This window comes from Lepus europaeus, chromosome 11 (assembly GCF_033115175.1).
Source record: "Lepus europaeus isolate LE1 chromosome 11, mLepTim1.pri, whole genome shotgun sequence".
Taxonomy (NCBI): Eukaryota; Metazoa; Chordata; class Mammalia; order Lagomorpha; family Leporidae; genus Lepus; species Lepus europaeus.
Genome location: NC_084837.1, coordinates 112872240 through 113132031, shown reverse-complemented (window position 1 = coordinate 113132031; position 259792 = coordinate 112872240). Strand labels below are relative to the sequence as shown.

Sequence of the window (259792 nt, the reverse complement as noted above, 5' to 3'; positions counted from 1 at the left end):
CACGTGGGAGGCAGGGGCCCAAGAACCTGGGCCTCCTCTGCTGCTTCCCCAGGTGGACAAGCAGGAAGCTGGATGGGAAGTGGAGCAGCCGGGACTCGAACAGGCACTGTATGGGATGCCAGTGTGCAAGGCAGCGGCTCAACCTGCTGCGCCACAGCGCCGGCTCGCCTTGCCCTGTTTTTACTGTTGCAAAGCAACCTCTCACCGAAGTCAGCTCACAGAAGTAGGAGAGTGATGGAGCCGGCTCTGCAGGGTCCCTGAACACTGGACTCAGGAGGTCATTACTGTCCTGTAGAAAACACCTGGGAGCCGGCACTGTGGCCTAGCGGGTAAAGCCACTGCCTGCAGTGCCGGCATCCCAAATGGGTGCTGGTTCAAGTCCCTGCTGCTCCACTTCTGATCCAGCTCTCTGCTGTGGCCTGGGAAAGCAGCAAAAGATGGCCCAGGTCCTTGGGCCCCTGACCCGCATGGGAGACCCAGAGGAAGCTCCTGGCTTTCCACCTGCTGAGCTCTGGCCGTTGCGGCCATCTGGGGAGTGAACCAGCGATGGAAGACCTCTCTCTGCCTCTGCCTCTCTCTAACTCTGTTTCAAATAAATAAATAAGTCTTTAAAAGAAAACACCTGGGTGCTTGGCCGCCTCTTGAGGGGTTGTTTTCCGGGAATTCCAGGCCCTGGGTAAGAAGTACCCACACCTGCACGTAGCCCTGGACGGACAGAGCCCACCTGGCCATCATCACAGTTCCCTAAAGATCCTGACATCACTGACCAGTTGAAGGAGGGCCACCAACAGGGAAGATGGACAGGCGCTGAACACACACCTGTCAGTCTAAATCCTATCTTTAAGAACCCTCACCCCAGGGCCGGCACTGTGGCACAAGAGGCTAAGCCGCCACCGGCAGCGCCGGCATCCCCTGTGAGCACCAGTTCCAGTCAGGCTGCTCCACTTCCCGTGCAGCTCCCTGCTAACAGACTTGGAAAGAGCAGTGGGAGGTGGCCAAGTGCTTGCGGGAGGCCCAGAAGAAGCTCCTGGCTCCTGGCTTCCACCTGGCGCAGCCTGGGCTGTTGCAGCCATTATGGTAGTGAACCAGCCGATGGAAGACCTCTCTCTCTCTTTCAAAATATGAATAAATAAATATTTAAATAAGCCCTTATCCCCTCAGGGGGCCTGGGAATTAAGCAACAGCTGCCTGGCTCCCTGCTCTGAGCTTTGCAGCCCTGAAGCAGGGGTGACGCCCAGCGCTCGGGGCAGGGCAGGTGTTGGCTCAGTGGTAACGTCGCCGTGGACACCTGTGTCCCAGACCTGCGTTCCTGGGTTCGACTCCCAGTTCTGCTTCAGATTCCAGCTGCTGCTGTTGCCCTGGGAGGTGGCAGCGATGGCTCCCCTGCGGGAGACCCAGGCGGAATTCCTGATTCCTGCCTTCAGCCTGGCCCGTCCCAGGCTGCTGTAGACACTGGCGTGAACGCGTGGATGGTGGATCTCTCTTTCACATACACATAAGTAAATGAGTAAACCCAGGTCTCAGGTAGGGACCAGCCACGCTTCTCACGCTCCGGGACCCTGGGTGTGTGTGTGGCGGGGGCCGGTGAGGGTCTCGGGACCTGGTGGGCCCCTGGGCGACCTCCCCTGTCTGGGCCATCCCTGCCTGTGCCCCTCATTGCTCTGCAGATGGCTTTGTCGTGCCTGTGCCCGTGGCATCCCGCCTGCTCTCACAACTCATCCTGTTCTGGAGTTCTTTCTGGAGAGTGGCCGTACACCCGGGCAGCACCTCTGGGAGAGCTCACAGAGGCGGCAGCAGAGGCCCACGGGGCAGAGGGTGCCCCTGCGAGAAGTCTGGGACAGCAGGTGCGCAGCCAGCGGGGGCGGGGGAGCAGGGGAGAAGGGCCTGGGGGGCTAACGCTTTTTCCGGGGTCCAGAGCATCACCCATGCGGGTTTCCCGTGAGGAGTTGTGACTGTGACTTAGAGCAGCTGGCTCGAATCCTGTGGGGTCACGTGGTGACTGAGGGGTCGCAGTGACGCAGCTGTGGGTTTGGAGTGGGTCCAAGGTTGCATCTGGCTGTCCCTTAGGGAAGTGGTCACCAGGAAGGGGGTTGTCTAAGGCAAATACCCGGAGCACAGGGAGGGACAGGGAACTGGCGGCTATTCTGAGTGACCGAGCCCTGTGCCAGGAGAGTGGCCAGGAAGGGTCGCTCTGCCCCACGTCCCAGGTGGCCTGAGTGAAGGCGGGGCTGGGGTCTGTAGGCCAAGTGTGCCCAGCTGAGGATGGCCCCGCCCCCAGCAGCAGCCTCTGTGTCTCCCGAGACTCCTTCCCTCCCTCTTAGCCTCTCAGGCCCAGCCTAGTAGGGGACAGCCCTTCCCAGGGCTTGCTCGGCGCTGAGTCAGCTCTGACCGCCCCAGCTGCCCCCCCACCCCAGCGACTCCCTGCTTCACTGCCAGACAGGGCAGTGGGATTCTGTGACCCCCACAGGGCCAGAAGGGAATCTTCTGAGTCCAGGATCCTATAGGCTGCAAGTCAACAGGGCCTATTCAAATGAGATGCAAATCAACCTTCAGTGCCAGCCTGTCCCTCCCTCCCCCCTTCCTCTGGCCTGACGCCCCGGGGACACTGCAGTCACCTAGGGGAAGCTGTGCCCTCACCCCCAGGGCTGTCCTCTCTTTCCCAGCCTCAGTTTCCCTGCTGGAGCCGGCTTTATGAGCTCGTCCTAAGTGAACTGAGTCTAGAAGGCTGCCCTAGGCCAGAGAAAGACTGACCGGCTCAGTCACAGCCACTTCACCCGCCTCCTGTTCCCATGGCAGCTCTGAGCATTTAACAAGGGGCTTGTGATGCCAGCAACCCCTGTGAGCTGCTCCACTTCCAATCCAGCTCCCTGCCAACGCGCCTGGGAAAGCAGCGGAGGACGGCCCAAGTGCTTGGGCCCCTGCAGCCATGTGGGAGACCTAGAGGAGGCTCGGGCTCGGCCCTGGCCCAGCTCCAACGTTGCAGCCATTTGGGGAGTGAACCAGAAGATGGAAGGTCTCTCTGTGTCTCTAACTCTGCTTCTCAAATAAATAACTTTTTTTTAAAAGAAAAGAAGAACTTGGCTGGCGCTGTGGCTCAATAGGCTAATCCTCTGCCTGTGACGCCAGCACACCGGGTTCTAGTCCCGGTCGGGGCTCCGGGTTCTGTCCCGGTTGCCCCTCTTCCAGTCCAGCTCTCTGCTGTGGCCCGGGAGTGCAGTGGAGGATGGCCCAAGTGCTTGGGCCCTGCACCTGCATGGGAGACCAGGAGAAGCACCTGGCTCCTGGCTTCGGATCAGCGTGGTACACCGGCTGCAGCGGCCATTGGCGGCCATTGGAGGGTGAACCAACAGGAGGAAGACCTTTCTCTCTCTCTCTCACTGTCCACTCTGCCTGTCGAAAAAAAAGAAAGAAAGACAGAAAAGAAGAACTTGGCTGCTCACAGTTCTGGAGTGGGGAAAGAGCTGTGGTGTCTGCGGGGGGCTCACTCTGCTCCCAAGATGGTGTCTCCTGGGGAGTCCAAAGGGCCAGATGGGCTCCCTTACGCCTGTTCATAAAGGCACTGATCTCATTCCACTCCCCGAAGGCCTCGTCTTTAAATTCGAGACACAGAAAGCTCCCATCTGTTGGTTTACCCCCGACCCACAATGCCTACAATAGCCAGGGCTGGGGTGGGCTGAGCCAGGAGCTGGGACCTCAACCCAAGACTCCCCGCATGGGTGACAGGGACCCCGGCTGCCTCCCCAGGTCTGCACTGGCAGGAAGTTGGAGTCGGGAGCCGGAGCGAGGAATTGAACCCAGGAACTGATGGGAACGTGGGCATCTTCACCCAGAACAACCACCTGCTCCATACTTTTTTTTCCCCCAAGATTTATTTTATTAACTTGAAAGGCAGAATTAGAGAGGTCTTCCGTCTACTGGTTCACTCCCTAAATGGCCACAATGGCCGGGGCTGGGCCAGGCTGAAGCCAGGAGCCAGGAGCTTCTTCCAGATCTCCCACGTGGGTGCAGGGACCCAACCACATGGGCCATCTGCTGCTGCTCTCCCAGGCGCATCGGCAAGGAGCTGGATCAGAAGTGGAGCCATCAGGACTCGAACCAGTGCCCATATGGGATGCCGGCACTGCTGGCAGCGGCTGAACTCTCTAGGCCACAACGTTGGCCCCCAGCCTCATCTTTTAATACCATGACCTCGGGAGTTAGGTTTCAATTTAAGAACTTTGGAAGGACACAAACATTCAGACCACTGCCCCTAGGAAACACGCGCCTCCCACAGAAGTGTTGTGGTAGGATCCACTGTAAGGTCAGACCTGCAGGCTGTGCCCAGCCAGGTCCCCACCCCGGACCCCTCCGCAGGGATGGCCGCAGGGACAGAGCTGCTCCGTGGGGATGGGGGCAGGAGAGGAACGGCGGGCAGGCCCTGCCGAGGGGCTGAGGCCCCCGGTGCCCCAGCTGCCAGCTGCCCTGCGGCCTGATCCTGCTGTCTCCACCCCTCCCGCCCTCCCCCTGTAACAGGGGAGGGGTGTGAAGACACCACTGGCACACATACAATTTTCGGCTCAAGTTTAGGGGCTTTTTCTGACTTCCCCTAGAAGCAGAAGAACTCAATTTCTCCATGGAGTCTGGGAGTTTCCTGACCGGGAATATCAACTCCTGCAGCCACGGTGCACAGGGCTGGAGGAGAAATCTCCCGGAGTTAAGAAATGGTGGGGACAGGGTCCTCGAGGCAGCCTGGGGCCTCCCGCCCAGAGCACAGTCCTCGCACTGACCCCTCGAGGGAGGTCTGATTACCTGCCTGACACTAACAGCTTCCTGGAGCCGCTGTTTCTGGGAGCTCCCGCGTTTGTAAGTGCCAGGCCTGGAGAACAGGCCGCAGAGCTGGGGTGGAAGTGGACGTTCCCAGAGCTCAAGATGGGGGCGGGGACTGGGCCACAGGTGCAGGGAGCTGTGTAATCTGCCTTCAACCCGAGCCTCTCCGGCCGAGGGGCGGTCACTCCAGGTGGAAGCCGCAGCTGGAGGGGCACACACTGAAGGCTGCGGGCTGGGGGTGCCGTCCAGCGCTGCACCTGCCCTGCCGCTAGCCCTTGGGCCTGGAGCTTGCCGTCGGACGAGAGGGCATCTTTGGGGGGAGAGCTGGTGACTGCTTGGGTGCAGGGTCCAGGGACCCAGAGGCTGTCCGCCTGTACTGGGCAGAGGCGTGCATCCAATCAAGACCAGCACCTTACAGCTGGTGTGCATAGAGCCAGGCACAGTGAGGAATGAACGGCAAGTAGGACTGTGCTGCCCGTGGCTGACCCCTGTGTCCGTCTGCAGTGTGTCTTTGTTCCGGTTCCCGGCTCAGAGCTCCTCAGCCCTCAGACTTTGCTGAGCAATAGGCATGACTCACCGTTGATAAGGGGGGAGGGGCGTTGATGGGGGAGGAGGTGAGCCAGGCAGGGCGGGCCTGAGATAGCTTCAGGTGGGAGGGGAGGGAGCCTGGAGGCTGGGCCATAAACATTCTTGAGCTGTGAGATTCTGGCAGTTGGACTGCTGGGGGTGGGGGTGCCTGGCCCTAGGCAGCCCCTCTGGTTGGCTGCTCATTTGTATCCTTTGTAATAGATCAGCGAATGTGAGCCGAGCTTTCTCCTGGGCTCTGAGTTGTTCCACCGGAGGGTGGGGACTTGTGGGCACCCCCGATGTGTAGTTGGCCCAGCTGAGGTGTGGGTAACCCAGGCACACCAGCTTGCAGCAGGCACTGAAGGGGGGCAGTCCCGGGGAGCTGAACCCCTTAACTGTGTGATCTGGTGATGGATGGTGTCAGAGCTGAGCTGTGCACCCCAACTCCAGGTCAGAGAATTAAAGATCTATTTATTTATCTGAAAGGCAGAGATACAGAGAGAGGGGGAGAGGTAGAGAGAGAGAGAGAGAAAGAGAGAGAGAGGTCTTCCATCTGCTCGTCTACTCCCCAAATGGCTGCAATGGCCAGGGTGATGCTGAAGCCAGGAGCCAGGCACTTCATTTGGGTCTCCCACGTGAGTGCAGAGGCCCAAGGATTTGAGCCATCCTCCGCTGCCTTCCCAGGCCACAGCAGAGAGCTGGATGGGAAGGGAGCAGGCGGGACTCGAACGGACACCTGTATGGGATGCCAGTATCTCAGGAGGTAGCTTAATCTGCAATGCCGTGGTGTCAGCCCTAGAATTTGTCTTTGTTTTAAGGATCTTATTCAGTGAGAGAAGTGAGAAGGAGAGTGAGGGCTTTATTTAGGGGAGAAAGAGAAGTCTAGGAGTTAAGCTGGGAAGTTGGGGCCACCAAGCCGGAGCAGGCCGGGAGCGAGCCACGGGCGGCAGCATGCAGGCGGAGAGCAGGGAGCAGGCGGCCGAAGGCACGGGCAGCAGGACTGGTCCTGAAAGCCAGCGCTGGGGGCAGAGCAGTTAGACAATGCTGCCGACATCCCATAACCGAGGGCCGGGGTTGGAGGCCTGGCTCCACTCCTGATCCCCCTTCCTGATAGTCAGTGCCCAGGGAAGCAGCAGGGGGTGGCGCTTTCTGCCCCGTGGACCCCGGATGGACCAATGGATGGGAGAGCTCTCGCTCGCTCGCTCTCTCACTTTCAAATAAATTCCGTACGTTTTAAAAATACTAAGCCAGTGTTGAACAAGCCTCCCACGGGAGCCCACCGCAGAGAGGAAGGCCCTGCCTCAGACGCGAGTTCATTTCTCGCAGCTCCCAGGCTGGGGCCCCCGGGCACGGCAGCAGCAGGTGCAGGGGGCGTAGCCGGCACCCTCCCCGTGCTCACAGGGCACAGAGAGCCCCGCGGGCTGCCTTCACGGCACTCGTCCCATCCCAGGGGCCTCACCACCTTGACCACGGCCGGAGTCGTGTGTGTCCCCCCCCCGCCCCGCCCCGTCTTCGTGCCCTGCTCCGGGCATTCAGTTTCAGCAGGAACTGGGGGGGGGAGGGGGGCGGCGTTCACCAGGCCCTTGCTGCAGGCTTTTATCCCCTCTTGGGGTGCATGCTGTCTCTCAGCAACCTGAAGTTTGAGCTAAAGGGCAGGTCTCTGGGACGCTTTTGGGGCTCACCTTCAGGGGCCACGTCCGTGCCTCGTGCTGTGGGGTTTTACCCAGCTCTGAAAGCGGAGGGGGCAGGCATCTGGCCCAGCAGCTAAGGGGCTGCTTGAGACAGCTGCGTCCCCTGTGGGAGCGCAAGCTCAAGTCCCTGCTGCTCCTCTTCCCGTCCGGCTCCCTGCTGATGCTGAGAACAGGATGGCGCCCCCCCCCCCCCCCCGCAGCTGTGGGGGGCCGGGAAGGGGCAGAGGGAGGAAGAAGTCCCACTCTCCAAGGCACCGGCACCGCAGGGCAGCTGTAGGTAACGCGAGCTGCTGGTCTTTCCTAACAGCCAGAAGAGAGGGCTCGGCTGCCTGTTACCGCGGGAGGTGGTGGACGCCGGAGGAGACGGCGCGGAGCACCGCACAGCGTGCACCTGCGTGGAGACCTCACTTCCTGCCCCATCAACACGGTACTAGTCATGTGTCGGGAAAGCAAGACAGGGAGGGGTCTGCAGGCAGCCCCCGCGTCCACGCTGGGTCCCAGCCTCGGGGATGGCAAACCTCACGTGGCAGCCAGCAGAGTGAGCGCAGCGGGCTGTGGGCTGTGGGCTGCACTCTGACCCCCACGGTGAGCACGCGACCCCACAGTGGGGTGCACAGGAGGGGCCGGCATTAGCGTGGAGCCCTGAGAACGAACCCCAGGGGCCGGGTGCACAGCAGGAGGGACACGCGAACACGCGTGATGCTCTGTGCTGCCTGGGACTCTGACGGCGAGAAGGCCTGGAGCCTGCAGAGCTGGGAGCAGCGTAACGACCTCTTCTTGACGAGGAGCCTGCTTATGCTCAGGGGATGCTGACGGCGGTGCTGCGGGCACCCCCCGCCCACACCCCAGCTCTGCTGCTCGGGGAGGGCGGTCAGCCTGGGCCCCCGGAGGTCTAGGACCCACACACAGGCTGCTCTCCCCGCAGCCCAGCCCGGGCACTCTCATTCCCTGTGACCAGCCTGTTTGCACCAGGGCCCAGAAGTGAACCAGGCCTCTCTCTGCGATTGGATGGCCCATCTGAGTGCTAGCAACAGCCACCCAGTTCCCAGCTGTTATGGCCTCTAGCTTTGTGCCTGGCACATACACACCCCCCTCCCAACACGCGTGCATCCTGTTTAATATTCGCCATCACGTTCCCAATCTACAGATGGAAGAACTGAGGCCCAGGTAGGCTCTTGGCCTTGCCCACACCACCATGGAGCACAAAGGGCCCGAGTCAGGCTCAGTCTGTGCTTTGAGTCTCTGAGGGGAAACAACTCAAGAGCATGCGAAGGGGACCATCACTGGGGCGTAGTGGGTAAAGCTGTCACCTGTGGCCTCAGCAACCCACATGGGCCCCAGTTCAAGTCCCAGCTGCTCCACTTCCGATCCAGCTCCCTGCTAATGCACCTGGGAAAGCAGCAGAAGATGGCCCAAGTGCTTGGGCCCCTGCACCCACACAGGAGACCTGGTAGAAGCTCCTGGCTCCTGGCTTGGGTCTGGCTGTTGGGGCCATTTGGGGAGTGAACCAGCAGATGGAAGTTTCTCTCTCCCTTCCCCTCCCTCCTCTCCTCCCTCTCCCTTCCCTGTATGTGTGGGTGTAACTCTGCCTTTCAAATAAAGTAAATCTTTAAAAAAAAAAAAAAAAAAGGCATGCAAGTGCTGCCCTGCGCCCTTGCTGGCTCTCGGGGTGTGCCATCGTGCGCGGGCCAAGGGTCCTGTCTGGACAGGCTCGTGTGCACCTGCACGGTGGGGCTGCCCCAGAGCACACCCCTAGGAGGGCCTGGGGGGCTGAATGTGCGTCAGGGACCTTGATTTCCAGGTCCTCGGCTCCTTTGGGAGGGTCCGCCCCAGTCCCCGGTGAGCGCTGGCCCAGGGCTGCTCTGGGTCTACTGGCTCAGGACATCGGGGTCTGGGGCATCACAGCTTTCCCCTTAGAGAACACAGTCGCTCTTGCCAAGCTGCTGCTCTAAGTTGGCTAAAAGCGGGTCCGTATCTGGCTTCAATCCCCAGGACGAGTGCGAGGACGCGGAAAATGGTTACAGCTGGGGGTGCCCCCAGCCAAGGATGGGGGTGATGCGATGTGTGGACAGGCGCCGGAGTGGGTGTGTGAGCAGGTTACCTGAGGCGCAGCAGTTAAGCCGCTGCCTATGACACTAGCATCCCACATGAGCACCGGTTCAAGTCCTGGCTGCTCTGCTTCCCACCCAGCTCCCTGCTAGTGCCCCTGGGAAAGCAGTGGAAGATGGACCAAAGTGCCTGGGCCCCTGCACCCACAGGGGGAACCTGGAAGAAGCTCCTGGCTTTGGTCTGGCCCAGCCCTGGTCATTGCAGCCACTTGGGGAGGGAATCAGTGGATAGAAGACCTCTCTCTGTCTCTGCCCATGCCCCCTAACTCTTTCAAATAAATACTTTTTTTTAAGATTTATTTATTTGAAAATCAGAGTTACACAGAGAGAAGGAGAGGCAGAGCAGAGAGAGAGAGAGAGAGAGAGAGAGAGAGAGAGGTCTTCCATCTGCTTATTCACTCCCCAATTGGCCACAATGGCCGGAGCTGCGTCGTCGATCCAAAGCCAGGAGCTTCCTCCATGTCTCTCACATGGGTGCAGGGGCCCAAGCACTTGGGCCATCTTCTGCTGCTTTCCCAGGCCACAGCAGAGAGCTGGATCGGAAGTGGAGCAGCCGGGTCTTGAACTAGCGCCCATATGGGATGTCAGGCACTGCAGGCAGCGGCTTTACCCGCTATGCCACAGTGCCGGCCCCAACAATTTTTTTTTTTTTTAAGAAAATGTTACCTTCCACTAGACTAGTTCAGAAATCAAAGAGAAAATTTTGGAAATAGAAAAGTCAGCAGCTCCCAGCACAATAAAGGGGAAGTGACCCTGCCTGTGGGGCTGCTCAGCGGCCCAGGACAGGGCTGTGTGTGTGAGCGACAGGGCTCTCTGTACATGTGACAGCGCTGTGTGTGTGTGACAGGGCTGTGTGTGTGTGACAGGGCTCTCTGTACATGTGACAGCGCTGTGTGTGTGACAGGGCTGTGTGTGTGTGACAGGGCTCTCTGTACATGTGACAGCGCTGTGTGTGTGTGACAGGGCTCTCTGTACGTGTGACAGGGCTGTGTGTGACAGGGCTCTCTGTACATGTGACAGCGCTGTGTGTGTGTGACAGGGCTGTGTGTGACAGGGCTGTGTGTGACAGGGCTCTCTGTACATGTGACAGCGCTGTGTGTGTGTGACAGGGCTGTGTGTGTGTGACAGGGCTCTCTGTACATGTGACAGCGCTGTGTGTGTATGACAGGGCTGTGTGTGACAGGGCTCTCTGTACATGCGACAGCGCTGTGTGTTTGTGTGTGTGTGTCTGTGTACAAGTGATAGGACTGTGTGTGTGAGAGAGAGAAACAGGGCTGTGTATGTGTGTGTGTGTGCGTGTTCCGTGACAGGGCTGTGTATGTGTATGTGTGTCAGGGCTCTGTGTGTGAGAGAGAGAAAGAGAGGCAGGGCTGTGTGTGTGTGTGCGTGTTCCGTGAAGGGGTGTGTATGTGTATGTGTGACAGGATCTGTGTGTGAGAGAGAGAGAAAGAGAGACAGGGCTGTGTGTGTGTGCGTGTTCCGTGAAGGGGTGTATGCGTGTGTGTGCGTGTTCTGTGACAGGGCTGTGTGTGTGTGTGCGTGTTCCCTGAAGGGGTGTATGTGACACAGCAGTGTCACGGGTGCAGAGTGACAGAGGTCTTCCATTTGCCGTTTCACTCCCCAAATGACCACAATGACCAGGACTGGGCCAGGCCAAAGCCAGGAGCCAGGAGCTGCTTCTGGGTCCCCCACATGGGTGCAGGGGCCCGAGCACTTGGGCTGTCACCCGCTGCTCCCCCAGGCTTGTCAGCAGGGACTCAAGCCGGCCCCCACGTGGGCGTTAAACCTGCGGGCCACAAAGCCGGCTCGGCGTCTCACCCTTGAGTCTGTGTTGTAGGTGAGGCCGAGGGCACCACAGAGCACGGGCTGGGGGCTTGGGGACTTGCTCACGGCCCGGCCCTGCCTCCCACCTGGATCGAGTTCTCGGCTCTCTGCTCCCTCACTCTGGTGCCCTCCTGGCCTGCTTGCGGGGTGGGACGTGGGGTGGGCTGCAGGCCTGGGGCAGGGAAGGTGCCTGGCCGCTGCTTCCCGGGGTCTGCCTGGCGGCTGGTGGGAAGGCGCCACATTTACGCTGCGGGTGTCCCCACGCCAGAGAGACACTGAGACACTAAATGTCAAGTTTTAAAAGTGCCATGACGGGGATGGGCGTTCAGCTTAGCGGGTAAGAGGCCCGCAGCCCTTGTGGGAGTGCCTGGTTCTGTCCTCAGTGCTGCCTCCTGGCTCCAGGCCTCCTGCTAACTGCGAGTGATGGCCCATGTGATTGGAGTTCCTGACATCCACAAGGGAGACCTGGGTTGTTTCCCTGGCTCCTGGCTCTGGCCCAGCCCTGTTCCTGCCTTTGCCAGCATTTGGGCACTGTCCCCCTCTGGCTCTCTGTCCCTCCCTCCCTCTCAAATAAAGAGAGAATAACAGAACAGCATGGCAAGCTTGCAAGCCCACGAGCCAGCGAGCAAGACCGTGGGAAAGACAAGGCGTTTCCTGCTGTTGGAGCCAGGGACCCTGTACTTTTATCTCCGGCTCCTACGGTGGTGCAGCTGCTCCTGCAGGGGTCTCTGTGCTTGGGTCTCCCGGTTGCACAGTCAGGGCTGGCGGTGTTAAAATGCACCGGCTCTCGCTTCCCGTGGAAGCTGCTCAGACTCCTATTGGTTAAGGCAGGAGGCGGGCCCAGTTCTTCTTCCCCCTACTGAGGTAGGCAGGGGCTGGGTGGGCCCCACCAGGATGCGCTGATTGGATTTCGTTTTTATTTGTTTCTGTTTTTAAGATTTACTTATTTACTTGAAAGACTTTCACAAGAGAGAGGGAGAGACAGAGAGGGAGGTCTTCCATCCGCTGGTTCACTCCTCAGATGGTTGCAAAGGCCGGAGCTGGGAGCCAGGAGCTTCATCGGGGTCTCCCACGTGGGCGTAGGGGGTCTCAGCACCTGGGCCATCTTCCCCTGCTTTCCCGGGCCACAGCAGGGAGCTGGATCAGAAGTGGAGCAGCCGGGACACAAGCTGGCACCTGTATGAGAGCCATGGCAGGAGGGCCAAGGAAGAAGTCAGCTCCTGAGAGCCAGGCCCGCGTCAGGGCTCAGGGGCAGGCTGAGGGAGCCTAGAGGGTCCAGCCCACAGCACACGCCCGGGACCCTCGCAACTGACCCTTGGGGCCGGACCCTGGCCCAGCCCGCAGCAGGGGGCAAGGCCATCAGGGCCCTGTGCCCCCTGTCCCTGCACTGCGCCTCTCGAAGGCGGCTCTGTGGGAGCTCAGGATGGAAGCCGGGCGAGGGCCCCGAAGTCTCAACCCAGCACCTCTGCTGTCCTCTTCCGGAATCGTCCCAGCCGGAGGCAGCAGGACAGACCAGCGGGCAGCAGGACAGAACGTTCCGGCAGCCACCAACTAGATGAGAGACACAAATATTTACCAAGTCCTGGGAGGGGAGGGCGCCAGACAAGCTGGTGGGGGAGGGGAGCTCACGCTCGCCAAGGCCGGGCATGCAGGGTGGGGAGGAGCCCCTGAGGGGGTCTGCCCTGCTGGCTAAGGAGGCCCTCGCACCCTCAGGCAGGTGACGTCTGCGTCACAAAGCCCCTTCTTGGCCGTGGGCGGGACGGGGAGCCGATTGCCCTCTCACAGGTGAGACACAGGTCTAGAGAGGGCAGGTGGCGTGCCCAGAGCCAGACGGCTGGGACACAAGGCAGGCCCGGAGACCCTGCCGCCCGCACCCACGGTCTCCAGCCCTGCGCCTACTCTGCTAACCTCCTCTGCCTGCCTGGCCCTGAAGCCCCCTTCTGTGGCCGCCCCACGGCCACCCTGGCTTCCCGGGGCGCCCCTGTCTTTTGGTTCCTCCCCAGCTCAGGCCTGGCCTCTCCTCTTGGAAGCCCTCCTGGATTGCTTCCACTCACAGCTCTTGCCCTTCTCAACCGGGGCAGCAGGTGTCTCCGTGCTGGCTGCAGCTGACCCCAGCTCGCCGGGTGACCTCGGTGGGAACACACTGGTCCTGGGAAAGCCTCCAAGGCATTCCAGGGACACAGGTGAGGGGACCTGTCCAGGAGTGGCCTGACACTGCGGGCAGCCTCCCCCCACGGCCGCTCCTCACCATCCACGTTGCTCTGCCAGCTCCTGGCTGATCCCAGACCTGTCCTCTCACCCAGGAAACAGGAGCCCTTGGCAGAGAAGCAGGGACCCCGCCACTCGGGTGCCCTGTAATGGGTGCCCTGCCGCTCGGGTGCCCTGTAACGGGTGCCCTGCCGCTCGGGTGCCCTGTAACGGGTGCCCTGCCGCTCGGGTGCCCTGTAATGGGTGCCCTGCCGCTCGGGTGCCCTGTAGTGGGTACTCCTGCGGCTCTGGGTGCCCTGCGGCTCTGGGTGCCCTGTGGCTCTGGGTGCCTCTGCCGCTCTGGGTGCCCTGTGGCTCTGCTCTGGGTGCTCCTGCTGCTCTGGGTGCCCCTGCCGCTCTGCTCTGGGTGCCCTGCAGCTCTGGGTGCCTCTGCCGCTCTGCTCTGGGTGCCCCTGCTGCTCTGGGTACCCTGCGGCTCTGGGTGCCCTGCAGCTCTGCTCTGGGTGCCCCTGCCGCTCTGCTCTGGGTGCCCTGCGGCTCTGCTCTGGGTGCCCCTGCGGCTCTGCTCTGGGTGCCCTGCCGCTCGGGTGCCCTGTAATGGGTGCCCTGCCGCTCGGGTGCCCTGTAATGGGTGCCCTGCCGCTCGGGTGCCCTGTAATGGGTGCCCTGCTGCTCGGGTGCCCTGTAATGGGTGCCCTGCAGCTCGGGTGCCCTGTAATGGGTGCTCCTGCGGCTCTGGGTGCCCTGCGGCTCTGCTCTGGGTGCCCTGTGGCTCTGGGTGCCTCTGCCACTCTGGGTGCCCTGTGGCTCTGCTCTGGGTGCCCTGCAGCTCTGCTCTGGGTGCCCCTGCCGCTCTGCTCTGGGTGCCCCTGCCGCTCTGCTCTGGGTGCCTCTGCCGCTCTGGGTGCCCCTGCTGCTCTGCTCTGGGTGCCCTGCAGCTCTGGGTGCCCCTGCAGCTCTGCTCTGGGTGCCCCTGCCGCTCTGCTCTGGGTGCCCTGCGGCTCTGGCTACCCAGCGGCTCTGGGTGCTCTCGGTGCTGCAGCCAGTCACCTTCTGGAGAAAGTCCTCCGCGCTGGGGACAAATTGCACCCCAAGCCAGTGTCTGGGCGCCTTGTGTAACTCACAAGATACAGAGTCTGGCCACTGGGGGACACTTCCCAGCACCCCCTGCGCTCCCTGGGCCTCGGCAATCCTCATCTGAGTCAGGAGGCGGAAACCCTGGGCTCCAGCAGGTGGCTCCATCCAGCCTCATCCCAGCCGTCCGGGGCGGCAGAGTGGTCTGTGTGCTGGGCTCCACTGCCTCCCCAGCTGGCCCCAGCGAGCCCGGCCTGCGCATGGGGCTGCCAGGGGTCCGGCCTGAGAGAGGGACCCCAGAGAGCGGCAGCCCCTGGGTAGTTCCGCCCCTTCCCGTCTCTGGGGTGTTGGCGACTTTCCCCAATCCAGAACTCCCTGGATTGGCAAAATCAGGCGAGGCTCCCAGGAAGCGCAGGCCTTCTGGCCCCCAGTGCAGATTTTTAGGGGTCCTGGAAGTGTGTGTCCTGTAGAAGCCTCACCCCAGCCTCGTGCAGGCCTGCGAGGGGCCGCGGGGCAGACGCGGGCCGGAAATGGACATCGGCCTGGCGGGGCGCAGGCACAGGCGCCGGGTTTTTGTTCACATTTACTTTGAGCCGCCCTGGGACCTCTGATGGAGACTGTGGGGGCTCCAAGCCACCCCTGGCAGCGCCAGAGCTCCGGGTCTTAGCAAATCCAAGGCAGAGGCAGGACGGCCCCGGGGCCCTGCGCTGGCCCCGCCGCGGTATCCAGGGCCTGTGGTGCCTGGGGTGGCTGCTGCAAGCCGGGGCGGCGGTTACATCACAGCTCCCGGGGGCCTCTCCTGCCCACGCCCTATCCCCAGCCCGGCTCCACGGGGAGGCGCACAGGCACCCCCATCCCCGGGGACCCCAGCAGGGATTGTGAGGCAGGGTGAGGGTGGGGAGGAGGATGGGGAGTGGCTAGTGTGCACGCACAGAGGTATGCCTCAGTTTCCCTTTGTGAATCCAGGAGCCCATGTCTCCCGCTAGGGGCAGGTGAGAGATGGCCAGGACGAGGGGCTGCCTGCCCCTGGATGGGCCATGCTGGACCTGTCTTCCACCCTTAGGATCTGAGAGAGTTCTGGAACATGCAGGCCCTTCCATGGGCCTCGGGGACAGAGGGCTGGGACCCCATGGTATCCCAGCATCCTTGCTTTAACCTGCAGCAGGAACCTGACTCGCGGACCACTGGGAGAATAATTCCTGCCTGTCTCCCGGGTGGGGCGTGTGTGCCCCCGCCCAGGGCTAGGTGGCAGCAGGAACCTGACTCGCGGACCACTGCGAGAATAATTCCTGCCTGTCTCCCGGGTGGGGCGTGTGTGCCCCCGCCCAGGGCTAGGTGCTGGGTGGCACAGCAAGGCAGCCAGCAGGCGCTCAGCCGCCTCAGTGGCCCTGGGCCTCCGAGCCTGGCTACCCGGGGAAGGTGGCGGCCCCTCCACAGGGCCTGGGCCGGAGCGACAGGACTGTGCAGCTGCCTGGTGCAGTCAGGTGACCCCTGGCCCTGCGCTGGCTGCGGACCCCCTCCCCCTCCCAGAGCCCCGGCCTTGGCCTAGGGACGATCCTGGCACACTGGGGACATGTGAGACAGGACAGAGGCAGGAAGGGCCTGGGAGACGTTTCTGTGAGAGGGCGCACAGTCAGCCTTTGACTCTACCCATTCAAGCGGCAGGCCCCTGGCTTTGTGGCTCCCGGATACAGCCGTGGCCACCTCTCTCTCCTAGTACTCTTCTCTCAGTTTAACTCATAGGCCCGAAGTGAGGATCAGAGGGCCGAGCGCTTGGCCTGATGGTAAAGACACCACTTGGGACATCTGTACTTCCTATCGGAGAGCCTGGGTTCAAGTCCCAGCTCCTCTGCTTCCGATGCAGCTTCCTGCTAGTGCACACCCCGGGAGGGAGCAGGGGATGGCTCGAGTGCTGGGGTCCCTGCCACCCACGTGGGAGGCCTGGATAGAGTTCCGGGATCCTGGCTTCCGCCTGGCCAGGGCCTGGCTGTTGTAGACAATTTGGAAGTGAACTAGCAGGTGGAGTTCTCTGATTCTCTCTGCCTTTCCAACAAAGACATACTTTTAGAGAGAGGGTAGCCCTCGGTGGCCGGTGTGCCGTGATGCACGCCGTGTGACGTGTATAAAGGATTTCAAAGCCATCACATGAAACCAAAGGACGCAAAATATCAGGGCAGGCATGATGGTGCAGTGGGTTAAGCCGCAGTCTGCAACACCGGCATCCCTCCTGAGCATTGGTTCGAGTCCCGGTTGCTCCACTTCCAGTCCAGCTCTCTGCTATGGCTTGGGAAAGCAGCAGCAGATGGCCCAAGTGCTTGGACCCCTGCGCCCATGTGGGAGACCCAGAGTTCCAGGCTCCTGGCCTCGGTTTGACCCAGCCCTGCCGTTGCGGCCGTTTGGGGAGTGAACCAGCTGATGGACAGTCTCTCTTTCTCTCTCTCTACCCCCTCTCTTTATCACACTGCCTTACAAATAAATACATTTTTTAAAGAAAATATGCTAAGTAGCTCATCACTAACTTGTATGTTGATTATATGTTGAAATATTGCAGATAAATTGGGTTAAACATATTACTAAGGTTAACTCCACCTGTTTCCTTTTGCTTTCTGGAGAACTAACTAGAAATTTTCAAATAGCACGTGGCTCGTGTTGCATTTCTATTGGCTGGACCTCAGTGCCAGGTGACTGCGTCGCTAGGTTTGCTTTTACCACGCGACAACCACACATCTCTAGGAGCCGAATGCTCTGTGTCAGGGCCCGGGCCGCCTGGGCAGTAGCGGTTGGAGGAGGAGGAGGAGGAGGAGGCCTGGCTGGGTCCTCCCCTCCTCCACAGGACAGCGGGGCCAGCAGACGGGTGGGCAGAGTTCTGGGCCCTGCTGCCAGGGCTCTGGGAACCCAGGGACGGAGCTCTGTGTGGGCCAGGGATCTGAAGGCAGTGTGGCCAGCGGCCAGGAACCATGGTTGGCCCTGGTCAGCCGTTCCCATGGTCAGGCCCACAGTCGGGCCTCGCAGCTGCCTAGCCCCTCCAGGCCTCTCCCGGGGCCGGCTGAGCCCTGCGCCGGCTGGCAGCGCACCCTCCCGCCCCTCCCATCCCCATGCTGTGGTTGACCATTCGGGAACCCGGCTGAGGTGCGCGGGCAAACCTGCCTGGGCTTCCAGCGACAAAACCAACAGCAGCCGTGGGCGGCTGGTGTTTCTGATTAACAGCCCACACCTGGCGATGCAGGGCCGGGTCTGGCTGCCGTGACCCGGGCTTCACCGTGCAGCTGATACGACCGTGACAGCTTTACGGTCCCGTAACGCTAACCAGGCCTGTGCACAGTTAAACAACCTTATCTAGCGTTCCCTTCCATCTGCTGCGTAAACTTGGTCGGAATACTAACGCGCGCTCTCACGGCGCCGGGTGTGCCAGGCGCTGTGCTAGGCGCTCGCGGGCGCGCGTGCTCTGCGGGGATGAAATGGAATCCCAGGTATGATGATCCGCGGGTTCGCAGGTGAGGAAGCCGGGGCTCAGAGAGGTCACCGGAACTTGCTCAGGCAAAGCTGGGACGGAAACCTCGTGCAGTCTGGTGTCAGGGCTTGTGCTGGGGCTCCCTCGCTAGCCCGGGGCCATTGTCCCTGACCCGAGCCGGGTCTGACATCAGCCCTAACGGAGGGAAAGCGACCAAACTCAAAGGCGAGAGAACAAAGCACACGGCCTGTCTCACTGCCACTTGCTCCGTGCCCCTGGCCTGCGTGGGCGGGCGGGGAGCGCCTCTGAGCATGCGCGCAGCGTGTTGGTCACCGCGGCTGGGCGGAGGGAGGTGTTGGCGTGGGGCCGTGGGTGTTGTTCCACGAATGGGAATGAAGGGAGAAGCAGTTCAGACCCAGAAGGAGACAGGGACTGGGGAGAGGGGAGCCGAGAAGACGTTTTATTTATTTATCCAAGAGGCAGACACACCGAGAACCCATCCGCTGGTTCACTCCCCAAACACCCACAGAGGCTGGAGCTGGGCCAGGCTGCAGCCAGGAGCTGGGAGCTCAGCCTGGATCTCCCGTGCGAATGGCAGGGACCCAGCTGGGGAGCCAGCGGCTGCCTCCTGGGGTGCACGTTGGTAGGAAGCTGGAATGTGGTCCAGAGGAGCGGGGACTTGAACCAAGCACTCAGGTACGGGATGCAGTGTCCCCAGCTCCCCTCGGAGGCTGGCTTTGAAGCCGAGTCCCCAGGGTGAGAGGTTAAGAGGTGGGACCAGGGAGACCTGTGAGAGGTGGGTGGGCTGATCCACCTCTGTGAGTGCCGGGCTCGTGGCTATCTCCGGAGGGGCTTGCCCAGGGCTCTCCGCACTTCCCTGTCTCTCGCCCGTGATGTCCTGTGCCTGAGCGCTCTGCCGGCGCCGACCTCTGCACCAGATGTGGCCGAGAACCGTGGGACAAAATAAACCTGGCGTGCAGCCCTGGGACACCCACGTCCCTCATCAGAGTGCTCCCTGCAGGCGCACTTCCTCCGCTTCTGAGCCAGCTCCCTGCTAGTGCAGGCCCCTGCCACCCAGTGGGAGACCTGGATGGAGCTCCTGGATCCCAGCTCCACCCCCACCCCGCCCCTGACAGCCACTCTAGGGGGCTCTGGGGCACAGGGCAAGTTGCTGGATGGGCTGTCCACCTGGAGAAACAAGCCTTCCACCCCCGGAGTCACAGCCGCCGGAGGTCCCTCAGGCCCAGGCTGGGCAGTGCACAAGCCAGGAGCTGGGAGCTGCCTGGATCTCCCGTGTCCAGCCGAAGTAGCATCTGCTGCTGGCCTTGCTCCCGTGCCAGGCGCCTTCCCTCCATCTCAGGGGGCTGGGACGGTCTTCATGCAGCACCGGGGGCAAGCTGAAGCCCGGAGGCCCCGGTCCCACGCACGGTGTGGGCCTGGGCTGCCGCCGCTCTGTGTCCTCTTGCAGAGAAAGCCCCCTGGGGCTGCCCCAGGCCTCGGTCCCAGCCTCCAGCCTCTTTCTGGGCCTTGCTGGCCGATCCAGGGCAGCCTGCCCCTACAGGGGCACCCAGTCCACGCAGCCTCAAAGGCGTGGTGGTGGGGCCCGTGTGAGTAGACACTACAGTAACAGAGCACGGAGTTTGCTCATTAGGGCCTTTTAAAACTTTTTGCAAGCTAGAGCAGCTTTGAGGATTTGTTCGTTTATTTATCGGTTCTTTCCTGTTGTCCGGGGTCGCCCATGCCACAGCCAGGTCAGCTTTCTCAGTCCCAGGACACAGCGCTAGGGGTCTTTTAACCTTCAAGCTCATCTTGAGGCAAGCAAGGGCAGTGTTCTTAGTTTTGATTAATTGATTGATTGATTGATTTGAATGGCATAGCAAGAGAGAGAGAGAGAGAGGTCTTCCATCCGCTGGTTCACCTTCCAAATGGCTGCAACAGCCAGGGCTGAGCCAGGCCAAAGCCAGGAGCCGGGAGCTCCACCCTGGGTCTCCCACGTGGGTGCAGGGGCCCAATCCCTTGGGTCATCCACTGCTGCTTTCCCAGGTGCATTAGCAGGGAGCTGGATTGGAAGAGGAAGCAGGACTTAAATTGGCACTCTGGTATGGGTGCGGGCATGGCAAGCATTGGCTTAACCACAACACGGGTGGCACTACTTCACCCTCTGCTACTCCCTGAGCAAGTTTGCTTTGTGAGCCAGAGGCCTTGGTTACACAGCTCTGCATTGTACGCAGGCTCAGGGAGTCAGGGCGGAGGGTTGGGAAGGCGGTGGGGAGGAGGAAGAGAGGTGGAGCGTCTGGGCTTGGGGGCCAGTGGGGCTCTAAACTCCCCAGCAGACCTCTACAGAGGTGTGGGGGGAGCTCTTCTGGTTGTTCCTGTCCAAAATCACCAGTTCAAGGTGTAGACCAGCTGCCCAGCCACCATGCACCTGTACCAGCATGCACCAATACCCAGCATGCACCTGTACCCAGCATGCACCTGTACCCAGCACGTGCCTGTACCCAGCATGCGCCTGTACCCAGCATGCACCTGTACCCAGCATGCACCTGTACCAGCATGCACCAATACCCAGCATGCACCTGTACCCAGCACGTGCCTGTACCCAGCATGCACCTGTACCAGCATGCACCAATACCCAGCATGCACCTGTACCCAGCATGCACCTGTACCCAGCTTGCGCCTGTACCCAGCATGCACCTGTACCCAGCATGCACCTGTACCCAGCTTGTGCCTGTACCCAGCATGCACCTGTACCCAGCATGCACCTGTACCCAGCTTGCGCCTGTGCCCAGTTTGTGCCTATACCCAGCATGTACCTGTACCCAGCATTTGCCTATACCCAGTGTGTATTTGTACCCAGCATGCACACTCAGCTCAGGGGTTCCCCATTCTGTGAGGCCATTCACAACTTGTCCCAGGGTGGGGAGGCACACTGGGGCCACAGTGCCGGCTCTGGCCCCAGGGACTGGCTCCTAGCCACAGCTCTGAGGTGGCGTGCTCGCTGACCAGCTCCCGGAGAGTGGGGCCAGCCATCCAGGGAGCCCCTCGGCGTCCATCAGGGTGCAGGACGGACAGGTGGCCCTCTCTGGGCAGGCCCTGTTGGTGGCATGTAGCAGCCCCCGGTGGCCAAGACCCCGCAGCCCGGCTGAGCAGCGGGCAGCGCCGCCCTCCTGAGAACACACAGGCTGCAGGCCCCGGCAGGGGCAGACCAACTGTCGTCTCACAGGCTGCGGTCAGCATCTCACCGGGCACGCGGGGAGCCCCTGTGGGTGCCACTCACGAGAGACATCATGGGCAAGCCGGACCAGGCCAGGCGCGTGGGACTGTCCATGACTGGGCAGAGCCCCTGGCTTTGGCCTGGCCCAGCCGTGGACACTGCAGCCATCTGGGGAGTGACCCAGAGGCTACAAAATCTCTCTGCAATGCTGCTGCTTTTACAATAGAGTCTTTTAAAAATCTTTACAAAATACAAAATGTGAAAAAGGACTCTGGTGGTCAGAGGGCTTCAGAGGCCTCCACCAGTCCCACCGCCAGGAGTGGCAGCTTGTGCCTGGGGCGGGCAGCTGCCCCCCCCCCCAGGCAGCTCACCAGGTGGCAGGGCCTCTCCAAGGCCAGAGACACTGATAGGGGCTTCCCGGCAGGGGGCCTCCCTGGGGTCCCTCCCCCGATGCAGGGTATCTGCCTGCCTCTAATCACCACGGCTCAAGGCCAGCCCCTGTCGCCTCTCCCACGCCGACTCCCTGCCTGTCTGGGGCCCCTGCACCCCTCACCCTGGCCCGACACGCACCCCCCCCACACCTCACGCCACAGCAGTGCCCCTGAGCCCAGCCCCCAGGAGGACCTCCTCCCTGGGCTGGTGCCGCCCAGAGTGTGGGGGAGGGGCTCCCCTCTTCCCAGGTGCCTCCCTGGCCGCCCCGCCAAGGCCCCGCTGCCCGCCTCTTCCCTCCTCTCTCTGTCCAGGGCCGCTGCCACGTTTCCTCCTGGGTCAGAGGTGGGGCAGAGAGCTGGAGGAGCAGCACCCAGGCCTGCCTCACCTGGAGCCCCTCCACCGTGCCAGGGAGCCCACCCCTCAGCTCCCTGGGAGCCTCCTCTGTCCCACTCCTGCCCTGCGTTCAGGGGCGCTGACAGCAGAGCCCAGGATCAGCTGCCTTCGGCCCCACAATGGGGCAGGCTTGGGGGGCACTGGATCGGCCCACTTTGGGGGTGAGTCCAGGCCCCCAACAGAGGCCTGAAGGTGGGCGCCAAGCCTCTGTCCAAAGCCCTGGCTGCACTAAAGTCGCTGCCCCAGCTGGGCCTGGGCTGCCCTCCCAGCCTCCCCCAGCCCTGCCCGTCTCTGGGGGATGCAGCCCACGTCAGGAAGGTGACTGGGGGCTGATCCAGGGTCCCCAGGACTGCTGGGAGAGACTTGGCCTGGGCAGGGACCAGGACCCTCCTAGTCCGGAGCCCCTTCCCCTGCGCTATGCCAGGGGTGGGGGGAGGGCACCCGTGGGTGCAGGGAGGCTGACTGGGGCCCTGCCAGCCTGGGCTTGCTCCGGCTAGGGCCCTGAGGTCCCCTTCCCCGGGGAGCTGTTCGCAGCACACAGGCCTGGCCAGGTGCTAATCGCGGAGCTAATTGGAACCTAAGCAAGCCGCAGATGGCCTGGCCGCAGAGGGCGGGGGCGGGGCTGCTGGCTGGGAGCAGGCTGTTTGCATTCGAATGGAGGTGTTCTCTCTCTGCACCTCGTCCTGGCCCTGGCTCCGGGAGAGGATTTGTGTCCGAAGCCACTGCTCACTGGGAAGGCCTCCCTGGGCAGTGACCACAGAGGAGGGGGGCTCATGGCCCTGGCCTGGCCATTCCAGGCCAGCTGCAGCCCAGGTGGTGGGCGGCGTTTGTCACCAGTCCATTTTCTGTTGCTAGAACAAAATTCCTGCCTTGCCATCTCGCTCTGAGCCCAGAGAGACAGACTTGGGCCCTGCAACTTCTCACAGAGGCCACAGGGCCGGGACCTGGAGTGTCTGCTCCCCAGACACCGTTGGGGTGGGGCGGGGCGGGATGAGCTGCACCTGCTGGGGGAGGGGAGGGGAGGGGAGGGGAGAGGAGGGCTCCCCCGGCTTCCAGTCCCATGCTCCCTGCCCACAGCCCCTGCTTTGGCACAAGTCCTCCTCAGCACCCCCTTAGGGCAGACCCAGCGCTGGACTGCGGCTCCCGTCAGCCGTGGCTGCTGCCCAGGTGGCTGGGGCACAGCCCGGCTGTAGCCCTGCAGGCTCCCGAAGGCTCCTGCAGCTCCCGCCCCTCCGGTCTCCAGCGGCTTCGCTCCGCCCAGTCCCGTCCTCTCCCAGGACAGGCTCCCTCAGCCTTCAGCTTGCTGTGGGCTTGGCTGCCACCGCTCCTGCCCCCATCAAACGCTGCCCCCTTCTCCCCACTAGCATGCGCTGAGAACGCAATGGGAAGATGGGTGGGAAAGCACTTTGGCAGTGACACGAGGGCACTTGCAGGGTCTGAAATTAAACACAACTGCAGGTGGGTGTGTGGTGCTGGGGTCAGGGCCCTACCACACCCACATGGGAGTGCCTGGTTGGAGCCCCGGCCCCACTCTCCTGGCAGGTGATGGCTCAAGTGCTGGGGCCCCTGCCACCCACACAGGAGACCTGGATGGAGTTCTAGGCTCCTGGCTTTTGCCTGGCCCAGCCCTGGCTGTTACAGGCATTTGGGCATCTTTTTCTGTCTCTCTTCCCTTCAAATAAGTGAAAATAAGTTGAATTGTTTTTAAAAAGATTATTGGGGTGTATGTTTGGCATAGCAGTTAAAGAGCTTTTTTTTTTTTTTTTTGACAGGCAGAGTTAGACAGTGAAGAGAGAGAGAGAGAGGTCTTCCTTCTGTTGGTTCACCCCCCCAAAATGGCCGCTATGGCCGGAGCTACGCTGATCCGAAGCCAGGAGCCAGGTGCTTCCTCCTGGTCTCCCACACGGGTGCAGGGCCCAAGCACTTGGGCCATCCTCCACTGCACTCCCAGGCCACAGCAGAGAGCTGGCCTGGAAGAGGGGCAACTGGGACAGAATCCGGCGCCCCAACCGGGACTAGAACCTGGTGTGCTGGCGCCACAGGCGGAGGATTAGCCAAGTGAGCCGCGGTGCCGGCCAAAGAGCTTGTTAAGATACCTGCATCCTGGGCCTGCACTGTGGCGCGGTAGGTAAAGCCTCAGCCCGCAGCATCAGCATCCCATACAGGCACCAGTTTGAGTCCCAGCTGCCCCACTTCCGACCCAGCTCTCTGCTGTGGCCTGGGAAAGCAGTAGAAGATGGCCCAAGTGCTTGGGCCCCTGCACCCATGTGCGAGACCCAGAGGAAGCTCCTGGCTCCTGGCTCCTGGCTTCAGATCAGCGCAGCTCTGGCCATTACAGCCAATTGGGGAGTGAACCAGCAGATGGAAGACCTCTCTCTTTCTCTCTGTGTGTGTGTGTGTGTGCCTCTGTAACTCTGCCTTTCAAATAAATAAATACATATAAAAAAAAAAAAGCTCCCCACATCCTCACCCACGTGCCTGGGTTTGAGTCCTGAGCCCCTGCTCCTGACCCTAGCCTCCTGCTAGTGCAGCCCCTGGGAGGCAGTGACGAGGGCTCAAGTGCTTGGTTCCTGCCACCCGCCCGGGACCCTGGACCGAGCTCCCAGCTCCAGGCTGGCCCAGGCTCTCCCTGCAGGCAGCTGGGGGAGTGAGCCAGAGGAGGGGACCATCTCTGCCTCTCAAAACACAGAACAAAATGCAGCTATTTGGGGGCAAAAAAAAAAAAAAAAAAAAAAGCCATACGTCTGAGGGAACTTCAAAAAGTTCAAGGAAAATGCATATTAGGAAAAAACAATGCATGGGTTTCAACATTTCCTGCGTCCACATAAACTTAGCTTTTAATTCAGTTTCCTTGGACGTTTCAAGGTCCCCTCACAACGGCTCCAGCAGAATGAGCGGGGCTCGGAGCTGGGTCCCTCCCTGTCTGCACAGCGACACTCCTGGCTGGAAGGTTTAGGATCCTCGAATGGCAAAAGTCAAGCAACTCCTCCAAAGCCACACAGTCCCTCAGTGACAATCTGGGTGTGTGTGTGTGTGTGTTATTATCCCATCCCCCTCCCTCCCTGCCTGCCTGTTATCACCTGCAGGTGAGCTTGCATCATGACAAGTCCCAGGGGTCCAATTAGGGGGGCTCCCCCAGGGAGAAGACTGAGGCAATGACTGCCCCCCGGGGCCAGAGCTGAAGTTTTAATTAGCTCTTGCTGCTGTCCTGAGACCCCAACCCACCCCGACCGTGCCGGTCCAGCCTGCTCTGTGGCACGAGGCAGGGCTGGCATCGGTCCCAGTGGCTCAGCTGAAGCGGCCCCCACACAGGCAGGTGCAGCTGGGTCTCTGGCCCTCTCCTGCCACACACACACCCACACACACACGTGTACACACACACCACCATTACCGCATTTAATCCAGTAAACGGATTAATAAATGGATTAAGTGATTTGACCCATTAAATGGATTAAATACATTCGATGAGTTAATATTTGTGAGGCACCCAGAACCACGCCTAGCACACAGTAAAGGTTCCGTGTTTGTGAATTGAAAAGCACAAAAACACGTCAGCAGGGCTGGGGGCAGGAGCCAGGGCTGTCCTTGCTCATGAACATGACACCTTCGGGGTGGGGGGTGAGGGGCTGGGGGCTGGAGGGAGAGAACAGGTAGAGAGCTGTGCCCCCGGGGGGCTCCAGGCTGCACACCCCCTCCTGAGACCCATGGGGCCACGGAGGCTCGGTGAGGCGACCACAGGCCCCCCTCGCCTAAGCACGGGAGGCAGAACAGGGCTCTTACCCCCCCCCCCGGAAACCTGACCCCGTGTCCCCCACCTCAGCCCGCGGCTGGGGGTCAGGAAAGAGGAAAGCCACACCCGAAAAGGGGGAAGTGCCCTCTGTGCGCCCCTCTGCCTGGGGGTCGCCTAGGGCCCCGAGACCCCTTGCCTGGCCGGAACTGTGAGTCCAGGCAGAGACGAGAGGAGGTTCAGGGGCACCCCCACCCCTGGAGACCCCGCCCCTGCCCTGCCTCCGGGCTGACACCAGCCGGCTGTGCCGGCGCCGAGCCAAGCGAGCCCCGCTCCTCGACGCGGTTGCCTGGCAACCAGCCCTAAGTGCTGGAAACCCCAGTGGGCGCGCAGCCCACCCACCCGGCCTGCCCACGGGAGCACGGGGCGGGCGCCCCAGCCCCGGGAGGGCCCGGCCAGGCCTGGAGGGGCTGAATACTCGTGCAGCCTTTGAACTGTGGGGCAGGGGGCAGGAGCTTCCTGAGGGTGCCAGGGCCCAACTGGAGGGGGGGGAGGGGGAGGCGGCCGTCCCGCCCAGACCACCGTCCTGGAAGCAGCTGGGACTGCTCGGCGGGCACGGAGGCCAAAGGAGGGGCTCCCGGGAGAGAGGCCCCGGCCCGGCTGGCGGGAGTCGGCTCCTCACACCCCTGCCCTGGTGCACACGAGGCAGGCAGGTGGAGCGCAGCCAGGTGTTTTTCCATCGAGGCCGGAGGGGGAGGTGTGAGGAGGAGCAGGTCCGGTCTGCCCTGCTGAGCCTTGGTGTCCCCTGTTGCAATGGGGCCAGGGACAGGCTGCGGCTGGCTTGAGTCTGGGGTCGGCTGAGAGGGGAACACAGAGGCTACTGCAGGGCTGGGCCTGGGGCCGCCAGCCCGCCGCCAGCCCCACCCCACACAAGCACCCCCACGCGGCCAGGGCGCAGCGGTCTGTTTGCCATCCATCTCCCTCACCCACTGGGAGACAGCCCCGTCCACCATCGCACCCTCAGTGCCGGCACGAGGCCTGGGGCTTCTGCACTTAGAGGGAGGAGGGAGAGGAGGGAGATCACTCCCTGGCTGTTGGCTGTCCTGTCCCCCCCAGGAGGGTCCCACGGCATCTGTTTATTTAAAGATTTATTTATTCGAAAGGCAGAGTTACAGAGAGGCAGAGGCAGAGAGAGAGAGAGAGGTCTTCCATCGCTGGTTCACTCCCCAGATGGCCATAACGGCCGGAACTGGGCCAATCCAACGCCAGGAGCCAGGAGCTTCTTCCAGGTCTCCCACGCGGGTGCAGGGGCCCAAGGACCTGGGCCATCTTCTACTGCTTTCCCAGGCCTTAGCAGAGAGCTGGACCAGAAGAGGAGCAGCCGGGACTTGAACCGGTGCCCATATGGGATGCTGGCACTGCAGGCTGGGCCTTTACCAGCTACGCCACAGAGCCGGCTCCCACAGTATTTATTTTAAACATATTTACTTATTATTATTTTGTTTGAAGGAGAGAGAGAGGGAGAGACTCCATCCACTGCTTCACTCCCCCAATGGCCACGACGGCCAAGGCTGGAGCCAGGAGCCTAGCGCTGCACCGGCGAGCTGGACGGGAAGTGGACCGGCCAGGACTTGCACTGGCGCTCCGATGAGGATGCTGGCGTCGTAGGGGCGGCTCAGCTCGCGGTAGTGCAGCGCCGGCCCCCAGTCCCGGCGTTAGGTCTGTCCTCCAGCACAGCCCCCAAGGAAGCCCACACCCCTTTCCCAGTCTCCTGGAGGCGGGCACGGGGCTCCGTCCAGTCTTGGAGCCCCCGCCCCCTTTCTACCCAGGCTACTGTGGCCTCCCCGGTCTCCCTGCAGAAGGAAGCCTGGCTGCTTGCTACCCCCTGAGTCGGTGTCCGCCCCTGCCCAGGTCCTAGCCCGCTCAGACGCCCTGAGATGCTCCGAGCCCAAGCTCTGCTCACAGAGTCCAGGGGACACAGTCAGCGCTGCCCTTTCCAGGTGTGTGGTCAAGGCTTCCTAGAACCCCAGCTGTGAGCCTGGGACAGGCTGCAGCCACGCCCATCTGACCGATAAGCAAAGGGGGGTGGGGGTTGAGGGACTCCCCAGGTCAGCAGCTCCCAGGTCAAACTCCCTGTGCCTGTGTTTCAAACCCCGCCCTCATGGGGCCATAAGAATTCACTGAGATAGTATCTTCCAAGTGCTGGCTCAGGGCCAGGCGCCAGGTAGGAGCTCCTGGCCCTGCCCGCCTCCCCCTAGCCCGGAGCTAGTCCTCTGCTGGTGGGGGCCGAGAGCTGAGAAAGTGGAGAGGGCAGCAGGAGCAGTCCGAGGGGCCTCCCTGGAGGAGGCAATGGCTACAGATGGGTGTAAGAGGAGGGAGGGGAGACTGCTGTGTGTCTCAGAGAAAGGTGCTGCGCCTCTCTGTTTCTCTGCCTGTGGCTGCCAGAGCCACCTCCCTCCTCCCAGGACAGAAAGATTGGTAAATAGCGGGTGTGGCCTCACTAGGGAGAGCCACGCATTGTTATTAATAACCATGACAGCTGAGCTTAAGCGATGACCTTTCACCCCGCCTTCCTGGCGAGAAGTGGGGTAGGGGAGGAAGCTGTGTGGCTCGAGTGGGGCCTGGGCTAGGGGCGACACTGGTTTTCTGTTCCCTGCTTTCTCCCACACTGTTCCCTCCCCATGCATCAGCGCTAGGACCACACACTCAGAAAAGGCCCCGGGGCCCCAGCGGCACCGCCTGGCCCCCCAGCTCAGGAGCAGGGATGTGAGGAGGCACTGATGTTCAGGAAGTTACCCAGGAGCCCCCAGACCCGCACCCTGCGGCCAGGTGGACAAGGCCGGAGGCAGGGGGCTGCTGCCTAGGGAGGCGTCCCTGAAGACAAGACGCAGGTCATTGGGGCTCTGGGACACCCACATCCACACCAGAGGGCCTGGGTCCTCCCCAGCTCCGCTTCCGGTTCCAGCTCCCTGCTGATGCGCACCTCGGGGGAGCAAGCTGGTCTCCATGCCTGGCTCCCTGCCGCCCATGGGGGAGACCTGCATTGAGTTCTGGGCTCCTGGCTTTGGCCTGGCCTGGCTCCAGCTGCTGTGGGCATGGAGAGTGAACCAATGGATAGAAGATATCTCCCTCCCTCCCTCTCTCTCTCTCCCTCACTCTCTGTTTCTCTGCCTTCCAGAGAAAATGAAAAACAATACAATTTTTCAAAATAAAAAGACACAATTTAATTGGTGCTTCAGAACCCTGGCTCGCCCCAGGCTCATGGTAGGAGCAGCTGGAGCACCCTGAACCCCTTCCTCCTCCCACCCTCCAGAGGAGGGCTGAGGTAGGGGCTGGGGGCTCTGCCACAGCAGCAGGGGGGAGCAGCAGAGCTGGGGTGACCAAGGTGCCACGGCTGGGGCTGAGGCCTCGGGCTTGGCGTGACCCCGGCTGCCAGCCCCGGTGCTAGGCTGTGGCCCCAGGAGGTGCAGGGGGGAGTCCTGGCTGCTGTGTGATGCTAGTAGAACCCCACCCGCTCCGAGTCGCTCCTCCTCAGACAGCTCCAGACTCTAGCTCCTTCTCAAAGTGTATTTATTTATGCGAGAGGGCTCCCAGCCACTGGTTCACTCCCCAAGTGCCCGCAACAGCCAGGCTGGAGGGAGCCAGGAGCTCAGTCCAGGTCTCCCCGGTGGGTGGCAGGAACCCAACCACTTGAGCAGGCAGCTGGAGTCAGGAGCCGGAGCCTGGACTTGAACCCAGGACCTCCCAGGTGGACCCGAGGCCTATCCGTTAGGCAAAGGCGGCCCCCGGGCTCTGTTTCTAAGGTCTGAGCGGGCTAGGTGCCTCCCTTCCTGTGCGCAGGTGACCTCAACTTCCTCTTCCTAGTGCTACCTGCAGGGCTGCCCTGAGAGCTCTGCTCTGACCTCTGGGTTTCCAGGAGGTGGCCTGGGTGGTTTTGCCCCATGACCTTTGGCATGCACACCTGCCCTCCCCTCCCCCACCACCGTGCACATCTGCCCCTGGTCCTTGGAGAGGCCGCAGTCCTGCAGAGAAGTGGTCGCGCCAAGGGACCCTCACCCTCCGACAGAAAGGGGCAGACAGCGAGGGCTGCCCCCCCCCCACCAAGCCTGCTTCCAGCTACGGGGCTCAGGCCTGGCTCACTGAGGCAGACTGGGGATACCCGCCCAGGCCACTGAGTGAGTCCCCGGCACCCTCGCTCCTGGCCCACCCCAGAGCCGCTGCACCCGCAGAGGGGCTGCCACACCTGTCTGGCAGCTGCCCCCAGCGAGCCCTTCTGCAGCCCGCTAACGCCAGGAGTATTCGCCAGGGGCGCCGAAAAACCCCACTTCTAAGTCCCCCGCCACGGCAGCTGGCCGCAGGCAGAATTGCACTTTTTTACAAATAAGGAGATGCGCCCAGCGGGGTCAAGCGGCAGGCGCAAGGTCACAGAGCTGGAAGGCGGCGGCGCGGGGCGCGGGGGGACAGGCGCGCAGCAGCGCCCGCGGCCGGCCCCGCGCAGGCCCTCCGCGCCGGGGCCCGAGGGAGCGCAGGCTCCCAGCGGCGCGGCCGGGCGCGGCGCACCCCCCACGCCCGCCTCCCCGCCTCCCCAGCCCGGGGCCGCCCCGCCCCCGCCCCGCCCCCGGCCCGCCCCGCCCGGGACCGCAGACGGCGCCCGGCGGCGGCGCGAGCGGCAGCGCGCAGGGTGGCTCTGGGCTCGGCGTCCTCCGCGACTCCCCGCGCGGGGCCCGGCCCGACCCGGACCTGCGGCCCGGGCGGCGCTGGAGGATGCGGCGGCGGCGGCCCGGGCCGGCGACAGCGGGGAGAGCGGCGCCCTGCAGGTAGGAGCGCGCCCGCTCGGCGCGCGCGGAAACTTGGGCCGAGTTTGCGGGCGGCGCGTGGGGCAGGGGCGGGTGGCGCTGCCCCAGGGCGCCCCTACCGGCCGGCGTGGGCCGCCGCGCGCCAGGCCTGGGCCCCTGGCGGCGGGGCGCGCTCTGCGGGCCGGGGGTCGGCCGCCGCTTCCACTCGGCCAGACTTCGAAGCGCCCGGGGCCTGGTGGCGCCCTGGGGCTGCCGCGGGGCCCGGGCTCCGGATCCGGCGCGGGGCCGGGCGGGAGGGGCGCGGGGCCGAGCTCTCGGCCTCCCGCAGGGCCCGCTCACGTGGATGGCCGGGGCGGGGATGGAGCGGCGGGGGGCTGCGGGCGCTCGGGCGCCGCGGGGCCCTGGACGCGCCCTGCTGGGACGGGACGGCCCTGCGGTTTCCTCGCCACCGCTTGACTCACCCTCTGGCCGCAGCCCAGGCTGGCGGGATCGCCCCAGGCGGCGGCTGCCCGGACTCTGTGGCCGGACCGCCCCCCCACCCCGCTTTCCCGGGACCTCCCGCCGGTGCGCGGGCGTCGGTGCGCGGGCCTGCCTGCGAGCACACGTGCGCCCGGGGCCGAGCGAGGGGAGAGCAAGTCCTGCAGGGGCTGGGTACAGATGGGGCCGTGCACGTACGTGCAGGCACGGGTTTGCATGCGTGGCGGCGGCCTGTGTGTCAGCCTGCTGGGGTGCACGTGCGCCCCGGCGCCGCCGGGAGGGACTTGGGGACACCCGGAAGCCCTCCAGTTGGGCCGCGGCTGCAGCCCCAAAGCGAGGTCGGCGGGTCACGGGTCACGGGCGGGGCTGGGGGAGGTCGAGCCTACCCCCCGCTGTTGACGGTGGGTCGCCCCAGGTTCCTTTGAGGCAGTTTGCGGAACGCAGAGCCGGCGCTCGCGGAGGCGGGAGGCCCACGTGGGGGCCGCCAGCGGGCGGGAGTCGCGCGCGATCTTCCTGGTCCTTCCCAACGTCTATCCGGAGACCCCCGGGGACGTGGGAGTGGGAATTGGGCCCTTCCCCTGGATCCTGGCTGTGAGCACCGGTGAGCTCCTCCCCTACCCGCAGCGGAGCGGCCCTGCTCTCCCCCGGGGTGCCCCTGCAGCACTCCCGCCATAAGGAACCAGACACCTGGATTTGGGCTGCTGTCTGGGTGGGGAGGGCTTGGGAGGAGTAAGGTCACCCCCATGCTCCTCACGGGCCTCTGCTGGCTCCCAGGAGCCCACACGCCTCCCTCTAAGACTCCTGGGGGTCCCAGGGGGCTTTGTCTGTGGGCTGGGTCCCAGATGGGGGCTCCAGAACTCTCCGTGGCAAAGGGCACGCCAAGGGTGGGGCTCAGGAGAGAGGGGCTCCTGGGACTGCAGGTGGGGAGATGAGACCCCAGCCAGCACGTCATTGATGGAGAGCCCCTCGGGACAGCAGGGGCTCAGGACCTGTGGGGCGGGCTGGGCCGTCCAGCTCAGGGCGCCAGCCCTTGTGTGGCTACTTCCCTTGGGCCTGCCTTCTGGTGCCCTCTGCTGACCTGTCTGGCTGCCTTGGTGCCATCAGGCGGGCTTGGGTGGGGGCATGGGCCCCTGACACTACTCTTGGCTGTTCCTGTCCCCCAGAGTGTGCCGGGCCCATGGCTGTCGTTGGCCGGACAGCCAGAAGGGAGGGGAGGGCCAGTCCTTGCCCGATGGTGACGGGCACCTGTGGCCTGAGTCACCTGCACACTGAGCTGACAGCCTTTCTAAGCAGTGTCAGGAGCGGGGTGCCCGCCCGGGGGGATGGAGACTGGCCAGTGTGGCCACTGCAGAGGGCCAGGGTGCCATGCCAGAGCTCTCGGGGTCTGATTCTTCATCCTTCTCCAGCACGTGGGTTTGTGTTTCGTCTACTTTTTTTGTTTGGGAGAAAGAGACCAAGCCGGAGCTCCCACCCGCTGGTTCGCTCCCCAGATGCGGGCAGCAGGCCAGGCTGAAGCCAGGGGCCTGGGAACTCCATCCAGGCCTCCGGTGTTGAGTGGCAGGAACCCAGTTACCATCGCCGGCCGCCTCCCGGGGTCTGCATTGGCAGGAATCTGAGTCAGGACCTGGATCAGGTCCTCAGACGTGGGACACAGGTGTCTTAGCGGGCGTCTTAACCACCAGGCACCTGCCTTTTCCTCTACCTCCTGAGAAAGTAGCCCCCCACCCACCCTGCGCTGCCACCCCCCCCCCCCCCAGACCTGAGGGCTGGGGGTGGAAGCAGCTCTCTTCCCGCATGCCCTCCAGCTTCCAGGCCGGCCCCACAGCACCATCTACCGGGCAGTGGACCCTCCTGTGGGGGCGGAGCCTGTGCCCCGCGCCTGGCCTGGGGCCTGCCTTCCAGAGCCAAGCCCAGTTTCTTAGCCTTGGCTCTGGGCAGGTCGGGAGGTGTCACGGGAGTCAACCTGTACAGATTCCAGATTCCAGGCTGGAGCCACGTGCCTGGAGTAGGCACCTGTGGTTGGAGGCCAGAGGCCTGCTTCCTCTCCCCTGCCCCCCATCAGGGACTTGGGGGTACGTGGGGATCCTCGTTTGTGGATGGGGGCGCAGGGTAAGGCCCTGCCCAGGCTGGGCCCCAGGAAGTGCAGGAGAGAGGGGCAGAGCCGGAAACTTTGCCTTCCGTGGCTCGTGGACCGCCAACCCTCCCCGAGCGCCGCCGGAGTGGCGTGTTCTCCCACGAGTGACCTGTGAGAGCAGCCGGGTCACCCCGCGGTCCTCACCTCTCTCCATCTCTCTCCCAGGTCCGCAGTGGAGCAGCAGGGGCCCGGGAGGGCCTGACACCTTGGCAGTGATGGCTGAGAAGCGGCCCCTGGGGACCCTGGGGCCTGTGATGTATGGCAAGCTGTCCCGGCTGGAGGCAGACCCAGGGCCCGGGCATGGCCTGCCCCCCTCTGCCAGCACCCCGGACCCCTGTGGCTACAAGGGTGCCTGCTTCTCCTGCCCCATGGGGGGGCCTCCCAAGGCGGGCTCCGAGCGGCTGTCGTCCTGGGCCCCGTACCCACCCTTGTACCCCAGCAGCATGGCAGGACCCCCACTTCGGGCCGACAACCTGTTGACCAGCTGCCTGCTCTACCGCCCGCCAGCGGAAGGCTCAGAGAAGATGCCAGAGCCCGGCCCCATCGAGCTCTTGCCCTTCGGCCCCCAGGCGCCCTCCTACCCAGGCCCCCCACTGGCAGCACCCAAGCCCATCTACCGCAACCCCCTGTGTTACGGGCTCCCCCCCTGCCTGGGAGATGGGGAGGCCAAGAGGCCACTGGATGTTGATTGGACGCTGGTGACGGGGCCCCTGTTGCCCGCAGCTGACCCGGCCTGCCCTCTGGTTCCCGCCGCTGGCAAGAGCCAGCCCCTGGATGGCACTTTCTCGGGTGGGGTGCCAGCGGGCAGCTCTGGCAAGGACTCCTCGGTGAGCTTCTCCCCGTGCCAGGCCTTCCTGGACAAGTATCGGACCGTCCACAGCCCCGGCCTCCTGACCTCCAAGTACACCGGCCCTTACTCTGAGGACCCCAAGCAAGCAATGGCCGAAGGGTCCTCCAGCCCTTGGACCCCGCTGGCCCCGCCCCTGGGCCCCCCCTGCCGGGATGCGGTGCCCGCTCACTACCCACTGCCCCATGCCCCGCAGCCTTTGCCTGGCCCTCCAGCCTGTGGCCACCCAGACAAGCAGGCCAGCTACAGCTCTGTGCTCCCGCTGCAGGCTCTGGGAGCCCACAAGGGCGCTGGGTACCAGACTGGAGGCCTGGGCAGCCCCTACCTGAGGCAGCAGGCGGCCCAGACCCCCTACCTGCCCCCAGTGGGACTGGACTCTTACCCCTACCCATGTGCCCCGCTGCCTGCTCCCTCTCCGGGCCTTAAGCTGGAGCCGCCGCTGGCTCCACGGTGCCCACTGGACTTTGCTCCCCAGACTCTGGGGTTCCCTTACGCCCGGGATGATCTGTCCCTCTACGGAGCATCCCCGGGGCTGGCAGGGACCCCACCTTCGCAGAACAGCGTGCAGGCCTTGCCACAGCCGGGTGCCTTCCAGCGCACCTGCCAGTCTCTGCCCGCCAGCCAGCAGCCGCCATGCTCAGAGCCCCCGAGGCCTGCGGAGAAGCCGGCGCGCGAGACCGGAGAGAAGCCATGGCTGCCCAGCTGCCGGAAGGAGCCTCCGCGGCCCCCCAGGCTCAACGAGCACCCCGGGGCGCCCATCGTCATCCGAGACAGCCCAGTTCCCCGCACGCCGCCAGCTCTCCCTCCCTGTGCCCGGGAGCACCCGGCGCCTCCGCAGCAGAGCACCAGCCCCCCCAGCTCCCCACCCATGCCGGTCATCGACAATGTCTTCAGCCTGGCCCCCTACCGGGAGTATCTGGACGTGCAGGCACCCGAGGCCACGCCGGCCCCCAAGGACAGCCGAGACGAAGTTGGCAAGGGGACCCTGCCCGCCCAGGAGGGGCCTGCCGGGACACGCTGCTCGCTCCGGGAGGAGGTGGCGCTGGACTTGAGTGTGAAGAAGCCCGTGGCAGAGGCTGCCCCTCTCACGGACCCTAGTCCCGAGGTGCTGGCCAAGCCCACTGCCACCGTGGACGGGCCAGACGCAGGGGATGCAGCGTCAGACCCGCCAGGCTTGAAAAAAATGGCCACAGAGGCACCGGTGGCCCCCGAGGCCACGCCAAGGACCAATTTCCACAGCTCTGTGGCCTTCATGTTCCACAAGTTCAAGATCCTCCGGCCGGCACCCTTGCCTGCGGCCGGGGCGCCACCCCCGCCGCCCGCCGTCCCTGCGCCCGCACAGCCTGTGCCCACGCCCCCATCGCTGCCCATCGGACTGCAGATTCTCACCCAGCCCTTACCCGTGGCCTGCTTCAACCTGGCACTGCCCAGCCCCCCGGCCATAGCCGTGGCCTCCCCAGCCTCAGCCCCCGCTGCGACCCCGTCGCCAGCTCCTGCGTCGGCCCCGGCCCCGGCCCCCGCGGACTCCTCGGAGCCACAGTTCATGGGGCTGCACACGTCCCTGTGTGACGCCATCTCCGCCTCGGTGGCCCACTCCCTGCCCGAGAGGCTGCGCGAGTGGCTGGGGTCAGCCGCGCCGTGGGGCCAGGCGGCCTGGCGGGACTTCCAGGGCGTGCAGGGGATGCTGGGCAAGCTGCAGGCGCAGCTGCAGCGGTTCGAGCGCACGCAGCGGTGCCCCTTCCCCCACGTGGTGCGGGCCGGCGCCGTCTTCGTGCCCATCCACCTGGTGAAGGAGCGGCTCTTCCCACGCCTGCCGCCGGCCTCCGTGGACCACGTGCTGCAGGAGCACCGCGTGGAGCTGCGGCCCACCACCCTGTCGGAGGAGCGCGCGCTGCGGGAGCGCGCCCTGCACGGCTGCCCCTCGCGCATGCTGAAGCTGCTGGCGCTGCGCCAGCTGCCCGACATCTACCCGGACCTGCTGGGCCTGCAGTGGCGGGACTGCGTGCGCCGCCAGCTGGGTGAGCACGGGGCCGCCCCGGGAGCCGCCCGAGCCGTCTGAGCACTAGCCTGGCGTGTGCGTGGTGTGAGTGGCGTGCAGCCGGGCAGGAACGCGGGCGCTCCCGCTCGCACGGCTCCTCGCACCCGGGACTCGACTGGGGCTCCCCGCCTTCCACCCTGCGGCGTCAGCACGCAGACAGAAGTGTATCCGGAGGTAGAAGTTTCTTGGCCTTTCTTCCATAAATGGTGTCTTGTGCCTGCTGTTCCCAGTTGGCTTTCTTTGGGCGCTGGCCCACAAGGCTTTGGGTCAGAGTGGAGGCGGGGCCTGTGGCCGTGCGGTGCACACGTGGAGGTTGGGGTCCGGCTGGCCAGCGTTCCTGAGCCCTGTGCACCGGCAGGTGCCGTGATGCGTGCGGGCGTCCCATTCCTGAGCGGGAGAGCCTGGGGGTGAGGCCTGTGCCCCTCCGAGACTCCTGGCCCCATGCCCTATGTGGTCGGACACTCGGGCTGCTTTTCCCCGGGCTGCCCCCCACTCCTGTTACCTGAGCCTGCAGGAGCCGGGCCCCTGCCACGGCTACATTTGGGCACCCCAGTCTCCACTGCCCCAGACACTTCCTCCTGCCTCTGTTTCTTTGGTGTCCCCAGGTGTCGCTTCAGGAGGGTCCCTGCCCGGGCTGCAGCTCGAGCTCAGCCTCTGGGACCGACATGGTGAACGTGGATGCCTCAGTTTTCTGACCTGTGCAATGGGGCTTTGGGCGATACGTGGCATTGCTGGTCTGGGCCTGGCTGGCAGGCCTGTGGGGGAAAGGTCGTGATGGCCACGGCCCTGCCAGCCCTGTCCTGGCCCAGGGCAGAGTGGAGCCGCTGTGCTCGGGCCACAGCCTGACCGTGTGTTCGTTTTCTAGGTGACTTTGAGGCTGCAGCTATGTCCCCCCCAGAAGCCACCATGGCCAGAGTCGAGCCAGAGAGCCTGGCCCGGGATCAGAAGTCACCGGCCCCCAAGGTCAGGAAGCTGCCGACTCCCAGGCCAGAGAGAGCAGAGACAGTTGGGGGAGGGTCCCGCGATGGCTCCCCTCCCCCTGCTGCCAGCGCCAGCCCGCCCAGCCCCATGCTGAAGACCCGCTTTCGCAGCCTGCTGGAAACCGCCTGGCTCAGTGGCCTGGCACTGCCCACCTGGGGCCACAAGGCCTCAGGACCAGGCCGGCCCTCAGCCCACACACAGCTGCTGGGCGGCCAGAGCCCTCCCGCGTAGCCTCCCTCGATGGCTGGGACTCTGAGACTGCTGGCGTCTGGGGGGTCACGCTCTGCCCCTCCCTGCTGGGCTGAGAGGCCCTGAGCTTCGACCTTGAGGGTCTCCGTGATCAGAGACCAGAGAAACCCCATGGACGTGGAACCGACAGCCTGGCTGGCTCCTGGCTCCTGTGTCCCTGCTGGGTGACCTGGCACACGTAGCCATCAACGTCTCTGTAAACCAGGTCGAGGCGGCCAACCTCCCAGCGCTGTGGGAGGGATGCCTGGTTCTGAGGAGAGGAGCCTCCTGCAGGGAGTGTTCTGGAAAGCTGGGGACGCCACACAGGGTACACGACACACGGCTGAGCACCCCCAGCCCGCGCTCCCTGGGGGAGCTCCCTCCCCACCGCTGCTGCAGGGACCCGGCCTGGGGCTACACCCCTGCCCCTGGCCTTAGCCCAGGCAAGGGGTGCTTGTAGAAGGCAGCCAGCAGCAGGGGCTTGGTGGAGGGGGGCACACAGTGCTGGGGGTCTCAGGCAGGGGCCGCCTCCCTGTGAGTGCTGAACTGAGCCCTGCCCCCCGTCCCCCCACCCTGCCTGATCTAAAGGTTTGTGATAAGCTGTGGGGGCTGGGGTGAGCAGCACATTAAAGCTGTGGGCTGGGAACCAGGGCCTGGCTGTGCCTGGTGTCCCCATCACCACGACCTTCTGCTCTCCTCCAAGGGGTGCCAGCCCCGTGGCCTGGCCACCAGACTCTGCTCCGGCAAAGCCCTCTTGGTGGTGAGAAGTTCCAGCTGCCACACCCAGGTCCTGGAGGTCTTCAGCCATCCAGTCTGGCCAGGGCTGGCGTGGCAGCACCGTGTACCTCGAGCGCCATCCGTCCACCCAAGTCCAAGAGGAGCCAGGCGACACCGGTCCTTTGCTTCTAGCCAGTAGCGCAGGCTGCTGAGTGCGTGGAAAGAGGTTTACCGGGGCTCCTGGTCCAAGGCTGTGTCTGGCAGAGCCCTGAGGAGGCGTGGGGCCTCACGTGCCGGGACGTGGGTTTCTGGTGTCTTCTTAGCCGCACCTCAGTGACCCCTGGAAGTTCTGCCCTCTTCATGCCTCACCTTGGGGATCCGATCTGTGTCCTGGGGAGGAGGCGACACAGGAAACCCATGTGCACCACTGGTGGCCTTCGAGGCTGCTCACGGGGCGGTTGCACCTGACGCTGCGACAGGTGGAGTCCTCGGGACCCGGGCTTCCTGGGTACCGGTCTTGTCCATGGTTATGGACCAGTGAGGCCTAGGGACGGGCAGGGCCCAGCCCCAAGTGCACTGTGACCCCGGAGGACCCGTGATGGGTTGGGGTGGGGGGAGCTCAGCCTGGCTGGGGGAGGTGGCTGAGACAGCTCATTCTGGGGGACCCCAGGCCCCCAGGCTCTGTTTGGGAGAGGCTAGCCCTGGCCTGAGTGGGAGCCCAGGGTGGGAGATGTGTCTCTACCTCCTAGTAGTTGGAGCTCACCCTGTCGCTCACCTGGGTCCTGCGGGCCGAGGGGAGGGTGCGTGGACACTGCCTGTGCTGGGGCCCCTGCCCTGCAGGCTCCTGGGTGGGGTCAGGTGGCACGTCTCTGCAGGATCGGCTACAAAACCCAATCCTGTCTCAGGCAGAGCCTAGGATTTCGGGGTTTAGCCAGACTCCCACGTCAGGTGTTCAGGAACTACACTTTAAAAGATCTTTTACAAAGAGAAAAATCTTCCACCCCCTGGTTCACTCTCCAAGTGACCACAACAGCTGGGGCTGGGCCAGGCTGCAGCCAGGAGCTTCATCCTGGTCTCCCACGTGGGTGCCGGGGCCCAAGCACCTGTGCGGTCCTCTGCCTACCCAGGCACATTAGCAGGGAGCCGGACAGGAAGTAGAGCAGCCGGGACCGGAACTGGTGCTCCCATACGTCACGGACAGCAGCCTAACCCACTGCGCCGCAGTGCCAGCCCCACCGCGGCCCTCCCTGTAGGTTACAGATGGAGGACTGAGGCCATGAATTTGCTCACCAGTGACAGAAGGGGCCCAGGTCAAGACTTTGAGCCAGTGCTGGACAGGCACGACCGCTCTGCGCTGGGCTCCGCTTGGCGGCTGATGGCCTAACGCAGACCTGCCCCGGCCAGTTAGGTACTGGGTGCCCGGGTGCATGGGGAGGGGACCCGAGTCTGAGCTTAGCTGCGCCCAGCGTGCATGTGAGGCCAGCCTGTGTGCCGTAGTGCTGGGCCTTGCTGCTGGCCTCGTCCTCCACTCCCCGCGCGCCCATGTGGGAGGCCCAGAGGAAACTCCTGGCTTCAGATTGGCTCAGTTGCCGAAGACAAGACCTCCCTCTGTAACTATGCTGCTCAAATAAATAAAATTAATCTTAAAAAAATTATTTAGTTTCTTCGGCCGGCGCCGCGGCTCACTAGGCTAATCCTCCACCTTGCGGCGCCGGCACACCGGGTTCTAGTCCCAGTCGGGGCACTGGATTCTGTCCCGGTTGCCCCTCTTCCAGGCCAGCTCTCTGCTGTGGCCAGGGAGTGCAGTGGAGGATGGCCCAAGTGCTTGGGTCCTGCACCCCATGGGAGACCAGGAGAAGCACCTGGCTCCTGCCTTCAGATCAGCGCTGTGTGCTGGCCGCAGCGCAAGGCCGCGGTGGCCATTGGAGGGAGAAACAACGGCAAAGGAAGACCTTCCTCTCTGTCTCTTTCTCTCTCACTGTACACTCTGCCTGTCAAAAAATAAAAAATAAATAAATAAAAAATTTAGTTTCTAGAATGGCTGAGTTAGAGGGAGAGACAGAGAGAGGTCTTCCATCCACTGGTTCACTACACAAATGGCCGCAAAGGCCAGGGCTGGGCCAGGCCTAAGCCAGGAGTCGGGAGCTCCTCCCAGGTCTCCCACATGGGTGCAGGGGCCCAAGCACTTGGGCCATCTGCTGCTGCTTTCCCAGGCACATTAGCAGGGAGCTGGATCAGAAGTGGAGCAGCTGGAACTAGACCCAGTGCCCCACGTGGGATGACGGGGTCACGGGTGATGGGTTAACCCATTGCACCACAGTGCTGGCCCCTCCCTGTCTCCTGGGGACAGGAGAACCCAGGCTTCTGGACAGGAAGTGCTGGGCCTCTCCCTTGGGAAGGTCTCAGAGGCCTGGCAGCGGCTGCCCTGGAGCCACCAGATCAAGTCACCTGCGGGCCCCGCAGCCCAGGAGCCAGGGCCAGGCTCTTCCTGCTAACGAGCCTCCGTGGGCTTCGCTCCCCAGCCGCCTGGAGTAGGCCGGAGATGGCCCCTGCTCGGGAGGCCGCGAGACTCGACACCTGCCCTGTGCAGGAGACTAGGGTGGCGCCATCCAGCCTTCCCCGCCACCTCCTGAGCCTGGACACACCGGGACCCGGCTTGCAGAGCCATGGCCTTGGCACCCCCAAGCCCAGCAGGCAGCAAGCGTCCCCACTGGATGTGCCCAGCCCAGTCCCCTGCGCCTGGTGGGCCTTGTAGCTTCGGACCTGAGTGCTGTCCCGGCTCCTGGTCTCGTGCACTTCTGGAGCTCCAAGCCCCTGCAGCCTGGTGTCTTCCTGTGCTCCTGGGGCCCAGTGGGAGACCTCCTGTCCCCCCCCCCCCAATGCCACACACTTGCCTGCCACAGCCCCAGTGGGCAGCCTTGTTTCTTGTGGCCTTGGGCCTCCCTTTGCTAGGGTCCCTAAGCCTCTGGCTGGGCACACCCCTGCCCAGGCCATAGCTGAGCCCCCCACCCCTGCCTCTCAGGGTTCCCCTTAGAGCCTGGGGCACGGACCTCGGGGGCCCAGCCCAGTCCCTGTCTCCGTCACCCATCCACCCTGACTGCCGGGGGTGGGGGGAACCTCACCCACCTCTTTTTTTTTTTTTTTTTTTTGACAGGCAGAGTGGACAGTGAGAGAGAGAGACAGAAAGGTATTCCTTTTCCATTGGTTCACCCCCCAGTGGCCACTACGGCCGGCGCACAGCACTGATCCGAAGCCAGGAGCCAGGTGCTTCTCCTGGTTTCCCACGCGGGTGCAGGGCCCAAGCACTTGGGCCATCCTCCACTGCACTCCTGGGCCACAGCAGAGAGCTGGCCTGGAAGAGGGGCAACCGGGACAGAATCCGGCGCCCCGACCAGGATTAGAACCTGGTGTGCCAGCGCCGCAGGCAGAAGATTAGCCTATTGAGCTGCGGCGCCGGCCAACCCCACCTCTTTTTTAAGTTTGTTTGAGAGGTGGATAAGCCAACAGAGGGAACTCCTGCCCACTGGCTCACTACCGGAGTGGGGCTCAGCTGGGCTGGGCTGAAGCTGGGAGCCGGGAACTCGGCCCAGGTCTCCCACGTGGGTGCCAGGGCCCCCACTACTTGCTGCCTCCTGGGGTCTGCGTTAGCAGGAAGCTGAGGTCAGCGGCAGAGCCAGGCCTCCAACCTAGGGACCTCAGGTTGGGATGTGGGAGTCCCAGGTGACGTCCGGCCCGACCCCCTCTCTCAGGTGCCTGCAGCGTGTGCCTCAGAGCTCTGGGAGCCCAGGAGCCCCTGCTGTCCCCTCTGTTGCTGGGCTCCTTCCCTGACCCCGAGGGAGGCTCCCACGGGCCTGCCGTCCCTTCTCCCCAGGCCTAGTGTCTGGGCTCCAGCGTGAGTGGCTCTGGCATCCCCGGCTCACAGCCATTCTGACTGCCCGTGCACCGCCCTCCCCTGGCACCCTGACCTCGCACGGGGTCCTCAGCCCCGCCCCCGCCCCACACAGCCCCAGGGTTAAGCCTCAGCAGACTGCCACCTGCTGACCCAGGGACAAAGGGCAATCACTGCTGTGCCACCTGCTTCAGTGCTCGGCCCTGCTCCTCTCTTTGGGCGCTGCTGGGGTTCCAGGCAGAGGCCAAGGGCAGGGCCAGGCCTGGGTGGACATTCCCCTGACCCTGGGCCTGGCTGAGACGGCCTCCCCAAGCCTCGGTCCACTCACTGGGAGAACGAGTGCCCCACCACCACCGTGGGCTGCTGTGACCCTCATGTCTGTGCCACAGCAAAGACAACTTAGGGAGAACTCCTGTCACAGGCCCCTACGGGCCCTGGCGGTGACCGTCCCGCTCCGGGTGGACAGCACTGTGCCACCGCTTAGAGACTGTGCTAGCCCCATGGGTCGGCGCCCCCGTGCTGCCTCCCTGTAGCCCGCGGCGTCCCCTGTGTGGGTTTGAGCCAGGCTTCCACACCAGTCTCCAAGCAGATCCGCCCAGGCTCCGTCTGCCCACTCTGCCCCAGCAGAACCACCCCCGCCCCCAGATGAGAAGCCAAAACAGGGAGGCCAAGAGCATCGTCTGTTGGCCACAAGTTGGGGTGCTTGGAAAGTGGGGCTGGATCAGGCTGGTCTCGGGGCGCTGGAGGGGGCTTCAGGGATGGAAGCGAGGTTCGTGGGTTCCAGGTGTGCAGAGAGCCGCCAGCAGGTGCCGCCAACCCGGCGGCTGCCATTCCTGGCTGGGCAAGTCCATGGCCTGGGCCCTGGGCTGGGGGGCAGGGTCCACCTGACTCCAAACACCAGCCCCTGGCACTGCTGCTGCAAGGTCCCTGCTGGCTCCCAGGGCAGGAGCTCCCCAAACCTGCCTCTTCCTCCACGGCCACTGGGGTCCTCCCGAGCCCCAGAAGTCCCCAGCTCGGGACCTCCCATTCCCCTCTCCCGGGGCAGATCCCACTGCCTGGGGCGGCAGCCAGGCCTCAGCCACCATTACCCAAGCCCTCTGGTGCAGGGCTGACTCCCGTGGGTCCCGCCCAGTCCTCTCGCTGGACCACTGTGGGGACTGGGGACAGAAGCAATTCACTGCCCCAGGCCCAGTGAGTAGATGCAGGAGCCAGCCAGCTCTGGCCCCCTGCTCTGTGGTCTGGTCCTGGGCACGAGGAGATCCCAGAGCCGGGCTGGCCTCTGGCTGCGTAGACAGGTCCCTGCGTGTGCACACCGACCTCTCTCCTGCCCAGGCAGGGTTCCTGGCCCTGTAGGGGAGGAAGACAGTGCCAGGGGCCACAGCGGCCCTTGGCTGGGCACAAGGCCCGGCCTGGCTGGCTGTGTGAGCTGTGGGGAGGCCTTGAGCCCGTTTCCCTCATCTGTAAGTGAGGGCACCTGCCTCTTGCAGGGTGCGAGGGTGCGGGAGCGCGCGGCCTGTGAGCGTGCACGCGGAGTGAGTACTGTATTCTCCGACTTTATTGGGCGTGGGCAGGGGAGCCTGGGCTTAGCGCTTAGTCCGTCCCCAAGGCGCAGGAGTCAGCGGGAGCTGTCCCAGCCCCGGAGTCCAGGCGAGAGGCGGCCCCGTGCTGCGTGGGGGCCTCCGGTTGGTGCCGCAGACGCCCTGGCTCTAGGTTCACGTCCGGGTGCTCGGGCGTTGCCTGCAGAAGCCCCGGGGCCGGGGCCGGGGTCTGGACAGGGCCGGGGCCGGGGTCTGGACAGGGCCGCCCCGGAGAGCTCGGGGAGCGGGTTTCAGCAGAGCGCGCGTGCGGTCGTTCGGGTTGCGGGAGGTGGGGCTGAGTGGTGCGCGGCCTCTGGTTGGTCCACAGTGCGCGGGGCTTTCTTGTGACTGGCCAGTGGCAGGAGCAGGTGTTTTCTGTGGAAAGGCCGAGGCTGGCTTCCGTTTGGGGAGGACTGAGCCCCCACCCCCAGGCCCCGAGCGGAGGGGTGAGCCCTGCTGGGGTCCCCACTTCACCAGGCCCAGCCCCCAGCTCCCCCTGGGAAATGCTAGTGGTGGCCCAGGGCCGACTGCACGGTAATCGCCGGCTGATGGGAGCCGGGGATGGTCAACCTGTTACCTGTCAGAGGTCCCACTGGCCCCGCAGCAGCACTGCCCGTCCCGCAGGCCGAACACCCCGGGGCAGACCCTGCCCTTCAGCACCTGGGCCAGGGAGGGTGGGGTCTTGGGGTGAGGCCAGCTGGAGGGTGAGGGCCCAGCCTGCCCCCCGGGAACTCCACTCACCAGGACAAGGGCGGGCGTGGCCAGCAGCAGGCTCAGGGCGAGCAGAGCCACGGCATAGCTGGGCATGGGGGTGCCAGGCTGAGCCTCAGCACCCGGGGTGCCTGTGCAGAGAGCAGGAAGGCTGGGCCTGGGTGTGTCCCCTTCCTCCGGGACCCCAGGGCCCTGAGGAGGCCAGGCCAGGCCTGCAGAGGATCCCTGGCAGGGGCCTGGCTCAGAAGGTGCCACAGGAAGAGAAGGGCTTTCAGGAGCAAGGGTGGGGCGTGGGGCAGCCAGAGGGTGCGGCTGGGGGTACTGACCAGGGCCCGGGAGAACCATCTCTGCTGAGAGGCCCTCGGCCGCCCACAGGGTAGGCAGGCTCTGGTGCACCAGGTCCTGCACCCGCTCCGGAGCCGGCGCTTCCCCGAAGAAGGTGACTCCCAGCCTGGCTGTCAGTGGGTCCGGCCTGGCAGAGGGACCAGCACAAGCTTCAGAGGCCGGACGGCCCGGGGGGCTTGGGACGGCCCGGGGCTCTTCCCCCAGCATCCTGTCCCCACGCCCAGAGGCCAGCACCACCATGCACTCACTGGAGCTCCTCCACCACCACCCGGTCCAAGTTCTGCAGGGGCCTGAGGACGGCGGTCAGCTGGGGGCCGGGAGGACGAGGGGGGTCACAGCCCGGCCACAGCCTTGTCCAGCCGCCCCGCCCCTGCCCCGGGCCTCCAGCCTCCCCCCACCCCACCCCACCTCCGCCCAGACGCCTCACCCATCGCGTCAGCCGCGCCTGCAGCTCCCAGGACTCTGAGCTGGTTTTGTCCTCAGTGGCCTGGGTGGCTGGCGGGCCCCGGATCCTCAGCCACACCTCGCACCGCACCAACTCTGCCTTCTCCCCTGGAGAGAAGACGGGTGGTCGCTGCCGTCCAGCCCTCGGCCAACGGGGCCAGAGGCCGGAGTCCTTGCTGCCTGTTTCTGAGTGCGGTTTCTGGCACGGGGGGGGGGGGGGGTGCCACTGAGGGCCTGTACCCCTGGGCCTGGTGCAGCACACCTTGTGCTTATGTGAGGATTAAACGAGAGTGCAGAGTGATTCTCTCCTGGATCCCAGCTTCTCACCGCTACCCAACGCTCCGGCGAAGCTGTGCATCCAGCCCTCTCCGTGACCCCAGCACACAAGTATTTTCTTCAAAAGGAGGCTCTGCCCATTCTCCAGAAGGGGAACACTGAGGCCAATGGCTCTTAGGCATCCACATCGGAAAACAGGAAGTCAGATTATCGGCGTTCGCAGATGCTGTGTTCTTAGACTTAGGAAAAGCTACAGGCTCCACCAGGGGTGAACAAATGCAGTGGAATCAGATACAGAACCTCACGGCGGACCAGCGATGACCTGGCTGCGAATGGGGACAAAGCAGTCCCACTCTCCACGCCCACCGTCCACACGGAACACCGGGAGGATGTCTACAGGAAGTACAGGATCTCTACAACACGAAGTTTAAAGCTCTCATGAAATAAACTACAGAGGACACAAAAAACGGAAAGACAGCCCATGTTCATGGATTAGAAGAATTAATATTAACACGTCTGTGCTGCCCAGAGCCATCCCAGATTCAGCACGATCGCCACAGAAGCACCAATGGCACCCTTCACTGAGCTCGAGAAAACAATCCCAAAATGCATACGGAACCACCAGAGACCCAGACCAGCCAATGCCATCCTGAACAACACAAAGCATATGATAGAGCTATGGTAATCGCAACAGTGTGGTGGGGCCTGCGCTGTGGTGCAGTGGGTTAATGCCCTGGCCTGAAGCACCGGCATCCCACATGGGTGCCGGTTTGGGTTCCGGCTGCTCCACTTCCGACCCAGCTCTCTGCTATGGCCTGGGAAAGCAGCAGTAGATGGCCCAAGTCCTTAGGCCCCTGAGCCCGCGTGGGAGACCCGGAAGAAGCTCCTGGCTCCTGGCTTCAGATTGGCTGAGCTCTGGCCTTTGTGGCCACTTGGGGAGTGAACCAGTGAATGGAAGACCTATCTCTCCCTCTTTCTGTCTGTAACTCTCTCAGATAAATAAAATCAGTAAAAAATAAAATAAAATAAAAAAGACAGCATGGCATTGAAATAAACACACACAGACTGGTGAATGACCCACGTATTTAGCAGCCAGCGGGTTTTCCACAGTGGCGTCAAGAACGTACTTTGGAGAAAGGACAGGCTCTTCAATAAATGCTGCTGGGACAACCGGATAGTCACACGCCCAGAAATAAAGCTGGGGTCACCCCACCCCCACCACAGAGCAGAACTATTCGAAATGGATCAAGAACCTACATGTCACACACAGAACCAGGAAACCGACCCGAGGAAACGCAGGGGAGGCGCTGAGGCACTGGCATGGGCAAAGATGTCTTAAACAGACTCCCAAAGCCAAAGCAGACTGGGGGGACGCTGCAAACCAGGAGAGGAAGCAGTGGGCGGAGGGTAGAGACGGCGACAGAGCCTGGGGCTGACCAAGAGCTGCTGTCGGAACAGAGGAGGAACTCAACAGCAAAAAATAAACCTGATTTTTACAAAGGCAAGTGATCCGAGGAGCTGTTTCTCGAAAGAAGACACATACGTGGCGCACAGGTGCAGGAACCCGTGCTCGACCCCACTCAGCAGGGAGATGCAAATCCAAGCCACAGCGAGGTCTCGTCCTAGTCAGAACGGCTGTCTGCCATCAAGAGGTCAAAAATAAATGCTGACAGGCACGCAAGGGGGCTCTTACTGCTGGTGGGAGTGGAAATCACCCCAGCCATCATGGAAAAGAAAGCAGGACTTCCTCAAGAATCTGAAAGCAGATCTAGCACGTGGCCCCCGGCACGGCGACTGGGTGTCTGTCCGGGGCCATGAAGTCAGACACCTGCGGGACGCCTCCACCTGCGACACGGCATCCCATAGTCCCAAGTCTCCCGCGGCTCATTCGGATCCAGCTCTCTGCTGTGGCCTGGGACAGCAGTGCAGGATGGTGCTTGGGCCCTGCACCCACATGGGAGACCTGGAAGAAGCTCCTGGCTCCTGGCTGTGGCCAAGCCCAGCCCTGGCTGTGGCAGCCTTCTGGGGAGTCAGCAGATAGAAGACCTCTCCCTCTCCCTCCCTCCTCCTCCTCTCTCTGTAACTCTGCCTTTCGAACAAATGCAAAATAAGTCTTTACAAAGACGAATTAATAGCACAGGTACTATAGGACTGTGGTTGACCACATAGAAGCAGAGAGAAGAGGGGTCCCTGGAGGCGGGAGGGGGAGGGAGGAGTGAGAGGTGGGTGATGGGCACCACACGCAGTTCAAGGGGGCAGGGTTCCAGTGTCACCAGCGCAGTGGGGGACGCAAGTCCACTACAGAGCAACCAGAGACCCAGACAGCCCGGCTGTGACCATGCGCACCACACACCGTGGCCAGGGGGCGCCACCCCACTCACCGTTGGCCACGATGCTGGATTTCTGCAGGATGGAGGTCATGATGTTCCGGGCCAAGTGAGTGGCCAGGCCCCGGAGCTGGGCGGGAAGGGCCTGCTGGAACTTGTACTCGATGTGAACGGCCAGGCCCTGGGCTGTGTCCCTGCGAGAGCACCAGGGACAGGGCGGGAGGCAGATGCCGTACGGGCGCAGGGTCCCGGAAGCCGGCCTCGGCTCCCAGGGCGCTCCTGCAGCCGGCCAGCAGGTGCGCCTGCGCCCCCCACGTGTGTCTGAGTTCTGGCCTCCTGAGGGGAGCTGGCTGGCAGGCGGGCGGGAGGGGGTGCCCCACCTGAAGATGAGCAGGGGGTTGTCCTGGGGTCGCATCTTGTAGAATCCTGACACCAGGGGTGTAACCTGTGGGCAAGTTGCGGGGGGTTCTGGGAGTCATTTCTCCTGGGACCCAGGGCGGGGTGGGGCAGGGAGTCTGGGTACAGAGCCTGGCATGTTCCTCCTTGCAGGACGCCCACCCTGGGCAGGGCCCCCATACCGTGCTGCATCCATGGGCGTGGCTGCACCTGTCACCCCCAGGCTGTACAGGCTGCTTTCTGGGGGATCCGGGTGAGCGCCCCAGGCCCCAGAAGCAGTGCCGGCAGCCTCACCTCTCGGAGAATCTGCTCCCCCAGCAGGACCAAGGGGGCAGAAGCAGGTAGGAGGAGCCGGGGCGGGAACGGGCTGGTGGCTATGACGCTGATGCTGACGGTCTCCGGGGCCAGGTCGCTCAGGCTGGACTCTGCAAGCCAGGGCCGGGATCCAGGGGGATCCAGGAGGACCCAGGAGGACCCAGGAGCCCCCTCCCCAACCCCAGCTGCTCTGGTGGGGGGGGCATGGGAGATGATACTCACGGTCACAGGTGAGGCTGCTCTCCTCCACCCGGAGGGCCCCCAGCGTCTGCCCTGAGGCCTTCACATTTCGGTACAACGTCCAGAGGACGTCTCGGGCAGAAGGGCTCGGGGCAGAGCCCCCAAACTCCAGGGAGGCCTGCACGGCTCCGGGCGTCCTGAGCAAGGGGAGTCTGTGGGCCAAGCAGGGGCTGCACAGGGGAGGGCGACTCACGCCCCCGGGCCCCCTCCTGGCCCCTTGGGGTGGGGCCCCCGGAGCACGGAGCAGGTGCTCAGTGACAGCGACACCCCAACAGGACTCCCACCCGGGACAGTGGGGGTGGGGGCGGTCCCTGGAAGCCACCAAGGCCGGATGTCCCGGAGAGGTAGTGAGCTCCCCATCACTGGCCTAGCCAAGCTTCTGAATTCCTGCTCTGGGAGCAGAATTCGGGCTCAAAGGCCACGGAGCTCAGGCAAAGCCGGTCTCCCCCAAGGGCTCCGGATTGGGAAGGCAGCGGCACCATTTGCATGTCATTTGCATGCCTGGGCCCCAGGGACGGGTCTGAAGCTCCCACTGCCCCGCCTGGCCCAGTGTACGGAGACCTTGCCTGGCATCCCTGGCAAAGTCCGGCAGCCGGAATCGGGGCTCGGAGCAGGCAGAAGTTCATAGGGGTCACACCACACTGCCAGTGGGGGAAGCGGAAGGCGCCGGTGCCCGGGGAGGGGCGGCCCTGACGGCCGTGGGCACTCACCGGAGCACCTGGACACTGACGCTCTTGAAGCTGGGGAAAGCCTCGCGGAAGATGGCCCGGAGCTGGGGACACGCAGGGGCATGGAGGGGCCGGCCTGCACCTCCCTCCCCAGTACACCTGGCTGCCCAGGCCCGCCCCACACAGCCCCCACAGACAACCTGTCAGTCGTTGTCCACTCAAACCCCTGGGGGCTACAGCTGGCCAGGGAGCGCCCAGCACCCAGCCTGCAGGCCCCGCGGCCACCTGAGCGATAGCCCCTCCTCCTCCCGTCTCCCACCCTCTCTCACACCCGCCTCCCTCCCCCAGCCCACCATCACTGTCCATTAGACTTCTCTCCCCTGTGCCTCCCTGCCCCGGGGCCCTGGCAGGTGCCACGCCCACATCTGGGAAGCCCCTCCCTCTGCCCAGCCGCCTTCTGTGTGTCTCAGTGAGAGAGCCACCCTGCACGCAGCTCCCCGGGCTGTGGCTGCCCCCGGGCCCACCCCACACTGTCAGCCATGCCCCGTGTGTATTTTGCTCACCCTGACCCCCCAGCACTGAGCAGTGGGTGCTCAGGGAACTGCAGGAAGACAGGATTTCGTTGAATAATCAAAGAGTGAGCACCAGACTGACAGAGCTTCCCCGGGACAGGCTGGTGCGCCTTGGCTCCCCGGGGCAGGAGGGGGCTGTGGCTCTGGCCACGGGAGCCTGGCTGGCCCTGCAGGTGGCGAGGGCCACGTGGGGAGCCCCCTCACCCCGTCTCTGGTGGGAGAGGGCTCAGCCACTGCGAGATTTTTCTGTCCACCTGTTTGCCCATGGTACAGGGGCTCTCCAAGAAGTTTGTGGGGGAAATGGAGTTAAAAGATCAGTTTATTTTGGTACAAAAAAATTGAAATCCATGCACAGTTTTTTTTTTTTCATACTACACACTTTCCACGAATGTTTTGAAGACTCCTTGTATGCACAATTTCAAAAGTTTTTTGCACCAAAATTATTAGGGTGGGTGTTCGGCCCGGTGGTTAGAGATGACATTGGAGGGTGGGCATGGGGGTGCAGTGGGCCAGGCCGCTGCTTGGCGCATCCGCAGCCCGAGTGCCTGGGGTCAAGTCCTGCTTCTGCTGCCCATCCGGCTCCCTGCCAATGCCCCTGGGAGGCAGCTGTGATGGCCCGAGTGGTCGAGCCCCTGCTACCCGCAGGGAGACCTGGATGGAGCTCCTGGTTCCTGCCTTGGGCCTGGCCCAGCCCCACTGCAGGCATCTGGTGAGCGAACGTGTGGATGGGAGCCCTCTGTCCCTCTCTCTGTCTCTCAAATAAACTGATTATTTTTACATTACAGCGAACTTACCTTTTCACTCCATTTTCCCATGAACTTTCTGTTTCTCCTGGGCTTTCCCTTCCTGCTGGAAGCCCCTCTCCATTTCTACTTTTTAGGCTCCTGTCTCCCCCTCCACCCACTCCTTCCACACCTGAGGAGCAGTACAGGGTGGGTGCCCTCCCACCCCTCCATCCATCACCTGCCACCCATCCACCCATCCACCCATCCATCCACCCATCCACCCACCCGTCCACCCATCCACCCACCCATCCATCCATCTATCCATCCACCCATCCATCCATCCATCACCTGCCACCCATCCACCCATCCATCCATCCATCACCAATCCACCCATCCACCCACCTATCCATCCATCCATCACCAATCCACCTACCCATCCATCCACCTACCCATCAATCCATCCATCCACCCATCCATCCACCCACCCATCAATCCATCCATCCACCCATCCATCCACCCACCCATCAATCCATCCATCCACCCATCCACCCATCCATCCACCCATCCATCATCAATCCACCTACCCATCAATCCACCCATCCATCCATCCATCCATCACCAATCCACCCATCCACCCACCCGTCCACCCATCCACCCATCCATCCACCCATCCATCCACCCTCCCACCCATCCACCCATCCATCACCTGCCACCCATCCATCCATCCACCCATCCATCCACCCTCCCACCCATCCATCCACCCATCCATCCATCCACCCATCCATCCACCCTCCCACCCATCCACCCATCCATCCACCCATCCACCCACCCATCCACCCATCCACACATCCATCCATCCACCCATCCATCCACCCATCCATCCACCCATCCATCCACCCATCCATCCATCCACCCAACCATCCATCCACCCATCCATCCACCCACCCACCCATCCATCACCTGCCACCCATCCATCCATCCATCCACCCACCCATCCATCTACCCACTCATCCATCCACCCATCCACCCATCCACCCATCCACCCATCCACCCATCCATCCACCCATCCATCCGACTCGCTCGAGGCGCCCCTGCAGGTCTGAGTGCAGGCCTGGGAGCCCTGGGAGTTTGTGGCCTGGTGGGAGTGGTGGGCAGGTAAGGGCTGACAGAGCTGACAGCTGACTGCTGGGCCGGGGCTCCGAGGAGGCAGCTGTCAGCCAGGCAGGAAAGGCAGTGCAGGGCGCAAGCAGGTCCAGGGGGAAGGGCAGGGTGCGCCGATGCCCCGGGCTGTGTGGCTGGGCCTGGCCTGCTCAGAGCTAGGAGGGTGGGGCGGGCAGGGCCACCACTCATCCAGGGCCCCTGGCGCAGCTGGAGGAGGCACCCTCACCTGGCTGCAGATGCTCCGGCCCAGCCGCTGGTGCTCTGGGGAGGAAGGGTTCCCGGGAACAGCCGGCAAGGCTTCGCTGGTGATTCTGAAGCTCACACAGTGGGTCACACGCCTGGGTCCCAGGGCTGGCAGAGAGCCGGTCCCGCTTGGATGCGGCGGGGCTGAAGACTGGGTGGGCCGGGTACTCCCGGGGACCCTCCGGGAGACGGAGCTTGGTAGGGCAGAGGGGGAGCCGGGGCGGCATCCGAGGGAGCGGGTGGAGGAGGGGGCTGGGCTGGCAGAGTCCCCTGGCCCCGGCTGGAGCGCGCCCTGCAGGGTGGCCGTATCGGGAAGCGCCAGGTGTTTCGGCGCAGGTGGGTGGCTTGCAGCCCCGACAGCAGAGCCTGTGGCTGGGGCTGGGAACACACAGGTGGGAGGAGGGTCTGCAGAGACCCCGGCTCTGGTGGCCACGGGGGACATCAGGGCCAGGACTGCGGACGGCCACGAAGTTGGTGACAGGAATGTTGGCAGTGGGGAGAGTGCCAGCGACAAAGGCAAAACTGTGGATGAGGGGTGTGAGGGTGGCCACGAAGGTGGCCACGGTGAAGAACCGCCGGGCCCCGGGCTTGGGCTGGAGGCCACGGCCTGTCCAGGTGACCGTGAGCCTGCTTGGAGGGCTAGGGCGGCCATGTCCAGCCCTGACCGGCCTGGCACTCCCAGGGCGAGAGGCTCCATGCCTGCTGTGTCAGCAGTGGACGTGAGCACAGGTGGGTCCCGGGGTCCTGGGGACACACCCTTCCCTGAGGCCCAAGGGGCCAGCATCAGAGATGGGGAGGTTTGGGGCACAAAGGTGCTGGCAGTTGGCACCCAGGCATCGGGGCTGAAAGTGAGTCTGGCTGAGTGCCCGGGTGCAGTGCCGGTGGGGGCAGCAGGTGCTCCCGCTGGCTGCCGGCTTAACCCAGGGACGACGGACGCCCTCGAGGCCGCAGACAATGCAGGGGCCTCACTGGACTTCTGCTCAGCCCTGAGGGACCTGGGCCCAGGAGAAGCCGGTGGTGGTCGGAGCAGTGTGGTGGCCGGAGACCCAGGAGCCAGCACCTCCCCTCTGGGCTGAGCTGCAGGAGATACTGGCCAGGACTCCAGGGTGCTGCCGGCTGCAGGCTCTGCGGGTGCTGATGGGGACGGTCTAGGTGTGGCCCTGCCCAAGTCCCCCCAATTCATTCCCGAGGGGGCCCCGAAAGTCAGGGCTCCGGGATCCCCCTGTGCGCCCGCCACCTCTGGGAGGGGGGTTTCCGCCCCTGTGCTGGGAGCTCCTGTCACAGCTGAGTTGGTGACTCCACGGAGCTTCTTCAGGATGTCCAGGGGAACATGTGTGTCCCAGGCCCAGAACCCCCAGCTGAGAGGGAGGGGCCTGGCGGAAGCCGAGAGCACCAGGTAAGCTGGAAAGCAGAAGGGGCCCTGTTCTGCCGGCGCCCAGGGGGGTGGCACCGGCCCCCAGCGCCCCGAGGCCACCGCTCCCCGCAGCCCCTTGATTAAGGGCTTGAGGAGACCTAGGCTCTGGCCAGTTCTGCCCTCAAACCACTGAGTCACCCCCCACCCAGCAACTCCCCTCCCCTCTCTGATCAGAGCCTGGGGGGGGGGCTGCTCAACTCCCAGGGAGGGCTCAGAGGAGGGAGGGGCCGTCTGCAGGAGCTCCCAGTGGGCTCCCAGCCCAGCTCCCCCCTCGCTGTGGAGGCCCCTGCCCAGGAGCCTGGGGCCGGCTCAAGAGGCCCAGGCCAGCCCCAGGAAGCTGGGCTGCAGTGCCCAAGCCCCACCATGGGACCATGGGAAAGGCGAGACCCGCATCGCATTCCCTGACCTCGTGGGTTGCTTCCAGGGGGCTGGCTGAGGAGGTACAAGAGGGCAGGGGCACCTCTGAGCGCCTTGGGGGCTAACCACACACCTGTCCGCAGGTGCCGCCTGCCCTGTGCCGGGCTCCCAGAGCCCCGAGGGAGCCCCAAGTGTGTGGGTCTAGGCAGAAGCCCGGGCCCTGCCCTGGCAGCCCCCAGACTCACCCTTGGTAGTTCAGCCGGCCCTGGAGGAAGAGGACCCTGCCCCTCCCTGCTGGGTGGGGACTCCGCCCCCTTAGCTCCCTTACCAACCAGAATTCCAGCAGCAGGAAACCTGGGCGTCCCCATGCTGACGGCTCCGGAAGCCAGCCGGGTGGCGAGGACGGCTCAGACCCCTTGGAGAGAGGATGCATGGCCGGCTATGGGGCCCTGGCCCAGCCCTGTGCCCAGGTCAGCTGTGGCTGCCCAACGCGCAGGCGCCCTCAGCCCTGGTCCCCTGCGGCCACGGACCCCGCTGAGTGGGGACGTCCCTTAGGCACTGCCTTGCAGCCCGGGAGGTTATGGGCCAGAAACCCCCTGAGGAGCACCCATGGGTGCAAAGTGGAAGAGAAAAATGGGTTTGTTTGGCACAGATGGAATGTTGAAACCCACAGGAGGGGGCCTCTGTGTTCATGGGAAGGGCAGGTATGAGCGCACTGTGACTGATTTCCAAGCTTTTGTGCCCCAAAACAAGCGTCTTTTCATTCCGTTTTCCCAGAACTTTGACGCGCCCATGTGCTGAGGCGGAGTGGACAGTCCCGTCCCGTCTCCAGCGCAAGGCAAGGCTGGGGGTGACCGCGGAGGTGCCGAGTGTGGCCCCGGGGGGAGCCCAGTGTGTGTCCAGGTGAGAAGGGGCTCGCGGCCCTTCCGTTCTCCCAGGGGGTGCAGTCTGGGCAGACCAGACCCCTCCCGCTGGTCCCCGCGGCACTGGGTGGGCTTCCGGTAGAGGGGTCCTAATCAGTGCCTGCCCTCCTGCCTGACTCCCGGAGAGGCCCCAGAGGTGCCGTGGAGCCGCCCCTGGCCCCTGCGGCCAGAACTGCCCACCTCGCCCCAGCACACACACCCCAGCCTAGCTCCTTCCCACCACACAGTCCAGCTTCCATGCTTCGTAAAGCTGCACCCCCAGAGGCCGCCCCTGCTGACCCCCAGGAGGCCAGGGCAGGTGGGGAGAGCCTCCTGGCACCGCCCCCTCCGGCCGTCAAGGCCAGGTTCATCGCTTCCCTCTCCTGCTGGTCCCCTCTGCTCCCCTGCCCGCGCCCCAGGCTGCTCGCCTTACCTGGTGCTGTCATGCAGCCTGTGGCCCTGGAGATGCCCGTGTGGCAGAGAGGAGGGCGTGAGAGCATCCGCCTCCCCTGCCCCACCCCTGCCCGCCCCCTCCCGGCATCTCCGATGGCTCCGCCCACGCCCTTGGACTGGGGTTCTCCCCTGGGTTGGCGGTCTCTGAGGGAGGCCTGTCCAGAGCTGTGGCGCCCGAGCCTGAGAAATGTGCCCGACGGCGGTTCCCAACTCAGGGCCCCAGGCTCTGGGGCCAGCAGTGTGGGGTAGGGGCCCACGGGGAGCCAGGCCCATGCCCACTGTCCCCAACAAGCCTCTCCTGGTCGCGGACAGTTCTAGAATTAGGGATCAGGGCTCAGGCTCCATGTGTGGCCAGGGTTAGCAAGTGTGAAGTTCAAAACCGAGCTGGGCTGGACCTGGGCCCTCTCATGCTGCTGGGGGAGGCCTGCCACAACCGGTCCTGGCACTCGGGGACCACAGCAAGCTCACAGGAAGTGGGCTGAAATATAGTTTGTTGGGGTGCCCCAAAAGACTTGTCCATGCACGTTACATAGTACACATTCTAGGGGCCAGTGCTGTGGCATAGCAGGCTAAGCCACCATCCCATATGGATGCAGGTTGAAGTCTCAGCTGCTCCACTTCGGATCCAGCTCCCTGCTAACGCGCCTGGGAAAGCAGTGGAAGGTGACCCAGGTTCTTGCACCCCTGCACCCACATGGGAGACAAATGAGGCTCCTGGCTCCTGACTTGGCCTGGCCCAGCCCTGGTGATTGGGGCCCTCTGGGGAGTGAACCAGCAAATGCTCCCCTCTGTCTCTGTCTCTCTGTAATGCTGCCTTTCAAATAAATAAAAATACATCTTTTTAATAAGTATACGTTTCACACACATAGGAAAACATTTACTTGCACTAGAAAGTTTTTGCCATCTGCTGGTTCACTCCCCAAATGCCTGTAACAGCGGGGCCAGGCCAGGCTGCAGCCAGGAGCCCAGAGCCCCATCCAGGTCTCCCCCATGGGCGCAGTGACGCGAGTACGTGCCATCCCTGGTCTGCAGTAGCAGGAAGCCGGGATCAGAGGCAGAGCCAGGGCCCAAACCCGGGCTTTGCGGGATGCTCCCCGTCACGGGCAGGTGGCGCCTTCACCCAGGGCCTTCCTAGCCCTCCTGGGCCCGGCCCCCACTGCGTGTCCTGGCTCTGCCGCTTCCCACACAGCCGCGGGCCAAGGGAGCCCCCTCCCCTGCTTTCATCCTCGGGCAGGAGGAGGGGCTGCCCTGGGCTCTGCGCTGAGGGCAGGGGTGGCTGCCCAAGGGGGCTTGGTGAATGGGGTGGCGGCAGGCCTGGCCGGACCCCCCGGGGAGGAGCAGGACCAACGCCCCGGGGAGGAGCAGGCCGGCCAGACTGACATTTGCTTAGACACACGGGCGGGAGGCCACCGCTGCCCGCTTTGCCTATGTCCTCTTCCAGGGAAGGCCTGCCCGGAGCCGGGGCCCGGTGCCCAGCTGGGCTGCCCCTTCCGCTCTCTCTTCCTAACACCTGCCCCAAGCCGGGGGAGAGGAGGGAACACGGCCCCACCAACCCCTCCCTGGGGGGCCCACGTTAGGTTCCTGCCAGGTCCCACCTCAGCCCTGAAAAGGAGCCCCACAGGCACTCTGTCAAAGCACAACCAGTCCCCTCCCCATGGCCAGTCCCATAGCAAGTCTTAGAGGAGACATTTCTTCTAGAGCCACCACCTGGCCCCCGGGCCCTTCCCTCTTGCTCCTGGCCTGCGGTGACTGTTCCCCGCCACGGCCACCGCCACCACCGGAGAATTAGGCAGGCTGCCCGCAGCTTGGGGGAAAGTGCGCCACCCGCCACTCCGCCTTCTCCAAACCCCCAAAGCCGGGGGACAATGTGGAGCCCAAAGCAGGGTCTGTTTATTGTAAAAGGGAGGTGTATATGTAGCTGAGGTACAGAGCGGATGGTACAGAGTGGATGATCCCATGCGGGCAAGGGGGGGGGGGTGTTGTGATGCACAAGGGTCTTCGCCACTCCTACTGTACCACCTTAATGATCCTTAGGCAGAAGCGCCCTGGGGCTGGGGTGTTTGTTACCGGGGAATTGAAACTTAAAGACAGGCTTTCAAAGTCGAGAGAGGCTCAGGAAGTTCCTCTAGGCTTCTCCGGATTCAACTTCCCCCACGTGGACGCCCTCTGCTTTGTGTCCGACGTCAGGACAGTGCCCAGCCGGTCAGCCTGGGCTCAGGTGATGTCCGCAGGGTGGCCCTCCTCCCGTCGTCTACACGGAGATGCCCTCTCTGCAGGGGGCCCTTTCTTCAACTGTTAGGCGGCTCCCGAGTCTCAGGTGACAGGATTGACCCACCTCTGGCTTCTCTAGAGGTGTTTGAATTGTCCCCAGTGATGGGATGGTGTCCTGGGGTGATTCTATTCAAGGTTTTCCTTAGCTTTTGGTAACCGTGGGAAACAGGGAATTGTCTGTGTCATAAGGAAGGCTCTGTGTTCCCTGCTCCCTCATTGATTCTGGTTCCTGGGGGAGGGCAGACAGCGGGCGGGCAGTGGGAGGTCAGGGTGAGCAGTGGAAGGTCAGGGTGGGAAGTGGGAGGTCAGGGCGGGCAGTGGGCGGTCAGGGCGGGCAATGGGAGGTCAGGGCGGGCAGTGGGCTGTCAGGGAGGGCAATGGGAGGTCAGGGCGGGCAGTGGGAAGTCAGGGCGGGCAGTGGGCGGTCAGGGCGGGCAGTGGGTGGTCAGGGCGGGCAGTGGGAAGTCAGGGCGGGCAGTGGGAAGTCAGGGCGGGCAGTGGGAGGTCAGGGCGGGCAGTGGGTGGTCAGGGCGGGCAGTGGGAAGTCAGGGCGGGCAGTGGGCGGTCAGGGCGGGCAGTGGGAAGTCAGGGCGGGCAGTGGGCGGTCAGGGAGGGCAATGGGAGGTCAGGGCAGGCAGTGGGCAGTCAGAGAGGGCAATGGGAGGTCAGGGCGGGCAGTGGGAAGTCAGGGCGGGCAATGGGAGGTCAGGGCGGGCAGTGGGTGGCCAGGGTGTGTGGGTGGGGTCAGGACGGGCAATGGGAGGTCAGGTGGGTGGGGGGGCTCAAGGCGGGCGGTGGGTGGTCACGGTGGGCGGGGTGGTAAGGGCGGGTGGTGGGAGGTCAGGGTGGGCAGGGGGGTCAGGGTAGGCAGTGGGAGGTCAGGGTGGGGGGGTCAGGGTGGGCAGTGGGAGGTGAGGTTGGGGGGGGTGAGGGTGGGCGGTGGGAGGTCAGGGTGGGGGTGGTCAGGGCCAGTGGTGGGAGGTCAGGGTGGGCGGGGAGGGTCAGGGTGGGTGGTGAGGGTCAGGGTGGGGGGGATAAGGGGGGCGGTGGGAGGTCAGGGTGGGGGGGGTCAGGGTGGGCGGTGGGAGGTCAGGTGGGCGGTGGGCGGTCAGGGTGGGCGGTGGGGGGTCAGGGTGGGCAGGGTGGGGTCAGGGCGGGCGGTGGGAGGTCAGGTGGGCGGTGGGAGGTCAGGTGGGCGGTGGGAGGTCAGGGTGGGCAGTGGGGGGGTCTGGTGGGCGGTGGGGGGTCAGGGTGGGTGGGTGGGGTCAGTGTGGGCGGTGGGAGGTCAAATGGGTGGGGGTGCTCAAGGCGGGCGGTGGGTGGTCACTGTGGGCGGGATGGTAAGGGCGGGTGGTGGGAGGTTAGGGTGGGCAGGGGGGTCAGGGCGGGCAGTGGGAGATCAGGATGGGGGGCTCAGGGTGGGCGGTGGGAGGTCAGGGCAGGCAGTGGGAGGTCAGGGTGGGGAGGGGTCAGGGTGGGTGGTGGGAGGTCAGGGTGGGGGTGGTCAGGGCCAGTGGTGGGAGGTCAGGGTGGGCGGGGAGGGTCAGGGTGGGTGGTGAGGGTCAGGGTGGGGGGGATAAGGGGGGCGGTGGGAGGTCGGGGGGGTCAGGGTGGGCGGTGGGAGGTCAGTGTGGTGGTGGGGGTCAGGACGGGCGGTGGGAGATCAGGGCGGGTGGTGGGGGGTCAGGGTAGGTGGTGGGGGAGTCAGGGTGGGCAGTGGGAGGTCAGGGTGGGCGGTGGGGGGTCAGGTGGGCGGTGGGAGGTCAGGGTGGGGGGGTCAGGCTGGGCAGTGGGAGGTCAGGATGGGGATGGGGGGATCAGGTGGGCGGTGGGAGGTCAGGGTTGGGGGGGTCAGGGTGGGCGGTGGGAGGTCAGGGCAGGTTGTGGGAGGTCAGGGTGGGTGTGGGGGTGTCAGGGCAGGCGGTTGGAGGTCAGGGTGGGTGTTGGGGGTCAAGGCGGGCAGTGGGTGATCAGGGTGGGTGGGGTGGTCAGGGCGGGTGGTGGGAGGTCCGGGTGGGCTGGGGGGTCATGGCGGTCAGTGGGAGGTCAGGGTGGGCATTGGGGGGGTCAGGGCGGGCAGTGGGGGGTCAGGGTGGGGGGGTCAGGGTGGGGGGGGTCAGGGCAGGTGGTGGGAGGTCAGGGTGGGTGTGGGGGGGTCAGGGAGGGCGGTGGGAGTCAGGTGGGCAGTGGTTGGTCAGGGTGGGTGGGGGGGGTCAGGGCTGTTGGTGGGAGGTCAAGGTGGGCTGTGGGGGGTCAGGTGGGCGGTGGGTGGTCAGGGCGGGCGGTGGAGGTCAAGATGGGCTGTGGGGGTTCAGGTGAGCAGTGTGGGGGTCAAGGCGGGCAGTGGGAGGTCAAGGTGGGCTGTGGGGGGTCTGGGCGTGCAGTGGGAGGTCAGGGTGGGGGTGGTCAGGGTGGGCGGTGGGAGGTCAGGGTGGGGGGGTCAGGGTGGGTGGTGGGAGGTCAGGGTGGGCGGTGGGGGGGTCAGGTTGGGCGGTGTGGGGTCAGGTGGGCGGTGTGGGGTCAGGTGGGCGGTGGGGGGTCGGGGGGGGTCAGGGCGGGCAGTGGGAGGTGAGGTTGGGGGGGGTGAGGGTGGGCGGTGGGAGGTCAGGGTGGGGGTGGCCAGGCCTGGTGGTGGGAGGTCAGGGTGGGCGGGGAGGGTCAGGGTGGGTGGTGAGGGTCAGGGTGGGGGGATCAGGGGGGCGGTGGGAGGTCGGGGGGGGTCAGGGTGGGCGGTGGGAGGTCAGTGTGGTGGGGGGGTCAGGACGGGCGGTGGGAGGCCAGTGTGGGCGGTGGTTGGTCAGGTGGGCGGTGGGTGGTCAGGGCAGGCAGTGGGAGGTCAGGGTGGGTGGTGGGGGGGTCAGGGCGAGCTGTGGGAGGTCAGGGTGGGCAGTGGGGGGTTGGTGGGCAGTGGGTGGTCAGGTGGGCGGTGGCTGGTCAGGGCGGGCAATGGGAGGTCAGGGTGGGTGGTGGGGGAGTCAGGGCGGGCACTGGTTGTCAGGGTGGGCGGTGGGGGGTCAGGTGGGCGGTGGGTGGTCAGGGTGGGGGGGTCAGGGGCGGGCAATGGGAGGTCAGGGTGGGCGGTGGGGGGGTCAGGGTGGGCGGTGGGAGGTCAGGGTGGGGGGGTCAGGGCGGGCAGTGGGAGGTCAGGGTGGGGGGGTCAGGGTGGGTGGTGGGAGGTCAGGGCAGGCAGTGGCAGGTCAGGGTGGGGGGGTCAGGGCAGGCAGTGGGGGGTCAGGTGGGCGGTGGGGTTCAGGTGGGCGGTGGGTGGTCAGGGTAGGCGGTGGGAGGTCAGGGTGGGCGGTGGGGGGTCAGGTGGGTGGTGGGAGGTCAGGATGGGTGGGGGGTGGTCAGGGCGGGCAGTGGTAGGCCATGGTGGGCGGTAGGAAGTCAGGGCATGCGGTGGGAGGTCTGGGTGGGCAGTGGGGGGGTCGAGGCGGGCAGTGGGTGGTCAGGGTGGGCGGGGTTGTCATGGCGGGTGGTGGGAGGTTAGGGTGGGCGCGGGGGGTCAGGGTAGGCGGTGGGAGGTCAGGGTGGGGGGGTCAGGGTGGGTGGTGGGAGGTCAGAGTGGGGGGGGTCAGGACGGGCGGTAGGAGGCCAGGGTGGGCGGTGGGATGTTAGGGCGGGCGGTGGGAGGTCAGGCTGTGTGTTGGGGGTCAAGGAAGGCAGTGGGTGGTCAGGGCAGGCGGTGGGAGGTCAGGGCGGGCAGTGGGAGGTCAAGGTGGGCTGTGGGGGGTCAGGTGGGCGGTGGGTGGTCATGGTGGGCGGAGGGGGAGTCAGGGCGGGCTGTGGGAGGCCAGGGTGGTGGGGGATCAGGGCGGGGAGTGGGAGGCCAAGTTGGGTGGTGGGATGTCAGGGCGGGCAGTTGGAGGTCAGGGCGGGCAATGGGAGGTCAGGGCGAGCAATGGGAGGTTAGGGCGGGCAGTGGGGGGTCAGGGCGGGCAATGGGAGGCCAGGGTGGGCGGTGGGAGGTCAGGGCGGGCAATGGGAGGTCAGGTGCGTGGTGGGCGGTCAGGGTGGGCGGTGGGAGGTCAGTGTGGGCGGTGGGGGGTCAGGTGGGCAGTGGGTGGTCAGGGTGGGTTGTGGGTCAGGGCGGGGTCAGGGCAGGCGGTGGGAGGTCTGGGTGGGCAGGGGGGTCATGGCGGTCAGTGGGAGGTCAGTGTGGGCATTGGGGGGGTCAGGGCGGGCAGTGGGAGGTCAGGGTGGGCGGTGGGAGGTCAGGGCGGGTGGTGGGAGGTCAGGGTGGGTGTGGGTGGTCAGGGCTGGCAGTGGGGGGTCAAGGCGGGCGGTGGGAGGTCAGGGTGGGTCGGGAGTCAAGGCAGGCATGGGGTGGTCAGGGTGGGCGAGGTGGTCAGGGCGGGCAGTGGGAGGTCAGGGTGGGCGGTGGGAGGTCAGGGTGGCCAGTGGGAGGTCAGGGTGGGTGTTGGGGGTCAAGGCGAGCAGTGGGTGGTCAGGGCGGGCGGTGGGAGGTCAGGGCGGGCTGTGGGATGTCAGGGTGGGCAGTGGGGGGGTCAGGGCTGGCAGTGGGAGGCCAGGGTGGGCCGTGGGAGGTCAGGGCGGGCGGTGGGAGGTCTGGGGGGGGGGTCAGGGTGGGCGGTGGGAGGTCAAGGTGGGGGGGGGTCAGGGCGGGCAGTGGCAGGCCAGGGTGGGCAGTGGGAGGTCAGGTGGGCAGTGGGAGGTCAGGGCAGGCTGTGGGGGGTCAGGGCGGGTGGTGGGTGGGCAGTGGGGGGGTCAGGTGGGCGGTGGGTGGGCAGTGGGGGGGTCAGGTGGGCGGTGGGTGGGCAGGGTGGGCGGTGGGAGGTCAGGGCGGGCGGTGGGAGGTCAGGGCGGGCGGTGGGGGGTCAGGTGGGCAGTGGGAGGCCAGGGCGGGCGGTGGGAGGTCAGGGCGGGCAGTTGGAGGTCAGGGCGGGCAATGGTTGGTCAGGTGGGCGGTGGGAGGTCAGGGCGGGCGGTGGGAGGTCAGGGTGGGCGGTGGGGGGGTCAGGTGGGCAGTGGGATGCCAGGGTGGGTTGTGGGAGGTCAGGTGGGCAACGGGGGGTCAGGGCGGGCAATGGGGGTCAGGTGGGCAGTGGGGGTCAGGGCGGGCAATGGGAGGTCATGGCGGGCAGTGGGGGGTCAGGGTGGGCAGTGAGAGGTCAGGGTAGGCGGTGGGAGGTCAGGGTGGGCGGTGGGGGGTCAGGTGGTCGGTCGGAGGTCAGGATGGGTGGGGGGTGGTCAGGGCGGGCAGTGGGAGGCCAGGGCGGGCGGTGGGGTTCAGGGCGGGCAGTGGGAGGTCAGGGTGGGCGGTGGGGGGGTCAGGTGGGCAGTGGGATGCCAGGGTGGGCGGTGGGAGGTCAGGTGGGCAGTGGGGGGTCAGGGCGGGCAATGGGGGTCAGGTGGGCAGTGGGGGGTCAGGGCGGGCAATGGGAGGTCATGGTGGGCAGTGGGGGGTCAGGGCGGGCAGTGGGAGGTCATGGTGGGCGGAGGGGGAGTCAGGGCGGGCAATGGGAGGTCATGGCGGGCAGTGGGGGGTAGGGCGGGCAGTGATGGGTGATTTGGGTCAACCGTGGGTTCAGGGGTCCAAGCACTTGGGCCGTCTTCTGCTTTGGCCGCCGGTCGCAGAGCTGGATTGGAACTGGGCAGCTGGGCCTCTGTGGCGCTCTGTCACAGAACGCCGGCATCTCAGGCGGTGGCTTAGCGCCACCACGCCAGACCCAGTTCTGTTTTCTATGAGCCTGTGAGGTCCCCTGGTGTTTGCCTAGTGTGGGTGCCTGCTGTACTCCCAGCAGCAGTGTACAATAATCCTGTTTTGTCTACGTCCTTATCAGAACTTGCTCTCATCGCTACTGTCGTCCTAGCTGCTCCAATGAGCTGGTACTGACCCTGGTCGTAACTCGCATTTCTCTAACGGCTGCTGGTGTCAAACAGCTTTTGTCTGCTTTAAATCAACTCGTTGTTAACTCCTGAAACCAGGTGTTCAATGCAGGAAGCTCAGGATGACTGACTCCCATAGACGTGGCCCCCGAGCAGCAGCTCAGTGTCACCTGAAAGCCTGTCACAGTGCAGCCCCGCGGGCTCCTCACCACTACACGGCCAGAGCCGGAGTCGGGGGCGGGCATCTGCCTGCAGCTAAGGTGCCAATCAGGGGCCGGCGCTGTGACGGAGCGGGTAAAGCCACCGCCTGCAGTGCCGGCATCCTACATGGGCACTGGTTCTAGTCCCGGTGGCTCCACTTCCGATCCAGCTCTCTGCTATGGCCTGGGAGAGCAGTAGAAGATGGCCCAGGTCCTTGGGCCCCTGCACCCACATGGGAGACCAGGAAGAAGCTCCTGGCTTTGGCCTGGACCAAACCTGGCCATTTGGGGAATGAACAATTAGATGGAAGATCCCTCTCTCTCCTTCACTCTCTAACTTTGCCTTTCAAATAAATCTCTTTTTTTAAAAAAAGATGCTGGCCAGGATGCCCGCGTTCCTTGTTGAAGTGCCTGGGTGTGACGCCCGGCTCCAGCTCCTGACTCCAGCTTCCTGCTAACGCAGACCCTGGGAGGCAGCGGGCGATGGCTCACGCCGTCGGGTGGCTTCCATCCACATCGAAGGCCTGGCTGAGTTCCTGGCTCCCAGCTTCGTCCTGGCTGTGGCCTGGCAGTTGTGAGCATCGGGTGAGTGAACCAGTGGGTAGATCTTTCCCAAATAAATAAACAAGCATCCACTTCTATTTTATAAAGAGAGACTCTCGGGACCATCACTGTGGTGTAGCACATAAAGCCGCTAGATGCGATGCCAGCATCCTATATGGGCGCCATTTCAAGTCCCGGCTGCTCCACTGCCAATCCAGCTCCCTGCTAATGGGCCTGGGAAGGCAGCAGAGGGTGGTCCAGGTGCTTGGGCCCTTGCACCCATGTGGGAGACGCAGAAGAAGCTCCAAGCTCGTGGCTTTAGCCTGGCCAGACCCCAGCCATTGTGGTCACTTGGAGAATGAACCAGCAGATGGAAGACCTCTGTTTCTCCCCTCTATAAAATTCTGCCTTTCAAATAAATAAAAAAATAAATCTTAAGAAAAAAAGGAAACTCTGGGAGGTGGGGCTGTCAGGGCTGGGCCAGGCGGAAGCCGGGAGCCTCATCCGGGTCTCCCATGTGGGCGGCAGGGGCCCAACCACTTGGGCCAACCTCTGCTGCTTTTCCCAGGCCCTTAGCAGGGAGCTGGACCAGAAGTGGAGCAGCTGGGACATGAACAGGCGCACGCGTGGGGTGCCAGTGTCGCTTTACCCGCTCTGCTACCATGCTGTGCGTGGCAGCAGCTGCAGGACGCGGGTGCCCACCCCTTATCGTGGGTGCACCTGCTGGGAACCATGATCCTGGAGGGTCCTGGAGGGCTTTCTGCTCCGTGGGGCAGAGGCCGTGAGTCAACACACAGCTTTCAGGAACAGTTTTCAGTGGCTTTCACAGCCTGGTCAGCCGCACCTGGGATCTGGTTAGAAATGCAAATCTTTGGCCAGCTGGAGTAGACAGTCTGGGCTGGGCCCGCCAGGTGCTTCTGGGGCTTCTATTTGTGAAACAAATCTCTGACACAATACCGCACTACGGCATTAAAGGACATGCCAGCTACCTTTCTGCCTGATTTCCAGAATTTAAATAATTTGCCCGTCTGATGTTACATTTGCTGTTTGTTTGCTGTTTTGATTTTCAAAACCCTGATCGAGGGGCTGGTGCTGTGGCACCGTGGTGTAAGCTACATCCCACATCACAGCCCAGGCTGAATCCTGGCTCCGCTGCTTTGGACCCAGCTCCCTGCCGATGCCCCTGGGAAGGCAGCGGAAGACGGCCCAAGCGCTTGGGTCCCTGCACCCACGTGGGAGACCAGCATGGAGCTCCTGGCTCTTGGCTTTGGCCTGGCCTGCTGCAGCCATGTGGGGCGTGAACCAGTGGATGGAAGACCTCTCTGACTCACCTTTCTGTCATTTTGCCTTTCAAATAAATACATAAATCTTAAAAAAAAAAAAGAAAACTCTATTGACTTAAGGCAGTCTACATGTATTCCTAGTTTTTTCCAAGTTTTTTATTTATTTTATTATTTGAAAGGCGAGCAGACAGAAGAGAGAGACACACACACAGAGAGCTTGCTCTCCACAGCTAGGGCTGGGCCAGCCCAAGGCCAGGAGCCACTCATCCAGTGCCCTGTGCTTGGCAGGGACCCGAGCACTCCAGCCCTCAGCTGCCGCCTCCCAGGGTCTGCGGTAGCAGGAGGTGGAATTAGAAGCGGTGGTGGGACTTGAACCCAGCACTCTGATAATGGGGCAGCTTAACCATTGTACCAAACCCCTGCTCCTCCTAAGTTGTTTTTTTTTTTTTAAAGACTCATTTTATTTGTTTGCAAGTCAGAGCTACAGTGAGAGAGAGAGAGAGAGAGAGAGAGAGATCTTTCATTTGCTGGGTCACCACCCAAATGCTCTCGATAGACAGGCCTGGGCCAGGGCGAAGCTGGAAGCCAGCAACTCCATCCAGGTCTCCCAGGTGGGTGGCAGGGACACAGGCGCTTGGGCCATCACTGCTGCCTGCCAGGGCCGGCGTTAGCAGGGCCCTGGAACTGGGAGAGCTGGGACCCAGGCCTGGGATATGGGACGCAGGCGTCCCAGCCTCCAGGCAGATACTTGCTGCCGTTTCTGCTTTTCGGGAGCCGTTGGCACGATGAAATGCAAGTTCTTAAGAATGTTCTTTGACGGTATTTTAGCGCCCCATTGCCTTCAACAATATAGTTATATATAAATAGATATGTATTTAAGGAAAGCTCTGTATAACCTGGTGAGCCAAGGCGACTTCGGCTGGCTGACAAGGTCACAGCGGAAGGTCCGTCTCAGCAAGGCGTGAGAGGGACAGCTGCTGCCCTCTTGGTGGTTTTGGATTTGTGGGGACCGGAGCTTCCTGGTGGCCCCGCTAATGATCGCTGTATTCCTAATTTTAGGGAAGAATACTTAGTCTCATAACCACAAAACGTTCATTGCTTTGTAGAATTTTAATCAAGTAGAATGTTAGTGTAGGAGAAGGGGTTAATGCTTTATGCAAGGTTGAGCTGTTTGTGGAAAAGAATTAAAAGGCAACAGGCTCCTTGGTATAGACTTCCCGCTGGAATAAAGATAAACGTTATTAAAGCTTTAATTCAATATATACTCCAAATACTACAATGGTTGGGATGTCAGAACTGTAGAGCAGCTCTAAGTGAACCTTAAATAAGTACAATAAAGACATCAAGGAATTACAGAAAGAACTGCAGAGAGGGGATACATTGAAAAAGGGCCTGCTCTGACCTTGGGGCTTCTAGTAAAGATTAGATCAGGAAGGTGCTATTCTAGCTGGTGTGGCCAATCTGCACAGCTCGGCAGCACTCCAGGCCTTGGCTCGTGTGGGCAGCCCGTTATCTCGCACCTGTCTGTGACTGTAACCCATGCTCTTGAAAATCAAAGAAATTGTAATTAGAAAAAAATGGACAACAGACTTGCTATTGTGAGAAAAAAACATTATGTGACTTACGATACAAAAACACAGTCTGGGGCTCGGGAGCCAGAGCTGCGCCATCAGCTGTGCTGTGAGCGTCTCTCATTTCCTCCGAGTGCCGACACCTCGCACACACCTTGGGGCCCCTGGACCGGCGGGAGCTGGTCTCCGGCAATAGCTGAGCTCAGTTTTCCCACGGGCTGGGGTGGGTTTCATTTCTACTTCCTGGGCAGCTGGACTGTGGTGGGAGCCATTGTGCCACGGAGAGCTGGGAAGTGTGACGGCTGTGCCGGGCGAGTGCACCGAACCGCGCCGCTCACTGATCAGATGTGCCGTCCTTGGTCCTTCACTGCCGGCGGTGGAGAGCCGGTGCACGCCCTGAGGAACTCTCCACCCCGAAGCACAAAGAACAAGGTATAGAAAGGCAAAAACCACAAAAACAGGAGGGAGGGGGATACACGGTTACTAGGGTCACGCTGACCTAAAGCCTATGCAAAACTAATACCAATCATAATCTTAACAATACCATTTATAATGTCGACATTACTCCAGGTATCGGCCTAAATCATATGTGGGTCATAGACAAATTACAATCGTGTCATTAACCCACGTGCAGCCTATCTGTTATTTATGTATTTTTAAAGATTTATTTATTTGAAAGGCAGTGTTAGGTAGGAAGTCAGGTATGAGCTTCTGTGTGTGTGACATAAAGGCCTAAAGAGAAGACAGCTATGTCCAGCATAGGCATCTGCGTCTCAAAGTCATCCCGACAATGTTTCAGGGGCAGCCCGGCCTTCCCATCCTGCCCTGCCCCTTCACCCTGGTAACCTGCCAGGTGGGGGTCCCCGCCCCTTCTGCCTGACGAATCCTCCACCATCTCCCAGGTGCAGCCCAGTACCTGCATTTCAAACACCCAGCTCCGGATCCCCATTCTCCAGGGGGTCCTGCTCACCCTTCCTCTGAACCCAGGATGGCCCAGCTAGGCTTCCTCCTGTCTGATACCTTCAGGGGAAAACTCCGATAGGAGCTGCTTAATATTTACAGCCATGAAATCCTTTGTTTCAGGAGGAGATGTGTGAAGACAGAGCCCCATCTCCTTAAAAACCCCCGGCCTCAACCGGACGGCGCGCTCAGCCCTCTGCCTCTCTGCTGAGCCGCCCGCCTGCCTGGTCAGGTGTGATCTCGCCACTCAACATGTAACCTCGCTCCCCCCCCCCCCAGTCTCCCAGGCTCTGTCTGGAGAGGTGCCCATCCGCCTTACGGATGTCCCTTCCCTAATAAACCTTGCTATTTCACCTCCCACTACTCTGTCTCACACCTGAATTCTTTCTTGCACGAAGACAAGAACCCTGCAATTTCTCGGGTAACAGCAGAGTTACAGAGAGGCAGGGGGAGGGAGGGAGAGAGAGAGAGAGAGAGAGAGAGAGCGCTCTTCCATCCGCTGGTTTACTCCCCAGATGGCTGCAACAGCTGGAGCTGCGCTGATCTGAAGCCAGGAGCCAGGAGCTTCTTCTGGGTCTCCCACGTGGGTGCAGGGACCCAAGGACTTGGGCCATCTTCCACTGCTTTCCCAGGCCACAGCAGAGAGCTGGATCGGAAGTGGAGCAGCCAGGACTCAAACTGGCACCCACATGGGATGTCGGCCCTGCAGGCGGCGGCTTCACCCACTACTCCACACACCAGCCCCTGCCTGTTTTTAAGCTTGAGCGAGCATGCTAGGGGTTCTGGGCTCTGCCAAGTGCGATGCAGTGGCCTACTATTGTCGGAGGGTGTTAGGTCATGGTTTCAGACCAGAGTCTCATGGGGGGGGGGGCTTCTTTCTCAAGATGGAGCTCAGGTGCTGGAGTCCCCGCTGTGCAGGTGTTGCTTCCGGCCTGGGGTGCCGGGCAGAGATCAGGGGCCGGCACAGAGCAGTTCCCTCTTCATTCGTCTGGGCGCCCCTCGGGCTTTCAGCTTTTTTCCTTCCCAGCTCCGCGCAGGCCGCCCGCGCCGAGGTGTCCCCCGCCATCCCTCCCGCCACGTCGGGCCTGAGCAGGAGGGGAGCCGGGCTCGCCCCTCTGGGCCCCAGGGTCCACCTGCCACAGCTCAGCCCTGGGACCCTGGGCGCTGAGCCCCGGCTGCTTGCTCTGTGCTTTGCGGTAAAAGACGGCTTCCGGGGAACCCCGTGTGGGGCTGCCGTTCCGGTTTTGGGGTGCAGGAACACGGCCCTCGCCTGGATCTGCCGCTGCTGACGTGGGGTGGACAGTTGATGGGAATTCACTACACTCCACGCTGCTCGTGTGCAGTTAGTTGTGCGCCTGTTGCTGTATTGCAATCACGTTTTAAAGTATGCCACGGCGGGAGACGTGGAAATGACTGAAGACGCCCAGCTCTGGGGTCCTGTGCGGGAGTCCACGCCCCGTGTCCTCCGGCCGGCACTCGCCCCTTGCTGGGGCAAGGCCGGCTCCCTCCGGGTTCGGGCTCCTGCACTGCGTCCCCCGGCCCTCCAGGGGGCGCTCCTGCCCCCACACTGGCCTCGCGGGCCACGCCCCCGGCCGCCGAGTCACGTGATCACGGCGTCAGCCGACTCCGCGCGCAGCGGAAGCCGAGGCTGCGGCGTCCCGGGCTCCCGGCGCGATGGTGAGCGCCTGGGGTGGTGCGAGGCAGCGGGTGCAGGGGCGGCACCGTTGGGGCGCCGGTGGCTCCCGGGGCGAGGGAGCGGCATCGGCTCTTGGCAGACGCGGTGGGGGCGTCAGGCCCGGGGCCGCCCGCTCGGAGCCCCCGGGCGCTCCGGTCGGCGGCCGGTGCGGAGCGGGTCTCCTGCAGGCGTTGCCTGGCTCGGGAGCGTGGGGGTGAGGTGCAGCGCGGTGCCCGGGGTGGGCTCCCAGGGGCCGCTGCCCCACGCCGCGGGAGGCTGCAGCGACGGCCCGAGGAGTTGGGTGCCCGCCACTCACGTGGGAGACCCGGGTCGTGTTCCCCCCTCCAGGCATTCGGGGGAGGGAGCTGGGGCATAAGAACTCTCTCAAGTGCATTAAAACAAAAATTTATTTAAAGACTTTTATGTGCTTACTTGAAAGGCGGAGTTGGAGGGGGGTCTTCCATCCGCTGGTTCACGCGATGGCCACAGTGGCTGGGGCTGGGCCAGGCCGAAGCGAGGAGCCAGGAGCTTCTTCCTGGTCTCCCACGTGGGTGCAGGGCCCACGCACTTGGGCCATCTGCTGCTGCTTTCCCAGGTGCATTAGCAGGAGCTGGGTGGAAAGTGGAGCAGCCGGGACTCGAACCTCCGTATGGGAGGCCGCACCGCAGCGCCGGACCCTCAAACAAAATTTTAAGCAGAGATAGTGGACATCTCCACCAGTGCCCCGGGTTGCTGGTGTGGGCGCTGGTTAGAAGGCGCGGTCAAGGGGCCCCCTCTGAAGAGGAGAGGGAGCCACACCCTGGCGCAGGCCCAGGGCGGCTGACCAGGACGCGGCCAGGGTGCGGAGGAGCCAGGACAGGCCAGGTCACCCGAGGCCCCGAGGCCCGGTGCGGAGCCTGGGAGCTGCCCCCAAAGAGGCACCCGGTTGATGCCTGTTACCGGACAGGGCAGACGGCAGAGCAGTTGGCCGCGGGGTGGCCGGGAGTGTCCCCTCTACCCCCCCCTGCCCCGGGGCCGGGCTCCTGCCGAGCGGCAGCACTGAGTGCCCCCTGCCTTGCAGAGGTTCCGGTTCTGCGGCGACCTGGACTGTCCCGACTGGGTCCTGGCGGAGATCAGCACACTGGCCAAGATCGTTGAGTGCTCGGGGCCTGCCGGGGGTGGGGGGGTGGGGGGGGGCTTGTGTGCCTGCCTGTGCCCCTGTGTCGAGGATGGGGGGGCTTGGGTGCCTGCCTGTGCCCCTGTGTCGAGGATGGGGGGGCTTGTGTGCCTGCCTGTGCCCCTGTGTCAGGGAGGGGGGGTGAGGGGGCTTGTGTGCCCTGCCTGTGCCCCTGTGCAGGGGGGGAGGGGCTTGTGTGCCCAGCCTGTGCCCCTGTGCAGGGGGGGAGGGGCTTGTGTGCCCAGCCTGTGCCCCTGTGCTGGGGGGGGGCTTGCGTGTCTGCCTGTGCCCCTGTGCCATGGGGAGGGGGCTCGTGTGCCCGGCCTGTGCCCCTGTGCCGGGGGGAGGGGGCTCGTGTGCCCCTGTGCCGGGGGGGGCTTGTGTGCCCGGCCTGTGCCCCTGTGCTGGGGGGGGCTTGTGTGCCTGGCCTGTGCCCCTGTGCTGGGGGGAGGGGGCTCGTGTGCTTAGCCTGTGCCCCTGTGCCGGGGGGGGCTCGTGTGCCCAGCCTGTGCCCCTGTGCCGGGGGGGGCTCGTGTGCCCGGCCTGTGCCCCTGTGCTGGGGGGGGGCTCATGTGCCTGGCCTGTGCCCCTGTGCTGGGGGGGGGGGCTCGTGTGCCTGGCCTGTGCCCCTGTGCCTGGGGGGGGAGAGGGGGCTCGTGTGCCCTGCCTGTGCCCCTGTGCGGGGGGGGGGGGGGCTCGTGTGCCCGGCCTGTGCCCCTGTGCTGGGGGGGCGGGCTCATGTGCCCGGCCTGTGCCCCTGTGCTGGGTGGGGGGGCTCGTGTGCCCGGCCTGTGCCTGGGGGGGGTGAGGGGGCTCGTGTGCCTGGCCTGTGCCCCTGTGCCGGGGGGGGGGGGGGGCTCATGTGCCCGGCCTGTGCCCGGTGCCGTGGAGCCTCCCCGGCCCGGCCCCCCGCACCAGGCTGACGCGAGGCCTCCCCCCCAGTCCTCTGTGAAGCTGCGGCTGCTGTGTGGCCAGGTGCTGAAGGAGCTCCTGGGGCAGGAGATTGAGGTGAGCACAGGACCTGCCCCAGCCTCGTCCTGGGAGGGGGGGGCCAGGCTAGGGGCAAGGGCGGGGAGCCGGGGCCTCACACCCCTGAGGGCCTCCTTTCCCCCAGTACGAGAAGATCCTGAAGCTCACTGCCGACGCCAGGTTTGGTGAGTGCCCCCCGGGAGCCGCCTGGTGCCCGGCCCAGAGGCCCCCTCCTCCCGGCAGCCCTCCCTGACTCAGCCGCCTTATGGAGGAAGAGGAAGCCCTGCAGCACAGGGAGGAGGCGGGGCCCTGGGGCCACAGGGAGGAGGCGGGGCCCCGTGACTCCCCCCCCCCGCCCCCCCAGAGTCCGGCGACGTGAAGGCCACGGTCGCGGTGCTGAGCTTCATCCTCTGCAGCGCCGCCAAGCACAGCGTGGACAGCGAGTCCTTGTCCAGTGAGCTGCAGCAGCTCGGGCTGCCCAAAGGTGCGGGGGCCTGGGGGGGCAGGCGGGGAATGGCCGGGCGAGGGTGCCAGAGGCGCGGGCGCTCAGCAGACCCCCTGTGTCCCCCAGAGCACGCGGCCACCCTGTGCCGCGGCTACGAGGAGAAGCAGAGCCCCCTGCAGGAGCACCTGCGGGCGTGCAGCCTGCGCGGTGAGTGTGGGGCTGCCGGGTGGGGTCTGGGCCCCCGCCAGTCCTGGGAAGACCTCATCCCCAGAGGGGCCCGCTGTGGGTTCCTGGGCTCCCAGACAGGGTACGGGCCAGGCCTGGGGGCGCCGCGTGCTCCTGAGCCCCCCTTGCCTGCCCTGCAGTGAACAGGCTGGTGGGCGTGGGCTGGCGGGTGGACTACACCCTGAGCTCCAGCCTGCTGCGCTCCGTGGAAGAGCCCGTGGTGCACCTGCGGCTGGAGGTGGCGCCCGCCCCGGGGGCTGCGGCCGAGCCCGTGGCCATGACCCTCTCAGCAGACAAGTTTCAGGTCCTCCTGGCAGGTGAGGAGCGGCTGCCCCCGGGGGCGGGTCCTCCCCAGACCCCTCCCCCGCCCCCGGGCTGCTGGCCTCTCACCCACCCCTTCCTCCCCGCAGAGCTGAAGCAGGCCCAGAGGGTGATGAGCAGCCTGGGCTGAGGAGGCCGCCCCAGCCGCGCCCCGCCACGCCAGCGGGCCTTCCTCTGTCGCCGCTGGACGCTGGCCTGGGCAGGGTGTGGCTCCCTGGGCCGGGGGCCCCTGGCGGAGGCCTCGCGGAGAGAGGAGGGCCCTGCTCGCCCCGCCATCATCCTTAGGACGGGCACGGGGCCCGTGCTGGCGCACTCACCGGCCGCCGGCTGCCCGCGGGGAGGGCCCTTGCCAGACCCGGGACGGTGAGCAATAAACGGCCGCACCTCAGCCCCGGGCTGTGTTGTCGCACTGCGCCCACTGACTGCTCTCTGTGCTCAGGTAGCCCGCAGGAGAGAACACGGAGAAACAGCTGGACAGGTCTCTGGTCCAGCAGTGCGGCCGCGGGCTAGGGCGCGTCCTACAGCAGAGCGCCGGTCCCAGTCCCCGCTGCCCCGCCGCAGCCCAGCTCCCTGCTCTGGCCTGGGAAGGCGGCCGGGGGTGCTCCAAGCGCTTGGGCCCTGCACCCACGTGGGAGACCCGGATGGAGCTCCTGGCTTCTGGCCGTTGGGGCCATTTGGGGAGTGAACCAGCAGATGGAAGATCCATATTCATTCGTTCTCCCCACCCCCCGCCCCTCCCCTCCCCCTCCTCTGTGTAACTCTGCCTTTCAAATAAATTATTTATTTAAAAAAGTTGGAAGAGAGCTGCCATCTGTGGTTCAGTCCCTGTATTCTGCTGGGCCAGGCTGAAGCCAGGAGCCAGGAGCTCCATCCAGGTCTCCCACGCGGGTGCAGGGACCCAGGGATGTGGGCCGTCCTCCGCTGCTCTCTGATAGCAGAGAGCTGGATGGAAGTGGAGCAGTGGGGACTCTACCCTGTGCCCATTTGGGATGCCAGTGCCACAGGCTGAGGCTTTACCAGGTACACGACAGCACTGGCCCCTGTGTTTGGCTATTTTTTTTTATGCTTAAAGGTGTATTTATTTATTTGAAAGTCAGAGTTCAGAGGGAGAAGAGAGGTCTTCCATATACTGGTTCACTCCCCAAATGGTCACAACAGCCAGGACTGTGCCAAGCTGAAGCCAGGAGCTTCATCCGGGTCTCCCACATGGGTGCAGGGACCCAGGGACGTGGGCCGTCCTCCGCTGCTTTCCCAGGCGCGTTAGCAGGGCACCGGATCGGAAGTGGAGCAGCCGGGACAGGAACCGGCGGCCATGTGGGCTGCCGGCACTGTTTAACTCACTGGTCATGACGCCGACCCCGCGGTGTGATCTTTCCACAGCTGAATGCGTTTCTCAAAAACTCAGATTCTAAAAAGGGCGAATGTTACTGCATGCAAATTACCCCTCAATGTAATGGACAGAGGAACGCAAGGCAGCCACCCGTGCCCATGTGTTCTGGGTGGCCACAGCCGGAAGGCGTCCCACTGCCGCGCCCCAGTCCTCGTCCTTCGAGCCTCGCCTCTTGGGGCAGGCAGGTGCTGGGCGCCTCCCGCCGCCCAGTGTGCAGAGGGCTCCCTGGCGAGGCCTCCGTGGCCTGCACTCCCAGACCCCTGCCCCAACCCCGCAGCTTCAGAGGGGCGACTTCATGGGGCCGAGGGGCGCTGTGTGGTTCTGAAATGATTGGGCACACGGGAGGGCGCTTCAGGAAGCTCGTGGGAACTGTGGACTGGGGGAAGAAACAGGACTTAAGGATGTTTTGTACCAAAGTAATTCCGACCTATAACCCTTCACCGGAGCCTGCCTGGAGCACGTGAGCCGGGAGGGATCCGGGGCGCCCGTGGCGTGGTTTCCGGGCGTTGGTATTCGCGTTGTTAGGTGAGACCGGTGCTTCGGGGACGCCGGCTTTCCGAGGTGGATGTTCGGCTCTGGCGTGACGTGTGTCCTTGTCTTACCCGGAAATGCTTCCGCCAAAACATGGAGTAAACAGAGGAAGGGGAAGTAGAAGTGGGGCCCAGCTGGGCCGGGCCGCTTTGAATAAGATGCAAACTCTACGCGGGCCCCGTGGGAGTCGTCCCAGCAGCACCACGGCTCCCACGGCTCCCACGCCGGGCCTGTCTCCTGCCCCCGGGCCTCTGCACTGGGGCTGCTCCTGGGGCCCCCCAGTCTCGTGCGGCCGGGCGAGACCCTCCCTCCCCGCCTGAACCCTGCCCGTGGGCTCTGTTCCCACGCTCCGGCTTTTTGCCGCAGGCGGTGATGTGTACGTTCGCTCGAGCTGTTGACCGTGCTGGGGCCACCCCGGGTCCCCAGGGTCGGCACGGACCGCGCACCCGTGCGTGCCCTGCGCAGCTGCAGCACCTGGGCACCCGCTGGTCGCTGCTGTTTCCTGCGGGCGGGGCCGACCCTACCCGGGAGCAGCCGGGTGACTCCCCTCAGCCGCAGTCAGCTGAGCCCGGGGCTCGGACTCGACCCCAGACCCCGCCGTGCCGGCCAGCGGGCAGCCTGTCGCCTCCCCGCCAGGTGAGCCCCCCAGCCCAGGCACCCGCGCCGGGGACTACACTTCCCAGCAGGCGCCGCGGCGGCGAGCACAGCCCCCGCCCTCGCCTCGAGCCCACCTCGGCCCCGGCCCCGAGCAGGACAGACGCGCGCGCGCGCCACGCAGCCGAGACCCGGCGGGGCTGGGGGGTCCTAGCGGGCAGGCGGGCAGGGTTTACGGAGGACAAGGCCGCGGCCACCGAGCGTCGCCCGCCCGCAAAGCGAGGAGTCCCGAGGGAGGCCGCCCCCGACCCGGAGAGAGCCTGCGGCGGAGCCGGGAGGGCGAAGGCCGGCACGAGTGTGCGTCCCTCGGACTGGCCGGTTCCCGGGGCTCGCGGAGGCCGGGGAGCGAGCGGGGCTTGCAGACGGCGAGGCCCGTTCGGACCGCGGAGTGCAGGGCTCCGCCGGCACCCAAGGCGGGGAAGGGCGGCTGCCGGCGAGGACAGGGGACCCGAGATGGCCGGCGCAGGCCTGGACTTGGAGCGCCGTGGGGCAGGGCCTGTGGCTGCACCGGCGGGCCGCGTCCCCCTCCGACCCTCGGAGTTCTCCGCGCAGTGCGCGCCCGGCCCGACCTGCTGTCCTGCCCGCACAGGATGCCCGAGGGCCCCGAGCTGCACCTGGCCAGTCACTTCGTGAACGAGGCGTGCGGGGCGCTGGTGTTCGGCGGGCGCGTGGAGAAGTCTGCGGTCAGCCGCAACCCCGAGGTGCCCTTCGAGAGCAGCGCCTACCGCATCTCGGCCCTGGCCCGCGGCAAGGAGCTGCGCCTCTGGCTCCGACCCCTGCCCGGGGCCGGGCCCTGCCGGGAACCACTGGCCCTGGTCTTCCGCTTCGGCATGACCGGCTCCTTCCAGCTGGCGCCCGGCGATGCGCTGCCGCGCCACGCCCACCTGCGCTTCTACACCGCCGGCCCCGGCCCCCGGCTCGCCCTGTGCTTCGTGGACGTCCGCCGCTTCGGCCACTGGGAGCTCGGCGGCGAGTGGCAGCCGGGCCGCGGGCCGTGCGTCCTGCGGCAGTACGAGCAGTTCAGGTGAGGTCAGCCTCCCGGCGCGGTGAGCACATCCCTGGCCTCCAGTGTCCTGGGAGCAGCCGCGGGTGGGGCCCAGGGCGGGGGTATGGAAACCCCAAAGTGACGGGGCAGGGAAGGCGGCTGCACCCGTGAGCTGTGCACCTTCCAACCTAATAGCGGAAAAAAGAGGGAGTTTGTTCCGCTCAGTTCTGGCGTGCAGGTCCACACCCCATGGTTTTGGCGTCTGCCGAGGGCTGGGCTGGGCTGGTGGGGGGGCACGGGGCGAGCCAGGAAGCAGGGCCCCGCCTCCCAGGAGGCCGAGAAAGGTGGAGCCAGGAGGGCGCAGAGCAGGAGCCATGGCAGGAGGCTGGGGAGGGGCCCCAATGGTGCTGTTTCAGTCCTTTTTTATTTATTTATTTGAAAGAGTTACAAAGAGAGAGGAGAGGCAGAGAGAGAGAGAGAGAGAGAGAGAGAGGTCTTCCACCAATAGTTCCCTCCCCAATTGGCCACAATGGCTGGAGCTGCACCGATCTGAAGCCAGGAGCTTCTGGGTCTCCCACGAGGGTGCAGGGACCCAAGGACTTGGGCCACCTTTTTACGGCTTTCCCAGGCTACAGCAGAGAGCTGGATGGGAAGTGGAGCACCTGGGTCTCAAACCCATGCCCACATGGGATGCCGGCACTGCAGGCCAGGGTGTTAACCTGCGGCTCCACAGCGCCGCCCCCCCCCCCCCCTTAACATATTTATTTGAAAGAGTTACAGAGAAGCAGAGAGTGAGCGAGCGTCGGAGTCCGGTTGTGTGGTTTCCCACGTTCTACCTGCCCACTGGACTGTGTCCTGTGGTCTCTGTGACTGTCCCCAGCCTGCAGGGGCGCATAGCCCCACCTGGCCAGTGGTGCAGGTCCACTCCAGTGGCGTGGTGTCAGCCACTGCACCAACTCTAACGAGCTGGGTGTGGCCCCTGCTCCCCTGGCAAGGGGTGGGGACGGGGTGAAGGAGGACAGCCACTTGGGAGGGGACATTGGCGCTGAGGCCCGTCTTGTGCGAGGAGCCAGCGCCGCACAGCTGTGGAGGAAACACAGGTGCCGGGACTCCCCCTGCGCACCTGCTGCCCAGAGCCACGCTGCCTGCAGGGCCTTGCGGTTAGAGCCCTGATGAGGTCAGAGCTGCACCTGCTCCGAGACGCAGCGCCCTGGCCGGCCTTTTTGCTCATGAACACCTGGCCACAGAGACACCTGTGTGCCCGGAACACGTTGTTTCTCCACTGTTTCACAAGGAATTCCACTTCCCGGTTGTTCCCATGGACAGACAGGGAAACGGGCCTCAGCTGCCCACACTCCGCGGGCAGGTTCTCCCGCCCCCGCCCTGGCCGGGGCAGGGATGGCTCAAGGCCGTGTCCCTGCAGGGAGCACGTACTGCGCAACCTGGCGGACAAGACCTTCGACCGGCCCATCTGTGAGGCCCTGCTGGACCAGAGGTTCTTCAATGGCATCGGCAACTACCTGCGGGCAGAGATCCTGTTCCGGTGAGCAGGCGCGAGGGCCAGGGTGGGCCTTGCGTGCCGCACGCCCCGGGCTTAGCGTGGCTCTCCGCCTGCCTCCCCTGCAGGCTGAGGATCCCGCCCTTCGAGAAGGCCCGCACGGTTCTGCAGGCCCTGCAGCAGCGCAGGCTGGTGAGTGGCGGGGCCCAACTGTTGGGGGGGTGTGGCGCCCGCGGAGTGGCCCTGACCCATGCTGACGGCAGGCGCTTTCCTCAGAGCCCGACGCTGACCCTGAGCCAGAAGATCAGGGCCAAGCTGCAGAACCCGGACCTGCTGGAGCTGTGCCACTTGGTGCCCAAGGAGGTGGTGCAGCTGGGTGAGGACTGGGGAGGCCGTGCTGTGCAGCCGCGGCACCAGGATTCCTAGCTCCATCCCGCGGCCCTCTGACTCCACCCGCTCTGTGGCTGAGCTGCCCCCAATCCCACAGGGGGCAAAGGCTACGGGCCGGAGCGCGGGCAGGAGGACTTCGCTGCCTTCCGGGCCTGGCTGCGGTGCTATGGAGTGCCAGGCATGAGCACCCTGCAGGACCGCCTCGGGCGCACCATGTGGTTCCAGGTGGGGGCTGAGCCCCCAGGGGGCTGGGGGGTGCTGCCCCAATCCGGGCCCCGTCCTGATGTGTCCCTGTTCCATTCCAGGGGGACCCTGGGCCCCTGGTGCCCAAAGGTGAGCTGCTGCTAGTGATAGGCTGAGGCTGAGGGCAGGGAGGGCCCGGGCCCCGCCCCCTCCACCTGCTCACCGCAGAGGGGGGTCGGCCGGGGGACCCTCCAACCCCAGCACCAGTGTCCTGCAGGGGCCAGGTCGCGCAAGAGGAGATCCCGGAAGACACAGCCGGGTCCGGTGGACAGGACGGAGGTGTGTCTGCCTGCTCCTGCCCAGTGGGGGTGGGGGCAAAGGGGGCCCTGACCAACCTCCAGACTGCGCTCTGACCCCGCCCCTCACCGCTTCCACCCAGGACCCTCCCCCTCCCCCTCCGCCCAAGACCGCGTCCAGGAAACCAAGAGCCAAAAAGGACCCTTCCAAGGCTGCGGCCCAGCGGAGCCCCCGAGGAGGCCGGGAGGAGGGGCGGCAGACAGCCTCAGGTGGGCGCACTCCAGCAGCCTTCTGGGGAGGGGAGGAGAGCATCAGGGGCCCCAAGGGGCGGGAGCGAGCCCTTCCTGTCTTTCCTCCAGGCCTGCCGAGCCCGGAAGCTGAAGGCTGACTCCCCACCCCTGGACCCTGAGGGGGCCCCAACCCCTTAGCAGGAGGCCCTGATGCGGGGGCCTGTGTGGGTCCAAGGAAGCAGGCAGCCTGCAGGGGCTGAGCACCCCAGCCCTGTGGTGTCGTGGTTTTAGGGGTGCCCCGTTTTAACATTTTTAAGCCCACGTGGGAAACGCTGGATTTTAAATAAATAGATAAATCTGAACTTCTCGGCCCTCCCTGGGCTGGCCCCTGGGCACAGGACGGGTGCAGCAGGCCCCAGGCAGCCCAGGCTCCCAGCCTAGGGCTCTCCGAGCAGCCGGCACACACAGGTAACCTCGGCACTGTCTCCGCCTCCAACGCCCGGGAGAGGCGTCCCCCCCCAAGCGGGCGCAGGGGCTGCAGCCCTTCCGGCTCCAAGGCTTTATTGCGGGAGGGGCGCCTGGCCTTGGCTGAGGCCGGGGGCAGCGAGGAGCGGCCCGGCACTCAGCTGGGCGGAGGCTGCAGCAGGAGCAGCAGGGACCGCACTTGGAAGGGGGAGAAGGTGAGCTTCAGGCGGGCGTCCTCAAGGGGCAGGGGGCCGGCAGGGTCGCGCCGCTCCAGGAGGTCGCAGCTGGAGAGGGCGTGGGGGGGGGTGTGAGGGGCCCGCGAGAGCGGGACGGGCCGCCCCCACCCCCATCCCTGCCACTCACAGGATGGCCTCCTGCACGGGCAGCGCCGTGCGCAGCCAGCAGTCCACGTGGCTGCCGTGGGCCTCGTACAGCCTCAGGACCAGCGCGCGGCCGGCCTCCGCCTGCGACAGAGGTGGGCGGTGGGCGGTGGGCGGTGGGCGGTGCCGAAGGAGGGCCCGCCCCGCCGCGCCCGCCCCGCCCCTACCTGCTTGACCGTCTCCAGCACCACCGCGGGCGAGGACACGGAGAAGGCGCTCCAGGTGGTGGCGGGCGCAGGGCTCGGCACGGGCAGCGCCAGCAGCGGGAAGTTGAGGCCGTAGGCGGCCTGGATGACGCCAGCGTCCTGGAAGGAGCCTGGCGGCGGCCAGGACAACGTGCACGTGGGAAACGCGGCCCTTGGGGAGGGGTCTGGGCCCGCGGGGGCCCCGCCCCACACTCACCCTTGTGCGGCATCAGCGCGTAGGTGAACTCGTGGCGCCCCATGTCGGCGGTGGCATCAGGGGACTTTGGCGCCCTCAAGCTGGGTGAGAGGATGCGCAGGGCCAGGCTGGAGCTGCCAGTTCCCAGGGCCCGGCAGCCCCGGCAGCCCCGCCGCCACCGCCGGCCCCACTCACAGGGACAGGCTGAGGACGCTGTCTCGCACCGAGGCGCCGTACTTGCAGTCGTTGAGCAGGGCCAGCCCGAAGCCATGCTCTGAGAGATCCATCCAGCGGTGGGCCCACACCTGGGGGCACACCCAGCCCTCCGCATACGCCCAGCTCCGGGCCCAGCCCGCCCCTAGTGCCTGCGCGCACCCTTGGGCGAGCCCAGGCCCCCCGCCCCCGGCCCCCAGACCTCATAGCGAGCCCAGTCCCAGGAGGTGTTGTGGTGCGTGGGCCGCTGCAGGTGTCCAAACTGGATCTCGTAGGTGGCCTGGGGGCTCCGCACTCGGGCGGGGAACTCCACTTTCAGGAACTTGTGGGCCTCGTGCCAGTGCACCTGGGGGTGGAGTGGGGGGTGGGGGCAAGGCAGGCCCGGGGCCGGCCCCGCCTTACCTGTCACAGCTGGGGAGGACGGCGCCCACCCTGCCCCCTGCTACCTCTGTGTGGAAGCGGACGTAGGGGCAGCCGACGTCCAGCACCACCTCCTGGCTGAGCCGACTGCTGGGGCTGAGCTGCAGCAGGAACCAGGCGCTGCCCCGCAGGCCGCCCTCGGTGCCCACGGCCAGGGTCCCCGCCTGGCCCAGCACGGGCTTCCTGGCGGGGGGGGTGGGATGGAGGCATGAGCTGGGGCAGTCTGTGTCCCCGCCGCCCCCTCCAGGCCTGCCCAGCCCGTACCGGGTCTCCAGGTGGTAGTCCATGACGTCCCACGCGTCCCAGTACAAGGGGACGTCGTCGAACAGCACGAACTGGTTCCCCACGGCACCCTCGGCGATGGCTTCCCTGGCAGGCGGAGGGAAGGGTCCTTATGACCAGGCCACCTCACTCTCCCCCCTACTCGGGCAGGGAGTCCTGGCCCAGCCTGCCCTGCGCCACGATGGGTCCCACTCCAGATCCACTGGTGGGCGCCGGGGCCAGGCACTGGGAAAGGAGTGACGGGCAGGCACCTGCCAGAGGCCACCAGCACCAGGGACGTCAGGCGGCCGGTTGGGTCCAGCCTCACCCGGATGATGCTGTTGTCCAGAGTCACCGAGCCGTCAGCCTTGGGCGGGAGAGGCGGCGGGGCAGCATCTGTAGGAGGGCTTCCTGGTCCCCGCCTCAGGCTGGGGAGCAGCCCCAGCAGCCCTCCCCCACCCCACCCTGCCCCGCCAGACTCACCTCCTGCACCACGCACACGGGATGCAGGGGCTGCGGTGGGGTGGGGGTGGGCGCAGGAGCGTAGCCCATGCTGGGCACCGTCACCAGGGCTGGGGACGAGGTCCAAGCATCAGTGTGGCCTCCCCGACCTTCTGGGCACTGGGAGGGGCTGGGGCGAAGGATGCGTGGCCAGGGGCAGGCCCTCCCCGGCCCTCTCCCGTACCTAGGCTGTGGGCCCCGCCGGGCCTGGGCAAGGCCAGCACCTCGGTGCGCTTCCAAGGCAGTGTGTTCACGATGAGGAGGCCCTCGGGGCCCGGCTCCCCCGCACACAGGGCTGCGGCCGCGGCGCTGAGCAGCGCGTTGCCGTGGGAACGGATGTCTGAGGACAGACCAGGCGCTCACGGGCAGGCCGGGCTGGTCCGCACGGCCGCCAGGGGGCGCGCCAGGCTCACCTGCGTAGTGGCTCAGGGCTTCCTCGGCCACCAGCTGGACGCAGCTGCCCGTCACCACGTCGTGGAACTGGTTCAGCAGCAGGAGCCTGCGGGGCCAAAGGCAGGGCCGGGAGGCTGGGGCGAGCCGCGGGCCCCGGGGGGGCAGCGGGCCGGGCGCGGGACCCACCTCCAGAGGTGCTGCAGCTGGGCCGCGGGGTAGAGGAACTGGGCGCTGCGGGCCAGGGCCAGGCTGCAGAGCAGCTCCACGTCGTGCAGCAGGCGCTCGCACTCCCGGTTGCCCTTCTTGATCTGCGCCCAGGGTTGGGGAAGGTCTGGTCTCCGCCCAGAGCCTGTGGGGACCCCCCCCCCCCCCCCGCCCCGCCAGCTTCTCTGCCAACCTGGGCCTGCGTGGTGTAGGTGCCGTGGTGCAGCTCCAGGAAGAGCTCCCCGGCCCACGTGCACAGCTGCTCCGAGTCGCGCTCCAGCGCCGAGAAGAGCTGCTCCGGGGACGACAGCTGCACCCTGAGGGGACCACAGGCGTGGGGCTCCCTGCCCACGCGCACAGGCTCCGGGTGCCTTGGAGAGCTGCTGGCTGCTGGGCCGGAGCCCCCCGCCCCCGCCCCCGCCCCCGCCCCAAGTGACGTCTCCAGGGGCAGGCTGGGCCTGAGGCAGGAGAAGGGCAGGCAGCGGGCAAGGCTGGGGCCGCTGGAGGGCGCAGGCCTGACCTGGGCAGCCCGTCGGTATCGGCCAGGCGCTTCAAGCGGTCCAGCATGGTCTGGGTGGGGCCCCCACCCCCGTCCCCGAAGCCGAAGAGGAAGGCGCTGTGGTTGGCCCGCCCCTTGTCCCGGTTGTTGGTCACGGTCTTCAGCAGCTGGACAGGTAGGAGCGGGTCAGCGGGGGTCAGCCTGGGACCGGCCCCACCGGGCCCCTCGGCGCCCCCTTACCTCCTCCACGGTGCCTTGCATCCCGTACGAGTCGCCGGGTGGGAAGTGGACCAGCACGCGGGAGCCGTCCAGGCCCTCCCAGGAAAAGGTGTGGTGCTGCGGGAGGCAGAGCGGGCCCTCCACACCCGCCCCACCCTGGCTGCTGTGCAGCACTCGCGGGGGTCTGGGGCCTTTCCAGGGCCCCTGGGGGAGCCCGGGGAGAGGGAGTGGCTCGGCCCTGGCTGCCTGCGGCTGCTCACCGGAAAGGTGTTCACCAAGTTCCAGCTCAATTTCTGGGTCAGGAAGCGCTTGATGCCACAACCGCGCATGATCTGGGGGAGCTGCGCTGAGTAGCCGAAGGTGTCGGGCAGCCATAGCTGTGGGACAGGGGCTCAGGAGCGGGGGGCCCGCGGCCCAGGGCCCCCATCTCCTGCGTGTGCTGGCTTGGCCCCCAGCCTACCTCGGAGCAGGGCTTCCCGAACTCCTGCAGGAAGAAGTTCTGGCCCTGCAGGAACTGCCTCACCATGGCCTCTCCGCTGGGCAGGTTCCCGTCCTGGGGCGAGCGAGGGGCAGGCGCTGGGTCAGCACCAGCCCTGGGGGCACCCACCTCCTTGCTCGGCCCGACTGTGCCCCTGCCAGAGGAGGATGCCTGGGACTAAGCCCCACCTCCCCATGGGAGTCACCAGCAATGCCAAGGGGCGGGAGGGAAGCCCTTGACCCAGAGCCAGGTGCGGGTGTGCGGCACTCACCATCTCCACCCACGTGCCGCCCACAGGCACAAACTGCCCGTGGCAGGCCAGCTCCTGCAGCCGGGCGTGCAGGCCGGGGTAGCGGCTCTTCACCCACTCCAGTTGCTGCGCCTGTGGGCAGCAGGGCGGGAGATGGGCAGGAGGAACCTGGCCCCGGGGCCGAGAGGAGGAACAGCCCCGCCCCGCAGCGGTCCCTCTGACCTGGGAGCAGGCGAAGATGAAGTCCGGGTTCTGCTCCATGAGCCGCACCGCCGTCACCCAGCTCCGGGCGCATTTCCGCACGGTCTCCTTGAACGGCCAGAGCCAGGCTGGGGGGGGAGGCGGAGGGTGGAGGCGAGGCCTGTGCCCCAGGCCCGCCCCAGCTGCTCCTCCAGGCCTGGTCCTCTGAGCCCTCGGAGCACTCAGGCCTTTGCCCTGTCAGTTCCAACCACTCCTGCCGAGGAGGAGGAGCTGTGGCCAGGCCCGGCAGGTCAGGAACCCAGGCCCCGGCTCTGCAGCCTCAGCGTCAGGCTAGGCCACCCCCAGAGCGTCCCCTGAGGGGCAGCAGGGAGCACCCGGCTGCGCACGCACTGGCTCTGGGAGGGACGCGCCTGGGCCGGCCGCCCTGCGGGAGACACCACGGCCTCTCCTGACCCAGGCCTCAGCGGCTTTCCCAGCCCAGAACCACACCCCCTGCCTTACGTCGGCTCAGCAGGGGCAGCCCTGCCGCTGCTGTAGCAGGACCGACACCAGGGGGCGCTCCTGCAAGATGCTTCCCTGTCCGGCTCAGGACCAAGCTTCCCCGGAGTCCCCACCCACTCCACATCTCGGTAGGTCCCACGTCCCTCCACCCGGGGACCTGGGGCTGCGCTCATTCCCACTGTCCTGGAAGCGCCTCCCACCCAGCTGGGCTGAGTGCCCCGCAGCCCTCACGCTTCCTGCGCCCTGACCCTGTCTCCACCCCTGAGCACCCAGCGTGGGGCCTCACGCGGCACTGGATTATGTCGAAGGGATCAGGAGAGCCGCCGTCCATGCCCGGGGCTGAGCGAGGGCCGGGAGGGTCACGGCTGCCCCCGCCGGCCGCACCAGCCCACCTGTGTCGATGTGGCAGTGCCCCACGGCGTGGACAGTGTGCTGGCTTTCACCACCACGCTGGCTGAAGAACCTGGAGGCCAAGGCCCGGGCTACAGGAAAGGTGTCGGGCCGCACAGGGTCACACACGTTCACCATCTGGTTGGCCGTGTACAGGGCCTGGAAGCTGCGCTGGCTGTCCTGCCCGAGGCCCTGCAGTAGGTGCGTGCCCTCAGTGCCGCCCCCCGGGATCTGCCCCAGCTCTGGCCTCTGCTCCCGCTCCCCTGGGTGGTGAGGGAGCCCTCCCGACACCCAGCCAGGCCGGGGCAGGTTCTGCAGGGTGGCAGGAGTGGGGGCAGGGGAGTGCCCGAACCTTGGCCACGCCCAGCAGCAGCTCCAGATCCACCAGGAGCAGGTGCACATCCCGGTGGAACACCGCCAGCTCGGCCCGGTGCAGCCGGAACATCTTCTCGGGGTCTGGGGCGGCGATCATGCTTTCCTTGCCCGCTCCCAGGAGCCCGGTGCAGGCCACTTCCACGTAGAGGGTCAGGCTACACCCACGGAGAGGCAGCCTCAGGCCAGGGACCGCCCCCGCCCCCGCCCGAGGACCCCGGGGCCTGCTGGAGAGGCAGCGGCCAGGTGTGGAGCTGTGTGCACCGCACTGCGGGGTAGGGTCTCAGAGGGGCTTGTGGGAATGCAACGGAACACAAGCTTGTTTTGGTGTGGGCAATTCCGAAGCCCATGCGTGACCAACATGCAGTGTCAGCCGGGGATGGGGGGCTGCCTAGGCTGGGGTCACCACCCACGAAGCCCCACCCATGTAACTCCACCCAACAGTGCAGACTTTCACGGATGTGTCCTAGACCTCCCAGTGCCACACCACCTCACAAAAGGAGGTGCGGGGAGGCAGTCCCGGGAGACAGACTGGAGGAGGTGCTGCGCCCCGCCACTACGCCATCCCCATGCCTGTGCTCGATGCTACTGCAGGCAGCAGGCGAGGACTTGGGACAGCGACCTCCCTCCCGGCACAGCCGGCGTGCCTGGCACCAGTGCACCGCACGCTGCTCCACTTCCCACATCCTTCCTGCACAGCTGCCCCGCCTTGGCCTGGGACACGGGTCTGGGTGCCGACCTACCTGCTCCTGGGCGGCCACCCCGGGGAGGGCCAGGCCCCTCCCCGTGTGTTACTCCGTGGGACCACAGGGCGCAGGGAGCCACTCACCTCCGGGGGTCTCCTTCCCCCAGCTTGTCGGTCAGCACGAAACTGGTCTTCTCACCTTCTCTGGTCAAACCCTGGGGTAGGGCAAGAGGACAGCGCAGGCAGCCTCCGGTCAAGCCTTGGGAGCCCGGCAGGCAGGGCAGAGATGCACAAGGACGGGCCTCCCGGCAGGCAGTGCAGCTCCCTTGGCAGCCTGGCTGTGGCTCCCACCCCGACGAACTCTCTGAAGGGAGGGGCTGGCGCTGTGGTGTGGCCGGCGAGCTTGGGCACCTCCGCCCACGTGGGAGACCAGGAAGAAGCTGTTGGCCTTGGCCTAGGCCTGGCCCCAGCCCCAGCCGCTGTGGCCGTCTGGGAAGTGAACCAGCAGAGGGGAGATCTCTCTCTCTGTCGCTTTCTCTCTTTAAAATCAATCTTTAAAAACCGCATCTGAAGGGAAGCTCCGTGCAGGGTAGGACAGGCCTCCCTGCCGTGTGCCCGCGCTCGGCAAGTGCAGGCCAGGAGACGCCTGTGAGCCGGGGAGCAGGGGGCGGCTCTGCCTTCTAAGACAGGAAGAACCACAGCCCAGCTCAGACGCAGGGCGACGGCTTCAACTGCTTTACCCCTGGTCACCTACAGCTGTCGGAAGCAAGTTCCCTTCAGCACGTATCACATATAGGACCAAACACACATGGCTAAGCGGGCACCCAGCCCAAGCTACTGCGCCTCCCGCCCAGCTCCCTGCTGTGCCTGGGAAAGCAGCAGAGGATGCCCAAGTGCTTGGGCCCCTGCACCCGCGTGGGAGACTCGGATGGAGTTCCAGGCAGTAATCTGGAGAGCGAACCAGCAGGTGGAGGTCTCGCCCCCACTCGTCACCCTGACTTTCTTTCTTTTTAAATATTTATTTATTTGAGAGGCAGAGCTTCAGAGAAGGCAGAGAGAGAGAGAGAGAGAGAGAGAGAGAGAGAGAGAGAGGTCTTCCATCTGCTAGTTCACCCCCGGATGGCCCCCAAGGGCCGGAGCTGCGCAGATCCGAAGCCAGGAGCCAGGTCTCCCACATGGGTGCAGGGGCCAAGCACTTGGGCATCTTCTACTGCTTTCCCAGGCCAGCGCAGAGAGCTGGATCGGAAGTGGAGCAGCCGGGACTGGAACCGGCACCCGTATGGGATGCTGCTCTGCCACAGCGCTGACCCCTATTCTGTCTTTCAAATACATCTCTTAAAAAAAAAAAAAAAGAAAACCTGCTTGAGAACTAGGGGCCAAACTGCACGGGGACGTGGACAGCAAGTTCCCAGTGCAGGCGGCAGGGACACCACCCTGCAGGCTGTCGCTGGCACGTGGGCTGCTCCTGTGGCCAGGTGGAACCGGGCGGTACCGGGGGGGCATCCGGCTGCGGGGCAGGGCTCCTCACCTGGACAGGCTCCCCATCGAGCCACACCAGGCCCTCTCCATCGCTCTCCCAGCACAGGTGAACTTCCTGGCCCACCCATGCCTCCGGGATGGCCAGGTCCACGCGGAACCAGCAGGTCCACCACCTGCAAGGCAGCCCTGGTGAGGGTCCTCGGCAGGGAGCCCCCAGGGGAGGGGAGCGGCGGGCGGGCAGCGAGGTGAGGGAGGCGGGACCGTGGGTCCCCGGGGCGGGCAGGAGACGCGGGGTCCCGGGGTCCGGCCCGGCCGAGACGCGGGGGTCCAGCCCCACCGAGACGCGGGGGTCCCGGGGTCCCGCCCCGCCGAGACGCGGGGGTCCCGGGGTCCCGCCCCGCCGAGACGCGGGGGTCCCGGGGTCCCGCCCCGCCGAGACGCGGGGGTCCCGGGGTCCGGCCCCGCCGAGACGCGGGGTCCCGGGTCCCGCACCGCCGAGACGCGGGGGTCCCGGGGTCCGGCCCCGCCGAGACGCGGGGGTCCCGGGGTCCCGCCCCGCCGAGACGCGGGGTCGCGGGGGTCCGGGGGTCCCGCCCCGCCGAGACGCGGGGTCCCGGGTGGGCGGGCGGCAGGGCGGGGCTTCCGCGGGCCCCGCCCCCAGGGAGGGAGGCGTTACCCACGTGGGTCCGAAGCTGTCGCCGACCTGCGCGGGGCTGAAGGCCTGCTGCACCGCCTCCGGGTAGGAGAGCCTCTCGGGCGTCAGGAAGCTGGAGAGCGCGGCCACGGGGCAGCTGTCCCCGAAGAGCCTGGCGAGAGGGGCCGGTGGGCGCGCGCTGCGGCCGAGCGCCCCCCCCGGCCCCGCGGCCCCCGGCCCGGCCCCGCACCTGCCGCGGAGGTTACAGTCGGTGAAGTACAGCGGCGACACGAACTTTTCCACCCGCTCCAGCGTGGTCCGCCAGTGCTTGAGGGCCGGCGCCGCCGCCATGGCCGCGCGCCCGCTGCTCGCCCCGGAAGCCCGCAGGCGCCGCCGGAACGGCCCCTGGCCTGGCACCAAAGGTTCCGGCACCGAAGGTTCCGTACCCGGAGAACGCCTTCCTGGCCCGGGCAGCTTTTCTGGGAACACCAGCGGCTCGTTCGGGACTTGGAGCCAGGAGCTTCTTCCGGGTCTCCCACGCGGGCGCAGGGGCCCAAGCACCTGGTGCATCCTCCGCGGCTTGCCCAGATGCATTTGCAGGGAGCTGGGCCGGAAAGCGAAGCAGCCAGGGCTCGAACCTACGGCCGCACGGGATGCTGCGCCCGGACCCCAGCGCCCGCCTGAGCCGCCCCAGTCGGTGGGCTACAGGGCAAATCCTGGGGCGTGGGGAAGAGTCGGGGGCAGAGGCTGGGCGGAGCGGCTCTGCCCTCAGGGCTAGCTCGCTTGGCCGCAGGAGGCGGTCTGCTTAGGGCGGGAGAGGCAGGCCTGCAGAACCCCGGGGTGCAGGGTTCCCGGTCAGGGGCGCCCTGCCTCCTGGCAGAGAAAATGCGCAGCGTTAGCCTCGTTACACCATTTCAGACGCCAGGCACCAAGTGCAGACTACTAACTAGGATTTGAGGTAACTCTTGCCATGTCAGACCAGCTCAGAGCTCCGCTGGCTCAGCTGGCTCAGCTGAACTCCCTCGGGCCTCGGGGCGCTGGTGGCAGGCTCGCCGAGCAGGCCTGCAAACCACCGAGCGGCGCTCTGGTCAGCAGGTTCTGGGGGGCAGATGACCTCCACCAAGGAAGCCTAGAAGAGCTCTCCCCAGGCCAAGCTCTTGAGGCCCTCCCCTTAGAGGCACCTGTGAGCCAAACAGCCCTCTACCCCTCTACCCGGCGCCCTCAAAGTCCAGGAGCCAAAAGAAAAAAAGTGGTTTTGGTGATGGTGGGAGCAGTTTTTAACTTGAAAGCAAATAAAAGGGTGGGCCCAGCCAGCTAAGTGCCCACACTCGGGACCCTACATCTGCTACCAGGGTGTGAGACATCTCCATCAGCCTAACATGCCCCCCAGCTGGGGGAATCAATCCGTGGATCGAAGACTCAGGCCCCTGCCTTTCAAATAAATAGAATATTTTTAAGAACCCAGCATATTATTACTTTTATTTCTCAAATTTTAAAAAAGGGCAAACAAAGACACTCCAACACCGCTGGTTCCGACTGTGACTAGGAGAAGCCCCGAGGACTGGGGCGCGGCTGCCCTGTGTCCCAGGCTCCGACCTTCCAGGCGCGCTGCGGGCAGGAGCGAGCAACAGGAGAATCCTGAGTGACCTGGGGGGAGCTGCAGCCCAAATCCCTGCTCCACAGGCGAACTCCGGTGAGGACAGGGGACTGGGAGCTTATTCCTTAAGAACCAAGCTTTATTTATTTACAAAAAAGAAAAAAAGAGGTTGGGCAAAGGGGAAGACAAGTTTTACACAAAAGTACTACAATGTAATCCCTTTGGTAAAAAGTGTAATAAATGTCTTGTACATCTGTTCGTAGTACTAACGCTGCAGCCACATAGGACTATGGTACACAAGAAGCTAGAGCAGTTATGCTAGCACATCAAAGCATATTTCTTTTAATAAAAAATTGACAGTATGTACATTATTTACAAAAAAAGAAAAGCCAAGGTTAAATCGTGTGAGAGAGAGGAGCTGGCGGCTGGCACCGGGAGGCTGTAGCGAAGCAGGCACAGAACAGTTCCGTGGGGCTGGAGAGGCCCAGGAGCGGCGGGCAGGCAGCCAGGGGCCCGCCGGGACTCCGCTCCCAGAACCACCAATCCCAACGCCAAACTGCAGGTCTCGGACAAAACCTAACGCGTGATCTTAGATGTGCTCAAGTGACCAGAGGGGGAGAAATCAAATCCAGTCTTTGTTCCTTTTGTGGGAGGGAAGAGGCGCAGTGCCCATCACAGCGAGTCCATCTGAGCGTCGAGCCCCTGCCGTCTGCTCTGTCAGCGCGCGGCCATCAGTCCAGTCGTGAGCAGCTTCGGCTCCCTCTGCCACGGTCAGGCCACAGGAGACGAGTCAGCTCTGCTGGTGTGGGCGAGCAAGCCGCCTGTCCCTGTGCCGGCACCAACTTCCCTCCCTCGGGGGCGGGGAAAGCTGCGCTCCGCACGTGCGGCCTGCGCGGGCCTGAAAGGCATCTTCCTCGTTTCTGGTGTTGTGTGCAGCGCCCCCACGCGCCTCCTCCGGTTACGGGGCCTTGAAGCCAGTGCCGTACTTGACGCGGTACTTGTTAATGCTCACAAAGTGCAGGGTCTCTGTGTCACAGGTGGTGGTGCAGGGCACCAGGCCCTCCAGCCCCTCGCCCATGAGCCACCTGCTGGTCTCGGCCGCCATCTCCCGGGGCACATGCTCCTTGGTCCATTTGTCTACCCACGCCTGGAACCTCTGGTGCAGCCGTTTGCTCACGCGCTCATGGGACTGAAACAGAGAAGGGGAGAAGATTGAGGAGACACCGAAAGAAGCCTTTCCAAATACAGGACCAGCTTCCTTCTGTCCATATACAAGGAGCAGCTTTCTTCCTAAGGCAGCCGAGAGAAGACGGGAGCCAAAGCCTCCATCAGTCTCACACGCCGTCCGACACTGTCTTCCCAGGCACACTGTGGGGACTGAACAGGCCGTCTGACACGGGACGCGGCAGCCGAACCCTGTGAGCCGCCACCGGCCCCACGGCCAAGGGCTGGATCCCGCTCTCCCTCACATGTCCCCACGCCAGCCAGCAGCTTCGGTGGGAGCTTATGTCCCCACCCGTGCATGTGGGAAGTACTGGTGCCCACAAGACACCAAGACAAAAACTGGTTTTATCCAGCCCCGCCCCCAGGAATCTGCACCAGAGAGGGCGGGCGCAGCACAGCAGTACTCAGTGCCAGAAGTGCGTGACAGCACGCAGCCTACATCCCACCTCGGACTTCCAGTTCAAAACAGTGATTACTCGGCCCTCAAACCTGATAACCCCCTCCTGTTAGCAGATACGTCAAGAGTCTCCACTTCTTAAACACACACACACACACACAAAGCCATCAAACCAGCCAGGCCACACCCTTGCTCTCTCCCACCCTGGTCTCCCAGCCCGCTGCGCGCGAGCAGTTGAGCGCTGGCCAGCATGAGCCCTGTCAGCAGCGTCCCAGCACAGCTCAACCAGAACGCAGAGCCCAGCCTAGGAGACAGAGATGAGGCCGCTGCCGCCCCTCCGGCTCCAGCACCTCATCCTTGCAGGTGCCAAGCCCCTTCCTCCCTCCCAGCCTCCCATGCCTGTTTCTTCATCCGTCAGCACCCAGGCCTTGAAGAAGCTGTCTTCACGGCGGCGGCCATGCCTGCCAGGGAGCAGCGCCCCCCTCACCGGCTCAGCCCTCACACCCGAGCGCAGGAGAACAGGTGGAGTTCCCCACAGCTGGGATCGCAGACCGCCGAGAGGCAGACGCTGGGAGCAGCTTCCCTGGAGGGGCCCCGGCTCTCTTCCTGCCCTACTAGACTGAACTGGGCTTCCCCTGCCGGTTCCCTGGGTTTGAGGCCTGGCCCTGGGGAAAACAAGAGCTGAAGGAAGGCGGGGGAGCCAGCCAGGGACGCCCACGAGGGCCCGGGGCAGGCTCACCTGGTGGGCGCGCAGCAGGGCGGTGCGGCGGTACATGTAGTCCTCGGACTTGATGACATACACCATCTTGTACGAGTTGAGCTTGAACCTGCACTCCAGCTTGTCGAGGCTGTCCACATTCTCCAGCGGCTTCTTGCTGCCGCCCTCCTTCCCTTCCTTCTCCTGCTGCTCGCGGCCACGCTGGCACTTCCGGATCCGCCGCAGATTCCTGCAAAGCAGGGGGCCATGCACCTGTCCCCAGAGTCCCACCACCAACGCCCCAGATGCGTTCCCCATCACAGGCCCTCCCAGCACGCACCACACTGAGTTATAGCTGTGGTTTCAGTGTGAAACAAATCGCAACTGCAAAGACACAGAATAAAAAGCGGACTCCTTCACCCTCCCGTACCCGATTCTCCAAAGCCCATTTGCCTTGGCAGATGGAGCCCCTGCTCAGTCAGCACAGGCTCTCGGGGCCCGCAGCAGACAGCTGAGCCCGGAGCTGGGAACGACCCGGCCTCTGCAATGGACGCACAGGACCACTGCCTCTCATGTCAGCTCGGTTTTCTTTTTTCACATATTAATTCAGTTTTATTTATTTGAAAGGCAACACACACACACACACACACACTCTTCCATCCGATGATTCATTCCTTGAATGCTAGCAACAGCCAAGGCTGGGCTTGACCCCACTAAAACTGAACGTCTCGAACGCTCTCCAGGGCTCTCACGGGGTGGTGAAGACTCAGGCACCTAAGCTATCTGCTCGTCACAGGAAACTGAATGGAAGGCTGGTGCCGCGGCTCACTAGGCTAATCCTCCATCTGTGGTGCTGGCACCCCAGGTTCTAGTCCCGGTCGGGGCACCGGATTCTGTCCCGGTTGCCCCTCTTCCAGACCAGCTCTCTGCTATGGCCCGGGAAGGCAGTCGAGGATGGCCCAAGTGCTTGGGCCCTGCACCCACACGGGAGACCAGGAGAAGCACTGGCTCCTGCCTTCGGATCAGTGTGGTGTGCTGGCCGCAGCGGCCACTGGGGGGTGAACCAATGGAAAAAGGAAGACCTTTCTCTCTGTCTCTCTCTCTCAGCCACTACGGCTGGTGCTGCGCCGATCCAAAGTCGGGAGCCAGGTGCTTCCTCCTGGTCTCCCATGCAGGTGCAGGGCCCAATGACTTGGGCCATCCTCCACTGCACTCCTGGGCCACAGCAGAGAGCTGGCCTGGAAGAGGGGCAACCGGGACAGAATCCAGCAACCCGACCGGGACTAGAACCTGGGGTGCTGGCGCTGCAGGCGGAGGATTAGCCTAGTGAGCTGCGGCGCTGGCCACAAGTCTCTTTTTTAAACACCCCAGATGGCTGCAATGGAGCTGGCCAATCTGAAGCTAGGAGTGCCCTTCGTGTCTCCCATGTGGATGCAGGGACACAAGCACTTGGGCCATCCTCCACTGCTTTCCCAAGCGCATCAGCAGGGAGTGGAATCGGAAGTGGAGCAGCCGGGACTCGGCCGGGGCTTTAACCCACGGTGCCACGGCACTGGCCCCCTAAAAAAGCCTCTTCCAATTTGCTTTTCCATCTGAATCACACACACAAAAAACTTCTGTGCCTATTTTAAAAATTCTCCCAAAGACAGTATGTAACTAGCGCCACTCTTGCATACACACAGCAGAGAGAATGCAAACACTGACGCTGCCCTGCGAGGGGGACGTTTTGATTCTCAGCTGGACCGCCCCCCACCCTGCGCCTGGCTACTGGAAACACTGCCTCAGCCGTCTGGCGCAGTCCCTCTCAGGACGCCTGGGAGACGGGAACTCTTGTCCTCTGCCCTGATCCCGTGCTGCCGTGTGCCTGGGGTGGGACAAGCTGGCCTCAGAAGTCAGCGCTCTCCTCGGACCACGCAGCGGCTTTCAGGGACAAGTCTGGTCCCCGGCTGTGTCCTCACTCCATCAGGAACAGTGATTACATCTCAGCCCCTCAGTGCCCAGCTTTTTCCCCTTGCTTTTAAAGACTTCGAGAGAGCGAGAACTCTTCCAACTGCTGGTTCACTCCCCAGATGGCTGCCAGGGCTGAGCCAGGCCGAGTCCAAGAGCCCAGAAAGCACTGGGCCATCTTCTGCTGCTTTTCCAGGCACGCTAGCGGGGGGCCGGATGGGGAGCAGAGCAGCTGGGGTTCGAACCCGTGCTCGGACATGGGATGTGGGCATTACAAGTGGCAGCTTAACCTGCTGCGGGCAGTGCTGGCCCCGGTTCCCGTCCTCTTGTGCTGTGTGGTCAATGGGGCCGGGCCTGCAGCTCCGCGGCGGGTTCAAGCCAGGCGAGAGCTGGAGAAACCGCTGGTGACCGCGAGAGTGCAAATGCCTCAGTGCCTCCATCTGCAGCCGCCCGCATTGCCTGCCACTCAAACACACCGCGGAGCTGCGAGGAGAAACGGCCGGACGGGCCGTCATTTCGAGGAAAACCACCAAACTCTTGTTGCCAATGGTAAGACTAGAGTTTTCAAGCAAAACTAAATTTTGGTAATGGGCAACAGCCACCATGAGCTTGACAGCCTCCCCATACAGAGATAGTTTGATGAGCAACTTAGGGGGGATACTGAAAAATGTGTCAACATTAGTGGGTCTGCACAAATCAGCTGAATACATATTTTCTAAAAAACTGGTCACATGAAGTTACGAAATCATGTGTAAAAAAGATTCACTTGAAATACAAGATAAATCAAACGATTAAAACTTTTCTTAGAAGTTTGACTCATTTGAATGGCAGAGACAGAGCGAGGGAGACAGACAGATCCCCCACAGGTGACTGCTCATTCCCCAGGGGCCCAGACCACCAGCCTGCAATATGGCCACCGCATGGCAGACGCCCCCTACAGAGCCACGGTTTGAAGTAACCGCACTGGGAGCTCGTAGGTACTGCCACCTGGGGCGATCAGCCAGGCAGCTTCGAGGCCCACACGCCACGCCGGAGCCTGGGGCCAGCTTCTTCCTAAGCAGAGCCTGGGAGGCAGCTGTGGTGGGGACCTGGATTGCGTTCCTGGCCTCTTGCTTTGGCCTGGCCACTGTGGGCAATTTGATGAGTAAACCACCAAATGGGAGCTCTGTGTGTCTCGAGAGAGAGAAAGGGACAGGAGAGGGAGGATAGAGAGGGGAAGTCAGAAGAAAAAAAGGGGAAGGGATGAGAGGGAGGTAGGGAAAGCGAGAAACAAACTACCCTGCAGACTGCCGCTTCACCAGGAACACCCACAGTTATCGGGAGGGACAGGAGAAGCCTCCTCCTCCCAGCTCCACAGAGGCCAGCTGTCTTAACATTCCAACCCAACTCAACGTGACAGCAGACCACAGGAGCAGCTATGAGACTCCAGCTGTCTACTAAGTTGGACATCAGACAATGCCTCATTTCACAAGACTTTTGGTTTGAATGGCTTTCTGCTAAAAACATACTACCTAGCCAACGTAGAGGCGTCGTGTCCAACGTGGCAGCTGGGACTAGTGCCGCCCACATAAAGATCGGGGCGACCACGCACACGAGCTGCAGCACAGACCAGTGCTCAGAGGCTGAGTGCCGGGGCAGCGCCACGGATGACGACCCTGCCCGAGCCGTCGTCACCTTCCCGTACGAGTGTGCCTCCTTCCCCACACCCTCCTCGCCAGAGAACCAGCTTTAAAAGCCCCTGCTGCCAGGTTCTGTGGCGTAGGGGGTAAAGCCACCGCCTGCAGTGCTGGCATCCCATATGGGCTGCTCCACTTCCAGTCCAGCTCCCTGCTGTGGCCCAGGAGGACAGTGGAGGATGGCCCAAGTGCTTGGGCCCCTGCACCCGTGTGGGAGACCTGGAAGAAGCTCCTGGCTTCGGATTGGCTCAGCTCCGGCTGTTGTGGCCATCTGGGGGGTGAACCAGGGGATGGAAGACCTCTCTCTCCCTGCCTCTGCCTCTCTGTAACTCTGCCTTTCAAATAAGTCAATCTTAAAAAAAAAATAAAAACAAAACCCCTGCCATCTGCTGAGACAGACACAGGCTGTGCGTACTGCACCCTGTGGCAAGCATGGAGGGAGATGATGCTCGTCTCGTGGAGAGGGGCCCAGCAGGGCCCTTTCTGCCAGCCCCGGCCTTTATTCACGAGGACTAAAATACTGCTGGGCTCGTTCCTTCATGGAAACGGAAGACACCAGAGTTCCATTCCAAACTCCACGCTTCCTAAGTTGCGCGGCTGAAGCTTGGCGTGCACACTCGGAGCAGGCGCACGCCCGCCTCTGTGGGGAACTGTCCAAGTTCCGGGTGGAGAAGAAACGGCAGCTCGAAGGCTGCTGACCTTCGCACAGCCTGCTTACAAGCCTGGCCTTGGGGGTTTTCTAGTTTGAAAGTGATGAAAGTGGCTCATCACACCCAAACTCTGTGAGCTCTGTTGAAGCTCTTTCCTTGTGACCCGGCATGTGGCTCCCACTAGGCACAGGATGCCCGCAGGCCAAGTATCAGCCAGAGCCCTGGCAGGGGGTCTCTAATGGGCATCCCTGGGAGAGAACACTTGGCAGCTTGCGCCTGACTCCCTGTCCCTCTGCCAGAGGCACCATCGCCCTGTGCATCCCCCTTCGCCGGTGCTGCTTTCTGTGCTTTGGCCGTGATAACTACAGCGGCAAGTGTGACCCGTGCAGACTGGGACACAGAACCCCATCCAGTGACCCCACCCTTCCCGGATGCTGGGACACCTGCTCCAGGCAGGCATCAGGGTAACAGCTGCACAAACCTTGAATTAGCATCTCAGCAGACAGAGCAGGTGAACGCCCAGAACCGCAAGGTCAACCCCGCACCTGCACAGGCGCTGCTGGGTGACCCGGCTCACTCACCTTGGGAGAAACACGGGCTTCTGGGCCAGGTGCTCGCGGAGCTCAGGAGAGGTAGTGTCGGCATTCATGTACCGCTCCACGTAGTCCGACCAGCGCTAGGTGCCAGACACAGAGTGCAGGAGGTCACAGTCACACTCTGACCCCCGATGACAAAGCCCCTTCCATAACGATGCACTTTCCTCAGTACGGCCAACAGACTAAAACCCCACTAGGGTCTCAGACGCTTCGGTTATCAGAAGTCATAAATGGGTAGAAGCTTGCGATGGGAGGTTCTATTTCCCCACAGAGTGTTCCCATGAAGAACAACGTGCACGCAGCCCAACGTCTGAAGCTGGATTTCCAGCATCTTTTGAAAAGAAATGCAAAGATCTGGCAGCCACACCAGTCCTGCCACAGAACGGAGCCGCCCTGCCCGCCAACCTCGCTTCCCATCGCAGTGCCTGCCGCCCACCTAGGATACCACAGCTCTGGCTGCGGGCTGCTGATTCCTGGGTTTGTCTAGCCCAGGGGTGGGGCCACAAGATCATCTGTTCTGGCCCTGCCAAAGCAACCACAGGCCAGACTCAAAACTCACTAAGTCAATGGCAGGCTAACTTTAAGTTGATAATCTGTAATGGCCCACAAATGGTGCTATCAATATCCACATGGCCCTCGGCAGAAAACAAGGCCCCCCCCCCCCCCCCCCGCAGCCCACTGGAAAGTCAATGCGATACAGCAACCAAGGTGGCGCCAGGAGGATGGCACTCCCTCTGTTGCTTCTTGTACTTTAGGAAATCATGGAAGAGCCGCCAACCATGTTTCTTCCGAGGAAACGGATTTGTTGAGTGCAAGACGACACTGCCAGCAACCACAAGCGACGCCCAAGGCGGCCCAGCTCTCGGCTCAGTGAGGACTGAAGTGACATGACGTGGCAGCCAGGCCCGCTGCACTCGCCCTTGCCCATACCTCTGCCTCCACAGGGTCATCCGAGTTCTCCTCCTCTGTGTCCAGAAGCTCAATAGTCAGCTGGACCTGGCCTTGGCTCTGAACGAACATGAGCTGCAAACGAGAAACCCAAGTGTCACAAGGCCATCTCCAAAGGCACATCCTGGCTTCTCCAGTGGGGGCAAGGCACAAAGGTGGGGAAGACGCTCAAAAGCTCCACAGTCAGTGATGAGAAGTTTGACTTTAGTGCCAACAAAGTGAGCATGTTAGAGCAAAAAGTACCACTTCATGTTTCATACTTCTTGAATTAGCTAAAATTATCAATGACAGAGAGAGCATTTAAAAAAAAGCATTTTGGGGCCGGTGCTGTGGCTTAAAAGGCTAATCCTCCGCCTTGCAGCGCCGGCACACCGGGTTCTAGTCCCAGCTGGGGCACCGGATTCTATCCCAGTTGCCCCTCTTCCAGGCCAGCTCTCTGCTATGGCCTGGGAAGGCAGTGGAGGATGGCCCAAGTGCTTGGGCCCTGCACCCGCATGGGAGACCAGGAGAAGCCCCTGGCTCCTGGCTTGGGATCAGTGTGGTGTGCCGGTCGCAGTGCACCGGCCGCGGCGGCCATTGGAGGGTGAACCAACGGCAAAGGAAGCCCTTCCTCTCTGTCTCTCTCACTGTCCACTCTGCCTGTCCAAGAAAAAAGGCATTCTGTTAAAATCAGGCAGGGGCTGGCATCCCACGTCGGCATCAGTTTTGAGTCCCGGCTGCTCTACTTAAGATCCAGCTCCCTGTAAATAGCCTGAGAAAGCAACAGGTGATGGCGCAAGTGCTTGGGCCCCTGCACCCATGGGGGAGACCTGGAGGAAGCTCCTGTCTGCTGGCTTAGGCCTGGCCCAGCCCGTCCGTTGTAGCCATTTGGAGAGTGAACCAGTGGATGGAAGATCTCTCTCTCCCTCTGTCTCTCTTTCTCTGCCTTTCGAATAAGTAAATCTCAAAAATCAGGCACATGTAACCAAAACCACAAATACGAATGCGATGCCTTTTCAACCAAGAGTCCCACATCTCGCTAGGACTTGCCAGAACATGTAAACAAGTCTGCAGTGTTCCCTGTCCCCCACTCCCCAACGTCAGCAGCAACAGCGAGGGAGACTTCACACCACAGCTAAGTGGAGAACATCAGACACAGGGCAGACTGCCAGCTGCATTCACACGGCCGTGGGAGCGACACAGGAGTCTGAGCGCGCCTGAGGACAGGGACAGAACAAGTGAACTTAAACAGCGCGCTGTCGCAATGGACCATCTGTATTCTAAGTTCTCAAAATTCTAGGTTCTGGGGCTGGTGGTGTGAAACCACGGGTTAAGCTACTATATCCTATATGGGAGCCAGCAGGAATCCCAACTTTTCTACATTTGATGCCACTCCTTGCTAATGAGCCCGGGAAAGCAAAGATGGCCCAACTACTTAGGCCCCTGCACCCACATGGGACACCTGGATGGAGTTCCAAGTTTCTGGTTTTAGCTCTGGCCGTTGTGGCCATTTGAGAATGAACCAGAAGATGCAAAAATCTGCGTCTCGGCCGGTGCTGTGGCACACTAGGTTAATTCTCTGCCTTGCGGCACCAGCATCTCATATAGGCGCTGGGTTCTAGTCCCGGTTGCCCCTCTTCCAGTCCAGCTCTCTGCTGTGGCCCGGGAGTGCAGTGGAGGATGGCCCAAGTGCTTGGGTCCCTGCACCTGTGTGGGAGACCAGGAGGAAGCACTTGGCTCTTGGCTTTGGATCAGCGCAGCGCGCCAGCAGTAACGACCATTTGGGGAGTGAACCAATGGAAGGAAGACCTTTCTCTCTGTCTAGAACTATACCTGTCCAAAAAAAAAAAAAAAAAATCGGTGTCTTTCCCTCTCTCTGTAACTCTGCCTTTAAAATAAATAATCTTTCTTTTTTAAAAAGAAATTCAAAGTTCTATTATTATTTGTGTACTTCTGATGATGGGCCATGCCACCCACACAGGAGACCTGAACGGGGCGCCTGGCTTCAGCTTGCCCCAGCTGTGGAAGATCGATCTCTCTCTCTGTCTCTCTCTTTCAAATAAATAAATCTTTGTTTAACTTATGGAAAAAAAATTTTTTAAAAGATTCATTTATTTTATTTATTTGAAATTCAGGGTTACAGAGAGAGGGAGAGAGAGAGAAAGTTTCCATCGGCTGGTTCACTCCCCAAACGGCCCTAACAGCCAGGACTGGGCCTGGCCAAAGCCAGGAGCCAGGAGCTGCTTCCAGGTCTCCCACATGGGTATAGGGACCCAAGGACTTGGGCCATCTTCTACTGCTTTCCCAGGCCATAACAGGGAGCTAGATTGGAGAAGTAGTCAGGACTGGAACCAGCGCTCATAGAGGATACTGGCTGGCCCCCAAAAGTTCACTTTTTAAAAAAGATTCATATTTAAGAGGTGGACATTTGGTGTAGTGAAGACATGCCTTGGGATGCCTGCATCCTGTATCCATGGGCCTGGGTTCAAGTCTGGGCTTTACTACCAATCCAGGTTCCTACTGATGTGCACTCTGGGAGGCAGCAGGCGATGGGCCACGCAGCTGGGTCCCTGCTGCCCACGGAGCAGACCTGAACTGAGTCCCAGGCTCCTAGACTCAGCAGGATCCATCCTTGGCTATTACTGAGCACCTGAGGAATGAGCCACTGAACGTGAGTTGTCTGCCTTTCAAATGAATAGATCAGTCAAAACATTTAAAAAAGTCGTATTTACAAACAACATACTGACTTAGGCAAACACAAGCCAAACTCTCAGTGATGACGATGGCACGCCGGGCGCCACTTTGAGGACCCTGGGTTCTCAGTGCTCTCAGCCCTGGCTCAGAACCTCAGGGAGGTCAGAGTGGAAGGAAACTGAGTCTGGTTTACGTCGGCCCTCTTAGGAGAAACAGAACCAGAGCACCCTGCCTGCTCAAGGCCGCTCACTGCTCAGTGAGCACACAAGATTCAAGGTCAGGGCTGGGTCACAGGTGCTTTTTAAGAAGCTTCACAGGCAGACCAGGTAAAGCTGCCACCTGTGACGCCAGCATCCGTGTGGGCACTGGCTGGAGTCCAGCTGCTCCACTTCCTATCCAGCTCCCTGCCAATTCACCTGGGAAAACAGTGGAAGATGGCCTAGGTTTGTAACTCCACCTTTCAAATAAATAAAATAAGCCTAAAAAAAAAAAAGTTCACAAGCTCCTGTTAGTGAATTTCAAAACACAGTTATTCCAAAACAGATTCAAGGGGGAAATCCTGCACGTTACAACCTTGTGATTTTTAAGAACTGCATGAGATATGCCATTCAGCATTCCCAACAGGAGGCCACTAGGCAGTCCCCGAGTGGGCGGCAGATCCGGGATTTGGTTGTTTCCAACCTGATACTGTTGCGATCAGTCATTATAATGGTGAAAAGCCAGCAACAACCTCAAACTGCAATCACTTCCGGTCCGAGATCAGCCTCCACCCCTGCACTCCAGCTTCCTGCCAGTGCAGTCAGACCCTGGAGGCAGCAGGCTGTTCGAGGAACTGGGTCCCTCCTCGGACACAGGAGACCTGGCTCTGGGCTCTGGCCTTGGGCACTGTGGGCATCTTAGGAGTGAATCTTGGGTGCTACCTGTGCAAAAGGAGTTTCAGAACATATTATTCAACATAATCTCTTTCAAAATATATATTTAAGTTCAGATACGTTTTCGGTGCTTTTTTTTTTTTAAAGATTTATTTGAAAGGCACAGAAAGAGAAAAAAAAGACATGGAGATCTTCTATGCTGCAGGTCACTCCCTAAACAGCTGTAATAGTCAGGTCTAAGCCAGGAGGGAGCCAGGAGCCAAGAACTTGGTACTCGTGTCCCAGTGAGGGGCAGGGCGACTATGTGGGCCATCTTCTGCTGTGTTCTCAGGTGCCCTAGCAGGAGGCTGGATCACAAGTGTAGAGCAGCGGGGTTTCAACCAGCACGCCCACACGGGACACCAGCGTTGCCAGAGCTGCTTAACCTGCTGTGCCACTACGCCACCTCCAGGCGGTAACTGCTTCTGAGAAGTATGGGCAGCTGCTTTTTCACTGTATTTTCTTTCGTAAAATGACCACAGATTTCTCATGCAAACATTTTTCTATAATATTTACAAATCATAACAGGAAAAAAAAACAGAGAAAAAGCAAAACACAAAATTGCAAAGCCATTTATCACACTTTTTTTTCTTGAAAGGCAAGAAAGAAAGTCGGGTGGCCAGAGAGATGCTTACCTCCCCTTTCCCTCTGACAAGTCCATGAGGCACTCAAAGGAGTTCCGGGCACGGGTTCAGGGGTCCAAGCACCCTGGCTCGGACTCCTGGAACACAGAGTCCTGGTGTCTTATCGTCACCGGCAGGACCCTGGACTGGACGAGAAACTCACCTTGAAGCAGTTTTCATCTGACATGAGCTGCTCAGCCTTGCGCTGATACGTTGACTCCAGCAGGCTCCTGGCCGTCTGGGTGCTGAGCTGGCCTCCGGTGGCCCCGTTGTTGTTTTCTGCCAGGTAGAGGTCGGTCACCTGCACACAGATCTCATCACTCACGATGTGCTGCAGCTGCAATGAAGCCAAGGCAGGCGCCGTGAACACACGCACCCGGTCATCGCATTCCAAAAGGAGACTTTTGGCTGCCAATTTTAGGAAACTGCCCTTACAAAACCTCGGATCGCTTTTCTGGAGAAGAACCAAACGTACCAGAGGTCCAGGAGTAAAATGTTCCTATCTCTTTAGAAGCAAAACCTGAGGCAACTAAGGTTAATGTGCTGCTTGCTCTTTTTAAACGTTCCCACGGCTCACATTTCTAGGGCTCCTCATTATCACTTACCATTTGCTATCATGCACACTCAGTGGATTCCCCTCTCGCTCCCCACAGAGGTGGGAAGCAGGAAGAGCAAGGTGCCCCCCCCTCGGAAGCTGGGGTGAGGGAAGCATCCCGGAGAACCAGGAAAGAAAGACCCAAGGCAACCGCGCTTCTCAGCCTCACACGAAGGCCAAGGTCCACAGGCGTCCAGGGGCTCAACGGAAGCAGCCCCGTGGCCGATGGCCCAGCTCCCTGACTTCCAGGCCAGCACAACAGCTACTTGCCTAGGAACAACACAAAATGTAGCACTTGATATGGATCATGATGGACCACTGGTAACTTCTGTGACAATCTGACTAAACTAATGCCTGGAAAGATTTCTCACAGATCATGTGCTATTTCTATTTGGAACTAATCAAACTACACATCAAAATGTCAGAGAATGTGAAAAAAGATGCAAAAGAAAGCAAAATATTAATTCCAATATCAACTTGTCTATTTTACTTTAGAATTTTCATCACCAGGGCTGGCAGGGTGGCGTAGCAGATAATGCTACCGCCTGCAACAGAGGTATCCCACTTGGGTGACAGACCGGGTCGCAGCTGCTCCACTTCTGATCCAGCTCCCTGACAATGGGGAAGCTGCAGAAACAGCCCCTGCACCCACACGGGACGTGGGTGACGCTCCTGGCTCCCAGCTCTGGCCTGGCTCAGTGCTTCCCTTGCACCCATCTGGGGAGTGAACCGCTGGTTAGAGGATCTGTCTCTCCTCTGTCAAAATAAATATTAAAAAAATCTAAAAATAAAATTCTCATAACCACTAAACCATTCTATTTTTAGGTAGATACGTTCTTTTTCAAGTGCTAGTAGCTATGACGACTACTTATTTTTAACATTCAAGTCTTCAATGACACGTCTGTGTATTTATGGGTAACTGGACAAGCGCAGCACCTCCAGCAAATTCAGGCCGTCCCGATAGCGGGCTGTGATGTGTCTTATGATGGCTGTAACAAGGAAAGCTCAGGAGGCCTGCACGAGAGGAAAGGGCACAGTGAGGGGAACCACGTCCACGACACGCTGACCACGCAGGCGCCGGCTGGGCTTCACGCTCCGGCCCTCAGGTCCTTGGCAAGGACCGCCCTGCAGAGCCAGAGCCACCGGGGCCATTCCCACCCCATGAGCTCAGGCACACTCCAGGGGACGAGACCGAGGTGTTCAGGGGATTCTGTAGAGAGGAGCCTCAGAGGCGGCATTAGAATGAAGGCCTGCAGGAGAGAAACTCACCCCATCTCGTCCCCACACAGCAGGGCCACACTCTTTAAGTTCTGTGCTTAGCTCCCTGGGAGAAAGCCTACTGTGGCTTTTAAAAACTGATTTATTTATTTATGTGCAAGGCAGAGTAACAGAGAAAGATTGGAAAGGAGAGAGAGGGAGAGATCTTACATCCACTCATTCACTCCCCAAATGTCTGCAATAGCTGAGTCTGGGCCAGGCGAAAACCAGGGGTCAGGAGCTCCACGTGGGTCTCCTGCATGGCTGCGGAGGTCCAAGCACCTGGGCCGTCTTCCACTGCCTTCCCAGGCACATTAGCAGGGAGCCCAGGTCGGAAGTGGAGCAGCTGGGACTGAAACCGGCACTTCAGTGACAGATGCCAGAGTTGCAGGCAGTGGCTTAACCTCACTGCACTGCTGTCCCCTGCCTGCCATCCTCTTAAACAAGTCCCTCTTCTACCAGCATTGAGGAGGCGCAGCACATGTATGGCTTGGCCTTGCAATGTCAGCAATGACCTCCAGGGGACACCAGAGAGCAACCAGAGAAGAGATGCCTCCAACTGAGGGGTTAAGACAGAGGCTTTGTGAACATAGATTTCAAAAAATGCTGATTTGGGGTTTTCTGGGTAAAACCTCTTCCGTAAAGAATGGACTGAGACAGTATTATTGACTCAAATCATAACCAGACGCTTCTAGTAGATGGCCTGATCCTTGTAAGAGGTCAGCTGTGCTGGGTGCTGGAGCGCTTGGCAAGCCTGGGCACAGACACACGGGGCAGGACTTCATGTACACACGGTGGCCTCACAAGGCTCTCTCTCCTCAAGCAAGTGTGTCCACGTGACCACAGCCCGTCACCCCGCAGACCCCTCATGAGGAGCCCCAAGAGCCTGCTTGACAGCTTTCCCCAAGCGTCAGTCCCGACAGGTGCGCCTCCAGATCCCGAGCAGTCGCTGTGACAGGGCGCAGAGGCTACTGCATCTCAGGAGAAGGAACAACCACAGAGGCAGTGCAGGCGCCAGGCCTGGCACCTGACTCTCTGAGCTTCTCCCTTCACACCATCAGCACACATCCCTCCAGAGCTCAAGGCCAAGGAGCAGACACTGGCTCCGCTGAAGCGCTTTGCTACACAGACCTACGGACAACCCCAGCGTGCCACAGGAACACCCATGAGCCAACACCGAGCCAACATGAACCTCAGACAGCCAAGGCCGGCAGACACTGGTGCCCGCCCCCTGAGGGCGGGCCTTCCTCCCCTTCGGTCTCACCTGTCGGACGATGCTCTGGATCAGCTTGTCCATGGTGAAGGCGATGTAGGCGTGGATGGTGAACATCTCTCGCAGCGAGTCTTCATACTGCGACGCATCTATGTTGCCGTCCAGCAGGCTCCGCACCATGTCCAGGAACGCCGGGTAATAATCCTCTACGTCAACATCCACTGTGAGAGAGAGGACACAGGTGAGGCCTCGCCCCATTGAGAGAGCACTGGGCACAGAGGACAGGGCCCTCACAGCTGGCCTGAGCAGCATTCAAACACTAGGGACTCAAAACCTACCCGCATGGCCCCCTGCAGACAGAGACGACTCCGACAGGTGGCTACCACCGCCAGGGCTGAAATCAGAGAAGAGTGACTGCCCCTTGCCCAGGGCCATGCCGGAGACGCCTCACTGACCAGGCTCCACTCAACAGTACAGAGGTCCTTCCAGAGTCCCCGGCTCCCCCCACTGCACACAGCATGCACACGGGCCACGCACTCACAAAGCTGTCCCATGGCAGGGCAAGCGCAAGTGAACAAAGGCAAACAGCCCGGCCCTAGCAGCAGGGAACCTCCCGGGAACAGGAAAATAGGAGCGCCAATTAAGTGCCCTATGAATAATGAAGCGATCTGCATTTGTCAAAGTCCTTCTGTCTAGAATGCATTCCCACACTGCACTCAGAATGGCGCGGGATCTGCACTGCTGCCATCATCACCCCAACCCCCGCTGCGGCAGGGCTCACCCACGTTCAGCTAGCAGGGGGCACGGTGGCCGGTCGCAGTCCTGCCACAGGGAATCAGACCCAGACTCGTCCACTTCAAGTTCAAAATGAGGCAGAGCCAATTTCCAGTATTAGAAATCAGGACAGTGACACAGGAGGTTATCTGGGCATTAGTTATGTGGTTTCTTGACTTTTTTAAGAGAAGGATTTACATATTTATGTGAAAGGCCAAGTGAGAGATGGAGAGAAGTCTTGTACCCACTGACTGACAACCTAAATGACCATAACAGCCACTGGTTGGCCAGGACAAAACCAGGAGCCACCAACTCCACCTTGGGTCTCGCAGGTGGGTGGCAGGGACTCGGGTACTTGAGCTCCCTTTGGCTCCCCCCAGGACGGTGAGCAGGAAGCTGGACGGGAAGCCTGGAGTGGCTGTGACGGGAATCGGACCTCTGACACGGGATGCAGGCACGAGCGGCAGCTTAACCTGCTGCGCAGCGCCTGCCCCTTGACCTTCCTTGTGCAGGGCTGTGTCTACCATGCACTAAGTCACTGAGCGGTACACGTTCATTTGTACACTTTCCTGTGCACATGCTGAGCTGACTCGAATACAGACAGAATTCATGAGATTCGCTGCCTGTCTGTGCAGGGAGGGGCAAGGGCAGAAACTGCCCATCTCCATCTGCCTGCAGGGTGACAGGGTCACTGAGGACAGGTACAGCAGAAGAGTGCCCACCACACAGAATAAACCAGGGGCTCGAGTTTCATCGCTGGAGTGCAGCATAGCCCTGAGACGTGTTGCTGTGCAAAGTGCCCGTAGGCCATCACAAGCCACGAGACCAAAGCACGGAGCCACCACACCAGGGCAGGCATCGGCACCAAACCAAACCATGGAAGCTTCAAACCACGTGGAGCCAGGAATACCGCACTCTACTTTCCACCTACGCAGCCAGAATCTCCAGAGTTGGGTCCAAAATTTGTTTCTTTCCAGGTAGGACAATCCAGAGAAAGGCTTTTAAAATTAACTGCCAGTGTCATAAGCTAATCAGCAGGAAACCAGGGCCACACACAGCTTCTAAATCAGCAATGTTTAAAGAAAATAAAGTCGCAGCAGCTGGTTTCTTAGCCGTGATGCTAACGACTACATCTGCATGCCCTATCAGAGGGTCTGGGTTTGACTCCCAGCTCTGCTTCCAGACTTCAGTTCCCTGGGAGCAGTGGAGATGGCGCCAAGAGACTGGTTCTCAGCTTTGGCCTGGCATGGTCCTGACCACTGCAGGCTCTGAGGACCGAACCACTGATGAGAGTTCACTTTACCTCTCGAAGAAAGAAAAAAAAAAAAAGGAAGGATGGAAGCAAGGAGAAGAATTAACTCTTCAAATTGGCTATTTCCTCGAGCTCCCAGAAGGAAGGGCTCAGAAAAAGCTTTTGGCTCGAGCGCCCAATTTCTGAGCTGAGCCGTCGTCTGGAAGCAGGTGGCACAGATTACTTGGAGCCTAGGCTGGCCTCCCTACCCTTCCCCTGCCTCCCCTCGCCCGACGTCTCTCTCCTCTCCTGCTCTGCCTATCCTGCTGTGTCTCACACCATCTCTCGAGTGCAGGCCTCCTTTCCAGAAACTATTTCTACTGAACAGCAATGAGCCAGCAAACCCTCGTCGCTCAGTCCTGTGTAGGTAAACTCCCACTTGTCTGAGGCATGAACAAGCAGAGTGGAGCCAACCCCGCCCTCCTGGTCTCCTGCAGCAACCAGAGTGCTATCATTTGGGAAACTAATGGCAACTGACTCCCTTCTCTGGTGTCCACAGAACCCACCGTCAACCTAGTGTCCACGACCCAACCACTGCAAGGGTATTTTGCATATATCTTTACTAGTTCTCTCAGCAACCCTGTAAATACGTTCATGGAGTTTAAGTGAAGTCACAGGAAACTGGAGAGCTGGGATCTGGATCATAATTCAAATCTAAGTCTAAGTTCTGTGTTCTATGCATAAAAGAATCCAATCTGGGGCCGGCACTATGGCGTAGCGGGTAAAGCCACTGCCTGCAGTGCTAGCATCCCGTATGGGCGCCAGTTCGAATCCCGGCTGCTCCACTTCTGATCCAGCTCCCCTGCTATGGCCTGGGAAAGCAGTGGAAGTTGGCCCAAATGCTTGGGGCCCTGCACCCCCATGGGAGACCCAAAAGAAGCTCCTGACTCTTGGCCTTTGATTGTCCCAGCTCCAGGCATTGTGGCCATTTAAGGAGCGAACCAGCAGAGGGAAGACCTCCCTCCCTCTCTCTCTCTGCCTCTCTGTAACTCTACCTGTTGAATAAATAAATCAATCTTAAAGAAAAGAAAGAAGAAAGCAGTCTTAAGGCCGGTATAGCGGTGCAGCAGGTTAGGCCAACACTTGCAGTGCTGGCACCCATGGGACAGTGCTGTTTCAGCTCCCTGTTGTTCTGCTTCTGATCCAGCTCCCTGCTAATGCATCCGGAAGGCGGTGGAAGATGGCCCACGTGCTTGGGCCCCTGCTACCAACATGAGATCTGAATGGAGCTCTTGGCTCCTAGCTTCGGCCTGGCCCAGCCCCTGCCATTGTGGCCATATGGGGAGTGAACCAATGAATGCCAAGATCTCCCTGTCTCTCCTTTTCTATCACTCTGCCTTTCAAATAAATAAGTAAATAAATAAATACTTAGAGGAAAGCAAGCAACTACTCCTGAATCTAATTCGGCCCTGAGGCCCCAACCCGGCACATCCTCGGTAACCAATGGTCCAAGCACTCACTGGGCTCCTTGAGGCGTAGCTGGATGGCGGGACTGTCGCTCTTGTCTCGTTTTATGCCCAACACCTCTCGCTCCCACTCTCTCTCTCGGGTTTCTTCTTCGATTTGCCGTTCGGCTTGGGCGCAGATGCGCAGCAGCCTCAAGCAGAGAATCTGGTGCAGCCGCATGAAGATGTACCAGTTGTTGTTGACGTAGAACAGGTTGTACACGTCCTCCATGCCTCGCAGCTTCTGAGCCGCTGTGTTGCTGAAGAGCAGCTTGGACTTCGGGGGGCTGCCCCCGACCCCGTTGTGCTTCCTGGCGGCCCCGGTAGCTTCGTCCACATCCATCTCCTCCTCCTCCTCCTCCTCCACGTCCGAGAGGTCGCCTCGCTGAGCGAAGAGCAGGTCGGGAATGAAGTGGTGCATGATCTGCTTGATTTTGTACTTGTCCTCCTTCTGGATGCCCGTCTGCCGCTTCACGTGGTGGATGATCAGAGCAGCCGCGTCCTCCAGGATCTGCTTGTCCTCGTAGGCGAGCGACAGGTGTGGGCCCGCAGGTGCACCAGCGTTCTCTTCCGTAGCCTGCTCCTGCCTCTGACGGGAGAGACAAAGAACCACGTGATGTGTCTAGGCCAGCAACAGACCTACGAGACCACACAGCACACCCATTATCAACCAACCTAAAACTCAGGAATTGATTCTTGTGCCTCTTCCAGGACGAAACGGAAATGTGGGAGAGGCAGCGGTGTGCCCACACAGCAGCACCTTTACAGGGCCAGTGAGGCAGGACAAGGGCCAGTGACACGGCACCGCAGGTTAAACCACTGCCTGTGATGCTGCTTTGAGTCCTAGCTGTTCCACTGCTGCTTTTTTTCTTTTTCTTTTTTTTTTTTTTTTTAAAGATTTATCTATTTATTTGAAAGGCAGACTTACAGAGGGAATAAGGAAACAGAGAGCTCCATCTTCCATGTGCTGGTCCACTACCCAGATAGCCAAAACAACACGGCTGGACGAGGCCCAAGCCAAGACTTCTGGGTCTCCCATGTGGGTGCAGGGGCCCAAGGACTCGGGCCACCTTCTGCTGCTTCCCAGGTGCATTAGCAGGGAGCTGGATCAGAAGTGCAGCAGCTGGGACCTGAACCTGCACTCAAATGGTGTGCTGGCACTGCAGGCCATGGCTTTACCCCACTATGTCAAAATGTCAGCCCCTGTTCTGCTTCTTATCCAGCCCCCCACAATGCACCCCCAGCAGTGGAGAATGGGCCAAGTAAGTGTGCTGCTGCAACCAACACAGGAGATCACGATGGAGTTCCTGGCTCCTGACTTCGGCCTGGACCAACCTAGGACACTGTGGTCACTTGGGAAGTGAACTGGTGGATGGAAGATCTCTGCCTTTCCCTCTCTGTCACTCTGCCTTTCAAATAAATAAAAATATATCCCTAAAACATTTTAAATCCTGGGGGTGGGGTGGGGTGTGGATTTCCAGACTAGGGGATGGCACTGTGGCACAGTGGGTTGGGCTGCCGCTTGCAATGCTGGCATCCGTTACCAGAGCGACGGTTTGAGTCCCAGCCGCTCTACTTCTGATCCAGTTTCCTGCTAACATGCCTGGAAGGCAGCAGAAGGTGGCCCAATCATTTGGATCCCTGCCACCCAAGAGGGAGGCCCAGATGGAGTTCCTGACTCCTGGCTTTGGCCTGTGGCTGCTGTGGCCATTTGGGGCATAAACCAGTGGATGAAAACTTTGTGGCTCTGCCTTTCCAATAAATAAATTACTCAAAAATGAAATTCTGGACTGGGATTTATGGAGGTCATGATATAAGGCCTGGGATTTACAGTTGGATAATGGGGTGGGGTGCAGAAGGTGACAGTGTGCTAGTATTGGCAAAATACAGATGACTACATTTATATAAGAACTCATTTTACTACTGTTTTTCAAAGTGCAAGATGACCCAATTCTAGGAATTCCCAACTGCACTGCAGGGGCGTCTGTATCTCCCCGCTGTGACTGGGAGCTCCTCCCGGCACCTCAGCTCCTGGTACGGTTTCTAGTCCCTGGGAGTATGCACGACTGAGCTCGGGGTCAGTGATAAACGGAGACGGTCCACAGGAAAGCCAGGTGTCACTTGAAGGAGATGGATGGCAGGCGGCACGGGAGAGGACGGGAAAGTGGAGCAGGGTGGTAATCGCGACACAGTGAGGCTCAGCGTGAATGGCAGCATCAGACAAGGAACGGCTGGGACGGCCACGCAGCAGCAGTGCGCAGCCCGCGGAGCCTCCGCTCACCTCGTCGTAGATGCTCTCAATCTCGTTGAGCAGGCTCTTGGACCGCAGCACCTTCGTGTCGTTCTGCTTGAAGTTGATGCCCTGGTGGTCCAGAGACTTCAGGTAGTACTTCTCGTTCTGCTCTCGCCACACCTTGTTGAAGCCTCTCTGAGCTTCTCGCCACTCCTCCTCTTTCATCTTCAGCCTACGTGGGAGGGAGGGAGGTGCACACAGCAACAAATGGGAACTCAGGCTCAGAAGTGAGAGGCATGCCAGGCTGACTCCCGACCCCAAGATCACTAGGGCTGCTGGAGCCATTCACGACGTGGGGCAGATGTTAGCAGACCCGGCCTGAACTCTGTCACGTGGGGACACCCAAGAAAACCCCCTGGGGCGAGGGTACATTTCCTTGAAGAAAGGGCTCGCTGCCTCAGACAGCTGGAGACCAGTGCGCCACAGAGCTTCTTGGAACCTCTCCTACACTTTGGACACAATCTGCAAAGCTCCAAGCAGAGTCCCTGATTCTGAGGCTCCAAGGAAGAAGAATAAAAACCAACACAACACCAGAACTAAAGGCTAATCTACACCTCAAAAGCCACAAGTCAAACCCAACTGGCAAGAGGATAATCCACAGCGTGAGCCTGCTCTTTAGGGGAAGGCTGGGGACGAAAGGTAAGATCTGGACTTGTGTGAGCTGTGCAGCAAACAACGTTCGCCAGGCGATGCCGAGAGGATGTAGCTCTTAGCCAAAGCGTCACAGCACGGTCAGAGTACCAACAGGGGGCAGGCAACTGGCCTACATCCCCCTGCAACGACCTGGGTTCATCACCCAGTTCTGGCCCCGAACTTCCACACAGCTTCTGCCAGTGCAGACCCTGGGAGGCAGTGCTGCCGGCTTGAGTGGCTGGGTCCCTAACACCTATGCAGGAGACCTGGATTGAGTTCCCAGCTCCTGGCCTCTGCCTCCAGCACTGCAGACATTCCTGAAGTGAGCCAACAGATGGGAAGTCTGCCTGTCTCTTTGCCTTTTAAATATTAAAAAACAATAAAGAATTAAAAAAAAAAAAAAAAAAAAAAAAAAGGAATGCCATGAACTAAGAAAGGACACTGGAGCTCAGCCCTGCCTGTGGTCTCCTGCTTGAAGCCTTAGGTGGGTACTCAGCACTCCACACCCAACTGTGCCATGCTCTATCAGGACAAACATTCTTGGTAAAAATGACAAACACTTTTTTCACGAGCATGTCTCACTTTTTACAAATACTGTCATGGCACAGAAGGCTCAGCCATGGCCTGTGATGCTGTGCCAATTCAAGTGATAGCCGCCCTGCTTCTAATCCAGCTCCCTGCTAATGCACCTGGGAAGGCAGCAGATGGTCCAAGTGCTTAGGTCCCTATCACCTGTGTGGGAATTCAGAATGGAGTTCTGGGCTCTTGGCTTGAGCCTGGCCCAGCCCTGGCTATTACAGCCATCTGGGAAATGAACTAGTGGATGGAAAAATATCTATTCTTTCTTTCTCTCCCCATCACTCTTTCAAATAAATAACAAAATTCTATGAAGAGTGATTTTTTTATTATAAAACACACGAGGATATTCAAACAGCTAGGACTGAACGGTAGGAATGTGGGTCATTTCTTTCTTGGCTCTTCCTGTATTTCTTTTTTTTTCCACAGGCAGAGTTAGACAGTGAGAGAGAGAAAGGTCTTCCTTTTCCATTGGTTCACTCCCCAAATGGCCGCTACGGGCAGTGTGCTGCGCCGATCCAAACCCAGGAGCCAGGTGCTTCCTCCTGGTCCCCCATGTGGGTGCAGGGCCCAAGGACCTGGGCCATCCTCCACTGCCCTCCCGGGCCACAGCAGAGAGCTGGACTGCAAGAGGAGCAACCGGAACAGAATCTGGCGCCCCAACCAGGACTAGAACCCGGGGTGCCGGCGCTGCAGGTGGAGGATTAGCCAAGTGAGCCGCGGCGCCAGCCGGCTCTTCCTGTATTTCACAACAGCCCCTCAGACCTGCCCTCTAAAGCTGGTTACACAGAACCCTCAAAACAAGGTCCCTTCTGCTCTGTATCCAATGTCCAACAACCAGGGCTGGGGAGACACTCAGGGCCAGCAGGTGCTCTCTGAATGGGAGCCTGAGCCTGCTGTGCAGCACAGGACGGCGGAAGGGCCCGGCCCAAGCACCTCTTGAGGACGATGGGCACGGCGATGGAGGGGTTCTTGCGCAGGCCGTCGATGATGTCGGCGGCCTTGTCGGCGTATATCCTCTGCAGAGCTTTGCGGTGGATCACCTCCGACGTGCCACCAAGCGTGTTGTCCAGGCGGAACTTGGCCTGCTCCTCGGCAGACAAGCGCGAAAGCTTTTTCTGTATTGCTTCCAAAACCCGGATGGTTGCCAGATTGGTCTCCAAAACTACATCAAGCTGAAAAGAGAAACAAAGGTGCTCAGCACCCAAACCAGAACAGAGCGGCGGGGTCAGGAGAATCGGGCTGGACGTTTACCTCCTTGACCTCAAGCCCGGCTCTGCCACGGCAGCCACAGCACAAGGGCTGTCAGGGTGTCCTGTGAGACTGTTTCTGGGCTGACTGCTACGATCTACACAGAGTCCAGCACAGCAGCTGGCACCTCAGACACGTCCAGCCAAGACGAGAACGTGGCGGTGGTCCCTCACAGCACTGTGTGCTCTGCTCTCCACAGCTGACCCTACAGACCAGAGGGCCGCCCTGCCACTCTCCCTGACCTTCACGCACTGCTGAAATCCCTCACTGGCACTAACGATCACAACCATCCCAAAACACCACTCAACACAGCCTTCCTCCACAGGCAGTAGTAGTCCGGGCAGTGACAATCACTTCTCATGGAATTCAATATTCTATCTGGGGGTAACCATTGGAATTCCTACTTCTGGCCACTTATTTTCTGGAAGAGGTCTCGCTCATCTGGCACAGAACGCCTTAGACTACCTGTCTCCAAGGTTTCACGCAGAGTCTAAGTGAGAGACAGAGGGTGCAGCAACGAGCCCTGTGCAAGAGTGTCCCCATGTTTTCTTGTTCCAGGACCATGAGCGTCAAATATTTCAGGACCCCGCTCCCAACTATGGATGAGCAACGGACTGAACACTCTGACTCTCATGATGGCATGGGGCCCCGTATCTAGTGTGGCAACTGAGTTGTGAGAGGAGTCTAAGTCATGTGACTGCTCCTGGGTGGGAGCATTCAAGCGTCTCAGATCCCTCTTAGCTCTTTTCCCTCTCACAACCAGATGCGGTCATCCTCAGGAGCCAAGCCCCCAGCTGGACATCACTGCTGATGTAGTAAGATCAAGAAATAGGCCGGCGCCGCGGCTCACTAGGCTAATCCTCCGCCTTGCGACGCCGGCACACCGGGTTCTAGTCCCGGTTGGGGCACCGATCCTGTCCTGGTTGCCCCTCTTCCAGGCCAGCTCTCTGCTGTGGCTAGGGAGTGCAGTGGAGGATGGCCCAAGCACCCCATGGGAGACCAGGAGAAGCACCTGGCTCCTGCCATCGGATCAGCGCGGTGCGCCGGCCATTGGAGGGTGAACCAACGGCAAAAGGAAGACCTTTCTCTCTGTCTCTCTCTCTCACTGTCCACTCTGCCTGTCAAAAAAAAAAAAAAAAACAAAAAACAAAAAACAAAGATCAAGAAATAAAGCCCGTTTTCCCAGGTCCCTGGCACTTGGAAGTTGTCTTCCAGCATCCTGACTGATAAAGGAACACACCTCGCAGCCAGGTCATCCCCCAAACACACAGCCCACACTTGACTGCTCCTTGCCCTTGCCGGCGCCAACGGGCGAGGAGGCTGCTGCGCCCCGCTGGCAGGCACAGTGGTCGGGAGTGAGGACTTGCACCGTGCCACAAAGATGCACACTGAGCCTGGCTAACTCAGGCAGCCAAGAAAGGCCCCCGCTGCCTGATAAACTCCCCATGGAGGCTAACACCTGTCAGGACTGAGTCTTGTGCAAATGGCTGGACTCCTGCTGAATGCTGGGGGCAAACATGGCCACGACCTGCCAGGGGCCAGGCAGCGCGTGAGAGTTCATTCTGGAACACTCTGGAAGCAGTGGGAGTCAGTGTGAAGAGGGAAGAGAGCTAAGTCAGCATGGGTGAGAAGGAGAAAGATGTGGTCCACCCACAGAGCTAGGTGGGCTGGCCAGCGGGACGCCCTCAGTACACTGAGCCCACGCTCCCATCTCCCCTGCAGAAGGACTTCAGCAGCTCATCCATCCACTCCAGTCCTTTCCCTGCCACCTTCGTGAACACAAAAGTCCCTCAGTTAACTTCTTTTCAAAAAGAGCCAAGCAGGAAAGACATCTAGTTCTCACCGCACAGGGCTCTTAAAATAAAAATAAACTATCTAAAAACAGCTCCAAGGAAGCCCACAGGCCTGAGGGCACTGGATTTCTACTCCATGTAAAACACAATAGCCTTCAAAACGCATGCAAAAAATATATTATTTCAGTCATCAATGGACAATTTCAGTTCCAAGGGCTGAAGTGACCTAGATATGCTATATCTGCCATAAAAAACTCTGTTGAACGTGTTTGGCAAATGAACAAAGCACAGTGAGTACAACCAGCATTCACCACCAGAGCACGAGGGCCCCGCCGTCAGACACAGGCGCCCGTACCTCGAAGCGCTCATCTTCACAGCGGTAAATGTGTTCTTCATACTGCGTCTTCTTGGAGCTAACGAAGGTGGAGTCCTCGGACCATGAAGGGAAGGAGACCCACGTATCATTCAGAACCTTTGGGTAGAAGAAGTGAGACTGAAACAAAAGCCTAACAGAACCCTTCTGAGGATTAAGTTCTTTTTGCTTTTGAGAGGCAGAGACAGCCAGGAAGCAGGAGCTCCTTCCAGGTCTCCCGTGGGTGACAGGAGCGCAGTCCCTTGAGCCATCCCTGCTGCCTCCCAGGGTGTGCACCAGCAGGAAGCTGGAGTCAGCAGCTGCAGCTGGGAGCCAGGCAAGGGACCACACCCTGAGGTGGTACGAAGGTCTCCCAGCCTCTAGGCGCACGCCCACTCCTGACGAGGCATTCTTAATGAAGAGCCAACTTTCAGGAGGAAAGCAGCAGCTACCAGTACGCCACAGATTTTACCTTCAGCAGCTTCACCAGGAGCTAAGGAAAGAGGTTCTGGATGTAAGGTGACAGATTTTCTTTTGAAGGACAGAGAGGCTCCTGACTGTCATCCCCGTGGGGCCTGGATTCCCGGAACCGCAGAGGCTGCGGGGCTGACCCTCGGGAGGCCTCACCTCTTTGCAGAGCGGGGTCCGCCCTGTGCACCTGGGCTGCTGGTAACTCTTGGGCAGGGCGCGGTAGCTGGAGCCCAGCCGCTTACAAGAGGCATAGTCGATCTCCATGGCGATGCCCTCGGTGGCTCGTTCCTTTGGAAAGGTTTCCAGATGTACAGACTCCTTATAGCCCAGAAAGTTCTTAAACCAGTTAAACAATTCAGGGAATTTCCTGAAGAAGCAAAGCAGAGAGCAGTCAGCAACCAGAGGCAGGACCTCCGCCACCCGGGCTGGGTCCGACCTGAGCCTCCTGCCTGGAACCGCTCCTGAAGGCAGCACACTCTCGGGACAGCAAGGGGCCGTGGGAGAGCTGCCATCGACCGGGCATGCCCAGCCGCTCTTCTCATCTTGTGACTCTCGACAGTGCTCAGGTTCTGATTCTTAGGTTGTCAGGTACAGCGGGACTTCTAGAACCCGGGAAAAGGTTTGTCTCTACAAACACCAGCACTGGTCAGAGGACGAGGAGAGACCAGCCTTGGCCCATTTTCTCACCGCTGGAGCTGGACCAGGAGACTCCCCAGTTCTCAGCACCCTCTGGACACGGACATGTCAGGTGACCGACACCTCAACTGAAGCAAGCTAACTCTGCCTACCACTGGCTCACCCACCAAACCCCACGCAGCCTCCACGTGAGAAGAGCTCTAGGGCTGAAGCCCTCACCCCACTTACCCCAGAAACGGCGAGACGAGCTGCACGAGCTCGGCCCGGGAGATCACCTCCTGGTTGAAGATCACCAGGCAGCGCAGGAAGTTCTCGTAGGCCTCAGCGCTGCGCAGGGCCTTCCGGACCTGAGGCGACCAGAAAGACGGTTAAGTGGGGGGCTGGGATCTTGGGTTACATTAAAAAAAAGATTTCTGTATTTGAAAGGCAGAATGACAGAGAGAGGGGTAGAGACAGAGATAGAGATCTCCCATCTGCTGGTTCTCTCTCCAAATGGCCCCAACAGCTGTGGCTAGGTCAGGGTGAAGCCAGGAGCCTAGAACTCCATCTTCGTCTTCCACATCGGGGGCAGGGCCCTAAGTACTTGGACCATCTCTGCTGCTTTCCCAGGCTACTTAGGAAAGGAGCTGGGTCAGAAGTGGAGCAGCTGGGACGCAGTCAGTGCTCTGCCTGGGGCTGCTGGCATCGCGAGTGGAAGCGTCAATCACTCCACCACAACGCTGCCCCGTGGACTACGTTTTTTAATATTATTCATCTGAAAGTCAAAGTTAGAGAGAGAACATTGATCCTTTGGTTCATTGCCCAACTGGCTGCAACAGCCAGGGCTGGGCCAGGCTGGACCCAGGAGCTTCATCCAGGTCCCCCACATGGGTGCAGGGTCCCACGCACTTGGGTCATTCTTTGCTGCTTTCCCAGGTGCATTAGCAGGGAGCTGGAAAAGAAATGGAGCAGCCAGGACTTCAACCAGTGCCTATATGGGAAGTCAGCATCGCAGGCAGCAGTTTAAAAAGATTATTATTATTATTATTTATTTGACAGAGTTATACAGTAAGAGATAGAGACAAAGGTCTTCCCTCCATTGGTTCACCCCCAAAATGGCCACCACAGCCAGAGCTACACTGATCTGAAGGCAGGAGGCAGGTGCTTCTCCTGGTCTCCCATGTGGGTGCAGGGCCCAAGCACCTGGGCCATCCTCTACAGGCAGCAGCTTTGACTGCTATGCCAACACTGGCCCTTGGATTACATTTTTAAAAACTGAGGAAATGTAACTGGCATGAAGACATTAAGGAATCTGTTACTTTTTTGGATGTGATAATGGTTATGTTTGAAAAAAGGAGTAATTTATAAAGGGAACTTACTAAAACTATTTATGGTTCAAGTAATATCCTGTCTGGGATCGCTGAGGGACAAGGGAGCGGGGAGTGCTGAAGCAGGACACACTGGAGGCATCACCTCGCTGGTCTCCTGCAGCCCGTGTGCACTCAACACTCTCCACAATGAACACTCTAGAAGTGAGATCCTCAGTACATCAGCTGCCTGCCTTCTGCCGCCCCTTTAACAGGTGCACAGTAAGAGCCTGTTAGCCGTGTTGTCAAACTCCAGTGGTCTTCATGACTCTTATTTATTTATGAGGCAGAGAGGTGAGGGATACACGCGCGCGCACACACACACACACACACACAGAGGGAGACAGCACTCCCACCCCACTGGCTCACTCCTCAAATGCATGTAACAGTGCTCAGTTGGGGCCAAGCTCAGAAGCCATGAATTTACTCGAGGTCCACGTGATAGCAGGGACCCAAACACTGGAGCCGCCACTGCTGCCTCCCGGGGTCTGCTTCAGGAGGAAAGCAGAGTCAGGAACAGAGCCGGCTATGAAACCCAGACACTTCGACATGGGATGCAGGCGTCCTAGCATGGACCCCTGAACTTCTAAAGAACACTTGTCTTCTAACCTGATCTTTTTCTTTCTTCTATTTACAATAGGAATTTTACTATCCAATAATGGAGACACGTTCACTGGCACAAAAACGAAAGGCTGGCCTGGGCAGATGAGCCCCATGCAGTTATGGCTCCCTGGTGCCAACTCCCATGGTTTACGCACAGCCCTGCTCCAGGCCGCTGTCTATCTCTCACTTCCCACTGAGAGGCGCTACATGGCATATGAAGTTCAACTTAAAAGCTAAAGACTAAGGGACAGCACTGTGGTGTACCAGGCTAAACTGCTGCCTGCAGTGCCAGTGTCCTACATGGTGCCAGCTCAAGTCCCAGCTGCTCCACTTCTCATCCAGCTCCCTGCTAGAGCACCTGAGAGAGCAGCAGGTGATGGCCCAAGTTCTAGGGCCTCTGCACCCAGATGGGAGATCTAGAAGAAGCTCCAGGCTGCTGACTTTGGGCTTATAAAGCCCCAGCCATGGTGGCCATTTGGGGAACGAACCAGTGGATATAAGATTGATCTCTATCTCTCTTTCTTCCTCTGTAACTCCGCCTTTCAAATAAATAAATAAATAAAAATAAAAGCTAAAGATTAAAGAGCAAGTCACTTTTTGTGTGATATACCACTTTTACTTAATTTTTGTATTAGTTTTTTTTTTTTTTTTTACAAGACTTCATTTGAGAGGTAGAGTTACAGAGGAAGAGGGAGGTCTTCCATCTACTAGTTCATTCCCTAAATGGCCACAATGGTTGGAGCTGGCCTGATCTGAAGCCAGGAGTCAGGGAGCTTCTTCCAGGTCTCCCATGCAGGTGCAGGGGCCCAAGGGCTTGGGCCATCTTCCACTGTTTTCCCAGGCCACCGCAGAGAGCTGGACCAAGAGTGGGGCAGCCAGGATTAGAACTGGTGCCCATATGGGACGCTGCTACTGTAGGTGGAGGACTAACCTACTCTACCACAACCCCAGCCCCTGTATTAGCTTTTAAGCACACAGAAAAGTGCACAGAATTCTGCTGAACCCCAGGTACTCACCCAGCCTCAATGACTTTTGTCTCCTTTATACTCATTTCTCTATCACTGAATGATAAAGCAAAATCTCAGACATTTTACCTACATACACCTTGGTATGTAGCCAAAGAAAAAGTGTTTTAAAAAGTTTTTAACAGCCCACTACTCTTAAAAGAATTAATTTATCTTCAAGATTCCTTATAAGATTCCTTAACAGCACACTCAAATTTCAACTGTCTAATAAATGCCTTCTAAAATCTGGTTTTCAACAGCAGAATCCTAGTGAGGTCCACATGATGCACTTGGTTTCTGCTATTTCTTGGTTCTGCTTTGCTTTCAAACAGTCCCCTCCCCCAGCCTCTTCTTGCCAGAGTGGCTATCACCAGGACTTCTACACTGCCTTGGCACCACGTCAGGGCAGCCCTCAGACAGCGTTAAAAGGCACACAGGAGGCCGTGAGGAGGTGCCACTCCCTGAGATGTAATCACTTGCTCTTCTCCCAGGGGCGTAAGACAGGGTCAGTCCCCAGCTCAGTGTAGGGGGTTGGTGTCTACTCATCACATCAGACACAGGAGAGCTGAACGAAGACCCCACACAATGGCATGGCCACGGAGCTCATGCTGGCTGCCCACTAGAGTCACCTGGGGAGTTTCAGCAACAAATCAGAACTCCCAGGAACCCTATACCAGAGGTCTTCAAAGTTCATGGAAAACACCTACATATCATGAAACAAACTAGGCACAGATTTCAAAACTTTTGATAAAAACAACATCTTTTATTTCCGTTTCCACGAACTTTCGGGATTGCCCTTGTATGTGCATAGCACAAAAGGGAGTCCCAGTGATCACAGGACCACAGGCATCCGGTGTCTTCACCACACCCTCCGCCAGGCAGACCTGTGTGTCCACAAAGGGGAGCTGCAGACATGGAGCACAAGGGAAGGACACCCTGGATGCCACGCACCTTGCAGAACCGAAGGAGGCAACGACAGCATCCCTCTAGCTGTGCTAACGATACCAGCAGACAGAAGGGACCCGCACAAAAACAGGAAACAACAAAGCACGGAGGGCCGGCACTGTGGCAGAGCAGGTAAAACCACCTCCCGTGATGCCGGTGTCCCACATGGGCTCTGGTTTGTGTCCCGGCTGCTCCACTTCCAATCCAGCCCTCTGTTTATGGCCCGTGAAAAGCAGTCGAAGATGGCCCAAGTGTCTGCACCCTTACCACTCATGTGGGAGACCTGAAAGAAGCTCCTGGCTCCTGGCTTTGGCCTGGCCCAGCCCTGGCTGTTGCAGCCATGTGGAGAAAGAACTAGGGGATGGATGATCTCTCTCTGTCTTACCCTCTAACTCTTTCAAACAAATAAATCTTTAAAAAATGAAAATTTAGTGGCTGGTGCTGTGGTGTAGCAGGTAAAGCCACCATTTGCAGTGCTGGCATCCCATATGGGTGCTGGTTCGAGTCTCGGCTGCACCACTTCCGATCCAGCTCTCTGCTATGGCCTGGGAAAACAGAAGATGGCCCAAGTCCTTGGGCTCCTGCATCCATGTGGGAGACTTAGAAGAAGCTCCTGGCTCCTGGCTTCAGACTGGCGCAGTCTGGCTGTTGCGGCCAACTGAGGAGTGAACCAGTGGATAGAAGACCTCTCTCTCTCTCTGCCTCTCCTTCTCTCTTTCAAGTAAATAAAGTAAATAAAGTAAATCTTAACAAAAATACAAAGGCCTAATCAGCTCATTCTTTTATCATTAATGTTGGTTTCAAATCTAATTCAAGCATCACTCACCTTATCAAAAAACAAGGACTCCGTCCCAACACCATGCTTGCTGGCATCTGCCATGGAAGAATCCTTTAGGCTGAGCAGTTTAGGTTTCTTCTGCAAAGAAGCAAAGATACAAACATATAAGACTCAGAGTGAGTTTTCTTATTTTCATCTGTATTTCATAGTTCCAACACCAAAACTACTGTTGATTAATAATCTGAAACAAGTGAGAGTCTGTCACGAACTCAGCCCACAGGTTAAAAGCTTCCCCCGTCTTTGTTTAGTCTGCCCATCAGTGTTCTTCTCTCAAGTTCTCATTCTACTCCTCGGATATCGCCTCAGGAAACAGTCACTGTGACAAACTTACAGAATTAGTTTTCTTCCTTTTCCCAGAGGCCCAAGTGAGTTTATCTGGAACCTAACACCACTGTTTTTCCCTACCTGTTGTGGGAGAAGAGGCTATTTGTACAAAGAGTGGGCACACATCACCTAGAACACACAGCAGTCAGTCTCTAACCTTTGATACTTCACTGTGAACGCTCATGAAAAAAAGCACGGTTTTCCCAACAGGAGGAAGAACTCTCTTGTCAGCAATATCCACTCACACTGATGGTATTGTTTGAAACAGAACGAACAGCAAGACTTTACTTTCAACTATCTGTGAAAAATGTACAAACTGTGAAACGCTGCAGCTATGGGGACCAGCTGGGAGCCAGAGCCTCTGCTCACGGCCCAGGGAGTGTTCTCACAGCAGGCTGTCAGGTGTGAGAGCAGAGCCTGGGGTGGGGGCACTCTGCTGGCCTTCCCTGGCTACCCGGGCCCTAGTCCTCCTCACTGAGGGCCCAGAAACCATGACTGTGCCCAGCCTGACTTCACAAGAACTTGTCTGGACACTGACAGCAAGGCCCTTCAGAGCACTGGCAGTGCTGACGTCGGTCCTTGCGGCCATTCACCTGTTCACCAGTCATCGTGTACGATCCCAAATTCCACCAGCTTTTGTCATTCTGTAATGGCACTCTGCAGACAGGCCTACCCCACGTCACCTGCCGCTCCAGCACTCACTCAGACCTCGGCATTCAAAGCGTAAACCTAACCAGTTCCTGCCGCAGAAGAGCTCTATCACGGGCGGCAGGCACGCCCCCTCCGTGGCCCACCCCTAACAGGAGTCTGAGACCTCCTTCTGCAACAGCCACCAGATCCTGCCTTGGAGAGGAACCCGAGACCTCAGACAGCACAGGACGACCCCTCTATTTCTGACACAGCAGCCATCCAGCTCAAGATTCTTCTGAAAGCACCAAAGCCGGAAGAACGGAAACTCTGGAAGTGTCAGAAACTCTTGGTAGCCAACAGGAAAATAAACACAGCTCACAGCAGAGAGAGAACCTAAGAACAAACTCCAGTCCCAACTCACAAGAGCGCTGTACCCCAGCAATCAGCTACCGCCCTTTGGCAGAGCCCAGCCGCCCGCCCGCCCGCCCGCACCTTCACCGGGGGGGTGGCTCCCGTGCCAGAGTGCCTGCGGATCTGACAGCCGTTCTGGCTCGGCCTCTGCGGCTTGTTGTTCAGCTGGGGCTTCTTCACGGTGCCTCCGTGGTCATTTCTCACCGAGTCAACCTTCTCAGCTGTCGTTTTGCTTAAAAGCTGAAGACACAGGAAGAGGTTAGCATTCTGATCAGAGCAGACTCCGTGTCGTCAGGCCAAGGGCCTCCTGACCGCAGCTCTCCAACCCACCCAGCAGGCCTGAGCCAAGTGAACTCACCACGGAACTGTTGGCATCTGGGAGGAACTGTCCAAACTCGGACAGCAGGTCTTCCTGGTTTTTGAACAGACGGGCCACCTGGGCATACACCTCTTGCTCCGTCAGCGCTGGAGTGTAGCTGCCCCCAGCTTCCTTGGCATTCCGCTGCTCCTTCTGAGGGATTGCGAATGAGGGAGGTTGTGGCACAGCGTGACTGTTTGAACCCCACCTCTGCACACCTCCTGGAATGCTTGACAGGAATCCTGTTCTGGCATCAAACTTAGGCTACCCTTAAGAAAGTCTAGCAGTCGGCTTTGTGGCCTAGCAGGTTAAGCCTCTGCCAGCAATGCCAGCATCAAATATGGGTGCTAGTTCGAGACCCAGCAGCACCACTTCCAATCCAGCTCCCTGCTAATGGCACCTGGGAAAGCAGTGGAGGATGGCCCAAATCCTTGGGCTCCTGCACCCATGTGGGAGACCCAGAAAAAGCTCCTTGCTCCTGGCTTTGGCCAGGCCCAGCCCCAGCCATTGCAGCCATCTGGGGAGTGAAGCAGTGGATGAAAGACCTTTCTCGCGTTCTCTCTCTTTAACTCTGCCTTTCAAATAAATTTTTAAAAAGTCTATACTGTTAGCAGCTGTTTGGACTGTAGACTTTTAAGCTGAAAAAGAGCAGAAGATGGTGGATAACAATCAATTCCTTTTAAAATGGTGTGGTGGTACAATGGGTTAAGCCATTGCTTCCAACGCCAGCACACATTCCAGAGTGCTTTTTGAGTCCCAGCCTCTCCATTTTTGATTCAGTTCCCTCTAATGCACCAGGGAAGGCAGTGGAAGACCCTGATAGAGTTCCAGGCTCTTGGCTTTGACCTGGCCCAGATGCGGCTGCCACTGGGGGAGTGAACCAGCAGTTGGACAATCTCTCTGTCCCTCTGCTTTTCGAATAAACAAATCAAAAACCGGGCAGTGACAGTGATGCTCAGTGGACCATGCCAACTGACAAAACATAAAACACCCGAGAAGCTCCTCCTTCTCCTCCTCCTCCTCCTGCAGGTTAACCCTTCTCTAAGCTTCCCAGATAAACAGCATTCATTTGACAGGGCAGTGGCTGCAAATCCCCATGGGATGCTAACAGGGCATCCAAGTCATGATCACAGATCACAGTTTCCAAGTTCTTCTTGGACTAGAGGCCCCCAGAGGGTAGCCAGGGGTTCACAGAAATCAACAAGACAACCTCCTACCTGATAGGTGTGCAGAATCTCCAGGAAGGCTTTGTAGATGTCTGGCTGCCCCTGGAACCTGTTCTTGATCTTGTTCACATAGTTGATGGCGTGGTTGAACTCCACAGGCTGATTGTTCTGCAGAGACGGGGCCGTTCCCAACGAGATGGTCACTGGGGTGTGAGGCTGGACCGGCGGAGAGCGCGGGGATGCATACGGAGGGAGTGGGGGAGTCTGCTGGCTGGCTGGGGCATGCGCTTGCAGCTGGGAAGGCTGAAAAGAAGAGAGTCTGTATTCTCCTCCGGAGCACGCGCGCACACTCACGGTTTGACAAGGGGAAGGAGGTAAAGAAACACGAGGTGTCAGCTCCACTTGCATCCTGACTGACTCACTCAGCCAAGCCGTCTGAGCCTAACTCAGTCACGCTGGGCAGGGCGGAGGGGCTGCACTCTGGTGCCAGTACCTCCGTCTCAAATCTTCTATCTACAACTTACAGCTGGAGCCACCTCCAACTGCAGGGGAGAATCTTTCACGTGCAATCTTTAAGCTCTCTAGCACAGCAGGTACAAACAAACAAAACTCAGTCTAGGTAAATCTTTAACAAAAAGACAAACCCTCATCCAAGAGGCTACTAGATCACCTCTGCACCAGCAACACTGAGGTGATGGAAACCTTATCTGCACCATCTTGTATGGCTGCCACTAGCACGCACGGCCACTGAGCTCTGGAAATGCAGCCGTGCAGCTGAGAGCTTGGTCTATTCTAGTCACAGGCAAGAAGCTACCTCACCGGTGTAGTGCACCATCACCACCTTCCTCTTCATCACTGGGATCTTCTGCTCAGCTTGACATAAGTTAATCTGGTAAAGAGTAGCCTCTAAAATGACGGCACGTGAACAGTGGTACCTCTTGACCGTGAGAGATGATCCTGTCTGCCTGTGCTGTCAAAGTACTGAGATACAAAGCCACCACCTGTGCTCACTTTAGTAGACACCCAAGCATACCGTGTGAATGTGACACATGGTACGGGATGAGCTGCATCTCTGTCGAGGAAGTCTCTGGGTCTGTCTGAATCCTGCCCAGGGCAGGTGTCCACAGCAGGTGCTCCCGAGACACCGACGTCACAGGAGGCAGTCCCCACGGGCTCACCTTGCTGACTTTGGCAGGTGCAGGCTGAGGAGCTGGCTGGGCAGGAGCTGGGGCTGACTGTGCCGAAGGCTGGGAAGGATGCTGGGGTGGTGGTTGAGGCTGGGGCTGGATGCCGTGCGTGGGGATCTGATGAACCTGGCCAGGAGTTGTCACGTTCACCATGTCATTGGTTTGCACCTCAATTTTGTAGCCAGGGGGCAAGAATGTGTTGAAGCCCATGATCAGGTCAGGATGGCCTTTGAACAGCTGGGAGACACGACTAATCACTCCTGGAGTGTCGATGCTGACAAACAGAAGGAAAAGTGAAGGGGGCAAGCCTGACAGACACCCCAGTAAGAAAAACTTCCCACTCAGTTTTCTCTACAGAGGGAAACACAGAGACCAACATGCATGTTCCAAAATCTATGGCACACACGCTCTGGACCTAGAGACTTGTCCCAGTCTTGAACACAATACACTCACACGTTTATGGAAACAGCAGTATCACACAGACACTCAGCAAACCGAAAGCTGCAATTTCCAGGCAGAGCCAACCTTTGATCCACCATACAAATCCTTTACTGGGCACAGCTCCGCACTGTGCGGATGAGCTGCTCTTAACAACATGCGAACCACGTCGGAGTACCAGGGCATGTGAAGCCCACTCAACAATCAAGCAGTCTGATTTACTACCAGCACCACTGTCCTGATTAAGCACTAAGAAACATTTTAGCGAAGGAAAATTTACCAACACGGAGAGAAAAGTCTGGCGGTTTCCATCATGACCTTTCCGGAAAATTCAATGCTCACAAAGGGGGCACGGGGCAGGCTGTCAGCCTCGCGGTTCAGATGCCGGTGCTGCACATCCAAGGGCCTGGGCTCAATGCCAACTCCACCTCCCACTAACGCAGACCTTGGGAAGCAGCAGCGACGGCTCCATAGAGTTCCCCCCACTCACACAGTGGTCCTGGCTTGAGCTTTGGCTGGCCCCGGCCTAGCCCTGGCCACACAGGCATCTGGGCAGTGAACCGCTGAGTGCAGCTCTCTGTCTCTCTTTCAGACAAATATCCAAGAGCAACACACCAAGCACAAAGCTTGAGTCGAAGCACACACACATCTTTTACCTCTGAGATTTAAATTCCTTCATGATGTCAAGGAAATCGTTGTAGACCTGAGGCTGACTACCGAACTGCAGCTTCACCTGGTCCAGGTAAGAGAGCGCATCCTCCACCTGAGGCAGGGATACACAAGTCTCAGCGTTATAAAGAGGCGATAAACTAAGAACTACAAAAAACAACGGATGCCTAAATAAAATAGTACGTGAAACAAAGTATTAAAACTTGGCACGAATGTCAATAATAAAACAGAGGCTTAAAACAAGAACCCTTGTAAATCTTGTTGAAAAGCAATTTAGTGTTCACCACGTGCGTTTTTTTGCACTCAGCTTGGTAACGGTATTAAGAACAACCTGGCACACGGCAGGGCAGACTGAGAGGGGGCAGGGAAGCTCGCCATGCTTCAGGGACGGCCAGACACCTCGGTGCGAGGACAGTGGCCTGCACATGGTGCCAGCTAGAGGGGCGCAGAGAACTACACACATGCGAAAGCTCTGCCATGATGGGACTAAGACTGACTACTGTGTCTGGGAACCACGCGAAAGCCACACTAAGAACAGATTTCAAGGACTCTGAAGTTATGAGTGGGATTTAGGACAAGGCAAATACCCACTATGTATTTCCCATATACTCTGAGATAAGCATGTTAAATTATACAAAATACAACATTTAGGAAAGTGTTAGAAATAAACACCTGATTTGATCTAAGACACACTCTGGTTACACGTTGTGAAATGGAACACTTGTGTTCAAATACGCCAGGAAATGGCGCCATGGCCCGAATGTGTCCCCAGACGCGAATGCTGGCACTCAACCACCACTAGGCTATTGGAAGAGGTGGGGCTAGCAGGGTGGGAATCACGTGGATGGCTGGCAACTTTATAAAATGGCTGGCAAGAACCAGTGCTGGTCCCTTTTGCCATGAGAGAACAAAGTTCAAGGTGCCCATCCTGGAAGCAGAGACCAGGCCTTCCCCAGACACCAACCTGCTGAGTTCTTTACTCGCACTTCCCAGCCTCTGAAACTATGAGAAGTCCACTTCTAGTTACACCTCACCCTCTGTCAAGCCTCCTGTTAGAGCAGCACCAACAGACAGCATTTCAAAGGCTGTCCGGGGGCAGCGTGACAGCACAGCAGTTAGGATGAGGGCTCAGATGGCCACACCCCTGTGGCAGAGTGCCCTGTCTGAAACCAGGCTCCATTCAATTCCAGCTAATGCACACCTAGGACAGAGCAGGTCACCATCCAAGTACTTGGGTCCCTGCCCAACATGTGTGACACCTGGATGGAGTTCCAGGTTCCTGGTGCCAACCTGGCCCAACCCTGAGTGTTACAGGCATTTGCGAAGATGGAAGCTCTCTCATTTTGCGTTTCAAATAAGATTTTCTTTCTTTTTATTTATTTGAAAGGCAGAATAACAGAAGGGAAGATGCAGAGACAGACAGAGAACTTCCATCCACCAGGTCACTCCCCAAATGCCTTCCATAGCTGTGTCCGGGCCAGGCCGGCGTCAGGAGCCGAACTCTGGGTGTCCCACATGGGTGGCAGGGACTCCAGACTTGGGCCACAATCTGTTGCCTCTCAGGTGCATGAGCCAGGAGCTGAACTGGAAGCAGAGGTAGGGCTTGGATCCAGGCACTTTTGAAATGGGATGTGGGAATCTTAAGCAGCATTTTAAACCACTGCATGCAGCAGTCAAGGTCAAAGTGCTTCACTACTGCTCAAGCACAAATCACATACTTCATCAGTGCCCACTTGTCTGACGTGGTTGGTTTTCACAAATATTTACAACATGAGAATCTCTACTGAAGGCCACTGGAGTACTGACTTTATATTCAGGACTTTGCATATTGAAGTCTTCTATTAACGATCAAACTGATGGAACATGAAACTCATTCGCAGAAGGAACAGACTTTGCAAGCTTTTTGAGAATAATATTCAAAAATATCAAAAACAAACACGGCAGGGGCAGGAGGGGAGACCAGCACTATGGCATAGCAGGTAAAGCCACCACCTGCAGTGCCGGCATCCGATATGGGCACCAGTTCAAGTCCCAGCTGCTGCACCTCTGATCCAGCTCCCTGCTAACGTGCCTGGGAAAGCAGTGGAAGATGGCCCAAGTGCTTGGGTCCCTGCACCTACGTGGGAGACCCAAAGGCAGCCCCTGGCTCCTGGCTGTGGCCATTTGGTAAGTGAATCAGCAATGGAAGATCTTTTCTCTCTGCCTTTCCAATAAATAAATAAATCTTTAGACAAAACATGGGGCCGGCATTTTGGTCCAGCCGGTTAAATCACAGCTTGCAATACCAGCACCTCAACTGGAGCGCCAGTCCGAGTCCTGGCTACACTGCTTCCAATCCAGCACCCTGCTAATGCACCTGGGAAAGCGACAGAAGATTCCCAAGTGCTTGGGAACCTCCCAACCACGTGGGACCTGGATAGTGCTCCAGGGCCCTGGTTTTCACCTAGTCCACCCCTGGCTGATGTGGCCATCTGAGGAGTGAACCAGCAGATGGAAGTTATCTCTCTCCCTCCCTCTTTCTCTGCCTTTCAAGTTACTCTTAACCAAAAATAAATAGACACAAAATAGTATATCACAAGTATAACCACTGCAGAGAGAAAAAGAACAGAAATCCAAAGTCAAGAAATTATATATGATATGTGTATGAAGAAAAAGCTCCTAGGGAGTCACTGTTGAAAAATCAGTTATAAAATAACACTATGCTTTAAAAACCCAGCAGGACAGCCAAATTCTGAGCAAGACACCTGATGTAAGAGCAGCGAGGGAATTCTCTGCGTCCCTCAAGCAGGGTAAGCACGTAGACAGTCCCGAGAGCCCCAGGGTGGAAGCCACAGATGCAGAGCAGCACCTGGGGAGTGCTCGGCCCGCACGGATGAACTTCCCAGGTCCTGTCAGCAGTCCTGAGCTTGCTCAAGTCTGCAAGCCTGCGAGGGAAACAAACGCTAGCAACTGTACAGAGCCTGACTACATACACGCCAACGCCGCAGGCACACTTCAAAGATGCCCCAAAGGACGCAAATCTTTCCCTGTCACTACCTGCCAAAGACAAAACGTGCAGACAACGCTGACACTAGATAAAACTGAAGTACTCTCACTTCCTCATTACAGAATATCAAAGGCTTACCGAATTCTGATTCAAATGCTTGCAAAGCGTTTTAAAACCGATCCCCAAATGGCAGGCAGCGGGGACAATGGGTCAGAGCCCCGGAGGCATAAGCCGCACTCACAGCAGGAAGCAGGAAGCAGCGCAGTGAGCTACTGAATCTAGGGGCACAGTCAAGAGCTGGTAACTCAGAGAGAGCAAGAAGCTCCAACTCTGCCTGAGGGTCCCCTCTAACTCCGAATCCAAAGCCTTCCCCCCGGTATGTAACACAGTGTGGAGTCCATCTACCCAAGACAACTTCGAGGCAAGTCAATGAGGCTACGTTGTTTCCAGAGGGCTTACTGAAAAGGGCAGTGGACAGAGACCAGTAACATTTAATAGCAAGTTCACAAACATTTTTTGCAACATTAAGGTATAATCTGCTGAACTTAATACAAAATTAAGACACACTAAACCAAGTTTTCGAGACTATCCTGAGGACTTGGTAAGGTGCTAAGTTCCCAGATGTCACGCTTTGATACCCGGCCTCCACTGCAGAAGCACAGAGCAGAATGTGGTACATCAACACGCCACACCACGGAGGGGCTTCCCAGAGGCCCAACTCATTTCCACCCTCTTGAGAGACCATGCCTAAGTCTTAGTCACTTAGGACAGTACAGATGGCCAATTTTACAGAATTCCTCACACCGCTTAGCTCTGGCACGCTTTATGATGCTAAGGTACTCCAAAAAAGTTCACGGAAGAACGGAATCGAGGATGGAGTTGTGGCCCCGACGGTGAAGCTGCCAATTGTGACGCTGGCATCCCATATCGGAGTGCCTCTCATTGAGTGCCAGCTACTCCACTCAGGATCCAGCCGGGAAGGCAGCAGAACGCCCCTCCCCTCTCTGTGGGAGACTTGGATGCAGTTTCTGGCTCCTGGTTTTGGCTTGGAGCATTTGCCATTGCAGCTACTTGGAGTGACCCAGAGGATGGAAAAGCTCTCCTCCTCCCTGTCCTCTGCCTTTTAAATAAATAAATCTCTTAAAAAATAAGTGAAAATATTATCTGGTGTAGAGTATTCCCATAATAAGCATTGTGAAGATTCTTTGTCTTTTGTAGCATTTCATGTTCTTCAATTCATATTAATTCCTGAGAACCCAACCAGTGAGGACAGGGACCAGGGAGAACTAGTCCTCTTTATCCTTAAGGAACAAGTGCCAAGACTTCTCGTAAGATGTCTGAAAGCACAGAGACTTCCCAACCTATACACATTTTCCTACGCAAATCACGGCTGTTCGAGTATTAGTCTGGGTGCCCGCCCACCAGGTGTTAAAGGCTTGACCCTGGGGTGGCGCAGCTGGGAGAAGGTGAAGAGTGACCCAATCCTCATGTTGAGGAGGTCTGTAGGCCACTGGGCACAAGCCCTCAGCGGTGGTTCTCTAGAGAGGGGTGGCTGGATATGGCCCTTCCTCCGCACGCGTTCCACAGTGGGGCTGCTGATCTTAGACTGTGAACCTTCAGAACTGTGGGCCACAATATACCTTCCTGCATGAAACAGCTTCTCTCAAGTATTTGTTCTAGCGACCAAAAGCTGATCTACGTACATACCCACCATAAGGTCCACTTCACAAACTAGGCACAGTCCGAGGTTAACAGTAACTTACCATGGATCCTAGCAACTTCAGCAGACCATTTCTTCCCTCAGGAAGCCGGAACGCTCGCCTTTCCCCAGCTGAGGCACAGCACCACTCCCCTTGTGCTCTGGGGACTCGAGGGCAAGCACTGGGAGCAGTGACGTTGCCCTGGCAACTGAGAGGTGCTGGCCTGAGGCATGACTTACATTCCAAGCACCACGGGGTGGCCAAGACTTCATCACACTACTCAGAACAGCTCATACATTTAAAATTGATGAACTGTTTATTTCTAGAACTTCCCAGTTAACATTTTCAGGCCGTGGCTGACGGTGGGTAACTGAAAGTTCAGGTAACCGAGGACGACTGCGTCAGGGAAAGCAGCAGGGGGAATACTAGGGCCTACACACAGGTGTGCTGCTTCAGCAAAGCCGTTCCCACCGCCAGCAGCCTGACCCGATCCGGAACCCTAACGTCTCCTTACAGTTCTTTAGTAATTTGTATTTCCCGCACTCAATTTAAAAGTTTATACAAACAAAACCCTGGAGAAACGGCAACTAGAACACTTGTGACAGAACCACACGTTTTGAAACGTAGCAGTCAGTGGGCAGACACACGAGCAGCCGGGAGCTGTGTCCCTTCTGCAGAGCCCTGGGGAAGGAACCCTAACGTGGAGTCCTCAGCAGACGCGGACCCCGCAGTTCACGCAGGCTTTGTTATGAAGGTTCCCCAACAGGGCGTGTGCTTTACTAACGAGGACTTGACAGCCAGCCAATCAACCATCCTCAACAGGGAGAAAGGTTAAGTCATGAGACTTATCACTGGGCTGACTTACTCCAGAGGTGTACAGGCATGTTTGCCCTCAATAAAACCTTACACGATTCTAAGAACGAAGAGTTCAAATAACTTTGTAAAGAGCCCCTCACCCTGATGCGATGAGAACCAAGCACTCACACATTCCACACACTTCTCCAGTGTTGTCTCCTCTGGATCAGGCACCAGTGCCAAGATGGGAAACAAACAGGTTTTAAAACAAGAACAAAGCAGAACTTCTTGTGCCTGGACCCCAGTCACCTGTGTACAGTGTGCAACACTGCGACTCACAGGACGCAGCCCGCATCCCCCACCGGAGACAACCTTTTTAACCTGAGAAAGGAGCTGAATACCACCTTGAGCCTCTGAAACTGCTGCTGCCCCTGCACTGGTGCGACGGGCGGGGCGGGGTGAGTGTGACTCTGCACCACCTGGCCTCCATGGGGCTGAACGGCTGCAGGGTGATGGTGGCTGCCGTGCACCGCTGCGATGGCGGGCCCGTGACTTCCAGAGCTCTGCGGCACAGCTGAAACCTGCGCAGCACAAAATGCAGAGGAGAAACTTCAGGGTCTGTACATTCCTGCAGAACTCTCTAGAAAAGTAACACAAACGCACAAAGCATGTGTATTTCTCTTGTACAAAGATAATTACTTAGGGGCCAGGGCATAGCGGGTAAAGCAGCTGCCTGCAGTGCCGGCATCCTATATGGGTGCAGGTTCAAGTCCCAGCTGCTCCACTTCCAATCCCGCTCTCTGCTATGGCCTGGGGAAGTAGTGAAAGGTGGCCCACGTCCTTGGGTCCCTGCATCCATGTGGGAGACCCAGAAGAAGCTCCTGGCTTCAGATCAGTCCAGCTCCAGCATTGAGCCATTTGGGGAGTGAACCAGCGGATGGAAGACCTCTCTCTCTCTCTGCCTCTCTCTAACTCTGTCTTTCAAATAAATAAATAAATCTTTAAAAAATAATTGCTCAGAAGCTCCAATTTTCCACAAAAGAAAACTAGTAAAATAAACTACATCCCACCCCATTACAACAGTGGGGGGTGGGTGATGGGCACTTGGTCTAGAGATTAAACTACCAGGTAGGGCACCCATATTTTATATTGGAGGTGACTGAGTTTGATAGTTGCCTTTAGCTACTGAATCCAGCTCCCTGCTAATGCAGATCCTGAGATGCACTGGTGATGGCTCAAGTAGTTGGATTCTTGCCACCCACACAGGAGACCCAGGGTGTGTTCCCAGCTTCACCCAGGCACAGTTATTAGACATCTGGGAGGTGAACCAGTGAATGGGAGCTCACTTTCTCTCTCTCTCTCAAAATTAAAAAAAGAAACAAAAATTGTATAGCTTAGTGCTTCTCAAACTATATGTGATAAAGGGTTAGCTTTTCTTTTTAAAAACTTTTAGTTTTCATTCATTTGAAAGGCAGAGAGACAGAGAAAGAGATATTACCTCCACTGGTTCACTCCCTAAATGTCTGCAATAGCCAGGACCATGCAAAGCCAAAGCCTGGAGCCAGAGACTCAGGCATTTGGGCCATCAACGCTGCCTCCCCGGCTGTGCATTAGCAGGGACATGGAACTGGAGGTGAAGCCAGGACTCCGGTGTGGGCCGAGCAGCGCCGTAACCAAACACCAGCCCCAAGTCTGGCTCTTTCTTAAATTTCAATGCATCACAGCTCACTACTTATATCCTCCATCTGCTGGTTCATTCCCAAATGGCCACAATGGCCAGGGCTGTGCCAGGCCAAAGCAGGAGCCAGGAGTTTTTTTTAGGTCTTCCACATGGGTGCAGGGGCTTCTGCTGCTTCCCCAGGTACAGTAACAGGGAGCTGGATTGGAAGTGGAGCAGCCGGGTCTTGAACTGGCACCCATGTGATGCTGGTGTCACAAGCGGTGGCTTAACATTCTATGCCACAACACTGGCCCCCAGATGCATATATTTTAGCATGAAAGAAACATGCAAAATCCAGAAGTTGAGCGTATTCATGTATAGTATGAGAATTTTTTAAACATACGTAAAGCACTTCACAAAGCATTATGATGAAAGGATTTTAAACCCTGTGCCAGGCAGGAAGTGGGAACTCAGCCCAGGTCTCGCGGGTGGGTCTTGAGCCAACACCACTGCCTCTCAGGGTCTGCACTGGCAGGACGCTGGAGACAGCAGCTAGAGCTGGGACTCACACCCAGGCCCTCTAACCTGGCGTGCAGACACCCCAACCTGCTTCCCAGACACACGTTGCTGAAGGTCACTAACAAGTGAGGATGAAGAAAGTCTTTCCAGACCAGTTAAACCAATTATGGTTCAGATGGACCTGGAACAGATTGTTAGATATGCAGCCCTTAAAAATAACAGTGCTATTTTTATTAGGTTAAAAAATGTTAATGTTTATTTATGTTCATCTACTTGAAAGGCAGAGTGACAGAGAGAAAGAGACGGAGAGATTTTCTGTCACGAGTTTACTCCCCAAATGCCCACAGCAGCCGGGTCTGGGCCAGGCTACAGCCAGCAGCCCAAGCATGAACCCAGATCCTGCAGGCAGACGGCAGAGGACCAAGCCTGAGCCGTCCCTTGCTGCCCCCAAGAACACATTATCAGGAGGCTCGATCCAAAGTGGAACAGTTGGCAAGGCAGGCAGCTGCAGGTAAAGTTGCCGTCTGCAACACCAGCGCCCCCATGTGAGCACCAGTTCCCTTTTCCAGCTGCTCCGCTTCCAATCTAGCTGCTAGCTAATAGCCTGCAAAAAGCAGCAAGCCATGGCTCAAGTAATTGGAACCCTGCTGCGCACATGGGAGACCTGGAAGAAACTTTTGGCTCCTGGCTTTGGACTGGCCCAGGCCTGGCTGTTGTGGCCATCTGGGGAGTGAAGTAGTGGGTGGAGACCTCTGTCTTTTCCCCTCTCTGTAACTCTTTCAAGTAAATAGGAAGGAAGGGAGGGAGGAAGAAGAAAGAAGTGAGATAGCTGGGACATGAACCAGCACTTGGACCCCGAGCGGCAGTTTAAACCACACAACACAACGCCCGTTCCAATGCAGTGACTTTTTAAAAAAATTATTTAGTTCTACCCAGATCAATGTTCAAGTAGAAAAGTGATCCTGGGCCAGCGCTGTGGTATAGTGGGTAAAGCCACTGCCTGTGACACTGGCATTCCACGTGGGTGCGGGTTCAAGTCCTGGCTGCTCCACTTCCCATCAGGCTCCCTGCTTAAAGCACCTAGGAAAGTAGAAAAGATGGCCCAAGTGCTTGGGCCCCTGCACCCATGTGGGAGACCTGGAAGAAGCTCCTGACTCTTAGCTTCAGCCTGGCCCAGCCCCAGCCATTTGGGGAGTAAAATAGCAAATGAAGATTCTTTCTCTGTCTTTTCTTCCGTTTAATTCTGACTTTCAAATAAATAAACAAATAATCTTAAAAAAAAGAAGAAGAAAGAAAAGGCTGACCCTTCTATGTTAGGTGAAGAGAAAACAGCAGAACAGTTCATAGCATTTGCTCCAAGTTGCATAAAAAATGCATTTATAGGGGCCAGTGCCATGGCACAGTGGGTAAAGCTGCCACCTGCAGCGCTGGCATACCGTATGGGTGCCGGTTGCAGTCCTGGCTGCTCCATTTCCGATCCAGCTCCCTGCTGATACACCTGGGAAAGCAGTGAAAGACTGCCAAAATGCTTGGGCCCCTGCACCCATGTGGAAGACCTGGAAGAAGCTCCTGGCTTCAGATTGGTCCAGTTCTGGTCATTGTGGCCATTTGGGGAGTGAACCATCGGATGTAAGATCTCCGTCTGTCTCTGCTTCTGTCTCTCCCTTAACTCTTTCAAGTAAATAAATAAATAATAAGTCTTAAAGTGCATTTAGATAGCTAGCTATGTAGGTACAGATATTTTTGGATATCCAAGAAATATACCAGAGGGAGAAAGTCTGAGAGATCAGAGGAAAAAGTCATCTTATATCCTTTTCTTAAAAAAAAAAAAAAAACCACGGTGAGGCAGGCACTGTGGCACCTCTTGGGACACCCACATCCCATATCAAAGTGCCAGTTCGAATCTCAGCTGCTCCACTTGTGACTTAGCTTCCTGCTAATGCACCTGAGAAGGTAACAGATGATGGCCAAGTACTTGGGCCCCTGTCATCCACACGGCTGACCCAGATGGAGTTCCCAGCTCTTGGCTTCAGCCCAACCCAGCCCTGGCTGTTGTAGCCTTTTGTCGAATAAACCAGCAAGACGGAAGATCTCTCTCTATGCCTTCCAAATACATTTAAAAATCTATACTGGGACACCTCTGAAAAGGCACCCTCTTGGCCAGCACAGTGGCACAGCAGTTTAAGCCGCTGCCTGCAAGGCCAGCGTCCCTCACGAGTCCCTGCTCAAGTCCCTGCTGTTTTACTCCAATCCAGCTCCCCTGCTAATGTGCCTGGGAAGGCAGCAGAGGATGGTCCAAGTGATTGGGCCCTGCACCCACATGGGAGACCCAAATGGAGTTCTAGTCTCCTGGCTTTGGCCTGGCCCAGGCCTGGCTACTGTGGCCATTTGGGGAGTGAACCAGCAGATGGAAAGATGGACTTTTTCTCTCTCTATGTTTCAAATAAATAAATAAATCTTTAAAAAAAAGAAAAGGGGTGTATTTCTCTGGCCCAGCTACCCTCTCCCAAATACTCAAAGCATTTTTTCTCTCATGTCCTCAAACCTGCCCAGGGGGCTATGATAAAACAGAGTTTACGTCAGATGGAAACCAACAAGTCCAGCTCAGCTGTCTCTGTGCCCCATGGCACAAGTCTCTTGATAACAAAGCACACAGATCTAAACCTTGGGGTAAGCTTCATGCTCCGTCGTACATTTCACTATGAACAGTTCTGCATAATGAGAAGTGGGTTAAGAATGCTCACAGAAGTACCTGGTGAAAACCACAAAACAGTCCAACTGTCCGACGGTAGAACCATTCAATAAACAGTAGAGTTGTATAATTTATAGCAAAGTGAAACTGAATGAAAAAACGATGGGTCTTAGGAACAAAGAGGAGTGAAAAGGTGAGTCAAGAAAGCATTCCACATCCCCCTTTAGACACAATTTCAAAAATACCCAAACTCCACTGTCATGCTACTCAGATTGAAGAAACTGTGGGAAACAAAAGGTAAAGAATGAGGAGCAGACAGCACCCAGTTCAGATTCCGACCTCGGGGGCTCACACCGCACTTCAAAGGTCACAGCGACAGGAGGGAGGCACACAAGTGTACACTGTTTTCCTTTATTATTTCTTATACCTTCACATAGCCCACATACTTTGTGTGTATCACATCTAACTGCATGGAGCCACCAGGCGTCCTCCTCCCCCGGCCCGGCTTACCTGGTAGCTGGGAGTCACCGAGTACTGGATGCCCGTGGCTGACTGCATGGTCTCGGACACGGCCTCGTACACAGGAGGGGCGGGGGCGAGCACTCGGTGCTGGTGTGGGAAAGCCTCCGTGCTGCCAGGGAGCCGGCGCTGCTGGGCCGCGTACACCGGTGACTCTGGGTCATCCAAACGCCGCTTCATTCTGCGCTCATGCTCAGGGTGTGCTCTCCAACCTGCAGAACCCACGCGAGGACAGGCAGTCAACTCTCACGCCGCTGCCTGCTGCAGGAAGAACAGGGCTACTCATCCTACTACAGACGACCACTGGGCAGCTCACACACACACACCCCCTTCCGTGAGCAAGGTTTAACTGAAAAAGACATTCAGATAACATTTTAACTAAGTTGGTCCTGCTAAGTTGAAAATTAACCTCCAATTTTAAAACACAAACATAACCCCTCCCTTCTGTAGTTTTCTGTTCAAAAGGTATCATTCCTAATACTAATTACACAGCCACAACTGCAAAAATACTAAGTGCTGCATTTTAACTCCTCAAACCTAGCATACTGTGACAGCGGCCTAATTTTAAAACACCGATGACTGCAACAAACGGCATCAACTACTACAGCGAGGAGCTTCTCAGCTTCTGCAGCGGACACACGGCGAAGGGGAAAGAAAGAGGCCCTCAAAGCTTGCCTGCTGCTCTCCCTAACATTTTTAATCTGAGAGGTAACTACCCTAGCTTAGTGATTTCTGCGGGACACAAGAAGCCCAGCCCAGCAGCACTGCCCAGGAATCCATCCGGCCCTCTGAGCTTCTCCAACGTCAGCATCCCTAACACACACACTCAGCACCACCCATGGCACAGAGCGCCCCACTGCTCTGCCAGTCACAAAAAATCTCTTAACGACATCCCCACTGTAGTAAAAAGATAAGAGACTTGGCAAGCCACCCCATCATCTAAAATGAAGTTCTTTGGGGGCCGGTAGCACACAAAGCTGCCACCTGGGGTGCTGGCATCCCATATGAGCTCCTATTTGAAACCTGGCTGGCTCCACTTCCAATCTGCCTTCCTGTTAGTGCAACTAGGAAAGCAGCAGAGGTTGGCCCAAGTGCCTGGGCCCCTGCACCCACATGGGAGACCTGGATGAAGCTCTTGGCTCCCGGTTTCGGCCCAGCCCAGCCCTGGCCGTTGGGGCTATTTGGAGAATGAACCAGGGGATGGAGGATCTCTCTCTGCCTCTTCCTCTCTAACTCTGCCTTTCAAATAAATAAATTTGAAAATGAAAAACGCCTTTTCCCAATTTCTAAGTCCACCCATTCCTCTTCTCCACTCAGCACGCACACAGGTGCAGGACGGGACCTGCTCCTCGCAGGGACTCCCAGCTCGTCCTCAGCATTGCCCTGGACTCGCCCTCCTGTCTCCCGGACGGAAGACTTCCGGGTGTTTCGCACGCTCACAAGCCTGAGCCGCACACTGACCCAGCACAGCTGTTTAATGCACGAGCTGGGCATTTTTATGTTCTGTACATCTCAAGGCACAAATATGCTTCCTGTAGCCGGCAACTATTTTTATTAAATTTTATGTATGAGGCAGATACGGAGCTCCCATCTACTGTTTCTCTCTGCCGAACGGCAACAATGCCCGGGCCAAGCCGAGCCCAAAGCCAGAACCACGAACTCAAGCTCAGGCTCCTCAAGGGGGTGGCAGAAACCTAACCACGTGAGCCTCACTGCTGCTTTCCAGGTTGCACACTCGCAGGCAACTGGAGTCCGGAGCCAGCGCTGAGACTGGAACCCAGGTACTCCAAAGCAGGACGCAGGCATCTTCGCGCCTGCGGTTCGCAGCCAGACCCCAGGACTATGCCGTCCACACCGGTGTGACAGCACAAGCCCAGTTAACGGGGATGAAGACACACTCGCAGTGCTGAGCTGAAGTCATTCTGCGTCTTAACTGGCTGTCTCCTAGTACGAAGCAGCACCTTCAGCTTAGTATTCCAGAACCTGCATCCATCCTCAGCAGTGAGAGGCAGACCTGCACAGGCCACCTGATACCCACGGAGCCGCTGCGCAGTGCGACACCGACACTAGACACCCACCTGCCTTGGGATGAGCAACCAAGTTTAATGAAAAGGCGAAGTAAAGAGTCAGGGACTTTTTGGCTGCCACGTACGTGCCTATTCATGACCTAAGCTATGGTTTGCTCACGTCTCCAATGGCCGCCGCAACCCGGCTGTCTCCAGTGGTGCTTTCAACATCTGTGCGGATGACGTCTCTAATGCAGTGGCCATAAGTGGCCCAGCCATCCCGGAAACCCTCTCCTGGCACAGCCGAGAGCTCAGCCTTTGCCCGCGAAGGCAGGTGGCTAAGAGCCGGCTACTAGGGGGAAAACTGCCTGGGCTCGAGCAAGTCGCTCGCTCTCTGTGCCTCGGTTTCCTCCCCAGGACACTCAAGGGCGAGCACTAATGGAGATGAAATGGATAAAATAAAAACCCTCCACAGCCCAAAGCTTTGGCCTTTACCAGTGCAGGTAGCTGCAGATGAGAGAGGATGCAAGAAGAAACCGGCTACACAGTACCATGGAAGTTAGCAAAACCAGCGAGTACCTATTATTCAGAAGAGGTAGAGAAGTATAGAAGTATTCAGAGAAGTATAGATCTGAATAGAGTGTCGTGGGGACTAACGCCCTGGGGCAACCGGAGGAGGCTTCATGGAGGAGGGGGTGGTTCCTCTAGGAGTTTATCAGTCAGAGAGACCTAGAGGCTGTCTGAGAGTGCAAACTATTAGAAAGAAGGGCCCTGGGGTAGGCGCCCTGGCTCAACAGGCTAATCCTCCGCCTGTGGTGCCTGCACACCGCCAATCCTTTCCCCTCCAGTGCTAGTGCTGCAGCTGTCCTTTGTCTAGGCCTCCTCGTCACTGCCCCTGTAGCCAGGACCCTGCACCCCTCTGTCCTCTCAAAACCACCTGCCTCAAACGCAGCTCTAATCCAGTTGTAAGCCCATCACTGGTTTTACACCACTTAAGATATAATCCGGAGTCCTTAGTTTAGCCTGCAAAACCCTTCCTTTCTGTCTGGGGGAGGAATTCAATTTGCCAATTGTCTCCTCCCAATCCCCTCCCCAGCATCTTGCCACCCCCTAACCTCACCTACAAGCTTCTCCAATGTAGGATCCTTCTCAGCCTTGTCTGTTGAGGCCTAACACATGTGACACAAACACTAGCAGCTCCTCCCTCATGTAAGACCCCAGTTAAAGACACACACATCCCCTATCAGAGTGTCTGGGTTACAGTGCCAGCTCTGCTTCCAATTTCCATTCTTCCTATTGTGGATCTCGGGAGGCAACAGGTGATTCACGCAGCTGGGTCCCTGCTATCCTTGGAGACCTAAATTCAGTTCCTGGATCCCAGTTTTGGCTTAGCCCAGCCTCAGCCTTCGCAGGCATTTGGGAAGTTCATCAGTGATGAAAGCTCTCCCTCTCTTTCAAAATAAAATTTTTAAAGATGCCCTTATTTGCCCATAAGCCATGCACATCCTCCTGTATACCTTAAGTCATTTCTAGATCACTTATAATAAACAATGCAAATACCAGGTAAATAACTGTTATGCCATACTCTTCAGGGAATAATGGCATAACAAAGAAAGTCTGTACAAACTCAACTCAGACACAACCCCCCGCTGAACTCCATGCAGATGGAGCCCATGGACACCGAGGGCCAGCTGCACGGCACTCACACAAGCGAGAGAACGGCAGAGACAGCTCACCCACAAGGGTGCCAAGCACTATTCTACAGAACCTACAAATATCACTTAGCCATTACGGCAGCCCTTGTAAGCAAGGTCCTACTAGTTTCTATTTTATTTACTTTAGAGACTGACAGAGAGCTCCCATCTGCTAGTTCATCCTCCAAAGACCAGCTGGGGCTGGGGCTGGGGCTGGGCCAGGAGCTGTGAACACAATCCAGGTCTCCCATGTAGATGACAGCGCCCCAATGACTTGAGACCCAACTACTTGCATGGTACGCTAGGGTCTGGAGTTGGAGCCAGAATATGGATCAAGGCACTCCAACTGTCTCAACTGTTAGATAATCTCTATTATGGAAAACGATAAGTGATATAGAAAGATCAGGGTTTACCTACAAGCAAAGAACTCTAAGACATCATCGAGTGAAAAAAGCTTTGAAATATATTGAGTACCCACAGAATGTACTCAAAGAAGTTTGTGCATTTCACTGCATGCAAATTTTGTACCAAAATAAAAATATCCTGACATCTAGAAATGACTTACATGCTCAAGTGCCTGGCGAAAGGTGTACTCAAGTGTGTAATTTCACCTTGAAACACATCAAGAACTTAGTTGAGATCCATGGAGGCAGAACAGACAGACGAATGTGACAGGACAAGGACTAAAACAGTGCTATCTGACGCACAGCACAGCTAGTGTGCATGCTGGTGCTCACGGTAAAACCTCATCAACTTTGCTATATATCTTTCTAAAATTTTTCTAAAAAACCCTAAAGGAAAAGCTATTACAAACCAGTTCAATGTACAAATAAATAAATACTATAAATTTGGAGAGTGGTAGAGATGTATACATTGGGGAAGTGCACAGGTAAGTGTTCAGTTATGCCTTGAAACTTAGAGAAGAGTTGGGATATGGGAGTACAAAGCATGAAATTACAATATTACAGTGACTTTGGACGCACATGCAATAATAGCTATGTATAATCCCTGCTCATTCATTCATCCCACAAGTAATTCTCAGTCCCTCCCACACGCTAGGCACTGGGCACTGTAACTTCTAGCTCCAGTGCCACCAGGCCTTCCACGCTACTGCTCCCAGCTGATTGCTCCTCATAGCTGATGGCAGACACAGAACCCTCCTGCTTCCAGGGAAACGGACACACAAAGAAATCAAGTGACTAGCTCAAGGTCATACACCTGGCTAAAGACACAAGGCTGGACTCTCTGTCCTTGGAACACAGGGCCTCTCTGGAGAAGCAGAGCTGAGCTGTTAACAGCCCACGTGCAGCTACAGCCTACAAAGTCTGAGAGTGCAAATGATGGCACCGCAAGAGAAAGGAAAGGTAGGCGTGTTCTTTTAAAAAAGACTTATTTATTTGAAAGGCAAAGTTACAGAGAGGCAGAGGCAGAGAGAGAGGTCTTCCATCCGTTGGTTCACTCCTCAATTGGCCACAATGGCCAGAGTTGCACTGATCCGAAGCCAGGAGCTTCCCCAGGGTCTCCCACATGGGTGCAGGGGCCCAAGGACCTGGGCCATCTTCCACTGCTTTCCCAGGCCCTAGCAGAGAGCTGGATCAGAAGTGGAGCAGCAGGGACTCAGACCCGGGCCCATATGGGATGCCGGCACTTCAGGCGGTGGCCTTACCCATGACGCCTAAGCGTTAGCCCCAAGGAATGCATTTCCAAGCCCTGTTTCAGCCACCACGATTATCATTAGCCACTGTTAGGACCTGGGATCTCTGCTTCAGCTCTGAAGCTTACGGTGTAATAACTCCAGGTTACGAAGACAAAATTATAAAAAGCAAAAAGGGGAAAAAAGCATTTGAGGGGGTGGAAAACAGAGAAAACTAAACTGAATAAACCATGGCAGAACATGAGTAAGTCAACTGGCAACATGTTTTGATTAAAAACGGGAAGCAGGTCCCAATCACCACGCGAAGGGGCCCTAATTTCCCAGTAAACCAGGCAGAGCAGGGTGATCCCGACACTACACAGTTTCTGGACAAGACTGGACACTGGTGGAACGTGACACATTCCAGACAGATGTTACAGCCCAGGGGTACAAGCTAGCCCCTTCATGAGTAAGAAAAATGAAGACCAATTTTCTAGTTCTACACTTAAAATGTCTTTAAAGAATTGGTCTCCTGGGGGCCGGTGCTGTGGCCTAGCAGGCAAAGCCGCCTCCTCCAGTGCAGGCATCCCATATGGGCCCAGGTTCGAGTCCTGGCTGCTCCTTTTCTGATCCAGCTCTCTGCTATGGCCTAGGAAAGCAGAAGATGGACCAAGTCCTTGGGCCCCTGCATCCACATGGGAGACCTGGAAGAGGCTCCTGGATCCTGGCTTCAGCTCGGCGCAGCTCTGGCTGTTGTGGCCAATTGGGGAGTGAACCAGCGGATGGAAGACCCCTCTCTCTGCCTCTGCTACCTCTGTGTAACTCTGACTTTCAAATAAATCAATCAATCTTAAAAATCTTATCTCTTTCATTTACATTAAATTTCAAAAATCAGGGCAGGAGTTGGAGCTTAGTGGGTAAAAGCTGCTGCCTGAAATGCCAGTATCCCATATCGGCGACAGTTCGAGACCTAGCTGCTCCACTTCTGACCCAATTCCTTGCAATGTGCCTTGGAAAGCAGCGGAAAATGGCCTAAGTGCTTGGGCCCTTGCTACCTACGTGGGAGACTCGGAAGAAGCTCCTGGCTCCTGGCTTCAACCATTTCTGTAACTCTGCCTTTCAAATACATATGTAAATCTTTTAAAACTTAAGATAATTAAAGGGTGGACACTGTTGGCATAGTAGGTCAATCTGCTGCCTGCAATGGCATATCCATATAAGTTGACAACTACAGCACCAGCATCCCATGTGGGCACTGGTTCACGTCTTGGCTGCTCCACTTCTGATCCAGCTCTCTGCTGTTGTTCCTGCCAAAGCAGTGGAAGATGGCCTGAGTGCTTGGGCCCCTACACCCAAGTGGGAGACAATGGAGGAAGCTCCAGGCTCCTGGCTCCCGTCTGGCCCAGCTCCAGCCATTGTTGCCATTTGGGGAGTGAACCAAGGGATGGAATATCGATCTCTATCCGTAACTCCACCTTTTAAAGAAAATAAATCTTAAAAGATACACATACATACAGGCTGGCGCCGCGGCTCACTAGGCTAATCCTCCGCCTTGTGGCGCCGGCACACCGGGTTCTAGTCCCGGTTGGGGCACCGATCCTGTCCCGGTTGCTCCTCTTCCAGGCCAGCTCTCTGCTGTGGCCTGGGAGTGCAGTGGAGGATGGCCCAAGTGCTTGGGCCCTGCACCCCATGGGAGACCAGGAGAAGCACCTGGCTCCTGCCTTCGGATCAGCACAGTGCGCCAGTCGCATCGGCCATTGGAGGGTGAACCAACGGCACAAGGAAGACCTTTCTCTCTGTCTCTCTCACTGTCCACTCTGTCAAAAAAAAAAAAAAAAAAGATATACATACATACATATGCATGTACATATTCTGGTCAATCTATTTAAGTGAAGACTCTTGGGTGGCAGGTGTTGTGACGCAGTGGGCAAAGCTGCTGACTGTCATGCTGGCCTCCCACATGGGAACCATTCAAGTCCAGGCTGCTCCACTTCCGATCCAGCTGCCTGCTAAGGGCTGGGAAAAGCAGCAGGGGATGGCCCAAGTACTTGGGCCCCTTCTACCCTTTAGGGAGAAGCTCCTGGCTTCTGGCTTTGGCTTGGCCTAGTCTTGGCCGTTGTGGCCATCCAGGGAGTGAACCAGCAGAAGGAAGATCTCTGTTTCTTTCTCTAACTCTTCCCAATAAATAAATCGTTAAAAAAAAGAAAAAAAAAAAGACGCTGAATAAATGGAAACTTTTCTTTAAAAACAAGAAATTGGGGGCTGGTGCCATGGCTCCCTTGGTTAATCCTCTGCCTATGGTGCCAGCATTCCATATGGGCGCTGGATTCTGGTCCCTCCTCTTTGAGTCTAGCTTTCTGCTGTGGCCCGGGAGGGCAGTGGAGGATGGCCCAAGTGCTTGGGAGACCAGGAAGAAGCACCTGGCTCCTGGCTTCGGATCGGCACAGCACTGGCCGCAGTGGCCATTTGGGGAGTGAACCAATGGAAGGAAGACCTTTCGCTGTCTGTTTATGACTCTACCTGTCAAATAAAAACAAAAACAAAAACAAACAAAAAAACCCAAGAAACTTTACTAAAAGTCTCATGAGTGAGTGTGACTTCCACCTAGTACAAGTGCCCACGCTAGCCGTCTACTGGAAGCTTCTCCAAGGCTGCCCTCAGGGTTGAAGTCTGCCAAGCAATGGGATCTATCACAGCACAGGTGAGGGGCACTCCACTCACCATTCCCACACTGCTCAGAATTAGAGTTTGGCAAAATCAACAGCTCATTCTCCTGAAGGGCACAAGACTGAATGCCCAAGTCTTCCTCACACTCAGTTTTTCTCTAAGCAGAGGGCCTCAGCTATTGGACACTCTGCCCCTACCCTGGGCACACTTAGTGGTGCTGGAAGACATTCTGGGTCTCACAAAAGGGGGAGAGGGGAACGGGCTGGGTGCTACAGGCATCTAATGGGTATAAGCCAAGGATGTGCCAAGTGTTCTACAAAGCACAGAGCTGCCCCAGAACAACAAAGAAACTACTGGCCCACAATGTCAGTATTGCACCAGGGATTTAACGGTAACACCATTCAGCCTATGCTGAATTTGTGAGCTTTAGCGATGTGACAATTTTTATCAAGATTATTCGGGACAGGCATCCTTTTTGTATAGAAGTATGAACACTTCTTTATGACGTACAATTCACCTTTAAACTTGAGCATCCAAAACCCTTATTAGAAATTTTAATAGAAATTTAAATCACAAATTCAAATTTTTATTCCTTCTTTTCCTGCCTTTGAAAATATAAATAACCCAAATGGCACATATCTAGGATGGCACCTCCTTTAAGGCATGAATGGGACAGAGTCATTCTGCAAACTCTGAGACCAGATTCCAGGAACATCACCAGCAACGTCCTAGCTCATGACCACTTCGAGACAGTCTTTATTCTGTCCATACATTAACAAATGTGATACCTGATTTTGTTGACAAGAAGACAGTCATGCATTCTCATGTCCAGATTCACAAATACCAGAGTGTTAACCCAATGATCTTGTCATTTCTATGCCATACTTCCTTCTCATCACCTTGGTACACACATCTGCCTTTGGCACCTGTCCACTTACACATCATACATCAGCTAAGTTTTGGTGCACAAACACCCCAAAAGATCAAAGAACAATCTCACACATCCTTTCTGCAAACTGGAATCGTTCTGATTAACATTAAAAAAAAAAAAAAAGTGCATCTTAAAGTCCTTTCCGGAATGGCCACCTGGATGAGGACCATCTCTTTGTCTTCTCAGAAGCACACTGGGCATCACTGGACAGTAGCATCTGAAGACATATTTTGTGACTAGGCTCATACAATCAATTTGACCATGGTCATCAGAGTCCAGAGCACCACGTGTCACACCGCATTCATCTGCTAGCTCCTGGTAAGTGTGAAATGCCTTCCTCCATAACATTTTTTTCTTTTCTTTTTTCTTTTTTTTAAAGATTTATTTATTTATTTGAAAGTCAGAGTTACACAGAGAGAGGAGAGGTAGAGAGAAGTCTTCCATCCATCCGATGGTTCACCCCCCAGATGGCCGCAACGGCCGGAGCTGCGCCAATCCGAAGCCAGGAGCCTCTTCCAGGTCTCCCACGTGGGTGCAGGGGCCCAAGGACCTGGGCCATCTTCTACTGCTTTCCCAGGCCATAGCAGAGAGCTGGATCGGAAGAGGAGCAGCTGGGACTAGAACCGGCGCCCATATGGGATACCGGCACTTCAGGCCAGGGCGTTAACCCGCTGCACCACAGCACCGGCCCCAACATTTTTCTTTTTGTCACTATAGGAGGAAAATGAAAAATTATGGATCCCCAAATTATGTTCAATTAATGCTTGCAAACTGTAAAAAACAATATACAGAATTGTCACATACCCTTCACCCAGATCCCCTAAATGGTAACACCTTAAATACCTAAGCTGGTTTCTTCCTGGCTGGGTGTTGTGGTGTAGTAGGTTAAGCCACTGCTTCCAATGCTGACATTCCAAACAGGTGTTGGTTCAAGCCCCAGTTGCTCCACTTCTGATTCAGCTTCATGCTAATGGCCTGTAAAAAGTGGCAGAAGATGGCCCAAATGTTTGAGCCCCTGCCACCCACATGGGAGACCAGGATGAAGTTCCTGGCTTTGGCCTGGCCCAGCCCTGGCCTTAGCAGCCATCTTATAATGAACCAACAGATGGACGATGTCTCACTGTTTTCTTCTCTCTGTAACCCTTTGAAACAAACATTTAAACATCTTTTTAAAAAAATATTTATTTATTTGAAAGGCAGAGTTACAGAGAGGCAGAAGCGGGGGGTGGGGGTGGAGGGGGTGTCTTCCATCCACTGGTTCACTCTACTAGATGGCACAATGGCTGGAGCTTCACCGATCCAAAGCCAGGAGCCAAGACACAGGAGCCTCTTCCAGGTCTCCCACACGGGTGCAGAGGCCCAAGGACTTGGGCCATCTTGCACTGCTTGCCCAGGCCATAGCAGAGAGCTGGATGGGAAGTAGAGCAGCTGGGAGTTGAACTGGCACCCATATGGGATGCCAGCACTGCAGGCGGCGGCTTTACCCGTTAAGCCACAGTGTCAGCCCTCAAACAAATCTTAAAAAACAAAAAAGATGGTGTCTTCCAACATTTTTATACTTTCTTGAAAAATGCTATAATGCTTTGGGCAAAGCAATAACAAAACTGAGATAGAACAGTGACAATGTATTCCACTACTGCATCATTCTTCAAGACAACTCCACTGTTCTCTCATTTTCCTGTTATTTTAATCTTTTTAAGCAAATTTAGGAATTGATGAGTAATGATGAAATAATTCCTAGGGTAATGAAATCTCAAGATGTTTCAAGATACAGGAAAACTAAGATCATATATCACAGCTTTTTTGTATAAATGGCTTTATCTAAAATGGATTTATTCCTTGAAGGAAATGAATTTTTCGTTTCATGTGTCCGTCTCTATCTTGCCTGAAGTTTTAAGTATTCACAGCAGGGAGTTCCAAAGGAGGGCAGTCATCATGTCGCCCTATCCTTAAACCGGTCACTGCTTAGTTAGGGTGACTAGAGAACGGGGCAAACATCAGACTAAACAGGAGACATACTGGCTCCAACCACACAGAAAGAGGATAGGTAGATGTACCCCCCACCCCCCAGGCTCTGATCACATTACCTATGCACCTGCACCCACAAAGACACGCAGAGACACCTCTCGCATCTACTACGTCTCCCCTGCTACACTCCATACCCTGCCTCGTCTGTGCGACCACCCTCTAATACTTGCCAAGCACATCCTCAGAGTCAGCCACTCTAGGAGCTGCAGACACAGCAGCAAACCAGCAAAGTGCCTTCTTCAGGAAGCTCACACTTTAGAAAGTGTTTAGAATATCAGACAAGTGCTAGGAAGGACACACAGGGAAAGGTTTCAAAACTTCAGGGAAGACCGGCCAAGGAGCTCCTCACCAGTTTCAAGTACAGGAAGCGAGGGAGCTGGCTGTGTGGCAACTGGCCGGGGAGATCTAGGCAGAAGGGGCTACGTGTAAAGACCCGAGGCACACACGCGCCTCACAGTCCCCAAGAACAAGAATCCTGTGTGGTGGAGAATCAAGCAGAGACAGACCACGAGGCCCTGCAGTCAGAGGGAGACAGCAGGCTTGCTCCTACAGGTGTTCAGAAGGATGCACACTTCCACCCAGACTGACCAGGAAGCCACTGAGGAGCTGTGGGCAGAGGGTGACAGGTCTGACTCGGGTTTCACAAGCATCACCTGGGCTGCTGGGCAGAGAACAGACAATACCTGCAAGCACGGACTCCAAGCTAGAGATGCCGCCAGCACTGCCTGGGTGGGGTGGTGGGGAGTGAGGAGAGACAGAACAGAGAGCGCCACATGGAAAGGGAAAAGGGGGGCTGGCACCGTAGTACAGTGGGTTACACGGTGGCCTGTAACATCAGCATCCTATATGGCCAGTCCTGGCTGCTCCACTTTTGATCCAGCTGCCTGTTAATGAAGAAGGTCTTGGCTCCAGGCTTCAGCCTGGCCCGGCCCCAGTAATTGTGGCCATTTGTGGAGTGCATCAGTGGATGAGGGACTCTCTCTCTCTCTTCCTCCCTCCTCCCTTCCCTCCCTCTCCTTCTCTTTAACTCTGCCTTTCAAAGAAATAAAACAAATCCTTAAAAAAGAAAAGGAAAAAAAAAGGGAAGAGGAGCCAGGGATGGCTGTTGGCTCCGGCAGAGGACCACCTCTCCGGGGGGCGGGAGCTCTCCAGGCAGAACGGGGGGCTCCGCACTCTGGGTGTCAGAAGGCAACGAGTGCCGATGCAGCATCACTTCCTCCTTCAGAACCAGGACACTCACATCTCTGCACAAATGGGAGCAAAAGTAGTGAGGAGTCAAATTTACCAACCAACCAACCCACAACCCCTGCATTTCAGGACTACAAATCCGGGGCTGTGGACCTGGGAAGTCTGGCACTGGGGGACACCAAGGAAGGGCTGGTCATGCCAAGCAGCACCTGTACAGGACAGAGAGGGAGTGGGCGGCATAAAAGCAGAAGGCGGGGCCAAAGAGGTACGACAGGAAGCCCACCAACAAACTCCTCACTAAGCTAGTGCTTAGTTAAAAACTTCAAATGCCGTTCGAGTTCAGGCTGTAAGCTGCTCATTCACCCATCAGCTGTGTGCAGCACGGCCCCTGGCACTAACGCCGCCGTCAAGGAAACCTAAATCTCAATCTGGACGGACTGTGGGCCCCGCTGAAGCTTTCCCCACAGAACGTCACCCTGTCAGTCAGCTGCAGACATTACAGACTCCTCCTCCTCCCGATCTGGTAGCAACAGACTGATCAATCTCTCAGAGTCCCACAGAGAAATTTACAAGACTAACGAAAGTCAAAGAGGTTTTTCTTACATATGAAGACAATCAGGAGGAAAATAGCCTAAAGACAATCAGGATTTATTTTTAAAAATAAAAATATCTGATAGGAAAGTCAAATTTCTTAAAAGAATAGAATGTGGGGCCAGTGCCGTGATGTAGCAGGTAAAGCCACCGCCTGCAGCGCTGGCATCCCATATGAGCCCTGGTTTGTGTCCTAGCTGCTCCACTTCTGATATGGCTCCCTGCTAATATGCCTGGGAAAGCAACAGAGGATGACCCAAATGCCTGGACCCCAGCCACTCACGTGGTAGACGCAGCTGGAGTTCTTGGCTCCTGACTTAGGCCTGGCCAAGCCATGGATGCGGTGGCCATTTTTTTTTAAAGATTTATTTATTCAGTTTGAAAGTCAAAGTTAGAGAGAAAATGATGGAGAGGGAGAGGGGGAGTGAGAGGGAGGGGGAGGTGAAGGGGGAGGGAGAGGGAGAGAGCTTCCATCCACTGGTTCACTCCCCAGATGGCTGCAATGGCCAGAGTTGGGAGCTTCTTCCAGGTCTCCCATGTGGGGGTGCAGAGGCCCAAGGACTTGAGCCATCTTCAGCTGCTTTCCCAGGCCATAGCAGAGAGCTGGATCAGAACTGGAACAGCTGGGACTCAAACTGGCACAATGTTGGCCCCTGTTGTAATCATTTGGGAAGTGAACCGGCAAATGGAAGATCTCTGACTCTCCCCTGCCCTCTGTTAACTCTTTCAAATAAAATAAATAAATCTTTATATATATATATATATATTTAATAAACATAAATAAAACAAAAAGTAAATAAAAATAAATATATATATGGCAAAAACTGATTCACAAGACTACTCAAGTATGCTGCTGGAGAGGTTATCACATTATTTAACTTTCACCTCCACAAAAACCAAAACCCAGCATTATTTACTTTAGAGCAAAGAAAAGGTAAAAATTCTAGGTTACTAATTTCTACCACCTTTTTTCAGGGTAGCATAAACTGGAATGCATGTGATGGAATAAAATTACAATACTAGGAAACAAAATTGGCCAAATTCATACAGCTTGTGGTTGACAGTGACAGCTGTGCCAGGCCCATCAGTTCTTCAAAGTGACTCTGAAATATCTCCAGACGGAAGCGAAGGGAGCAGGTCTGCAAGCTGCAAACACCATGAGGAGGACACCACCCTTCCAGCCCCTGGTGCTGTCCTCTGGCCACTCAGAGACAGGTGTTGGGACACTTAACCACTTCTCCTGCCTCACTCAGGGCCCCTCGCAGCCACCGGGGGGACGCTCCCTCCTCCCACCTCCTCACAGCACTTTACACCTGACGCTGGTGGCACCTACGCTCACCGAGCTCACCAACATGCAGGGGAACCATCAGGAGGAAACTTGCCTTTCCTCACCAGGATGTCTGGGCACAGACTCTCCCTCTGTCAGCCCGGAGCTATCCACGCACATGTCAAGAAATGGGTGTTAGAATCTGAGTTCCAATATATTTTCCCTCTAAGCTGCTTTCGAAAGTCCACCGCTGGCTCCTCAGAAAAGGCAAAGCCAGGACCACTGCACAGGGCAGCAACCCCGACTGTGGAATCTGCCGGGAACTGGAAGCAGGGACCCGAACAGGAATTGTCACTACTGACAACAGCCGAAAGGAGGCAAAATCCACAAGTCGGTCAACGCATGAAAAGGTCAACAAAATGAGGCCTTTGCAGGCACTACAGAACCCTGTTCAGCTTTAAGAGGGAAAACTGGTAACACAGGACCCATGGTGAACCTCCAAGACATGGCGCTAACTGCAAGAGCCAGGCACAAAGGCAAACCCTGAGGCCACTCAATGAGGTCCCTAGACAAGGGGCAGGTTGAGACGACCACACCACTCATCAAAGCGCTGGCGTTCAGGTCCCAGCTTCCGGGTAATGCATACGTGGGCGGCATCCTGGGCCCCTGCCCCACAGAGACCCAGACTGAGTATTTTCTTCTTAAAGATTTATGTACTTATTTACTTATGCATTTATGTATGAACATATGTATTTGAAAGCCAGAGCTACAGAGAGGGAGACGATCTTCCATCTACTGGTTCACTCCCCAGATTATCACAACCGCCAGGAGCTTCATCTGGGCCCAAGAGTGGGCCACCCTCCACTGCTTTTCCCAGGCCATGAGCAGGAAGCTGGGTCAGAAGTGGCCAGACGGGACACAAACCAGCACCTGTGTGGGATGCCAGCTTTGCCCATTCTGGCACAACACCGGCCCCCAGGCTGAGATTCTGGTTCCTGGCTTTGTCCCGGCCCAGTCCCAGGTGTTAAAGGCACTTGGGGAATGAACCAGCAGACAAGAGACCTCTCTCCAATGGTATCCCTGCCTTTCAGATCAATAAATTAAACAACTCAGAGAGGGAAAGCAGAATGGTGGTTGCCAGGATGGGGGGAGATGGTGGGTAAAATCAGGGTTCAAGGGCTGGAGCCGTAGCACACCGGGTTAATCCTCCGCCTAGGGCGCCGGCATCCCATGTGGGCACAGGTTCTAGTCCCAACTGCTCCTCTTCCAATACAGCTTTCTGCTATGGCCTGGGAAAGCAGTGGAAAACAGCCCAAGTGCTTGGGCCCCTGCACCCACGTGGGAGACCCAGAAGAAGCTCCTGGCTCCTGGCTTCAGATCAGCTCAGCTCCAGCTGTTGTAGCCATTTGGGGAGTGAACCAGCAGATGGAAGACCTCTCTCTCTGTCTCTCCCTCTCACTGTCTGTAACTGTACCTCTAGAATAAATAAATAAATTCTTAAAAAAAAAAATAAGGAGCCAACATTGTGGCACAGTGGGTTAACGCCCTGGCCTGAAGCGCTGGCATCCTATATGGGCACCGGTTCGAGACCCAGCTGCTCCACTTCCGATCCCGCTCTCTGCTATGGCCTGGGAAAGCAGAAGATGGCCCAAATCCTTGAGACCCTACACCTGTGTGGGAGACCCAGAAGAAGCTCCTGGCTTCGGATCAGCGCAGCTCCGGCCGTTGCGTCCAATTGGGGAGTGAACCATCAGATGGAAGACCTCTCTCTCTCTCTCTCTCTGCCTCTCCTCTCTCGGTGTAACTCTGACTTTCAAATAAATAAATAAATCTTTAAAAAAAAAAAGAATCAGGGTTCAGGGGGTACAGTTTCAGTCTGGGGAGATGAGAGAGTCCTCTAGTGTACACTCACAATGACTAAATGGCAGCTTTTATGTTCTGTGTATTCTGCCACAATTAAAAGTGTAAAGAGCACACCGCCCCTTCTCCAGAAGCAGCTGAAGTGCACGGACTCCCTCTGGTACCAGACTGCCTGGGTTAAGATCTCAGCCTGGCCGCTGCCACACTAAGTGTACTTCAGAAACTTCTTGGAGAATCGAATTAAAAGTCTGGCTTTCATTTAATTTTTATCTGTTTCATCTATTTAAAAGACACAGAGAGAAAACACAAGCAAGCACTCATCCTCTGGTTCACTTTCCAAACACCCACAGACAGGCAGAGCTGGGCCAGGCTGAAACCAGGAGCCTGGAGCTCCATCCAGGTCTCCCACGTGGGCGGCAGGGGCCCCAGCACGTGGGCCATCACTGCTGCCTCCCAGGGTCTGCATTAGCAGGGCGCTGGAGTCAGGAGCAGAGCCGGGACGTGCACACAGAACTCCAGGTGGAATGCAGGCGTCCCACGTGGCATTTTAGCCTCTACACCAAACGCCCATCCCATTAGGTTTACTTGGCACAAAGGTTTTGAAATCTGTGTTTACAAAGGTCTTCCTAAAGTTCATGAGACGTGCATACCAGAAAAAACCACACGGATTTCAACTTTTTTTGGCACCAAAAGAAGCTTATCTTTTCTCGCATTTTCAAGGCCCTTTGCAAAGTGCCCTCATCCATTCACTCCTGTGTCAGTTTTCTCACCTTTAAAGCACGGATGGACTGCATAGCGCCCACCGCCCCGGGCTCATAACACAGTACGGGGACACAGGAAAGGCTCAACACACGCAAGCGCTTAGCAGCAGCAGCAGGATCACCTAAGGGGAACGGGGTGTGACTTGAAAAAGCACCCACTGTGTTCTCAGGAAGCCTGCTGGCGCCACACACAACCTCTGACCCCAGCCGAACCCCGGCGCGGCATCTGCCCCACGCAGAAGGGAAGCAGGACCACGCCGCGCCACCCCCTTCCTTGAGGAGAGCAGGCTCACTGCCCAGATGGGCCGGCGCCCAGCGCAGGGAGCGACCCCGCAGACCCACGCTCCCAGTCACGCAAACAAACCCTAACAAAGAAGCCCCGGGAGGTCCTCCTGCCGGGCCAGGACCCGCACCGAGCCCGCGCGCTCCCGGAAGCGGCCGGCGCGCCGACCAGGAGCCGCGCCTCCTCAGGAAGCTGTGAGGGCCGCGGGGCCGTCCTCACGGAGCGCCCCGGCCGTCCACACGGCGCCCGCGGCCCGCGCCTCAAAGTTCCACACTGGACACGGAATCGCCTTCCGGCACCGGAGGGCAGCTTGGAGGTGGAGCGGCGCCGGCTCCCGGCACGCAGGGCGCGGAGAGCCCCGCCCCGGGGACTCCCGGCGGCCGCCCGCCCGCCCCCGCCGGACCCGCCGGCGGGCTTTCCCGGGCGCCGCCCCGCGCAGCAGCGCGACCCGCGACAGCGGCCGCCCGGGCCCGAGGAGGCGCGACCCCCCGCCCGCCGCCGAGGCCCCGCCCTCGCGGCCGCCCCCGGCGCTCCCCGCCGCCCCGCCCCTTCCCCGCCGCCGCACGCGCGCGGCCCCGCCCCCGAGCGGCGCGCGAGCGCCCGCCCCCTCCGCGCGCACCGGGACTACGCGCTCCCCCGCCCGCGCCGAGCCGCCCCGCTCCGCCCCCACCGCTCCCACAGCCACACGCCTCCCGCTCTACGGGAAGCCGCGGGGGTCAGCCCCCCCAATACACACCCTCCGGCCCGGCGCTGCCCGCCGCCCGGGTTCCCGCCGGAGCTCGGCCCACCGGCTCTCACCGCGAAGCTGCTAGGGCCGCTCGTCACTGCGTGTCCCTCTCGGCGTGAGCCGCGGGCTCAGGAGGCCCCGAGAGCCGCACGGGGCAGAGGCCGCCGAAGCGGACTGGCAGCCTGCGCTCCGCTACCGAGGCGGCCACAGGCCCGGCTGCCCCGACTGGGAGGGAGGGAGGGAGGGAAGGAGGGAAACTCTGTGGGGGGAAGGGGAGGGGGAGATGGAGAAACCGTCTCCGCCGCCTCTACCGCCGCGGCCGCTTCTCTGTTACCCGGGAAATCCCGCCCACTCCCCCGGCCCGCCCAGCAGAGGGAGGACTCGGCTTCGCTCCTCCACAGGACGCATCGCCCGCCCGTCAAAAGGCCAGCCAATCACCGCGCCCCGCCCGCCGACTTCCCGCCCCTTCCCTCTCGGTGGGGAAGGGAGGGGGAGCCGCTCACCCTCTCCACGCCCCTATTGGCGGGGAGCTTCCCTAACTCAACCCCGCCTATTGGAGACGGATTGCCGAGTCCCTCCCCCCAGCCGCAACACCATTGGCGGAAGAAGGGGAGCTCTTCTCGTCTCATTGGAGGACACCGCACGGCCCGCCCCGCGCCGTCTCAGCCACAGGCCGAGCAGGTCGGCTCCCGCCTCCGCCGGTCAGCGTTTCGGAAGGCTACCTCCGGCTCTCAGTGCCCCAGGAAGGCGGCCGCTGTGGGGCACAGTGTCCGTGCGGGGCGCGGGCGCCTCCCACCGCCCCGCCGGGCCCGCCCCCGGCGAGCCCGCCCCGCCGTCCTTTTGTGGAATGTTGACACCGAGAGACGAGCTCGGAGTTCCGGGGGCAGCGCCGGGGCCCGGGCGAGCCTCCGCCTCCGGCCTGGCGGTCGCACGCCGCCGCCTAGCAGCGGCCGGGGCAGAGCTGCGCCCACAAACCCGACCTGAACGGGCGGCCCGACGGCCACCGCCCTGGCCGCCTCGGGGGCACAGGCAGCGGAGGAACCGAGGAAGGGACCGGGCGGGCGGGGGTCCCGCGTGCGGTCAGACCCCTCTGGGCCGGGCTCCCGCGTGCGGTAGTGACCCCTCTGGGCGGGGGTCCCGCGTGCGGTCAGAGACCCATCTGGCCGGGCTCCCGCGTGCGGTAGTGACCCCTCTGGGCGGGGGTCCCGCGTGCGGTCAGACCCCTCTGGGCCGGGCTCCCGCGTGCGGTAGTGACCCCTCTGGGCGGGGCTCCCGCGTGCGGTAGTGACCCCTCTGGGCGGGGGTCCCGCGTGCGGTCAGACCCCTCTGGGCCGGGCTCCCGCGTGCGGTAGAGACCCCTCGGGGCGGGCTCCCGCGTGCGGTAGTGACCCCTCTGGCCGGGCTCCCGCGTGCGGTAGAGACCCCTCTGGGCGGGGGTCCCGCAGTTGCGGTCAGACCCCTCTGGGCGGGCTCCCCTGCGGCCAGACCCCTCTGGGCGGGGGTCCCGCAGTTGCGGTCAGACCCCTCGGGGCGGGCTCCCGCGTGCGGTCAGAGACCCTTCTGGGCCGGGCTCCCGCGTGCGGTAGAGACCCCTCTGGGCGGGGCTCCCACGTGCGGTAGAGACCCCTCTGGGCGGGGGTCCCGCGTGCAGTCAGACCCCTCGGGGCGGGCTCCCTCGTTCGGTGAGGCCGGCGCCCACCTCGCCACCGCGGGCTCCTGGCAGCCCCTAGGTCCGCTCCGCGAAGCCATAGCTGCGCCGAGACCGGGTGCCGGCACCCGGGGCGCGGGGCTCCCGCTCTCGCCCGCAAAGGGGACCCCAACACCGCCCGCCCTCCGCAGCCTCGGAGCGAGCTCCAGCAACAGGTGCGAGCCGGCAGCGCTGCGGGGAGCCGACCCCCGGCCCTGCGCGCCGCGCCCGGCCCCACGCCCGGGTCCCCTCCCGCCCGCGAGGGCAGCGGCGCTCTCACGCGGACACGGCCACGCCGCCGAGCCACAACTTGGGAGCGCGGCCCCGGCCCGAAGGACGGACCCCCGCCAGCGACTCCACCCGGAAGCCGCGGGCCGCCGGGGCGTCCTGGCGCGCCCTCGCCGCCCCCTCCCCCAGCAGGGCGCGGAGCCCGGGACTTCCGGGCGGGAGGCACGCGAGCAGCGCGGCGGCCTCACACATGTGCGGGGCGCGCTCGCGGCCGAGGGCGGACTTCCCCTCCGGCTCGCTCCGCCGGGGGCGGGGCCGCGCGCGCCGCCAATCGGGAGCCGGGGGCGGGCCCTCGCGCCCCCGCCAATTAGGAGCAGGGGCGGGCCCTCGCGCCTCACGTAGCCGCAGGACGCCCCCCCCTCCGCCCTTCACGGGGAAAAAAAAAAAAAAAAAAACCCTAGCAACTTAAACTCCTGCCCGGCCTCCCTATAGGCGGAGCTCGAGATAATGTCAGCCAATCCGTGCCCGAGAAGCGGAAGAGGGAGTCCCGAGCAGCCAATGGAAGACAAGAGCAGGCGGGGCCCGCACAGGAGCCCGGGGCGGCGGGCGGCGAGGCGGCGCCCCGCCCCGCGTGTCCCCTGCGGGCCGCTCGCACCAGCCGCCGGCGGAGTCGGTAGTAAACAGTCTGGGCCGCGGCCGCAGCGCGCGGGGCCCGCGCCCCCGCCCGGCGCCCCGCCTCCCGCCCGCTGATGCGTTTCCTCTTCCCGAGCGAGCGTGAAGACGGTCCCCCGGGTTCCGACCTTCACGGCCGCGCCGGGCGGCGGGGGGCGAGGCGGCGGGCCCGGGCCGGGGGCGCCCGCGCCCCTCGTGCAGGTTTGCGCGCGCGGGGCAGCCGCGAGCCCGGCCCGCCCGGCGAGCCCGCGCAGAGGGAACTCCGGGCCGGCCGCCGCCCCCCGCTGCCGGCGCGCAGGGCCCCCCACCCACCTTTTCATTTTATTTTTTTTTTTTTGCTGCTTTTCGTGTTTTTCTTTTAAAAAAAAAAAAGCGGCGTGAGAGGAGCCGGCACTCCGGCTCGCCGCTCCCCAGTCCGCCGCCGAGTGCTCGGCGGGCAACACCAGGCGGCCGGCCGGCGCCCCCTCCCCACGGCCGGCCCGGCCGGAGGCGCAGTGGCGGGCGCCTCCGGCCGGGCCGGCCCCTCGCCCACCTCGGCCGCGGGACTCCGAGCCGGGCCGGCCCCGACGAGCCGCCCCCCGGACGCGGGCCGGGGGCACCGAATTGAAAGCAGCTGTTTAACATACCTTCCGAGCCGGGCGAGCAGCGCTGAATGGGGAACGCCCCCCGCCGGCCATTGGCCCCGCGGCGCTGCGTCACGGCCCAGGGCCCGCCTCCGCGCTCGCCCCGCCCCTCCCGCCGGGACCCGCGTTGCAGGAGGCGAGCCCGGCCCGAGGCGCCGCGGGGTCCGGGCGGCGGCCCGCCGTGCTGGGCACCTGGAGACGAGGGCGCGGGCGGGAAGCCCTGCGTGCAGCCCCGGCGAGGCGAGGCCGGCGCGGAGGCGCCGCGGGGTCCCGGCGGCGGCCCGCCGTGCTGGGCGCCTGGAGACGAGGGGCGCGGGCGGGAAGCCCTGCGTGCAGCCCCGGGCATGCGGGCGCGGTGGAGGAGCTGCTGCCGCAGGAGCCGCGGCGAGGCGGGAGTGTGCTCCCGCGCAGACTGGCCGACGCCGGGCGCTCCCAGAACGGAGAGCCCTGCCGGCTGCAGGTGAGCCGGCGGAGCCGCGTGGGTCTTCGGGGTTGCTCCGGGCAGAGGGCACGAAGGCACAGGTGGAAGACATGAGGACTGCGATGCTGGGAACCAGGGTGGCAGAGGTGGCCCCAAGCCGCGGGACGTCTCCTTGCTGGACCAAAAGCCGGTGCCAGCTGCGGGGTCACAGGCCCAGGCCGGCGTGGTCGGGTGCCTAGCGCCCTCGCAGCCGGTGGGCTCTGGGGGTGTGCCCAGTGAGCGGGGAGAGGCGCTGGGTTTGGTGGCTACAGTGCTGCGAACGCCTGCCCTGCCTCTCTCTGCCCTGCAGCCCTGGCTCTGTTGGTCGCAGTTGCCAACCGAAGAGAGTTTCCGGGGGGCAGGGCCACCCCGCAGGTCTGTGTTCCACGGAGGCCGGGTGCGCCTGCTGTGAGCGGTTGGTCGGGGCTCGGAGGGATCCGTGCGGTGGGCCGGTAATTCAGGCGAGGAACACTAGACCGGGGCACGGCCAGTGGATGCGTGCGAGCAAGAGAGGAGAGCAGTGTTGGAGAGACTCAGCGGGAGAGGGCGGCTGTTTGGAGTGGGCGGTGGACGGCAAATGGAGCCAGCGGCCCTCGCGGGGCGGGCGGAAATCGGCCCTGCGCTTCGCGTGGCCGTTGGAGGCTTAGGCCAGCTGCTTTCTCCCCTACCTGGGCCTGAGCCTCTCCATGAAACGGGGTGGGAAATGGAGCGGACAGGCTGCCAGCCGCCACCCCTACCCTGCGCCCCTGCCGCAGGGTCCACGCGGGAAGTTGGGCTGTAAGGAGAGAGAGCAGGTGGGGAGACCACGGAGGGGAGAGAAGGAGGAGCCGGGAGATGAGCCCTGTGTGCTCCTGCGCTGTGCCGGCCCAGACGAGGCAAACGGTAGGGTAGAGCGGGCGCCGGCCTGCACCGCGAGCCCCCTGGCTCTCACTGGGTCCCTGCCTGGTGGAAGAGGCTGACCCGGCGACCCCGGCTGCGAGGAGGATCCCCGTGCTGCCAGCATGTGGCTCAGGTCCTGGGAGGCTCTGGGCAGCAGGTGATGTGCGTGGGTGAGGTTACTTACACAGCAGATCCGCAGCTGGACAGCTCACTTACTGCCACCCTGGTGGGGACCCCTGAATGCCCCAGGCTGCTCTGAGCCCCGGCGGTGGCTCGCAGGGCCCAGTCACGCGTTGCCACGCACAGCACAGCCTTTCTCTCCGGGAAGGGACCTGATTCTCCCCTGTGTGCAATGGCCCGCTCGCCATGCTCGTTTGTAGGCGAGCAGAGCGGAAGGAGGCTCAGAGCAGTGCAATGGCTTGTGCAACGCAGGCACCCAAGGCAGGTCCGCCTGGCGCCAGCGCCTGAGCTTTGTCCGCTGCCCACGTGCTGATTCTGCAGACTGGGGCCAGCAGCTGGGGCGTGGGCTCTGCAGAAAACCAGCCTGCCCTCCTGGGGCGCCCCCTGCTCAGCTCCCCAACTACAAGAGCAGTTTGTCTGCAGTTAGGGCTGGGTGATTCCTGACCCTTGCTCAAAAATCCTCCCCAACGCAGCAAGAGTTGCCTCCGGTCACAGGTGTATGTCTCACAACAACTCCCTCATCCACTGTTCCCAGGGTGCTTGGGGTGGGCAGTGATGGGGAGACACAGGGCCCACATGTCAGTGGCTTGGCCGATGGATACCGATGGCCAGCATGGTGGCTCAGGAATAGCAAGGTGAGGGGGCTCTGAGGCCGGCGCCCCACCCCACCGACAGCAACCCCTGTGCTCACGGCAAGAGTTCGGGCCAGGATCCTGGTTCAGCATTTCTTGGAGGGGGAGAAGCTTCCGTTTCCCGTGCGCAATCCCTGGGCTGTCGTGAGCTGTGGAGTCGAGCGTACTCGGGTTCAGGGCCACCATCTCCTCTCCTGGTGTTCAGATGCCAAGTCCCCAGAGCCATCCCACCACGCGAGTACACTCCATTTTCCTGGCGACCAGCTGGCCTAGGTGGTACACAGCCCAAGGCTTCTGATTTCTCGGTAGCTTTGGAGACTTGAGATTTCTGCGTGAGCATAAAGACTGCTGCCCTTGGGATCAGCGTTGTGGTGCCTGCATCCTCTGATGCCCGGCCACTCTGAGCTGCTGACCCAGCTTCCTGCTCCGGTGTATCCTGGGAGGGAGCCGATGGCTCAAGTGCTGGGGCCCTCGCCACCCACAAGGCAGACCTGGATGGAGGTCTGGGCTCCTGGCTTTGGCTTGGTGCAGCCCCAGCTGTTGCATTCGAGGAGTGAGCCTGCAGATGAGAGATCTCTCTCCACCCCCTCTCCGTCACTCTGCCTTGCAAGCAGAGAAAAATGTTTTGACACTCAAGGGAAAAGGCTGCTGCTCTTGGCCGTGCTGATCCTGGACCCCTGCTGGCTCAAGTCTGCACCATCCACCCCGCTTACCTGGCTTCAGGCTCAGGGTTTCCTTGTGTGCCAGTCTGGTGACTTTCAGATCTTATTCGGAAGCCTAGTAGGCGAGAGAACCTCGTTTGGGTTGAAGCAGGATGGCCTGAGCCCTGCGGCCTCCAAACGCTCACTCCTCACGCACCCCTCTTCCCTGACCCCCCGGCCTCACAGTCAAGCCCACACCTCCAACCCTCGCTCGTTCCCTCCAGCCGCTGCCCGGCCTCGGCCGCCACTGGTGCCCTTTGAGGGTTCCTCCTCCCCCACCCAGCCCCCGAGTGCCAGTGGCCCCCAAAGGGCTGTCCTCCCCTCTCTGACCTCACTCGCTTCTGAGGCCCATCACCAGCTCAACCAAGTGCCCAGCTGCCAGCAGCACCATCTGCCCTGACCGCCACACTCCACACTTCCTCCAGAACACCTCACCGAAGCGGGAGGGGGGTGTCAAGGTGCAACAAAGACCCCAGAGGATGAAGAGGCCGGCCAGCACACAGTGCTTCTGTCATCTGTGATCTGCCTCTCCCGGGGCTAACCACATCGGGAACGAGTCCCCCTGAACTGCTGAAGGCGCCACAGTGCTCAGCGTCCACCAACAGCCCTCACCAGGGTTCCAGCACAGTTGGCCTACACCGTGCCAGGGCCAGCTTGGCAGGGAGAAGGGTTTGCCCGGGAGTCCCGGTGAATGAGCCAAGGGGATCCGACGCTGCAACAGGGCTCAGCGGGACGCTGACTCCCGCCCATGGGGACCCACGACGCTTGGCAGTCGCAGGTCTGTGTGGCAGATCTCCCGCAAGAGGGAGTCTGGTTCCCAGACAGCAGGAGCTCCTGGGTAAACTACCAGTGGCCGGAGGGTAGCAACCGTGGCCAGAGAAATCTAAGGCCTTGGGCTCCCAGGCCCCCTCGGTGCCTCGCCCGCAGCAGCGCGGAAGCCTCAGGCCTGGAGACCTGCACTGCTCCCCATGCGGGAAGCAAACTGAAGGAAGAGGAGGAGGTGGCAGCAGCTTGGAGGAAGAGACCCCGCGTACAAGTGAGAACGGATGTGCACGTGGGAGTGGGCCCGCCCGGAGTGGGGGCTGATGGTTCCCGTGTGGGTGTTTGTGCCCTGAGGCTTGGCGGGCTCCCCTTCGCTTACAGGTGCAAGTGAGGACTTGGGCTGGGGGCTAAGCCCCCAGCCACCAAGAGCCGCTCCCCAGGGCACCCCCCAGCTCCCTCACTTGCGGGTTTGGGTAACTACTCATCCTGGAGACGAGCAGCATCCCGTCTCCCTCAGCCCACCACGCAGGCGGCCTCCCGGGGACAGTCTGCTCCCAGCATCGTTGTGTGGACCCTGACAGGGCTGCGCTCCGGGGTGGAGGACGTCCGGCACCCTTCCCCCGCCAGCCGCCAGGAAGGGGCAGGATGGTGGGGCTGCCGCGTGTGTTTGACAGGTCTGGACGTGGGCACGCTGGAGGGCGGCAGCAGCCTGCGTGGGCCCACGGTGCTGTCTTCTCCCCTCCCCGGAGCGCTTTGTCTCTGGGGGAGAACCTGCCTTCCTGGACAGCACGGCTGGGCTCGCAGACAGCAGTGGGGGCAAAGCTGCTGATCCCTTTCTCCCGGCTGTTACTGGCGGATTCGTACATTTGCCAACTCTCCCCAGACTCAGGGACATGAACTAAGTAGTTCCTAAACCCGGGTCATCCTGCTCTTAGGCCGCCTAATGGGTGGGCCCAGGAGCAACTGAGCCACAGCCTCTCCAAATCCATGGCAGTCTGAGGCTAGCCTCCCACCCCTCTCCTCATTACACAGGAATCCATGGCAGTCTGAGGCTAGCCCCCCACCCCTCTCCTCAGTCACACAGGAATCCATGGCAGTCTGAGGCTAGCCCCCCACCCCTCTCCTCAGTCACACAGGAATCCATGGCAGTCTGAGGCTAGCCCCCCACCCCTCTCCTCAGTCACACAGGAATCCATGGCAGCCTGAGGCTAGCCCCCCACCCCTCTCCTCAGTCACACAGGAATCCATGACAGTCTGAGGCTAGCCCCCCACCCCTCTCCTCATTACACAGGAATCCATGGCAGTCTGAGGCTAGCCCCCCACCCCTCTCCTCAGTCACACAGGAATCCATGGCAGTCTGAGGCTAGCCCCCCACCCCTCTCCTCAGTCACACAGGAATCCATGGCAGTCTGAGGCTAGCCCCCCACCCCTCTCCTCAGTCACACAGGAATCCATGGCAGCCTGAGGCTAGCTCCCCACCCCTCTCCTCAGTCACACAGGAATCCATGGCAGTCTGAGGCTAGCCTCCCACCCCTCTCCTCACTAGGAATCCATGGCAGTCTGAGGCTAGCCCCCCCACCCCTCTCCTCACATAGGAATCCATGGCAGTCTGAGGCTAGCCCCCCACCCCTCTCCTCAGTCACACAGGAATCCATGGCAGCCTGAGGCTAGCCCCCCACCCCTCTTCTCATCACACAGGAATCCATGACAGTCTGAGGCTAGACCCCTCTTCTCATCACACAGGAATCCATGACAGTCTGAGGCTAGCTCCCCACCCCTCTCCTCAGTCACACAGGAATCCATGACAGTCTGAGGCTAGCTCCCCACCCCTCTCCTCATCACACAGGAATCCATGGCAGTCTGAGGCTAGCCCCCCCACCCCTCTCCTCAGTCACACAGGAATCCATGACAGTCTGAGGCTAGCTCCCCACCCCTCTCCTCAGTCACACAGGAATCCATGGCAGTCTGAGGCTAGCCCCCCCCTCTCGTCAGTTACACAGGAGTGGCAGAGCTGCACCTCGCCTTCCCCCTCTACCCCGAAATGGGACGAGGGGAGAGGAGGCACAGGACCCCCGCTCGCTGGGCTGCAGTGGCGTCTGGATGAGCTGCTCGTGAGAAGGCACCAAGCAGAGCCTGGTCCCCAGCGAGACCTCAACTGGCAGGGCTCCTTTCGCCAGGGCCAGGGCCTCGGCCTACTGACCGAGGAGGGGGCGCAGCTCTCAGCTCAAAGCCTCGCCCCACCCCCCACCCCACCCAGAACAACTTCTGGACCCTCTCCTCACCTTCCCAGTCTCAGGCTGCTAAAATTGATGAAGCTAAAAGGGTTTGATCATGTGATATATTTGTACGTAAATACAAAACTATCGCTGTAAGATATTGAACATTACAGTTATTTTCTGAATCTGACTCAGTCCATTGATGTTAAATACAAAATGAAATGATTGTAAAAAATAAGAATATACACATTCAGAGAGCTTATTACAGTATAAAATTACTGAGGTCTGATCAGCTGCCAACCTCATCTTTTGTGATGGGGGGAGGAGGTTTAGGGTTCCTGGGATTTTCTTGGGAACGTGGAACACTGGGGACTCTTGATTCTGTCCCTGGCACAACAGGCCAGGAGCAGGCAGGGACAGGTTGGGTAGGCAGGGGGCAAACTGTGATTGCAGGAGACCCCTTCCCCGAGCTTTCCATTGGCACAGAACCCACCCAGCTGGAGCCCCAGGGCCTACCAGGCAGGAGAAGGGCGTCTCAGGACGCAAAGCTGCGTCAGGAAGGGCCTGGCCCGTCCTCCCAGGGGAGACTGCCCAGAGCGGTCGCCCCCTACGCCGGGGCTCCCCTCTTCCCCTCTAAGACTTCGTACCGATCGCTTCTGGCTCTGGCTGCTCAGTGAATTCATCTTTGCCCCCGCTCCTCCAACCCTGGGGTAGTGAGAGGAGGGGGTCTGGAATCACAGTGGAGGTCTGTTCCCAAAATTGGCAAAGTAAACAGAGAAAAATCATTAGGTAAGGGCAGTCCATGCTGAAGTAAACCAGTGTCACCACAAACCAGTACTCTGGGCCCCAGGAGGCGGCATCCGGGGAGGGGAGGTGGGGACGTAAGGTGATGGCCTGCGGCAGGAGCACAGGGGAATGAGTGTGTGTCCATTCCCCACCTACGTTCTGACCCCTGACCCCGGCTACTCCAGGATACACAGCAGGGTCCAAGAAGCACGTTGTGAACTGCAGCCCGGAACCCCAGGAACTTCTACAAAGTAGTATCTGTGTGTATATGTATTTATAGAATATGCCCATAGTATCACATACAATATATAGTATATACACACGTACACATGGACCCATACACAGAAGTGCACTTACACGCGCACGCACGCACACAGAAGACAGAAGACTGGAATACGCGCCCTGCGTGTACACGTGCTTGGCACTCACGATGACCTCTAGGACATGTAACTTGGTCACGCTCTCGGGGGAAGGCAACTGCCCATCCAGCCGTGAAATCCCAGCAACGGGCGGGAGCGGGAGCGGGGGAGGCTCCTTCCCACGTACCTCGGGGGCCCCTGGCAGAAATCGACAGCCACAACGGGGTTTTAGTAAGGCACAGTTCGATAGCAGGTGCTAGGAAGTAAGAACACGTTGCTGCTGGCCCTCGCGAGTGGCCATCTCACCACGCTTATCTAGCCAAAGGGAAAGGCCGCCTTGCGTGCACACGGGCGCCGGGAGACACGAGAAAGAGGTGGATCCATGGCTTCGGCGGAGCCGACGCAGCCGACAGACGCGACGATGTCCAGGGTAGTGTACAGAAGGCTGGCCGGCCAGGGGAGCCCGTGGGCAGTTACTGACCCTCCAACGGCAGTAGGTTGTGGCCGGAGGGCACCATGCCCTCCTTCTCCGCAAACTCCAGGATGGCCTTGTAGCAGAAGTAGTACTGCTCGGGGGTCTGGATGCTGAAGGCCCGCTGGGTCCTCATGCGTGACACCGTCTGGAACACGTTGAGCGTGCCCAGCTCCTCCAGCTGCGCCAGGCAGATGTCCAGGGAGCAGAAGGTGCCTGAAGAAGAAGAGCAGCGGTCACTGCTGCCCGGCTCTCCTGCCTCCTCCCTCCCCAGAAAGCCCAGGCAGGGCGGGGGAGTGAGCGCGAAGGCGAGATGCCTCCTGAGGGCAGCCAGGGGCCTCGGGCGTGCGAGGCCTGGAGGAGGAGGTCAGCACTGGCGTCGGGGGCTGGAGACAGGAGGCGGCCTCGTCTCCGAGGACATGCGCGGGGCAACAGGAAGCGAGGGGGGAAGAGGACAGAGTGGCAGCGTGTGGACACCCAACTCCAGGCACGGCCCACGTTCTCCACGGAGGCCCAACACGAAGCTACGCTTCCTGGCTTCCTCCCCAAGGGGCCTCTGACCTAGAAAGGCCAGCAGCGCTGAGGAGAGAGAACACAGCATGGGGGAGGAGCCCCGCTGGTGACAGGAGGCAGGGCCAGCGGAGGATCACGCTGACGGGCTGGACCACCAGTGAACAGTAGGTTCTGGCCAGCACCAGGGACAGCAAGAGGACAGGAGTGGCCGCCACCACGGAGTCCCGAGCTCCTCCGGTGCTGGGTGTGGCTGAGCCGCTCTGCTGTTCCTCCCCCAGTCCTACCCCTCTGCGTGCTGCACCAAGAGTGTCGTCAGGGCCGTTACCTGTCCTGCCGATGCCCGCGCTGCAGTGGACCACAATGGGCGGCTCAGGGCACTGCCCTCGGGCACGCGCGCCCAGGCTGCTGACGGCCAGGCTCTGCTGGCTTCTGACCACTCTCAAGAAGTCAATGAGGGAAGCTGCCGAGGAGGGGACACCATAATCTGGCCAGCTCAGGAACTGGAAGTGGGTCACCTGGCGTTTCTGCCGCTCCTGGGATGGGAAGAGGCACGGGTTAGGGAGTCCGTCTGCCCGCACTGCGCCCACCTCTCCCAGATGCTCAGCGCCCTGTCAGCCCAGCACCAGGGCCCCGCCACAGCTGCTCTCCTGCTACAAACCCAAGGCAGGCTTAGAGGTTTGGAGAGGGCAGGGTTTCTCCAAGGGAAGACCCAGATTCTGGATGCCGGCATCCACTGTTGTGTTGAGAAGTCGGCTATGAGGTGAAACCCCTCATCTAGCTGGAGTCCTGCCCGTCTCCCCTGCGGATTCTCTTCACAGGAAAAGGATTCTCCTCCAGCTTCAAGACGGTGAGAAAGGGGCAGGCACCAGGCCTAAGCAGTCAGGACGTCAGGTGCGTCCCCGGGTGTTGGGACGTCCCAGTACCAGCGTACCAGGGTTTGATCCTGCCTCCTGCCGGACTCCTGCTGCCCCCTGGGGGAGGCAGCGGGGATGGACTGAGTGACTGGGCTCCTGCCACCCCTGTGGGAGGCCTGGATTGAGTGCCAGCTCCCGGCTTTGGCCCACCCCAGCTATTGCAGGCGTGAGCCAACCGATAGGTGCTTTGTCCCTCTGTCTACATGCTTCTCAAGTAACTACGATTGTTCTTACGGTGACAGAGCAGAAACCCGGACCCACCTCTGTGTTATGAATCTCGAGCGTTGTTTTCTTATAATGACTCATGTTCTCCACGCCGAGGTTGGTCACCGTGAGGAAGCCGAATCGCACCCGCGAGTCTTTTTCTAGAGGCCAGTACTGGCCGCACTTTCTCCTGCCGCCTTCTTCAAAGCTGAGGACGCACAGAGCCAGGTCAGCCTGCCGCCCTCCCTGCCCGCAGGCCCCCAGCCCTGCAGCACCATCTGGGCAGTGCCGGCCTGGGGTGTGCTCCCTGGGCACCTGCCGCACCCGGCCGCCTTCCTCACTCCTCACGCCCCTTCTCACACATCTGAGATAAATGCGGGCTGCGCCAAGGAAGACAGCAGGGAGAGCAGGGCGGATCGGAGAGCCGGCCGGCCTGCGCCTCAGCCAGGGTCCTCCCTTGACTGAGAGCCGTGGGAGAGGCCTGATTCTGCGGACGCCGGTGGGCGGAGCCGTGGGGCTCCTGTAAGGCGAGAGCCCGCCTCCCTCCCGTCAGCGGTCCTGGGTGCTCAGACCACAGGTGGTTGTCACAGACCCTGAGGAGGGAACTAAGTAAATATTCTTGTTCATTTTTTCTCCTCTTCTGAAACAGGTTATAATTAACATGGTGATAATAATATTAACGAATGGATAATGCCTACAGTCCGACAGAGGTGTCAACCACCATTTCTGGAATGCTCCCTCCTCAAGAGCTCCCTGTCTCACCTGGGACATCTCACCACCGTTTTGGAGGTTTCCAACAGAGGAAACACGCACTCAAGAGAGGTCAACAGTCGCAGCAAAGGCCGGCGCTGTGGCACAGCAGGTTAAGCAGCTGCCTGTAGCACCAGTATCCCATACGGGTACCAGTTCAAGTCCCAGCTGATCCATTTCTGATCCAGCTCCCTGCTAAGGTACCTGGGAAAGCACTGGAGGATGGCCCAAATACTTGGGCTCCTGCACCCACATGGGAAATCAAGAAGCTCCTGGCTCCTGGTTTTGGCCTGGCCCAGCTCTGGCTGTTGTGGCCATTTGGGGAGTGAACCAGCGGATAGAAGATCTGACTCTCCCTCTCTCTCTCTCTGTATAATTGTTTTTTAAATTTATTTATTTATTTATTTGAAAGGCAGAGTTATACAGAGAAAGGGAGAGACAGAGAGATCTTCCATCCACTGGTTCACTCCCCAAATGGCTGCAACAGCTGGAGCTGGGCCAGATGAAGGCCAGGAGCCAGGAGCTTCTTCCGGGTCTCCCACGTGTGCAGGGGCACAAGGACTCGGGCCATCTTCCACTGCTTTCCCAGGCCATAGCAGAGAGCTGGATCAGAAGTGGAGCAGCCAGGACTCCAACTGCTGCCCATGTGGGAGGCCCTTGCTGCAGGCGGTGGCTTTACCCACTATGCAGTACCAGCCCCTAAGTAAATAAATCTTTAAAAAAAAAAAAAAAAAAGTCTCAACAAATGGTGAGCAACAGAGTCAGGAAGACACCGCCCGTCTGGAAATGGGCCACACTCATGTGAATCACCGGTGCTGCCCCGGTGGGGACCAGCAATGTCTGGGCTATCGGAGGTTCTGAATCCTGCGATATCTGTGTAGACTTCGCCAGCGGAGCATCCCTAATCCGATGCGCTCCCAGTCCAGAAATCTTGAGGTCCAGCAGGGCTCAAACGGCTCACACTTAGGTTCTGATGTCCAGGTGAGGGGTGCTCTGCATCGGAGCCTTGACAAGTGGGCGCTGTGTCTCCACACACTCTGGCCGTGCTAACCCTGGGCCAGCCGAGGGCAAGCAGAGGCACCTCAGTCCGGCACAGCTCTCAGATACCCACTGTTCCCCACAGCTAAACTCCCTTCTGGAATCCCTCATGCTTGGGGACAGGCTCGGGTCGGGGCTAACTCACCGCGTGGTCATGACGATCACCAGGACTTTCTGCTCCCACACCATGAGCCAGAAGTCACGGTATGTATTCTCCAGAGGACCTGGGGTGGAAGAAGGCAAGAGACACTGCCCCAGGTTTGTCTCTCAGCTTCTAACTCCAAAGCACAGATGTTAGCTCCCTGCTCCTCTCACCACACCCCTGCCACTCAGCAACGCCGAGACCCCGGTGCAAGGCGGCACGGCACGTTGGGAAGTGCTGTGGACACCTCTCAGAGCAGCAGCCAACGCGGCCAGGCCGACAGCGGCAGCGGGGCACACACCTCCAGCTGTTTCCGTCTCGCCCACGCTTCAGCCTTAAAGCACCGGGGCTGTACCCCGACCCTCTCCTGCACCCCATCGCCTCAGACCCACCAGGTCTGCAATCTGTCTCTTTATTCCACAGTAGCACTATCTTTTAACCTCTCATCTCTGTTAACTGACATTCCTAAATCCGTCCAACTTTTTTTTTTTTTTTTAAGATTTATTTATTTATTTGAAAGGCAGTTAGAGAGATGGAGACATCTTCTGTTCCCTGGTTCGCTCCCCAAATGGCAGCAATGGGCAGGGCTGGGCCAGGCCAAAGCCAAGAGAAACTCCATCCAGGTCTCCCATGTGGGTGCAGGGACCCAAGCACTTGGGCCACCTTCTGCTGCTTTCCCAAGCACATTAGCAGGGAGCTGTCATCCTTTTAAATTAAAAAAAAATTTTTTTTAATTGATTTGAAAGGTAGAGGGAGACAGGAGAGAGAGAGAGATGAGAGAGATCTTCCAAATGCCCTCAACATCTGGGGTTGGTGCAGGCTAAAGCCAGGAGCCTGCAACTCAGTTTGGGTCTCCCACGGGAGTGGCAGGCTGTGTGCATTATCAGGAGGCTGGACCAGACGCAGAGCTGGCCTGAGTTCAGCACTGTGGTTTGGGATCCATGCACCCCAAGCAGCGCCCTCCCACTGCACCGAACACTGCTCCCCTGGAGGTGCAGCGGGGATTCACGATGCCGCAGTGGACGCGATCCCGAGGTTTAGGCTCTCTCTGTCATTCGGACCTACCAAGAGCTAACCGCTCAGCAGGAACGCTGAAGGTGCTTGTGCGCCCATCAGGAGAGTGGCGGAGAGCTCGGCACAATTCCTTGTACCTTGCCCGCCTCGGCTTTCCCGGAGGCAGGGCAGTGTCAGAGGCTGAGCGGGCCAGGAAGTCCCTGTTCCACCATGGTTTTTACCAAAGAAGCACAGACATCGGAGGCTCGAGAACCCCTCTGCAGAGGTGGGTGCTGCCAAAAGTGTGAGTCTAGCAAATGAGCTAAGTGTCCAATAGGAGAGGGCTGGTTCAATGATGGCTCACCGTGACTTAAGACTCCACTCGGGATGCTGTAAGAGCTGTATTTTTTGCCATGGGAAGATGTTCACAAGACATTAAACAGGAAGAGATGGGATGGGAACTGTGGTACGGCAGGTTAAGCCACCGCTTGCGATGCCAGCCGTCTGCATCAGGGCACTCCACTTCCATTCCAGCTCCCTGCTGATGTACCTGAAGAAGCAGCAGAAAATGGCCCAGGCACTTGGGCCCCTGCCAACCATGTGGAAGACCACCTTGACAGAATTCCAGGGTCCTGGCTTCAGCCTGGTCCAGCCCGAGCCATTGCAGGCCCTTTGGGGAGTGAACCAGTGGGGTCTCCCTTTCTTTGTCACCCTGCCTTTTTTTTTTTTTTTTTTTAAGATTTATTTATTTATTTGAAAGAGTTACACAGAGAGGAGAGGCAGAGAGAGAGAGGTCTTCCACTGGTTGGTTCACTCCCCAATTGGCCACAATGGCAGGAGCTGTGCCAATCCGAAGCCAGGAGCCAGGAGCTTCTTCCGGGTCTCCCACGTGAGTGCAGAGGCCCAAGGACTTGGGCCATCTTCTACTGCTTTCCCAGGCCACAGCAGAGACCTGGATGGAAGTGGAGCAGCCAGGACTCGAGCTGGTGCCCATATGGAATGTCGGCACCACAGGCAGCGGCTTCACCCACTACACCACAGTGCTGGCCCCGTCACCCTGCCTTTCAAGTAAATAAAATACATTTTAAAAAACAAAAAAGAGGGGGCTGGGACTGTGGCATAGTAGGTAAAGCCGCTGCCTGCAGAGACAGCATCCCATATGGGCACTGGTTCAAATCCCGGTTGCTCCACTTCCAATCCAGCTCTCTGCTATGGCCTGGGAAGGCAGTAGAAGACGGTCCAGGTTTCTGGGCCCCTGCACCCATGTGGGACAACTGGGAGAAGCTCCTGGCTTTGGACGGGCCCAGTCCAGCTCTGGCTGTTGTGGCCATTTGGGGAGTGAACCAGCATATGGAAGACCTCTCTCTGTCTCTTTGTCTCTCTGCCTCTTCATCTCTGTAACTCTGCCTTTCAAGTAAATAAATAAATCTTTAAAAAAAAGAAAAGAAAAAAAGATGGTTAATGTCTAGAAACAGTATATTTTGTTAAATGTTTATTTCCTTATATATGCAATAGAAAAAAGGCCTAGAAGGAGATGCTACAAAATGTTAGCATTATTTTTGGCCCTAGGTTTTATGGGCAACTTTTACCCAACAGGCGTGGATTTTCCCAGACGTGCATCCACAGGCAGCCACACCCTTGCCACCGCTCTGACCCTGGCCTCAGCCCTGGCTGCCATCCTGCCGCACCACAGCAGCTCCTGGGTACAGACAGAGCTGTGGCAGAAGTGGGGCTGCCGAGCCCCACACACCTGGTAACCCAGATAGGCAGGAAGCACCTTCCCGTCCTCAAAGGCCCGAGAGAGACCAGACGGGGACGATGCATTTCGCAGGCCACGGCCTTCCCCAGTGGGTTTCTCCGAAGGAACAGCAGTTTATCCTGACACAAGTGAACTCATCCACTGACTTGGCTCGCAAGGACGTCTGAATCAAATGGTTATGGGTTCCAATCCCAGCTATGCCACTTACTAGCTGTGTGATCCCAGTTACCTAACATTTTGGGCCTCAATTTACTCATCAATAAAATAACCTTTGCATAGAGCGTCTGTTGCGGTTACAGATGATGCCGCTGGTATATAACATGCATCTTCAACAGGTGACACTGCAGTAGACACTGACATGAAGAAGAGTCCAGGGGCCGGCGCTGTGGCACAGCGGGTAAAGCCGCTGCCTGCAGTGCCGGCATCCCATGTGGGCGCCAGTTCAAGTCCAGGCTGTTCCACTTCTGATCCAGCTCCCTGCTATGGCCTGGGAGGGCAGTGGAAGATGGCCCAAGTCTTTGGGCCCCTGCACCCATGTGGGAGACCCGGAGGAAGCTCCTGGCTCCTGGATTGGATCGGCCCAGCTCTGGCCATTGTGGCCATTTGGGGAGTGAACCGGAGGATGGAAGACCCCTCTCTCTCTATCTCTTCTTCTCTGTAACTCTGCCCTTCAAATAAATACAATAAATCTTAAAAAAAAAAAAAAAAAAAAAAAGGAAGTGAATACTGAATTTAGCCCAAGAAGGAACTCGATACTGCGTTTAGCCCAGTCAGCCAGGCAAGTCAAGCCAGCCTTCTCAACGCCACAGGACCCATTCCTGGTCCTCACTGAGTCTGAAGCCATCGAGGTGACCACGGCTTGACTCAGGAGCGGGCGCTTGGTGCATCCGAGCTTCAGCTTCAGTCCTCAGCCGCTGCTCCGGCCGAGGCAGGCGCTGCTGCCGGAGGGGTGACAGATGCCCACACCGCTGTACAGGAGGTGCTCAGGACTGCCGCCTCCACCACAGCCTGGCCAGAGCCTTCGATGAGCACCAAGCCCATCTGTGCACTTGCGTCCAGCTGTGCAGAGCCAGTGTCGGTCAGATGGTGGCGGCCCTTTGTGCTGAACACTGAATCAGTCTCATTCAGTTTGTCCACAACAGTAAGCAAGGGGAATGGATGGTCCCCTGCCAAAGGAACCAAGAGGGACAGCCCCACGGGGTGGCCAGCGGCAGCTGGGTAGCACTCAGTGACTATGGCAGAGAGCCTCAGGCCGAGGATGGCAGCCAGGGACACCTCCAGTGGAGAGATGCACAAGCCCAGCTGTCCTCTCAGTCCTGAGGAGTCTCTCGCTCAGGGCTCTCAGGCTGTACCAACCTTTGTGTGACTGGCAACGCCAGGCAGTGGCTTCCTTGCCCTGGCAACCCAAGGGCACGGGGCACCCGTGGTCCGCTGGAGCCAGCCCTTTCCCTCCACAAGCCCGGGCGCGCCGAGGCCCTCCTAGCGAAGCCCCTGGAGCCAGCAGAGCGCACATCGCCTACATCTGCCCCACACCGCACCTGCTGGCTCTCTTGTTTCTTCTTCGGGTCTCAATATGACTCCTTCTGGAGACAGAGGTCCCTCCCAGGGGAGGAAGTAAACCTGTGGCCATCAGACCAATTCACCACGTCCTAAGGTCTTTTCCCTTGAACAAAGCTTGTTTCTTTCACTCCACACACTTATTCTGCTTTTTAACTGAACAATTTAAAAATAAGTTGTGGACTATACTCCAAAAAAATCACTGTATTGTGCTCTTAAAAGTTAAGAGGGGCATGGCTGGCATTTGGGTTACAGTCGAGACACTGGCTAAGGTGCTCATGTCTCAGCTCAGGATGCCTGATTCTAGCTTCCTGCTAGGGCACAATCCCGGGAGTGATGGCTCAAGTAGTGGGTCCCTGCCTCCCACATGGGAGACCTGGACTGGGTTCTTGCCTTGGCTTCAGCCCTGGCCCTGGCCCCAGCCCCAGCCCCACCCAGCAGGCATTTGGGGAGTGAACCAGAGGATGGAAGCTCTTTGTCTATATTGGTCTTTCTGGAAAAAAAAATTAAGAGGGTGGATATTAAGTGTTCCTTGTACAATAAGGAGGAAAGAGTAAGCGCCTACTAAGACGCACTTCCATATGTAGAACTAGCACAGCCCTGCGTTTAACAACACCATTGTCACACTGACCCAGTGAATGCTGGCACAGCTCAGCCAACACAAAGTCTCCAACTGTCACGATACTCTGTCCTTGATGATTTTTGTGCCAAATGAAGATTCGATCACAGGTTGCCTTTGGCTATCTCTTTAGTCTCTCTTACTCTTTTTTTTAATTAATTAATTAATTTATTTTTTGACAGGCAGAGTGGACAGTGAGAGAGAGAGAGACAGAGAGAAAGGTCTTCCTTTACCGTTGGTTCACCCCCCAGTGGCTGCTGCGGTCGGTGCCCACGCTGATCCGATGGCAGGAGCCAGGTGCTTCTCCTGGTCTCCCATGCGGGTGCAGGGCCCAAGCACTTGGGCCATCCTCCACTGCGCTTCCTGGGCCACAGCAGAGAGCTGGCCTGGAAGAGGGGCAACCAGGACAGAATCCGGCGCCCCGACCGGGACTAGAACCCTGGGTGCCGGCGCCGAAGGTGGAGGATTAGCCTGTTGAGTCTCCCTTACTCCTAAATAGTTCTCTACCTTGTTTTTCCCCGGTGTTAACTCTGAGGAGTGTAGGCCAGCTTTCTTGCAGTGCCTCCCTCAATCTGGATTTCTCACACTTAGATTTTTTTTTTTTACTTAAAGATTTATTTACTTATTTGAAAGGCAGAGTTAGAGAGAGAGAGAGGGAGACAGAGGCAGAGAGAAATCTTCATCTGCTGGCTCACCCCCCAGATGGCCACAATGACCAGCACTGGGCCAGGCCTAAGTCAGGAGCTTCATCCAGGTCTCCTGTGCGGGTGGCAGGGGCCCAATTACTCAGGCCATCTTCCGCTGCTTTCCTCAGGCCATTAGCAGGGAGCTGGACTGGAAGTGGAGCAGCCGGCCCCCGTATGAGATGTGGGCTGGACTGGAAGTGGAGCAGCCGGCCCCGTATGAGATGTGGGCATTGCAGGTGGCAACATCACCCGGTGCACCACACTGCTGGCCCCTAGATTTAGATTTTTAACTGCAGCATAAACGCAGGGTGGCATCCGCTTCTCAGGGGTCTCACTGCAGGGTGGGGGCTTGCAATCTTGCCCCAGATTACCTTTCCCGCTGACGCTAGGTTTAATCACTGGGTTATGGAGCTCTCTGCCAGATCTCTCTCTCTCCTTAAAATTTTTATTTATTTTCAGGGTCGGCGCTGTGGCGCAGTGGGTTAATGCCCTGGCCTGAAGCGCCGACATCCCATGTGGGCGCCAGTTCTAGTCTCGGCTGCTCTCTCTCTCTGCCTCTCCTCTCTGTGTAACTCTGACTTTCAAATAAATAAATAAATCTTTAAAAAAAATAAAATTTTTATTTATTTTCAATTTATTTGAAAGGCAAAGCAACAGAGAGAGACAAAGACAGAAAGAGATGTTCCACCTGCTGGTTCACTGCTCAAATGCCTACAACAGCCAGAACCAGGCCGGACTGAAGCCAAGAGTCTGCAATCCGGGCTCCCGCAGAGGTGGGAGGGACCCAAGAATTTGAGCCGTTCCTGCTGCTCCCAGGATACATTAGCAGCAAGCTGGAACTGGAAGTGGAGCTGGGACTTGAACCCAGAACCCAGACACTTTGATATAGGATGTGGGTGTCCCAAGCAGTGTCTTGCCTTTTTTTTTTTTTTTTAAGATTTATTTATTTGAAAGGCAGAGTTACAGAGAGACAGGGAGAGACAGAGATCTTTCATCTACTGGTTCATCCCTCGAAGGCTGGGGCTGGGCCACACCAAAGCCAGGAGCCTGAAACTGCATCTGGGTCTCCCACGTGGTGGCAGGGAATCAAGGCCACCTTCTGCTGCTTTCCCAGGCACATTAGCAGGAAGCTGGGTCGGAAGTGGAGCGGCTGGGCCCCAAACCAGTGCTCACCCGGGCCTCTGCCAGGGGCTTCACCAGCAGTGCCACGGCGCTGCGCCCCGCTCAGGCAGTGACTCAGTGCTTCCCCACCGCCCGCCCTCCTCCAGAGTCCTTGCAGGCGTGCTCTGCAGCGGCCAGGGCCTGCAGCACACGTGCGGTGTTGGCTTCTGTCTGCCTCCTCCCACCTTTGGAGGAGATGTGGGATTGTTTCCTGATGGACAGAGGCAGCAGCAGCGTTCCACCTGAAGCCCTCCCGGAACCCACGGCCTCTGTCCGACTGCGCCTAGGAGATCCGTGTCTCACTTGCTGCAGCGCTCCGTCCTGGCGCAGGGCCAGCAGAGGCCCCCGAGGACAGCAGCACTCATTCCTAGATCAGACACAACCTGCATCGAGTCCCACTGCCTTCTTGGCCTCCACTGGAACGCAGGGCAGGTGACAGGGGGCTGAGGCCTGACGCCTGCCTCCGTGGCTGGGTAACACTCAGGCACGGCCCAGAACCTCATGTGAGCAGTGCTGTGTGTTTAAGTCAGTACAGCAGCAGGTTCCAGGCCTACCTGGAACAGAAACTCCGTCCTTCCCATCTGACTTCCGAACCACTTCCAGGACCCAGCGGCCACAACATTTCCCTTCCCAATCATGCTACCACCCGGCACAGAACCAAGTGTGAAGGCTCCACCAGCTTACCTTGTGTACCGATGTAAGCATTCTTCTGCTTGTAGCCATCCATGAAACTGGCATTGATGTAATCTGTCTAATGACAAAAAAGGAGGCATTACTGCAGCTGTAGGGTAGCCCTCGCGGCTCCGGAGCTGGTGTGCTGGTGCACACAGCTCGCAGTGTGGGTGGTCTCTTCTTGTGAGCCAGAAAACGCAAAGCGAAAAGCCCGGTTCACAAGCCGCACTGCAGCCATCAGTGCTCGGAGCTGCATGTCTGTGTGCACAAGAACCACGCCGGCCCTTCCTCAGAGCTTATTAAAGATCAAAGTGAACCACAGACCTACTGTGCAGATCAAAGCTGTAAACTCTTGGAGGAAAACACGGAAGTAAATCCTGTGACCTTGGGTCAGGTGACGCCGTCTTAGCGATGACACAAAGTCACAAGTGATGAAATACAGCAACTAAATTGAACTACATTAAAATTTAAAAATGTTGTGCTTCAAAGGACACCAAAAGAAATCCCACAAAATATATGTATTTGTCAAGGGTCTGGTATCTAGAATACATAAAGAACTCTTATAACTCAATAAAAACCCAAATACCTTAATTTTAAAATGAGCATAAGAAAGAAATGGACATTTTTCCAAAGAAGATACACAGGTGGCCAATAAGCTCCGGTTGCCCCTCTTTCAGGCCAGCTCTCTGCTATGGCCCAGGAAGGCAGTGGAGGATGGCCCAAGTCCTTGGGCCCTGCACCCGCATGGGAGACCAGGAGAAGCTCCTGGCTCCTGGCTTCGGATCAGCACGATGTGCTGGCCGCAGCGGCCATTGGAGAGTGAACCAACGGCAAGCAAGTCAGCCAACGCCGGTGGGCGCCGGTTCCTGTCCCAGCTGCCCTGTTTCCAATCCAGCTCCCTGCTAATGTGCCTGGAACAGCAGTGGAGGATGGGCCTAGTGCCTGAGCCCTTGCCAACCACGTGGGAATCCTGGATGGAATGCGTGGCTCCTGGCTTCGGCCTGGCTTGGCCCCGGCTGGTGTGGCCATTTGGGACTTGGGGAGAGAACAGTGGGTGGAAGATCTCTTTTTCTCTCTGTAAGTCTGCCTTTCAATAAACAAATAAATACTTTAAAATTTTATTTTACTTATTTGAAAGGAGGGAGAGAAAGAGAGACTGAAAGAGAGAGAGTGAGAGAGAGACAGACAAGAGCAGAGGTCTTCCACGCTCCGGTTCACTCCACAAACGCCCACAACAACTGAGGCTGGGCCAGGCTGAAGCCAGCAACCTACACTCCCTCCAGGTCTCCCACGCGGGTGGCAGGGACCAAACCACTTGGGCCGTCACCGCTGCCGTCCAGCGTGCATTAGCAGGAAGTGGAGTCAGGATCTGGTGCTGGGACTAGAAGAGGGACGCAGGCACCGCAAGCAGCGCCTCACTGCTACGCCACACAGGCACCCCAGCCGGGCACGCTGAGGCAGTATGTTCCTCACAGCCAGGAGAGGGCCAGAGAGGCACGGGGTCCCCTGGTATGTGCCCCCAACACCGTCAGAAGTAAGATGCAAGCTATTTGCAGGATCCTAGCTTCGTGTGTGCTTTGGAAAGAAATGTCACCTCGTTTTTTTATAATATCACCTCTTTAAAGGCAACTTACATTTTTTTTTTTTTTTTTTTTGACAGGCAGAGTTAGACAGTGAAAGAGAGAAAGAGAGACAGAGAGAAAGGTCTTCCTTTTCCGTTGGTTCACCCCCCAAATGGCTGCTACAGCCGGCACTGCGCCGATCCGAAGCCAAGAGCCAGGTGCTTCCTCCCGGTCTCCCATGCGGGTGCAGGGCCCAAGCACTTGGGCCATCCTCCACTGCCCTCCCGGGCCATAGCAGAGAGCTGGCCTGGAAGAGGGGCAACCGGGACAGAACCCGGTGCCCCCACCGGGACTAGAACCCGGCGCCCAATTTCTTTCTAAACCAGTTTTCAGCACCCTTGTCTCAGCAAGCACTTATCTCTGAGAATGAACACCAGCCATTTCAGAAGAAGCATCAGACATCAAAAACTGCAAATGTCCTCAGAGACAGCACAGACCTGAGGGGAAACCGAAGCAGCAAGATCCAAACCCAGCACATGGTATCGGGGTCGCTGCTGCAGGCCGAAGGTGCAGGATCCCCGGCTCCTGGAGGTGGGAGGAGCAGGGCTTTGTGAGGGAGGACAGGGCCCGCCCAGGGTGGTCGGTGCCCTTACAGAAGCCCGGAGCCCCGAGCCAGCACGTGAGCTGTGACCCAGCCACTCCGCAGTGTGCGGGTTTCAGAACACCATGCTGTGCACAGTAAATAGGAACGCTTTGACTTGTCAACTAAGAGAAGTGAATGTCAAGAAACAACGAGAAAGAATGACCCAAAGGTAGAAATCCCGTGAAAGTTACATAAGTAATGTTAAATAAGTTAATGTCGACAAATACAAAAAACCCAAACCCTGCACTGACTGTGGAAACAGCACTTGTCGGCCAGGATGTCCGGTCACCCACGGGGTGCCCGGAGCCGTCTCCTGGTGTGCTGGCGTTTGCGGCTTCTCAGACATCTGCTGAGTGTCTGTGGTGCCAGCACCACTCTTGGTATTAGAAACAGAGCAGTCAAGGCTGGTGTCGTGGCGCAGCAGGTGTGAGCCACCACTCGCCAGGCCGGCATCCCAACTGCAACATCAGTTCTGACTGCCCTGCTCCCGACGCAGCTTCCCGTTAACACGCTGGGAAGGCGGCAGAACACGGCTCGGGCAGCTGGGCCCCTGCACCCACGTGGGAGGCCCGGATGGAGCTCCAGGCCCCTGCCTTGGCCTGGCCCAGCCCTGGGCATGGCAGCCTTTTGGGGAGTGATGAAGACCTCTCAGGCCGGCGCCGTGGCTTAACAGGCTAATCCTCCACCTTACGGCGCCAGCACACCAGGTTCTAGTCCCGGTTGGGGTGCCGGATTCTATCCCGGTTGCCCCTCTTCCAGGCCAGCTCTCTGCTATGGCCCGGGAAGGCAGTGGAGGATGGCTCACATCCTTGGGCCCTGCACCCCATGGGAGACCAGGAGAAGCACCTGGCTCCTGCCATCGGATCAGCGCGGTGCGCCGGCCGCAGCGGCCATTGGAGGGTGAACCAACGGCAAAGGAAGACCTTTCTCTCTGTCTCTCTGTATCCACTCTGCCTGTCAAAAAAACAAACAAACAAACAAAAAAAAAAGACCTCTCTCTCCCACCTCCACCCCCCATCACTCTGCCTTTCAAATAAATAAATCCTAAAAAATGTTTTTTCAAGTCTGGCCTCATTCTTTACAAAACAAACACACAGTAGCCAACAAGAGTTGGGTACTTGTCTGAGTACTGTCTGAGTACCTCAGACCCCAGCACCCCCTCGGCCCCTTCGGCCCCTCCTCTGGAGCGCGTCACGTGGCGGCGCAGGCAGAGTGGAGGAATCCACGCTTGGGGGCAGGACTGTGGACGTCTCCTGCAGGAAGACCCTCACAAGCGCCCTGGAGGCGAGGAGCTCAGTCTACGCGCCTGAGCCAGCACAGCCAAGGAGACAGCAACGCTGACCCTAGGACCCCAGCCCACACACCAAACGTGCCCAACACAGGCAGAGGCTGGCTGTATACCGAGACGTCACAATGTGCGTCGAGTTAAATCCCTTTGCTCTGAACAGCGACCTCAGTCAAGGCTGTGATTTGATTTCACCAGGAAAAACTGGTAGAGCAAAAAGAACTGTAAACCGGCTTAGTCATGCATCCCAAACTGCACGCTGCTATAAACAGGTGTACGGAAGAGGACTCTAAGAGGAGTAAGGGAATGATTCATGCTATAAAAGACACATAAGATGCACATAGAATGAGAAATTCTAGATGCCCCAGTGTCATCCTAATAGATGTTGCTGTTTAGGACACACTTTCCAGAGACTATAGCAGGCGCTTAAAAGGAATAAAGATGATGTGCTCCGGAAAACCATGTTGGATGCACTCAAAACTTAGCTGAAGTGATGGCAAAGACACTGACGCGAAAGGTGCATGTGAGGAGCTCAAACAAAACTCCTGCTGTGTTCTAATGCACCACCTGCTAACCCAGGGAGCAGCAGGCACCTGGTCACCTCATCTCTGTCCTGGACGCTGAGGCCCTCACCAGCTGTCCACAGCTTTCTGGGGCAGATGGAGAAAGCAGGGTCACCTAGGATCAGAGCCGCCTCGTGCTGACACACACACTGAGCTGCACACCCACCAACCAGTGCACTCAGAACTCAGACCTCGTCCCTCCACTACAGCGCTCGGCAGCTTCACTGTGGAACCGCAGTGCTCCTAGGAAGACGGCACTTGTCTGTCTACCTGCGTGTGGCCGCTGCGTTTCGTCAGCTTCACTCTAGTTTGGTCCAGACAGGGCACATCCCCATAGCGATTCTTCTCTAGGTTTCCTGGAGACCTGAGGAATGAAACAAACACACATGCCAGGGTAAGCAGAAAGCAGGGCAGAATATACGTGTGTGTGCAAAGAACGGCAGTGCCGGGTGGGGGGTCAGTCACCGCCGGGGGAGACAGGCGAGGCTTCCGTTCTCTAGCCTGTATAATTCTACATCATTGATTGTAATAAGCATATACGAGAGGCTTCTAACAGGGTTGGGGCTGGCGATGTACTGAGCAGGAGGTAAAATTGTACCTGCAATGTCAACATCCTATGTGGGCTGGTTCATGTCCCTGCTGCTCCACTTCCTATCCAGCTCCCTGCTAACGGTATGGGGAAGAACAGCAGAAGATGGCCCAAGTGCTCGGGCCCCTGCACCTGCACGGGAGACCAGGAGGAAGCACCTGGCTCCTGGCTTCAGATTGGCGCAGTGCCGGCTGTAGCAGCCATTTGGGGAGTGAACCAATGGAAGGAAGACCTTTCTCTCTGTCTCTCTCACTGTCTATGACTCTACCTGTCAAATAAAAATAAATAAATAGATAGATAAGTAGGTAGGTAGGTAGGTAGATAGACAGACAGTCTTTAAAAAAAGAAAAGAAACAGGTTAAGAGTTACCGTGCCCTCACCCCACAGGCCAGTGCCTGGGCTTGGTTCTGCCTCTGGCTCCTGACTGCAGCTCTCAGCTAACGCAGACCCTCAGAGGGAGGAAATGGGAGCTCGAGAAGTTGGGCCCCTACACCTGTGTGGGAGACCAAGCCCGAGTTCCTCGCTCCTGGCTTTTTGGCAGACTCAGTCCTGGCTGTGGAGGGCATTTGGAGTGTGTACCTCTCTTTTTCAAATATATTAATATTTTTTAAAGATAATGCAGGGGCTGGCGCTGTGGCACAGTGGGTTAACGCCCTAGCCTGAAGCACTGGCATCCCATATTGGCGCCAGTTCTAGTCCTGAATGCTCCACTTCCGATCCAGCTCTCTGCTGTGGCCTGGGATAGCAGTAGAAGATGGCCCAAGTTCTTGGGCCCCTGCACCCATATGGGAGACCAGGAAGAAGCTCCTGGCTCCTGATTGGCACAGCTCCGGCCACTGCGGCCACCTGGGGAGTGAACCAGAGGATGAAGACCTCTTTCTCTGTTTCTACCTCTCTAACTCTTTCAAATAAACAAAATAATCTTAAAAAAAAAGAAAAAAAAAGACACTGCAGGTTTCCCATGAACATTTTGAAGTCCCCTCATCTGACTTACAGAATGAAGAACTTCCATTCAAAACGGAGGGAGCCCTGCAGGGACTGAGACAAGCTGGTATAGAAAAGTGCTGCTGCAACAAACCCCCCACATCGGAAGCGGCTTTGGGACTGGGTGGCAGCAGAGGCCGAAGGAGGCTGGGAGGTGTGTGCGGGCAGCGCGCAGCGCCACGAATGGAGCAGCGCGGGGCCCCTGCAGAGGCTCAGGAGGAGACTGTGGACAGAACACCCGGGCCTCCGCAGCCATCACCACGCCACGGCAACGGCAATGCTGGCAGAGACCAGCACGGTGAAGGCGATTCTGCTGCCATCCCGTGTGGGTGCTTGTGAGTCCCAGCTGCTCCACTCCCAACCCAGTTCCCTGCTAACGTGCCTGGGAAGGCAGCAGAAAATGGCCCAACTTCCTGGGCCCCTGCAACCACGTGGGAGACATGAAGGAAGCTCCTGGCTCTAGCCTGGCCCAGTCCTGATCATTATAGCCATTTGGGGAGTGAGCCAGCAAATGGAAGATCTCTCTCTCTTTCCCTCTCTCTTTCTGCCTCTGCTTCTCCTTCTCTGTAACTCTGAATTTCAAATAAATACATCTTTTTTAAAAAAAAAGTTTCGCCAGCGCCGTGGCTCAACAGGCTAATCCTCCACCTTGCGGCGCCGGCACACCAGGTTCTAGTCCCGGTCGGGGCACTGGATTCTGTCCCGGTTGCCCCTCTTCCAGGCCAGCTTTCTGCTATGGCCTGGGAGTGCAGTGGAGGATGGCCCAAGTGCTTGGGCCCTGCACCCACATGGGAGACCAGGAGAAGCACCTGGCTCCTGGCTTTGGATCAGCGCGATGCGCCAGCCATGGCGGCCATTGGAGGGTGAACCAATGGCAAAAAGGAAGACCTTTCTCTCTGTCTCTCTCTCTCTCTCACTGTCCACTCTGCCTGTCAAAAATAAAATAAATAAATAAATAAAAATTAAAAAAAAAAAGTTTCAATAGGCCAGTGCCGTGGCTTAACAGGCTAATCTTCCACCTTGTGGCGCCGGCACACCGGGTTCTAGTCCCGGTCGGGGCACCGGATTCTATCCCGGTTGCCCCTCTTCCAGGCCAGCTCTCTGCTGTGGCCTGGGAAGGCAGTGGAGGATGGCCCAAGTGCTTGGGCCCTGTACCTGCATGGGAGACCAGGAGAAGCACCTGGCTCCTGGCTGCAGATCAGCACGATGCGCCAGCAGCAGCGGCCATTGGAGGGTGAACCAACGGCAAAAAGGAAGACCTTTCTCTCTGTCTCTCTTTCTCTCTTTCACTGTCTAACTCTGCCTGTCAAAAAAAAAAGTTTTGATAAAATGCTGTGACAGCTAATTATATTGGAAAAGAGTCAACAGGGAAGTGAGACAGGGTGTGGCAGTGAAATGCTGACCTACTGCAGAAATAAGTAGAGTATCAGAGCATTTTATTTCAGAATTATGGAGGAAATACCAAGAGAGGCCGGCGCCACGGCTCACAAGGCTAATCCTCCGCCTGCGGCGCCAGCACCCCCGGTTCTAGTCCCGGTTGGGGCACCAGTTCTGTCCTGGCTGCTCCTCTTCCAGTCCAGCTCTCTGGTGTGGCCCTGGAGTGCAGTGGAAGATGGCCCAAGTGCTTGGGCCCTGCACCCACATGGGAGACCAGGAAGAAGCACCTGGCTCCTGGCTTTGGATTGGCGCAGCGCCGGCTGTAGAGGCCATTTGGGGGGTGAACCAACGGAAGGAAGACCTTTCTCTCTCTCTCTCTCTCTCTCTCACTGTCTAACTCTGCCTGTCAAAACAAATAAATAAATATATAAAACCAAGAGAAACACTACAAGGGTTGAAATGGATGTCGAGGTAGAAGAACTAAAGGTCAGGCAGGAGATTGTGTTTGTTCACTTATTTGAATATATTTTGTTTATTTGAAAGGTGGGAGAGACAGAGAGAGAGAGAAACAGAGAGCTCTCCCATCCCCTGACTCATCCTGCAAAATACCCACAACAGCTGGGGCTCGGCCAGGCTGAAGGCAGGAGCCAGGAGGGCAGTCGAGTCTCCCACGTGGGTGGCAGGGGCCCAACTACTTGAGCCATCACCGCTGTCTCCCAGGGTGCCCACTAGCGGCAGCTGGAGTCAGAAGCAGAGCTGAGACTTGAACCCAGGCCCTCTGCTGTGGATGTGGGAGTCTTAAGTGGCGTTTTAACTGCTGCAACGTGTGCCTGGCCCTTGTTTATTTTGTTGTTGCTTTTTAACTTGTACTGTTTGGTTTTGAAAAAAAAATTATTTGCATATGTCATTGATTGAAAGTAAAACAACGTTATAAATCTCCCCATGTAAAAGATTTGTGCATCCTGCTCACGGGCACAGATGTGTGTGTGACAGCAGGAACAAGACATCCCAGGAGAGCACGCATGTCCATCCTCACTGCTGCTTGCAGGCACAGAACTGAGGGTCAGGCGCCCCCAGTTATTTGAAAGCCGTTACAGAGAAGGAGAGAGGCAGAGGCAAAGAGAAAGAAAGAGGTCTTCCGCTCGCCAGTGGCCGGCAATGGCTGGAGCCAGGAGCTTCTTCCGGGTCTCCCACGTGGGTGCAGGGGCCCAAAGACTTGGCCATCCTCCACTGCTTTCCCAGACTCATTACCAAGGAATTATATTGGAGGTGGAGCAGCCAGGACTTGAACCAGTGCCCATATGGGATGCTGGCGCTGTAGGCCGTGGCTCTACCTACCATGCCACAGCACTGACCCCCAGGCTCTTTTTTACATAATAAAAAAGACTTGAAGCAGATACAAAATATTAACAACTGTCAGTGCTGATTGTAGAGTCAGAAATATATTGTTTTCTGTGTCATACTCCATACTTCTCTGCTTGTTAAAATATTCCTAGCTTCCCAATACAAAAATGACCAGCTAAGTTTTTTTTTTAAAGATTTATTTTATTTATTTGAAAGACAGTTACACAGAGAGAGAAGGAGAGGCAGAGAGAGAGAGAGGTCCTCCATCCACTGGTTCACTCCCCAGATGGCCGTAACGGCCGGAGCTGCGCTGATCCGAAGCCAGGAGCCAGGAGCTTCTTCCGGGTCTTCCACATGGTTGCAGGGGCCCAAGGACTTGGGCCATCTTCCACTGCTTTCCCAGGACATAGCAGAGAGCTAGATCGGAAGTGCAGCAGCCGGGACTAGAACCGGCGTCCCTAAGGGATGCCGGTGCTTTAGGCCAAGGCGTTAACCCACTGCACCGCAGTGCCGCGCCGGTTCCATTTGAAAGAGTTACGTAGAGGGAGAGAGCTTCCATCCACTGGTTCACTTCTCAGATGACTACAATAGCCAGGGCTGGACCAGGCCAAAGTAGGAGACAGGAGCTCCTTCTGGGTCTCCCATATGGGTGGCAGGGGCCCAAACACGTGGGCCACCTTCCGCTGCTTTTCCCAGGCCATTAACTGCATTGGAAGTAGAGTACCCAGGAAACAAAACGGTGCCCACATGAGATGCCAGTGACACAAGTGGCAGCTTTACCCACTGCACTACAGTGCTGGCCCCTCGAGGACATTTTATAGTCACAAAGACAATTCAGTGAGGACACTTGTCAACATAGGGTGCTTGAGCAACTGGATACCACTGACAAAATAAATGAACGTCAACCTAAACCTGACAACTTATACAAAAATTACTTCAAATGGGATCACAGACTTAAATGTAAAGCAGAAAACTAGAGCATTTGGGGCGGGAGGGACATAGAATCTTCAGAATCCAGGGCTAGGCAGAGTGTTATCAGATTCCATACCAAGAGAAGGATCCATACAGGAGAAAATCAGTGGATGGGACTTCATCAATATTAAAAACATTAACTTCACAGGAAATTTTTGTTAAAACGATGAGAAGACAAGGCACAGACTGAAGTACATATTTGGAAAACAAAAATTCAACAAAGAACTGATACCCAAGGGTGGGCATCAGGCAGTGCTTGAGACACACTTGGGGTCCCCACATCCCCTAGAGTGCCAGGGTTCTGGTCGCTTCTTCACTGCCAATTCCACTTTCCCAGCCAAGTGCACCCTGGGAGGCAGCGGGCGATATCTCAGGCAGGTGGAAGACCTGAATGGAGTGCCTGGCTCCTGGCTTCGGCCTGACCCAGCCCTGGCTTCCGCAGGCATTTGGGGGAGCGAACCAACAGATGGATGATCTCTCTCTCACCGGTTTTCTCTCTCTGCCTTACAAATAATTTAAAAATTAAAAAAAATAATATTTAGCCTATATAAAGAACTCTCAGATCTTAACAGTTTATAAAAAGGGTAAAAGACATGAAAAGACGTTCAACATCATTAGCCATTAGAGAAATGCAAATTAAAATCACAATGAGACCTTACTACAGCCCTATTAGAAAAGCTAAAATAAAGAGTGGGAAAGGGGCCGGCGCCATGGCTTAACAGGCTAATCCTCTGCCTTACGGCGCCGGCACACCGGGTTCTAGTCCCGGTTGGGGCGCCGGATTCTATCCCGGTTGCCCCTCTTCCAGGCCAGCTCTCTGCTGTGGCCAGGGAGTGCAGTGGAGGATGGCCCAAGTCCTTGGGCCCTGCACCCGCAAGGGAGACCAGGAGAAGCACCTGGCTCCTGGCTTCGGATCAGCGCGATGCGCCGTCTGCAGCGGCCATTGGAGGGTGAACCAATGGCAAAAAGGAAGACCTTTCTCTCTGTCTCTCTCTCTCTATATCCACTCTGCCTGTCCAAAAAAAAAAAAAAAAAAAAGAGTGGGAAAGGGGCCAGCATTGTGGCATAGTTAGTTAAGCTACTTACAACGCTGGTGTCCCATATGGGCGCCAGTTCAAGTCCTGGCTGTTCTACTTCCAATCCAACTTCCCCCTAACATGCCTAGAAAGCAGCAGAAGATGGCCCTGCTCCCTCCTAGGAGACCTGGATGAAGCTCCAGGCTCCTGGCATGGGCCCAGCCCAGCCTGGGCAACGGCAGCCATCCGGGGAGTGAACCAGCAGACGGAAGCCCTCTCCAATTCTAACTTACGCTGGTACAGATGCACGGAGATGATTACTCACACTCTGCTGGTGGACACACAGAACTCTGGGAACAGTTGGGCAGTTCCTTATATAAATGAAACATACAATTACCATACGATCCAGTAATTGCATTCCTGGGCATGTATCCCAGAGAAACGGAAACCACTGTGTACACAAAGCCTAGACACAAATATTTATAACGGTTTTCCTCGACACGGACAGAAACTGGAAGCACCCAGATGTCCTTCAACAGGTGAGTGTTAACACGGTGGAGACCCGTCCACAGACCACCACACCGCAGTGACAGAGAGCCAGCCACCCACACAGAGAATCGGGCAGAGTGGAAAGTTACATGAGATTCCAGTTCTGTAATATAATCTGGAAAGGGTAAAACTAGAGACAGGGTGGCGCTGCGGGTTAAGCTGCTGTCTGCAGCACTGGGATCCCATATGGGCGCTGGTTCAAGTCCCAGCTGCTCCGCTTCCGATCCAGCTCCCTGCTAACGCACCTGGGAAAGCAGCAGAAGACGGCCCAAGTGCATGGGCCCTGCACCCACATGGGAGCCCTGGAGGAAGCTTCTGGCTCCTGGCTTTGGCCTGGCCCAGCTCTGGCCACTGCGGCCATTAGGGAGTGAACAAGCAGACGGAAGAACTCTCTTTCTCTCTTTCTCTGTAGTTCTGATTTTCAAATAAATAAGTAAATGAATAAATAGACTCTAGTGACAGAGAACAGAGGTGTGGCTGCAGAGGTGAAAGGTGAGGGGCTGGTGGCAGAAGACCTGTGTTCACTAAAGGACAAGAGCGCCTCGTGGTGAGGGAAGCGTTATCCCTTACCTGTGGGGACAGATACAGACCTCCATGAGCAACACACCTGCAGAGAACTAGATACACAGGCACACAGTAAAACTGGTTAGACCAGTGGGTGGCTGCAGTGGCAGCATGCTGGTGCCGACGCCACACCACAGTCTTGGAAGGTATTATAAGGGGAGGAACCATGGACAGGGGATGTGTGATCTGTCTGTATTGTTCTTTTCAGGTTTTTAAAAAACATTTATTTATTTATATTGAAAGAGTTACAGAGAGAGTGGGGGAGAGAGAGAGAGAGAGAGAGATTTTCCACCTGCTGATTCGCTCCCCAGATAGCCACAATGGCCGGGGCTGGGCCAGGTGGAAGCTAGGAGTCAGGAGCTTCATCTGGTCTCCCACAAAGGTAGCAGGGTCCCATCTTACTCACGCTGCTTTTCCCAGCAGGGACTTGCTTCAGAAGTGGAGCAGCAGGGATACCAGTGCTGCAGGCAGTGGCTTTATCCACTCCCCACATGCCAGCCCTGTCTGTATTATTCTATTTTTTTTTTAAATGCAGATTATGAGTCTCAGTGTGAGATGGAGCCTAATACTTTGCTTCTTTTTTTTTTTTTTTTTTTTTTTTTTTTTTTTTTTTTAGATTTATTTATTTATTTGAGAGGAAGAGTGAGAGAAAGAGAGACAGAGGCCTTCCATCTACTGGTTCACTCCAAATGGCTGCAAAGGCTGGAACTGAGTTGATCAGAAGCCAGGACCCAGGAGCCAGGAGCTTCTTCCAGGTCTCCCACATGGGTGCAGGGGCCCAAGCACTTGGGTCATCCTCTGCTCCTTTCCCAGGCCATTAGCAGGGAGCTGGATCAGAAGTGGAGCACCTGGGTCATGAACCAGCATCCCAAAGGGACGCTGGAGCTGCAGGCAGAGGCCAACCTACTATGCCACAGTGCCAGCCCCTGTATTATTCTCAAAGCAGTCTGTGAATCCACAATTAACCTCATATTTAAAAGTTTACTTTTTTATAAAAATATATATATATTTTTAAAGATGTATTTATTTGTTTGAAAGGTAGAGTGACAGAAAGGGAGAGACAAAATGTAAGAGAGAGACTTTCTATCCTCTGGTTCACTCCCCAAATGCCTACAAAGGCTAGGGCTGGGCCAAGAGCCAGGAATTGCATCCTGGTCTCCCACATGAGTGACAGGGGCTCAAGTACTTGGGCATCTTTCACTGCCTTCCCAGGAGAATGAGCAGGGAGTTAGTCAGAAGTGGAGCATCAAAACTAAACTGGCACTCCATATGGGACGCTGATGTCACACGCTTACCCCACTGCACCACAAATGCAGCCCCTTGGAAAAAGAAATCCTTGTTAAAAATGGTGTAGGGGAGAATAGAGAGGAGAAACGTAGTGGTCCATGGGAACCCTGATATCTACTTCATAATCCGGAATTCCAAGGGAGACATACAATGGTACTTCAAAATGTTCATGGAAAAGCAGAATTAAAAGATTAGTTTAGGGGCCGGCACTGTGGCACAGGGGGTTAAAGCCTTGGCCTGAAGTGCCAGCATCCCATATGGGTTACGGTTCTAGTCCTGGCTGCTCCACTTCCTATCCAGCTCTCTGCTGTGGCCTGGGAAAGCAGTAGATGGCCCGAGTCCTTGGGCCTCTGCACCCACGTGGGAGACACAGAAGAAGCTCCTGGCTCGTGGCTTTGGATCCGCTCAGCTCCAGCCTTTGTGGCCATCTGGGGAGTGAACCAGCAGATGGAAGACCTCTCTGTCTCTACCTCTCTCTGTAACTCTTTCAAATAAATAAAAATAAAAATAATAATTTTTAAAAAGATTAGTTTATTTTGGTACAAAAACTTCTTGAAATCCATGTATGATTTTTTTCTTTTCCTAAAAATTTTTAAACAACTATTTATCAGAGGCAGTGAGACAGCACTCCCGTCCACTGGCTCACTGCCCAAAGGCCTGCAACGGCCAGGGCTGCAGCCAGGAGCTGGGAACTCAATGCAGGACTCGCAGACGGGGGGCAGGAAGTCAGTTACCACCGCTGCCTCTCAGGTCTGCCTCAGCAGGAAGCTGACATCAGACGGAGCCAGGAATCAAACCCAGGTACTCCAATGTGGGACACGAGTATCCGAACTGGGGTCACCGCTGGGCTGAAGACCTGAGCACAAACCCGCGTTCTAAAGGGGGATGGGGAACACAGTGTGAACAGCAGCTCAAGGATTCCCAGCAGTGGGTAACTGCAGACGCGCCCAGAGCAAGGCAGAATCCCAGGACAAGAGCACAGCGTCTTAGATCAACCAGCACTCCTTCCTGTGTCAGGCATTTCCTGGATTCAAGACTACAGGGGGATGGGCCGGCGCTGTGGCCCCGCGTGTTAAAGCCACCACCGTGTCACCATCACTGGCAGCCCGTATCAGCGCTGGTTTAAGTCTCAACTGCTCTACTTCCAATCCAGCCCCCTGCTGGTGTGCCTGGGAAAGCCCAGGCGCTTGTGTCCCTGCCACCCGTGTGGGGACCCAGGTGGAGCTCCTGGCTCCTGGCTTTGCCCTGACCCAGCCCCAGTCACTGTGACCATTTGGGGCGTGAACCAGCAGCTAGAAGCGCTCTGTGTGTGTGTCTCTGTGTGTGTAACTCTGCCTTTCAAATACAATAATGGACTGGAATATCAGGGGGTCTTGAGCTGCTCGGGAAGAGGCCCCCTCTGGACATGCGCGCCCCCTCTCCTTTCCGCCCTGGGTTTCCTGGGTGCCCTCGTCCTGCTTCCTGGCCTCTTCCTCGCTTGCTCATCTCTCCCACCTTCCTCCTCTCAGATCACTGCCCTTGCCCCTCTGTGAACACATGCCCCACATCTTCTCCACAGCACTGACTGACCACACTGGCCAGGACTACGAGGGGAAGGGGTGCGCACAGAACCGTGGACTCGGAACAGCTGAGCTGCAGAGGGAACACAGCTGTCAGACGGCAGCATTCCGCACAGGGAGACCGAGGCACAGAGGAGGGAGGCAGCTCGTGTCATCCACAGTGCACACAAGCCTTGGACTCACTGGGACAGCTTCCCTAACTTGCAGCAGACAGAGCTCATTAACTGGAGAGAGAGAGACCTGTGCTACTGTCAATCGAAACGTGAGAAACACTCTGCTCTGTTCCCAAAGGAGAGTAAGCAAGTAGCTAAGAACTGAGCACAGACCGACCAGACGGTCCTGTGGCAGGAGCTGTGCAGGACGAAGACCCCACGTAGTTAAGAACTGAGCACAGACCGACCAGACGGTCCTGTGGTAGGAGCTGTGCAGGATGAAGACCCCACGTAGCTAAGAACTGAGCACAGACCGACCAGACGGTCCTGTGGTAGGAGCTGTGCAGGATGAAGACCCCACGTAGCTAAGAACTGAGCACAGACCGACCAGACGGTCCTGTGGCAGGAGCTGTGCAGGATGAAGACCCCACGTAGCTAAGAACTGAGCACAGACCACCAGACGTCCTGTGGTAGGAGCTGTGCAGGACGAAGACCCCACGTAGTTAAGAACTGAGCACAGACCACCAGACGGTCCTGTGGTAGGAGCTGTGCAGGACGAAGACCCCAAGTAGTTAAGAACTGAGCACAGACCGACCAGACGGTCCTGTGGTAGGAGCTGTGGACGAAGACCCCACGTAGTTAAGAACTGAGCACAGACCGACCAGACGGTCCTGTGGCAGGAGCTGTGCAGGACGAAGACCCCAAGTAGCTAAGAACTGAGCACAGACCGACCAGACGGTCCTGTGGTAGGAGCTGTGCAGGACGAAGACCCCAAGTAGCTAAGAACTGAGCACAGACCGACCAGACGGTCCTGTGGTAGGAGCTGTGCAGGACGAAGACCCCAAGTAGTTAAGAACTGAGCACAGGCCGACCAGACGGTCCTGTGGTAGGAGCTGTGCAGGACGAAGACCCCAAGTAGTTAAGAACTGAGCACAGGCCGACCAGACGGTCCTGTGGTAGGAGCTGTGCAGGACGAAGACCCCAAGTAGTTAAGAACTGAGCACAGGCCGACCAGACGGTCCTGTGGTAGGAGCTGTGCAGGACGAAGACCCCAAGTAGCTAAGAACTGAGCACAGACCGACCAGACGGTCCTGTGGTAGGAGCTGTGCAGGACGAAGACCCCAAGGAGGAACTGCCAGGAGGCAGCTCTCCTGCCTCAGGACTGCGGCCTTTTCACATGTGCCAGCCCTTCCTCTCAAGGTGTAAGGTGAACTCCCCAGAGCACGTGCCGAGGGCGGGAACAGGCGGCACGCCGCTCGGAGACCACCTCTTGTTTTTTTTTTCTTAAACACTTGCATTTCAGGAAAATATCCCAAAATGTGCCATGAGAAGGTTCCCCTGCTGGTACAGACTTTCAGGAATCCCAGTGCCCTGGTGCTGTGACAAGCACAAGGTGGGAGGCCCCTCTTTCTGGATGAGCCCAGTGACACCCCCTCCCACAAGGACGACCACTGCTGAGGTGGCAGGCCGGGAAGGGGCTGCTGCCAGCACCCCCGGGAGCACGCTGGCGACGACGCTGCCGGCCCAAAGCCTCAGCACTCACATGGAACAGTGGAAAGTGCCGACAGGGTTCTCCCGGCGGATGTCTTCGTACTCCTCGTAGATGCCCTGCTTCTGCCTGGCGTTGACATAGTCTACCAGTTCCTGGATGGTCATGGCATGAGGACCTGGAACGTGCACCGAGTCCCAGTCTAAGGCGGGAGGGAGGGAGAACAGGATGATCTCGTCGAAGGGATCTGGGTGGCCGTTCACCTGGGGCAGGAACTGGAAATTCCAAGTGGCGAGGTCAATTTTGACGTGCCCACCCAGGTTTTCCGGAAGGCACTCCCTGGGTAGGTGCTGGGTGACTTCAGATGTCTTTAGTATTTGTATCTGGAAGGCCAAAAAGAACATATGAGTCTGTGGGGAGGGGGGCGTGCATGGGAGCCATACAAATAGAAAAGATAAAGAATGACCACACTCATAGCTCGGGGAACGGGCTGCCGCTTGCCTGAAACACTAGCATACTTGTAAAGGAAGGAGGCTGCCTTTCGGTGCCTGGGCCTGGAGTCCTAGCATCTCCCAGACTAAAGCTTGAATCCCCAGAACGTGTACCAAGCCTTCTTTCTGGACGCTAAGAATGCATGGGCAATGGTGTACTTTGCCAACCTTACACAAAGGCAGGTGGTTACCGTCTGCAAACTTGGGTTTGAATCTCGGCTCAGCATGGGTGCTCTCCGAGGTGGGTCTCTGCAGACGCAGACAAGACCAACCACCCAGAAGGGAAGCCCAGGAGAAACTCTAAGAAGTAAGCATAATTCTTTGTGTTCAAATATATAGACGGGTTGACCTACTTTTTATGTATACTTTCTTTTTCGCTTATTTTGACATTGACACATAAAATGGTGCGTGTTGATGTGCGTCATGGGGAATGGAATGAGCTGAGCTGTTTCTCGCCGGCATCGCGGCAGAATGGGAATGCTGTTGCTCCTCCCGGACCTGGTGCCTCTGCTGGTGCCTTTCGGGGAACCACCCCTTGCCCCTCTGCCCCTTCGCGGACCAGCTCGTAGCTCGCCTCGGGTATGAAGCCGTGCTGACTGCCCGAGGCATGGGGCGGTGCTTCTGGGTCTCAGAGCCCATGGGGGTCCTTCCACGTGGACGCCTCACGTCACGGGCAAGGCTGCCTCTTCCTGTTCCCCAGGGCCCACTGCCTGGACCGTAAAAACTGCTTAATTCGTCCTGAGTTTATGTGTGCATCTCCCGGATAATTAATTCCTGTAATTCGAGTGCAAGAACTTGCCCAAGGAATTTTGGGAAATTCTCTCGCATCTCCGAGCCAAAGCCTTCACTCCCTCTCCAGGCCACACTGCCTCCGCTACAAAGGTCTGTGTTAGTATTCATTTAACTTTGTAATCCTTGCCACAAAAATCTCTGATAGGAATATTTCAAAAAGATCTTTGTCTTCCCCTATTGTGTCAACGTTTCATACGCCCCTTCTTTGAGGGGCTGCCATTATCTGTCAGCCCTGAGGCACTCAGGAGGCTGTAAGAAAGTTAAGGTAATTTTGGACAACACTTTTGAAAATGAGAAGCAACAAGCTGTTTTAAGGGGAAAATGCCAGGAGTAAAAGCAGGACGAGACACAGGGACACGGGGACTCTCCTCTGTCACTGTGGCGTTTCCAGTGGAACGAACTCAAAGCCCAGTTCAACTAGCACAGTTATACTGCAACGGGGCAAGGCCTGTGCAGCACCAGGCTAACAGCCATCCCCCGGCACTTCAGGACAGTCCTCCAGCGCTTCCTGAGAGCCGGAAGCCCAGGCCCCAGCTCAGGGAGCTGTGGGGCAGTGAGCAAGGGACGCTCCAGAGCGAGGAAGGAACATGGCAGACAGCCAGGAGGAGTTTGGAAGGCAGAAGGGGCCGTGTCTGCCCGGCGTGGGGAGAAGGGGCCGGCCTGGCCGGCCTGCCCAGCGTGCCTGCCTGCTCCACCTGCCCCACCTGCCCTGCTGGCCCCGCCCACCCGCCTGCCCCGCCTGCCCCACCTGCCCCGCCCACCCGCCTGCCCCACCTGCTCCGCTGGCCCCGCCCACCCGCCTGCTCCACCTGCCCTGCTGGCCCCGCCCACCCGCCTGCCCCACCTGCCCCGCCAGCTGGCCTTACCCGCTCCCGGACTTTGTCCTTCAGGAGAAGGCTGACCACGGAGTAGGGCACCCGGAACCACATGGGCGCCCCCACGATCAGCACCTTCTTCAGGCGGGCAGGAAACGCTCCCTGGGGAGAGAACGGGAGAGACGGGCCTGTGGGATGTGGGACTTCCAGCCGTGCATTGCGGTTCCCTGCTCTGGTCCCCATTCTACCCAGCAGGAGGAGGCGACAGGCTAATTCTGGTTTCTCCGCAGCAGTGAAGAGAAAATTCGTTGAAAGAAATAAGGAAACTGGAAGCTGGTGGACTCGTTAAATTAACTGAGTTCATGTTGGCCATAAGCTTTATGGCCAGAAACCTACTCTGGCTTTTCTTATCAGCAATTACCCTACAGATGTTAACACATCAGCACACGTACATGAATGCTTAGAAAAGTTCTGCTTATTAAAACTTAAAGGAGGGGCTGGCGCTGTGGCGCAGCGGGTTAACGCCCCAGCCTGCAGTGCGGGCATCCCATATGGATGCCGGTTCAGCTGCTCCACTTCCAATCCAGCTCCCTGTCATGGCCTGGGAAAGCAGTAGAAGATGGCCCAAGTTCTTGGGCCCCTGCACCCACGTGGGAGACTCAGAAGAAGCTCCTGGCTCCTGGCTTCGGATCAGCTCAGCTCCGGCCGTTACAGCCAATTGGGGAGTGAACCAGTAGATGGAAGACCTCTCTCTCTTTTTCTGCCTCTCCTCTTTCTGTGTAACTCTGACTTGCAAATAAATACATAAATCTTTAAAAAAAATACTTAAAGGAAAAATTAGAAATATTAATACATGAAACAGTAAAGAAACATTTCTCTTTCATAATCTTTTGTGAGACCCTAAAATAATGTTAACAAGGGTAGAAGAAATTGGGCAGGTTTAAAATGGAGTTGCTTGTGAGCTAACTGCATACTGTTCTGCTTTTGTGCAAAATAGCTGGGCTTGCAAAATGCTTTTATGAGATAATCGAACTTTGGTTGAACCTGTAGCATGTGATAATTAGTTTAGGAGCTATGTTAAGTTTTTGGGAACCATAAAAGCAGAAGTTGACCGAAAATGTACCCAACCTATGTCCTGATGACCCCGTATTTGTGCTTGCTCAAGTATTTTGTTCCTTTACCCTGTAAAAACCCTTTACCTTGTGATTTTTTGTAATGCTGTGGAGATATGCTAATGTTGTGGTTTTAAGCCTTAAATACTCTGGGCAATTGATGGTCGGGGTCGTTCTCTCTGCACTGCTTTGTAGTGTTACTGAGACGGCCCATCTGCGCAGATGTAATAAACTTCCTCATGCTCTTTGCATCGATTGGAGTGGAATTCGTGCATCTGGGGTCGTTCGGATCGTGAGACACCTTTCGGGGTCTTACACTTTCATTTAGGCCGATCTCTTAGCACCATTTATCTATCTCACCCATCTCTTCATCTAGGTGGGTGTTTATTCAATCAATAACAGGATGAGGTGGGCAAACATGCCCATGAGGTCTGAGGAAAGGAGGCTCCGCACTCTGCACAAGGCACGAAGGTCAGAGCCCATCCGCTCCTCACCACGCTGCTGTCCAACACCACAGCCCTTCTCTGGGCAAGGTTCCCTGCAATACTGGCATTCAAAATGGAAACCCATGTCCAGGAATCACAGAGATGAAACTGGGGAAAAACATTTTCTACCCTGTTGTCTTTACCCCCACCCTCGCTCGCTCTCTCTCCTTTTTAAAGATTTATTTAGTTACTTATTTACCTGAAACACAGAGTGACAGAGAGACAGAGATCTTCCCTTCACCGGTTCACTCCTCAGGTGGCCCCAACAGCCAGGGCTGGGCCAGGCTGAAGCCAGGAGCCCGCAGCTCCATTCAGGTCTGCCACATGAGTGGCAGGGGCCCAAGGACTGGGTTATCATTGGCAGACCTCCCAGGCACGTTCCTAGGGAGCTGGGTCAGAAGTAGAGCAGCCAGGACTCAAGGTGGCACTCTGCACGGGACGCAGGCACTCTAAGTGGTGGCTAAACCTGCTGTACCACAACGCCGGTCCCAACCCATTCTTTTTGCCACTTTCAAACGCCTGATTTCTCAGCCAACATGCAGCTTAGTTCTCCCCAGCTACTTTTCAGTTCTACGCTTTGAGGAATCCACCAACACTCCCAAGAGAACGTGCGGCTCCCAGAAAAAAAGGCATGGTCACCAAAGTCTGAGAATACGCTGACGATGCAGCCACTCGTTCCAAGGTCTGACCGCTCGAGGCCCCCATAACTGCCACATCCCAAACCGGTCTGGGGGGGCTGGCGCTGCGGCACAGCAGGGTTAAGCTGTGCCTTCGATCCCAGCACCCCATGTGAGTGCTGGCACAAGTCCTGGCTGCTCCACTTCCAACCAGCTCCCTGAGAACGCCTGGGAAAGCAGTGGAAGACGGCCTAAGGGCTTGAGCCCTGCTACCCACATGAGAGACACATGAGAGACACAGCGGAATTCCAGGCTCCTGGCTTTGGCATGGCCCAGTCCAGCCACTGCAGCCCTTTGGAGTGTTACCCAGAGGGTGGGAGATCTTTCTCTTCCTATAACTCTGCCTTCATCCTTTCAGATGAATACATAAACCTTAAAAAAAAAAAAAAAAAAAGGTCTGCAGAAATACCTATATCCCCACCCACACCACCAGCCAGGTGAAGTTATAATGGCCTCTTGCTCAGAGAAGCAGTACAACCCAGGCCTGGTCCATCTGAATTACTGATAAGCTCCCTTCAATTACAGCTGTGGACTAGCAATCAGAGGCCTCTTTAGGAAGACGGCTGGCGCTGCATATCTGTAAAACACAGATTGCCTCAGATCAACCCCATTTCTGACATTCTATCCTAAAGAAATAACAAAACACAAAGATAATAAAAAGAATATTTATTTCTTCAAAGATCTTATTTTAAAGTCAGAGATTCAGAGAGAGGGAGAGACAGAGACAGGGATCTTCCATTAGCTAATTCACTTCCCCGCAATGACCAAGGCTAGGTCAGGCCAAAGCCAGGAGCTAGGAGTTTATTCCGGGTCTCCCATGTGGGTGGCGGGGACCCAAACCCTTAGGCCATGTTCCACTGCTTTCCCAGGCCATCAGAAGGGACCTGGATGACAAGTGGAGCAGCCAGGACACTAACCAGCACCGACATGGGATGCTGGTGTCATAGGCAGTGGCCTTATCTGCTCTACTATCTGGCCCCTGCACATTTTTTTTTAAGTTTTACTTATTTTTTGATATTTATTTGAAAGGCAGAGATACACAGATATAAAGAAAGAGATCTTCCATCCACTATGGTGTTCACTCCCCAAATGCCCACAGTAGCCAGACTGAACCAAGCCAGGCCAAAGCCAGGAGCCAATTCCATCTGGGTCTCCCACGTGACTGGCAGGGACCTCCAAGTACTGCAGCCACTCACTGCTGCCTTCTAGGGTGTACATTAGCAGGAAGCTGAAATGGGGCACGGGAGCAGGACTTGAACCCAGGTACTGCAGCACACTATGCAGGTGTCTCAACCAACTTCCCAACTGTGCCAAATGGCCACTCCGACATTTATTTTTGATAATTAAAAATAACACTTTAAAACTGGAAAAAATATGTGTATGTCCAAAATGAGTAGTGGCTAACAAAATGATGTATCTTACAACAGACTATTATATAACCTTTACAATGAACATTTCAAAGAATTTTTATAAATTAGAAATGTTCACATATAATTTTTTTAAAGATTTTTATTTTTTTTTGAAAGGCAGAGTTAGAGAGGCAGAAGCAGAGAGAGAGAAAGAGGCCTTCCATCCACTGGTTCACTCCCCAGATGGCCGTAATGGTCAGAGCTGTGCTGATTTGAAGCCAAGATCCAGGACCTTCTTCCAGGTCTCCCATGCAGGTATAGGGGCCCAAGGAGTTGGGCCATCTTCCACTGCTTTCCCAGACCATAGCAGAGAGCTGGATCAGAAGTAGAGTAGCCAGGACTTGAACTGGCACCCATATGGGATACCAGCACTGCAGGTGGTGGCAGCTTTACCCGCTACACCACAGCGCCAGCCCCCACACAGAATCTCACACTAAGGGCTGGCATTGTGGTACAATGGGTTTAAGCCACCGCTTATCATGCCCACAGGCCACATCAGAGTGCCAGTTCAAGTCCTGGCTGCCCCGCTTCCCGTCGGCTCCCTGCTAATGTGCCTGGAATGAAGGCTCAAGTACTTGAGTCCCTGCCACCCAACTGGAAGACCAAGATGGAGTCCCTGCTCCTGGCTTCAGCCTGGCACAGCGTCGGCTGTCGCAGCCATCTGGGGAACAGAACAGTAAAGGAGAGATCGCGTTCTCTTTTTCCTCTCTGTTACTCTTTCAAATAAATAAATCTTTTTTAAAAAAACCTTACATTCAACAGAGTTAAAACTATAATCTTAATTTTGTTTTTAAAATTTCATGCACAAACACATAATTTCACACAGAAAAAAAAAAAAAAAAAACAGTAAAAATCAAACTCAAAGTCCCACAAGGAAATTTTTCTAGTCTAAGAGTATTTTAAATAAAGATAAATGTGATAAAATTATCGATCCTATAAATAACATCAAAATATGGCAAAAACTTCTGATCATAACAGCACTCCTGCGTTCACACACCAACCACACACCCTAACTTTCTCCTCCTCATCAGACGATGTTCTCAAGGGCTGACAGTTTGTATATATACATGCTCTACGTCAGAGGCACACTTACGCCTTTTATGTAAATATTAAACCCATATTAAAACACTCCTGTTTACAGTAATGTATTGTACTTGTGTCAAAGCATAATATAATGTAAAGCATACATACAGATGCTCTAAAACACACGTTAGTTTTTAACCTAGAAATTCCATAAACATGAAAAATAAATGAAACATAGTTCTAAACCTTTACTGAAAGGTACGACAGCAGACTTTAAACAAGCAAGCAAAACGTTCAGCAGCACAGCCCCCTGGACGGGAGAGGACAGCGGCACAGCCCCCTGGACGGGAGAGGACAGAGAGGACAGCGGCACAGCCCCCTGGACGGGAGAGGACAGAGAGGACAGCGGCACAGCCCCCTGGACAGGAGAGGACAGAGAGGACAGCGGCACAGCCCCCTGGACGGGAGAGGACAGCGGCACAGCCCCCTGGACGGGAGAGGACAGCGGCACAGCCCCCTGGACGGGAGAGGACAGAGAGGACAGCGGCACAGCCCCCTGGACGGGAGAGGACAGAGAGGACAGCGGCACAGCCCCCTGGACAGGAGAGGACAGAGAGGACAGCGGCACAGCCCCCTGGATGGGAGAGGACAGCGGCACAGCCCCCTGGACGGGAGAGGACAGCGGCACAGCCCCCTGGACGGGAGAGGACAGAGAGGACAGCGGCACAGCCCCCTGGACGGGAGAGGACAGAGAGGACAGCAGCACAGCCCCCTGGACGGGAGAGGACAGCGGCACAGCCCCCTGGACGGGAGAGGACAGAGAGGACAGCGGCACAGCCCCCTGGACGGGAGAGGACAGAGAGGACAGCAGCACAGCCCCCTGGACGGGAGAGGACAGCAGCACAGCCCCCTGGACGGGAGAGGACAGCGGCACAGCCCCCTGGACGGGAGAGGACAGAGAGGACAGCGGCACAGCCCCCTGGACGGGAGAGGACAGAGAGGACAGCGGCACAGCCCCCTGGACGGGAGAGGACAGAGAGGACAGCGGCACAGCCCCCTGGACGGGAGAGGACAGAGAGGACAGCAGCACAGCCCCCTGGACGGGAGAGGACAGAGAGGACAGCGGCACAGCCCCCTGGACGGGAGAGGACAGCGGCACAGCCCCCTGGACGGGAGAGGACAGTGGCACAGCCCCCTGGACGGGAGAGGACAGAGAGGACAGCGGCACAGCCCCCTGGACGGGAGAGGACAGAGAGGACAGCGGCACAGCCCCCTGGACGGGAGAGGACAGCGGCACAGCCCCCTGGACCCCTGGACGGGAGAGGACAGCGGCACAGCCCCCTGGACGGCAGAGGACAGCACTTTAGAAAACATCAATCCTCCCTCCACTGATTAGTGAAGCGCAGACATTTTCTTGAATTGCCTTATAATCAAAAAAACTAAATATAAAATAAAGTTCATTTTCAGTATGCATGTTATATGATCCATATAAAAGCACTCTCCTCTCCTCTCCCCTCCCCTCCCCCCTCTCTCTCTCTCTCTCTCTAACTCTGCTTTTCAAATAAATAAATATATCTTTGTTTAAAAACCTGAATATGATGAAAATCACTAATAATAAGCCAGTGTCAAGAATGGCACTGAGTGGGCCACCAAGCCCTGGTGGTTGTGGGCAACTGAGAAGTCACACAGCAGATGGAAGGTCATTCCGTCTCTGTCTCGCTCTGTCTTTCAATAAGAATAAATACATTAAAACAAAAACAGAAAAGACAGCCACGTCCTGTAACCAGTGCTTAGGTTCAAGTCCCAGTCCCTACTGCAGCTGCCCAGTGACTGCCTTCTCGCCGCCCGCCTGAGGGACCCTGAGGTTGAGTCCCCGGCTCCTGGCTCTGGCCTCAGCGCAGCCGCACTAGTTGTGAGCACTTGGGGGGTGAACCTATGGATGGCAGCTCTCTCTTTCTCAGTCAAATAAAATAAATTTCTACTTAAAATTGCGTGAGGAGGAGGATGGCAGGGGATTTCCCAGTGACAGCACTAAGAAGACCATGGTACAGGGCCGGCGCCGTGGTGCACTAGGTTAATCTTCGGCCTGTGGCGCCGGCATCTCATATGGGCGCTGGTTCCGGTCCCGGCTGCTTCTCTTCTGATCCAGCTCTCTGCTGTGGCCTGGGAAAGCAGCAGAAGATGGTCTCCCTGCACCCGCATGGGAGACCCAGAAGAAGCTCCCGGCTCCTGGCTTTGGATCAGCGCAGCTCCAGCTGTTGCAGCCATTTGGGGAGTGAACCAGTGGATAGAAGACCTTTCTCTCTGTCTTTCCCTCTCACCGTCTGTAACTCTGCCTCTCAAACAAATAAATAAAATTAAAAAAATAAAAGAAGACGACGACCATGGTATGGATTCCTAAGCAACAGGAGTTTGGTTGGCTCTGTCACTGTTTCCTTGGATTTTTACAGGAAGACAATGAAACACCTGTAGTATCTCACTATTCTCAGAGGAGGACACGTGAACAGAGTGAGAACACTAGAAAAGAAGATGCAGCTTTGTTAATACCCAAAAACAAGCAGCGTTTTAGAATTTCTTTTTTTATACTAGTGTTCTTTTTTTTTTTTTTTTTTTAAGATTTATTTATTTATTTGAAAGGCAGAATTAGAGAGAGAGAGGGAGAGACAAAGAGAGAGCCAATGGTTCACTCCCAAACGGCCACAGTGACCAGGGCTGGGCCAGGCCAAAGCCAGGAGTCTGGAGCTCTATCCAGGCCTCTCACCTGGGTGCAGGCCCCAGCACCTGGGCCATCTTCTATCGCTTTCCCAAGTGCATCAAGCAGGGAGCCATATGAGAAACAGAGCAGCAGAGACCTGACCCAGGGCCCCTGTGGGTCGCCCATATCACAGGGGACAGCTTAGCCTGCTGGGACGCAACGCTGGCCACTCATTCCAGAATTTCAAATCCAAAAATAGGAGAAAATTCAGTGTATAGTTCTGAAATGGTTCAAGGAAGAAATTAGTCATAGTTGCTGGTGACAACATACTTATTTTTATACTTTTATGGAGCACAATCTGATGACGTATAAACTAGATATAACAATATTCATAATCTGTGGACAAATAATCCTGTCTCAGAGGTATCTTCTTAGTTTAAAAGGTGGGTGGGCATTGTGGCACATAACAGGTTAAGCCACAGCTTGGGACACCCGCATCCCACACGGGGATTCCTGGTTCCAGTCTCAGCTACTCTGTGCTTCTGATCCAGCTTCCTGCTAAATATACCTTGGAAGTAGTGGATGATGGTCCAGTTGCTTAAGTTCCTGCTACCCCCCCACATGGAGATCAGATGGAGCTTCTAGCTCGGGCCCCAGCCCAGTCCTCACAGTTGTAGGCATCTGAGGCGTGGGCCACTGTATGGGAACTATCCCTGTCTGTCTGCCTACCTAATAAAAAATTTAAACATGAAAACTCCCAGCACACTGATGTCTTAACGGAACCAACAATTCCACTTCTGAGTGTGTACACATGGAAGAATCAAAAGCAGGAACTCCAACAGGTATCTACAACAGCCACAGGCAGGGGACAACCCAAGGTCTACCCACAGATCACTGGAGCAGGAGAAGGCGGCACGTACACACAAGGAAGCCCTACCCGGTGTGGAGAACACACTCTTGTACGTGCTACAACACGGCACAGGCACTCACATGAGATCTACAACAGGTAAACTCAGAGACAGAGCGGAGCACAGCTTGCCAGGAGCACGGGGGATGGGGTAGACGATGGAGAGTGGTGACAGTCACACTGTGAAAGCACTCAATTCCGAATGAACTGTAAACTTGAAATGTTTTAAATGGTGAATCTTGTGGTGTAACTTTAGCAAACTGGGGTGAGCGTTTGGCTGCGATGCTATTTGTTAAGCCCACGTTTCAGATCAGAGTGTCTGGGTTCACGTCGCAGCTCTGTTCCCATCTAGCTTCCTGCTAATGCACTGGAAGGCAGAAAGCAATGGCTCCAATGCTTTACCTGGCCCCATAAATAAACCTTAAAAAAAAAACAGCCAGGCCGGCACAGCGGCGCAGCAGGGTGAGCATCTGCCCGCAGCCCTGGAGTCCTATAATCTCTTCCAATCCAGCTCTCTGCTGGGCCTGGGAAAGCAGTAGAAGATGGCCCAAGTCCTCGGGCCCCTGCACCCACGTGGGAGAACGGAGGAAGCTCCTGGCTCCTGGCTTCGGATCAGCACGGTTCTTGCCTTGCAGCCATTTGGGGAGTGAACCAGCGGATGGAAGACCTCTCTGTCTCTCCATCTCTTTCTCTGTAACTCTGTCTCACGTAAATAAATAAATCTTAAAAAAAAAACACCTTATTCTTCCTTTTCTTCCTTTTCATGTATAAAGAGATATACAGTATATGTACGGTGTTAAAATTTCATTAGGCAAACAATGATCACAGGAAAAAAGGCTTATTAGTGAGCCAATAATGAAAGAAAAAATGGTAGAGAAACACTCCCCACAGACACAGGCACACACGCAGCAAAGGCACAGAGGAGGACGCTTGGGGCCGGCGTTGTGGTGTAGCCGGTAAAAACACCACCTGCAACACTGCCAATGCATATGGGTGCCAGTTAGAGTCCCGCTGCTCCACTTCCAATCCAGCGCCCTGCTGATGTGCCTGGGAAAGAAGACGAGGATAGCCCAAGTGCTTGGGACCCTACATCCATGTGCTTTACCGGATGAAACTCCTGGCTCCTGGCTTTGGCCTGGCCCAGCCCTGGCCATTGAGGCCATTTTGGGAGTGAACCAGAAGATGGAGGATTTCTCTCTCCCTATCTCTCCATCTCTCTCTCTCTCTCTCTAATTCTTCCTTTCAAATAAATAAAATAAATCTTAAAAAAAAAAAAAAAAAAAAAGGGAGGGGGAATCTCTTAAAAAAAAAAAAGAATGTTCACACCCTGGGAGGCATCAGCGATGGCTCAAGGACCTGGATCCCTGCCACACACAGGGGAGCCCCAGGCTGAGTTCCTGGCTCCCAGCTTTGGCCTGAGCCAGCCCTGGCTGTTGTAGGCACTGGGGAGTGAACCAGTGGATGGAAGATCTCTCTCTCCTCACTCTTGCTCTCTCAACTCTGCCTTTCAAATAAGTCAAAATAAATAAAAACAGGCCGGTGCCGCAGCTCACTAGGCTAATCCTCCACCTGCAGTGTCGGCACCCCAGGTTCTAGTCTCGGTTGGGGCGCCAGTTCTGTCCAGTTGCTCCTCTTCCAGTCCAGCTCTTTGCTGTGGCCTGGGAGGGCAGTGGAGGATGGCCCAAGTCCTTGGGCCCTGCACTCACATGGGAGACCAGGAGGAAGCACCTGGCTCCTGGCTTCAGATTGGCGCAGCGCGCAGTCATTTGGGGGGTGAACCAACGGAAGGAAGACCTTTCCCTCTGTCTCTCTCACTGTCTAACTGCCTGTCAAAAAAATAAAAATAAATAAATAAATAAAGACGTTTTAAAAAATTGATTTTTTACAAAAAGGAATGCTCATAGAAACACTGTTCATCATAACAAAAATCAGGAAGCAACACAAGGAGCCGTGCACAGTGTGAGTGTGAATCCATCAGCGGGTGAGGCAGACAGAGGGATGAATCGCAGCCGCCCGCCACAACATGAATTCTGGTAACACGACATCAACTGAGGGAAGTCCCAGGAAACAAAGCCTAGCACCACACCCCCTTCACGTCACTGTGCTGCACTGCTCTGACAGCAGACGAGCGCTTCTGGAAACCTAGCTCAACAGCACTCGCCAGTGAGGTCCTGGGCAGAGACCACAGACTCCCACACGGACGTTCTCAGCTGCAGGCTGGGACCTGAGCTCTGGAATCAATCTGTAGTTGTCATGACAAAGGAAGAGGTACAGAGAGGGGGAGGCACAGAAAGATAAATCTTCCATCCTCTGGTTCACTCTCCAAATGGCCTCAATGGCCAGGACTGGGCCAGGCTGAAGCCAGGAGCCAGAAGCTCCATCCAGGTCTCCTGCATGGGTGCAGGGGCTCAGGCACTTGGGCCATCCTCCTCTGCTTTTCCAGGCCATCAGCAGGGAGCTGGATCAGAAGTGGTGCAGCCAGGATTCGAACTGGCGCCCATATGGGAGGCCAGCACCACAGGCTGGGGCTTTTCCCGCTCCCTACAACGCCAGCCCCACGACTGACATTTCAGAAGTACAGGAAACAGAACAATCAAAGTGACTGTGCTTAGTAAAGGTAAAACTTCGTGGCACTGCTTTGCTTTATAAATTTGTACACACAGATCTACATGACCTTGATTCTGAAATCCAAATAGCATCGAAAACTTTGAATTTCTTTTATGGGGTTAGTCCAAAAATTCATTGGGAAACAAATCTAACCAAAAACAACAGAGCCTGTTTATAGTCTTTATTCTTTCCCATTCATTGTTTGATTGCAGCGTGGCATATATATTATTTTATATTATATTATTATTTTATATTATTATTATAATATTACTCTATTTGAGAGGTGGAGGGACACAGAGGAAGCTTCTATCACCGATTCACTCCCCGAATGTCTGCAACAGCCAAGGCTGGAGCCTGATCTCCCATGTGGGTGCAGGAACCCAGTCACGTGAGCCATCCCACTGCCTCCCAGGGTCTGCATGAGCAGGAGGCTGGAGCTGCAAATCAAACCCAGGCTCTCGGATATGGGACACAGGTATCCTAACCACTAGGCTAAACGCCCGTCCCTAAGTTACCTCTCAAAGTTCGATGAGAGGGGAGGGTGTGTGGCACAGACCAAGCTGCTGCTTGCGATGCCGACAGCTCATCGGAGTGCTGATTTAAGTCCCAGCTACAATTTTCTGATCCAGTTTCCTGCTAATGCATCCTGGGAGGCAGCAGACCATGACACAAAAGTACTTGAGTCCCTGCCGCCAATGTGGGAGACCCAGTGGAGTTCCAGACTCCTGGCTTCAACCTGGCACAACTCCAGGGTATTGGGGAATGGACCAGAAGATAGGAAATACGTCTCCTCCCCGCTGTATAATTCTGCCTTTCAAGTAAGTAAAAATAAATACTAAAAAAAAAAAAAAAGTTCAAAAAGTAAAAACAAACAAACAAGAAAACCCCTCTGCACCTAAGAGTCTGGGATAAGGGATTCTGATGCTATCATCTCTGTGTACAGCCCTCTGCGCATAACTCTACATGCACAGCTTTATGGACTACTCTGAAATTTAAAACATCTTTCAGACTAGATTGAGACCAAAAATGTCCATAAAATCGCTGGCCAGGCGATGCCGTTCTGGGGCTCAGCAGCGCTTCACCAAGCCTCAGCACGTCTGTGCTTTCTTTTTTTTTTTTTTTTTTTTTTTGACAGGCAGAGTGGACAGTGAGAGAGAGAGAGAGAGAGACAGAGAGAAAGGTCTTCCTTTTGCCGTTGGTTCACCCTCCAATGGCCGCCGCAGTAGCGCGCTGTGGCCGGCGCACCACGCTGTTCCGATGGCAGGAGCCAGGTGCTTATCCTGGTCTCCCATGGGGTGCAGGGCCCAAGCACTTGGGCCATCCTCCACTGCACTCCCGGGCCACAGCAGAGAGCTGGCCTGGAAGAGGGGCAACCGGGACAGGATCGGTGCCCCAACCGGGACTAGAACCCGGTGTGCCGGCACCGCAAGGCGGAGGATTAGCCTGTTGAGCCACGGCGCCGGCCAAGTCTGTGCTTTCTTTACGTTAGCTCGTTCCACTTCACTTAGCCCATTTCTTGCTCTGAAGAAGCGGGCATTCGTTATCATTCACAGGTGACCTTTAAACGGAGTATAATGTCTGCCTCTTAGTCCACTCCTCAATCTCCCCCATCCCAAAATCTTAAAACCCAATCGCTGGCGGAGGTGGAGAGGCCCTCCCACAGCCTTACCTTCAGCAGGTTTAGGACTTTCTTGCCAAGATCCAGCTCAAAGTTGGCGTAATTGGAGCCACACATGTCATAGATAAACACCAGCCCGTTCCTCTGCGTTTCAAAGCTGTAAAGCAAGCAATGAGCACAAACAGTTACAGGCAGCAAGATGGGCGGGGCAGGATGAACGCGTAAGGCAGCACAGAGACAGCACAGGGGACACGTCTGGGATCCAAACGACTGCCCGCCTGCACAGCGCCCTTATAAAACATGGCTGACCTCCGCCGTCTCACCCAGAGTCACCAACTGCCAGACTCCTGGAGCGGGGATGCTCCAGAGAAAAGCCGCCAGTCTTCCAACGGTTTTCCCTGCCGTCCAAGTTTGCCTGTCCAAGTCCTAACACTCTGGAAGGTCCCTCTACGGGGGCTGGCACTGTGGCGCAGCAGGTCAAGCCACTGCCTGCAACGCCCGCCTTCCACACGACCTCCGACGTGAGCGTCAGCTGCTCAGCCGCCAACCCGGCTCCCTGCTAACACGCCGGAAAAGCAGCAGGCGGCCCAAGGACTCGGGAGCCAGCCACCACGTTCCAAGCTCCTGGTTCCGGCGGGCCCAACTTCAGCTGGCCGTGGCCATTTGGGGAGTGAACCAGCGGATGGAAACATGCTCTCTACTCTACCTTTCTCCCCACCTCTCTCCCTCTCTCGGTAACTCTGCCTTTCAAATAAATAAATAAAAGTTCCCTCTCCCATGGCTGCATGGTACCTGCAGTCAAATGTACTCCACACCCCTCACCGCCCTCCTGCCAACCTTCCTGTGAATTGTTCCAGCCCTAAGACGATCCTGCCTGGCGCAGCCATGCGGTTCTCTCCAAGGGGGCGATACCCACAACAGCTCCTAGCACAGCCCTTGAAAATGGAAGGTCCCTGAGCAGTATTTCATTAGACAGGAAGCCCCTCGCCAGGAAAATATGCTAGACCCACGGGAAATAGTACAAAACAGAACTTCCTCTGAGCTCACTGATGGTGAACTTATCTCTGACTCAATGGAAGAGGAGAATAAACCCACAAGTGGTCTTTGGAAAGCATCTCAAAGATCAGATTAAGAGGCACTGCACTTATTCCCAGGTTGAGCTAAGGAACACGTGAAGACACAAAGAGGTCCTTCGCTCTAACCTTCTTGAATCACAAAGGCATCTAAAAGTTGAATCCCCACCAACCCAGATCCTTGTGTGCTTCTGCCACCACACCCCAACGCCATTAGACTGAGCTATGGGGCGGCACCACTCACAGACGGTAACAGTGCTCACGCACATCTAGCACTGAGAGAAGTGTGTGACACAGAACACGTCCTGAAATGAAGAGAGAGTCTCAGTGCAATCCCTAACCTGACTTTGTGCCCCTCCTCTTGGAAGCCTCCACACCTCCCTCACTGTAAGATTCCAAGGCAGACGCACCCACTCGGGACGTATATTTCAAAATCTCTACTCTGAGGCAGGTCCGAGTTTTTCTGCAAATTAGCTTCAACCGGCACATCATGCTTACAAGAATGCTGAATCTCCTTGACTCCTGCTCGCAAGCCCGGTCAGCCCACGATCCCCCAGGATCAAAGCGCTGCTAACTGTGTGGCACGGGGCAGCGCGTGGCCACCTGGGACACCTGCATCCCATGTTTCAGGCCCCAGACCCCCTCCTGACTGCAGCTTCCTGCCGTCTGGAAGCAGCAGGGGCCAGCTCCAGAGGCTGGGTCCCTGTCAGCAGCACAGGAGACCTGAATGGAATTCCCTGCTCCTGGCTACGGCAAGCACTGGAGCGACCAGCAGATGGGAGCATGTGAGGACTGTCTCTCTCTCAAATAAATAAATAAACATAAAATTTTTAAAGTGTCATAAAAAAATAATGTGGTACAGTTGTTGTGTAGACTACCCAGGTCCAGAAACTCCGTTTGCATACGCTCCCAGGGCCAAGTTCACAGTGCTGCGGTTTTCCCCTCATGGCCGCAGCCTGCAGCAGGGTTTAAAGGAAGTGTACCGGCTGGCGCCGTGGCTTAACAGGCTAATCCTCCGCCTTGCGGCGCTGGCACACAGGGTTCTAGTCCCGGTTTGGGCCGCCGGATTCTATCCCGGTTGCCCCTCTTCCAGGCCAGCTCTCTGCTATGGCCCGGGAAGGCAGTGGAGGATGGCCCAAGTGCTTGGGCCCTGCACCCGCATGGGAGACCAGGAGAAGCACCTGGCTCCTGGCTTCGGATCAGCGCGATGCGCCGGCCGCAGCGGCCATTGGAGGGTGAACCAACGGCAAAAAGGAAGACCTTTCTGTCTCTCTCTCTCTCTCACTATCCACTCTGCCTGTAAAAAAAAAAATAAATAAATAAATAAAAATAAAGGAAGTGTACCAGAAAGCAGCCCGGCACATCCAGATCTTGGCTGTGTATCCTGGGAGAAGGTGCTCACCCAGTTGGCTCAGGGAGAGCACAGTGCAACGCTCACGGGTCCCAGGCGCAGAAGGGGGCGTTTACACTGACGGTCGACTGCTGCCCTGCCGCGTTTTCAGATTCGGGGCAGCACCAAGATGTTTGGTTCCAAACAGCCAAGGGTAGGAGGTGTACACTGGGCAAGCAGTGGAACAAGACCGGGTTGGTGGCTCCGAAGAGGACGGCGGCGTTCCTCTCCACGTGCAGACATCTCCGTTACAGACGTCACAAAGGACTCCCTGGCCCCACAGCACTCACGTGCTAGTGCAAGATGAAAAAGCTGGACGTAGTGCGGGACAAAGGACACCCCGGGGCGATGTGTGATTCAGTGCGCAGTGCTGGCACAGGGACAAAGGACACCCCGGGGCGATGTGTGACTCAGTGCGCAGTGCTGGCACAGGTAACATCTGCTGCTATGGTTTGAGTATGCTTGTCCCCTTTGAAGCTCACACGGGAGTTCAGTCCCCACTGTGAGGTGCAGGAACGACGGCGACTTGGCTCTGGAGATGGGGACTTGGGAGGTGACAAGGATCAGCTAAGGATGTAGGGTGGAGCCCCCTGAGTGAATCCTGGGGCTTTACAAGAAGGGAGAGACCATGCTCCCTGCCTGTTGCTCTGTGATGTCATCGCTGTGAGGTCATCACCGGAGCTCTGCCACCAAGAAGGTCACCATCAAATGCAGCCTGGCCTCTCAACCTTGACCTCAAGAGCTGTGAGCCTAAATAAGTTTCTTTTATTAAACACAACCTGTGGTATTGTGTTATTAGCAACAGAAAATGAACTAACACACCTGCTAATAAAGGCAGAGTAAACACAATTTTAATTATTACAGGTTGGAGTAGGGAGGGAGCCAGTCACAGAAACTGGGCCTGAGACAAGGGCAGCATTCAGCCATGAAGAGGGGAGGAGGAAGATGTTCTGGGTCAAGACAGCACAGGAAACCAGAACTCTCCATCCCTGGAAGAAAACAGGGCCTCTACTGGGTTTGTAGGCACCCTGAGGACGACGGAGTGTCACCGGGGGTCTTGAAGGAGGAGCTGGGGACTGTCCAAGTTATCACTGAGCTTACCGTGTGGCCCTCCTCTGGGACCTGATACTCACACTGGAAGGAGCAAGATTTGGCCACTGTCCTCCTCCCGTCGCGCCCATGGAGAGCCCTGACTCCCTGAGCCTGGACTTCCTGGGAAATGAGCATTTCAAAGGAACCCATGTTCTGGAAGTCATGCCTGGAGAGCAGTCACAGGGAAGGGCTGAGGAACTCCACTCTGCCTGGGGGATTTTGGGCCTCTGACACCACTGGTCCTCCCGCCTTGGCAGGTGCTCCCTCTCAGAGAGTGCTGGATCTTTCTCCCACTGAGCACCAGGAGCAGAAGCTAAGCACCACGGCAGTGAACGACACAGAGCCCCAGCTCAGAACTCCACAGTTATCCCAGCATGAGGTCCACAGCCTGGCTGGCGTGGTATGTAGCAGCCTCTCACGATCTCAGGTCTCAGCTCTGTAACACTTGGAACCCACAGGACCAGCCAAGCATGTTGGGAGCACCAGCAAACTAAATGGGAACCATCAAGACCAGAATGACAGAGAGACAGTCTAACAGGGCACAAACAGCTCTGCCCAAGAGGGAAGAAACAGGATCTCGGGCCCAGCCAGAACAACAGGTGATCACATAACCTCTTGGGGCTTCAGCCTCCTTGTCTATAGGACTGTGGTAATACCACCTACCCTGGAGGGGAGGGAGATGACCTGAACTGGCTCTCTTCACTTATGCACCTGTTAGTCCAAAGCTGATTTATACTTTTGGACTCTCTCCCCCGAATACCAACTCTCAACATCCTTCGAGCTGAATGGCATCCTTTCTCTCTTACAGACAAAGAGACGAAAGCCATGGAGGGTTTTAATATGAGCAGAAAGAACCTGCACAGGTCATCTCCTCCTCACTCTCTTCCAATCACTAATTCTCGATACATTAGCAATTGCTAATAGTTGGCATTCGCAGGTTTTGTTACCCTGAAATACAGCCACAGCGGTAAAGAGACAGAAAACCCACCACCATGAAGGCACCAAAAACCACGCCAGGCCCCTGAGGACATGGGCTATTTCTTCTTTTTTTTTTAAAAAGGATTTATTTATTTATTTGAAAATCAGAGCTAAGAGGAGACACACAGAGAGAATCTTCCATCACTGGTTCACTCCCCAAATGGCCACAATAAACAGGGCTGAGCCAGGCTGAAGCCAGGAGCCAGGAGCTTCTTCCAGGTCTCCCAGGTGGGTGGCAGGGGCCAAAGCACTTAGATCATCTTCCACTGCCTTTCCCAGAACATTAGCAGGAAGCTGGATCAGAAGTGGAGCAGCCAGAACTGGAATCCACAAGGGATGTCAGCATCATAGGCGGCAGCTTTGCTCTTTGTACCACGATGCCAGCCCATTCTCCTATTTTTTAAAAAAAGATTTATCGCCAGTGCTGTGGCGCAGTGGGTAAAGCTGTTGCCTACAGTGCTGGCATCCCATATGGGCGCCAGTTCAAGTCCTGGCTGCTCTACTTCTGATCCAGCTCTCTGTTATAACCTGGGAAAGCAGTGGAAGATGGCCCAAGTCCTTGGGCCTCTGCACCCATGTGGGAGACCCAGAAGAAGCTCCTGGCTTTGGACTGGTGCAGCTCCAGCCGTTGCAGCTATTTGGAGAGTGAACCAGTGGATGGAAGACATCTCTCTCTCTCTCTCTCTCTCTCTCTCTCTCTCTCTCTGCCTCTCTGTAACTCTGCCTTTTAGATTTACTTATTTATTTGGAAAGCAGAGTTAGAGAGAGACAGGGAGAGACACAGAGATCTTCCATCCTCCAGTTCATTCCCCAAATGGCCACAATGGCCAAGGCTAAGCCAGGCTGAAGCCAGGAGCCAGGAGCTCCTTCTGGGTCTCCCAGATAGGTGCAGGGGCCCAAGCACCTGGATTGTCTTCTGCTGGCTTTCCCAGGTCATCATCACGGAGCTGGACTGGAAGTGGAGCAGACGGCCCCCATACTGGATGTAGCATCACAGGTGGCAGCTTACCCTGCTGCCCCGTGATGCCAGCCCTGTGGATTATTTTACACAAGACACCACTGAATCTGAACACGTCAGTGAATGTCACTTTCTGTCTGAAGGCAAACTACCCAAAGAGCACCCCTGTGCTTACCTATCCACAGCTCTGTCCAGCAGATAGAACAGAGCCTGAAGTACCACGTGCTGGACCGACTTGTGGGGGTGATGCAGCCTGGCAGTGAACAGGGCAATGGAGGCTCCCGTCGGGTCCCGGACATCCTAGAGCAATCAAACAGTCACATGCAGAAAGCGGACAGAAGGCCACAGCAGCCACGAAGGCGTCCTCCCTCGACAACGTGGGCTCGGGAAGGGCACACACGCTGGCCACGCTTCCCCGACCTCACCAATCGCTCCCGAAAGGAAGGACTGTTAGGGTCACCCATGCCTCATCCTGCAGCACCCCTCCTGGTCCATACTCCTGTGGTGGAAAAAAAGATTCTCTTTGCTCTTCAATGGTAGAGATTAAAGGGTGATTCCGCCCTGGGTGCCTAGCTAATATCCCAGGCAGAATGGCAGGAAAAACCAGCAGAAGAGAACCACAGGACAGAACCATGGCTTCCACCCTCTGCCTTAAAGAAAATGCATCCTACACTTGGCCAAAAGGCCCACGTGGAGCACCTGCATGAAGCAGGAGTCTCGGACACACTGGATACCAACGCAAGGCCTGAACGGACCAGCGAAGAAGCTGCTCTGAGTCTCCGAACTTCAATTGTTACTAGTAACCTCAATTCAGCTACACTGGAGTCACTGTGAGCCCAAATGCATGGTGCTCCATGCTTGCCCCTGACAGTGGAGACTCCAGAGCCAAGGTCTAAGAACAAACTCCTGCTCAGACAACGGCTCCAAGAGGCACATGGAGACTCACCAAGATGGTGAACTTCCCGCTCAGGATTTCAGAACGGAGAGGCTCCTCGTGAGGTTTCAGCTTCACGATGCCTTCTTTCCTTCGTGTTTCCTGCAAGGAAGGACAGGAAGATGAGTATGGAAACACTGCCCCTGCAGGCGGCCCTACCCAGCCACTGCTCCTCCAACACACGGGGGATCAGCTACCGGAACTAAGAAGCCCTCACACCTCCCTTCCCGAGGGCTACAGCGTAGCAGATTCCTGCCAAAGTGACCTTAGGAGTTACTTTGGCTACAGTATTTTCTTTGAAGCAGTAAGAATTCTAAATCTGGGGCCGGTGCTATGGCACAGTGGGTTAAGCCGCCACCTGCAGTGCCAGCATCCCATGTGGGCGCCGATTCAAGCCCCAGCTGCTCTGCTTCTGAGCCAGCTCCCTGCTAGCGGCCTGGGAATATGGCCCAAGTGCGTGGGCCCCTGTACCCACGTGGGGGACCTGGAAGAAGTTCCTGGCTCCTGGCTTTCAGCTTTAGCGGGGCCCGGCTCCAGCTGTTGCTGCCATTTGGGGAGTGATCCAGTGAATAGAAGACCTCTGTCTCTCCTCTCTCTATAACTCTGACTTTCAAATAAATAAATAAATCTTAATTAAAAAAAAATTCTACCGGCACTGCGGCTCAACAGGCTAATCCTCCGCCTTGCGGCACCGGCACACTGGGTTCTAGTCCCGGTCGGGGCACCGATCCTGTCCCGGTTGCCCCTCTTCCAGGCCAGCTCTCTGCTGTGGCCAGGGAGTGCAGTGGAGGATGGCCCAAGTCCTTGGGCCCTGCACCCCATGGGAGACCAGGATAAGCCCCTGGCTCCTGCCATCGGATCAGCGCGGTGCGCGCTGGCCACTGCGGCCATTGGAGGGTGAACCAACGGCAAAGGAAGACCTTTCTCTCTGTCTCTCTCTCTCTCACTGTCCACTCTGCCTGTCAAAAAAAAAAGAAAAAAGAAAAAGAAAAAAAAATTCTAATCCTGAAGATCAATCAATATACAAAGCACTTCAAAAAGTCTGGGGATGGGCATCTGGCCTAAAGGTTAAGACACCTGCATCCAGGGGGGCTGGTGCTATGACGTAGCAGGCTAACCCTCCGCCTGCAGTGCCAGCATCCTATACGAGCGCTGGTTCAAGTCCCGGCTGCTACTCTTCCAATCCAGCTCTCTGCTATGGCCTGAGAAAGCAGTGGAAGATGGCCTGGGTCCTTGGGCCCCTGCACCTCAGTGGGAGGCCTAGAAGAAGCTCCTGGCTCTTGGTTTTGAATCAGCTCAGCTCCAGCCATTGTGGCCATTTGTGGGAGTGAATCAATGGATGGAAGATCTTTTCTTCTGTCTCTCCCTCTCTCTGTCTGTAACTCTACCTCTCAAAAAAAAAAAAAAAAAAAAAAGAGAGAGAGAGAGAGAGAGAGAAAGACACCACATCCCTCATTAAGACTGCCTAAGTTCCACACCCAGATTTTTTTTTAAGATTTATTTTTACTTATTTGAAAGACAGAATTACAGAGAGAGGTAGAGGTAGAGACAGAGACAGAGAGACAGAGACAGAGAGAGAGACAGAGACAGAGAGAAATAGAGAGGTTTTCCATCCACTGGTTCACTTCCCAGATGGCCGCAATGGCCAGAGCTGAGCTGATCCGAAGCCAGGAGCCAGGAGCTTCTTTCCAGGTCTCTCATGTGGGTGCAGGGGCTCAAGGACTCGGGCCATCTTCTACTGCTTTCCCAGGCCACAGCAGAGAGCTGGATCAGAAGAGGAGTAGCTGGGACTCAAACCAGTGCCAACAAGGGATGCTGGCGCTTCAGGCCGGGGCTTTAACCTGCTACACCACAGCACCGGCCCCCACACCCAGATTTGCTCCTCGTTACAGTCGCTGTTACTATGGGCCCCGGGAGGCAGTGGTGATGGCTCAAGCAGTGGGTTCCTATCACTCACTTGGAAGACCTGCATTGACTTCCAAGCTCCTGAATTTGGGGCCTCAGTCATGGCACCCATTTGTAAAGTGAAACAGTAGACAAGAAGTCTCTCACAAATACATAAATTTATAAGGGGCAGGTGTTTGGCCTGGCAGTTAAGATGCCAGCTTGGGGGCCAGTGCTGTGGTGCAGTGGGTTAAAGCCCTGACCTGAAGTGCCAGCATCCCATACGGGCAACAGTTCTAGTCCCGGCTGCTCCTCTTCCCATCTAGCTCTCTGCTGTGGCCTGGGAAAGCAGTGGAAGATGGCCCAAGCCCTTGGGCCCCTGCACCCACATGGGAGACCCGGAAGAAGCTCCTGGCTCCTGGCTTCGGATTGGCTCAACTCTTGCCGTTGCGGCCATCTGGGGAGAGAACCAGTGGATGGAAGACCTTTCTCTCTGTCTCTACCTCTCTCTGTAATTGTCTTTCAAATAAAATAAAATAAATCTTAAAAAAAAAAAAAGATGCCAGCTGGGACGCCTCCATCCTATGTGGAAGCGCCTGGGTTACAGTCCTGGCTCTGCTTCCAATCCAGCTTCCTCTCACGCAGGACCTGGGCATCAGCAGGTGATGGCTGAAGTGGCCCTGCCACCAACACGAGAGAGCTGGTGGAGCTCCTGTCTCCTGGCTTCAGCCTGGCCCAGCCCTGCCCAAGGCAGCCATTTGTCTCTTTCTCTCTCTCTGTCATCTTGTCTTTCAAATAAAATAAATCTTAAAAAAAAAAAAGGCTTGTTGAAAATGGAAGTAAAATGTAAGTTTACTTTAGTCCAAAAAAACTGGAAATCCATGCATAAAAGAGATCTTCAAAAAGTTTGTGGAAAGGGATAGGCATTATAGTAAAACTGGCTAAGCAGAAACTTGCAACGCAGGCATCCCATGTCAGAGTGCTGACTTCAGTCCTGGCTGCTCTACTTCCCATCCAGCTCCCTGAGAGTGCGCCTGGGAAAGCAGCAGGGGATGGCCCTGCTTGGGCCCTGCACCCACATGAGACACCCGGATGAAGCTCCAGCTTCGGCCTGCCCAGCCCTGGCTGTTGCACCCATTTGGGGAGTGAACCAGCGGATGGAAGATCTCTTCCCACCCCCCACTGTCTCTGTAATTCTGACTTTCAGATAAATAAATCTTTTTCTAAAGTTATTTATTTGAGAGACAAAGAGAAAGACAGAAAGGGAGAGAGCTCCTATCTACTAGCTCAGGCTCCAGATGCTCACAACGGCCAAAGCTGGTCCTGGACCAAAGCCGAGAGCCAAGAGTGTAATCCAGGCCCCTCACGTGGAAGGCAGGAACCCAATCACTTCCAGGGTCTGCGTTAGCAGGAAGCTAAAATCAGGAGTGAGAAGCAGGCAATGAGCCCAAGTATTCCAACACGGGAATGTGGGGGTCTTAAACACCAGCCAAATGCCCACCCCAGTCCTTTCACTTAATTTTTTTCTAAAAAAGATTTATTTATTTGTTTGAAGGGCAAAGTGACAGAAGAGAAGGGCAGAGAGAGATTTTCCATCCACTGGGTCATTTGCCAAATGGCTGCAACAGCCAGGGCTGAGCCAGGCAAAGCCAGGACCCAGGAACTCTACCCTGGTTTCCCACAGGGGTGACAGGGGTCCAGGTACTTAGGACATCTTCTACTGTCTTTCCTGGCACATTAGCAGGAACTGGATCAGACATAGAGCAACAGGACTTGAACTGGCCCTCCAATACGGGATCTGGCATCACAAGTGGCACAAACTGTACCACAGCACCAGTCCGCCCAGTGCTCCTCTGGCCACTCACCTTGTCTACCTTAGTGTACAACAACGGCTGAAAAAAAAAGGCCCCGGGGCTGGCACTGTGGTGTAAGTTAAACATCCATCCGCCTGCGGCGCCGGCATCCCTTATGAGAGCCGGTTCGTGTCCCGGCTGTTCCTCTTCCAATCCAGCTCTCTGCTGTGGCCTGGGAAAGCAGCAGAAGATGGCCCAAGCACTGGGCCCCTGCACCCGCGTGGGAGACCCGGAAGAAGCTCCTGGCTCCTGGCTTCAGATCAGCTCAGCTCCAGCCGTGGAGGCCATTTGGGGAGTGAACCAGCAGATGGAAGAGCGCTCTCTCTCTCTCTCCCTCTCTCTCTCTGTAACTATGCTTCTCAAGTAAATAAATAAATCTTAAAAAAAAAAATCCCTGGCCGGCGCCGCGGCTCACTAGGCTAATCCTCCACCTTGCGGCGCCAGCACACCAGGTTCTACTCCCGGTCGGGGCGCCGGATTCTGTCCCGGTTGCCCCTCTTCCAGGCCAGCTCTCTGCTGTGGCCAGGGAGTGCAGTGGAGGATGGCCCAAGTGCTTGGGCCCTGCACCCCATGGGAGACCAGGAGAAGCACCTGGCTCCTGCCATCGGATCAGCGCGGTGCGCCGGCCGGGCGCACTGCGGCCATTGGAGGGTGAACCAACGGCAAAGGAAGACCTTTCTCTCTGTCTCTCTCTCTCACTGTCCACTCTGCCTGTCAAAAAAAAAAAAAACTTAAAAAAAAAAAAATCCCAAAACTTTCTTGGGTTTCCTATTTCTTTAGCTACTCCTCGTAAGTCTCTTTTGTGGACATTTCAACTCATTCGCCCATTAAACTCACTCACCGACTCATTCATTCATTTGGCAAATATTTGTAGGGCAACTATCTTATGACAGGACCTGAGCTAGCGCTTTTTTTTATATTCCTCTCTACCCCATCCTTAAAATCACACTCAAATGCCTTCCAGGGCAATGCCGCTGTGAGGACAATGCTAGTGATGTGACTGTGTGACAGCAAACACTCTACCGAATGGACTCGAGTGCATTTTTAGAAGAATACAAAGAGAGCAGCGTCTGAGGCGAGGCTGGCCTCCTGAGATGACCTTGTGCATTCCCCAGCCCCAGTGCGCAGCTCTGCAGTGGTCACGCCATCTGTATGCAGCCCACCCCAGACTCACCCTGCAGCTGCACAGCACACAGGCCTAGAAGGGTCTCCCCAGGGCACTTCCAGCCTAACAGCACCAGCTGAGCTCATGGCCTCCACACACAGCACACATACACACCTCTTTCAGCGGATGCCACCGCTGACCCTGACATCCACATTAGAGAAGGCCGAGCAGTTAAGAAGCCCATATCCCAGATCAGAGCGTCTGGATTCACACCTGCCTCCAGCTCCGGGCCCCAGCTTCTTGCTAAGTGCATTGTGGGAGGCAGTGGTGATGCACCCACCCCTGCCACCCAGATGGGAGACCTGCACGGAGTCCTGGCTCAGGGTTAAGGAGCAGACCAGAGGATGGCGCACTCTCTCTGTCTCTCACGAAGACGCGTACACACATACACAAGCCATGCTCTTCACAGGCTCCCTAGGCCCTCGTGACTAAATGTGCCTCCACAGAACCCAGGGCAGCCTGTCCACAGCACCTCTGTAACTGCTGGTTCTTCCCACTGTGCTCTCTGCACCTGGAACACGGTGGCTATGCAACGATTATCTGTGGAACAAATGAGCAAACACTGGCAAACTGAGTGTAAGTGAGCGTTAGTCCTTCCCTAATCCCAGTGAGTGAGCGTTAGTCCTTCCCTAATCCCAGTGAGTGAGCGTTAGTCCTTCCCTAATCCCAGTGTCCACTATCCCAATCCAGAGGGCTTTTGTTTTTAATTTTAATTTTTTGTTTTTGCATTTTCATTCTCATCCTAATTGAAAGGCAGGGAACAGAGACAGAGAAAGACTGATCTTGCGTCTACTGGTTTGCTCTCCAAATGCCCACAACAGCCGGGGCTGGAGCTGGGCCAGGCTGAAGGCAGGAGAACAGTTCAGGCCTCCTGCCTGGGTGTCAGGGACTCGAGCCCTCGAGCCGCCTGCTGCTGCTCCCCAGCGTGTGCATCACCAAGAAGCCGGGACTGAGGCGGTCCCGGGACTTGAACTACAGCACGCTGGAACGCCACGCGGGCACGCCAAGCAGCACCTTACCCTCTGCCTCAAGTGTCTGTCCCCTCCCCTAATCTGACTTCGGTTTTTTGCCTTTGTTTTTAATTTCAGGAGATTTTTTTATCTGTTCAGGATTTCTGGTCCCTGAGCAGCCTGCCATACAATGTGTCCTCAAGGACACTGTCAACTAGAAGGGAAACATAGACACTGGACGAAAATCTATGCCTTAGGAAAAATCAAAACAAAGACCAACAGCGGGAAGACGCTGCTGCAGCTACGCTCACACGAAGGCCCCGTGAAGACAACAGACCACGCGACACAGCCGCTCCTCCTTCCCAGGGCTGCAGCTCCCCTGCCTCAACCACCCACACCAAGCCAGCGGCCTCTGCGGAGCCAGGCACTAAACACCCCAGCACTGCTGAAACAAGAGGAGGAAACGGGCTTGACCTGAGGCCAGTGAGGAAAGCAGGAGCGGTGAGCCAGGACGACGTCAGGCTACACCCTCAGCTTCAAACATCACATGACGCACCCCGGTCTACAGCCAACACGCAGACACCGGGGAAGGTGTCTGGCCGGGCGGTTAAGACACCCACGCCCATCAGAGGGCCCGGGTTCAATCCCAGCTCCGGCTCCGGACTCCAGTTTCCTGCTAATGCAGACCCTGAGAGGCAGCAGGTGATGGCTCAAGCGACTGCGTCCCAGCCACCTACAAGGGAGACCTGGATTGAATTCCCAGCTCCTAGCTTCAGCCCAGCCCAGGCCTGGCCACTGAATGCACTTGGGGGAGGAACCAGCCGATGGGAGCCTGCTTTCTCTGCCAGTCTGCCTCTCAGATACAGAGCAGAACGTAAGTGTTGCCGTCTCTGCCCACCCCCAGCTCTCACAGGGCTCTTAGGTATTGATTCACTTTCTGGAGTGAGGGGAACTCTCAGGGAAGCAATGGGTAGAGCCCGGCAGGGAGGAGAGCAACGCGCAGAGAGCCCCCTCCCCTGCCGCCCCACCACGGCTGGTGCTCCCTGGCAGCGTACTCTGTAGCAGTGGAACAGCTCCACGGCACGGAGCACATCGAACTTCCTGGCCATGAGGAACTTGACAGCCACGTTCCACGAGAGCGGGGAGACATTGTACTGAACTGTCCACTTGTTAATCTCTTCAAGAAACTGCTTGGTCGCCTGTTGGAAGAAGAAAGGTAGAAAAATTAGTAAGAACAGAACATATGTTTGGGACCAACCTACAAACAGGCAGTAAAAACTGTCATCCTTCCCCCCAAGCCAATCTAAACCCAAAATTCACTACAGGGAGCAGGGAAGGCTAACGGTAGAAACGGGCCTGAAACCAGAAGCAGCTAACACAAGTCAGCCAGGTCAGGGCAGGGTTCAGAGAGGACCTGGCTGGCCCAGGGAAGCACAGGAGAGGATGTGGGCTCCCAGAGGCAACACAAACTACCGCTCCCAAGCAAAACGGAGCACAACTTTCTTCTCTTTCGCTCTGGAAGGGCCCTCTGAAGGTGATGGCATGAGGAGGTGGGGCACAGTCCGCCTGCTGCATGGGAGCCACAAGTCAAGTGGACACAGCCAAACAATCAGAACACACTCTGGCTCTGGGGTAAGCAGGACTATCCGAGGGCAGCAAAACCCACAGGAGAGCAAGAACTGAACAATCCGAGGGCCACCTGTCGTCTGTGATGACTGAGCCCACAGACCTCCCCAGACTGCACCCTCTGCACAGACATGCAGCAACGGCCCTCCACGCAGTGGCTTGGAGGAGGGTGACTAAGGAAGTGGGAGGGGGCCAGCGCTGTGGCATAGCAGGTAAAGCCACAGCCTGCAGTGCTGGCATCCCACATGGGCGCTGGTTCGAGTCCTGGATGCTCCACTTCTGATCCAGCTCTCTGCTGTGGCCTGGGAAAGCAGTGGAAGATGGCCCAAGCCCTTGGGCCCCTGCACCCACGTGGGAGACCCAGAAGAAGCTCCTGGCTCCTGGCTTCAGATCAGCGCAGCTCAGGCCATTGTGGACAATTGGGGAGTGAACCAGCAGATGGAAGACCTCTCTCTCTCTATCTCTCTCTCTCTCTCTCTCTAAACCAGCAGATGGAAGACCTCTCTCTCTCTCTCTCTCTCTCTCTCTCTGCCTTTGCCTCTCCTTCTCTCTGTGTGTAACTCCGACTTTCAAGTTAATAAATAAATATTAAAAAAAAAAAAAGAAAGAAAGAAAGTGGGAGGGGAGGGGAAACTTTTTGCTTTTACTCTGTGACCCCAAACTGGCAAGTTTCTAGAACTATTCTTAGCACCGTTTCTAACTCATTCTATCAAGTCCTGCTCTAGCCAAACCACCCCTGCTGTGTCTTCACTTAGTATGATTTAAATCGAGATTTTTGCCTCTCAAATAAATATAATAAAGAATGAGATTGTTCTGTGTGCATACTCTCCATGGCTAAAGCTGTCTACACAACTCCGCTGCCCCTCCCATCCAGAAGCTGCCCTTGTCCACGAAGTGACCATCACGATGGGCATGCCGAATGTTCAACACAGTCCGGCTGCCAATCAGCCCACGTTCAGGTGGAATTATTCAGATTTACTAAACACCTATTTGTGAAGCTTGTGCTGATCAGTATAAGAAATACAAACGTGAGATTTACTTTTAAAGGGAAAGATCGATTGATTTATCATGTATAAGGTAATTCTCTCTTCACTAATTTCCAACTGAAGACTCAGGGGTGGAGGGGTGGGGAGGAGGTGACCAGCAACAAGTCTCACTTTGCAAATAAAATCCAGTTTGCTAACACTGCTGAGGCCACCTGCTAACTTGAAGCCTGTTCCTCCTCGCAGTTTCCAGGAAGGGACACGGCACTTCATAACCCAGAGGCCTGAGAGCAGACCTGAGTCTTCTGGCCTCCGACAGAGGCGACCTAAACCTAACTTCACCACTGGGACAGGAGAAGCCCAGCTGAACCCCTCAGGCCCAGGCACGCAGCTTTCAGGCGGTCCCCCTGGCCCCAGGACAGAGAACTGAGTCCCAAAGACAACAGGACAAACCTGGAATGCTCCTGCAGCGCAGGGACTCAGTCTGAGCACCTCTGGAGTGAGCGGCCAGCGTGGGCCTGAGGACGGGAGCAAGGGAAGAGAACAGACGTGGGCACGGCGAGGGCTCAGGGCTCAGAAACAAAGCTCCAGCGGGACGCTCCCCAGGAAACTTAGTCAACAAGATCTGCTTTTCAGTTAACATAGCATCTTTTAAAACCAGCCCTCTGGTGGGCTTCTCTGATGTTACTAATAAAAATAATGAACAGAAAAATCAAGAATAGGTTGGAGGAGATGATTCAAAGGGCCAGGGAGTGACAGATCCAATGGTGCGGGTGACTTCTTGTGTCTCACAAACAAGCCCTGCCCTACTAAGAGAGAGGCAGGCGGGATTCACACACTTCCTTCGAAGGACATCTTGCCTCCATTTTTAATAAACTCGGTCCCTCCAAGATTCCTAATGCCGTGGCTCCCAAGAGCTGCTGCCTTGGGCTGACCTCTGTCCCCCTGCTGGTCAGGATGTTATTCTTGGCTCTAAGCACGGGAAAAATTCCTCCTGGTTTGGCCTGACCAGGCCTTGCATGAACAGAGTCCAGTGTACTGTAAACAAAGATGTGATATTTACAGACACACACACACACACACACACACCCCACCTGCTCTGCTCGGCCTCACATCTACCTCCTGCCTCCCTACCCCTCTGGGGGAAGAGCTGACCCTCTGACAGCTGTCGGAAATGACGCTGGCTTCTTCAACAGCCTCCCTCTAGACAGCTAGTCAGGTTTCTCCTCTGTTAACGTGTGGATTCAGCGTAACCGCCCAGTAGACTAATGTGGGGCCCTGCTGTTTACCAGACAGAAGTCCTAGCAACTTAATCAGCAACATACTCTCTGGAAGAGGCCACGAAATTCCTGAAATCATTATTCAGTGCATTTCCTGGTGAAAGAAAGAGTGGGCCAAAAGATGAGTCACAGCTTAGAAAACACGTCAAGGTCAGGGTGTGGACCTCCAGGCTGATGGGTGGGCACACTCTGCCAGCCCCTGGCAGCAGAGCAGTGGTCCCAGCGCTCACAGCTTGGCTTTTCCTCTGGGAGAAGGCACGAATGGCTGTACTAAAAAACTAGCAATAGCACTTACCACCCCCTTACCCAGTTTCTCAGATAAGGGTAAGATTTATTCAAAGGACTTACTAATATTGCATACTTCTCTCACAAACAAGTTTAAAAAACTAAATATGGGCTACAATAGAGGCACAGCACCTTAAACTGCTGCTCGCAATACCAGCATCCCAGAGTGGAGTCCTGGCTGGAATCCCGACTGCTCTGCTTCCGATCCAGCTCCCTGCCTAATGTGGCTGGGAACCAGCAGAAGACGGCCCAAGTGCTTGGGCTCCGGCCACCCATGTGTGAGACCCGGATGGAGTTCTTGGCTCTTAGCTTTGGCCTGGTCCTGCCACGGCTGTTGTGGCCATTCAGGGAGTGAACCAGACAATGGGAGATCCCGATCCCTCTCTCTCTCTCTCTCTCTCTCTCTCTCTCTCTGTTAGTCTGCCTTTCCAATAAATAAATAAATCTGAAAAAATACTATAATAAAAATAAGTTTCTTGGCTATGGCCGTGAGGCTAAAGATACAAGAGAACCTGATATCAAACAGCTGAGAAATGTGCCAGTTAATCAGGATCCACCCTGGACACCATCCACTGGTGTTGAAATAATGGCATTGGGGAGAATGAAACCAACAGCACTGTCTTTAGGTTATATCAAACTCCCAGGGGGCCAGTGCTGTGACAAAGCGGGTTAAAGCCCCGACTTGCAGTGCCAGCATCCCATATGGACGCAGTTCGAGTCCCAGCTGCTCCTCTTCTGATCCAGCTCTCAGCTATGGCTTGGGAAAGCAGCAGAAGATGGCCCAAGCCCTTGGGCCCCTACATGAGACCTGGAAGAAGCTCTGGCTCTTGGCTTCAGATCAGCCCAGCTCTGGCCATTGCAATCATTTGGGGAGTGAACCAGCAGATGAAGACCTCTCTCTCTCTCTCTCTCTAGCTCTAACTCTCTCTGTAACTCTGTCTTTCAAATAAATGTTAAAAACAAACAAACAAAATAAAAACTCCCAAGAGCAGCCACAGTTTCAAGATCAGCTTTGGGCAAGGGGTTAGCCCAGTAAAATGTCAAGAAAAGTGTGCCGGTACTCTTGGTTCTGAGGTGCAAACCCTCAGTCCTTTGTTCCACGTCAATCGGGCAGAGTGAAGAGCTGACCCACGAGAAACCTGCTCTTGAAATAAACTCAACACTGCAGTCTCCTGAGAGGTATCAGCCACCAAGGGACAAGCCATGCGGGCTGGGGAGTCAGCAGGGCCCAGTCCTCTCACTGCTGTGTGTTGTCAGAGTGAACCATTTAGCCTCTCTAAGCCTCAACTTCCTCGCGGGCAAAGGCTCGAGGCGAAGCCTTGGCCCTGACACAGATGGAGAAGCACCCAGGGCTCTGAATGGAGAGCTACTCCTCCGTTCCGCACTCCAGACATTCCACACTACACCTTCTCCCAACAGAGAGCTCCTGGGGGGGGGGGGGGGGGGCTCTGTTGTCTCCCTGTATCCTGTGTCAGGGCAGCTCTCTAACCTATTTTTATGCAAAAGCATGGATTTAAATTAGAAACCTCCTCGTTCAAGGCCACCGAGCTGACACAGAGCAGCTGACTCCAGATGTGCTTAGACTCCTCCCTCTCCTACCCCTTGCTCCCTGCTTTTTGGCTACACCTGTCCTACCAGGGATTAACCTGCAAGCCGAGAACAAACCCTCTTTAGCAGTGACAGTCAGGGAACGATCTCTTGTTAAGGAAGGATGAGCCACGCAGAAAGGGCACAGCCACCCTGCACTGGATTTCCAAACAAGGCAAGTGACGCCGTGTTGACCCTCAGCGCTGGCTGCTGCACTTGCCAGATCTGAGGCCACCTCCGCAACGCAGCATTACCTCAGTGACAGAGGCTCCTGTGAGCTGCCTTCCCCTCCTGCTGTTCCCATCTGTATTCAGTGCAGCTCTGGCCATTGAAGCCAACTGGGGAGTGAACCAGCGGATGAAAGACCTCTCTCCCTCTCTCTCTCCCTCTCTCTCTCTCTCTCTCTCTCTCTCTCTCTCTCTCCCCCTCCCCTTCTCTCTCTGTACAACTCTTTCAAATAAATAAATCTTTTTTTAAAAAAATCAATTCACAGGGTCCAGCATGGTAGAGCAGTGGTTCAAACAGCTGCTTGTGATGCTGGCGTCCCCTAGGGGAGCACCAGTTCAAGCCCCAGCTGTTCCACTTCTGATCCAACTCTCTGCTAATGTGCCAGGAAAGTAGCAGCGCAAGATGGCCCAAGTGCTTGGGTTCCTGACGGCCCAGGTACTTGGGTTCCTGCCACATCCCTGGATGGAGTTCCCAGCTACTGGCTTAGGCCTGCCCAGTGCAACCACTGTAGCCACTTGGGGAGTGAACTGGAGGATGCAAGATCTGTCTCTCCTCTCTCTCTTTTTCTTTTTAAAGATTTATTTATTTATTTGAAAGGGGCGGGGAGAGAGAGAGAGAGAGGTCTTCCATCCAATGGTTCACTCCCCAATTGGTCACAATGGCCAGAGCCGCACCGATCCTTAGCCAGGAGCCAGGAGCTTCTTCTGGGTCTCCCATGTGGGTGCAGGGGCCCAAGGACTTGGGCCATCTTCTACTGTTTCCCAGGCCACAGCAGAGAGCTGGATCGGAAGTGGAACAGCCAGGACTCAACCCAGTGCCCATATGTGATGCCGGCACTGCAGCTTATGGCTTTAACTACTACACCACAGCACTGGCCCTAAACATGTAATTTGATAAGAATATGTCTGCACAACCACCAGAGGAGAGGAGAGGAGAGGGGGCAGACATGGGGAAGGGGAGCAGAAAGGACCGTGCCAGCCACCCCAGTCCGAGGCTCCCTGCCTCCCTGGCAGCCCTCCCGGCCCGCAGCAGGGGTGAACAGCAGAGCTCTTTGAGGAAGCCAGTCTGGCGTCTGCCGAGAATCCACAAGGGGTATCCGCTGAGGGCCTACTCTGTGCTAGGCAGCATGGTAGCTGCTGTGAAGGTGAGATAAAGACCCTATGACTTATGAATGGAATGCCACGGAATTCAAATTCTCTCTAGGGAAATACCAAATAGATTTTATATGTATCTTCAGAGGAGTAGCTTGAAGTTGAGCAGGAATTTACCGAACCAGGGCAAACACGTGGAGAGAAAACGTGCGAAGCCATCGTGAGAAGACAGGGCTCCCTGGGGGCACGGTGCAGGGAGCCTGACAGGAAGCGGTGGGAGGGGGGAGGACAGGGAGGCTGAGCCAGACCTGGGGGGCCTGCGTGCTGCTCTCCCAATTGCAGGCAGGAGAATCCAAGCACGAAGGAGTCAACAGAGATCTGTAAGCAAAGGGGTGAGACAAGGCGGGCCCCCCTTCCCCGAAAAACTGCCGGCTGGCGGGGGGATGCCGACTGGAGGGGGCAGACTCAGCAGCAGGGAGGGGCACCCCCAGGGCTGGAGCCACCTCCTCACCACGGTGCCGGGACAAAGTTCCCTCCGAAGTGAATGAGTGAAAGGCAGAAGTCTGGGAAGCACTAACCTTCAGCAGGCAGACAGAGGAAGAAGAACCACGGAATGCCTAAGACTTGCTCTGGAAATACCAGTGAGCACTGAACACCAGAGATGCTAGTGAACCTCACGGCGCAGAGAGCTCTTGGGTTAGGTAATACTCACCTTACGCAAGGAGGCTTGTTCCAGGGATACAAAGACTTGGTCTAACATGAGGACATCACAGTAATTCATTATTAACACAGAGTAAAGGAAAAAAAGCAGAGAACCTTCTCAACAGCTGCTGGAAATGCAGCAAGGCAACAAGAAAGCGGATGCCTGAACACGGGAACTGTAAAGAACGAAACCCAGAAAGCAGCCTAGGTTCACACAGAGATGGAGGACACGACAGAAGCGGCACGACAAGCAGTAGGGAAACGGCATTGCATGAGTTTGTTCGTACACGCATGAAATATTTGCGGAAGGATACAAAACAAAACCAGCGTTGTCGGCCACCTCTGGGCAGAGGAAATGAGCTGGGGGGCTGGGAAGTGGGGGTGCAGAGTCCACGACAGACCTTCATGCCTTTTACATTTTAAACCATGTTCCTCACAACCTGGCCAAGAGATAAACAAACAGGTACATTCATCTGAAGAGCAGAGGAAAGTTCAGCAGAGGGCGGTCACTGCCCCACAGCCCCTGGGAAGGTCACAGAGGAGGCCCAAAGAGGCCCCAGCAGGAGCTCCCCCGAGTGCCAGGCAGGCGAGTTCCCAGACAACAGGGCTCCGGATGAGGGCAGACCTAACACACAAACAGTGAACAGAAGTAAAGGGGCCAGAGCCCGCGTTTAGCCCCCCAGTGAACACCCGTGCCTACATCAGAGGGCCTGGGTCTGTCCCAGCTCCAGCTCCTGCCGTGCAGACCCCGGGGGCAGCAGTCATGGCTCCAGCAGTTGGGTCCCTGCCACTAACATGAGAGACCCAGATCAAGCTCTGGCTTCTGGCTCCAGCCATTGTCCGGCTCCTGCTGGCCACTGCGGACACCTGGGAGTGAATCAGATGAGAGCTCCTCTCCCCCCCCCCCTTTTGTTTGACAGAAGTAAAAACACGGACAACTGACAGCACTAGCAATACTGCAAGGAAAGGGGGTGCTTCCACACCCTGTAGCCACCACGTAACTCATGCAATTTCTGTGTATCGATTTGGTATTTATACAGCACAATTTTATTATTATTTATTTATTTATTTATTTTTTGCCGGAGACAGAGGAGAGAGACAGAGACAGAGTGCTCCCTCCACGATTACTCCCTAAGTGCCTGCAACAGCTGGGTGGGGCCAGGGCTCAAGTCACCTACCTGGGTGACATCATCTCTACCTTCCAGGTCTCCTGTGTAGGAGCTATCAGCACTGCCTTCCAGGATGTGCGCTGGTGCAAAGCTAGAGTCAATAGCTGGAGTTGGGAATTGAACCCAGGCACTCAGATGTGGGACTAGGCTAGATGCCCACTCCACATAGCACAATTCTAAATGTCCACATGTAGAGGTAGAGGATATGACAGAACATCACCCAACATCACCATTTCTAGCAAATCTGTACCAAAAACATAAACAGTATAGCCCAGACACTCAGGCATCTCATGTCCAATATCCTGCTCCAGAAACCTCACTGCAATAGTATGGGGTCTATGGACAGTCAGAGCAGCACTGTTTCTAATGGTAACGTATTAGAAATAACCTAAGAAGGGGCCGGCGCTGTGGGGTAGTGGGTAAAGCCATTGCCTACAGTGCCGGTATCCCATATGGGCGCCAGATCATGTTCCGGCTGTTCCACTTCCGATCCAGCTCTCTGCTATGGCCTGGGAAAGCAGTGGAAGATGGCCCAGGTCCTTGGGCCCCTGCACCTGCATGGGAGACCTGGAAGAAGCTCCTGGCTCCTGGCTTCGGATCGGCGCAGCTCTGACCGTTGCAGCCAACTGGGAAGTGAAACAGCGGATGGAAGACCTTCTCTCTCTCTCTCTCTCTCTCTCTCTCTCTCTCTCTCTCTCTCTGCCTGCCTCTCCTTCTTTCTCTGTGTAACTCTTTCAAATAAATAAATCTTAAAAAAAAAAAAACCTCAGTGACCAAATACAGACAAGGGAATCAATTCTCCTATGTCCACATAACAGATCACCGTGCAGAAATCAAGGGACCTCAGTCTTCTGTTGAAAGCACTAATGAACAGCAACAAACCGGACGACCCAGAGTGGATAAGTCCCTGGAAACACAAAGCCTAGGAAGACTGAACTATGAAAATCTGAACAGACCTGTAATCCGTAAAGGCCTTAAATCAGTGACCAGCAGTCTCCTGCGAAGAGCCATGAAACGGACGGCCGCACTGGTGAATTCTGCCCGACTCTGAAAGAACTCAAAACTTTCCAAAAACTGAAGGAAAGAAAACTTCCTGGGCCTGGCGCTGTGACGTAGTGGGTAAAGCTGCCACCTGTGATACCAGCATCCCATGTGGGCGCTGGTTTGAGTCCCAGCTGCTCCACTTCCGATCCAGCTCTCTGCTATGGCCTGGGAAAGCAGCAGAAGTTGGCCCGAATGCCTGGGCCTCTGCCCCCACATGGGAGACCTGAAAGAAGCTCCTGGCTCTTGGCTTTGGCCTGACCAGCCCCAGCTGTTTGTAGCCATTTGGGGAGTGAACCAGCAGATGGAAGACCTCTCTCTGTCTCTTCCTCTCTCTCTCTCTATAACTCTGCATTTCAAATAAATCTTTTTTAAAAGATTTATTTATTTATTTGAAAGCCAGCCACAGAGAAGGAGAGGCACAGAGAGGGTGAGAGAGGGAGAGGGAGAGAGAGAGAGAGGAACAGGGAGAAGGAGAGAAGGAGAGAGGGAGAGAGGGAAAGAAGGAGAGAGAGAGAGAAGGAGGGAGGGAGGGAGAGAGGGAGAGAGGGAGAGAGGGAGAGAGGGAGAGAGAGAGAAAGAATCAATCTTCCACCTGCTGATTCTCTTCCCAGATGGCTACACTGGCCGGAGCTGGAGCCAGGAGCTTTTCCAAGTCTCCCACGTGGGTGCAGGGGCCCAAGCATTTGGGTCGTCTTCCACTGTTTCCAGGTGCATTAGCAGGGAGCTGGATAGTAGAGCAGCCAGGACTTAAACTGATGCCAATATAGGATGCTGGCATCACAAGTTGCAGCTTTACCAACTATGCCACAGTGCTGACCCCTAAAATAAATTGAAAAAAAAAGAAAGAAAACTTCCTAGCTTGTCTAAGAGGCCAGAACTACCCATCCCAAAGCCAGACAAAGACACTACAGACCGATATCCTTTACGACCACTGGTGTAAAAATCCTCAACAAATACCAGCAAACTAAATCCATCAGCATATTAACAGGTTCAAATGCCATACACAAGCGTAAGCACCAATGGTTCGACATACACAACCGGAATGACATAACACACACTACACCACAACACAATAAAGAACCACATGGTCACATCAAGTGATACGAAAAAGAGCTGGCAAAATTCCACCTCCTTCCATGACTGCAAACAGAAGCAGGGGCAGGCACTTGGCCTGCGGCTGGTTGGGACAGCCCATCCCGTATCTGAGTGCCTGAGTTGGGGTCCCAGCTCTGCTCCTGACCCCAGCTTCCTGCTACTCTGCGCCCTGGGAGTCAGCAGGCGACGGCTGCATTGCCTGGGTCCCTGGTATCCATGGGGGCAATCCGAAGCGCTCCCTGCTCCTGGCCTTGGTCTGACCAGCCCTGGCTGTTACGGACTTTCAAGGAGGGAGGCAGTGAATGCGAGCTCTCTGTCTGTGGCCCATCTACCTGCCGTTCTTCCTGGCTCTCTGACTTTCAAATAAACAAATTTTTAAAAACATTTAAAGACTGGAATCACATGCAGTTTCTCATAATATACATGTTTCGTACATACACTTTTTAAAAGACTCCTCATAAGCATGTATTTAAAAATTCTTTTGTATCAAAGAAAACTCATCTTTTAACTCCATTTTCCATGAGGTTTTAGAAGTCCCCATGTAGTAAATGTACTTTGGTTACAAACATTTAATCTTCGATAGGACCGCTCTCAGCAATCTGGACAGTTCTATTTGGGAACTCAGAACTAAAGGCATAAACCCACAGCCAGCACAGAGCCTTGCACAGAGGGTCTGCAGAAGTTCCATGACTTCAGAAGATAACGCAGATCATTAAGGACTCCAAACTCGAAGCCCTACAAATCCTACCCGAAATCCAGAGGCCCAATATGCCTGAAGAAACGCCCAACACCCACCAAGTGGGCACGGTTCTGAAGTCGACTTCCATCTCCTACACACGAAGCATTGTGGAAGACCCCAAAGAGGAGCGATGCCAACTGCTATGAAACACCACATTGGGAAAAAACAAGGGAGCCTGGGGCAGACCCAGCGAGGCGTCCCTCGGGGGGCCAAGGCTTCAGGTAACACTGAAGGGCCAGGGTTAACTGAGCTATCCAACATGGTAATGACTTCCGGCCAGAGGAAGCTAAGGGCAGGGCTTATCAGCACTCCGCCTGTCATACAGGACAGCCTGTCTCCAACACCCGATGAGCAGGGCGTGTTCTCTGCCTCCCTTGGCTGCTGGTTCTCTGCCACCCGTGATACAGTGCAGTGAAGAAGGCACTTCAATCATTCATTCGTTAGGGCAAGACGCTCCCCTGCTGGCATGAGCTCGCAGGCCAAGAAGCACGGTCCAGTCAGAAGTAACACTGGGAACAACCACTGCGGGAGCAGCTCAGACGTGCAGAAGACGGAACTGGACACGTCAGAGTCAACCACCTTGATCACTGACCACATAAAGAAACCAGAAGTCTCCAGGACCCAACTGAACATGCTGCCCAAGGCACTCAACCAATAAACGGAACTGAAGCTTTGAGGTGGGACTCCAAGTCTTTTCAAATCCTACAGTCTTCACTTCACCAAGTAGCCTCGGGAAATACAGTTATCATGGCCCTTATCAGGTAACCCACATGGCCTGAGTGTCTGCACAAGATTACTCTGAACACTCCAGGAACACGGGCTGTCGCAGAGGACCAGGTGCTAGGAGCCGCAGCGGGGAGAGTATATACTCCCTCTGTACGGCTTTCGGTTTGTTTTTATTTATTTATTTTTTAAACCATTGTTGAAAGCTTGCTGGGTATTCTTTTTTATTGTTAAGATTTATTTATTTTACTTGAAAGTCACAGTTACACAGAGAGAGAAGGAGAGGCAGAGAGAGAGAGAGAGAGAGAGAGAGAGAGAGAGAGAGAGAGGTCTTCCATCCACTGGTTCACTCCCTAAATGGCCGCAATGGCCAGAACTGAGCTGATCCGAAGCCAGGAGCCAGGAGCTTCTTCCAGGTCTCCCACATGGGTGCAGGGGCCCAAGGACCTGGGACATCTTCTACTGCCTTCCCAGGCCACAGCAGAGGGCTTGATTGGAAGAGGAGCAGCTGGGACTAGAACTGGCACCCATATTGGGATGCCGGCGCTGCAGGCAGAGGATTAACCCACTGCACCACAGCACTGGCCCCGATATCTTAACTTTTAATCTTGGCTCTTGCTCCCCACAAAAAAAAAGGATTCCAAGCAAAGGTATACATAAAATTCACCAGTGAGAACAGGATTTGTTTAAAAAGTGAGAGAACGAACATCCATTCACGCCTGAGGTCAGGCCACCCCACATGGAGAAACAAACACCCATCATAAGAGGGTCAGGGACGCATAGCAGCACCTCCAAGCTTGGTCAGGGCAGAAGAGAGCACTCCCCGCACCCTCAGGCTCTTTTATGAGGCTGGGGCAGCACCTTAATGAAGACGCAGACGGGGCAGTGTCTTAGCACTGTGCTGCCATCGGGAATTCGGGAATTGTTACGGCACTTGCAGGTAGAATTTAAGTTCCATGTGGTCTTCACGGTGGCGGCGGCTCTTTCCTGGTCCCAGATGAGACAAAGGTGCCTCCTGGAAACGTGGGCACATGAAGCTGACAGGTGAAGCGATGAGGCTACATTCCGGGGCCGGCAAGAATTCAGCCCATCTGGACCTAACTCCATGTCTGGTCACCCCCGTGTCAAAAGTATAAATTCTGGGCCAGTGTTGTGGCACGGTGGATAAAGCTGCCTGCAACGCTGGACTCCCATATGAACACCAGCTCAAGTCCCAGCTGCTCCACTTCCCATCCAGCTCCTTGCTGATGCGCCAGGGAAAGCAGCAAATGATGGTCCAAGTGCTTGGGACCCTGAACTGACATGGGAAACCTGGAAGAAGCTCCTGGCTCCTGGCTTCCACCTGGCCCAGCCCTGGCTGTTGTGGCCATTTGGAGAGTGAACCAGCAGATGAAAGGTCTCTCTCTCTCTCTCTCTCTCTCTCTCTCTCTCTCTCTGTGTCTCTCTCTTTCTTTCTATTTCTGCCTTTCAAACAAATAAATGAATCTTTAAAAAGTTTTTGTTTTCTTATCCCCATTTCAGTAAGTAGATTTTAAATTTGTTGGCTTATTAACATTTTATTTGGAAGAGAGACAGACAGAGCTTTTCCATCCACTAGTTCATCCCCAAGTGCCCACCAACAGCCAGGGTTGTGCCAGGCCAGGAGCTCAATCTGGGTCTCCCACATGGTGACAGGGATCTGAGTACCTGAGCCATTGCCTGCTGCCTCAAGGGGCGTGTGCGGGCAGGGAGCAGGAATCAGAAGTGGGGCCAAGCCAGGATCAGACCCAGCGCTCTGCCGAGAGACGTGGGTGTCCCAAGTGGCATCTTAACTGCTGTGCCAAACACCTCCACCTGAACACGACATTTCAGAAGAACCGTAGGTGTGCCACCAAAGGACAAGGAGTCTAATGACAGCCTTCACTTCAGGGCCAACAGGAATGAGCTATGGGGGCTAACAAACAGGCAGAGGGTCCGGGTGCTCTGATGAAGCCCCAGTCCTGGCCAGGGACCCTCTGAAGAGCTACAGAAGTGCACCACGCTCACTTCCCTGCTGGTGGAAGAAGTTGTTTACCAAAACGCAAGCTGCCGGCTCTCCTTTCCGGCTTCAAACCCACTCTCCAGCCAGGGGTTATCAAAGAGGGTGAAGAACTAGCAGACACAGGGAGGAAATAATTCAACCAGAAAACAAGGACGTCAACAATTCTCAACCGCCACAGCAGAAAATGCATGTCAGGAGGTTGAGGGGCAGAAGAATATAACACAGAAGTGAAAGAAAAAAAACAAAACTCTACAGAATAAACAGGAAGCTGCTCACCCATCAGCGCGAGTGAACGCATCCCAGCTCCCAGGGGAAACACTGGGGTAGCTGCTGAAGGCCTTTAGCCAATGGCTACCCATTCCTGGGCTCAGTAAAAGCACGGGCCAAAAGAAACCTGGAATGTCTCTCTAGGGGGAAATCTGAAGAGCTGGGACGTGGAGGGGCTGGTAACAGTTCTCGGATCTTCAGTTACTGATTTGAAAGGCAGAAAGAGAAAGAGAAAGAGAGATCTCCCAACTCTTGTCTTTCCATGCAGTTCACAGCCAATGCTACTACTGGGAGTACCCCTCAGGCTGTGCAGGAACCAGAATGGGGGTGTTCTTGGGGTGCAGGTCCCCAGCCTGGCGTGGTGACAATGAGACCATGAAGAGGGCACTTCAAGCACCTTGACATCTGTTGGTCATCACATTCACCTTAGGGGAGGGGACAGAAAATCTGATCCATTTTTACTGACAGTTTCGTCCTAAAAGGATGAAGAACTATGACACTAAACTTAACCCAGATCAAGGAGAAAGACCAGCTGAAGAACTGAAAGCGTTTCAAAGCCGGGACGCTGTGTCAGCAGGAGCCAGCTCAGCCAGTCTGAGACCAGCACTGGTGCTGCTGGACTAAAAGCCAGATCCTTCACAGTGTGTACGCGGGCAGGTCCGAATCCCCTGGGCCATCAAGTTCCTCCCCCAGAAACAGATAACACCTACCTAACTCATATGATCAAACAACAGGCTACCCGTGCAGCTTACGTAAGCCCTGCCACTCTGATTAAAATAATGCAACATCAGAACAGTAACTGCCAACAGTTACTGGGCACTGAATCCCAGCCATGAGCCAACCACTGAAACCCGACAAATCATCAACTCTTCTCTGTGTCCTTGGGGCTGATACGGTTACCATCCCCATATTACAGAAGGGGAAACGGACTTCCAGCTGTCAAGGAACTTGCTCAAAGTTCCAGAACAAGAGGCGTGGTGGAGCCTGAATCAGAACCTAGGTTCTCTAATTCTGGAGAGTCCACATTTTTATCCATGGTGCTACCGTGCTTAAAAATGCAGATTCAGGGGCTGGCACTGTGGTGTAGTAAGCTGAGCCTCTGCCTGCGGCACCGGCATCCCATATGGGCACTGGTTCAAGTCCCAGCTGCTCCTCTTCTGATTGAGAAGTTGGCTAAAGTGCTTGGGTCCCTGCACCCACGTGGGAGACACGAAAAAAGCTCCTGGCTCCTGATCCACCCAGCTCCAGCCATTGTGGCCATTTGGGGAATAAACCAGTGGATAAGAGACTTTCCTCTCTGTAACTCTACATCTTAAATAAATAGGTTTTTTTTTTTTTTTTTTTTTTTTTTTTTTTTTAATGCAGCTGTAGGTGCTGCAGTTTGGCACTTTGCTTGGGACACCCTTATCCCATATCAGAGTGCCTCAGTTCAAGTCCCGGTCCTCTCTACAGTCCAGCTCCCTGCTTATGCCACTGGGAAGTAGCTTATGGCAACTATTCAGGCCCCTGCCACCCACGTGAGAGACCCGGATGGAGTTCCTGCTCCCAGCTTCTGCCTGGCCCAGCCCTGAATGCTACAGGCATTTGGGGAGCAAACCACTAGATGGAAGATCTTTCTGTCTGTCTGTCTCTCTCTCTCTCTGTCTCTGTCTCTCTCTCTCAAATAAATTCCTTAAGAAAGAAAATGCAGACTTAAAACTGAAATCTCGTCATCAAAAACTCTTAACAGGGCTCGGGGCTGTAGCACAGCAGCTTAGGCTGCCATCTGCACTGCCAGCATCCCTTCTGGGAAAGCCAGAAGACGCTCCTGGCCCCTGGCTTCAGCCTGGCCCAGCCCGACCGTTGTGGCCATTTGGGGAGTGAACCAGTGGACGGAAGACTTTTCTCTCTGTCTCTCCCTCTCTCTGTAACTCTGCCTCTCAGATAAATAAATAAATCTTTAAAAAAAAAAAAAGTCTAAATAGTAGATGTTAGCATTTTTAAAAAGAAATCCTCAAACATGAGATTCTGACAGTTATGCAGTTAGCTGTAAGTTAGTCTGATTTCAAGTTTAAAAGGAGCACACTCTGAAAAGCACAGTGCATGTGGCTAAGCAGCACCTCCACAGATGTGCACAGATGTGAGACGGCACTCAGTCACACGCACAGTAAAGATGTCAGACTGTGGTTCCGAGCTAAGGGAAAGCCACTGCCCAGAGTGAGCTACGGCCTGTTAATAAAGATAAACAGAAGGGCTTTGTAGGAACTGTCTGGATCAACTTTACTTCCGCCATTGCTCTACTAGCAAGCACAATCTTCAGCTTCAAGAGGGGAAAAAAACAGTGGGAAGGGAGAACTGAAGCTCAGAACATGAACTCCTGAAGGCCAGCTAGAGTGAAAAGTGCAGGAAACTATAGAGTAATGATACTCAGAAGTGTAGTCTTCAGACCTTTCTCTGACATCACCTATGAGCTCATCAGAAACAACAGGGGCCAGCACCGTAGCACAGCACGTAAGCCTCCACCTGCAAGTGCCAGCATCCCGTACGGGCACTGGTTCGAGTCTTGGTTGCTTCCCCTCCAATCCAGCTCCTTGCTAACAGCCTGGGAAAAGCAGCAGAAGATGGCCAAAGTTCTTGGGCCCCTGCACCCGTGTGGGAGACCTGGAAGAGGCTCAGGGCTCCTAGCTTTGGCCTGCCCCAGCTCCGGCTGCTGTGGCCATTTGGGGAGTGAACTAGCGCATGTGAGATCTCTCTCTTTCCTCTTCTCTGTAACTGCCTTTCAAGTAAATAAAAATAAATAAATATTAAAAAAAAAAAAAAAAACAAGAGAAAAGAAACAACAGAATCTCAGGTCCTGCCACATACCTGCTGAATCAGATCTGCATTTCTGGGGAGCGTGTGTGGCACAGCAGTGGCCGTTCAGGCTGCAGCTCCTCCACCTCCAACCTGCCTTCCTGCTAATGCATCCCTGGCAGGCAGCACATGGTGGCTCCAGTGCTTGGGCCCCTGCACCCGCCCGGAGACCCAGATGGAGTTTCAGGTTCCTGGCTTCAGCCTGGCTCAGGCTTGGCTGTTGCAGCCATTTGGGAAGTGAACCAAGGGACAGAAGCTCTCTCTCTCTCTCTCTCTCTCTCCCTGCCCCACCAACCCTCCCAAGTCACTCTGCCTTTCAAGTAGATAAAAATAAACTTTGTGTAAGAGAGTCTGCATTTAACAAGATCTCCAGCTGATTCTGAGACACAAAAAGGCTCACAAAGCACTGAGTCACAGAACAGATCTGCACAGCAGCAAGGAGGCACTTGATGAGGATTTCATCTCTTTGTGAACAGGAAGATTTCCTTCCATTAAGATGACGATTACAGGGGCCGGTGCCCTGGCACAGTAGTCAATCCGCCTGCAGCGCCAGCATCCCATATGGACACCGGTTCTAGTTCCGGCTGCCCCTCTTCCAATCCAGCTCTCCGCTGTGGCCTGGGAAAGCAGTAGAAGATGGCCCAGGTCCTTGGGCCCCGGCACCCACATGGGAGACCCGGAAGAAGCTCCTGGCTCCTGGCTTTGGATGGGTGTAGCTCTGGCCCTTGCGGCCATCTGGGGAGCAAACCAATGGAAGGAAGACCTTTCTCTCTGTCTCTCCCTCGCACTGTCTGTAACTCTACCTCTAAAATAAATAAATAAAATCTTAAATAAAAAAAATGACAATTACATATATTTGTCAGGAAAAATATTAAGCAGTTGACACACCTCATTTAATTCCCATAATAACTCTTAAAGGAGGCATTATGATCCATATTTTATCACTATTAATATAGGTTGGGGGGCTGGCGCCATGGCTCACTTGGTTAATCCTCCGCCTGCGGTGCCAGCATCCCATATGGGCACTGGGTTCTAGTCCCTGTTGCTCCTCTTCCAGTCTAGCTTTCTGCTATGGCCCAGGAAGGCAGTGGAGGATGGCCTAAGTCCTTGGGCCCTGCACCTCATGGGAGACCAGGAGAAGCACCTGGCTCCTGGCTTTGGATTGGCACAGCACTGGCCTTAGCGGCCATTTTGGGGGTGAACCAACGGAAGGAAGACCTTTCTCTCTGTCTCTCTCCCCCAAGGTGTGTAACTCTGTCAAATAAATAAATAAAAAATGGAAGGGAGGGAGGGAGGGAGGGAGGGAGGAGTGTACCATGGGGCTGACGTGGCACAGGGGAGCCAAGCTTACAACACTGGCATTCCACATCAGAAGGAAGGAAGGGAGGGAGGGAGGGAGGGAGGGAGGCAGGGAGGGAGGGAGGGAGGAAGGGAGGCAGGGAGGGAGGGAGGGAGGAAGGGAGGAAGGGAGGGAGGGAGGGAGGGAGGGAGGGAGCGGTGTACCATGGGGCTGACGTGGCACAGGGGAGCCAAGCCGCTGCTCACAGCACTGGCATTCCACATCTGAGTGCTGATTTGGGTTCCAGCTGCTCTGCTTCCAACCCAGCTTCCCACTAGTGTGCACTTGGGTCCCTGCCACCCGTGCGGGAGACCCAGATAGTCCTTGGCTCCCGGCTTCAACCTGGCCCAGATTTGGCCGTTAGGGCCGTTCTCTCTGTCCCTTTGCCTTTCAAATAAACAAACCTTTACAAACAAAACCAAAATGATTTGCTCTGGCTCTGGCTCTGGCCTGGTCCCACTGCAGCAGTGTCCCAGACCAGGAAGCCTATTAGAAGTCAGCGGTAAGGCTGTCTTCAGTCCCCACGGCTCCATTCTAAGGGGGCCATTGGCTAACTAGAACTGGTCCCCTGAAAGATTGAGATAGGTACTAGACCAGGCTCACCATACGGAAGGGAGCCTTTAACGAAGAGAATTCATGGCGTAACAGGACCCTGACCCAAGTGATCCAAACTGGAGAGAACAATGGGGTCAGAATGGGCTTCACAATCAACAGGCGAGAATCTGAGTACCAAGTTCCATCACTGAATATTTAGAATCCAAGCAAGTTATTTCATGTCTTTGAGCCTTAATTTCCACATCTATAAAATTGGAATACTCCTCCAAAGAACTATTCTGAGGGGGGTGGGAGGAAGCACGCTATCCGTAAAGTTCCTGGGACATGATGTTCAACAGTGGAGAACCTTCCATCTACCAAAATGAAATTTAAGAAGGGTGAGTGCAAGAAAACCAATTATAGAAACACCAGATGAACTTGGCAGAGGCACGTAAGGAAAGACTTCAGGATCCCAGCTGACTTGAATCTATGAGTCAACAGTGAGCCTGGACTGCCAGAACCTCCCGCGCACCGGGAACTCCGGACGGAAGCACAGTGCCCAAGACAAGGCGCCCACCAGGCGACGGCTGGGATGCTGTCTTCAGTCCCCAGGGCTCGGCTCTAAAAGGGTCACTGGCAAACCAGAATCAGTCCAGGAGACCAGAACAGCGGGAAGCATGGAACCCACAGGAACTGGCCCCTCCACTCCACCCAACCGAACTGACAACTGCTCCCACCGCTATTCCCCAACTGTTACTCATTCTCTTATACTCCTGCCCCCTTCCCCGTCCCATCCACACACACACACACACACACACTCCTCAGATCATTTTTGCTTTAGTTCCAAAGCTCCAAATGGATCTGACAGGATAATCTGATGATCTCTTGTCCAACACTGTAGGACGTGGCAAGTGAGACTTGTTCATCTACTCCTGGTCTGTAGATTAGACCTGCTGTTGACCTGCACCACGTCCAGCTGGCCCCTTGAATTCTTCCTGAGACCGACTCCCACGCCAGGGATGAGGCCTCTTCTGCCCTGACCCACAGCTCTACCAGTCCCCTGCAGGACACAGCCGCTCAAGACACTAATTAGGCAACGACAGTCACAGCTTGATGCTTATCGCAGACCTGAGCCATTCCAAACCCTCTGGATCAATACTTCCAAATCCCAGGAGCAAGTCCCTAAGGCTCATGAGCTACAGCATGATGACCAGCGTCCAAGGAAGCCTGGGAAAGCTGCCTGCAGACAAACATGCTCACTGCACACCCCATTTCCAGTTCCAATTGGAACAACGCTCCGCTCCCTGGCAGGACCCAGACGGTGAAATCCGGCGACTCCCACGTCCAGACTCTCAGGGCGACCGACACTGGAGTAACACGAGCTTCTCCGTGGAAGAGCCTCGTCAAAGCTGGCAGGTTTTCCTGGCGGAATCAGAGCAGCCTGGGTCTGCTTGGATTCAGTATCCCCTGGAAGCCAAGACTGCCTCCAGGGAACGCCCTCTGCAGCGGACACCAGGTGTCTCAGCGCCCGCTTTTCAACCACGCGGACACACTGGTTGCATTCCCACTGCTCCAGTGGGTAGAGGCTCTGCTCTTTCTTTGGGTGAGAAACCATAATCAATGCTAGCACTGAAAACTGGGCCTTCCTGCTCCTCTCCCAGGGAACAGTTCCGGTCCAGAATCAAATGATTTCTGGAGCTTGCATCCTGTCCGGACTAGCTCTGTACCCAGGACTTCCCTTCCTGAAGCGGGCCTGAATGTCTACACTTACTTCTAGATGGTTCCCTGACCAACACAGCAGCACAGCAGGGATTCACTGGACCACCAGGAGGAGGAGGAGGCTGTTCAAACAGGTTCCTGGTCCCACCTGCAGACCTGGTGCAGCAGTTCTGGGTGGGCCCTAAAAACTCCCCTGGCTTGCTCGTGTTGCTCTGAGGCCCAGGCTTTCAGAACCACTGTTCCAGACTGACCAAATTTCAGGTCATTTCCAGAACTATATGGGGGGACAGGAGAGGAAGAGGCTCTGCATGTAGGTCCATGAGCATCCTGACATTCAGTGCTCTGACGACACAGGAAACCCCCTAATCTCCTAACAGACCTCCACTGTGTCACATGGGGAGATAGTCCGCTGTTTAAAAAGACAGGACATTCACATGCTAACACGTTATAGGTCCATCTGTCACCAAGGAATCACGCCTATGTAAGAGGTGCCAAGCTCAAGAGCAGCAGCAAAACCAGAAGAGGAAGTAACACCTGTTCTTTCTTTTTCTTTGGCTCACAAGCCACATGATTCACTAGATGAATCAAGACCTGTAAAACATGTAGCACAGTGCTTAGCCACTTCTCTTACTGTGGTAAAATATACATAACAGGGACTGCTGCTGTGGTGTAGCCGGTTAAGCCTCTGCTTGCGGAGCTGGCATCCCAAATGGGCGCCAGTTCGAGTCCCGGCTGCTCCACTTCCCATCCAGCCCTCTTCTAGTGGCCTGGGAAAGCAGCAGAAGATGGCCCAAGGCCGGCGCCACGGCTCAGTAGGCTAATCCTCCGCCTTGCGGCGCCGGCACACCGGGTTCTAGTCCCGGTCGGGGCACCGATCCTGTCCCGATTGCCCCTCTTCCAGGCCAGCTCTCTGCTGTGGCCAGGGAGTGCAGTGGAGGATGGCCCAGGTCCTTGGGCCCTGCACCCCATGGGAGACCAGGAGAAGCACCTGGCTCCTGCCATCGGAACAGCGCGGTGCGCCGGCCGCAGCGCGCCTACCGCGGCGGCAAAAGGAAGACCTTTCTCTCTGTCTCTCTCTCTCTCACTGTCCACTCTGCCTGTAAAAAAAAAAAAAAAAGAAGAAGAAGATGGCCCAAGTGCTTGGGCCCCCGCACGTGGAGAGACCAGAAGCAGCTCTGGCTCCTGGCCCCGGACCAGCCCAGCCCAGCTGTTGCAGTCATTTGAGGAGTGAACTAGGAGATGGAAAACCTCTCTGTCTCTAACTCTGACTTTCAAATAAATAAATCTTTTATATATATATATATACACACACACACACACACACAACAGATGTCACTTTTTGCTGTTTGTAAGTATACAATTCAGTAGCATTAAATCCATTCACACTGGTATACCCATCACCACTCCTTATAACTCAAAGTTCTCACCATTCCCAACAAAAACCGCCTACCCATTAACCAGTCCCTGTCAGGGCAGGCACTGCTCTGGAGGCCCACATCCCATGTCAGAGTGCCTGTGATCAGCTCCTGGCTCTACTTCTGCTCTGGCCTCCCGCTAATGTGCGCCCTGAGAGGCAGTGGGTGACGGTTCAAGTAGTTTCCCCCCGCCACCTCTGTGGGAGACCCAGGTTAAGGCCCCAGCTCTTGGCTTCAGCCTGGCCCAGTGCCACCTGTTACAGGCATTTGGGCAGTGACACAGAGCCTGGAAAATCTCTCTGCGTTGCAAATAAATAAAAGATTTTTTTTTAAAAAAAAAAAGCTCATATCCCTTTGTAAATAATAATAATAATAATAATACCCCCCCCAAAACCCCTGGCATTCTACTTTTTGTCTCTTTGCACTTGGCCTCTCTAGGTACCTCATATAAGCGGACTCATGCAACATCTGTCCTGTGTTTGGCTTACTTGACTCAACTGTTGTCCATGCGTGGTGCAGCATGCATCAGTTATTTCTTTTTGTGGCTGGGTAACATTCCATTGTATGTGTATCTCTCTAACTGCTGATGAGCATGTGGGTTGCCGCCACCTCCAGGCTACTGAGAACAGCGCTGCAATGAACACAGCACAAGCATCTCCTTTAGACCCTGCAGGGTCTCAGGGTATCTGGGTTCGAGCCCCAGGTGTGCTTCTTATTTCAGCTTCCTGTTATTGCACACCCTAAAAGGTACCAGGTGATGGTTCAAGCACTTAGGTCTCTATCATTCCTAGCTCCTGTCTAGGCCTGGCCCAGCCTGAGCTGTTGCTGGCATTTGACAACTAAATCAGCAGATGGGAGATCTCTCTATCTCCCTTTTTCAAATAAACTAAATGGGAGCCGGCTCTGTGGCGTAGTAGCTAAGCCTCCACCTGCAGCGCTGGCTTCCCATAAAGGCGCGTTAGTGTCCTAGCTGCTCCTTTTCCAGCTCTCTGCCGTGGCCTGGGAAAGCAGTAGAAGATGGCCCTAGTCCTTGGGCCCCTGCACTCCTGTGGGAAACCCGGAAGGAATTGCTGGCTCCTGGTTTCAGCCTGGTCCAGCTCCAGCCATTGTGGCCATTTGGGAAGTGAACTAGTGGATGGAAGACCTTTCTCTCTGTCGCTCCCTCCCGCTGTCTGTAACTCTACCTCTCAAATAAATAATTAAATAAATCTTAAAAGGGGGGGGTGGGGTGGGCAGCAGCTGTGGCTCATCCCAGATACTGACAGACAAGTGTCCCAAGTGTATATACAAGGGAACTTTAAAAGGTTTATGGAAAATAAAATTAAAGATAAGCTTATTTTTAAAAAAATTATTTATTTATTTGAAAGTCAGAGTTACACAGAGAGAGAATAAGCAGAGAGAGAGAGAGAGAGAGCTTCCATCTGCTAGTTCACTCCCCAACTGGCCGCAATGGCTGGAGCAGCACAGATCCAAAACCAGGAGCCAGGAGTTTCTTCCAGGTCTCCCACATGGGTACGGGGGCCCAAGGACTTGGGCCATCTTCTACTGCTTTCCCAGGCCACAGCAGAGAGCTGGATTGGAAGACGAGCAGCTGAGACTTGAACTGGAGCCCATGTGGGATGTTGGCACTGCAGGCGGTGGCTTTACCCACTATGCCACAGTGCCGGCCCCTCCCCAAACTTTTTGCAGTGCCCTTGCACAAGTCCCCAACATGCTGATGAAAATATTTAAAAGATTACAGTCTCCAAATAGAAGACCAAAGACTGGTTTCACAAAGGCAAAAAAGTAGGACAGCTGTAGAGTCCCAGTGGATGAGCCTGCAGCCCAGCCTGGGACGACAGCATCCCCTGTCACAGTGCCCCGGCTCCTGTCCCCAGCTTCCTGAGACACACACCCCGGGGGCAGCAGTGATGGCTCCTGGACTTGGTCCCTGCCAGCCATGAGGGAGACCAGGATGGAGTTCTGGGCTCCTGACTTCAGCCTGGCCCAGTCCTGGTGGTTGAGAACATTTGGATAGTGAACAGTGGGTAGAAGACATTGATATTCTCTCTCTCTCTCTGCCTTTCAAATAAATGAAAATGAATAAACTTTTCCTTAAAAGCAGGAACTTGTAAGTGCTCCTAACTACAAGATGCTTCAGAGATAAACCATGGCTTCTCAGTCTTGGCACTGCAGTCATTTTGAGTCTGATAATTCTTTGTTGTGGGGAGCACCATTCCTGGCTTCTACCTACTACAGGCCTGCAGAGTCCCTGCGGAGGGACAACTGAAGACCCAAAGGTGTCTCTAGCTATGGACAAATGTTCCCTGGACGGTAAAATCACTTGGCTGGGAACCACTGATCTGAGACTTCTCCACAAAGACTGTTTAAAGAAGGTGCCGAAGGTGATACCCAGGCCATTCTCTCTGCTCTACGCCTGAGTCACTTTCAGAGCTGGGATGACCTCCGAGGTTCTGTCTGCAAAGCAGCGGCAGCACAGAGGACCCGACGGTGCCCTGTGACTGAGGGGAGCAAGGAGCTGAGCACGCACTCGGGCTGCCGCCTACGCTCGCCACGCGGGCCTGGGAGCGGCTGCAATCCCTGAGCCATCTTGAACTCTTTGAAGATTCTCTGAAAGCCACGTGCTTCGTTTTTCTTCCTCTTCTCAGCTGGGAAAAGACTGTTTCCTGGATCATAGAGGGCGACAACACTATTATCAGTGTTACTAGCTGAGTATTGTGTAACCATGGGGGATTTTACTTATTTAAGCAGATCTCCTCAAAAGTTCCTTAAGGGAAGAAGACAAACAACCTTAGAAATACTAAACAAAACGCCAAGCGCAGCAGAGGAAGCTGGAGACTCCTGACGTCTCCCCAGGACGCATCACCACCGCTTTCCAGAAGACGGTTTTACTTGTACATCTTTCTGTTCAAAAAACATCAGGTTTGCATTAATCTTAAATAAATACTAGGTTCTCAGCACTTAACAGCATAATCTGAACCATGTATAGAGCACACAGCTCTTTTCACAAAATGTTATTGTCACTAATAATTAAAGAAACATACTGTCGTTGAAGACAACCTACAAACCCATTTTACAAATGACTGTAATCACGATGTCTATCAGAACCAGCAGGGAGGTGAAGGCAGCCAGGTATTCTAACAATGAACAAGTAATTAATGGGCTCGTATCTCTGGACACTGCGTCCTGGCGACACCAAGTTACAGACGGGCTCGTATCTCTGGACACTGCGTCCTGGCGACACCAAGTTACAGACGGCTCTCTTTAGCAGCTGCCTACCAACCCTGGGAATGAATTCTGGCTCTTAGTTGTTGGGGTTTGTTTTAAGAGGCAGAGATCTCATTTCCTGCTTCACTCCCCAAATATCCTCAATGGCCAGTGCTTAGCCAGGCCGCAGTCAGGCGTCCAGCACTCAATCCAGGTCTCCCAGGTGGCTGGCAGCGTTCAGCCGCCAGAGCCAGCACCTGCTGCCTCCCAGGTGCTCATCAGTAGGAAGCTGGACCCGACAACTCACACGGACATGGGCGCGGGCGTCCCAGGCAAAACCTTAACTGCTGGGCCAAATGTCTGACCCAGGGCTTAGCATTTAGAAACCAAAACTAACGCACAGCCACATTACTGCGTCTTTTTCAATAAAGGCATAAAAACCAGAAAACGCGTCTCAAAGGCACTGACCCACGAGTCTTAGCTTTCGCCTCTTTAAAATGGTTCAGGGGCAGGCATATTGGCACAGGGCTGGGACGCCTGTATCCTGTATCAGAACGCTGGCCCAAGCCCCTGCTACACCAATTCCAGTCCAGTTTCCTGCTGATGCGTTCTGGGAGGCAGTGGATGATGGGCCCCTGCCACCCACGTGGGAGACCTCAGTGGAGTTCTGGGTTCCTGACTTCAGTCTGGCCCAGCCCTGGCTACTGTGGGCACTGGAGGAGTAAACCAGCGGATGAAAGATCACTCTCTCTTTGTCGCTCTGCCTTTGAAGGAGATGAAAGACAAAAATAGATATTAAAAAATATAGGACCAGCATGGTAAGCCACCACTTGTGGTGTTGGCATTCCAAGTTCCAGTTCAAGTGCAGGCTACTCCACTTCGGATCCAGCTCCCTGCTAACATACCTGGAAAAAGGCGCGCGTATCTGGGCCCCTGCCACCCATCTGGGAGATGTACATGGAGTTCCTGGCTCCTGGCCCACCCCTGGCTGCTGCAGGTATTTGAGGAACAGATGAGTGGATGGAAGCCTGATCTCTCTCTCTCTCTCTCTCTTTCTGTTTTTTTCTGTGTCACTCTGCCTTTCAAATAAACAAATATTTGTAAAACTTTTTGAAAAATAATAAATTAACTGGTCCTGCTCCCTTCTAAAGGACAGTCTCACTTTTCGGTTCATCAGTAACTAGTACACGGTCAGGTTCCTGTGAGAAAACCTCCAGGCTTCTCAACATTCACAAAACCGAAGTGCAGATCCTTGCTATGCTCAAAACATTTTTAATCCTTTTCTATGTTTTTAGGTGACACAGTAACCACACATACTTACGGGGCACAAGGGGGCACATTTCAATACATGCGTATGATGTGTAATGACCAGGATCACAGGAACTGGCATATCCATCGCCTCAGACATACATCATTTCTTTGTGTCAGGAACAGAAATGTTGAACATTAGAATAAGGGGCCGGCACTGTGGCGCAGCAGGTAAAGCAGCTGCCTGCAGTGCTGGCATCCGTATGGGCGCTGGTTCTAGTCCCGGCTGCTCCATTTCCAATCCAGCTCTCTGCTGTGACCTGGGAAAGCAGTGGAGGATGGCCCAAAGGGCCTTGGGTTCCTGCACCCACCTGGGAGACCCAGAAGAAGCTCCAGGCTCCTGGCTTCGGATTGGCCCAGTTCCTGCCATTGCGGCCATTTGGGGAGTGAACCAGTGAATAGAAGACCTCTCTCTCTGCCTCTCTATAATTCTGCTTTTCAAATAAATAAATAAACCTTAAAAAAAAACATCAGAATAGGCCGGCGCTGCGGCTCACTAGGCTAATCCTCTGCCTGCAGTGCCGGCACCCAGGGTTCTAGTCCCGGCTGGGGCGTCGGTTCTGTCCCGGTTGCTCCTCTTCCAGTCCAGCTCTCTGCTGTGGCCTGGGAAGGCAGTGGAGGATGGCCCAAGTGCTTGGGCCCTGCACCCACATGGGAGACCAGGAAGAAGCACCTGGCTCCTGGCTTTGGATTGGCACAGCGCTGGCTGTAGAGGCCATTTAGGGGGGTGAACCAGCGGAAGGAAGACCTTTCTCTCTGTCTCTCTCTCTCACTGTCTAACTTTGCCTGTCAAAAAAAAAAAAAAATCAGAATGAAATCCTCACATCCAAGTGAGACTAACTGCCGATTATAGCATCATTGATTACTACCAGTAACAAAAGCAACGAGAGTCCTCCTTTCCCTCTGTCCTTTCTCTCTGGAAGCCCCGTGAATCACTCGGCCCCTGACATACTGTTACTTCCGGGGGGACAGATGACATTTAGCACAGGACACGTAAGACTGTGGGAAAAGGGAAGTTCTTGGCCACAAGACAGGACAAAACCCCTGCCCTTGGGAAAAGTGCCAACAATCTCTTAAGTCCACTGTACAGCAGCTAAATTTTTAACTTCCAAAGATTCCATTATGAAAATCCAAACCACAGCATGGAATCAGAACAGGTTTGGGGAAACTACGAAGACGCAAGATAATGGTTTCCTGGCATTCACAAAAACCCACACAGAGGCAGAGGGCCGCGTCTGTCTGGGGTGAACGTGAATATTCTTCCCCGTTGGGTTGATTTAAGCTAACTTGGCTCTAGAACTTCTCCCTGCTCAAGACAAGGAATACCATTAATAACGGCTACTCTTACGTAAGCACTGGATACACGCACTTCCTTATTAATCCTTATAATGCTGTGAGCTCTTAACAATATGAACTCTTAAAATAATTTTCTTTAGAGACTTTGAAAATAAATACTAGCAGATTGCTTGCTGTAGCAACTTTTAAGTATACAAACTAAATCATGAATTATTTTTAATGTGAAGGAAGCACTGTATGAGTTATTAAAGCCATCTTTGGTTTTAAATAAAAATATGAATAGAAGCTTAAGCACTTTAGAAAACTATTGTCCTACTGTGTCAATCACTACTACATGCAAAACCAAAAGACCCTCCAAGGCTATAATTACTGAATTCCATATCCTTGGAGTTCTGGCTAAGTCTTTACTTCATGGTTTATTTCAAAGGGGACGTCCTCACAATTCATGTCCAAACAGACGAAAGTATAACCCAAGGAGTTCTCTGTGACTTTCTGTAGCTCACACAGAGAACAGATGAGTACAATATTCATAACTTTTGTGGCCAAGCTAATTATAATTTAGCAAATTCAACAACATGACCAACTTCAGGCCAAGCTATCAATATGAGTACACGCTGTGGGCAAGCAAAACTAACAGGGACACCGTGAGGGTGCAGCAGGCCAGAGGCAGCAAAGAGCCTCCACAGCCCACACGGCAGCCTGCTAAGAGAGCCTCCCACCTGGGCGCAGACAGAAAACACATCAGGGCCACGACCACAGCCTGGTTCTTTTTTTTTTTTTTTTTGACAGGCAGAGTGGACAGTGAGAGAGAGAGACAGAGAGAAAGGTCTTCCTTTTGCCGTTGGTTCACCCTCCAATGGCTGCAGTGCGCCCGGCCGGCGCACCGCGATGATCCGATGGCAGGAGCCAGGTGCTTCTCCTGGTCTCCCATGGGGTGCAGGGCCCAAGCACTTGGGCCATCCTCCACTGCACTCCCTGGCCACAGCAGAGAGCTGGCCTGAAAGAGGGGCAACCAGGACAGGATCGGTGCCCCGACCAGGACTAGAACCCGGTGTGCCGGCGCCGCAAGGTGGAGGATTAGCCTAGTGAGCCGCAGCGCCGGCTCACAGCCTGGTTCTTACAGCTGGGAGGGAGAAGAGGCTGCATATTTGGCTTCAAGAATAGGTATTCCTCTTGTACAGGACAAAGAAGGTACAAAGAAAATAAAATGTATTGTGATTGTGACCCCCCATGGAGAACTGCCAACTCTACTGTAAGAAATAAACTTTTTCAGCCGGCACCGCAGCTCACTAGGCTAATCCTCCACCTTGCGGCGCCGGCACACCGGGTTCTAGTCCCGGTTGCCCCTCTTCCAGGCCAGCTCTCTGCTGTGGCCAGGGAGTGCAGTGGAGGATGGCCCAAGTGCTTGGGCCCTGCACCCCATGGGAGACCAGGAGAAGCACCTGGCTCCTGCCATCGGATCAGTGTGGTGCGCCGGCCGGGCGCACTGCGGCCATTGGAGGGTGAACCAACGGCAAAAGGAAGACCTTTCTCTCTGTCTCTCTCTCTCACTGTCCACTCTGCCTGTCAAAAATTAAAAAATAAATAAATAAATAAACTTTTTCCAAGAGTCATGTCATCACAGTTTCTTATAAAACAGAGTGTACAATGTGTTTCTGCTGGCATACGTAGTTCTGAGTAAAACTCTTCCAAATCCGTTCCTCTGTACTTGAAGAAGCATCACCATAGCCAAACATAGATATCTGCATCGAAACCCACAAAATTAGCTACTCGATAGCCACTTGGGCATCTGAGAAAACTGGCTAATGCTTAATGGGAAGTAATGTTTCCGTCATGGAGGCAGAAGAGACTGGGTGGAGTGTGCAGCTCCAGGACTCGCCCTCCACTGCGACCTTGGGTACGTCTTTGTTTGCAAAATCAGGGGATTTGATTGCAGTCCGGGGGAACACGCTGTGAAATGCTCCGGCAGAGCCCCACCCAGAAAGTTACTAATATGACTTTGCTATTATTCATGGACGCTCTTTAAAAGCAAATCACATTTGTCCTTGTAACCCAATCATCTGTGAACACCAACATTAATGAGGAACTGGAGGGGAAAGAAAGAGGCAACCAAGTGACTTTGCATCAGGTCAACAGGTGCCCAGCTAGGAAAGGAGGCTGGAAGTGACGGTGGCGACCTTCAAAACACAGACCCACACGCGCGATGCCCTTACTTTCATAAGCCGCTCTGAAAGGAGCTGACGCTGCCTACTTGCACGTGGGGAGGGGAGCGACCCTCCCGTCACTGCAGATACCTCCTGAACGCCCACCCAGTCCAGTCATCACGCTGAGCAAGGTACACAGGCTGTCCAAGGAGCTCCCCGCCAGGCAGCCAGGCAAGTGTGCAGGGACCGCGTGACAGAGCTGAGTGAGGAGGCCACGGAACAGGACCCGGGCAGAGGTCTCCAAACCAAAGACCCCGCAGCTGGAGGCCCGGCGAGGTTGGGAGGCGCTCTGGTGCAGCCGGTCAAAGCCCCCCTGCAGCACAGAAGTCCCAGAGCTGCTCCACTTCCGATCCAGCTCCCTGCCAACGCTGAGAAAGCAGCTGAGGACGGCCCAAGCCCATGGGCCCCTGGCCCACGCGGGAGACTCAGAACCAGCTCCTGCTCCTGGCTTCGGATCACTGCAGCCATCTGGGGAGGGAATCAGCAGATGGAAGACCTCTCTGTCTCTCCCTCTCTCTGTAACTCTTTCAAATAAATAAATAAATGTTAAAATAAAATAAAATTTAAAAAAGGCCAGTGGCCGGCGCCATGGCTTAACAGGCTAATCCTCCACCTTGCGGCGCCGGCACACCGGGTTCTAGTCCCAGTTGGGGCGCCGGATTCTATCCCGGTTGCCCCTCTTCCAGGCCAGCTCTCTGCTATGGCCCAGGAAGGCAGTGGAGGATGGCCCAAGTGCTTGGGCCCTGCACCCGCATGGGAGACCAGGAGAAGCACCTGGCTCCTAGTTTCGGATCAGCGAGATGCGCTGGCCGCAGTGGCCATTGGAGGGTGAACCAACGGCAAAAAGGAAGACCTTTCTCTCTGTCTCTCTCTCACTGTCCACTCCGCCTGTCAAAAAAAAAAAAAAAAAAAAAAGGCCAGTGCACCCACCAGAGCGGGGGTGAAGTGTGGGCCTTGGGCCACACAAGGTCCGGAGAACAAAGCAAGGCCACTCCAGGGTTCTGTGAATGCTCACTCGGGGCACAGGCAGGCGGAGCTGCAGTTTGACTTTGGCTTCTGGAACACAGATGGATCAAGCAGAAAACAAAAGTCCTGTCAGGACAGGACAGCAGCTCACTAGGGAGAGGGGTGGTGGCCACGAAAGGAAGCCGATGGTTTACAGATTCTCAGGAAGGCGTGAGGATGTGTGGGGGCCAGGGCACAGCAAAGTGTCCAAGACTGCTGGGTGTCTGCAGGCCTCCCTGGGTAGCAGGAGGCACCAACCAGGAAGATCTGCTCCAGAGCTTCGGCGAGGCAGTACACACACCCCAGAGGGGCCTGCAAGACAGTACTTTTGCCTGGAAATGTGTTTCGTCTCCATCTTACTTACAAAACAGGATGCCCAAAGAGTTTCTAGCTATTTCCAAAAATCGAATTGACTCTCAAAAGGACAAGGATTTTCCAACACCAAAGATATTTCGAAGACGCTGCGGAAGCTTTGAAATCAACCCCAAATGACTTCTGAAATGGTTTGGGCAACGCGCTGGGCAGCATCATGGAACGAAAGTGCCTTTTCCCATGACGACCCCTTCATAAGGCTGGCACACACGTACTGCTGCCTAAAGACTTTAAAGAAACAGTAACAGTTCAGACTGCTCTTAGAGGACATCATATTAAAACAGGAGAAGAGCAAGGATTCATGTAATTAGAACTATGTTTCTTTTATGTTTATTTCAACATTTTGAAAGACCTTTAGAACATCAAGCATTTTGTAAGGGGGGGGGGGGAAGAATCTGATGAAAACCTTTTGTGACTATTTCAATATTTATTTTCTCCAGTTTTAATTTTTTAATTTATAATCTATACCATTGTCATACAGACCTGATGCCTTTGAGTTTCATAAATGGAGAAATTTCAAATCTGACAGAGCTGAGGTAGGAGGACAAGGGAGGACGCTGGGGTCTGGAATGCCCAGCCAGCCCACCACACCTTAGCACGGAGGCCTTGCCCTAGCTGGGGACACCTGCCCACCTCCCTCTGAATGGCGTCCAACTGCAGTGGCCAGGCCCCTGGGCTCGTACCAAGCCAAATTCTTTTTTTTTTTTTTTTTTTTTTTAATTTTTTCCCTGCAGGCTTATTTTATCTCACAGCACCAAAAGGCAAACCTGGGTCTGCGACCAAATGTGGAAAACGTCGGGTCCACAAACGCGGAGTTAAAGTCAGGGGCTGCGGAACAAGCCCCTGAGCCAACACCGCGTTGTAGAACCAGACTGCCCGCACCCGGGGGCCTGGCCAGCCGCAAACGGGTCACCCACGTGGCCCGCCCTGTCCTTTCTCCCCGTTTTTTCCTTATTTTATCACTTAAAAAAACACACACACACACACAGGGAGTCAGCCAGCGGCTCTACTTGAGCTCGGCGGGGGCTGAGCACGGGCCACGCCGAGGGAGATGGAGAAGCCCCGGGCCGCGGCGGGCACACGCAGGGGTCCACGCAGGGGTCCACGTCCCCACGGCCACGCCGCGGGGCTGGGAAGGCTCCGGGGCCCCGGGCTCGTCCCTTCCCCGACCGCCCCCCCATGACACCGCAAACCACTTCCTCCTGGGCACTGAAGGTCACCGCGGCTAGGGACAATGGAGCCCACTGTGAGCTTCCGAAAGATGGAGACGCGCGGGAGAGGTGGCGCCGGCGAGCGGGGCGGGGGGCTGCGCCCACCCGGCCGAGGCCTGCCCGGGCCCGAGAAGCGGCCGGACCCCAGGGGCGCCGCTGCCCCGGCGCCATGTCCACCTCCCGGCCACCCTGCCCCGAAGCAGCGAGCCCACAGGCCCGGACGGCACCGCGCGCGGCTCCTGCGGCCGCGCGGGGCGGGACTGCGGCGGGGCCCGAGGCCCGGGCCGGGCGGCAGAGCCGGACACACCCACCGCGGCGGCCGCTTACCTGCTCCTCCTCCGGGGTCAGCTCCGGCGCCATGTCGGGCCGGGGCGCGGCCGCGGGCTCCATCCCGCAGCCGCCGCCTGCGCTTCCGCTCGCCCGCGCTCAGCGGCCCGGGGCGCGCATGGCCGGGCGGCGGGGCCTGCGCCCGCGGCAGCCCGGGTGCTCTGCTGCTCACGCTCGCGAGCGGGGAAGGCGCCGGCGGGCAGGCGCGCGGCCGCCCCGCATTCAGAGGACGCGGCCTCGCCCCGGCTGCGGGCCCGGCTCTCACCGGCGGCGGCGCGGGGCGGCGGCGCCCCCCGCCCGGGCCCCCCGCGGCTCCATGGCGGAACCGAGCGTCTCGCTGGCGGGCGGGCGGCGCGGAGGCCCGGGAGCCAGGGCGCCGCCGGGAGGGGCGGCCGGGGAGCCGGAGGGAGGGGCCGGCGGCCGGAGGCGGCTCCGAGGCGCGGGCAGAGCGAGGCGTCCTCTCTCGGGGATGAAAGGGTAAAGTCAGGGACAAAATGGAGGAACTGAAGCTGGCGGCTAACCGCATTCTCTTGCTTCTGTGTGAGTTGCCTAAGCCTGCAAACTATGTGCTGTCTTGTGAGAATAAGGAAGAACGGAAAGTCCCCAACCCTTATCCTGTTAGGACATACCAAGGTCTCACTGCCACCCCCCCCCCCCCCCCCCCGCTTGCTTAAGCTGATAAGAAGAAACTGCCCTTGCTACCCCCATGCCAGACCCTTACCCAGTAACCATAGTAACCATTAACATATCCAATAGAACTTTAACACGACTAGATATGCTAATGCTGTGGTTTTGAGCTTTAAGTATCCAGTAAAGCGGATATTCGGGCCGCTCTCTCTTTCTGCACCTCACTAGAAGGTGCTACTGAAACGGCCCATTTCCAAATGAAATAAACTTCCTCTTGCCTTTGCAGCGATTGGAGTGGAGTCTGTTTCTGGGGTTCGGTTTGTGGGACGCCCGCTTGAGACCCCAGACCCACTCTCCATCTCCCAATCGGAGGTAAGTTTTGCTTTCTGTGATTTTGTAGATTTCTGTTTATTGTTTGGGCGCCAAAGGAGTAAGGAGCCAGGAGTAGGAAGGCTCAGCCCTCGGGGACGCTCCAGCGGTGAAGTGGGAAGAAGGGAAGGACTTTGTCTCCCTCCTTCCCCGGGAAAGGCTGATCAGGCAGCCGACCCCATCTGAAGTTTTGGTTTCAGTTTTATCTCGTTTTGTTGTTGCGCGCAGTCTTTGTGTGTCTTGTGATTGTCTTTTGTGTCACAATTTACCTGCCTTTTATCCTCAGTATGGGACAGGGACTAACCACACCTCTGAGCCTCACATTAGATCACTGGAAGGAGGTCCGAGAGCGGGCCCAGAACTTGTCTGTGGAGGTGCGGAAGAAAAATTGGACAGTCTTCTGCACCTCCGACTGGCCAGCCTTCAATGTCGGGTGGCCATGGGATGGAACTTTTGACTCTTCTGTTATCTTGCAGGTGAAGAGCCAGGTCTGCAAAGAAGGAAAAGAGGGGCACCCGGACCAGGTGCCCTATATCTTCGTGTGGGAGGACCTGGCGCAGAACCCCCCAAAATGGGTGAAACCTTTCCTTTTCACTGGCAGAATTCGGACGGAGTCGAGTCCCAAACCCGCCCAGCCTTCGTCCTCAACACCCCTGTTGCCGACGCCGGCGGACCAGGAGAAACCTCCCTTAGCCAGCCCCACCTCGAATCTTTACCCCTTGGAGGAGTTAGATTCTTCTAAACCTAAGAAAACCCCTGTCCTTTTGGGTGGACAGGAGGGTCTTTTGCTTTTTGACACCCCACCGCCTTACGCACCCCTCCCGAGAGAACCCCCGGCACCTTCCCCGGATTCCACGCAGAGAGAGAGAGAGGAGGATCCCCCGGTTCGTTCGACCCCCATGAGTGCCAGGCTGCCTTTGCGTGGGGGGGCGGGGAGTGAGGATGGCCAGTGGGAGGCTCAGGCTTTCCCCGCTTCGCTCAGTGGGGGCCAGATGCACTACTGGCCGTTCTCAGCCTCAGACTTGTACAATTGGAGAACACATAACCCGCCTTTTTCCCAGGACCCGCAGGCCTTGACAGGACTAATCGAATCTATTCTTTTAACCCACCAACCGACTTGGGAGGACTGCCAGCAGCTCCTGCAGGCTCTCCTGACCACGGAGGAGAGACAGCGAGTTCTCATGGAGGCTCGGAAAAATGTTCCGGGGGACAACGGTCAACCCACCCAACTGCCAAATGAGATTGACGCAGCATTCCCGTTGACCAGACCAGATTGGGATTTCAGCACGGCAGCCGGTAGGGAACGACTTCGTCTCTATCGCCAGATTCTTCTGACAGGTCTCAGAGGGGCAGGGAGACGCCCCACCAATTTGGCTAAGGTACGTGCCATAACCCAAGGTAATGAAGAAACCCCGGCAGGGTTTCTGGAGAGGTTAATGGAGGGATACCGGATGTACACCCCGTTTGACCCCCAGGCCCCTGACCGACAATCGGATGTAATAATGTCTTTCATCGGCCAATCGGCCCCAGACATCCGAACGCGGCTGCAAAGGCTGGAGGGCCTACAGGGCTATACATTACAGGACCTCCTAAAAGAAGCAGAGAGGATTTTTAATAAGAGAGAAACTAAGGAGGAAAAAGAGGAAAGAATGCGTAAGGAACAGGATCAGAGAGATAAAGAGAAAAATGAGGAATTAGCTAAAATCTTGGTCACCGCAGTGAGCAAATCAAACAGACAAGACAGGTCAGGTTATGGTAGAGGTCAGACAGGGAAATACCCGGGAGACAATAATAGACCGCGGATAGGACGAGACCAGTGTGTGTACTGCAAGGAGAAAGGACACTGGGCCAGGGACTGTCCAAACAAAAATATTGGCCCCCTTAGCTCAAAAACCTCATTTGTCCAGGGAGCGACCGGAGGAAAGATGTACCGATGGACCACAGAACGCCAGGTAGACTTGGCCACCGGCCGGGTCACCCACTCGTTTCTCCTAGTACCAGACTGTCCATACCCCTTACTAGGGAGAGACCTGCTATCCAAAGTGGGAGCCCAGATCCACTTCCAGAAGGAGGGGGCCTCAGTAGCAGACCCTAGGGGACGTCTTCTACAAGTATTGACTCTTCAATTGGAAGATGAACATCGTCTATACGATAAGAAGGAAATAGAGGCCCCGCTAGCCCCTGAGTGGATAGAGAAATTTCCGGGTTCCTGGGCAGAGACTGGAGGAATAGGATTGGCAGTTCAGCAGCCACCCATAATGGTAAATGTAAAGTCCACGGCTGAACCCATATCTGTACAGCAGTACCCTATGACCAAGGAAGCAAAGGATGGGATTCGGCCCCACATTAAGAGACTGTTGGACTTGGGGATATTAAAGCCTTGCCAATCCCCCTGGAACACACCCCTACTGCCGGTATGGAAACCAGGCACCAATGACTTCCGACCCGTGCAGGACTTACGCGAGGTGAATCGTCGGGTTGAAGACATTCACCCGACAGTGCCAAACCCGTACAACTTGCTAAGTACCTTGCCCCCGTCGCGCACTTGGTATACGGTGTTAGATTTGAAAGATGCTTTCTTTTGTCTGAGGTTGAGCCCCCAGAGCCAACCCTTGTTTGCCTTCGAGTGGAAGGACCCGGAGACTGGATTTTCAGGGCAATTGACTTGGACAAGACTTCCTCAAGGATTTAAGAATTCGCCCACACTATTTGATGAGGCCTTACATCACGACTTGGCCAGTTTCAGGGTGAGTAACCCTCAATGGACTCTCTTGCAGTACGTGGATGACTTACTGCTGGCAGCAGAAACCGAAGCAGACTGTAAACGAGGTACGGAATCCCTGCTCCAGAGGCTAGGTGAGCTGGGATATCGCGCCTCTGCTAAAAAGGCCCAACTATGTGCCCAACAGGTAGTCTACCTGGGCTATAAGTTGGAAGGGGGCAGAAGGTGGCTAACGGAGGGGCGTAAGCAGGCAGTGGCTCTTATACCCCCACCTAAAAACCCACGCCAGTTGAGGGAGTTCTTGGGGAGTGCCGGTTTCTGTCGCCTATGGATTCCGGGGTTCGCGGAGATTGCGGCCTCCCTATATCCCCTCACGAGAACCAACTCCCCGTACGTGTGGGGAGAGGAACAACAGCTAGCCTTTGATAAATTAAAAAAGGCCCTGCTGGAAGCCCCCGCGCTAAGCCTACCTGACCCCAACAAGCCGTTTACCCTCTACATAGACGAAAAAGGGGGAATTGCAAAGGGAGTTCTGACTCAAAAACTGGGGCCCTGGAAAAGGCCGGTGGCCTATTTTTCAAAGAAACTGGACAGTGTTGCTTCTGGATGGCCACCATGCCTGCGCATGATAGCGGCGGTGGCTACCGCGGTGAAAGACTCCGACAAACTGACTATGGGACAGCCGCTGACCATAGTGACGTCTCATGCCATCGAGACGATCATACGCCAGCCGCCCGATCGATGGTTGTCAAATGCCAGAATCACTCACTACCAGGCGATGTTGCTCAACCCCGAGCGCATCCGGTTTGGAACGACGGCCTCCCTCAACCCTGCCACTCTGCTGCCGGAACCAGGAAACCAGACGCAGGTCAGCCACAACTGCCAGCAGGTGTTGGCCGAAGTCCATGGGACCCGCGAGGACTTAACAGACCAGCCCCTGCCAGACGCGGAACACACTTGGTATACGGACGGCAGTAGCTTCCTCCATCAAGGTGAGAGGAGGGCGGGGGCGGCGGTGGTCGACGGGAAGGCCGTTGTCTGGGCCTCTGCCTTGCCACCAGGCACTTCAGCACAGAAAGCTGAGTTGGTCGCGCTAACTCAGGCCCTAAGACAGGCAAAAGGGAAGAGGGTGAACATTTATACGGACAGTCGGTACGCCTTTGCCACGGCACATGTGCATGGTGAAATATATAAAAGAAGGGGACTGTTGACTTCCGGAGGCAGAGAAATCAAAAATAAACAGGAGATCCTAGACCTCCTACAGGCCCTCTTCCTGCCAAAGAAGGTGAGCATCATGCATTGCCCAGGTCACCAGAGAGGAGAGGACCCGGTGGCACAGGGTAACCGGATGGCGGACGAGGTGGCCAGGACTAGCGCCCTGGGTAGCAGCGTGTTGACTATCGACACTCAGGATTCCCCCAGCCAGGGACAGGAATGGACTTATACAGAACAGGATGTGGCAGCCATACAAAAGCTAGGGGGAACATATGATGAGGCCACTAAAAATTGGAAAATACAGGACAAGATTGTGTTGCCCAGAAAAGAAACTAGGAGACTAGTGCAAGACCTACACAGATGGACACACTTAGGGTATAAGAAACTAAAAGCCTTGCTGGACAGGGAGGAGACTTCTCATTTTTTATTGGAACTGGATACAGCGGTAAAACAAACCGTAGAGGCCTGCATCCCATGCGCCAAGGTGAATCCCAGATGTTCTAAAATACCTGAAGGAGTACGGATACGGGGAGATAGGCCTGGAGTCAATTGGGAGGTAGATTTCACCGAGGTCCGCCCAAGCAAATATGGAATGAAGTACCTTCTAGTGTTCGTAGACACCTTTTCCGGTTGGCCTGAAGCATTCCCAGTGAAGAAGGAGACGGCACAAGTCGTGGTTAAGAAACTATTAGAAGAAATCTTCCCACGGTTCGGCCTACCTAAGGTATTGGGGTCGGACAACGGGCCCGCCTTCGTCTCCCGGGTAAGTCAGCTGGTGGCCAAGGTGCTGGGGATTGATTGGAAATTGCATTGTGCATATAGACCCCAGAGTTCAGGCCAGGTAAAACGTATGAACAGGACAATTAAAGAGACCTTGACTAAATTAATAATGGAGACTGGCACTAGAGACTGGGTCGCATTGCTGCCGATGGCTTTGTTTAGGGCCCGTAACACACCTTCTGTATATGGACTAACACCCTATGAAATATTGTATGGAGGCCCCCCACCCGCGGTGGATCTGTTAGGACCCAGTGTTGACTCTTTTGCAACATCCCCTGCCCTGCAGACCCGCTTCCGTGCCTTGCAGCTAATTCACGAGCACGTAGGGAAGCAGCTGGCTGCCGCATATCAGTCCAAGTGTCCGGTGCTTCCGCACTCGTTCCAGATCGGGGACGCCGTCTACGTCCGCAGGCACCAGACCAGGACTCTTGAGCCGCGCTGGAAAGGACCTTATATGGTACTGCTGACCACACCAACGGCGGTAAAGGTGGACGGCATCGCCGCCTGGATCCACGTGTCACACGTCAAGAAGGCAGTAGCTGAGCGGAATCAAGAGACCGACACTCCTACCAGCGAGCCAGCGCCGGAATGGAAGTTACAACGCACTCAAAACCCCCTCAAGATAACACTCTTAAAATCTGCTTAACCCTGCTGTGTACAACCCTAATACCTTGTAGTTTGGCCCATAACCCCCCACACGCCCCAGACTTTAACGTGGCAGGTAATATCAGCCACCGGGGACGAGGTATGGAATATAAGCACCACTGCCCCGCTGGGCTCCTGGTGGCCTTCCCTACGCCCTGATGTGTGCCAGCTGGCTGCTGGGTTAGATACCTGGGATTTGCCTGACCTAGACTCCCCGAGTAGGGTTCCCTTAGGAAATACTCCACCGAACGGAGAACAGGCCCGCTACGGGTGTGCAGACAGACGAAGACGGTGTCTTCTTCGTCAGGAAGAATTTTATGTATGTTCCAGACATGGTCGTAGCCGGGCCCAGACCAGACGGAAAGTCCCCAACCCTTATCCTGTTAGGACATACCAAGGTCTCACTGCCACCCCCCCCTGCTTGCTTAAGCTGATAAGAAGAAACTGCCCTTGCTACCCCCATCCCAAACCCTTACCCAGTAACCATAGTAACCTTTAACATATCCAATAGAACTTTAACACGTCTAAATATGCTAATGCTGTGGTTTTGAGCTTTAAGTATCCAGTAAAGCGGAATGGATGTTCGGGCCGCTCTCTCTTTCTGCACCTCACTAGAGGGTGCTACTGAAACGGCCCATTTGCAAATGAAATAAACTTCCTCTTGCCTTTGCATCGATTGGAGTGGAGTCTGTGTTTCTGGGGTTCGGTTTGTGGGACGCCCGCTTAAGGTGTCTTACAGGGGACACGTTCTCTTGGGTGGATGTCCCGCCGCCGCCGCCTCCGCGCGGGGGCGCCAGCCCTGCGGGGCCCTGCCCCGTCCCTCCCTGTGCCCCGCACCCCAAACTGACTCCGAGGCTGTACCCTGACCCCTGAGAGACGGGGGAGATGGGGAGGGGAGGGAGGAGAGAGGGAGAGTGGGGAGGGGAGGGAGGAGAGATGGGGGAGGGAGGAGAGAGGGAGAGTGGGGAGGGGAGGAGAGAGACAGGGAGAGATGGGAGGGGAGGAGAGAGACAGGGAGAGATGGGGGGAGGGAGGAGAGAGGGAGAGATGGGAGGGAGGAGAGAGACAGGAAGAGGGGGGAGAGACAGGGAG

General features: G+C 57.3%; 7 protein-coding genes across 26 annotated transcripts; 4 read left to right on the top strand and 3 right to left on the bottom strand.

Annotated features, from left to right (window-relative positions):
• The first annotated feature begins 30185 nt into the window (after nt 1–30185).
• Nucleotides 30186–39368, top strand: C11H15orf39 (chromosome 11 C15orf39 homolog). 3 transcript variants are annotated; one of them, XM_062206442.1, is made up of 3 exons: nt 30186–30312; nt 33068–35767; nt 36653–39368. In XM_062206442.1, the coding sequence occupies exons 2-3, from the start codon at nt 33118–33120 to the stop codon at nt 36997–36999; spliced, it is 2997 nt and encodes a 998-aa protein (XP_062062426.1). In that variant the 5' UTR covers nt 30186–30312; nt 33068–33117; the 3' UTR covers nt 37000–39368. The 3 variants fall into 3 exon arrangements, 2 of the variants coding, with proteins under 2 accessions (XP_062062426.1, XP_062062425.1); XR_009867331.1 differs by lacking the exon at nt 30186–30312 and having other exon boundaries at nt 32521–35961; nt 36653–36715; XM_062206441.1 differs by lacking the exon at nt 30186–30312 and having other exon boundaries at nt 32521–35767.
• A 29652-nt stretch (nt 39369–69020) lies between these two features.
• Nucleotides 69021–72982, top strand: COMMD4 (COMM domain containing 4). 2 transcript variants are annotated; one of them, XR_009867221.1, is made up of 9 exons: nt 69021–69083; nt 70142–70213; nt 71180–71245; nt 71352–71391; nt 71571–71690; nt 71778–71858; nt 72017–72193; nt 72287–72560; nt 72637–72982. XR_009867221.1 is itself a non-coding variant. In XM_062204865.1 (8 exons), the coding sequence occupies exons 1-8, from the start codon at nt 69081–69083 to the stop codon at nt 72325–72327; spliced, it is 600 nt and encodes a 199-aa protein (XP_062060849.1). In that variant the 5' UTR covers nt 69021–69080; the 3' UTR covers nt 72328–72585. The 2 variants fall into 2 exon arrangements, 1 of the variants encoding a protein (XP_062060849.1); XM_062204865.1 differs by lacking the exon at nt 72637–72982 and having other exon boundaries at nt 72287–72585.
• Nucleotides 72983–74910: 1928 nt separating this feature from the next.
• NEIL1 (nei like DNA glycosylase 1) lies at nt 74911–78710 on the top strand. 10 transcript variants are annotated; one of them, XM_062206435.1, is made up of 8 exons: nt 74911–75796; nt 77181–77300; nt 77384–77447; nt 77532–77631; nt 77743–77870; nt 77951–77978; nt 78106–78167; nt 78268–78710. In XM_062206435.1, the coding sequence occupies exons 1-8, from the start codon at nt 75363–75365 to the stop codon at nt 78511–78513; spliced, it is 1182 nt and encodes a 393-aa protein (XP_062062419.1). In that variant the 5' UTR covers nt 74911–75362; the 3' UTR covers nt 78514–78710. The 10 variants fall into 10 exon arrangements, with proteins under 10 accessions (XP_062062419.1, XP_062062418.1, XP_062062417.1 ...); XM_062206434.1 differs by having other exon boundaries at nt 78096–78167; XM_062206433.1 differs by having other exon boundaries at nt 78090–78167.
• Nucleotides 78711–78899: 189 nt separating this feature from the next.
• MAN2C1 (mannosidase alpha class 2C member 1) lies at nt 78900–87650 on the bottom strand. Its single transcript, XM_062206428.1, has 26 exons — nt 87532–87650; nt 87328–87453; nt 86697–86820; nt 85313–85383; nt 84464–84641; nt 84114–84303; nt 83242–83348; nt 83041–83151; nt 82752–82844; nt 82552–82668; nt 82313–82408; nt 82094–82239; nt 81767–81890; nt 81556–81677; nt 81390–81475; nt 81161–81316; nt 80959–81047; nt 80748–80842; nt 80479–80583; nt 80241–80397; nt 79997–80140; nt 79777–79886; nt 79603–79682; nt 79368–79516; nt 79184–79284; nt 78900–79104 (listed from the first exon to the last, which is right to left on the bottom strand). Exons 1-26 carry the CDS (start codon nt 87630–87632, stop codon nt 78978–78980), a joined length of 3105 nt encoding a protein of 1034 aa, XP_062062412.1. The 5' UTR covers nt 87633–87650; the 3' UTR covers nt 78900–78977.
• Nucleotides 87651–88748: 1098 nt separating this feature from the next.
• Nucleotides 88749–154542, bottom strand: SIN3A (SIN3 transcription regulator family member A). 3 transcript variants are annotated; one of them, XM_062206427.1, is made up of 22 exons: nt 154298–154542; nt 153226–153338; nt 136582–136802; nt 131605–131781; nt 125707–125813; nt 124604–124886; nt 123477–123728; nt 122260–122412; nt 121983–122141; nt 120525–120614; nt 116029–116147; nt 115321–115531; nt 114697–114813; nt 112234–112472; nt 110077–110260; nt 107811–108384; nt 104337–104506; nt 101384–101557; nt 96996–97088; nt 96051–96145; nt 91239–91446; nt 88749–90067 (listed from the first exon to the last, which is right to left on the bottom strand). In XM_062206427.1, exons 3-22 carry the CDS (start codon nt 136768–136770, stop codon nt 89837–89839), a joined length of 3825 nt encoding a protein of 1274 aa, XP_062062411.1. In that variant the 5' UTR covers nt 136771–136802; nt 153226–153338; nt 154298–154542; the 3' UTR covers nt 88749–89836. The 3 variants fall into 3 exon arrangements, with proteins under 3 accessions (XP_062062411.1, XP_062062410.1, XP_062062409.1); XM_062206426.1 differs by lacking the exon at nt 153226–153338 and having other exon boundaries at nt 154236–154542; XM_062206425.1 differs by lacking the exon at nt 153226–153338.
• Nucleotides 154543–164307: 9765 nt separating this feature from the next.
• On the bottom strand, nt 164308–252447 carry PTPN9 (protein tyrosine phosphatase non-receptor type 9). 2 transcript variants are annotated; one of them, XM_062206424.1, is made up of 13 exons: nt 252343–252447; nt 219790–219933; nt 212895–212984; nt 212124–212248; nt 206509–206614; nt 193976–194086; nt 191881–192209; nt 180215–180308; nt 175904–175970; nt 168448–168526; nt 166572–166722; nt 165722–165929; nt 164308–165099 (listed from the first exon to the last, which is right to left on the bottom strand). In XM_062206424.1, the coding sequence occupies exons 1-13, from the start codon at nt 252403–252405 to the stop codon at nt 164885–164887; spliced, it is 1782 nt and encodes a 593-aa protein (XP_062062408.1). In that variant the 5' UTR covers nt 252406–252447; the 3' UTR covers nt 164308–164884. The 2 variants fall into 2 exon arrangements, with proteins under 2 accessions (XP_062062408.1, XP_062062407.1); XM_062206423.1 differs by lacking the exon at nt 252343–252447 and adding an exon at nt 226527–226610.
• Nucleotides 252448–252772: 325 nt separating this feature from the next.
• On the top strand, nt 252773–259372 carry LOC133770372 (uncharacterized). Of its 5 annotated transcripts, XM_062206421.1 has the most exons (3): nt 252781–253341; nt 253815–254634; nt 255246–259372. In XM_062206421.1, the coding sequence occupies exon 3, from the start codon at nt 255264–255266 to the stop codon at nt 258699–258701; it is 3438 nt and encodes a 1145-aa protein (XP_062062405.1). In that variant the 5' UTR covers nt 252781–253341; nt 253815–254634; nt 255246–255263; the 3' UTR covers nt 258702–259372. The 5 variants fall into 5 exon arrangements, with proteins under 5 accessions (XP_062062406.1, XP_062062405.1, XP_062062404.1 ...); XM_062206422.1 differs by having other exon boundaries at nt 252773–254717; nt 258342–259372; XM_062206420.1 differs by having other exon boundaries at nt 253815–259372.
• Nucleotides 259373–259792: the final 420 nt, after the last annotated feature.

Bases quoted from the DNA above. Each gene is read 5' to 3' on its own strand.
- MAN2C1 (XM_062206428.1), bottom strand. From the start codon at position 87,632: ATGGCGGCGGCGCCGGCCCTCAAGCACTGGCGGACCACGCTGGAGCGG. The intron at 79,683-79,776 runs GTGAGTGGGGCC...CCTCTCACCCAG, and splicing joins AGCGTCCTCAGCCTGTCCCT to CTTGAGGGCGCCAAAGTCCC. The intron at 79,285-79,367 runs GTAGGGGCGGGG...CCTCTGTCGCAG, and splicing joins TGCTGGAGACGGTCAAGCAG to GCGGAGGCCGGCCGCGCGCT.
- PTPN9 (XM_062206423.1), bottom strand. From the start codon at position 226,595: ATGAATTACTGTGATGTCCTCATGTTAGACCAAGTCTTTGTATCCCTG. The intron at 212,249-212,894 runs GTGAGTCTCCAT...TGATTGCTCTAG, and splicing joins GCGGGAAGTTCACCATCTTG to GATGTCCGGGACCCGACGGG. The intron at 206,615-212,123 runs GTAAGCACAGGG...CTTGCTTTACAG, and splicing joins CTGGACAGAGCTGTGGATAG to CTTTGAAACGCAGAGGAACG.
- SIN3A (XM_062206426.1), bottom strand. From the start codon at position 136,770: ATGAAGCGGCGTTTGGATGACCCAGAGTCACCGGTGTACGCGGCCCAG. The intron at 112,473-114,696 runs GTACGGGCGCCT...TTCTCTTTTCAG, and splicing joins GTGAAGATGAGCGCTTCGAG to CTTGATGTAGTTTTGGAGAC. The intron at 104,507-107,810 runs GTGAGTGCTTGG...TCTCTCTCACAG, and splicing joins GCTACGCCTCAAGGAGCCCA to TGGATGTTGACGTAGAGGAT.
- LOC133770372 (XM_062206417.1), top strand. From the start codon at position 253,626: ATGGGACAGGGACTAACCACACCTCTGAGCCTCACATTAGATCACTGG. The intron at 254,223-254,399 runs GTTCGTTCGACC...CCTTTTTCCCAG, and splicing joins AGAGAGAGGAGGATCCCCCG to GACCCGCAGGCCTTGACAGG.
- COMMD4 (XM_062204865.1), top strand. The intron at 71,246-71,351 runs GTGAGCACAGGA...CCTTTCCCCCAG, and splicing joins TCCTGGGGCAGGAGATTGAG to TACGAGAAGATCCTGAAGCT. The intron at 71,859-72,016 runs GTGAGTGTGGGG...CCTGCCCTGCAG, and splicing joins GCGGGCGTGCAGCCTGCGCG to TGAACAGGCTGGTGGGCGTG.
- NEIL1 (XM_062206430.1), top strand. From the start codon at position 75,363: ATGCCCGAGGGCCCCGAGCTGCACCTGGCCAGTCACTTCGTGAACGAG. The intron at 77,301-77,383 runs GTGAGCAGGCGC...CCTCCCCTGCAG, and splicing joins CGGGCAGAGATCCTGTTCCG to GCTGAGGATCCCGCCCTTCG. The intron at 77,632-77,742 runs GTGAGGACTGGG...CCAATCCCACAG, and splicing joins CAAGGAGGTGGTGCAGCTGG to GGGGCAAAGGCTACGGGCCG.
- C11H15orf39 (XM_062206441.1), top strand. From the start codon at position 32,563: ATGCCCTCCAGCTTCCAGGCCGGCCCCACAGCACCATCTACCGGGCAG. The intron at 35,768-36,652 runs GTGAGCACGGGG...TTCGTTTTCTAG, and splicing joins CTGCGTGCGCCGCCAGCTGG to GTGACTTTGAGGCTGCAGCT.